Genomic DNA, 288,358 nt, shown 5'->3' on the forward strand with positions numbered 1-288,358 from the left:
AATTTCAGGATTTTTGGCGGCCTTCCTAAGCCATGATTCAGACACTGCTAGGACATCCGGGTTGGCAGAGTGTGCTAATGCAATGAGTAAAACAAAGTTAGGGAGGAGGCTTCTAATGTTAACATGCATGAAACCAAGGCTTTTACGGTTACAGAAGTCAACAAATGAGAGCGCATGGGGAATAGGAGTGGAGCTAGGCACTGCAGGGCCTGGATTCACCTCTACATCACCTCTAAAGGCTATAAGAACTGGTCATCTAGTGCGTTTGGAACAGAGAATAAAAGGAACAGGTTTCTGGGCATGGAAAAAATCTATTCAAGGTATAATGTACAGACAAGGGTATGATAGGATGTGAATACAGTGGAGGTAAACCTGGCGTTGAGTGACGATGAGAGAGATATTGTCTCTAGAGGCATCATTTAAACCAGGTGAAGTCACTGCATGTGTGAGAGGTGAAATAAAAGTGCTAGCTAAGGCATATTGAGCAGGGCTGGAGTCTCTACAGTGAAATAGGACAATAATCACTAACCAAAACAGTTATGGACAAGGCATATTGACATTAGGGAGAGGCATACGTAGCCAAGTGATCATAGGGACCAGTGAGTAGCTTGGCGACCTGGAGACGCGGCAATTCAGACAGCTAGCAGACGGGCCTTAGGGGGGACGTTGCGACAGAAGAAGTCTGTTGTAGCCACCTCGGACGGTTATGTCGGCCGACCAGTTGTGTTGGATCGGCAGGGCTCCGTGTAGGCAGTAAAAGGGTCCAGGCCAATTGGCAAAATAGGTATTGTAGCCCAAGAAATTGGCTGATGGTCCTCTTCAGCAAGCAGTCCGATATGCTCTAGACAGCTAGCGGGCTAGTAGGCTAGCGGATAGGCCTTCAGGGGACTTCGCGACGGCGGAGCCTGTTGACATCCCTCGGGCGGGTTATGTCGGTAGACCAGTCGTGGTAGAATCGGCGGGGCAGCTAGCTAGCTGTGATGATCCAGCTGAAAAGGTTCAGAGCTTGCAGTAGGAAACCAGAGATGGAGAAAGAGCAGTCCGGTATGTTCTGGGTCGAAACGCGCTGTGCAGACTGGAAGGAGTTGATCAGGCTAAGGTCAGCTGATGACCGCTAGCCGTGGCTAACTGACTATTAGCTAGTAGCTAGTCAGCTGTCTAGCTTCTGTTGGCGGTTCCGGTTCTAAAGTATTAAAAATAGCAGATCCGTACTGCATTGGGTGAGGCGAGTTGCAGGAGAGTATGTTGAAATTGAGGTAAAAATTAAAAAAAATATATACAAAGGAAAAAGGAAGGGGGAAACAATATGTAAACATGGGACAAGATGAAGACAGACGTCTGAACTGCTACGCCATCTTGGAAGTCGGCTGTAATGGAAACAGAAAGTTTCGGTACAATTGTATAAAAACGCCCTTTATGCACAAATAGATGTGATGGTTACTGTATCGCTAACTAAATTTGGAGTTATGTGATGATCTGTTGTGTGGTCCTCCCAGTATGACTCAGGAAACGATACAGTTTATTAGGCAACAGGTGAAATAAATGATGAACTTCACAGGGTGGTGAATTATTCTGGTGACGTGATGATCGACATTTGACTGTTCTTGACAAATATAAATATTGTTCTTTAATCAATATTAATGTCATCATGTAGACTAACCTACCCGCACCTTATCTGTGAGCTGTTGGCTTGAGCGCACGTGTCCAGACCAGAGTAGACATATTTGCTATTTAGTTTGTGACAAAGCTATCAGGATTTAAGCAAAAGTACATTTGGTGTGCACTATGTAATCACTCCAAGCTTTTTAAAATATCCGCTTGAAGAACTGTCACCAATTGGAAACCTAGTTTATGATATCCATGTTGTTGAAGCTATACAGTATTTGTGTACATATAAAACAAGTTTATATTTTGGATTCTGATGAAGTATGATAGTTGAACTAAGCTCATGAGGCATCTATAAATTATGAATCAATGAGTATGTATCGTTCATGTAGAAGTCTAGAAATGGATGTAGAAACTGCAGATTGCCCCTTTTAATGTGACTTTTCTCTCCTACAGGTGTCATCAGTGTCCGTGAAGGAGGACAACCTTTTATTCCCCTCAGACAGACATCTTTATCTCCTTATACCTGGTTAATCTCTTCTGTCATGGAGACCTAAAGTCCCCCAGGAGGGATGTTCCAATCGGGGGGAGAGGGCTGACCCGCCATGCCCAGGGGGGGTGTGTGTGTGTGTGTGTGGGGGGGGTGTGAGCAGGTGAGCATGCGAGCATGCGTTTTTGTTCATATTCATCTTGTTTTACATTAACACCAAACCCCATATCTCAGCCCCATTACACACAGCCATGCGTTTAGAGTGGTGTCGGTTGGAGATGGGGAGAGATCAGGGTACAGGGAAGAAACCGTGAGACCAGGGGACAGAGATGTGTAAGGGAGACCAGGGGAGAGATGGTGAGACCAGGGAAGAAACCGTGAGACCAGGGGACAGAGATGTGTAAGGGAGACCAGGGGAGAGATGGTGAGACCAGGGGAGAGACTGTGAGACCAGGGGACAGAGACTGTGAGACCAGGGGACAGAGACTGTGAGACCAGGGGACAGAGACTGTGAGACCAGGGGACAGAGACTGTGAGACCAGGGGACAGAGACTGTGAGACCAGGGGACAGAGACTGTGAGACCAGGGGACAGAGACTGTGAGACCAGGGGACAGAGACTGTGAGACCAGGGGACAGAGACTGTGAGACCAGGGGACAGAGACTGTGAGACCAGGGGACAGAGACGGTGAGACCAGGGGACAGAGATGGTGAGACCAGGGGACAGAGATGGTGAGACCAGGGGAGAGACGTTGAGACCAGGGGACAGAGACGGTGAGACCAGGGGACAGAGACGGTGAGACCAGGGGACAGAGACGGTGAGACCAGGGGACAGAGATGGTGAGACCAGGGGACAGAGATGGTGAGACCAGGGGACAGACATGGTGAGACCAGGGGACAGAGATGGTGAGACCAGGGGACAGAGATGGTGAGACCAGGGGACAGAGATGGTGAGACCAGGGGACAGAGATGGTGAGACCAGGGGACAGAGATGGTGAGACCAGGGGAGAGACTGTGAGACCAGGGGACAGAGATGGTGAGACCAGGGGACAGAGATGGTGAGACCAGGGGACAGAGATGGTGAGACCAGGGGACAGAGACTGTGAGACCAGGGGAGAGACTGTGAGACCAGGGGACAGAGATGGTGAGACCAGGGGACAGAGATGGTGAGACCAGGGGAGAGACGGTGAGACCAGGGGACAGAGATGGTGAGACCAGGGGACAGAGATGGTGAGACCAGGGGACAGAGATGGTGAGACCAGGGGAGAGACGTTGAGACCAGGGGACAGAGACGGTGAGACCAGGGGACAGAGACGGTGAGACCAGGGGACAGAGACGGTGAGACCAGGGGACAGAGACGGTGAGACCAGGGGACAGAGATGGTGAGACCAGGGGACAGACATGGTGAGACCAGGGGACAGAGATGGTGAGACCAGGGGACAGAGATGGTGAGACCAGGGGACAGAGATGGTGAGACCAGGGGACAGAGATGGTGAGACCAGGGGAGAGACTGTGAGACCAGGGGACAGAGATGGTGAGACCAGGGGACAGAGATGGTGAGACCAGGGGACAGAGATGGTGAGACCAGGGGACAGAGACTGTGAGACCAGGGGAGAGACTGTGAGACCAGGGGACAGAGATGGTGAGACCAGGGGACAGAGATGGTGAGACCAGGGGAGAGACGGTGAGACCAGGGGACAGAGGTGTGTAATACGGAACCCAAAACCGGCTGCGAGCGTGCGCCATCGTGCATAAATGTATTTTGTCCCCCCACACCAAACGCGATCACGACACGCAGGTTAAAATATTAAAACAAACTCTGAACCAATTACATTTAATTTGGGGACAGGTCGAAAAGCATTAAACATGTATGGCAATTTAGCTAGCTAGCTTGAATTTGCTAGCTAATTTGTCCTATTTAGCTGGCTTGCTGTTGCTAGCTAATTTGTCCTGGGATATAAACACTGAGTTGTGCATTTCAGGTAAAATAAACAAGGTCCTCTACTCCGACAATTAATCTGAATCGTTTCTAGTAATCTCCTCCCAGGCTTTTTCATCCTTGAACTTATATGGTGATTGGCATCTAAACTTTCATAGTATTACCACGACGACCGGCAACAAAGTTCGTCTTTCAATCACCCACGTGGGTATAACCAATGAGGAGATGGCACTTGGGTACCTGCTTCTATAAACCAATGAGGAAATGGGAGAGGCAGGACTTGCAGTGCGATCTGCGTCAGAAATAGGAGTGACTTCTATTTTAGCCCGTGGCAACGCAGAGCAGTGTGGGTGCAATATTTGAAAAACATAGATTCCTACATTTATTTTGCAACGCTCGCGCACGCAATATGAGCGGTGTAGTCAGGGTATAAGGGAGACCAGGAGACGGTGAGACCAGGGGACAGAGGTGTGTAAGGGAGACCAGGAGACGGTGAGACCAGGGGACAGAGGTGTATAAGGGAGACCAGGAGACGGTGAGACCAGGGGACAGAGGTGTGTAAGGGAGACCAGGCGACGGGACAGACGGTGAAGACCAGGAGAGAGACGGTGACACCAGGGGTGAGACCAGGGGACAGGGAGGAAACGGGGCTTTAGTTCATGAGTGAGGCTCTAGCAGTCTGTGAAACCAGTCTACAGGGAAGAGGTGAATCGATGTGGAGTCCATCAGGAGGGGACAGAGTGGTGTGGCCTACTCTGGTGGTATCAGACAGACGGTACTTTGTAGCTCTGTTAGTAGAGCTTGGTGCTTGCAACAATAGTGGGTTCGATCCCCGGGTGCACCCGTATATAAAATGTATGCATGCATAACTTTAAGTTTCTTCGGATAAAAGCGTTTGCTAAATGGCATTTGTTCTTCTATCACAGACAGACAGCACCATCTAATCATGTTCTGTTTCTCTGTAGCTTTGTATTCTTAGCAGAAAAGCCTGCTGGGACACGTTAGGCAAATCACTTTTTTCAGCTCACTTGTTCCAGTGTGTGTGTGTGTGTGTGTGTGTGCGTGTGTGTGTGTGTGTGCGTGTGTGTGTGAGTGTGTGTGCGCGTGTGTGTGTGTGTTTATTCCCCCTGCCCTGGGTTACTCATCCCTCTCTCCCTGAGGAGAATGGTCCTTCCTTTTATCTAATTCTACAAACTCTAGAACTATATTAAGAATCCAGAACTTAATCTAAAAACTCAATCTAGAGGCTATATCTAGACTCTATAATCTGTATATCTAGAAGCTATAACCCATATATAGACTCTATAATCCATATATCTAGACTCTCTAACCCATATATATAGACTCTATAACCTGTATATCTAGCCTGTCTAACCGGTCTGTGAATGGACACCCTGGTTCAGCTCCAGAACAGCCCGTTCCTCATGGGTCTCTGCCGGAACGGAGCTCCAGTAGACCTGCAGTATGACAATTCTTCAGGTGCACAGACCTTAATGTACACATGGTACACACCTTACACACGCCATGTACATGTTATTCACATCCTGCAGTATGGCAACTATTCAGGTACACCTTAAGACAGGTGAAAGAAGGATTTTTAAGCCTTGAGAAAGTTGAGACATGGATATGTGCTCCATTCAGAAGGTGAACGGGCAAGACACAAGCTTTAATTGTCTTTGAACGTTGTATGGTAGTAGGTGCTGGGTTTTCACGCTCAACAGTTCTCCCGTGTGGAACGCTTTCAACACCTTGAAGACTCCATGCCCCGACAAATTGAGGCTGTTCTGAGGGCAAAAGAGGGTTGCAACTCAATATTATGAATTAATATTAGGAAGGGGTCCTTAATGTTTGGTATAGTCAGTGTATATACACACACACACACCTTACACCTGATACGCGTTATATACACACACTTTACACCTGATACATTATATACACACACACACACACACACCTTACACCTGATACACATTATATACACACACTTTACACCTGATACATTATATACACACACTTTACACCTGATACATTATATACACACACTTTACACCTGATGCATTATATACACACACACACACTTTACACCTGATACACATTATATACACACACACACACACTTTACACCTGATGCACATTATATACACACACTTTACACCTGATACACATACACACACACACACACACTTTACACCTGATACGCGTTATATACACACTCTTTACACCTGATGCATTATATACACACACACACACTTTACACCTGATACACATTATCTACACACACTTTACACCTGATGCATTATATACACACACACACACTTTACACCTGATACACATTATATACACACACTTTACACCTGATGCATTATATACACACACTTTACACCTGATACACACACACACACACACACACTTTACACCTGATACACATTATATACACACACACACACACACTTTACACCTGATACACATTATATACACACACTTTACACCTGATACACATTTTACAGTGCATTCGGAAAGTATCCCGATCCCTTGTCTATAAATTATTATTTTTTAAATTTATTTTATATTTTTCAAAGTAGCCACCCTTTGCCTTGACAACTTTTCACACTCTTGGCATTCTCTCAACCAGCTTCATGAGGTAGATGGAATGGATTTCAATTAACAAGTGTGTCATGTTGAAAGAACCTTTGTGGAATGTCATTCCTTCTTCAGCCAATCGGTTGTGTTGTGGCAAGGTAGGGGTGTTATACAGAAGATAGCCTCATTTGGTAAAATACAAAGTCCATATTATGGCAAGAACTGCTCAGATAAGCAAAGAAACAACAGTCCATCATTACTTTAAGACATGAAGATCAGTCAATATGCAAAATATCAAGAACTTTGAATGTTTCTTCAAGTGAAGTTCCAAAAACCATCAAGTGCTATGATGAAATTGGCTCTCATGAGGACCACCACAGGAACGGTGCAGAGGATAAGATCATTGGAGTTAACTCCACCTCAGGCCTTCATGGTCGAAATGCTGCAAAGAAACCACTACTGAAGGACACAAATAATAAGAAGAAACTTGATTGGTTCCAACCGCCGTGTCTTTTGTGAGACCCAGAGTAGGTGAACGGATGATCTCCGCATGTGTGGTTCTCACTGTGAAGCATGGAGGAGGAGGTGTGATGGTGTGGGGTTGCTTTGCTGGTGACACTGTCTGTGATTTATTTTAGAATTCAATGCACACTTAACCAGCATGGCTACCACAGCATTCTGCAGCAATACACCATCCCATCTGGTTTGGACTTAGTGGGACTATCATTTGTTTTTCAACAGGGCAATGACCCAACACACCTCCAGGCTTTGTAAGGCCTATTTGATCAAGAAGGAGAGTGATGGAGTGTTGCATCAGATGACCTGGCCGCCACAATCCCCCAACCTCATCCCAATTGAGATGGTTTGGGATGAGTCGGCCCGCAGAGTGAAGGAAAAGCATCCAACAAGTGTTCAGCATATGTGGGAACTCCTTCAAGACTGTTGGAAAAGTATTCCAGGTGAAGCTGGTTGACAATGTCAAGAGTGGGCAAACCTGTTATCAAGGCAAAGGGTGGTTACTTTGAAGAATCTAAAATCTATTTTGATTTGTTTAACACTTTTTTTTGGTTACTACATGATTCCATATGTGTTATTTCATAGTTTTGATGTCTTCACTATTATTCTACAATGTAGAAAATAGTAAAATAAAGAAAAACCCTGGAATGAGTAGGTTTCCAAACTGTTGACTGATACAAACACTTTACTACCTCAAAGTAGTGTACACATTTAAAGCATTTTGCTCTCAAAGTATTGTTAGAAAAAATAAAAATAAAAATAAAAATGATTTGAAAGTGCAATAGTGATAATGTTGTTATTAATGTTTTTTCCCCTCAGAACTGTTCCGTATCTCCACCTTCGCCCGGTTTCCGTCATTGGGGGTAACGGAGCGCAGTCTGGCGAGGGCAGGGTGGTTCTATACTGGTGTTGGAGACCGGGTGCAGTGTTTCAGGTGGGTGATGGTTCTATACTGGGGTTGGAGACAGGGTGCAGTTCTATACTGGTGTTGGAGACAGGGTGCAGTGTTTCAGGTAGGTGATGGTTCTATACTGGGGTTGGAGACAGGGTGCGGTTCTATACTGGTGTTGGAGACAGGGTGCAGTGTTTCAGGTAGGTGATGGTTCTATACTGGTGTTGGAGACAGGGTGCAGTGTTTCAGGTGGGTGATGGTTCTATACTGGGGTTGGAGACAGGGTGCAGTGTTTCAGGGGGGCAGGATGGTTCTATACTGGGGTTGGAGACAGGGTGCAGTTCTATACTGGGGTTGGAGACAGGGTGCAGTGTTTCAGGTAGGTGATGGTTCTATACTGGGGTTGGAGACAGGGTGCAGTGTTTCAGGGGGGCAGGATGGTTCTATACTGGGGTTGGAGACAGGGTGCAGTTCTATACTGGTGTTGGAGACAGGGTGCAGTGTTTCAGGTAGGTGATGGTTCTATACTGGTGTTGGAGACAGGGTGCAGTGTTTCAGGTAGGTGATGGTTCTATACTGGTGTTGGAGACAGGGTGCAGTGTTTCAGGTGGGTGATGGTTCTATACTGGGGTTGGAGACAGGGTGCAGTGTTTCACATCAAATTGTATTTGTCACATGCACTGAATACAACAGGTGTAGACCTCACAGTGAAATGCTTACTTACAAGACCTTAACTTCTTGCGTCGAGCCAACCCGGATCCGGGATCATGACTACAGCCTCAAGACCATTACCATAACGCAACGTTAACTATTCATGAAAATCGCAAATGAAATGAAATCAATATGCTAGCTCTCAAGCTTAGCCTTTTGTTAACAACACTGTCATCTCAGATGAAAAAAAAAATGCTTCTCAACCATAGCAAGCTAGCATTTAGCGTTAGCATTAGCATTTAGCATTAGCATTTAGCATTAGCATTAGCAGGCAACATTTTCACAAAAACCAGCAAAAACATTCAATAAATCATTTACCTTTGAAGAACTTCAGATGTTTTCAATGAGGAGACTCTCAGTTAGATAGCAAATGTTCAGTTTTCCTGAAAGATTATTTGTGCAGGAGAAATCGGTCCGTTTTCTGCGTCATGTTTGGCTACCAAAAAAAAACGAAAATTCATTCATCCAAACGCCAAACTTTCTTCCACATTAACTCCATAATATCGGCTGAAACATGGTAAACGTTGTTTAGAATCAATCCTCAAGGTGTTTTTCACATATCTCTTCATGATATATCATTCCTGGAAGTCTCCTCTCTGTCTCAATCACATGGATGAATGCGAGCAGCTTGGAGATTACGCAACAATTTCAACACAGGACACCGGGCGGACCCCTGGTAAATGTAGTCTCTTATGGCCAATCTTCCAATGATATGCCTACAAATACGTCACAATGCTGCAGACAACTTGGAGAAACGATAGAAAGGGCAGGCTAATTCGTGGCGCTTTCACAGCCATATAAGGAGACAATGAAAAACAGAGCGTCAAAAATCCTGCTCATTTCCTGTTTGAAGTTTCATCTTGGTTTCGCCTGTTGCATCAGTTCTGGGGCACTCACAGATAATATCTTTGCAGTTTTGGAAACGTCAGTGTTTTCTTTCCAAAGCTGCCAATTATATGCATAGTCGAGCATCTTTTCGTGACAAAATATTGCGCTTAAAACGGGCACGTTTTTTTAATCCAATAATGACATAGCGCCCCCATAGGTTGAAGAGGTTAACCAACAATGTAGTTTTAAGAACAATTTAAACAAATGGAAAATTACATGTTTAAAAAAAATTAAAAGGTAGGTTCTATACTGGTGTTGAAATAGGTTAAATTAAAAACTTAGCTAGCTTAGATAATTAGCTGGCATTGATTTGATTTTGCAGAGACATGTTTATTTGGAGCATCTGATGACATAATGCTAATATTGTGATGAACATTTCTCTGGTCCCTACTGTTGCAGTCATGACGTAAGTGGCGCTATGCTGTCAAATCCTCCCACGTACTTCAACCAGCTGTTTTTAGCAACTGGTAGTTTTTAATTTGGTTGGCATGTTGGCAGGTTTGGTCTAACTACACTGAATGTTGTTAATTTGGTTGGCATGTTGGCAGGTTTGGTCTAACTACACTGAATGTTGTTAATTTGGTTGGCATGTTGGCAGGTTTGGTCTAACTATGAAGTCATCTGAGCGCGACGTCTGTTTCTTGTTGACCGCTGAACGAGAGACCGCGGTGTATTATTTCATAAAGCTGACAGTGTTTTTATATACTTTTTTGTTGGATCCTGCGTCTCTGTTGGGCTTAGTTGCTGTGAGCGCTGCTGTCTGTCCCGGGATCCTGCAGCTCTGTTGGGCTTAGTTGCTGTGAGTGCTGCTGTCTGTCCCAGGATCCTGCCAAATTCTGCATATGGAAGCCCAGCTAGCCTATTTGGCTCGGCGGTCTAAAATGCAGGTTGCTGTCGAACGTTTCCAGCACTGCAGGAGCTGTTTGCTTTGTTCCAGGACAATGTGGACCGCGCTGACTTTCAATGTAGCAACTGCTTGCTTGTGGAGGACTACAGGGTGGTGAAGTGGCTACTCTTACTAAGCATGTAGCAAACCTACACTAGCTACTGGGGAGTCCACGCCCGCCTACTTTTTCTTCCACCCCAGTAGCCGGATTCCACTCTGGTCTGGAAGTGTCGCCAGCGTCAAATCATCAAATCAATCAAATCAAATTTTATTTGTCACATACACATGGTTAGCAGATGTTAATGCGAGTGTAGCGAAATGCTTGTGCTTCTAGTTCCGACAATGCAGTGATAACCAACAAGTAATCTAACTAACAATTCTAAAACTACTGTCTTATACACAGTGTAAGGGGATAAAGAATATGTACATAAGGATATATGAGTGAGTGATGGTACAGAGCAGCATACAGTAGATGGTATCGAGTACAGTATATACATATGAGATGAGTATGTAGACAAAGTAAACAAAGTGGCATAGTTAAAGTGGCTAGTGATACATGTATTACATAAGGATGCAGTCGATGATGTAGAGTACAGTATATACGTATGCATATGAGATGAATAATGTAGGGTAAGTAACATTATATAAGGTAGCATTGTTTAAAGTGGCTAGTGATATATTTACATCATTTCCCATCAATTCCCATTATTAAAGTGGCTGGAGTTGGGTCAGTGTCAATGACAGTGTGTTGGCAGCAGCCACTCAATGGTGGCTGTTTAACAGTCTGATAGCCTTGAGATAGAAGCTGTTTTTCAGTCTCTCAGTCCCAGCTTTGATGCACCTGTACTGACCTCGCCTTCTGGATGATAGCGGGGTGAACAGGCAGTGGTTCGGGTGGTTGATGTCCTTGATGATCTTTATGGCCTTCCTGTAACATCGGGTGGTGTAGGTGTCCTGGAGGGCAGGTAGTTTGCCCCGGTGATGCGTTGTGCAGACCTCACTACCCTCTGGAGAGCCTTACGGTTGAGGGCGGAGCAGTTGCCGTACCAGGCGGTGATACAGCCCGCCAGGATGCTCTCGATTGTGCATCTGTAGAAGTTTGTGAGTGCTTTTGGTGACAAGCCGAATTTCTTCAGCCTCCTGAGGTTGAAGAGGCGCTGCTGCGCCTTCTTCACGACGCTGTCAGTGTGAGTGGACCAATTCAGTTTGTCTGTGATGTGTATGCCGAGGAACTTAAAACTTGCTACCCTCTCCACTACTGTTCCATCGATGTGGATAGGGGGGTGTTCCCTCTGCTGTTTCCTGAAGTCCACAATCATCTCCTTAGTTTTGTTGACGTTGAGTGTGAGGTTATTTTCCTGACACCACACTCCGAGGGCCCTCACCTCCTCCATGTAGGCCGTCTCGTCGTTGTTGGTAATCAAGCCTACCACTTTAGTGTCGTCTGCAAACTTGATGATTGAGTTGGAGGCGTGCATGGCCACGCAGTCGTGGTTGAACAGGGAGTACAGGAGAGGGCTCAGAACGCACCCTTGTGGGGCCCCAGTGTTGAGGATCAGCGGGGTGGAGATGTTGTTACCTACCCTCACCACCTGGGGGCGGCCCGTCAGGAAGTCCAGTACCCAGTTGCACAGGGCGGGGTCGAGACCCAGGGTCTCGAGCTTGATGACGAGTTTGGAGGCTACTATGGTGTTAAATGCTGAGCTGTAGTCAATGAACCGCATTCTCACATAGGTATTCCTCTTGTCCAGATGGGTTAGGGCAGTGTGGTTGCGATTGCGTCGTCTGTGGACCTATTTGGGCGGTAAGAAAATTGGAGTGGGTCTAGGGTGTCAGGTAGGGTGGAGGTGATATGGTCCTTGACTAGTCTCTCAAAGCACTTCATGATGACGGAAGTGAGTGCTATGGGGCGGTCGTCGTTTAGCTCAGTTACCTTTGCTTTCTTGGGAACAGGGACAATGGTGGCCCTCTTGAAGCATGTGGGAACAGCAGCATGGGATAAGGATTGATTGAATATGTCCATAAACACACCAGCCAGCTGGTCTGCGCATGCTCTCAGGACGTGGCTGGGGATGCCGTCTGGGCCTGCAGCCTTGCGAGGGTTAACACGTTTAAATGTTTTACTCACGTCGGCTGCAGTGAAGGAGAGTCCGCAGGTTTTGGTTGCGGGCCGTGTCAGTGGCACTGTATTGTCCTCAAAGCGGACAAAAAAGTTATTTAGTCTGTCTGGGAGCAAGACATCCTGGTCTGTGACGGGGCTGGTTTTCTTTTTGTAATCCGTGATTGACTGTAGACCCTGCCACATACCTCTTGTTTCTGAGCCATTGAATTGCGACTCTACTTTGTCTCTATACTGACGCTTAGCTTGTTTGATTGTCTTGCGGAGGGAATAGCTACACTGTTTGTATTCGGTCATGTTTCCGGTAACCTTGCCCTGGTTAAAAGCAGTGGTTCGCGCTTTCGGTTTCACTTGAATGCTGCCATCAATCCACGGTTTCTGGTTTGGGAATGTTTTAATCGTTGCTATGGGAATGACACCATCAATGCACTTTCTGATGAACTCGCTCACCAAATCAGTGTATTCGTCAATGTTGTTGTTGGAAGCAATGCGGAACATTTCCCAATCCACCTGATCTAAGCAGTCTTGAAGCGTGGAATCAGATTGGTCGGACCAGTGTTGAACAGACCTGAGCGTGGGAGCTTCTTGTTTTAGTTTCTGTCTGTAGGCAGGGAGCAACAAAATGGAGTCGTGGTCAGCTTTTCTGAAAGGAGGGCGGGGGAGGGCCTTATATGCGTCGTGGAAGTTAGAATAGCAATGATCCAGGGTTTTACCAGCCCTGGTTGCGCAATCGATATGCTGATACAATTTAGGGAGTGTTGTTTTCAGATTAGCCTTGTTAAAATCCCCAGCTACAATGAATGCAGCCTTAGGATATGTGGTTTCCAGTTTGCAAAGAGTCAAATAAAGTTCGTTCAGGGCCATCGACGTGTCTGCTTGGGGGGGAATATATACGGCTGTGATTATAATCGAAGAGAATTCCCTTGGTAGATAATGCAGTCGACATTTGATTGTGAGGAATTCTAAGTCAGGTGAACAGAAGGACTTGAGTTCCTGTATGTTGTTATGATCACACCACGTCTCGTTAATCATAAGGCATACTCCCCCGCCCCTCTTCTTACCAGAAAGATGGTTGTTTCTGTCGGCGCGATGCGTGAAGAAACCAGCTGGCTGCACCGACCTCCGTTAGCGTCTCTCGAGTGAGCCATGTTTCCGTGAAGCAAAGAACGTTAGTCTCTGATGTCCCTCTGGAATGCTACCCTTGCTCGGATTTCATCAACCTTGTTGTCAAGAGACTGGACATTGGCGAGTAGTATGCTAGGGAGTGGTGCGCGATGTGCCCATCTCCGGAGCCTGACCAGAAGAGTGCTTTGTTTGCCTCTTGGTGTGTAATGAGGAGCAAACAAACTCTGCACTTGACACATTTATGAAATTGCTTATTCCAGTTACTAATAAGCATGGACCCATTAATGGGGATCCATAATAAACCCCAGAAAGAGTAGCTGCTGCCTTGGCAGGAACAAATGGGGATCCATAATAAACCCCAGGAAGAGTAGCTGCTGCTTCGACAGGAACTAATGGGGATCCATAATAAATACAAATATATCAGCAAACCCAACGACGCCGTACACGCTGTCTGCTGAAACCGGGTTCATCTGTGAAGAGCACACTTCTCCAGCGTGCTAGTGGCCACCAATTGTGAGCATTTGCCCACTGAATTCGGTTACGACGTCGAAGGACAGCGAGCATGCATATGAGCTTCCCTGAGACAGTTTCTGACAGTTTGTGCAGAAATTCTTTGATTGTGCCAACCCACAGTTTCATCAGCTGTCTGGGTAGCTGGTCTCAGACCAACCCACAGTTTCATCAGCTGTCTGGGTAGCTGGTCTCAGACCAACCCACAGTTTCATCAGCTGTCTGGGTGGGCTGGTCTCAGACAAACCCACAGTTTCATCAGCAGTCTGGGTGGCTGGTCTCAGACAAACCCACAGTTTCATCAGCTGTCTGGGTAGCTGGTCTCAGACCAACCCACAGTTTCATCAGCTGTCTGGGTAGCTGGTCTCAGACCAACCCACAGTTTCATCAGCTGTCTGGGTGGGCTGGTCTCAGACAAACCCACAGTTTCATCAGCAGTCTGGGTGGCTGGTCTCAGACCAACCCACAGTTTCATCAGCTGTCTGGGTGGCTGGTCTCAGACAAACCCACAGTTTCATCAGCTGTCTGGGTGGCTGGTCTCAGACAAACCCACAGTTTCATCAGCTGTCTGGGTGGCTGGTCTCAGACCAACCCACAGTTTAATCAGCTGTCCGGGTGGCTGGTCTCAGACCAACCCACAGTTTCATCAGCTGTCTGGGTGGCTGGTCTCAGACCAACCCACAGTTTCATCAGCTGTCCGGGTGGCTGGTCTCAGACCAACCCACAGTTTCATCAGCTGTCTGGGTGGCTGGTCTCAGACCAACCCACAGTTTCATCAGCTGTCCGGTGGGCTGGTCTCAGACCAACCCACAGTTTCATCAGCTGTCCGGTGGGCTGGTCTCAGACCAACCCACAGTTTCATCAGCTGTCCGGGTGGCTGGTCTCAGACAAACCCACAGTTTCATCAGCTGTCTGGGTGGCTGGTCTCAGACCAACCCACAGTTTCATCAGCTGTCTGGGTAGCTGGTCTCAGACAAACCCACAGTTTCATCAGCTGTCTGGGTGGCTGGTCTCAGACAAACCCACAGTTTAATCAGCTGTCTGGGTGGCTGGTCTCAGACCAACCCACAGTTTCATCAGCTGTCCGGGTGGCTGGTATCAGACAAACCCACAGTTTCATCAGCAGTCTGGGTGGCTGGTCTCAGACAAACCCACAGTTTCATCAGCAGTCTGGGTGGCTGGTCTCAGACAAACCCACAGTTTCATCAGCTGTCCGGTGGGCTGGTCTCAGACAAACCCACAGTTTCATCAGCTGTCCGGTGGGCTGGTCTCAGACCAACCCACAGTTTCATCAGCTGTCCGGTGGGCTGGTCTCAGACCAACCCACAGTTTCATCAGCTGTCCGGGTGGCTTGTCTCAGACCAACCCACAGTTTCATCAGCTGTCTGGGTAGCTGGTCTCAGACCAACCCACAGTTTCATCAGCTGTCTGGGTGGCTGGTCTCAGACAAACCCACAGTTTCATCAGCTGTCTGGGTAGCTGGTCTCAGACAAACCCACAGTTTCATCAGCAGTCTGGGTGGCTGGTCTCAGACAAACCCACAGTTTCATCAGCAGTCTGGGTGGCTGGTCTCAGACAAACCCATCAGCAGTCTGGGTAGCTGGTTCATCCCAGCTGTCTGGGTGGCTGGTCTCAGACAAACCCACAGTTTCATCAGCTGTCTGGGTGGCTGGTCTCAGACCAACCCACAGTTTAATCAGCTGTCCGGGTGGCTGGTCTCAGACAAACCCACAGTTTCATCAGCTGTCCGGGTGGCTGGTCTCAGACAAACCCACAGTTTCATCAGCTGTCCGGGTAGCTGGTCTCAGACAAACCCACAGTTTCATCAACAGTCTGGGTGGCTGGTCTCAGACAAACCCACAGTTTCATCAGCTGTCTGGGTGGCTGGTCTCAGACCAACCCACAGTTTCATCAGCTGTCTGGGTGGCTGGTCTCAGACCAACCCACAGTTTCATCAGCTGTCTGGGTGGCTGGTCTCAGACAAACCCACAGTTTCATCAGCTGTCTGGGTAGCTGGTCTCAGACAAACCCACAGTTTCATCAGCTGTCTGGGTGGCTGGTCTCAGACAAACCCACAGTTTCATCAGCTGTCTGGGTAGCTGGTCTCAGACAAACCCACAGTTTCATCAGCTGTCTGGGTGGCTGGTCTCTGATGATCCCGCAGGTGAAGAAGCCGGATGTTTAGGTCCTGGGTTGGCATGGTTACACATGTTCTGCGGTTTTGAGGCCGGTTGGACGTACTGCCAAATTCTCTAAAATGACGTTGGAGGCGGCTTATGGTAGAGAAATTAACATAAGATTATCTTGCAACAGCTCTGGTGGACATTCCTGCAATAAGCACACCAACTGCACGCTCTCTCAAAACTTGAGACATCTGTGGCATTGTGTTGTGTGACAAAAGTGCACATTTTAGTGGCATTTTGTCCCCCAGCACAAGGTGCGCCTGTGTAATGATTGTCAATCAATCAAACCCCAAACAGCAAGCAATTAGGATGTAGAGGCATTGTGGCTAGGAAAAACTCCATAGAAAGGCAGGAACCTAGGAAGAAACCTAGAGAGGAACCAGGCTCTGAGTGCTGGCCAGTCCTCTTAAGGTTAGTACCTTTTTAGGAGTAAATGTCATTTGGCTTTTCATAGCCAAGCATTCATAGGTTGAGACAGCAGGTGCGGTAGAGGGAGAGAGACACAAACAGCAGGTCTGGGACAGGTAGCACCTGCTATGAACAGGTCAGGGTTCCATAGCCGCAGGCAGAACAGTTGAAACTGGAGCAGCAGCACGGCCCGGTGGACTAGGGACCGCAAGGAGTCATTAGGGCAGGGAGTCATTAGGGCAGGTTTTCCTGAGGCATGGTCCTAGGGCTCAGGTCCTCCGAGAGGGAGCATACTTCAAATAAGACAGGAGAATTACACCAGATAATACAGACTGACCCCAGCCCCCCGACACATACTATTGCAACATCATGCTGTTTAATCAGATTCTTCATATGTCCTGTCATGTCAGGTGGATGGATAATCTTGGTAAAGGAGAAATGCTCATTAACAGGGATGGAAACAAATTTGCGTCCAAAATTTGAGAAATAATATTTTTCATTGTCTGGAAAATTTCTGGGCTCTTTTATTTCTGCTCATGAAACATGGACCAACACTTTACATTTGATATCTTTTTTATTTAGCTAGCTTGTAGCATAGTGTTTGATATGCAATGCGATCTCCTCCTAATGAACAGTGTCGAGTGTCCTGACGAGAAGGCAACCTTTTCTAGCTATGCCAGTAAAATCGGGCATCATCAGCTCATTGTTATGGATGTATCCAAATGAATGTCAATAGAAAACTGCTTAAACAATCGGAAATGCAGCTACTTTGCTGTTAGTCTGACTGCAGAAGTCGTGACTGTGGAACATATAGAACAACTGGGTCGCGTCCATAAATATAGACCTAACCCTAATAACTGGGTCCATAAATATAGACCTAACCCCAACGACTGGGTCCATAAATATAGACCTGACCCCAACGACTGGGTCCATAAATATAGACCTGACCCCAACGACTGGGTCCATAAATATAGACCTGACCCCAACGACTGGGTCCATAAATATAGACCTGACCCTAACGACTGGGTCCATAAATATAGACCTGACCCTAACGACTGGGTCCATAAATATAGACCTGACCCTAACGACTGGGTCCATAAATATAGACCTGACCCCAACGACTGGGTCCATAAATATAGACCTGACCCCAACGACTGGGTCCATAAATATAGACCTGACCCCAACGACTGGGTCCATAAATATAGACCTGACCCCAACGACTGGGTCCATAAATATAGACCTGACCCCAACGACTGGGTCCATAAATATAGACCTGACCCCAACGACTGGGTCCATAAATATAGACCTGACCCCAACGACTGGGTCCATAAATATAGACCTGACCCCAACGACTGGGTCCATAAATATAGACCTGACCCCAACGACTGGGTCCATAAATATAGACCTGACCCCAACGACTGGGTCCATAAATATAGACCTGACCCCAACGACTGGGTCCATAAATATAGACCTGACCCCAACGACTGGGTCCATAAATATAGACCTGACCCCAACGACTGGGTCCATAAATATAGACCTGACCCCAACGACTGGGTCCATAAATATAGACCTGACCCCAACGACTGGGTCCATAAATATAGACCTGATCCCAAACGACTGGGTCCATAAATATAGACCTGACCCCAACGACTGGGTCCATAAATATAGACCTGACCCCAACGACTGGGTCCATAAATATAGACCTGACCCCAACGACTGGGTCCATAAATATAGACCTGACCCCAACGACTGGGTCCATAAATATAGACCTGACCCCAACGACTGGGTCCATAAATATAGACCTGACCCCAACGACTGGGTCCATAAATATAGACCTGACCCCAACGACTGGGTCCATAAATATAGACCTGACCCCAACGACTGGGTCCATAAATATAGACCTGACCCCAACGACTGGGTCCATAAATATAGACCTGACCCCAACGACTGGGTCCATAAATATAGACCTGACCCCAACGACTGGGTCCATAAATATAGACCTGACCCCAACGACTGGGTCCATAAATATAGACCTGACCCCAACGACTGGGTCCATAAATATAGACCTGACCCCAACGACTGGGTCCATAAATATAGACCTGACCCCAACGACTGGGTCCATAAATATAGACCTGACCCCAACGACTGGGTCCATAAATATAGACCTGACCCCAACGACTGGGTCCATAAATATAGACCTGACCCCAACGACTGGGTCCATAAATATAGACCTGACCCCAACGACTGGGTCCATAAATATAGACCTGACCCCAACGACTGGGTCCATAAATATAGACCTGACCCCAACGACTGGGTCCATAAATATAGACCTGACCCCAACGACTGGGTCCATAAATATAGACCTGACCCCAATAAATATAGACTGGGTCCATAAATATAGACCTGACCCCAACGACTGGGTCCATAAATATAGACCTGACCCCAACGACTGGGTCCATAAATATAGACCTGACCCCAACGACTGGGTCCATAAATATAGACCTGACCCCAACGACTGGGTCCATAAATATAGACCTGACCCCAACGACTGGGTCCATAAATATAGACCTGACCCCAACGACTGGGTCCATAAATATAGACCTGACCCCAACGACTGGGTCCATAAATATAGACCTGACCCCAACGACTGGGTCCATAAATATAGACCTGACCCCAACGACTGGGTCCATAAATATAGACCTGACCCCAACGACTGGGTCCATAAATATAGACCTGACCCCAACGACTGGGTCCATAAATATAGACCTGACCCCAACGACTGGGTCCATAAATATAGACCTGACCCTAATGTAAAAATGAACTCTGCAACAGGACAAGGCGGAGTCGTCCGTTATTTCCAAGGTAATGAACGTGGACTTAATGGATGTGTTCCTGCTCCAGGTGTAACGTGACGGCGGAGGGCTGGCAGACAGGGGACTGTCCAACAGAGAGACACAGACAGCTGTCCTCCTCCTGCTCCTTCATCCAGACCCTCCCCTCCACAGCCAACCTCCTCTCCTCCTCACACTCGGCCTTCTCTCCTCTACGCAGCGCCCCTGTCATACCGGTGAGATACTACTTCACTTATTATACCACAGTTGGGATGATGATGAAAAACTGCTGATGATGATGATGATGGTGGTGTCATGACGTTGGGACAGTGGTAATGGTTGTGGTGAGAGTGATATTTCTTTGTATGATTTTTACAGATTTGTTTCAAGTACAAGAAAATACACTGCGATAGGAAAAATAATTAATGAGAGAAAGACATAAAACATACACATTCAAGAACAAACAAAAACTAAAATGGACATCTCAAGGACTTTGACCCTCAACACAACCTGGCCCGCTTACTTCATAGGATCAGTATTACAGTCCCGGAAACACATAGTGTCACACAACCCTGTCATCTCAAACCTTTAATCATCATGGTGATGATGATCAAATCAAATCAAAATCAAATGTATTTATATAGCCCTTCGTACATCAGCTGATATCTCAAAGTGCTGTACAGAAACCCAGCCTAAAACCCCAAACAGCAAGCAATGCAGGTGTAGAAGCACGGTGGCTAGGAAAAACCCTAACAATGACCCTAACAAAACCCTCAATGATATTGATACTGTTGATGGTATTGATGATGATGATCATTGGGATTTGTATTTATCAAAGGAGAAGTTTTGCCTTGGCAGCAGCTAATGGGGAACCTTAAAGGAGAAGTTTTGCCTTGTCAGCAGCTAATGGGGAACCTTAAAGGAGAAGTTTTGCCTTGGCAGCAGCTAATGGGGAACCTTAAAGGAGAAGTTTTGCCTTGGCAACCTTAAAGGAGAAGTTTTGCCTTGGCAGCAGCTAATGGGGAACCTTAAAGGAGAAGTTTTGCCTTGGCAGCAGCTAATGGGGAACCTTAAAGGAGAAGTTTTGCCTTGTCAGCAGCTAATGGGGAACCTTAAAGGAGAAGTTTTGCCTTGTCAGCAGCTAATGGGGAACCTTAAAGGAGAAGTTTTGCTAGCAGCTAATGGGAACCTTAAAGGAGAAGTTTTGCCTTGTCAGCAGCAGCTAATGGGGAACCTTAAAGGAGAAGTTTTGCCTTGTCAGCAGCTAATGGGGAACCTTAAAGGAGAAGTTTTGCCTTGGCAGCAGCTAATGGGGAACCCTTGTCAGCAGCTAATGGGGAACCTTAAAAGGAGAAGTTTTGCCTTGGCAGCAGCTAATGGGGAACCTTAAAGGAGAGTTTTGCCTTGGCAGCAGCTAATGGGGAACCTTAAAGGAGAAGTTTTGCCTTGGCAGCAGCTAATGGGGAACCTTAAAGGAAGGGGAAGTTTTGCCAGCTAATGGGGAACAGCAGTTTTGGAGAAGTTTTGCCTTGGCAGCAGCTAATGGGGAACCTTAAAGGAGAAGTTTTGCCTTGGCAGCAGCTAATGGGGAACCTTAAAGGAGAAGTTTTGCCTTGGCAGCAGCTAATGGGGAACCTTAAAGGAGAAGTTTTGCCTTGGCAGCAGCTAATGGGGAACCTTAAAGGAGAAGTTTTGCCTTGGCAGCAGCTAATGGGGAACCTTAAAGGAGAAGTTTTGCCTTGGCAGCAGCTAATGGGGAACCTTAAAGGAGAAGTTTTGCCTTGGCAGCAGCTAATGGGGAACCTTAAGCTAATGGGGAACCTTAAAGGAGAAGTTTTGCCTTGGCAGCAGCTAATGGGGAACCTTAAAGGAGAAGTTTTGCCTTGGCAGCAGCTAATGGGGAACCTTAAAGGATAAGTTTTGCCTTGGCAGCAGCTAATGGGGAACCTTAAAGGAGAAGTTTTCTATTTTACAACCAAATGTTTGTGGAATGTTTTAGAAGGGTCCAGACACTTGGAAAAATACATTTCCAAGTTTACAAGACATTTTGCAGAAGAATGTAAGGCTATCTGTCCACCAATTGAAGCTCAACAGAAATTGGGTGATGCAACCGTTACAACGACCAAAAGCACAAAAGTAAATCAACAACAGAATGGCTTCAACAGTAGAAAATACTCCTTCTGGAGTGGCCCAGTCAGTCCTGACCTCAACCCAATTGAGATGCTGTGGCATGACATCAAGAGAGCGGTTCACACCAGACATCCCAAGAATATTGCTGAACTGAAACAGTTTTGTAAAGAGGAATGGTCCAAAATCCCTCCTGACCGTTGTGCAGGTCTGATCCGCAACTACAGAAAACATTTGTTTGAGATAATTGCTGCCAAAGGAGGGTCAACCAGTTATTAAATCCAAGGGTTCACATACTTTTCTTTCCACTGTAGCACAACATGCAACAATTTCAAAGATTTTACTGTTACAGTTCATGTAAGGAAATCATATATTTTTGGGGGGAAGCATCTGATGACCTGACATGGTGAGTGATGAACATTTCTCTGGTCTGTAGTCATGAAATGGCGCTATGCTGTCAAATCCTTCCACATGTACTTTGCAACTGGTAGTTTTTAGTTTGGTTGGCATATTGGCAGGTTTGCAAGAAACGTACTACACTGAACAAAAATATGTAACAATTTCAAATAGTTTACTGAGTTACAGTTCACATAAGGAAATCAGTCAATTGAAATAACTGAATTGGGCCCTAATCTATGGATTTCACATGACTAGGAACAGAGATATTTTATTTATTTATTTCACCTTTATTTAACCAGGTAGGCCAGTTGAGAACAAGTTCTCATTTACAACTGCAACCTGGCATTGCGACACAAAGAACAACACAGAAATACGTAAACAAACAGAGTCAATAACACAATAGAAAAATATATGTACAGTGTGTAGAAGTGTCGGGAGGTAAGACAATAAATAGGCCATAGTGGCGAAATAAATATAATTTATCATTAACACTGGAGTGATAGATGTGCAGATGATGATGATGCAAGTCGAGATACTGGGGGGGAAAAGAGCAAGAGGATAAGTAACAATATGGGGATGAGGTCCTATTTACAGATTGGCTGTGTATAGGTACAGTGATCAGTAAGCTGCTCTAACAGCTGATGCTTAAAGTTAGAGAGGGAGAAATGGGTCTCCAGCTTCAGAGAGTTTTGCAATTCATTCCAGTCATTGGCAGCAGAGAACTGGAAGGAAAGGCGGCCAAAGGAAGTGTTGGCTTTGGGGATGACCAGTGAAATATACCTGCTGGAGCGCATGCTATGGGTAGGTGTTGCTATGGTGACCAGTGAGCTGAGATAAGGTGGGGCTTTACCTAGCAAACACTTATAGATGACCTGGAGTCAGTGAGTTTGGCGACGAATATGTAGTGAAGGCCAGCCAACGAGGGCATACAGGTCCCAGTGGTGGGTAGTATATGGGGCATTGGTGACAAAACGGATGGCACTGTGATAGACTACATCCAGTTTGCTGAATAGAGTGTTGGAGGCTATTTTGTAAATGACATTGCCGAAGTCAAGGATCGATAGAATAGACAGTTTTATGAGGGTATGAGGGAAGGATGCTTTGTTGCGAAATAGGAAGCCGATTCTAGATTTAATTTTGGATTGGAGATGCTTAATGTGAGTCTGGAAGGAGAGTTTACAGTGTAACCAGACACCTAGATATTTGTAGTTGTCCAGAGTAGTGATGCTAGTCGGGCGGGAGGGTGCGGGCAGCAATCGGTTGAAGAGTATGCACTTAGTTTTACTCGCATTTAAAAGCAGTTGGAGGCCATGGAAGGAGAGTTGTATGGCATTGAAGCTCGATTGGAGGTTTGTTAACACAGTGTCCAATGAAGGGCCAGAAGCATACAGAATGGTGTCGTCTGCGTTGAGGTGGATCAGGGAATCGCCAGCAGCAAGAGCGGCATCATTGATATATATACAGAGAAAAGAGTCGGCCTGAGAATTGAACCTTGTGGCACCCCCATAGAGACTGCCAGAGGTCCGGACAACAGGCCCTCTGATTTGACACACTGAACTCTATCTGAGAAGTAGTTAGTGAACCAGCCGAGGCAGTCAGTTGAGAAACCAAGGATTTTCAGTCTGCCGTTAAGAATGTGGTGATTGACAGAGTCGAAGTCCTTGGCCAGATCTATGAATACAGCTGCACAGTACTGTCTTTTATCGATGGCGGTCATTAAAGCTGAGTATTTGCCCACTGAAGCCGTTATGACGCAGAACTGCAGTCAGGTCAAGACCCTGGTGGGGACAGATGAGCTTCCCTGAGACGGTTTCTGACCATTTGTGCAGACATTGTTTGATTGTGCCAACCCACAGTTTCTTCAGCTGTCCGGGTGGCTGGTCTCAGACAAACCCACAGTTTCATCAGCTGTCTGGGTGGCTGGTCTCAGACAAACCCACAGTTTCATCAGCTGTCCGGGTGGCTGGTCTCAGACAAACCCACAGTTTCATCAGCTGTCTGGGTAGCTGGTCTCAGACAACCCACAGTTTCTTCAGCTGTCTGGGTAGCTGGTCTCAGACAAACCCACAGTTTCATCAGCTGTCTGGGTGGCTGGTCTCAGACCAACCCACAGTTTCATCAGCTGTCCGGTGGCTGGTCTCAGACAAACCCACAGTTTCATCAGCTGTCCGGGTGGCTGGTCTCAGACAAACCCACAGTTTCATCAGCTGTCCGGGTGGCTGGTCTCAGACAAACCCACAGTTTCATCAGCTGTCTGGGTGGCTGGTCTCAGACAAACCCACAGTTTCATCAGCTGTCTGGGTGGGCTGGTCTCAGACAAACCCACAGTTTCATCAGCTGTCTGGGCTGTCGTGGTTACATGTGGTCTGTGGTAGTGAAGCTGGATGTGGCGGTCCTGGGCTGTCGTGGTTACATGTGGTAGTGAAGCTGGATGTGGCGGTCCTGGGCTGTCGTGGTTACATGTGGTCTGTGGTAGTGAAGCTGGATGTGGCGGTCCTGGGCTGTCGTGGTTACATGTGGTAGTGAAGCTGGATGTGGCGGTCCTGGGCTGTCGTGGTTACATGTGGTCTGTGGTAGTGAAGCTGGATGTGGCGGTCCTGGGCTGTCGTGGTTACATGTGGTCTGTGGTAGTGAAGCTGGATGTGGCGGTCCTGGGCTGTCGTGGTTACATGTGGTAGTGAAGCTGGATGTGGCGGTCCTGGGCTGTCGTGGTTACATGTGGTCTGTGGTAGTGAAGCTGGATGTGGCGGTCCTGGGCTGTCGTGGTTACATGTGGTCTGTGGTAGTGAAGCTGGATGTGGCGGTCCCGGGCTGTTGTGGTTGTTGAGGCCGGTTGGACGTACTGCCAAATTTTCAAAAATGTCATTGGACTTATGGTAGAAAAAAGAACATTAAAGTCTCTGGCAAAAGCTCTGGTGGACATTCCTACAGTCAGCATGCCAATTGCAATTCTCCCTCAACTTGAAACATCTATGGCATTGTCCCCAGCACAAGATGCACCTGTGTAATGATCATGCTGTTTAATCAGCTTCTTGATATGTCACACCTGTCAGGTGAATATCTTGGGAAAGGACAAATGTTTACTAAAAGGGTTGTTTACTAAAAGGGTTGTTTACTAAAAGGGATATAAATATAAACAACATTTGTGCACAGCATTTTTGACAAATATGCTTTCTGTGTGTATGGAACATTTCTGCGATTTTTATTTTATTTCAGCTCATGAAAAATGGGACCAACACTTTACATGTTGTGTTTATATTTGTGTTCGGTGTAGTACTTTGCGTTTCCCATAGTCTGTTCTGAACTTGGGGACTGTGAAGAGACCTCTGGTGGTTGTCTTGTGGGGTATGCATGGGTGTCTGAGCTGTGTGCTCGTCATTTAAACAGACATCTCGGTGCATTCAACTTTTCAATACCTCTCATAAAGACAAGTAGTGATGAAGTCAATCTCTCCTCCACTTTGAGCCAGGAGAAATTGAAGTCATTGACGTTAATTCTCTGTTTACATTTAAGGGCCAGCCGTGCTGCCCTGTTCTGGACCAACTGTAATTTTCCTAAGTCCCTCTTTGTGGCATCTGATTACATGACTGGACAGTTAGCCAGGTGCGACAAAACTAGGGCCTGTAGGACCTGCCTTGTTAATAGTGCTGTTAAATAAAGGTGAAATATATATATATATATATATGTTTTTAAGCGATAGAGGAAACCAAGTCTGGATTTAACTTTAGCCTGCAGCTTTGATATGTGCTGAGAGAAGGACAGTGTACCATCTAGCCATACGCCCAAGTACTTGTATGAGGGTGACTAAATCAAGCTCTAAACCCTCAGAGGTAGTAATCACACCTGTGGAGAGAGGGTTATTCTTCTTACCAAACCACATCACCTTTGTTTTGGAGGTGTTCAGAACAAGGTTAAGGGTAGAAAAAGCTTGTTGGACACTAAGATAGCACAACATCTGGGGAGGGGCCAGCTGAGTATAAGACTATCATCTGCATATAAATGGATGAGACAGCTTCCTACTGCCTGAGCTATGTTGTTGATGTAAATTGAGAAGCGTGTGGGGCCTAGGATGGAGCCTTGGGGTACTCCCGTGGTGACAGGCAGTGACTGAGACAACAGATTTTCTGACTTTATACAAATCAGGCCAAAGTCCCCTCGGAGACACCAATACTCCTTAGCCGGCCCACAAGAATGGAATGGTCTAACATATCAAAATCTTTGGCCAAACCATTAAAAATAGCAGCACAACATTGCTTAGAATCAAGGGCAATGGGGACATAATTTAGGACCTTTAAGGTTGCAGTGACACATTCATAACCTGAGCGGAAACCAGATTGCATACCAGAGAGTATACTATAGACATCAAGATAGCCAGTCAATTATCAACTGACTGGCAAGTTTTTCCAACACTTTTTATAAAGATGGCAAAATAGAAATAGGTCTATAACAGTTAGGATCAACTTGATCTCCCGCATTAAATAAAGGACGAACCGTGGCTGCCTTGCAAGCAATTGGAACCTCCCCAGAGAGGAGAGACATGTTAAAAAGGTTGGAGATAGGCTTGGCGGTGATAGGGGCAGCAACCTTAAAGAAGAAAGGGTCTAAACCATCTGACCTAGATGTTTTTTCGCGGTAGGTTTCAGGAGCTCCTTTAGCACCTCGGACTAAGTGACTGACTGCAGGGAGCAACTTAGTTGCAGGGCAGGGGAAGCATCGGGGATAGTCGCATTAGAAGGGTCAAATAGGAATCCTGACTTAATGAAGTGGTGATTAAAGAGCTCAGCCATGTGCTTCTTGTCAGTAACAACATTAAAGGACATGGGCAGCTGTGAGGAGGGTTTATTCTCCAGGTCTTTAACCATATTCCAGAACTTCTTGGGGTGGGACCCACAGAGAGAGAACTGCTCCTTAAAGTAACTAACTTTGGCCTTCCAGATAGCCTGAGTGCACTTATTTCTCATTTGCCTGAACGAGAGCCAGTCAGCCTGAGTATGCGTGGCTGAGCCTTTTGCCAAATGCGATTTTTGAGGTGGAGTAACTCTGCAAGATCACGGTCGAACCAGGAGCTGAACCTGTTTTTAATTCTAATTTTCTTCATGGGGGCGTTTGTTAACAATACCACTGAAAATATCAAAAAAGAATGTCCAGGCGTCTTCGACAGAGGGGATCAAGCTGATTCTATACCAATTTACAGAGGCCAGTTCATGAAGGAAGTTTTTTACCAAACGTCTATGACAAATTAGGACAGGTTGTTTCACTGATCAGCCATCACGAACACAGGCTATAAAACAGTAATCACTAAGGTCATTACAGAAAACACCAGACTGATACCTAATCAGGGTTATTGAGGATAACAGCGAGGAGAGTAGCCTTTTCTAGATTTTTGGAGTCATACCCTGTGGGGTTGGTAATAATCTGAGAAAGATTTAGGGATCTTTCCCTAAATTGAGACACAAGTTTGTCCAGCACCAGATTATGATTGATGATGATGGTAGTAATTAGGCACGTTCTGACACCTGACACCTGACACCTCGCGTTAACTGTGGAATGCATCCTTGGTGGTGATGATGTTGATGGTTGAGATGGTGAAAATGATGATGCCTGAATTTTTAATAACGTGTGTTCTTTCCCCCAGGTGTCAGGCCCTGGCCCAGCCCCCCTCCCTGTCTCTGCCCCTAACCCTGCCCTCAATCCAGTGCCGGGGGAGGAGCCTGTTGGATATTTGAATATGGGGTTCTCTGCCCCGCCCCCCTCCAGCCCGCTGAGCTCCAGAGGAGTAGAGGACATGTAAGGACAGACGAGAGGCTCTTATTGGCTGGATGTTTCTACGTTATTATTGGCTGTTAACCCTGAAATTTGTGCTGGAACATTTCTGTAGGTCCCACCAGAGACCCCCTACCTGTCACAACCCCAGTATGAGGAGAGAGCAGGACCGTCTGGACTCCTTCCACTCCTGGATCCTGTCCATCATCACCCCCTCTGAGCTGGCTAAGGCTGGCTTCTATTACCTGGGACAGGGAGACCGCGTGGCCTGCTTCACCTGTGGAGGACAGGTACTATACACGTCACTCTTGAATTGTGGCGGCATTTGCAACCATTTTAACATGTTAAAATGACAAATAGTTACACATCATACATGTTTTTGTTCATATTGCGTTCATCTCTGCAAACAAAGCCTCATTTCAGATGAATTGATGTTCTGCGTGGATCTGTACCTGTAGCTCAGTAACTGAGAGCCAGGTGATTGATTAGTGTCTCCTCTCAGTAACTGAGAACCAGGTGATTGATTAGTGTCTCCTCTCAGTAACTGGGAGTCAGGTGATTGATTAGTGTCTCCTCTCAGTAACTGAGAGCCAGGTGATTGATTAGTGTCTCCTCTCAGTAACTGAGAGCCAGGTGATTGATTAGTGTCTCCTCTCAGTAACTGGGAGCCAGGTGATTGATTAGTGTCTCCTCTCAGTAACTGAGAGCCAGGTGATTGATTAGTGTCTCCTCTCAGTAACTGGGAGCCAGGTGATTGATTAGTGTCTCCTCTCTGTAGCTCAGTAACTGGGAGCCAGGTGATTGATTAGTGTCTCCTCTCAGTAACTGAGAACCAGGTGATTGATTAGTGTCTCCTCTCTGTAGCTCAGTAACTGGGAGCCAGGTGATTGATTAGTGTCTCCTCTCAGTAACTGAGAGCCAGGTGATTGATTAGTGTCTCCTCTCAGTAACTGGGAGCCAGGTGATTGATTAGTGTCTCCTCTCAGTAACTGAGAACCAGGTGATTGATTAGTGTCTCCTCTCAGTAACTGAGAACCAGGTGATTGATTAGTGTCTCCTCTCAGTAACTGAGAGCCAGGTGATTGATTAGTGTCTCCTCTCAGTAACTGAGAACCAGGTGATTGATTAGTGTCTCCTCTCTGTAACTGGGAGCCAGGTGATTGATTAGTGTCTCCTCTCAGTAACTGAGAACCAGGTGATTGATTAGTGTCTCCTCTCAGTAACTGAGAGCCAGGTGATTGATTAGTGTCTCCTCTCAGTAACTGGGAGCCAGGTGATTGATTAGTGTCTCCTCTCAGTAACTGGGAGCCAGGTGATTGATTAGTGTCTCCTCTCTGTAGCTCAGTAACTGGGAGCCAGGTGATTGATTAGTGTCTCCTCTCTGTAGCTCAGTAACTGGGAGTCAGGTGATTGATTAGTGTCTCCTCTCAGTAACTGGGAGCCAGGTGATTGATTAGTGTCTCCTCTCAGTAACTGAGAACCAGGTGATTGATTAGTGTCTCCTCTCTGTAGCTCAGTAACTGGGAGCCAGGTGATTGATTAGTGTCTCCTCTCAGTAACTGAGAACCAGGTGATTGATTAGTGTCTCCTCTCTGTAGCTCAGTAACTGGGAGCCAGGTGATTGATTAGTGTCTCCTCTCAGTAACTGAGAGCCAGGTGATTGATTAGTGTCTCCTCTCAGTAACTGAGAACCAGGTGATTGATTAGTGTCTCCTCTCAGTAACTGAGAGCCAGGTGATTGATTAGTGTCTCCTCTCAGTAACTGAGAGCCAGGTGATTGATTAGTGTCTCCTCTCAGTAACTGGGAGCCAGGTGATTGATTAGTGTCTCCTCTCAGTAACTGGGAGCCAGGTGATTGATTAGTGTCTCCTCTCAGTAACTGGGAACCAGGTGATTGATTAGTGTCTCCTCTCTGTAGCTCAGTAACTGAGAACCAGGTGATTGATTAGTGTCTCCTCTCTGTAGCTCAGTAACTGGGAGCCAGGTGATTGATTAGTGTCTCCTCTCTGTAGCTCAGTAACTGGGAGCCAGGTGATTGATTAGTGTCTCCTCTCTGTAGCTCAGTAACTGGGAGCCAGGTGATTGATTAGTGTCTCCTCTCAGTAACTGGGAGCCAGGTGATTGATTAGTGTCTCCTCTCTGTAGCTCAGTAACTGAGAGCCAGGTGATTGATTAGTGTCTCCTCTCAGTAACTGAGAACCAGGTGATTGATTAGTGTCTCCTCTCAGTAACTGAGAGCCAGGTGATTGATTAGTGTCTCCTCTCAGTAACTGGGAGTCAGGTGATTGATTAGTGTCTCCTCTCAGTAACTGGGAGCCAGGTGATTGATTAGTGTCTCCTCTCAGTAACTGAGAGCCAGGTGATTGATTAGTGTCTCCTCTCAGTAACTGGGAGCCAGGTGATTGATTAGTGTCTCCTCTCAGTAACTGAGAGCCAGGTGATTGATTAGTGTCTCCTCTCAGTAGCTGGGAGCCAGGTGATTGATTAGTGTCTCCTCTCAGTAACTGGGAGCCAGGTGATTGATTAGTGTCTCCTCTCTGTAGCTCAGTAACTGGGAGCCAGGTGATTGATTAGTGTCTCCTCTCAGTAACTGGGAGCCAGGTGATTGATTAGTGTCTCCTCTCAGTAACTGAGAACCAGGTGATTGATTAGTGTCTCCTCTCTGTAACTGGGAGCCAGGTGATTGATTAGTGTCTCCTCTCTGTAGCTCAGTAACTGGGAGCCAGGTGATTGATTAGTGTCTCCTCTCTGTAGCTCAGTAACTGGGAGTCAGGTGATTGATTAGTGTCTCCTCTCAGTAACTGGGAGCCAGGTGATTGATTAGTGTCTCCTCTCAGTAACTGGGAGCCAGGTGATTGATTAGTGTCTCCTCTCAGTAACTGAGAACCAGGTGATTGATTAGTGTCTCCTCTCAGTAACTGAGAACCAGGTGATTGATTAGTGTCTCCTCTCAGTAACTGAGAGCCAGGTGATTGATTAGTGTCTCCTCTCAGTAACTGAGAGCCAGGTGATTGATTAGTGTCTCCTCTCAGTAACTGGGAGCCAGGTGATTGATTAGTGTCTCCTCTCAGTAACTGGGAGCCAGGTGATTGATTAGTGTCTCCTCTCAGTAACTGGGAACCAGGTGATTGATTAGTGTCTCCTCTCTGTAGCTCAGTAACTGAGAACCAGGTGATTGATTAGTGTCTCCTCTCTGTAGCTCAGTAACTGAGAGCCAGGTGATTGATTAGTGTCTCCTCTCTGTAGCTCAGTAACTGGGAGCCAGGTGATTGATTAGTGTCTCCTCTCAGTAACTGGGAGCCAGGTGATTGATTAGTGTCTCCTCTCAGTAACTGGGAGCCAGGTGATTGATTAGTGTCTCCTCTCAGTAACTGGGAGCCAGGTGATTGATTAGTGTCTCCTCTCTGTAGCTCAGTAACTGGGAGCCAGGTGATTGATTAGTGTCTCCTCTCTGTAGCTCAGTAACTGGGAGTCAGGTGATTGATTAGTGTCTCCTCTCAGTAACTGGGAGCCAGGTGATTGATTAGTGTCTCCTCTCAGTAACTGAGAACCAGGTGATTGATTAGTGTCTCCTCTCAGTAACTGAGAACCAGGTGATTGATTAGTGTCTCCTCTCAGTAACTGAGAGCCAGGTGATTGATTAGTGTCTCCTCTCAGTAACTGGGAGCCAGGTGATTGATTAGTGTCTCCTCTCAGTAACTGGGAGCCAGGTGATTGATTAGTGTCTCCTCTCAGTAACTGGGAGCCAGGTGATTGATTAGTGTCTCCTCTCAGTAACTGGGAGCCAGGTGATTGATTAGTGTCTCCTCTCAGTAACTGAGAGCCAGGTGATTGATTAGTGTCTCCTCTCAGTAACTGAGAGCCAGGTGATTGATTAGTGTCTCCTCTCAGTAACTGGGAGCCAGGTGATTGATTAGTGTCTCCTCTCAGTAACTGGGAGCCAGGTGATTGATTAGTGTCTCCTCTCAGTAACTGGGAACCAGGTGATTGATTAGTGTCTCCTCTCTGTAGCTCAGTAACTGAGAACCAGGTGATTGATTAGTGTCTCCTCTCTGTAGCTCAGTAACTGAGAGCCAGGTGATTGATTAGTGTCTCCTCTCTGTAGCTCAGTAACTGGGAGCCAGGTGATTGATTAGTGTCTCCTCTCAGTAACTGGGAGCCAGGTGATTGATTAGTGTCTCCTCTCAGTAACTGAGAACCAGGTGATTGATTAGTGTCTCCTCTCAGTAACTGGGAGTCAGGTGATTGATTAGTGTCTCCTCTCTGTAGCTCAGTAACTGGGAGCCAGGTGATTGATTAGTGTCTCCTCTCTGTAGCTCAGTAACTGGGAGCCAGGTGATTGATTAGTGTCTCCTCTCTGTAGCTCAGTAACTGGGAGCCAGGTGATTGATTAGTGTCTCCTCTCAGTAACTGAGAGCCAGGTGATTGATTAGTGTCTCCTCTCTGTAGCTCAGTAACTGGGAGCCAGGTGATTGATTAGTGTCTCCTCTCAGTAACTGAGAGCCAGGTGATTGATTAGTGTCTCCTCTCAGTAACTGGGAGTCAGGTGATTGATTAGTGTCTCCTCTCAGTAACTGGGAGCCAGGTGATTGATTAGTGTCTCCTCTCAGTAACTGAGAGCCAGGTGATTGATTAGTGTCTCCTCTCAGTAACTGGGAGCCAGGTGATTGATTAGTGTCTCCTCTCAGTAACTGAGAGCCAGGTGATTGATTAGTGTCTCCTCTCAGTAGCTGGGAGCCAGGTGATTGATTAGTGTCTCCTCTCAGTAACTGGGAGCCAGGTGATTGATTAGTGTCTCCTCTCTGTAGCTCAGTAACTGGGAGCCAGGTGATTGATTAGTGTCTCCTCTCAGTAACTGAGAGCCAGGTGATTGATTAGTGTCTCCTCTCTGTAACTGGGAGCCAGGTGATTGATTAGTGTCTCCTCTCAGTAACTGGGAGCCAGGTGATTGATTAGTGTCTCCTCTCTGTAACTGGGAGCCAGGTGATTGATTAGTGTCTCCTCTCAGTAACTGGGAGCCAGGTGATTGATTAGTGTCTCCTCTCAGTAACTGAGAACCAGGTGATTGATTAGTGTCTCCTCTCTGTAACTGGGAGCCAGGTGATTGATTAGTGTCTCCTCTCTGTAGCTCAGTAACTGGGAGCCAGGTGATTGATTAGTGTCTCCTCTCTGTAGCTCAGTAACTGGGAGTCAGGTGATTGATTAGTGTCTCCTCTCAGTAACTGGGAGCCAGGTGATTGATTAGTGTCTCCTCTCAGTAACTGGGAGCCAGGTGATTGATTAGTGTCTCCTCTCAGTAACTGAGAACCAGGTGATTGATTAGTGTCTCCTCTCAGTAACTGAGAACCAGGTGATTGATTAGTGTCTCCTCTCAGTAACTGAGAGCCAGGTGATTGATTAGTGTCTCCTCTCAGTAACTGAGAGCCAGGTGATTGATTAGTGTCTCCTCTCAGTAACTGGGAGCCAGGTGATTGATTAGTGTCTCCTCTCAGTAACTGGGAGCCAGGTGATTGATTAGTGTCTCCTCTCAGTAACTGGGAACCAGGTGATTGATTAGTGTCTCCTCTCTGTAGCTCAGTAACTGAGAACCAGGTGATTGATTAGTGTCTCCTCTCTGTAGCTCAGTAACTGAGAGCCAGGTGATTGATTAGTGTCTCCTCTCTGTAACTGGGAGCCAGGTGATTGATTAGTGTCTCCTCTCAGTAACTGGGAGCCAGGTGATTGATTAGTGTCTCCTCTCTGTAGCTCAGTAACTGAGAGCCAGGTGATTGATTAGTGTCTCCTCTCAGTAACTGAGAACCAGGTGATTGATTAGTGTCTCCTCTCAGTAACTGAGAGCCAGGTGATTGATTAGTGTCTCCTCTCAGTAACTGAGAGCCAGGTGATTGATTAGTGTCTCCTCTCAGTAACTGGGAGCCAGGTGATTGATTAGTGTCTCCTCTCAGTAACTGAGAGCCAGGTGATTGATTAGTGTCTCCTCTCAGTAGCTGGGAGCCAGGTGATTGATTAGTGTCTCCTCTCAGTAACTGGGAGCCAGGTGATTGATTAGTGTCTCCTCTCAGTAACTGAGAACCAGGTGATTGATTAGTGTCTCCTCTCAGTAACTGAGAGCCAGGTGATTGATTAGTGTCTCCTCTCAGTAACTGGGAGCCAGGTGATTGATTAGTGTCTCCTCTCAGTAACTGAGAACCAGGTGATTGATTAGTGTCTCCTCTCTGTAACTGGGAGCCAGGTGATTGATTAGTGTCTCCTCTCAGTAACTGAGAGCCAGGTGATTGATTAGTGTCTCCTCTCTGTAGCTCAGTAACTGGGAGCCAGGTGATTGATTAGTGTCTCCTCTCTGTAGCTCAGTAACTGGGAGTCAGGTGATTGATTAGTGTCTCCTCTCAGTAACTGGGAGCCAGGTGATTGATTAGTGTCTCCTCTCAGTAACTGAGAACCAGGTGATTGATTAGTGTCTCCTCTCAGTAACTGAGAGCCAGGTGATTGATTAGTGTCTCCTCTCAGTAACTGAGAGCCAGGTGATTGATTAGTGTCTCCTCTCAGTAACTGGGAGCCAGGTGATTGATTAGTGTCTCCTCTCAGTAACTGGGAGCCAGGTGATTGATTAGTGTCTCCTCTCAGTAACTGGGAACCAGGTGATTGATTAGTGTCTCCTCTCTGTAGCTCAGTAACTGAGAACCAGGTGATTGATTAGTGTCTCCTCTCTGTAGCTCAGTAACTGAGAGCCAGGTGATTGATTAGTGTCTCCTCTCTGTAGCTCAGTAACTGGGAGCCAGGTGATTGATTAGTGTCTCCTCTCTCTAGCTCAGTTACTGGGAGCCAGGTGATTGATTAGTGTCTCCTCTCTGTAGCTCAGTAACTGGGAGCCAGGTGATTTATTAGTGTCTCCTCTCAGTAACTGGGAGCCAGGTGATTGATTAGTGTCTCCTCTCTGTAGCTCAGTAACTGGGAGCCAGGTGATTGATTAGTGTCTCCTCTCTGTAGCTCAGTAACTGGGAGCCAGGTGATTGATTAGTGTCTCCTCTCAGTAACTGGGAGCCAGGTGATTGATTAGTGTCTCCTCTCAGTAACTGGGAGCCAGGTGATTGATTAGTGTCTCCTCTCAGTAACTGGGAGCCAGGTGATTGATTAGTGTCTCCTCTCAGTAACTGGGAGCCAGGTGATTGATTAGTGTCTCCTCTCAGTAACTGGGAGCCAGGTGATTGATTAGTGTCTCCTCTCTGTAGCTCAGTAACTGAGAGCCAGGTGATTGATTAGTGTCTCCTCTCTGTAGCTCAGTAACTGAGAGCCAGGTGATTGATTAGTGTCTCCTCTCAGTAACTGGGAGCCAGGTGATTGATTAGTGTCTCCTCTCAGTAACTGGGAGCCAGGTGATTGATTAGTGTCTCCTCTCTGTAGCTCAGTAACTGGGAGCCAGGTGATTGATTAGTGTCTCCTCTCAGTAACTGAGAGCCAGGTGATTGATTAGTGTCTCCTCTCAGTAACTGGGAGCCAGGTGATTGATTAGTGTCTCCTCTCAGTAACTGAGAACCAGGTGATTGATTAGTGTCTCCTCTCAGTAACTGAGAGCCAGGTGATTGATTAGTGTCTCCTCTCAGTAACTGGGAGCCAGGTGATTGATTAGTGTCTCCTCTCAGTAACTGGGAGCCAGGTGATTGATTAGTGTCTCCTCTCAGTAACTGGGAGCCAGGTGATTGATTAGTGTCTCCTCTCAGTAACTGGGAGCCAGGTGATTGATTAGTGTCTCCTCTCAGTAACTGGGAGCCAGGTGATTGATTAGTGTCTCCTCTCAGTAACTGGGAGCCAGGTGATTGATTAGTGTCTCCTCTCAGTAACTGGGAGCCAGGTGATTGATTAGTGTCTCCTCTCAGTAACTGGGAGCCAGGTGATTGATTAGTGTCTCCTCTCTGTAGCTCAGTAACTGGGAGCCAGGTGATTGATTAGTGTCTCCTCTCAGTAACTGGGAGCCAGGTGATTGATTAGTGTCTCCTCTCAGTAACTGGGAGCCAGGTGATTGATTAGTGTCTCCTCTCAGTAACTGGGAGCCAGGTGATTGATTAGTGTCTCCTCTCAGTAACTGAGAACCAGGTGATTGATTAGTGTCTCCTCTCTGTAGCTCAGTAACTGGGAGCCAGGTGATTGATTAGTGTCTCCTCTCAGTAACTGGGAGCCAGGTGATTGATTAGTGTCTCCTCTCAGTAACTGAGAACCAGGTGATTGATTAGTGTCTCCTCTCAGTAACTGGGAGCCAGGTGATTGATTAGTGTCTCCTCTCTGTAGCTAACTGAGAACCAGGTGATTGATTAGTGTCTCCTCTCAGTAACTGGGAGCCAGGTGATTGATTAGTGTCTCCTCTCAGTAACTGGGAGCCAGGTGATTGATTAGTGTCTCCTCTCTGTAGCTCAGTAACTGGGAGCCAGGTGATTGATTAGTGTCTCCTCTCAGTAACTGGGAGCCAGGTGATTGATTAGTGTCTCCTCTCAGTAAACTGGGAGCCAGGTGATTGATTAGTGTCTCCTCTCAGTAACTGAGAGCCAGGTGATTGATTAGTGTCTCCTCTCTGTAGCTCAGTAACTGGGAGCCAGGTGATTGATTAGTGTCTCCTCTCAGTAACTGGGAGCCAGGTGATTGATTAGTGTCTCCTCTCTGTAGCTCAGTAACTGAGAGCCAGGTGATTGATTAGTGTCTCCTCTCTGTAACTGAGAACCAGGTGATTGATTAGTGTCTCCTCTCAGTAACTGGGAGCCAGGTGATTGATTAGTGTCTCCTCTCAGTAACTGAGAACCAGGTGATTGATTAGTGTCTCCTCTCAGTAACTGGGAGCCAGGTGATTGATTAGTGTCTCCTCTCTGTAACTGGGAGCCAGGTGATTGATTAGTGTCTCCTCTCTGTAACTGGGAGCCAGGTGATTGATTAGTGTCTCCTCTCAGTAACTGGGAGCCAGGTGATTGATTAGTGTCTCCTCTCAGTAACTGGGAGCCAGGTGATTGATTAGTGTCTCCTCTCAGTAACTGGGAGCCAGGTGATTGATTAGTGTCTCCTCTCAGTAACTGGGAGCCAGGTGATTGATTAGTGTCTCCTCTCAGTAACTGGGAGCCAGGTGATTGATTAGTGTCTCCTCTCAGTAACTGGGAGCCAGGTGATTGATTAGTGTCTCCTCTCAGTAACTGGGAGCCAGGTGATTGATTAGTGTCTCCTCTCTGTAGCTCAGTAACTGGGAGCCAGGTGATTGATTAGTGTCTCCTCTCAGTAACTGGGAGCCAGGTGATTGATTAGTGTCTCCTCTCTGTAGCTCAGTAACTGGGAGCCAGGTGATTGATTAGTGTCTCCTCTCAGTAACTGGGAGCCAGGTGATTGATTAGTGTCTCCTCTCTGTAACTGGGAGCCAGGTGATTGATTAGTGTCTCCTCTCAGTAACTGAGAGCCAGGTGATTGATTAGTGTCTCCTCTCAGTAACTGGGAGCCAGGTGATTGATTAGTGTCTCCTCTCAGTAACTGGGAGCCAGGTGATTGATTAGTGTCTCCTCTCAGTAACTGAGAACCAGGTGATTGATTAGTGTCTCCTCTCTGTAGCTCAGTAACTGGGAGCCAGGTGATTGATTAGTGTCTCCTCTCAGTAACTGGGAGCCAGGTGATTGATTAGTGTCTCCTCTCAGTAACTGAGAGCCAGGTGATTGATTAGTGTCTCCTCTCTGTAGCTCAGTAACTGAGAGCCAGGTGATTGATTAGTGTCTCCTCTCAGTAACTGGGAGCCAGGTGATTGATTAGTGTCTCCTCTCAGTAACTGGGAGCCAGGTGATTGATTAGTGTCTCCTCTCAGTAACTGGGAGCCAGGTGATTGATTAGTGTCTCCTCTCAGTAACTGAGAGCCAGGTGATTGATTAGTGTCTCCTCTCAGTAACTGGGAGCCAGGTGATTGATTAGTGTCTCCTCTCAGTAACTGGGAGCCAGGTGATTGATTAGTGTCTCCTCTCTGTAGCTCAGTAACTGGGAGCCAGGTGATTGATTAGTGTCTCCTCTCAGTAACTGGGAGCCAGGTGATTGATTAGTGTCTCCTCTCAGTAACTGGGAGCCAGGTGATTGATTAGTGTCTCCTCTCAGTAACTGGGAGCCAGGTGATTGATTAGTGTCTCCTCTCAGTAACTGAGAACCAGGTGATTGATTAGTGTCTCCTCTCTGTAGCTCAGTAACTGGGAGCCAGGTGATTGATTAGTGTCTCCTCTCAGTAACTGGGAGCCAGGTGATTGATTAGTGTCTCCTCTCAGTAACTGAGAACCAGGTGATTGATTAGTGTCTCCTCTCAGTAACTGGGAGCCAGGTGATTGATTAGTGTCTCCTCTCAGTAACTGAGAACCAGGTGATTGATTAGTGTCTCCTCTCAGTAACTGGGAGCCAGGTGATTGATTAGTGTCTCCTCTCTGTAACTGGGAGCCAGGTGATTGATTAGTGTCTCCTCTCTGTAGCTCAGTAACTGGGAGCCAGGTGATTGATTAGTGTCTCCTCTCAGTAACTGGGAGCCAGGTGATTGATTAGTGTCTCCTCTCTGTAGCTCAGTAACTGGGAGCCAGGTGATTGATTAGTGTCTCCTCTCAGTAACTGAGAGCCAGGTGATTGATTAGTGTCTCCTCTCTGTAGCTCAGTAACTGGGAGCCAGGTGATTGATTAGTGTCTCCTCTCAGTAACTGGGAGCCAGGTGATTGATTAGTGTCTCCTCTCAGTAACTCTGGGAGCTGTAGCTCAGTAACTGAGAGCCAGGTGATTGATTAGTGTCTCCTCTCTGTAACTGAGAACCAGGTGATTGATTAGTGTCTCCTCTCAGTAACTGGGAGCCAGGTGATTGATTAGTGTCTCCTCTCAGTAACTGAGAACCAGGTGATTGATTAGTGTCTCCTCTCAGTAACTGGGAGCCAGGTGATTGATTAGTGTCTCCTCTCTGTAACTGGGAGCCAGGTGATTGATTAGTGTCTCCTCTCTGTAACTGGGAGCCAGGTGATTGATTAGTGTCTCCTCTCAGTAACTGGGAGCCAGGTGATTGATTAGTGTCTCCTCTCAGTAACTGGGAGCCAGGTGATTGATTAGTGTCTCCTCTCAGTAACTGGGAGCCAGGTGATTGATTAGTGTCTCCTCTCAGTAACTGGGAGCCAGGTGATTGATTAGTGTCTCCTCTCAGTAACTGGGAGCCAGGTGATTGATTAGTGTCTCCTCTCAGTAACTGGGAGCCAGGTGATTGATTAGTGTCTCCTCTCAGTAACTGGGAGCCAGGTGATTGATTAGTGTCTCCTCTCTGTAGCTCAGTAACTGGGAGCCAGGTGATTGATTAGTGTCTCCTCTCAGTAACTGGGAGCCAGGTGATTGATTAGTGTCTCCTCTCTGTAGCTCAGTAACTGGGAGCCAGGTGATTGATTAGTGTCTCCTCTCAGTAACTGGGAGCCAGGTGATTGATTAGTGTCTCCTCTCTGTAACTGGGAGCCAGGTGATTGATTAGTGTCTCCTCTCAGTAACTGAGAGCCAGGTGATTGATTAGTGTCTCCTCTCAGTAACTGGGAGCCAGGTGATTGATTAGTGTCTCCTCTCAGTAACTGGGAGCCAGGTGATTGATTAGTGTCTCCTCTCAGTAACTGAGAACCAGGTGATTGATTAGTGTCTCCTCTCTGTAGCTCAGTAACTGGGAGCCAGGTGATTGATTAGTGTCTCCTCTCTGTAGTAACTGGGAGCCAGGTGATTGATTAGTGTCTCCTCTCAGTAACTGAGAGCCAGGTGATTGATTAGTGTCTCCTCTCTGTAGCTCAGTAACTGAGAGCCAGGTGATTGATTAGTGTCTCCTCTCAGTAACTGGGAGCCAGGTGATTGATTAGTGTCTCCTCTCTGTAAACTGGGAACCAGGTGATTGATTAGTGTCTCCTCTCAGTAACTGAGGAGCCAGGTGATTGATTAGTGTCTCCTCTCAGTAACTGGGAGCCAGGTGATTGATTAGTGTCTCCTCTCAGTAACTGGGAGCCAGGTGATTGATTAGTGTCTCCTCTCAGTAACTGGGAGCCAGGTGATTGATTAGTGTCTCCTCTCAGTAACTGGGAGCCAGGTGATTGATTAGTGTCTCCTCTCAGTAACTGGGAGCCAGGTGATTGATTAGTGTCTCCTCTCTGTAGCTCAGTAACTGAGAGCCAGGTGATTGATTAGTGTCTCCTCTCAGTAACTGGGAGCCAGGTGATTGATTAGTGTCTCCTCTCAGTAACTGGGAGCCAGGTGATTGATTAGTGTCTCCTCTCAGTAACTGGGAGCCAGGTGATTGATTAGTGTCTCCTCTCAGTAACTGGGAGCCAGGTGATTGATTAGTGTCTCCTCTCTGTAGCTCAGTAACTGGGAGCCAGGTGATTGATTAGTGTCTCCTCTCTGTAGCTCAGTAACTGGGAGCCAGGTGATTGATTAGTGTCTCCTCTCAGTAACTGGGAGCCAGGTGATTGATTAGTGTCTCCTCTCTGTAGCTCAGTAACTGGGAGCCAGGTGATTGATTAGTGTCTCCTCTCAGTAACTGAGAGCCAGGTGATTGATTAGTGTCTCCTCTCAGTAACTGAGAGCCAGGTGATTGATTAGTGTCTCCTCTCAGTAACTGAGAACCAGGTGATTGATTAGTGTCTCCTCTCAGTAACTGAGAGCCAGGTGATTGATTAGTGTCTCCTCTCAGTAACTGGGAGCCAGGTGATTGATTAGTGTCTCCTCTCAGTAACTGGGAGCCAGGTGATTGATTAGTGTCTCCTCTCAGTAACTGGGAGCCAGGTGATTGATTAGTGTCTCCTCTCAGTAACTGGGAGCCAGGTGATTGATTAGTGTCTCCTCTCAGTAACTGAGAACCAGGTGATTGATTAGTGTCTCCTCTCTGTAACTGGGAGCCAGGTGATTGATTAGTGTCTCCTCTCTGTAGCTCAGTAACTGGGAGCCAGGTGATTGATTAGTGTCTCCTCTCAGTAACTGGGAGCCAGGTGATTGATTAGTGTCTCCTCTCAGTAACTGGGAGCCAGGTGATTGATTAGTGTCTCCTCTCTGTAGCTCAGTAACTGGGAGCCAGGTGATTGATTAGTGTCTCCTCTCAGTAACTGGGAGCCAGGTGATTGATTAGTGTCTCCTCTCAGTAACTGAGAACCAGGTGATTGATTAGTGTCTCCTCTCAGTAACTGGGAGCCAGGTGATTGATTAGTGTCTCCTCTCTGTAGCTCAGTAACTGGGAGCCAGGTGATTGATTAGTGTCTCCTCTCAGTAACTGAGAACCAGGTGATTGATTAGTGTCTCCTCTCTGTAGCTCAGTAACTGGGAGCCAGGTGATTGATTAGTGTCTCCTCTCAGTAACTGGGAGCCAGGTGATTGATTAGTGTCTCCTCTCAGTAACTGAGAACCAGGTGATTGATTAGTGTCTCCTCTCAGTAACTGAGAACCAGGTGATTGATTAGTGTCTCCTCTCTGTAGCTCAGTAACTGAGAACCAGGTGATTGATTAGTGTCTCCTCTCAGTAACTGAGAACCAGGTGATTGATTAGTGTCTCCTCTCAGTAACTGGGAGCCAGGTGATTGATTAGTGTCTCCTCTCAGTAACTGAGAGCCAGGTGATTGATTAGTGTCTCCTCTCAGTAACTCAGTAACTGAGAACCAGTTGATTGATTAGTGTCTCCTCTCAGTAACTCAGTAACTGAGAGCCAGGTGATTGATTAGTGTCTCCTCTCAGTAACTGGGAGCCAGGTGATTGATTAGTGTCTCCTCTCAGTAACTGAGAGCCAGGTGATTGATTAGTGTCTCCTCTCAGTAACTCAGTAACTGGGAGCCAGGTGATTGATTAGTGTCTCCTCTCAGTAACTGAGAGCCAGGTGATTGATTAGTGTCTCCTCTCAGTAACTGGGAGCCAGGTGATTGATTAGTGTCTCCTCTCAGTAACTGGGAGCCAGGTGATTGATTAGTGTCTCCTCTCAGTAACTGGGAGCCAGGTGATTGATTAGTGTCTCCTCTCAGTAACTGAGAGCCAGGTGATTGATTAGTGTCTCCTCTCAGTAACTGGGAGCCAGGTGATTGATTAGTGTTTCCTCTCAGTAACTGAGAGCCAGGTGATTGATTAGTGTTTCCTCTCAGTAACTGAGAGCCAGGTGATTGATTAGTGTCTCCTCTCTGTAGCTCAGTAACTGGGAGCCAGGTGATTGATTAGTGTCTCCTCTCAGTAACTAGGAGCCAGGTGATTGATTAGTGTCTCCTCTCTGTAGCTCAGTAACTGGGAGCCAGGTGATTGATTAGTGTCTCCTCTCAGTAACTAGGAGCCAGGTGATTGATTAGTGTCTCCTCTCTGTAGCTCAGTAACTGGGAGCCAGGTGATTGATTAGTGTCTCCTCTCAGTAACTGGGAGCCAGGTGATTGATTAGTGTCTCCTCTCTGTAGCTCAGTAACTGGGAGCCAGGTGATTGATTAGTGTCTCCTCTCAGTAACTAGGAGCCAGGTGATTGATTAGTGTCTCCTCTCAGTAACTGGGAGCCAGGTGATTGATTAGTGTCTCCTCTCAGTAACTGAGAGCCAGGTGATTGATTAGTGTCTCCTCTCTGTAGCTCAGTAACTGGGAGCCAGGGGACCGGGCCGTATCAGAGCACCAGAGACATTACCCCAACTGTCACTTCGTCAGAGGAGACCGGGCCGACAACGTCTCCCTAGCCGGGGTGGTGGGGGGTAGCAGGCACCTCTCAGCCCCCCGGGGCAGAAGCCCTAGCCCCCCCGGGCCCCGGCCCCCCAGGTCTAAGCAACGTGTCTAACCCAGCCATGCAGCAGCGTGAGGAGAGGTTGCTGACCTTCGTCCACTGGCCCTTACGTATCCCCGTGCGCCCTGACCAGCTGGCCAAGGCAGGGTTCTACTATGTCGGTAAGAGACTCAGAATTATATATTCATATATTTAATTATATATGTATATTATTTTTACATTTGTAATACATGTTGCAGGGTGTAATTATGTGTGTGTGTTGCAGAGCGTAATAATGATGGTGTGTGTTGCAGGGCGTAATGATGATGGTGTGTGTTGCAGGGCGTAATGGTGGTGTGTGTGTGTGTGTGTGTGTGTTGCAGGGCGTAATGATGTGTGTGTGTGTGTGTGTTGCAGGGCGTAATGATGTGTGTGTGTGTGTGTGTTGCAGGGCGTAATGATGTGTGTGTGTGTGTGTGTTGCAGGGCGTAATGATGTGTGTGTGTGTTGCAGGGCGTAATGGTTGTGTGTGCGTGTGTTGCAGGGCGTAATGGTGGTGTGTGAGTGTGTTGCAGGGCGTAATGGTGGTGTGTGTGTGTGTTGCAGGGCGTAATGATGGTGTGTGAGTGTGTTGCAGGGCGTAATGGTGGTGTGTGTGTGTGTTGCAGGGCGTAATGGTAGTGTATGTGTGTTGCAGGGTGTAATGGTGGTGTGTGTGTTGCAGGGCGTAATGGTGGTGTGTGTGTGTTGCAGGGCGTAATGGTGGTGTGTGTGTTGCAGGGCGTAATGGTGGTGTGTGTGTTGCAGGGCGTAATGGTGGTGTGTGTGTTGCAGGGCGTAATGGTGGTGTGTGTGTGTTGCAGGGCGTAATGGTGGTGTGTGTGTTGCAGGGCGTAATGGTGGTGTGTGTGTTTTGCAGGGCGTAATGGTGGTGTGTGTGTTTTGCAGGGCGTGATTGTGTGTGTGTGTGTGTGTGTGTGTGTTGCAGGGCGTGATTGTGTGTGTGTGTGTGTTGCAGGGCGTAATGGTGATGGTGTGTGTGTGTTGCAGGGTGTAATGATTGTGTGTGTGTGTGTGTGTGTGTGTGTGTGCAGGGCGTAATGATGTGTGCTTGTGTTGCAGGGCGTAATGGTGGTGGTGTGTTTTGCAGGGCGCGATGGTGTGTGTGTTGCAGGGCGTAATGATGGTGTGTGTTGCAGGGCGTAATGGTGGTGTGTGTGTTGCAGGGCGTAATGGTGGTGTGTGTGTTGCAGGGCGTAATGGTGGTGTGTGTGTTGCAGGGCGTAATGATGGTGTGTGTTGCAGGGCGTAATGATGGTGTGTGTTGCAGGGCGTAATGATGGTGTGTGTTGCAGGGCGTAATGGTGGTGTGTGTGTTGTAGGGCGTAATGGTGGTGTGTGTTGCAGGGCGTAATGGTGGTGTGTGTTGCAGGGCGTAATGGTGGTGTGTGTTGTAATGATGGTGTGTGTGTGTGTGTTGCAGGGCGTAATGATGGTGTGTGTTGCAGGGCGTAATGGTGTGTGTGTTGCAGGGCGTAATGGTGGTGTGTGTTGCAGGGCGTAATGATGGTGTGTGTTCCAGGGTGTAATGGTGTGTGTGTGTGTGTGTGTGTGTTGCAGGGCGTAATGGTGGTGTGTGTGTTCCAGGGTGTAATGGTGGTGTGTGTGTTGCAGGGCGTAATGGTGGTGTGTGTGTTGCAGGGCGTAATGGTGGTGTGTGTGTTGCAGGGCGTAATGATGGTGTGTGTGTGTGTGTTGCAGGGCGTAATGATGGTGTGTGTGTGTGTGTTGCAGGGCGTAATGATGGTGTGTGTGTTCCAGGGCGTAATGGTGTGTGTGTGTGTTGCAGGGCGTAATGGTGGTGTGTGTGTTGCAGGGCGTAATGATGGTGTGTGTGTTGCAGGGCGTAATGATGGTGTGTGTGTTCCAGGGTGTAATGGTGTGTGTGTGTGTGTTGCAGGGCGTAATGGTGGTGTGTGTTGCAGGGCGTAATGGTGTGTGTGTGTGTGTGTTGCAGGGCGTAATGATGACGTGAAGTGTTTCTGCTGTGACGGGGGTCTGAGATGCTGGGAGTCAGGTGACGACCCCTGGGTGGAGCACGCCAAATGGTTCCCTAGGTAACCACCCATTACATCACTGCCGTCTTGGTCCAGTTCCTGCCTGACCTAGATGAAAAGGCACCAATGGCTGTGTGCCACGTCATGGATTAGACAGTCGGGCCTCAAATTGTTATATCATACTGTATGATGTGGTTAGCCGATATGTTAAACACTTATCCAGGCTTTGTTAGGCTGCGGTCCAAACCCTTAAAAGACACACCCTCGTCCACTTACCCGCCTTATGCCCTAGAGGGAATCCCCGTCACAATCTTGGAGGGCGGTCCAAATGATTAGCCAAGCAAGGGAAGTTTGCAACATAAACCCCTCGGCCCTCGTTTTTAGTGGGCTTTTCGAGTGTATAATGATGTTCACTCCGAGCCTGAAACTTCCCATAATTCAATTCACCACGATTGAACATCCGCTAAGAAAAGTCCACGAAAACGTAAAAACAACATCCATGGAGAAGTCAACATGCAAGTGGAAGTAAAAACGAATGCAAAAAAGTTACAAATTGTTCTACTAACGCACATGATGGCACAACACATTGTTCTACTAACGCACATGATGACAAACACATTGTTCTACTAACGCACATGATGACACAAACACATTGTTCTACTAACGCACATGATGGCACAAACACATCTCGTAAAAAGTAAATCTGTTTTTGTTTGGTTAGCTTTTGGAAATTGTGGAAATATTTTTTTTTCCTTCAGAAGTTCTAGCTAGGCAGGCTAACGTTAGTTAACTAATTCATTTGCTAGCTATCACACAGTAGGCATCTATTAATAATTATATAGTTAATATAAGTAGACATGCAATTATAATTGGCTGTAGAGCATATAAAGCACCCACAAGCTACCGGTGGCTGAAAACACAATCATCGAGGGATGAATGAGTGACGAATTTCCGGCCAAGGGCGGTCCATTTAAAATTAAATCCTTCCTCCCTCGCCTTGGCCAGTGTGAACTCGTCAGACGTCATCAGAAGTCTCCACTTCATTTGAGGGCTGAGGGGAGAGGGTGTGTTTGGACCGCAGCCTAAGATCTGCCGTGTGTCTGCAATGCAACCAGGCAGGAACTCAACGTGTGTGTGTTAGGTACTGCAAGTGCCTTCACAAAGCATTCACACCCATTGACCTTTTCCACATTTTGTTGTTACAAAGTTTAAAATGGATTTGTCTTAGATTTTTGGCAACGATCTACACCAAATACCCGAGTGCTAACTAACTATTGTGAAAAATATATATAAAAAAAAATATATAAAAATATATAATAATAGGAAAATTAATCACTATACTATCACAGTATAACTTGTGACCCCCCGGAGTCAATCACCATCTTCTTAAAATTCTCGTCAAATTTCTGGATAAACAAAAATATAGCCAAATATACACCGGAGTTTTTATTTTTATCTCACCTTTTATTTAACCTGGTTGGCCAGTTGAGAACACCTTTATTTAACCTGGTTGGCCAGTTGAGAACACCTTTATTTAACCAGGTAGGCCAGTTGAGAACACCTTTATTTAACCTGGTTGGCCAGTTGAGAACACCTTTATTTAACCAGGTAGGCCAGTTGAGAACACCTTTATTTAACCAGGTTGGCCAGTTGAGAACACCTTTATTTAACCAGGTAGGCCAGTTGAGAACACCTTTATTTAACCAGGTAGGCCAGTTGAGAACACCTTTATTTAACCAGGTAGGCCAGTTGAGAACACCTTTATTTAACCAGGTAGGCTAGTTGAGAACACCTTTATTTAACCAGGTAGGCCAGTTGAGAACACCTTTATTTAACCAGGTAGGCCAGTTGAGAACACCTTTATTTAACCAGGTTGGCCAGTTGAGAACACCTTTATTTAACCTGGTAGGCTAGTTGAGAACACCTTTATTTAACCTGGTAGGCTAGTTGAGAACACCTTTATTTAACCTGGTAGGCTAGTTGAGAACACCTTTATTTAACCTGGTAGGCCAGTTGAGAACAACTTTATTTAACCTGGTAGGCCAGTTGAGAACACCTTTATTTAACCAGGTAGGCCAGTTGAGAACACCTTTATTTAACCAGGTTGGCCAGTTGAGAACAAGTTCTCATTTACAACTGAGACCTGGCCAAGAAGAAGCAAAGCAGTGCGACACAAACAACAACGCAGTTACACATAAACAAACGTAGAGTCAAGAACAATAGAAAAGTCTATATACAGTGAGTGCAAATGTAATAAGATTAGGGAGATAAGGCAATAAATAGGCTGTAGAGGTGAAATAATTACAATTTAGCATTAACACTGGAGTGATCGATGTGCAGATGATGAATGTGCAAGTAGAGATACTGGGGTGCAAAGGAACAAAAAATAAATGACAATATGGGGATGAGGTAGTTGGGTGGGTTATTTACAGAGTGTCTATGTACAGGTGCAATGATCGGTAAGCTGCTCTGACATCTGATGCTTAAAGTTAGTGAGGGAGATATGAGTCTCCAGCTTCGGTGATTTTTGCAATTCGTTCCAGTCATTGGCAGCAGAGAACTGGAAGGAAATGCAGCCAAATGAGTAGTTGGCTTTGGGGATGACCAGTGAAATATACCTGCTGGAGCGCGTGCTACAGGTGGGTGCTGCTATGGTGACCAGTGAGCTGTGATAAGGCAGAGCTTTACCTAGCAAAGACTTATAGATGACCTGGAGCCAGTGGGTTTGGCGACGAATATGAAGCGAGGGCCAGCCAACGAGGGCATACTGGTCGCATTGGTGGGTAGTATATGGGGCTTTGGTGACAAAACGGATGGCACTGTGATAGACTTCATCCAGTTTGCTGAATAGAGTGTTGGAGGTTGTTTTGTAAAGGACATCGCCGAAGTCAAGGATCGGTAGGATAGTGCGTTTTACGAGGGTATGTTTGGCAGCATGAGTGAAGGAGGCTTTGTTGCGAAATAGGAAGCTGATTCAAGATTTAATTTTGGATTGGAGATGTTTAATGTGAGTCTGGAATGAGCGTTTACAGTCTAACCAGACACCTAGGTATTTGTAGTTGTCCACGTGTTCTAAGTCAGAACCGTCCAGAGTAGTGATACTAGACAGGCGGGCGAGTGCGGGCAGCGATCGTCCAAAGAAGGGCCAGAAGTATACAGAATGGTGTCGTCTGCGTGGATCAGAGAATCACCAGCAGCAAGAGCGACATCATTGATGTATACAGAGAAGAGATTCGGCGCAAGAATTGAACCCTGTGGCACCCTCATAGACTCTCAGAGGCCCGGACAACAGGCCCTCCGATTTGACACGCTGAACTCTGTCTGAGAAGTAGTTGGTGAACCAGGCGAGGCAGTCATTTGAGAAACCAAGGCTGTTTAGTTTGCCGATAAGAATGTGGTGATTGACAGAGTCGAAATCATTGGCAAGGTTGATGAAGACAGCTGCACAGTATTGTCTTTTAACGATTGCGTTTATGATATTGTTTAGGAGCTTGAGCATGGCTGAGGCGCACCCATGACCAGCTCGGAAACCAGATTGCATAGTGGAGAAGGTATGGTGGGATTCGAAATGGTCAGTAATCTGTTTAACTTGGCTTTCGAAGACTTTAGAAAGGCAGGGTGGGATATATATAGATCTGTAACAGTTTAGTTCTAGAGTGTCTTCCCCTTTGAAGAGGGGGATGACCGCGGCAGCTTTCCAATCTTTCTAGATCTTAGACGATACGAAAGAGTTTTTACAGGCTAGTAATAGGGGTTGCAACAATTTGCGGCAGAGCATTTTAGAAAAAGAGGGTCCAGATTGTCTAGCCCGGCTGATTTGTTGGGGTCCAGATTTTGCAACTCTTTCAGAACATCAGCTATCTGGATTTTGGGTGAAGGAGAAATGGGTTTGGGCAAGTTGCTGTGGGGGGTGCAGGGCTGTTGACCAGAGTAGGGGTAGCCAGGTGGAAAGCATGGCCAGCTGTAGAAAAATCCTTATTGAAATTCTCAATTATCGTGAATTTATCGGTGGTGACAGTGTTTCCTAGTCTCAGTGCAGTGGGCAGCTGGGAGGAGGTGCTCTTATTCTCCATGGACTTTAGTGTCCTAGAACTTTTTGACTTTGTGCTACAGGATGCAAATTTCTGTTTGAAAAAGCTAGCCTTTGCTTTCCTGACTGACTGTATATCGGTTCCTAACCTCCCTGAAAAGTTGCATATCGTGGGGGCTATTCGATGCTAATGCAATACGCCAAAGGATGTTTTTGTGCTGGTCAAGGGCAGTCAGGTCTGGAGTGAACCAAGGGCTATATCTGTTCCTGGTTCTACATTTTTTGAATGGGGCATGCTTATTTAAGAATTTATTTATTTACTTATTTAAAGAATAACCAGGAATCCTCTACTGGCAGAATGAGGTCAATATCCTTCCAGGATACCCGGGCCAGGTCGATTAGAAAGGCCTGCTCACAGAAGTGTTTTAGGGAGCGTTTGACAGTGATGAGGGGTGGTCGTTTGACCGTGAACCCATTACGGATGCAGGCAATGAGGCAGTGATTGCTGAGATCCTCTCTCATCTTTTTAAGTGGGAGAACTTGCACAATTGGTGGCTGACTAAATACTTTTTTGCCCCACTGTATATTAATGTGACTATGGTAACCTGTCAGTATATATTAATGTGACTATGGTAACCTGTCAGTATATATTAATGTGACTATGGTAACCTGTCAGTATATATTAATGTGACTATGGTAACCTGTCAGTATATATTAATGTGACTATGGTAACCTGTCAGTATATATTAATGTGACTATGGTAACCTGTCAGTATATATTAATGTAACTATGGTAACCTGTCAGTATATATTAATGTGACTATGGTAACCTGTCAGTATATATTAATGTGACTATGGTAACCTGTCAGTATATATTAATGTAACTATGGTAACCTGTCAGTATATTTTAATGTAACTATGGTAACCTGTCAGTGTATATTAATGTGACTATGGTAACCTGTCAGTATATATTAATGTGACTATGGTAACCTGTCAGTATATATTAATGTGACTATGGTAACCTGTCAGTATATATTAATGTAACTACGGTAACCTGTCAGTATATATTAATGTGACTATGGTAACCTGTCAGTATATATTAATGTAACTATGGTAACCTGTCAGTATATATTAATGTGACTATGGTAACCTGTCAGTATATATTAATGTGACTATGGTAACCTCCAGGTGTCAGCATATATTAATGTAACTATGGTAACCTCCAGGTGTGTGTACCTGCTCCAGGAGAAAGGTCAGGAGTTTGTCCATCAGATCCAGGCTCGCTTCCCTCGCCTCTTTGAACAGGTAACACCTGCTTATACACCTTATTCACACCATTGTTTATTTACCAACAATCACATTTTCTAACGGGCTAGGCATTGAAATGGCCTGTTGAAGCAAAAACAGAACTCTTCTTAAAGTGTAGAAACGTCCTAAAGTGTAACTGCTAAACATGGGGCGGCAAGTAGCCTAGTGGTTAGAGCGCTGAGCCAGTAACCAGCAGGAAGCCTAGTGGTTAGAGCGCTGAGCCAGTAACCGGCAGGTAGCCTAGTGGTTAGAGCGCTGAGCCAGTAACCGGCAGGTAGCCTAGTGGTTAGAGCGCTGAGCCAGTAACCGGCAGGTAGCCTAGTGGTTAGAGCGCTGAGCCAGTAACCGGCAGGTAGCCTAGTGGTTAGTGCGCTGAGCCAGTAACCGGCAGGAAGCCTAGTGGTTAGAGCGCTGAGCCAGTAACCGGCAGGTAGCCTAGTGGTTAGAGCGCTGAGCCAGTAACCGGCAGGTAGCCTAGTGGTTAGAGCGCTGAGCCAGTAACCGGCAGGTAGCCTAGTGGTTAGAGCGCTGAGCCAGTAACCCGGCAGGAAGCCTAGTGGTTAGAGCGCTGAGCCAGTAACCCGGCAGGAAGCCTAGTGGTTAGAGCGCTGAGCCAGTAACCGGCAGGTAGCCTAGTGGTTAGAGCGCTGAGCCAGTAACCGGCAGGTAGCCTAGTGGTTAGAGCGCTGAGCCAGTAACCGGCAGGTAGCCTAGTGGTTAGAGCGCTGAGCCAGTAACCGGCAGGTAGCCTAGTGGTTAGAGCGCTGAGCCAGTAACCGGCAGGAAGCCTAGTGGTTAGAGCGCTGAGCCAGTAACCGGCAGGTAGCCTAGTGGTTAGAGCGCTGAGCCAGTAACCGGCAGGTAGCCTAGTGGTTAGAGCGCTGAGCCAGTAACCGGCAGGTAGCCTAGTGGTTAGAGCGCTGAGCCAGTAACCGGCAGGTAGCCTAGTGGTTAGAGCGCTGAGCCAGTAACCGGCAGGTAGCCTAGTGGTTAGAGCGCTGAGCCAGTAACCGGCAGGTAGCCTAGTGGTTAGAGCGCTGAGCCAGTAACCGGCAGGTAGCCTAGTGGTTAGAGCGCTGAGCCAGTAACCGGCAGGTAGCCTAGTGGTTAGAGCGCTGAGCCAGTAACCGTCAGGTAGCCTAGTGGTTAGAGCGCTGAGCCAGTAACCGGCAGGTAGCCTAGTGGTTAGAGCGCTGAGCCAGTAACCGAAAGGTTGCTAGATTGAATCTCTGAGCTGACGAGGTAAAAATCTGTTGTTCTGCCCCTGAAAAAGGCAGTTAACCCACTGTTCTTAACTGATTTGCCTAGTTAATAAATAAAGGTAAAAAAATAAATATAAAAAACCTACTCACTAAAACTAAGTTATGTTATTTTGGATACCCTGAAGAGCTAGTGTATTGTCATTGTTATCTGCCCTGATTATAAAAATACCTAACTGTTTATTAGCCGTCTGGTAGAACATTGAGCTGTGAATAAAGTAGGGATGTGCACGGTTAATCGAATATCCGGATATGCAAATGGACTTGTGTTCATTTTTTTGTAGTGTTTTTTTCCCCAGCCTATTTTATCAGTGAAAAGCTTTGTTATAAATTAAATTAGATTATCCTTGTGACATTGTTACATAAAACGATATACACTATATATACAAAGTATGTGGACACCCCTTCAAATTATTGGATTCGGCTATTTCAACCACACTCGTTGCTGACAGGTGTTTAAAATCAAGCACACGGCCATGCAATCTCCATAGACAAACATTGGCAGTAGAATGGCCTTACTGAAGAGCTCAGTGACTTTCAATGTGGCACCATCATAGGATGCCACCTTTCCAACGAGTCAGTTTGTCAAATTTCAGCCCTGCTAGAGCTGCCCCGGTCAACTGTAAGTGATTTTATTGTGAAGTGGAAGCGTGTAGGAGCAACAATGGCTCAGCCACGAAGTGGTAGGCCACACAAGCTCAAGAACGGGACCGCCGATTGCAACACTCACTACTGAGTTCCAAACTGCTTCTGGAAGCAACAGCAACACAATAACGGTTTGTCGGGAGCGTCATGAAATGGGTTTCCATGGCCGTGCAGCCGCACACAAGCCTAAGATCACCACATGCAATACCAAGCATCGGCTGGAGTGGTGTAAATCTCGCCGCCATTGGACTTTGGAGCAGTGGAAACACGTTCTCTGGAGTTATGAATCACTCTTCATTATCTGGCAGTCCGACGGCCGACTCTGGGTTTGGTGGATGGCAGGAGAACGCTACCTGCCCCAATGCAAAGTGCTAACTGTAAAGTTTGGTGGATGAGGAATAATGGTCTAGGGCTGTTTTTCATGGTTTGAGCTAGGCCCCTTAGTTCCAGGGAAGGGAAACCTTTACGCTACAGCATACAATGACATTCTAGACAATTCTGTGCTTCCAACTTTGTGGCAACAGTTTGTGGAAGGCCCTTTCCTGTTTCAGTATGACAATACCCCCGTGCACAACGCGAGATCCAGACTGAAATGGTTTGTCGAGATCAGTGTTGAAGAACTTGACTGACCTGCATAGAGCCCTGACCTCAACTCCATCAAACACCTTTGGGTTGAAATGGAACGCCGACTGCGAGCCAGGCCTAATCAGTCAACATTAGTGCCCGACCTCTCTAATGCTCTTGTGGCTGAATGGAAGCAAGAAGATACTTGCTTGGGCCAGGTGTGTCAAGCTTGTAGTGTCATACCCCTGAAGACTTGAAGCTAATCACTGCTAAAGGTGCATCAACAAAGTACTGAGTAAAGCTTCTGAATAATTAAGTAAAAGTAGCCAACAAGTGCTCAGCATATGTGGGAACTCTTTCAAGACTCTTGGAAAAGCCTTCCAGGTGAAGCTGATTGAGAGAATGCCAAGAGTGTGCAAAGCTGTCATCAAGGCGCTGGGTAGCTATTTGGTTAAATATTTAGCCTTAAGGCTTGAGGGTAGAAGCTGCTCAGGGTCCTGTTGGTTCCAGACTTGGTACCAATGCGGTAGCAGAGAGAACAGTCTATGACTTGGGTGGATGGAGTCTTTGACCATTTTTAGGGCCTTCCTCTGACACCGCCTGGTTTAGAGGTCCTGGAGCCTTGATCCCAGTGATCAAATCAAATTGTATTGGACACATACACCTGGTTAGCAGATGTTAATGCGAGTTTAGCGAAATGCTTGTGCTTCTAGTCCCGACAGTGCAGTAATATCTAACAAGTAATCTAACAATTCCACAACAACTACATAATATACACAAATCTGAAGGGATGGAATAAGAACATGTCCATATAACTATATGGATGGCCGAGCGGCAAGATGCAATAGATGGTATAAAATTCAGTATATACAGTGGGGCAAAAAAGTATTTAGTCAGCCACCAATTGTGCCAGTTCTCCCACTTAAAAAGATGAGAGGCCTGTAATTTTCATCATATGTACACTTCAACTATGACAGACAAAATGAGAATAAAAATCCAGAAAATCACATTGTAGGATTTTTTTATGAATTTATTTGCAAATTATGGTGGAAAATAAGTATTTGGTCAATAACAAAAGTTTATCTCAATACATTGTTATATACCCTTTGTTGGCAATGACAGAGGTCAAACGTTTTCTGTAAGTCTTCACAAGGTTTTCACACACTGTTGCTGGTATTTTGGCCCATTCCTCCATGCAGATCTCCTCTAGAGCAGTGATGTTTTGGGGCTGTTGCTGGTCAACACAGACTTTCAACTCCCTCCAAAGATTTTCTATGGGGTTGAGATCTGGAGACTGGCTAGGCCACTCCAGGACCTTGAAATGCTTCTTACGAAGCCACTCCTTCGTTGCCCGGGCGGTGTGTTTGGGATCATTGTCATGCTGAAAGACCCAGCCACGTTTCATCTTCAATGCCCTTGCTGATGGAAGGAGGTTTTCACTCAAAATCTCACGATACATGGCCCCATTCATTCTTTCCTTTACACGGATCAGTCGTCCTGGTCCCTTTGTAGAAAAACAGCCCCAAAGCATGATGTTTCCACCCCCATGCTTCACAGTAGGTATGGTGTTCTTTGGATGCAACTCAGCATTCTTTGTCCTCCAAACACGACGAGTTGAGTTTTTACCAAAAAGTTATATTTTGGTTTCATCTGACCATATGACATTCTCCCAATCTTCTTCTGGATCATCAAAATGCTCTCTAGCAAACTTCAGACGGGCCTGGACATGTACTGGCTTAAGCAGGGGACACGTCTGGCACTGCAGGATTTGAGTCCCTGGCGGCGTAGTGTGTTACTGATGGTAGGCTTTGAACTTTGGTCCTAGCTCTCTGCAGGTCATTCACTAGGTCCCCCCGTGTGGTCAGGGATTTTTGCTCACCGTTCTTGTGATCATTTTGACCCCACGGGTGAGATCTTGCGTGGAGCCCCAGATCGAGGGAGGTTATCAGTCGTCTTGTATGTCTTCCATTTCCTAATAATTGACCTATTGCAGATTCAGTCTTCCCAGCCTGGTGCAGGTCTACAATTTTGTTTCTGGTGTCCTTTGACAGCTCTTTGGTCTTGGCCATAGTGGAGTTTGGAGTGTGACTGTTTGAGGTTGTGGACAGGTGTCTTTTATACTGATAACAAGTTCAAACAGGTGCCATTAATACAGGCAACGAGTGGAGGACAGAGGAGCCTCTTAAAGAAGAAGTTACAGGTCTGTGAGAGCCAGAAATCTTGCTTGTTTGTAGGTGACCAAATACTTATTTTCCACCATAATTTACAAATAAATTCATTCAAAATCCTACAATGTGATTTTCTGGATTTGTTTTTCCTCATTTTGTCTGTCATAGTTGAAGTGTACATATGATGAAAATTACAGGCCTCATCTTTTTAAGTAGGAGAACTTGCACAATTGGTGGCTGACTAAATACTTTTTTGCCCCACTGTACATATGAGAAGTAAGGTAAGATATGTAAACATTATTAAAATTGCATTGTTAAAGTCACTAGTGATCCATTTATTGAAGTGGCTAATTATTTGAGTCTGTATGTAGGCAGCAGCCTCTCTGTGTTAGTGATGGCTGTTTAACAGTCTCATGGCCTTGAGATAAAAAGCTGTTTTTCAGTCTCTCGGTCCCAGCTTTGATGCACCTGTACTGACCTCGCCTTCTGGATGATGTATTGGGCAGTACGCACTACCCACAGTATCACCTTGCGGTCGGATGCCAAGCAGTTGCCATACCAAGCGGTGATGCAGCCAGTCAAGATACTGTCAATGTCAATGGTGCAGCTATAGAACTTTGAGGGTCTGGGGGCCCATGACAAGTATTTTCAACCTCCTGAGGGGGAAGAAGTGTTGCCATGTCCTCTTCATGACTGTGTGTGTGTGGACCATGATAGATCCTTAGTGATGTGGACACCGAGGAACTTGAAGCTCTCGACCTGCTCCACTACAGCCCTGTCGATGAGAATGTGGGCGTGCTCCTTTTCCTGTAATCCATCAATCAACTCCTTGGTCTTACTGACGTTGAGGGAGAGGTTGTTGTCCTGGCACCACGCTGCCAGTTCTCTGACCTCTTCCATTGTAGGCTGTCTCATCGCCATAGGTGATCAGGCCTACCACGTCGTGTCACAAGCAAACTTGATGTTGTAGTTGTGCGAGGCCATGCAGTCGTGGGTCAACAGGGAGTACAGGAAGGGACTGAGCACACACCCCTGAGGGGCCCCCGTGTTGAGGATCAGCGTGGTGGATGTGTTGTTACTCTCACAACCGGGGGGCAGCTCGTCAGGAAGTCCAGGATCCAGTTGCAGAGGTAGGTGTTCAGTCCCAGGGTCCTGAGTTTGGATGGCACTATGGTGTTGAACGTTGAGCTGTAATCAATGAACAGCATTCTCAAGTAGAGTTCCTCTTATCCAGGTGGGAAAGGGCACTCTGGAGTGCAATGAAGATTGCGTTGTCTGTGGATTTATTGGGGCGGTATGCGAAGTGGATTAGGTGCAGGATATCTGAGATGATGGTGTTGTGAGCCATCAAAAGCATTTCATGGCAACAGATGTGTGTTTTATGGTACCTATGTTGTTCTTAGGCACAAGGACTATGGTGGTCTGATTTGAAACATGTAGGTATTACATACTGGGTCAGGCAGAGGTTGAAAATGTCAGTGGAGACGCATGCCAGTATGCATCCTGGTAATCCATCTGTCCCTGTGGCCTTGTGAATGTTAAACGTCTTAAATCACATCGGCTACGGAGATTGCATTTTTTTTTTTTTTTTGACCATGCTGACTGAAGTCAGGAAAAAAAAAATATTTGATTAGTGAAATATTGTCAAATGCCTAGAATAAACCTGTATTATCTGACTGATCTGATCAGGAAGTTAACTCTCTCCTGGCCCCTCCCCCTACAGCTCCTAACCAATGGGGACAGCAGCTCCAGAGAGTTTGTGGACCCCCCGGGTGAGTGACTCCTGACTTCAACTGAATATAAAACCTTGACAGAATGTTGATATCACTGTTCAGCCGTGAGACAGACCTCCACTATGTTGATATCACTGTTCAGCCATGAGACAGACCTCCACTATGTTGATATCACTGTTCAGCCGTGAGACAGACCTCCACTATGTTGATATCACTGTTCAGCCGTGAGACAGACCTCCACTATGTTGATATCACTGTTCAGCCGTGAGACAGACCTCCACTATGTTGATATCACTGTTCAGCCATGAGACAGACCTCCACTATGTTGATATCACTGTTCAGCCATGAGACAGACCTCCACTATGTTGATATCACTGTTCAGCCGTGAGACAGACCTCCACTATGTTGATATCACTGTTCAGCCGTGAGACAGACCTCCACTATGTTGATATCACTGTTCAGCCGTGAGACAGACCTCCACTATGTTGATATCACTGTTCAGCCGTGAGACAGACCTCCACTATGTTGATATCACTGTTAAGCCGTGAGACAGACCTCCACTATGTTGATATCACTGTTAAGCCGTGAGACAGACCTCCACTATGTTGATATCACTGTTCAGCCGTGAGACAGACCTCCACTATGTTGATATCACTGTTCAGCCGTGAGACAGACCTCCACTATGTTGATATCACTGTTCAGCCGTGAGACAGACCTCCACTATGTTGATATCACTGTTCAGCCGTGAGACAGACCTCCACTATGTTGATATCACTGTTCAGCCGTGAGACAGACCTCCACTATATTGATATCACTGTTCAGCCGTGAGACAGACCTCCACTATGTTGATATCACTGTTCAGCCGTGAGACAGACCTCCACTATGTTGATATCACTGTTCAGCCATGAGACAGACCTCCACTATGTTGATATCACTGTTAAGCCGTGAGACAGACCTCCACTATGTTGATATCACTGTTCAGCCGTGAGACAGACCTCCACTATGTTGATATCACTGTTCAGCCGTGAGACAGACCTCCACTATGTTGATATCACTGTTAACTCCCTCCCACCTCTTCTCTCTTTCTACTTCTTGCTGTCCCCCCCACCTCAGGTGAGGAGCGCTCGGAGGATGCCGTGATGATGAACACTGCGGTGGTTGTGTCGTCACTAGAGATGGGGTTTGAGCGTGGCCTGGTGAAGCAGACAGTCCAGAGTAAGATTCTGACCAGCGGAGAGAACTACAAGACGGTCCAGGAACTGGTCTCAGACCTGCTGAGTGCAGAAGATCAGAAGAGAGAGGAGGAGAGAGAGATGCTGGCCGAGGAGATGGCTTCTGGTACGACAAACATTCTGAAACACGTCTCTGAGCTGTCTGTTTAATGGACTATGACATGCTGAATGTACCGAGCTGTCTGTTTGAACTACTGGCACACAGCTTGTACACCCATGCATACCCCACAAGACATGCCACCAGAGGTCTCTTCACAGTCCCCAAGTCCAGAACAGACTATGGGAGTCTCACAGTACTACATAGAGCCATGACTACATGGAACTCTGTTCCACAGTACTACATAGAGCCATGACTACATGGAACTCTATTCCACAGTACTACATAGAGCCATAACTACATGGAACTCTGTTCCACAGTACTACATAGAGCCATGACTACATGGAACTCTATTCCACAGTACTACATAGAGCCATGACTACATGGAACTCTATTCCACAGTACTGCATAGAGCCATGACTACATGGAACTCTATTCCACAGTACTACATAGAGCCATGACTACATGGAACTCTATTCCACAGTGCTGCATAGAGCCATGACTACATGGAACTCTATTCCACAGTGCTGCATAGAGCCATGACTACATGGAACTCTATTCCACAGTACTACATAGAGCCATGACTACATGGAACTCTATTCCACAGTACTGCATAGAGCCATGACTACATGGAACTCTATTCCACAGTACTACATAGAGCCATGACTACATGGAACTCTATTCCACAGTGCTGCATAGAGCCATGACTACATGGAACTCTGTTCCACATCAGGTAACTGATGCAGCAGTAGAATCAGATTTTTTAAAAGTCAAATGCACCTTATGGAACAGCGAGGACTGTGAAGAGAGACACACACTGCACACACTTACAGTTCATTCTCCCTGTCCCTGTCTGAGTCTGTAATACCAACATGTTTCAAGCAGACCACCATAGTCCCTGTGCCCAAGAACACTAAGGTAACCTGCACAAATGACTACAGACCCGTAACACTCACGACTGTAACACTCAGTCCCCTCCCATCCTGTACTCCCTGTTCACTCATGACTGCACGGCCAGGCACGACTCCAACACCATCATTAAGTTTGCCGATGACACAGTGGTAGGCCTAATCACTGACAATGACGAGACAGCCTATAGGGAGGAGGTCAGAGACCTGACCGTGTGGTGCCAGGACAACAACCTCTCCATCAACATGATCAAGACAAAGGAGATGATTGTGGACTACAGGAAAAGGAGGACCGAGCACGACCCCATTCTCATCGACAGGGCTGTAGTGGAGCAGGTTGAGAGCTTCAAGTTCCTTGGTGTCCACATCACCAACAAACTAACATGGTTCAAACACACCAAAACAGTCATGAAGAGGGCACAACAAAACCTCTCCCCCTCAGGAAACAGAAAAGATTTGGCATGTGTCCTCAGATCCTCAAAAGGTTCTATAGCTGCACCATCAAGAGCATCCTGACTGGTTGCATCACTGCCTGGTATGGTATTTGCTCGGCCTCCGACCCCAAGGCACTACAGAGGGTAGTGCGTACGGCCCAGTACATCACTGGGGCCAAGCTTCCTGCCATCCAGGATCTCTATACCAGGCAGTGTCAGAGCAAGGCCCTAAAAATTGTCAGACTCCAGCCACCCTAGTCAGACTGTTCTCTCTGCTACCGCACGGCAAGCGGTACAGGAGAGCCAAGTCTAGATCCAAGAGGCTTCCCAAGCCATAAGACTGAACATCTAATCAAATGGTTACGCAGACCATTTGTATCTCCCCCTCCCACTTTTTTACGCTGCTGCTACTCTGTTATTATCTACAGTGGCTTGTACAGAGTCAATGTGGAGGCTATAAAGTATTCACCTCCCTTAGCATTTGTCCTATTTTGTTGCCTTACAACCTGGAATGAAAATATATTTTGGGGGGGTTTGTATCATTTGATTTACACAACATGCCAACTACTTTGAAGATTGAAAATATTTTAGGAGATAAGACAAAAAAACAGAACTTGAGCGTGTATAACTGTTCACCCCCCCCCCCAAAGTCAATACTTTGTAGAGACACCTTTTGCAAAAATTACAGCTGCAAGTCTGTTGGGGTATGTCTCTATAAGCTTGGCACATCTAGCCACTGGGATTTTTGCCCATTCTTCAAGGCAAAACTTCTCCAGCTCCTTCAAGTTGGATTGGTTCTTCTGGTGTACAGTAATCTTTAAGTCATACCACAGATTCTCAATTGGATTGAGGTCTGGGCTTTGACTAGGCCATTCCAAGACATTTAAATGTTTCCCCTTAAACCACTTGAGTGTTGCTTTAGCAGTATGCATAGGGTCATTGTCCTGCTGGAAGGTGAACCTCCGTCCCTGTCTCAAATCTCTGGAAGACTGAAACAGGTTTCCCTCAAGAATTTCCCTGTATTTAGCGCCATCCATCATTCCTTCAATTCTGTCCTGTTTCCCAGTTTTCGTGGTGATGAGAGGTGTTGGGTTTGTGCCAGACATCATGTTTTCCTTGATGGCCAAAAAGCTCAATTTTAGTCTCATCTGGCCAGAGTACCTTCTTCCATATTTTTGGGGAGTCTCCCACATGTCTTTTGGCGAACACCAAACGTGTTTGCTTATTTTTTTTCCTTTAAGCAATGGCTTTTTTTCTGGCCACTGTTCCGTAAAGCCCAGCTCTGTGGATTGTACGGCTTAAAGTGGTCCTATTGACAGATACTCCAATCTCCGCTGTGAAGCTTTTTGCAGCTCCATCAGGGTTATCTTTGGTCTTATCTTTGGTCTCTTTGTTGCCTCTGATTAATGCCCTCCTTGCCTGGTCTGTGAGTTTTGGTGGGCAACTCTCTCTTGGCAGGTTTGTTGTGGTGCCATATTCTTTCCATTTTTTAATAATGGATTTAATGGTGCTTGTGGGATGTTCAAAGATTCTGATATTTTTTTATAACCCAACCCTGATCTGTACTTCTCCACAGCTTTGTCCCTGACCTGTTTGGAGAGCTCCTTGTTCTTCATGGTGCCGCTTGCTTGGTGGTGCCCCTTGCTGAGTGGTGTTACAGACTCTGGGGCCTTTCAGAACAGGTGTATATATATATATATATACTGAGATCATGTGACAGATCGTGTGACACTTATATTGCAGACAGGTGGACATTATTTAACTAATAATGTGACTTCTGAAGGTAATTGGTTACACCAGATCTTATTTAGGGGCTTCATAGTAAAGGGGAGGGGCTTCATAGTAAAGGGGGTGAAAACATATGATCTTATTTAGGGGCTTCATAGTAAAGGGGAGGGGCTTCATAGTAAAGGGGAGGGGCTTCATAGTAAAGGGGGTGAAAACATATGATCTTATTTAGGGGCTCCATAGCAAAGGGGAGGGGCTTCATAGTAAAGGGGAGGGGCTTCATAGTAAAGGGGAGGAGCTTCATAGTAAAGGGGGTGAAAACATATGATCTTATTTAGGGGCTTCATAGTAAAGGGGAGGGGCTTCATAGTAAAGGGGGTGAAAACATGATCTTATTTAGGGGCTTCATAGTAAAGGGGAGGGGCTTCATAGTAAAGGGGGTGAAAACATATATTATTTAGGGGCTTCATAGTAAAGGGGAGGGGCTTCATAGTTTTCTTTGTATAATTATTCGAAACAAGTTCCTTTTTTCATTTCACTTCACCAATTTGGACAATTTTGTGTTTGACCACTACATGCAATCCAAATAAAAATCTATTTAAATGACAGGTTGTAATGCAACAAAAAATGCCAAGGGGGGTGAATACTTTATAGCCTCCACATTGACTCTGTACCGGTACCCCCTGTATATAGCCTCCACATTGACTCTGTACCGGTACCCCTGTATATAGCCTCCACATTGACTCTGTACCGGTACCCCCTGTATATAGCCTCCACTTTGACTCTGTACCGTAACACCCTGTATATAGTCTCCACATTGACTCTGTACCAGTACCCCCTGTATATAGCCTCCACATTGACTCTGTACTGGTACCCCCTGTATATAGCCTCCACATTGACTCTGTACTGGTACCCCCTGTATATAGCCTCCACATTGACTCTGTACTGGTACCCCCTGTATATAGCCTCCACATTGACTCGGTACCGGTACCCCCTGTATATAGCCTCCACATTGACTCTGTACCGGTACCCCCTGTATATAGCCTCCACATTGACTCTGTACCGGTACCCCCTGTATATAGCCTCCACATTGACTCTGTACCGGTACCCCCTGTATATAGCCTCCACTTTGACTCTGTACCGTAACACCCTGTATATAGTCTCCACATTGACTCTGTACCAGTACCCCCTGTATATAGCCTCCACATTGACTCTGTACTGGTACCCCCTGTATATAGCCTCCACATTGACTCTGTACTGGTACCCCCTGTATATAGCCTCCACATTGACTCTGTACTGGTACCCCCTGTATATAGCCTCCACATTGACTCGGTACCGGTACCCCCTGTATATAGCCTCCACATTGACTCTGTACCGGTACCCCCTGTATATAGCCTCCACATTGACTCTGTACCGGTACCCCCTGTATATAGCCTCCACATTGACTCTGTACCGGTACCCCTGTATATAGCCTCCACATTGACTCTGTACCGGTACCCCCTGTATATAGCCTCCACATTGACTCTGTACCGGTACCCCCCTGTATATAGCCTCCACATTGACTCTGTACCGGTACCCCTGTATATAGCCTCCACATTGACTCTGTACCGGTACCCCCTGTATATAGCCTCCACATTGACTCTGTACCGGTACCCCCTGTCTATAGTCTCCACATTGACTCTGTACCGGTACCCCCTGTATATAGCCTCCACATTGACTCTGTACCGGTACCCCCTGTATATAGCCTCCACATTGACTCTGTACTGTAATACCCTGTATATAGCCTCCACATTGACTCTGTACCGGTACCCCCTGTATATAGCCTCCACATTGACTCTGTACCGGTACACCCTGTATACAGCCTCCACATTGACTCTGTACTGGTACCCCCTGTATATAGCCTCCACATTGACTCTGTACCGGTATACCCTGTATACAGCCTCCACATTGACTCTGTACCGGTATACCCTGTATACAGCCTCCACATTGACTCTGTACTGGTACCCCCCTGTATACAGCCTCCACATTGACTCTGTACTGGTACCCCCTGTATATAGCCTCTACATTGACTCTGTACCGGTACCCCCTGTATATAGCCTCCACATTGACTCTGTACCGTAATACCCTGTATACAGCCTCCACATTGACTCTGTACTGGTACCCCCTGTATATAGCCTCTACATTGACTCTGTACCGGTACCCCCTGTATATAGCCTCCACATTGACTCTGTACCGTAATACCCTGTATATAGCCTCCACATTGACTCTGTACCGTAATACCCTGTATATAGCCTCTACATTGACTCTGTACCGTAATACCCTGTATATAGCCTCCACATTGACTCTGTACCGTAATACCCTGTATATTGACTCTGTACCAGTACCCCCTGTATATAGCCTCCACATTGACTCTGTACCGGTACCCCCTGTATATAGCCTCTACATTGACTCTGTACCGTAATACCCTGTATATAGCCTCTACATTGACTCTGTACCGTAATACCCTGTATATAGCCTCCACATTGACTCTGTACCGTAATACCCTGTATATTGACTCTGTACCGGTACCCCCTGTATATAGCCTCCACATTGACTCTGTACGGGTACCCCCTGTATATAGCCTCCACATTGACTCTGTACCGTAATACCCTGTATATAGCCTCCACATTGACTCTGTACTGGTACCCCCTGTATATAGCCTCCACATTGACGCTGTACCGTAACACCCCTGTATATAACCTCCACATTGACTGTACCGTAATACCCTGTATATAGCCTCCACATTGACTCTGTACCGTAATACCCTGTATATAGCCTCCACATTGACTCTGTACCGGTACCCCCTGTATATAGCCTCCACATTGACTCTGTACCGTAATACCCTGTATATAGCCTCCACATTGACACTTCCCCATAATGGTCTGAAGAGATTTTAGCACATTTATTACATAGAAAAAAACTGAAATATCACAAGTTTTCAGACCCTTTACTCAGTACTTTGTTGAAGCACCTTTGGTAGAGATTATAGCCTTGAGTCTTCTTTGACGCTTCAAGCTTGGCACACCTGCATTTGCAGAGTTTCTCCCATTCTTCTCTGCAAATCTGTCAGGTTGGATGGGGAGTGTCGCTGCACAGCTATTTTCAGCTCTTTCCAGAGATGTTCGATTGTGTTCAAGTCTGGGCTATGGCTGGGCCACTTAAGGACATTTTAGAGACTTGTCCCAAAGCCACTCCTGCGTTGTCTTGGCTGTGTACTTAGGGTCATTGTCCTGTTGGAAGATCAACCTTCGTTCCAGTCTGAGGTCCTGAGCGCTCTGGAGCAGGTTTTCATCAAGGATCTCGCAGTGCTTTTCTCTGTTAATCTTTCCCTCAATCCTGACTAGCCTCCTAGTCCCTGCCACTGAAAAACTTTCCCACAGCATGATGCTGCCACTGTGTCACCGTAGGGATGGTGCCAGGTTTCCTCCAGACGTGACGCTTGGCATTCAGGCCCAGGAGTTAGTTCTTAGTTTCATCAGACCAGAGAATCTTGTTTCTCAAGATCAGAGTCCTTTAGGTGACTTTTGGCAAACTCCAAGCGGGCTGTCATGTGCCTTTTACTGGGGAGTGGCTTCCGTTCTGCCACTCTACCATAAAGGCCTGATTGGTGGATTGCTGCAGAGATGGTTGACCTTCTGGAAGGTTCTCCCATCTCCACAGAGGAACTCTGAAGCTCTGTCAGAATGATCATCGGGTTCTTGGTCACCTCCCTGACCAAGGCCCTTCTCCCCAGATTGCTCAGTTTGGCTAGGCGGCCAGCACATGGAAGAGTCTTGGTGGTATCAAACTTCTTCTGTTTAAGAGTGAGACCACTGTGTTCTTGGGGACCTTAAATGTTACATATTGTGTTGGTACTCTTCCATAGATCTGTGCCTCGACACAATCCTGTCTCGGGGCTCTACATACAATTCCTTCCACCTCATGGCTTTGTTTTTGCTCTGACATGCACTGTCAACTGTGGGACCTTATATAGACAGGTGTGTGTCTTTCCAAATCATGTCCAATCAATTGAATTTACCACAGGTGGACTCCAATCAGGTTGTACAATCATCTCAAGGATGACCAATGGAAACAGGATGCACTTGAGCTCAATTTCGTGTCTCATAGCAAAGGGTCTGAATCATTTTACATTTTTTATAAATTTGCAAAAATGTCTAAACCTGTTTTCGCTTTGTCATTATGGGGTATTGTGTGTAGATTGAGGACATTGTATTTATATAAACAATTTTTGAATAATTATTTTACTTAACAATGTAGAAAAGGCAAGGGGTCTGAATACTTTCCCAATGCGCTGTATGTATGGTAGTATTATGAATGTTGTATTGTAGATATGTAGTGGTGAAATAATGTTAAATACCATTTTTATTTTTGCCAATGGTGGCCTCTAGGAAGAGTAGCTGCTACTATACAAGATTAGCTGCTACTATACAAGATTAGCTGCTACTATTGATAGCTGCTACTATACAAGATTAGCTGCTACTATACAAGATTAGCTGCTACTATACAAGATTAGCTGCTACTATTGATAGCTGCTACTATACAAGATTAGCTGCTACTATACAAGATTAGCTGCTACTATACAAGATTAGCTGCTACTATTGATAGCTGCTACTATACAAGATTAGCTGCTACTATACAAGATTAGCTGCTACTATACAAGATTAGCTGCTACTATACAAGATTAGCTGCTACTATTGATAGCTGCTACTATACAAGATTAGCTGCTACTATACAAGATTAGCTGCTACTATTGATAGCTGCTACTATACAAGATTAGCTGCTACTATACAAGATTAGCTGCTACTATACAAGATTAGCTGCTACTATTGATAGCTGCTACTATACAAGATTAGCTGCTACTATACAAGATTAGCTGCTACTATACAAGATTAGCTGCTACTATTGATAGTAGCTGCTACTATTGAGATTCTCCCCAAGTGAACCTAACCCAACTCTCTCTCTCTTCTCTCTCTCTCTCTCTCTGTCTCTCTGTCTCTGTCTCTCTCTCTCTGTCTCTCTCTCTCCTTTCTTTTTTTCTTTCTTCCTTCCAGACGGGCATTCATTCTTAAAGAGACACCAGGCAGCGTTGGTCCTGCGCCTGAAGAGTGTTGAGTCTGTCCTGGAGCACCTCCGAGAGCAGAACGTCATCAGTACGTCTGCTTATATACTACTACTACTACTACTACTACTACTACTACTACTATATATATATATATATATATATATACACTACTACATGTTATATACTACTACTACTAATATATATATATATACTACTACATGTTATATACTACTATATATATATATATACTACTACATGTTATATACTACTAGCTACTACTACATGTTATATACTACTACTACTATAAATATATATATACTACTACATGTTATATACTACTAGCTACTACTATAAATATATATATACTACTACATGTTATATACTACTAGCTACTACTATATATATATATATATACTACTACATGTTATATACTACTACTACTACTACTATAAATATATATATACTACTACATGTTATATACTACTAGCTGCTGCTACATGTTATATACTACTAGCTACTACTACATGTTATATACGACTAGCTACATATATATATAAAATACTAATCCTATACTAGCGGCATCCTGCACTTAAGGGCGGTAAATTATATACTACTAGTAACCACATGAAGGTACTATATTTGAAGAGTCGATCCTGGACCACCTCAGAGAGCAGAACATCATCAGTATGTTTATATCTACAGTACTACTATACTACTAATATACTACTGCAGTACATTGAAATACTACCATCTTCTACTATATTAAAATATTTATGTTCTGAAGAGTGACATTAACCCCTGACCCCTGTCTCTTCAGGTGGAGAGGAATACAGTGGTCTCCAGGGCCAGTCCTCCCAGCAGCAGACAGCCAAACTGATAGACTTGGTCTTGACTAAAGGGAACGCAGCAGCTGAGGTCTTCAGGAACTGGATCCAGAAGAACGATATCTACCTGCTCAGAGACCTCATGGGTAAAACTTCACCTCTGACCCCTAACCCTAACCTGCTCAGACCTCATGGGTAAAACATCACCTGTGACCCCTAACCCGAACCTGCTCAGACCTCATGGGTAAAACTTCACCTCTGACCCCTAACCCTAACCTGCTCAGACCTCATGGGTAAAACATCACCTGTGACCCCTAACCCGAACCTGCTCAGACCTCATGGGTAAAACTTCACCTCTGACCCCTAACCCTAACCTGCTCAGAGACCTCATGGGTAAAACATCACCTCTGACCCCTAACCCTAACCTGCTCAGAGACCTCATAGGTAAAACATCACCTCTGGCCCCTAACATCTGACATCCAATTGGAGAACACACTCTTTTATTGTTCTACGTTTGACAATTGTTTGAGCCTTCCTTTGAGGACTTGCACTGGGCCTCCATTGAGGTTCCAGTGGCAAGCAGTATTGATAAATGGCCACTAGATGCCAGTAGAGACCTACTCTTGGGTCTACCCTGTCTAACCATCAGTTTTAGTGATCTTATTCCATCAATATGTCGATACCACTCCACAACCGATTTCAGGTCTTGACCAGTAATGTCCAATTGGGTGAGCACTGATGATCCTTCCCCACCAGACCAGACAGACTGCTCCTAGATCTACTGTTACACCAGACAGACAGACTGCCCCTAGAACTACTGTTACACCAGACAGACAGACTGCCCCTAGAACTACTGTTACACCAGACACAGACTGCCCCTAGATCTACTGTTACACCAGACCAGACAGTCTGCCCCTAGATCTACTGTTACACCAGACAGACAGACTGCCCCTAGATCTACTGTTACACCAGACAGACAGACTGCCCCTAGAACTACTGTTACACCAGACAGACTGCCCCTAGATCTACTGTTACACCAGACCAGACAGACTGCCCCTAGATCTACTGTTACACCAGACACAGACTGCCCCTAGATCTACTGTTACACCAGACCAGACAGACTGCCCCTAGATCTACTGTTACACCAGACACAGACTGCCCCTAGATCTACTGTTACACCAGACAGACTGCCCCTAGATCTACTGTTACACCAGACAGACAGACTGCCCTTAGAACTACTGTTACACCAGACCAGACAGACTGCTCCTAGAACTACTGTTACACCAGACCAGACAGACTGCCCCTAGATCTACTGTTATACCAGACCAGACAGACTGCCCCTAGAACTACTGTTACACCAGACCAGACAGACTGCTCCTAGAACTACTGTTACACCAGACAGACTGCCCCTAGATCTACTGTTACACCAGACTGACTGTCCCTAGAACTACTGTTACACCAGACCAGACAGACTGCCCCTAGATCTACTGTTACACCAGACAGACTGCCCCTAAATCTACTGTTACACCAGACAGGCTGCCCCTAGATCTACTGTTACACCAGACAGTCTGACCCTAGATCTACTGTTACACCAGACAGACTGCCCCTAGATCTACTGTTACACCAGACCAGACAGACTGCCCCTAGAACTACTGTTACACCAGACAGACTGCCCCTAGAACTACTGTTACACCAGACCAGACAGACTGCCCCTGGATCTACTGTTACACCAGACACAGACTGCCCCTAGATCTACTGTTACACCAGACAGACTGCTCCTAGAACTACTGTTACACCAGACAGACTGCCCCTAGATCTACTGTTACACCAGACAGACTGCCCCTAGATCTACTGTTACACCAGACAGACTGCCCCTAGATCTACTGTTACACCAGACAGACTGCCCCTAGAACTACTGTTACACCAGACAGACTGCCCCTAGATCTACTGTTACACCAGACAGACTGCCCCTAGAACTACTGTTACATCAGACCAGACAGACTGCCCCTAGATCTACTGTTACACCAGACAGACAGACTGCCCCTAGAACTACTGTTACACCAGACAGACTGACTGCCCCTAGATCTACTGCTACACCAGACAGACAGACTGCACCTAGAACTACTGTTACACCAGACAGACAGACTGCACCTAGAACTACTGTTACACCAGACAGACAGACTGCCCCTAGATCTACTGTTACACCAGACCAGACAGACTGCCCCTGGATCTACTGTTACACCAGACCAGACAGACTGCCCCTGGATCTACTGTTACACCAGACAGACTGCCCCTAGAACTACTGTTATACCAGACAGACTGCCCCTAGAACTACTGTTAAATCAGACAAACAGACTGCCCCTAGATCTACTGTTACACCAGACAGTCTGCCCCTAGATCTACTGTTACACCAGACAGACTGCCCCTAGATCTACTGTTACACCAGACAGACTGCCCCTAGATCTACTGTTACACCAGACCAGACAGACAGCTCCTAGAACTACTGTTACACCAGACAGACAGACTGCTCCTAGAACTACTGTTACACCAGACAGACTGCCCCTAGAACTACTGTTACACCAGACAGACTGCCCCTAGATCTACTGTTACACCAGACCAGACAGACTGCCCCTAGAACTACTGTTACACCAGACAGACTGCCCCTAGATCTACTGTTACACCAGACAGACAGACTGCCCCTAGAACTACTGTTACACCAGACAGACAGACTGCCCCTAGAACTACTGTTACACCAGACAGACTGCACCTAGAACTACTGTTACACCAGACAGACTGACTGCCCCTAGATCTACTGCTACACCAGATAGACAGACTGCACCTAGAACTACTGTTACACCAGACAGACTGCCCCTAGATCTACTGTTACACCAGACCAGACAGACAGCTCCTAGAACTACTGTTACACCAGACAGACAGACTGCTCCTAGAACTACTGTTACACCACACAGACTGCACCTAGAACTACTGTTACACCAGACAGACTGCCCCTAGAACTACTGTTACACCAGACATACAGACTGCCCCTAGATCTACTGTTATACCAGACAGACTGCCCCTAGAACTACTGTTACACCAGACAGACTGCCCCTAGATCTACTGTTACACCAGACCAGACAGACTGCCCCTAGAACTACTGTTACACCAGACAGACTGCCCCTAGATCTACTGTTACACCAGACCAGACAGACTGCCCCTAGAACTACTGTTACACCATACAGACAGACTGCCCTTAGATATACTGTTACACCAGATAGACTGCCCCTAGATCTACTGTTACACCAGACCAGACAGACTGCCCCTAGAACTACTGTTACACCAGACAGACAGACTGCCCCTAGAACTACTGTTACACCAGACAGACTGCCCTTAGATATACTGTTACACCAGCCAGACAGACTGCCCCTCGATCTACTGTTACACCAGACCAGACAGACTGCCCCTAGAACTACTGTTACACCAGACAGACAGACTGCCCCTAGAACTACTGTTACACCAGACAGACAGACTGCTCCTAGATCTACTGTTACACCAGACCAGACAGACTGCCCCTAGATCTACTGTTACACCAGACCAGACAGACTGCCCCTAGAACTACTGTTACACCAGACAGACAGACTGCCCCTAGAACTACTGTTACACCAGACAGACAGACTGCCCCTAGAACTACTGTTACACCAGACAGACTGCCCTTAGATATACTGTTACACCAGATAGACTGCCCCTAGATCTACTGTTACACCACACCAGACAGACTGCCCCTAGAACTACTGTTACACCAGACAGACAGACTGCCCCTAGATCTACTGTTACATCAGACCAGACAGACTGCCCCTAGATCTACTGTTACACCAGACAGACAGACTGCCCGTAGATCTACTGTTACACCAGACCAGACAGACTGCCCCTAGAACTACTGTTACACCAGACAGACTGCCCCTAGATCTACTGTTACACCAGACCAGACAGACTGCCCCTAGAACTACTGTTACACCAGACAGACTGCCCCTAGATCTACTGTTACACCAGACCAGACAGACTGCTCCTAGAACTACTGTTACACCAGACAGACAGACTGCCCCTAGATCTACTGTTACACCAGACAGACTGCACCTAGAACTACTGTTACACCAGACAGACTGCCCCTAGAACTACTGTTACAACAGACAGACAGACTGCCCCTAGAACTACTGTTACACCAGACAGACAGACTGCCCCTAGAACTACTGTTACACCAGACAGACAGACTGCCCCTAGAACTACTGTTACACCAGACAGACAGACTGCTCCTAGATCTACTGTTACACCAGACCAGACAGACTGCCCCTAGAACTACTGTTACACCAGACAGACAGACTGCTCCTAGATCTACTGTTACACCAGACCAGACAGACTGCCCCTAGAACTACTGTTACACCAGACAGACAGACTGCCCCTAGAACTACTGTTACACCAGACAGACTGCCCCTAGATCTACTGTTACACCAGACAGACTGCCCCTAGAACTACTGTTACATCAGACCAGACAGACTGCCCCTAGATCTACTGTTACACCAGACAGACAGACTGCCCCTAGATCTACTGTTACACCAGACAGACAGACTGCCCCTAGAACTACTGTTACACCAGACAGACAGACTGCCCCTAGATCTACTGTTACACCAGACAGACAGACTGCTCCTAGAACTACTGTTACACCAGCCAGACTGCCCCTAGATCTACTGTTACACCAGACAGACTGTCCCTAGAACTACTGTTATACCAGACCAGACAGACTGCCCCTAGAACTACTGTTACACCAGACCAGACAGACTGCCCCTAGAACTACTGTTACACCAGACAGACTGCCCCTAGATCTACTGTTACACCAGACAGACAGACTGCCCCTAGAACTACTGTTACACCAGACAGGCTGCCCCTAGATCTACTGTTACACCAGACCAGACAGACTGCTCCTAGAACTACTGTTACACCAGACAGACTGCCCCTAGATCTACTGTTACACCAGACAGACAGACTGCCCCTAGAACTACTGTTACACCAGACAGACTGCCCCTAGAACTACTGTTACACCAGACAGACAGACTGCCCCTAGAACTACTGTTACACCAGACAGACTGCCCCTAGAACTACTGTTACACCAGACAGACTGCCCCTAGATCTACTGTTACACCAGACCAGACAGACTGCCCCTAGAACTACTGTTACACCAGACAGACTGCCCCTAGATCTACTGTTACACCAGACAGACAGACTGCCCCTAGAACTACTGTTACACCAGACAGACAGACTGCCCCTAGAACTACTGTTACACCAGACAGACAGACTGCCCCTAGAACTACTGTTACACCAGACAGACTGCACCTAGAACTACTGTTACACCAGACAGACAGACTGCCCCTAGAACTACTGTTACACCAGACAGACAGACTGCCCCTAGAACTACTGTTACACCAGACAGACAGACTGCCCCTAGAACTACTGTTACACCAGACAGACTGACTGCCCCTAGATCTACTGCTACACCAGACAGACAGACTGCACCTAGAACTACTGTTACACCAGACAGACAGACTGCCCCTAGAACTACTGTTACACCAGACAGACTGCCCCTAGATCTACTGTTACACCAGACCAGACAGACTGCCCCTGGATCTACTGTTACACCAGACCAGACAGACTGCCCCTGGATCTACTGTTACACCAGACAGACTGCCCCTAGAACTACTGTTATACCAGACAGACTGCCCCTAGAACTACTGTTAAACCAGACAAACAGACTGCCCCTAGATCTACTGTTACACCAGACAGTCTGCCCCTAGATCTACTGTTACACCAGACAGACTGCCCCTAGATCTACTGTTACACCAGACAGACTGCCCCTAGATCTACTGTTACACCAGACCAGACAGACAGCTCCTAGAACTACTGTTACACCAGACCAGACAGACAGCTCCTAGAACTACTGTTACACCAGACAGACAGACTGCTCCTAGAACTACTGTTACACCACACAGACTGCACCTAGAACTACTGTTACACCAGACAGACTGCTCCTAGAACTACTGTTACACCAGACAGACTGCCCCTAGAACTACTGTTACACCAGACAGACTGCCCCTAGATCTACTGTTACACCAGACCAGACAGACTGCCCCTAGAACTACTGTTACACCAGACAGACTGCCCCTAGATCTACTGTTACACCAGACAGACAGACTGCCCCTAGAACTACTGTTACACCAGACAGACAGACTGCCCCTAGAACTACTGTTACACCAGACAGACTGCACCTAGAACTACTGTTACACCAGACAGACTGACTGCCCCTAGATCTACTGCTACACCAGACAGACAGACAGACTGCACCTAGAACTACTGTTACACCAGACAGACAGACTGCCCCTAGAACTACTGTTACACCAGACAGACTGCCCTAGATCTACTGTTACACCAGACCAGACAGACTGCCCCTGGATCTACTGTTACACCAGACCAGACAGACTGCCCCTGGATCTACTGTTACACCAGACAGACTGCCCCTAGAACTACTGTTATACCAGACAGACTGCCCCTAGAACTACTGTTAAACCAGACAAACAGACTGCCCCTAGATCTACTGTTACACCAGACAGTCTGCCCCTAGATCTACTGTTACACCAGACAGACTGCCCCTAGATCTACTGTTACACCAGACAGACTGCCCCTAGATCTACTGTTACACCAGACCAGACAGACAGCTCCTAGAACTACTGTTACACCAGACAGACAGACTGCTCCTAGAACTACTGTTACACCACACAGACTGCACCTAGAACTACTGTTACACCAGACAGACTGCCCCTAGAACTACTGTTACACCAGACATACAGACTGCCCCTAGATCTACTGTTATACCAGACAGACTGCCCCTAGAACTACTGTTACACCAGACAGACTGCCCCTAGATCTACTGTTACACCAGACCAGACAGACTGCCCCTAGAACTACTGTTACACCAGACAGACTGCCCCTAGATCTACTGTTACACCAGACAGACAGACTGCCCTTAGATATACTGTTACACCAGACCAGACAGACTGCCCCTAGAACTACTGTTACACCAGACAGACAGACTGCTCCTAGAACTACTGTTACACCATACAGACAGACTGCCCTTAGATATACTGTTACACCAGATAGACTGCCCCTAGAACTACTGTTACACCAGACAGACGGACTGCCCCTAGAACTACTGTTACACCAGACAGACTGCACCTAGAACTACTGTTACACCAGACAGACAGACTGCCCCTAGAACTACTGTTACACCAGACAGACAGACTGCCCCTAGAACTACTGTTACACCAGACAGACAGACTGCCCCTAGAACTACTGTTACACCAGACAGACTGACTGCCCCTAGATCTACTGCTACACCAGACAGACAGACTGCACCTAGAACTACTGTTACACCAGACAGACAGACTGCACCTAGAACTACTGTTACACCAGACAGACAGACTGCCCCTAGAACTACTGTTACACCAGACAGACTGCCCCTAGATCTACTGTTACACCAGACCAGACAGACTGCCCCTGGATCTACTGTTACACCAGACCAGACAGACTGCCCCTGGATCTACTGTTACACCAGACAGACTGCCCCCTAGAACTACTGTTATACCAGACAGACTGCCCCTAGAACTACTGTTAAACCAGACAAACAGACTGCCCCTAGATCTACTGTTACACCAGACAGTCTGCCCCTAGATCTACTGTTACACCAGACAGACTGCCCCTAGATCTACTGTTACACCAGACAGACTGCCCCTAGATCTACTGTTACACCAGACCAGACAGACAGCTCCTAGAACTACTGTTACACCAGACCAGACAGACAGCTCCTAGAACTACTGTTACACCAGACAGACAGACTGCTCCTAGAACTACTGTTACACCACACAGACTGCACCTAGAACTACTGTTACACCAGACAGACTGCTCCTAGAACTACTGTTACACCAGACAGACTGCCCCTAGAACTACTGTTACACCAGACAGACTGCCCCTAGATCTACTGTTACACCAGACCAGACAGACTGCCCCTAGAACTACTGTTACACCAGACAGACTGCCCCTAGATCTACTGTTACACCAGACAGACAGACTGCCCCTAGAACTACTGTTACACCAGACAGACAGACTGCCCCTAGAACTACTGTTACACCAGACAGACTGCACCTAGAACTACTGTTACACCAGACAGACTGACTGCCCCTAGATCTACTGCTACACCAGACAGACAGACAGACTGCACCTAGAACTACTGTTACACCAGACAGACAGACTGCCCCTAGAACTACTGTTACACCAGACAGACTGCCCCTAGATCTACTGTTACACCAGACCAGACAGACTGCCCCTGGATCTACTGTTACACCAGACCAGACAGACTGCCCCTGGATCTACTGTTACACCAGACAGACTGCCCCTAGAACTACTGTTATACCAGACAGACTGCCCCTAGAACTACTGTTAAACCAGACAAACAGACTGCCCCTAGATCTACTGTTACACCAGACAGTCTGCCCCTAGATCTACTGTTACACCAGACAGACTGCCCCTAGATCTACTGTTACACCAGACAGACTGCCCCTAGATCTACTGTTACACCAGACCAGACAGACAGCTCCTAGAACTACTGTTACACCAGACAGACAGACTGCTCCTAGAACTACTGTTACACCACACAGACTGCACCTAGAACTACTGTTACACCAGACAGACTGCCCCTAGAACTACTGTTACACCAGACATACAGACTGCCCCTAGATCTACTGTTATACCAGACAGACTGCCCCTAGAACTACTGTTACACCAGACAGACTGCCCCTAGATCTACTGTTACACCAGACCAGACAGACTGCCCCTAGAACTACTGTTACACCAGACAGACTGCCCCTAGATCTACTGTTACACCAGACAGACAGACTGCCCTTAGATATACTGTTACACCAGACCAGACAGACTGCCCCTAGAACTACTGTTACACCAGACAGACAGACTGCTCCTAGAACTACTGTTACACCATACAGACAGACTGCCCTTAGATATACTGTTACACCAGATAGACTGCCCCTAGAACTACTGTTACACCAGACAGACAGACTGCCCCTAGAACTACTGTTACACCAGACAGACAGACTGCCCCTAGAACTACTGTTACACCAGACAGACAGACTGCCCCTAGAACTACTGTTACACCAGACAGACAGACTGCTCCTAGATCTACTGTTACACCAGACCAGACAGACTGCCCCTAGATCTACTGTTACACCAGACCAGACAGACTGCCCCTAGAACTACTGTTACACCAGACAGACAGACTGCCCCTAGAACTACTGTTACACCAGACAGACTGCCCTTAGATATACTGTTACACCAGATAGACTGCCCCTAGATCTACTGTTACACCACACCAGACAGACTGCCCCTAGAACTACTGTTACACCAGACAGACAGACTGCCCCTAGATCTACTGTTACACCAGACCAGACAGACTGCCCCTAGAACTACTGTTACACCAGACAGACTGCCCCTAGATCTACTGTTACACCAGACCAGACAGACTGTCCCTAGAACTACTGTTACACCAGACAGACTGCCCCTAGATCTACTGTTACACCAGACCAGACAGACTGCTCCTAGAACTACTGTTACACCAGACAGACTGCACCTAGAACTACTGTTACACCAGACCAGACAGACTGCCCCTAGATCTACTGTTACACCAGACAGACTGCACCTAGAACTACTGTTACACCAGACAGACTGCCCCTAGAACTACTGTTACACCAGACAGACAGACTGCCCCTAGAACTACTGTTACACCAGACAGACAGACTGCCCCTAGAACTACTGTTACACCAGACAGACAGACTGCTCCTAGATCTACTGTTACACCAGACCAGACAGACTGCCCCTAGAACTACTGTTACACCAGACAGACTGCCCTTAGATATACTGTTACACCAGATAGACTGCCCCTAGATCTACTGTTACACCACACCAGACAGACTGCCCCTAGAACTACTGTTACACCAGACAGACAGACTGCCCCTAGATCTACTGTTACATCAGACCAGACAGACTGCCCCTAGATCTACTGTTACACCAGACAGACAGACTGCCCCTAGAACTACTGTTACACCAGACCAGACAGACTGCCCCTAGATCTACTGTTACACCAGACCAGACAGACTGCTCCTAGAACTACTGTTACACCAGACAGACAGACTGCCCCTAGAACTACTGTTACACCAGACAGACAGACTGCTCCTAGATCTACTGTTACACCAGACCAGACAGACTGCCCCTAGAACTACTGTTACACCAGACAGACAGACTGCTCCTAGAACTACTGTTACACCATACAGACAGACTGCCCTTAGATATACTGTTACACCAGATAGACTGCCCCTAGAACTACTGTTACACCAGACAGACAGACTGCCCCTAGAACTACTGTTACACCAGACAGACTGCCCTTAGATATACTGTTACACCAGACAGACAGACTGCCCCTAGAACTACTGTTACACCAGACAGACTGCCCTTAGATATACTGTTACACCAGACAGACTGCCCTTAGATATACTGTTACACCAGACAGACAGACTGCCCCTAGAACTACTGTTACACCAGACAGACTGCCCTTAGATATACTGTTACACCAGATAGACTGCCCCTAGATCTACTGTTACACCACACCAGACAGACTGCCCCTAGAACTACTGTTACACCAGACAGACAGACTGCCCCTAGATCTACTGTTACATCAGACCAGACAGACTGCCCCTAGATCTACTGTTACACCAGACAGACAGACTGCCCCTAGATCTACTGTTACACCAGACCAGACAGACTGCCCCTAGAACTACTGTTACACCAGACAGACTGCCCCTAGATCTACTGTTACACCAGACCAGACAGACTGCCCCTAGAACTACTGTTACACCAGACAGACTGCCCCTAGATCTACTGTTACACCAGACCAGACAGACTGCCCCTAGAACTACTGTTACACCAGACAGACTGCCCCTAGATCTACTGTTACACCAGACCAGACAGACTGCTCCTAGAACTACTGTTACACCAGACACAGACTGCCCCTAGATCTACTGTTACACCAGACAGACTGCCCCTATAACTACTGTTACACCAGACAGACAGACTGCTCCTAGATCTACTGTTACACCAGACCAGACAGACTGCCCCTAGAACTACTGTTACACCAGACAGACAGACTGCCCCTAGAACTACTGTTACACCAGACAGACAGACTGCTCCTAGATCTACTGTTACACCAGACCAGACAGACTGCCCCTAGAACTACTGTTACACCAGACAGACAGACTGCCCCTAGAACTACTGTTACACCAGACAGACTGCCCTTAGATATACTGTTACACCAGATAGACTGCCCCTAGATCTACTGTTACACCACACCAGACAGACTGCCCCTAGAACTACTGTTACACCAGACAGACAGACTGCCCCTAGATCTACTGTTACACCAGACCAGACAGACTGCCCCTAGAACAACTGTTACACCAGACAGACAGACTGCCCCTAGAACTACTGTTACACCATACAGACAGACTGCCCCTAGAACTACTGTTACACCAGACCAGACAGACTGCTCCTAGATCTACTGTTACACCAGACCAGACAGACTGCTCCTAGAACTACTGTTACACCAGACCAGACAGACTGCCCCTAGATCTACTGTTACACCAGACAGACTGCCCCTAGATCTACTGTTACACCAGACAGACTGCCCCTAGAACTACTGTTACACCAGACCAGACAGACTGCCCCTAGAACTACTGTTACACCAGACAGACAGACTGCCTTTGCCCTTTTGGTATGACAAGACAGGTCTCACAGTTTTAGTTAAGCCTTCATCTCTGAGTCAGTCAACTACAGACAGTGAGATAAAACACAGCGGAATGGATAGACATTGTCCTGTCTTCTAATAGTACATGATTATGCAGTGATAGCCACACTGGCTAACTGGAGGAGTTGCAGGGTTTTGATTTGGAGGTTTTTAACAGAGTTGTGAGCTGGAGTAAAGCTGTGTAGAAACTGAAGTGTATTGCTTCTTCTGCAGAAACCCTTAATGCTACAGCTTCAACCATTCAGACCTCCTGAGGCCCTGTCCTCTGACTCCTTCCCACCACTGACTGGCCCTTCTCAACCAGGAGCGTTAGATCCCTATGCTAAGGGTTCAGCAAGCAGGAAGATATTACTATTACTGTAGATCAGGAACAGTTCCCCAGAAACAGTATACAGGAGGTGTCATATAGTAATGTAGGGCTGCCATGTAGTAACTCCCTCGCTTCTCCTCCAGACACAGAACAGCAGGGCTCCCGGGGTGGAGTGGAGCAGGCTCAGTGTGCTGTTGTCAAAGTACAACCAATAGGTGCATGATGATGGATGGTACTCCTAAATGCCAGTGTTGTCGGAGTGATTCCCAATCTGAGTCCCCTTCTAACATTTTAAAGACATGCCCACCACATGGATCTACTTTGACCCCACGCCTGGAACCCATAACTCACCCTAGGTCAGAGAGGAAGATTCAGGTCTGGAACCCATAACTCACCCTAGGTCAGAGGGGAAGATTCAGGTCTGGAACCCATAACTCACCCTAGGTCAGAGAGGGAGATTCAGGTCTGGAACCCATAACACCCTAGGTCAGAGAGGAAGATTCAGGTCTGGAACCCATAACTCACCCTAGGTCAGAGGGGAAGATTCAGGTCTGGAACCCATAACTCACCCTAGGTCAGAGAGGAAGATTCAGGTCTGGAACCCATAACTCACCCTAGGTCAGAGAGGAAGATTCAGGTCTGGAACCCATAAATCTTGGAAGCAACTGCAGCAACTGTTGAGGACTAGTAAGGAGGCCTTTCCCAATGCAACAGTTTATGTACCATTCATACATTACTCAGATAGACTAGCTATCGATCAGCAGTCTATCTTACAGAAGCTGAATAAGGTCATAGTGGAGAGATGGGATTTTTTAAATTACCTTAGTAAACTTAGGTTTCGCACAGACCCCTGGGATCCGTTTCACTGGAGTAGGGATACAGCTTCTGACATTGTAAAATACTGGCTAGAACAATGTAATGTTCACTTACAACTCCCCAACATTTAACCTTCCAAGATACCAGGAAAAGCTTTTTTATTCTACATTGATAATAATTCTCTGTACACAAACCTTGATATCAAATTAGGTCGACAAGCAGTTGCAAATGCCTTTCAGAGGTATCCTGTTTAAGTCGACCGTAGAGAGGTATCCTGACCCCAGTCGACTGTAGAGAGTTTTATCCTGACCCCAGTGGACCGTAGAGAGGTATCCTGACCCCAGTGGACCGTAGAGAGGTATCCTGACCCCAGTCGACCGTAGAGAGTTATCCTGACCCCAGTCGACCGTAGAGAGTTATCCTGACCCCAGTCGACCGTAGAGAGTTATCCTGACCCCAGTCGACCGTAGAGAGTTATCCTGACCCCAGTCGACCGTAGAGAGTTATCCTGACCCCAGTCGACCGTAGAGAGTTATCCTGACCCCAGTCGACCGTAGAGAGGTATCCTGACCCCAGAGAGGTATCCTGACCCCAGAGAGGTATCCTGACACCAGTCAACCGTAGAGAGGTATCCTGACACCAGTCGACCGTAGAGAGGTATCCTGACACCAGTCGACCGTAGAGAGGTATCCTGAACTTGTTGGAGTTGAGCCTCACCAGAAACGACTGAGTTCAATGTGAAGTACTATCTCCAGGTACATGGTACGACCATAGGAAAGACATTTGTACACAAGTTTTTGCGAAGAAAGTGCTTTTCTTAAATGTAAGACCTTACCATTGCTCTACCTCAGGTATCTGGCTGATTTTTTCGGACTGTGGGGAGGCTCCACCTCTGAATTCCTAAACATTTTGAACACGCATCGCTATTACACATCATTTGCAATACGAAACATTTTAACAATTGGCAATTACATTTTAACAATTGGCAATTACATTTTAACTATTGGCAATTACATTTTAACTATTGGCAATTACATTTTAACAATTGGCAATTACATTTTAACTATTGGCAATTACATTTTAACAATTGGCAATTACATTTTTCTTTATGGAAAAAGATAGACATGCCCTCTTTCACAAATGTAGTTTCCATCCAAAGCACACATGTAGAGGGTTGATCAAATCACAACTTCTACTTTTCCACAGAATCTGTAGTATCCCTGGGGATATAGAGGCCACAAGAAGTCTCTTCTCAGCCTTAAGGCCCAGGGGCTACTCCAGGAGGTTCCTGAGAGCGGTTGAGGTCAATCAGACCTTCTAGACCCATGGAGCATATCAGGTAGAGAGGGAAAACCGCCCTGTGGTTCCATTTGTGGGGACTTATTCTAAGGCTCTGGTGGGGCTGAACTTAAATAAAAGTTTCAACAGGCCCAGAATGATTGTGAGGCCTTGACAGAGGGTAATCTCAACCTATAGGAGCCTGATGGACATCCTAGTCTATTCAAGCCGGACTAAGAAGAAACAGATACAGAATGAATACTTTACCCAAACACAATTTCTGTCCAATAGGCATTCAGGCTTGGTGTTCCCAATCAGGCAAGTACAACTGGATACCGGAAATGTGGTTTATGTGATCGAGTGCCTTGTTTGTCATAAGCTCTATATTGGAGAGACACAAAACGCACTAGAATGCAGACTTAAACAACATCTATAGCACATTCAGTGATTTACTGGGCCATAGGCACTACTCTCTATAGCGCCGAGCAGTTGCCATACCAGGCTGTAATGTAACCGGTCAGGAGGCTCTCGATGGTAAAGCCACAAGATGGCGCCGAAAGAGATGGCAGCTTCGCTTCTAGTCCCTTTTTTATGTATTATTTTTTACATCGTTAGCCCAGAAAACCTTAAGTGTTATTACATACAGCCGGGAAGAACTATTGGCTATCAGGGAGATGTCAATTTACCAGCACAACGACCACTACGACCAGGAATACAACTTTCCCAAAGCAGATCCTTAGTCTGCACCTCCCAGGGCATTTGAACTGATTCCAGAGGCCAACCAGAAACAACGCCGGCGGAGGAGAGGGTGCCGGAGCGTCTTCTAGTGAGGCTTCAGATGCGCGCACATCATATTACTCGCTATTGTCCAGTCCCTAGTTAACGAAATCAGGGCAAGAGTTGCTTTCCAAAGAGATATCCGGGATTGTAACACTCTGTTTCACAGAAATATTGTTAGCTTGGGATATGCTGTCGGAGTCAGTACAGCCAACGGGATTTTCAGTGCATTGCGCCGACAGGAATAAACAACTCTCCGGGAAGAAGAAGGGCGGGGGTGTATGCTTCATGATTAACGACTCATGGTGTAATTGTAACAACATACAGGAACTCAAGTCCTTTTGTTCACCTGACCTGGAATTCCTCACAATCAAATGCCGACGTATTATCTCCCAAGAGAATTCTCCTCGGTTATTGTCACAGCAGTGTATATCCCCCCCGCAGCGGATACCAAGACGGCCACCAAAGAACTTCACTGGACTTTATGTAAACTAGAAACAATATATCCTGAGGTGGCATTTATTGTAGCTGGGGATTTTAACAAAGCTAATCTGAGAACAAGGCTACCTAAAACCTATCAGCATATCGCTTGCAGTACACGAGCGAGTAACACGCTCAACCATTGCTACTCTAACTTCGGCGATACCTACAAGGACCTCCCCCGCCCTCCTTTTGTCAAATTTGACCATGGCTCCATCTTGTTGCTCCCCTCCTATAGGCAGAAACTAGCCTCAGAGAACAACATGGACGTATACGCTGACTCGGTGAGCGAGTTTATAAGGAAGTGTATCGGAGATGTGGTACCCACTGTGAGTATTAAAACCTTCCCTAACCAGAAACAGTGGATTGATGGCGGCAGCATGCGCGCAAAACTGAAAGCACGTACCACCGCATTTAATCATGACAAGGCCACTGGGAATATGGCCGAATACCAACAGTGTAGTTATTCCCTCTGTAAGCTAATCACAGGCAAAGTGTCAGTATAGAGACAAAGTGGAGTTGCAATTCAATGAGACGTACTGTATGTGGCAGGTCTATAGGCAATCACAGGCAAAGTGTCAGTATAGAGACAAAGTGGAGTCGCAATTCAATGAGACGTACTGTATGTGGCAGGTCTATAGACAATCACGGATTACAAAAAGAAAACCAGCCCCATCGCGGACATCAACATCTTGCTTCCAGACAAATTAAACAACCTCTTTGCGTGCTTTGAGGACAATACATTGCCATCGACGCGGCCCACTACCAAAGACTGTGGGCTCTCCTTCTCCGTGGCCAACGTGAGTAAATCATTTCAACCTGTTAACCCTCTCAAAGCTTCTGGCCCAGACGGTATCCCTAGCCATGTCCTCAGAGCATGCGCAGAGACCAGCTGGCTGGTGTGTTTACAGACATATTCAATCAATCCCTATCCCAGTCTGCTGTCCCCACATGCTTTAAGATGCCCACAATTGTTCCTGTTCCCAAGAAAGCCAAGGTAACTGAACTAAATGACAGTTGCCCGGCCACTAGGAGTGCTGCTTCTGGATGAGCATTTTGTACACGTCTCTGTGTGAGGAGTAAAGGTGGTCTGCAGTTCTTTTTCCTCTGGTTGCACATGTGACATGCTGGTAGAAATTAGCTTAAACAGATTTAAGTTGGCCTGCATTAAAGTCCCCGGCCACTAGGAGTGCTGCCTCTGGATGAGCATTTTCTTGTTTGCTTATGACCTTATACAGCTCTGAGTGTGGTCTTAGTGCCAGCATCAGTTTGTGGTGGTAAATGGAAAATTATAGATGGAATCTCTCTTGGTAGATAGTGTGGTCTTCTGCTTATCATGAGGTACTCTACCTCAGGCGAGCAATACCTCGAGAATTCAATATTAGACATTATTATTGACAAACATACACACCCACCCCTCGTTTTACCTGAACCAGCTGTTCTTTCTTGCCGATGCACGGATAACCAATCTAACTGTATGTTGTCCATTTCGTCGTTCAGCCACAACTCGGTGAAACATAAGATATTGCAGTTTTTTATGTCCCGTTGGTAGGACAGTCTCGAACAGAGCTCATCCAGTTTATTCTCCAGTGATTGCACGTTGGCCAATAGAACGAATGGTAGAGGCGGGTTACCCAATTGCCGACAAATTCTCACAAGACACCCCGATCTCCGCCCACTGTACCTCCATCTTTTCTTCACGTGAATGACGGGGATTTGGGCGTCGTCCGGGAGCAACACTATATCCTTTGCATCAGACTCAATAAAAAAAAACTTAGTCCAGTTCGAGGTGAGAAATCGCTGTTGTGTTATCCAGAAGCTCTTATTGGTCATAAGAGACGGTGGCAGCAAAGTTATGTACAAAATAAGTTACAAACAACGTGAAAAAAACACAAAATAGCCCGTAAAACGGCAGCCATTCCCTCCGGCACCATTCTATCTCTTGGAGTCCTAACTGGTTTAGGATAAAGCTACAGATCTATTGTACTTGTCATGATGATTATTATGTATTGTCTGGATTCTCTTAGTTTGAAATGTGAATATTTATAGGAATTTAATCGTTATAACCCTAACCCTTATTCCCCATCCCCTATAACCCTTATTCCCCTATATCCCTAACCCTTATTCCCCTATAACCCTAACCTTTATTCCCCTAACCCTTATTCCCCATCCCCTGTAACCCTAACCCTTATTCCCCTATAACCCTACACCTTATTCCCCATCCCCTATAACCCTAACCCCTATTTCCCTATAACCCTAACCCTTATTCCCCATCCCCTACAACCCTTACCCTTATTCCCCTATAGACCTAACCCTTATTCCCCTATAGACCTAACCCTTATTCCCCATCCCCTACAACCCTAACCCTTATTCCCCATCCCCTATAACCCTAACCCTTATTCCCCTATAAGCCTAACCCTTATTCCCGATATCCCTAGCCCTTATTCCTCATCCTCTATAACCCTAACCCTTATTCCCCTATATCCCTAACCCTTATTCCCATAACCCTTATTCCCCATCCTCTATAACCCTAACCCTTATTCCCCTATAACCCTAACCCTTATTCCTATCCCCTATAACCCTAACCCTTATTCCCCTATAACCTTAACCCTTATTCCCCATCCCCTATAACCCTAACCCTTATTCCCCTATAACCCTAACCCTTATTCCCCATGCCCTATAGCCCTTATTCCCCATCCCCTATAACCCTTATTCCCCTATATCCCTAACCCTTATTCCCATATAACCCTAATCCTTATTCCCCATCCTCTATAGCCCTTATTCCGCATCCCCTATTACTCTTATTCCGCATCCCCTATAACCCTTATTCCCCTATATCCCTAACCCTTATTCCCATATAACCCTAATCCTTATTCCCCATCCCCTATAACCCTAACCTTTATTCCCCTATAACCCTAACCCTTATTCCCCATCCCCTATAGCCCTTATTCCCCATCCCTTATTCCCCTATATCCCTAACCCTTATTCCCATATAACCCTAATCCTTATTCCCCATCCCCTATAGTCCTTATTCCGCATCCCCTATAACCCTTATTCCCCTATAACCCTAACCCTTATTCCCCATCCCCTATAGCCCTTATTCCCCATCCCCTATAACCCTTAATCCCCTATATCCCTAACCCTTATTCCCATATAACCCTAATCCTTATTCTCATATAACTCTAATCCTTATTCCCCATCCCCTATAGCCCTTATTCCCCATCCCCTATAGCCCTTATTCCCCTTCCCTTATAGCCCTTATTCCCCATCCCATATAACCCTAACTCTTATTCCCCATCCCCTATAGCCCTTAATCCCCTATATCCCTAACCCTTATTCCCATATAACCCTAATCCTTATTCTCATATAACCCTAATCCTTATTCCCCATCCCCTATAGCCCTTATTCCCCTTCCCTTATAGCCCTTATTCCCCATCCCATATAACCCTAACTCTTATTCCCCATCCCCTATAGCCCTTATTCCCCATCCCCTATAACCCTTAATCCCCTATATCCCTAACCCTTATTCCCCTATAACCCTAATCCTTATTCCCCTTCCCCTATAGCCCTTATTCCCCTTCCCCTATAGCCCTTATTCCCCTTCCCCCTATAGCCCTTATTCCCCTTCCCCTATAGCCCTTATTCCCCATCCCCTATAGCCCTTATTCCCCTTCCCTATAGCCCTTATTCCCCTTCCCCTATAGCCCTTATTCCCCATCCCTTATAGCCCTTATTCCCCATCCCCTATAGCCCTTATTCCCCTATATCCCTAACTCTTATTCCCCATCCCATATAACACTAACCCTTATTCCCCTATAACCCTAACCCTTATTCCCCACCCTAACCCTAACTCCCATACCTAACTGAGCTCTAACCCCCATACCTAACCGTACCCCCAAACCCCCGAGCTCTAACCCTAACCCCCATACCTAACCGTACTCCACCCCCTGAGCTCTAACCCCATACCTAACCGTACCCCCCCTGAGCTCTAACCCCCATACCTAACCGTACCCCCCCCACCCCCCTGAGCTCTAACCCCTAGGGAGATCCAGTCCCCCTGAGCTCTAACCCTAACCCCCATACCTAACCGTACTCCCCCCCGAGCTCTAACCCCCATACCTAACCGTACCCCCCCACGCCCCCTGAGCTCTAACCCCTAGGGAGATCCAGTCCCCCTGAGCTCTAACCCTAACCCCCATACCTAACCGTACTCCCCCCCTGAGCTCTAACCCCCATACCTAACCGTACTCCACCCCCCTGACCTCTAACCCCTAGGGAGATCCAGTCCCTTTTCCTACATAAGTTTAGTTGATGCTTTTACCTACAACTATAATGGTTTTGAATATATTCCCCTATTTTCTTATGGTAGAATCACTCATCCTCCCCCTATTCTTCTTTTTCTTGTGTTTTTTTCTAGGTCATTCTTAGCAATTAGAAGGGATGGTTATATGTACCTGTGCTAGCTTAACATCTACAGATGTCGATGGAACAGAGATGCTCTGCTTTTTTGTTGTTGTTGACACAACACACCAAACAGCATGTTCTGCTGACTCTAGTTTAGTCTAATCTTGATTATTGTCCAGTCGTGTGGTCCAGTGCTGCAAAGAAAGATCTAGTTAAGCTGCAGGTGCTGAAAAATCCCAAATTGTTTGCATAGTCAACTTACACACAGCTATGACACACACACTTACCCCACCAGACATGCCACCAGGGGTCTTTTCACAGTCCCCAGGTCCAGAACACACTTATGCCACCAGGGGTCTTTTCACAGTCCCCAGGTCCAGAACACACTTACCCCACCAGACATGCCACCAGGGGTCTTTTCACAGTCCCCAGGTCCAGAACACACTTACCCCACCAGGCATGCCACCAGGGGTCTTTTCACAGTCCCCAGGTCCAGAACACACTTACCCCACCAGACATGCCACCAGGGGTCTTTTCACAGTCCCCAGGTCCAGAACACACTTACCCCACCAGGCATGCCACCAGGGGTCTTTTCACAGTCCCCAGGTCCAGAACACACTTACCCCACCAGGCATGCCACCAGGGGTCTTTTCACAGTCCCCAGGTCCAGAACACACTTACCCCACCAGACATGCCACCAGGGGTCTTTTCACAGTCCCCAAATCCAGAACACACTTACCCCACCAGACATGCCACCAGGGATCTTTTCACAGTCCCCAAATCCAGAACTAATTCAAGGAAGCATACAGTATTATATCTCTATATAATACTGTATGCTTCCTTGAATTAGTTCTGGATTTGTTCTGGAGCCCTTATTGCATGGAACTTCTATCTCATATTGCTCAAATAAACAGCAAACCTGGTTTCAACAAACAGATAAAGCAACACCTCACGGCACAACACCTCTCCCATATTTGACCTAGATAGTTTGTGTATTGATATGTAGGCTACGTGTGCCTTTTTGAAAATGTATGTAGTTCTGTCCTTGAGCTGTTCTTGTCCATTATGTCATGTTTCATGTGGACCCCAAGAAGAGGAGCTGTTGCTTTTGCAACAGCTAATGGGGATCCTAATAAAATACCAATTACCAAAAATACCTTCACCTATCCTGCACAGAGACCTCTGGGTAAAACATCACCTCTGACCCCTAACCTGCTAGAGACCTCTGGATAAAACATCACCTCATTGGTAAGGTCACGTTCCCCTGCTCAGACGTTGCATGCATTAAGCAATGTTTGCGTGCCACAGCATCAACTGTGCTGTCGGGCTCTCCCTAGTCCCCTAACCAGTAGTCTCATGGGCCCTAACCCCTCACTCCCCAGTTCCCTAACCCCTCACGCCCTAGTTCCCTAACTCCTAAATCCTAGCCCCATGAACTCTCACTCCTTAGTTCCCTGACTCCTAGCCCCCTGACCCCTCACTCCCTAGTCCCCTAACTCCCTAAACTGTAGTCCAGTCCTCCAGGTTTGGCAGGGGTGGAGAGATGTTCTGACCATGTCACTGTGAGAATGATTGGTGGGTAGAGCTGGGGTCAGGAGTTAGAGTTCAGGAACACAACTGATCTAGGTAGGCAATCAAATATATGTAATAAAGCCCTACTCCGTGACATCATCAGGCTGACATGTCTAGCCTAGTTAGTCTCAGTTCAGTCCAACTCAGTTTCATTTCATTTCAGACTTCTGTTTAATTCTTGTTCTCAATGCACCTTTCAGCCCAGGCAAATGAAGCCGCATCACCGAGTCAAGATCTCTCAGGTACACACACTTTCACATACACACACTAGGCTGCTTTCAGCTGTGGCTGAGGCCGGCTGGCCTTGGAACTGGGATGGGTTGGGTCAGTCTCCTCATCCAATGGGAAGGGGGAGCATGTCTGTTTTATGTCTCTCCATACTTACTTCTCTATTCTTCCATCTCTCTCCCCCTCCTCCTCTCCCCCTCCTCCTCCCCTCCAGACCTGCCGATGGAGGAGCAGCTACGGCGCCTGCAGGAGGAGCGGACCTGTAAGGTGTGTATGGACAAGGAGGTGAACATTGTCTTCATCCCGTGTGGTCACCTGGTGGTCTGTAAGGAGTGTGCTCCCTCTCTGAGGAAATGTCCCATCTGCAGAGGACTGGTCAAGGGCACCGTCCGAACCTTCCTCTCCTAGAAGACCGAAGAGGAAACAGGGCCCCTCCCAGCACTGTCAAACTTCTTTGACCTAGTCTCCTATCTACTCCTAGAGAATAGCTAACAGTCTATTCTAAGCGTGTCATTCTCTATTCCTGGACGGCTGTGTTTGCTGGTTTTTCTGATCTCCTTTCATTTCGTGTCCAATGAATTCCTAGAGAACCAGGTGAGGGGAGTTGCTAACTAATCAATAAAGACCTAGACAGTCAGGTGAGGGGAGTTGCTAACTAATCAATAAAGACCTAGACAGTCAGGTGAGGGGAGTTGCTAACTAATCAATAAAGACCTAGACAGTCAGGTGAGGGGAGTTGCTAACTAATCAATAAAGACCTAGACAGTCAGGTGAGGGGAGTTGCTAACTAATCAATAAAGACCTAGACAGTCAGGTGAGGGAGTTGCTAACTAATCAATAAAGACCTAGACAGTCAGGTGAGGGGAGTTGCTAACTAATCAATAAAGACCTAGACAGTCAGGTGAGGGGAGTTGCTAACTAATCAATAAAGACCTAGACAGTCAGGTGAGGGGCGGTACTATTTAATCAATAAAGACCTAGACAACCAGGTGAGGGGATTTCCTAACTAATCAATAAAGACCAGGACAACCAGGTGAGGGGATTTCCTAGCTAATCAATAAAGACCTAGACAACCAGGTGAGGGGAGTTGCTAACTAATCAATAAAGACCTAGACAGTCAGGTGAGGGGCGGTACTATTTAATCAATAAAGACCTAGACAACCAGGTGAGGGGATTTCCTAACTAATCAGTGACCTTTTATTGATCAATCAAGTACAAGAGAGTAGTGAAAACCCGCAGACACTCGACCCTCGAGGACTGGAGTTTGACACTATCCCATAAGCAACGACTACAATCTCACCGTCTCTGTTCATATCGGAATGTAGCCTGTTAAACCTACCTGCTTAACCATTAACTAATATGTTCCTGTGTAGATATACACATTACAGAACTGTAGGAATGCATGAGGTTATATAAAGGCATAACTATAATTGTCCATCTATGTAATCAGTCCATTGATAGAGCATACAACTACTTCCTGTAGTTGTAGTTTCAACTGGACAGATGTGTAGTAACCAGTGAAGGCTCCTGCATCCTGAATAGCACCCTATTCCCTATTTTGGGCACATTGGCAACTGGTTAAAAGTAGTGCACCATATAGCAAATAAGATGCCATTTGGAACGCAGGGCAGCCAGTCAAGGCCCTCGCATGTAAAGGCTAGGTTGACTATTCTGCTGTTGAATGTCTCAAATAAATGCTAGGTTGACTATTCTGCTGTTGAACGTCTCACATTTCTAATGATTTTCTTCTGGAAAGATATGTTGGAAAATATTTTAAGTAAGATGTATCATTCATTCCAAATAAGATTTTTTTCTTAACTGACTTGCCTGGTTGAATAAAGGTTCAATTTAAAATAATAAATACAACCTGATATTCTCAACACCAGACCACTGTCACATCTACCCAAACAACACATAGTGAGCTGTAGTGCACTGAGCAACAGTTCCCATGAACCAGTACCAGGAGCTAGTTTCTTATGACAAATGTTTTTAGGGGTGCAACTGAGCTACAGTTCCTGTGTAGCAGAATCATAGTTAGCTGTTCTCCACTTAGCTACAGTTCATATGTAGCAGTATGTAATTCCAAATATTTTTGGACTCATCCGAGAAAGGGTGACCTTTAACTACAAGTACCATGATGCAGTTCGCCAGTCTCGCGATATGTGAGTGCCGGTTTCTCGCCCCTGTATCATAGCTGCGGAAACCCCAATCATTCTTCCTTTCTCAACATGGCACCGAAGGCGAAGAAGGAAGGTTCGTGAATCTGTACATTGTTTTCCCGTAAAGTCAGATAAAATACACAACCACGTATGTTCTATGTACATGTTTACCAAGATTAATGTATAGCTATATTATACCGATGAAAATCACAGACGTGCTTATTTTGTCTACGGTCACTAAATGTGTAACGGTGCAACCGGCTGGCAGCGACGTTAGGCTATGCTATTTAGCTAACTTCAACGTTGGCTTATCTATCATTTCTAATTCCTCCAGGTTAAACACTGGACTCCGGTGTCTGTGTGGTATAATAATCGTTTCTAAGGCCCTGTTAAGTTGTGCACATGTTGGTTTAGTCAGATCAGTATTAACGCAGATGCCCCATAGTGCTGTGTGGCAGAGACATGTGCAGTTGAAGCTGGGCTTAATGTTAGCGAGCTACTACATTTGATGGGACCGAAACGTTTAAATTATTGTACAAGTACATGATCTACTATCAAAATGCCCATTGTGTTGTCATAACTACCTAGTTAACGTGCTTCAGTTGATATAGTTGATGTGACTACCGGGTCTAGTCGTAATGTAACGTTATTAAACCGAACACCAGACCGGGTGTGCGTCATCGCTCTCAAGACACGCAGGCTGAAATATCAAAATGAACTATTAACAAACTATTCATTTTGGGACATGTCGACGCATGAAACATTCATGGCATTTTAGCAAGCAAGCTTGCTGTTTCTAGCTGCTTTGTTTTGGGATATAAACATTGGGTTTAGTTTACCTTAAATGCACAAGGTCCTCTACCACAATTAATCCATACAATGTGAAACTTCACTGTCTTTATAGGACTTACAATGATTTCAGAAGATCGGCTTTAGAGTTTGCTGTAGCTCCTAAGTATTTAGCAACAGAATAAACTTCCTGACGCCAGTCTGTTTGCATTATGTTTCAATGTGTTGTGTATTGAAAGTGTTTTCTCTTGCATTTTTTTCATGCAATGTTTGACTGTAAATTCAACATGGCTTCAAATTGTGTAAACTATGAGCAAGTATGAATGTCTGTCACGTTATATTTAGAAAAAATATCAACGTGACCCAAAAATAAAATGATCGATTTTAATTGCTTAACAAGTCATGTGAGTCCCACAGTTGACAGTGCATGTCAGAACAAAAACCGAGCGATGAGGTCGAAGGAATTGTCCGTAGAGCTCAGAGACAGGATTGTGTTGAGGCATAGATCTGGATAAGGGTACCCAAAAGACATTATTTACCTTATTTACATAAGTATTCAGACCCTTTGCTATGAAAATTGAAATTGAGCTCAGCTGCATCCTGTTTCCATTGGCCATCCTTGAGATGTTTCTACAACTTGATTGGAGTCCACCTTTGGTAAATTCAATTGATTGGACATGATTTGGAAAGGCACACACCTGTCTATATAAGGTCGGAGCAGAAACTAAGCCATGAGGTGTAAGGAATTGTCCTTAGAGCGAGACAGAATTGTGTCGAGGCACAGATCTGGGGAAGGGTACCAACACATTTCTAAAGCATTAAAGGTCCCTAAGAACACAGTGGCCTCCGTCATTCTTAAATGGAAGAAATTTGGAACCAAGACTTCCTAGAGCTGAACACCCAGCCACACTGAGCAATCAAGGGAGAAGGGCCTTGGTTCGGGAGGTGACCAAGAACCCGATGGTCAGTGACAGAGCTACAGAGTTCCTCTGTGGAGATGGGAGGACCTTCCAGAAGGACAACCATCTCTGCAGCAATCCACTAATCAGGCCTTTATGGTCGTTACCAGACGGAAGCCACTCAGTAAAAAACATCTCTGGAGAGACTTGAAAATAGCTGTGCAGCGATGCTCCCCATCCAACCTGACAGAACTTAATTAAGATCTGCAGAGAAGAATGGGAGAAACTCCACAAATACAGGTGTGTCAAGCTTGTAGCGTCACCCTAGAAGACTCGAGGCTGTAATCGCTGCCAAAGGTGCTTCAACAAATTACTGAGTAAAGGGTCTGAGAACTTGTGTAAATACACTGCTCAAAGAAATAAAGGGAACACTTAAACAACACAACGTAACTCCAAGTCAATCACACTTCTGTGAAATCAAACTGTCCACTTAGGAAGCAACACTGATTGACAATAAATTTCACATACTGTTGTGCAAATGGAATAGACAACAGGTGGAAATTATAGGCAATTAGCAAGACACCCCCAATAAAGGAGTGGTTCTTCAGGTGGTGACCACAGACCACTTCTCAGTTCCTATGCTTCCTGGCTGATGTTTTGGTCACTTTTGAATGCTGCCGGTGCTTTCACTCTAGTGGTAGCATGAGACGGAGTCTACAACCCACACAAGTGGCTGATAAATTTGAAAATTGATCCATTTGATTTCCATTGATAATTCGTGTGATTTTGTTGTCAGCACATTCAACTATGTAAAGAAAAAAGTATTTAATAAGAATAGTTCATTCATTCAGATCTAGGATGTTATTTTAGTGTTCCCTTTATTTTTTTGAGCAGTGTATTTCAGTTTTTAAATATTTTCAAAACTGTTTTTGCTTTGTCACTATGGGGTATTGTGTGTAGATTGACTGATTGATTGGGATGGGGGGCTATTTAATACATTTTGGAATAAGTCTAATGTAACAATGTGGGAAAAGTCAAGGGTCTGAATACTTTCCGAAAGCGCTGTATATTCATTCACCTGTGATGTTTTTGTCTGTCACAGGAGATACAAATTGTTGTTGTATATTTAGTGGAGATTCTGTGTGTGTTAAGTGATGGAGGGCAAACCGTGATCTAATGAGTTGTTGTACCAGTGGTCTGAGGCAGATGTTACCTGTGATTTCAAGTGCAACATTAATAGACTGTTTTGCAAAATGGCAACCTGTTCTACCGATGAACGTAGCCTGAAGATGTTTTGGGGAAATCTGTCCCAGAACACTGTTAGGTTTTTAGATTCCCTGTTAGACTGTGGTACATGATGGGAAACTACTTTGTTCTTCTGCTCAGAGAAATCAATGTGAATTCCTACTCAAATCCCCCATTCCTGTTAGATTTATTCGTAACCGGATTTGGTGTTTAGATGCCTGGATGATAGAAATCTGTTTACACATCCCCCCCACCAACCAGTTAATGTTCCCTGTCCTTGTTAGCGGTCCCTGCCTAACGTCTTGTCTCCCTCTGTAGCTGTCCCTGCCAAGACCGAGGCCAAAGTGAAGGCCCTGAAGGCCAAGAAGGCTGTTCTGAAAGGAGTCCACAGCCAGAGGAAGAAGAAGATTAGAACCTCTCCAACCTTCCGCCGCCCCAAAACCCTGCGCCTCCGCAGACAACCCAAGTACCCCCGCAAGAGTGCCCCGCGCAGAAACAAGTAAGTTTAAAATTATACAGTACATGCACACTTGTTTGACTTGTACTTTGTGAAAGTGCTCTATACAGAATATTGTCTGCTAGGGGGGGATTCCCTCATTTTAAACTACTGGTGGTTCAGGTCAGTTTGTCTGCTAGGGGGGATTCCCTCCTTTTAAACCACTGATGGTTCAGGTCAGTTTGTCTGCTAGGAGGGATTCCCTCCTTTTAAACCACTGATGGTTCAGGTCAGTTTGTCTGCTAGGAGGGATTCCCTCTTTTTAAACCACTGATGGTTCAGGTCAGTTTGTCTGCTAGGAGGGATTTCCTTTTAAACCACTGGACTGTAAAGCAGGACAGCAGACAACATGTTGGTCTCAGCTAAAGGCTGTGTAGGTAAGGTCAGGCCCATATTCACAGTGTCTGAGTAGAAGTGCTGCCCTAGGATTTCTCCAGTCTTATTCAACGTGATCTAGAAGTCCAAATGGATTGTCGATCAGAACTCCTCGCTGCTTTGTGGACATGGTAATACTGCTCCTTCATATGTAGGTCCTCTCCTGCAAGGATGTAACATGTTGGCTTGCAGAGGGGCCATTTGAAGGATTTAGATTGACTCCTAGGTTTAAAGTTTGGATCACACTGGTCTAATGAACTGCTCTCCTTACCCCACCCTTCCTCCTCCCTTTCCACGCGTCTTCCTCCTTTTTTCTCTCCCAGGTTGGACCACTATGCCATCATTAAGTTCCCTCTGACGACAGAGTCTGCCATGAAGAAGATCGAGGACAACAACACCCTCGTCTTCATCGTAGACGTCAAGGCCAACAAGCATCAGATCAAACATGCCGTCAAGAAGCTCTACGACATCGACGTGGCCAAGGTCAACACACTCATCCGGTAAATAACCATTTAATATATCCTAATCCTGACATTATCAAATCAAATTTATTTATATAGCCCTTTGTACATCAGCTGATATCTCAAAGTGCTGTACAGAAACCCAGCCTAAAACCCCAAACAGCAAGCAATGCAGGTGTAGAAGCACGGTGGCTAGGAAAAACTCCCTAGAAAGGTCAAAACCTAGGAAGAAACCTAGAGAGGAACCATGCTATGTGGGGTGGCCAGTCCTCTTCTGGCTGTGCCAGGTAGAGATTATAACAGAACATGGCCAAGATGTTCAAATGTTCATAAATGACCAGCATGGTCGAATAATAGTAAGGCAGAACAGTTGAAACTGGAGCAGCAGCATGGCCAGGTGGACTGGGGACAGCAAGGAGTCATCATGTCCGGTAGTCCTGGGGCATGGTCCTAGGGCCCAGGTCAGTTGAAACTGGAGCAGCAGCACGGCCAGGTGGACTGGGGACAGCAAGGAGTCATCATGTCAGGTAGTCCTGGGGCATGGTCCTAGGGCTCAGGTCCTCTGAGAGAGAGAAAGAAAGAGAGAATTAGAGAACGCACACTTAGATTCACAAAGGACACCGAATAGGACAGGAGAAGTACTCCAGATAACAAACTGACCCTAGCCCATTAGTACATTACTAACCTGAATGTAGTCCAGGCATCACTACCGCTAAACTGACTTGTCCCATTAGACTCCATAGATACATGCTGTACTGCCTGCTTGTCTGACCTGGCCACCTAGTACATTTGCCCATTACCTTTGTAGCTGTAGTTGAGTTTGTTTAATGGATGCCTCCATGTTGAGCCGTGAGGTCAGAGTAGGGGTTTGAGGCGATCTGACAGAATAGAGGGTGGCCCTGGTTTAGGGCTGACCCCATTTAGTCTATTGCTTGCTTGATGGGCTATTCGTCGACCCAAGATTTATTTAGTAGAGTAGTCGCAAATGGATTATTTTCCCATGGTGCACAAGACGGCGGTCTGATTTGCTCCTTTTGGGGGCTGACAACAGTTCTGGTGGACATTCCTGCAGTCAGCATGCCAACAGCTCTGGTGGACATTCCTGTAGTCAGCATGCCAACAGCTCTGGTGGACATTCCTGCAGTCAGCATGCCAACAGCTCTGGTGGACATTCCTGCAGTCAGCATGACAACAGCTCTGGTGGACATTCCTGCAGTCAGCATGACAACAGCTCTGGTGGACATTCCTGCAGTCAGCATGCCAACAGCTCTGGTGGACATTCCTGCAGTCAGCATGCCAACAGCTCTGGTGGACATTCCTGTAGTCAGCATGACAACAGCTCTGGTGGACATTCCTGCAGTCAGCATGCCAACAGCTCTGGTGGACATTCCTGCAGTCAGCATGCCAACAGCTCTGGTGGACATTCCTGCAGTCAGCATGACAACAGCTCTGGTGGACATTCCTGTAGTCAGCATGCCAACAGCTCTGGTGGACATTCCTGTAGTCAGCATGACAACAGCTCTGGTGGACATTCCTGTAGTCAGCATGCCAACAGCTCTGGTGGACATTCCTGTAGTCAGCATGCCAACAGCTCTGGTGGACATTCCTGTAGTCAGCATGCCAACAGCTCTGGTTGACATTCCTGCAGTCAGCATGCCAACAGCTCTGGTGGACATTCCTGCAGTCAGCATGACAACAGCTCTGGTTGACATTCCTGTAGTCAGCATGACAACAGCTCTGGTTGACATTCCTGCAGTCAGCATGCCAACAGCTCTGGTGGACATTCCTGTAGTCAGCATGCCAATTACACGCTCCTTCAACTTGAGACATCAGTGTGATGTTGTGATGTAACAAAACGGCACATTTTACAGTGGCCTTTTATTGTCCCCCAGCACAAGGTGCACCTGTGTAATGATCATGCTGATTAAACAGCTACTTGATATGCCACACCTGTCAGATGGATGGATTATCTTAGCAAAGGAGAAAGGCTCGCTAACAGGGATGTAAACAACTGTGCACAAAATTTGACATTTTGAAATTAAATAACGGGAGCTTTTAAATAATTATCCTAAACAATAAATTAACAGCAATTCACAAATGCATGCAACTGTTTTTAGTCTTTGCTGTAATATAGGCTTTATTTTCTCGTTAGAACAGACTTATTTCTTTAACACTTGCACCAATACACTCCGTTGTCTGGATCTCCAGTATTTTCCACAACTAAATCAAATGTCTTCCACAGATCTGACTTCCCCTTTCCCTCCTGAGCACCCAGTAAACATCCCCCCCATTACGAGTCTTTTTCACGTCCTCCGCATCATGTTACCGCATTGAGTTTTGACCCAACTTATTGATGTGATTATGGCTCTAAGTCAGGCCCTATTGGTCACACGTGATATGTACATGTTTCACGTAAAGAGAGCACGGGTTGAGGCAATAGAATGTTTTTCTTAAACAAATGAGGGATTTCGTTAACACAACCTTTTAGTCAGAAACAAGTAAGAAAGTAAATAGCTATAATTATTTTGCAACCTCAACCCCAGCAGCACCATAACTTTCTGTGGTGCCTGTTCGCTGCAGCACGGAGGAGAGACGTGTGCCGGTCACACAGGCACTCGCTGTCAGGTTTTAACACCATGTGGCCATAAGACGCCTGGCTCCAGGGGAGTCTGATTTAATCAAACTGTGTGCTTTAAGCATCAGACAAGCTCAGTGCATATAGTTGCGTTTATCCAAACATGGGGTGTCTATGTATGAAAAAATACATCTTAAAGTAGATTGGTCGAAAGAATAGACAACTTTCGGTCGACCAATATTTTTGTTCGGGGACAGCCCTAAGCTGGTTGAAGATGCCCAGTGAAGAGTTATTTATGATGACCCCCCCCACCATTGCTGGGTGTTGGTTCAGTCCCAGTGTAGATGTCGTCAAAGGAACCACTTATACAATTAGGAAATGGGAGTTCTTTATCCCACTGACATCTGAAACACAAACACGAGGCCATACGTTCTAACAATCCTCTCTCCTCCAAGGCCTGATGGTGAGAAGAAGGCGTATGTCCGTCTGGCTCCAGATTACGATGCGTTGGATGTTGCCAATAAGGTGAGTGACAGTAACGTCTCGATAGCCCCCCACCCCCAACAGCAGACATTTGTATTGTAACCCAGACTAACTCACCTGATTCAACTCATCAAGGTGAATAGTTGACAAGTTGAATCTGGTGTCCTTGTCCAGGCTCCAACAACAGACCACCTTCACTGTGACTCATTATAAAAAGACTGTTTATAGTGATGCTTTATAACTGCCCTGTGAATCCTGGCTAATACCTGTCTTGTCTGTTCCAGATTGGCATCATATAAACGGCTGCTGGGAAGATGTACAGAGGAATAAAAGTTTGTAAAAACGTACCGCTCTCTTGTCCCGTATGTTATTGGTTGATTATCATCTGTTCTGTTTGGTGGGATGTTCTGATGTGAGTTCTCTCTAATATTAAATACATCTGTTAGGAAGCTACACACATCCAATGACTTGCAGGTGATTGGTGCAAGAAATTAACTAACGATTAATGGATGGATACCTGCACAATTAATATTTCCGTTTTGGTGTTGAAATGTTGCACAATGAAACATGTGCATCCTTCAGTCTGCAGCTCTTTATTATATATAAACTATCAATACAGCAGTATGTCGACACCCCTTCAAATGACTGGATTCAGCTTAAAATCGAGTACACCACCATGCAATCCCCATAGACAAACGTTGACAGTAGAATGGCCTTACTGAAGAGCTCTGTGACAATTAACGTGGTACCATCATAGGATGCCACCTTTCCAACAAGTTAGTTTGTCAAATGTCTTCCCTGCTAGAGCTGCCCTGATCAACTAAGTGCTGTTATTGTGAAGCGGAAATGTCTAGGAGCAACAACGGCTCAGCCGTGAAGTGGTAGGTCACAGAGCGCGACCGCTGAGTCATGTACCACGTCTGTCGTCGGTTGCAACACTCACTAGAGTTCTAAAACGTCTCTGGAAGTAACAACACAATAACTTTGCCTGGAGCGTCATGAAATGGGTTTTCATGGCCGAGCCCAAGACCACAATGCGCAATACCAAGCATCGGCTGGAGTGGTGTAAACACTCGCCGCCATTGGACTCTGGAGCAGTGGAAATACATTCTCTGGAGTGATGAATCGCGCTGCACCATCTGGCAGCCCGACGATGCCAGGAGAACGCTACCTGCCCCAATGCATAGTGCCTACTGTACATTTTGGTGGAGGAGGAATAATGGTCTGGGGCTGTTTTTCATGGTTCGGGCCCCTTAGTTCCAGGGAAGGGAACCCTTAATGCGACAGTATACAATTACATTCTAGATGATTCTGTGCTTCCATCTTGGTGGCAAGAGTTTGTGGAAGGCCAGTTTCTGTTTCAGGGAGTCCACTCGTTGAGGCTTCAACATGGTAACGCACACCTTCCACCCCCTGAGCTGGGGCGTCATGGTAACGCACACCTTCCACTCCCTGAGCTGGGGCGTCATGGTAACGCACACCTTCCACCCCCTGAGCTGGGGCGTCATGGTAACGCACACCTTCCACCCCCTGAGCTGGGGCGTCATGGTAACGCACACCTTCCACCCCCTGAGCTGGGGCGTCATGGTAACGCACACCTTCCACTCCCTGAGCTGGGGCGTCATGGTAACACACCTTCCACTCCCTGAGCTGGGGCGTCATGGTAAAACACAGATGAACAATATGTTCATTCTCTCTACACTATCTGTGTATAATGTAAACGATCATTATGGTTCTGAGACGGAGCTTCCTGTTGATTTAAACATAGACGTGATGGGAGTCTTCCTAGCACAGTTACGGTCAGTACTGGTGTGTTTACATCAACATCGACCAGTCAGGTCCCCTGTGATACAACTCAGTATTAAACGTCCATCCATGTCTGGGGACGTCGACGTGGAAACTGGCCACTAGGGGAAACTGAGCGCTGTTATGCTGATAGGGTGCTGTGGACAGCAAAAGAGTGGAAGTACCTGCCTCTGATGCTAAAGGTTGAATATTTGAATGCAGTGTAGTGTAGAACAGAAATGTTTGTTAAATAAGAACTTGTGTGAACTCTATCCATTCTATTTCTATCTGTAAAGTTCAGAACGATACATGTCACTGAATACAACCAGGCTTTGCAGCAGTCTGAAACCACTGGAGGCAGGGGGAAGTTGCCATCACCATGGTGATGTTGAATGTTCATGTTTTTACTTACACGTCTCTTGCACTGTAATAACAGGGTTTGGATTGTTTTTAATGTATTTATGTTTGGAAAGACGCTTCACTAAAAGCCTATTTATGCTTCATCCGAAAGTGTGGTCGGAGGCGCAATATAGATTGTATGAAACTATTGCGGAGCCTCCGGTGGCCAAATTGAGCTGCGCACCACATTACCGTGCTCATCAAATTTCGTAACAATCATTGACGTGATTAGTTAACAGGTGAGGGCGGGAGGTCCTGTATAAACACAAACTCACTTCACAACAGCTCTGCAAAAAAAAGTATATTTGCTCTGACTTCTGCAGAGGCCGCATTTTAGTAAATTATTCTTGCTTGAACTGTAGCTAAGATTATATTCGGTTGTGGTCGTTGCAAAATAACTATTTTGGATGCAGCAGTTTGCTCGAATGCTAACGCTCATTGATACTGTATAGGGTGTAGAAAAAAGTTAGCCAGAGACATTTTTGGTATGATGCAGTTGATTTGCGATGAAACAAACATATTAAGCAGGACTTAATATAAAATGTGTAAAATGCACTCATAAGCAACATGCAAATAGAGGCTTTATGTTTGCTGCCGTTCTATAAGAATTCCCCCTTGTTCTGCCACCAATTTCCTCCAAAAGAGAATGAGGTGGCCAGAGTAAGGGTTGTACAGAGCATTTCATATGCAGCAGCTGTGAAAGGGGTTGGGGATTTGAATGGTGCACCAGAGGAGTCAAGTCCGAGGTAGTTGATAAGCCTACATACACTGCAGGATGCAGGGGTTGCCTTTCACCAGCAGGATCCTGACATTTTAAAGGTTAAGAATGTGGACGTTGTGGCATTTATAGCTGTGGTAATTAATGACACTGCCAAGGTGGACAGAAGGTCCAGGAAGATAGAGATCCTAGTGATTGCTGCTGAGCGGTTCCGTGCGCTGAAAGATTTCACAGTAAAGGAGTTACATGGGATATTGGCAAAAGCAGTCCGATCCTCTCAGGTCCTAGAGCCTGTGGGAGTTTTTTGTTTTGGCAATGTACCTTTTTATTAGGGCGGATGAAGTTAATATCACTTACGTATGGATAAAAAAAACAGGGTTTCAAACCGTCCAGTTGATTGCGACAATAGACCGTTTTGTGTGCAGTCTCCAACCATAAACTCCAAAGAAGAAGCAGCCAACTTGGGCGCATCGCCCTCCTGCGGCAATGTTTGCAAACACAGAAAGGAGTCTTATCAGTCCGCGCAGGTTCCAAACGCGAGATCTCGGCGCCATTTTGAGAAGTCAGCGAGAGTTGCGGGAATATTTCTAAATTAGCTTGCTAACTCTGTGTGCGCCGTTCACGATTGATTTAGATAATAGATAGCTTGATATTTATACAGCCATTTCTTATATACAGTTACACGGCTTTTCTTCAGTTAGCTAGCTAGGTAAGTAGTAATCTTCGGATGTCGGGAGATAATATGTCGGGCGGCGGGAGCGTGGTTCGTGGCCCAGCGGGAAACAACGACTGTCGGATCTACGTGGGTAACCTGCCGCCTGATATTCGCACTAAAGACGTGGAGGACGTGTTCTACAAGTACGGAGCGATCCGGGATATCGACTTGAAGAACCGGAGAGGAGGACCGCCGTTCGCTTTCGTGGAATTCGAGGACCCCAGGTAGCTAGTTAACGATGCTAACGTTAGCCGCTTTTACAACTAACAGCTCTGCGGCAGGTTGCCTAGCCGTTAACAGTGTTGGGCCAGTAACCGGGAAGGTTAGTTCATTATGTGGGTCGCTAAATGACTTAATATGTCAAAGTAAACGGCCCTAGTTAGCTTCCTCCCACAACAAGGGGTTCTGTATCAGCCCATGCAATAAACATACTGTCTGTTGGGACACTGGGCCGACAGAAAATGACCACACTACTATATCCGATTAAACTCAATGATTTATGATGGTAAATCGTTGAGTTTAGTCTGCTGGTATCGGCCAAATGTCCCAGTAGAATCCCATGTTACGGGACGAAACTAGAACAGCCCCAGAAAGATTTTGGTGCTTTAGCAATATAGCTACCTCGTGTTGTGTTAGAGACTGAGGTTAACTGGCAATACGCGGGGAACCATCCGATTAATGTTCAATAGCAGAGGGGCCGTGGACCTTTGGGAGGCGGTGAAACAAGTTAAACTTTTAACCCTTTATTCAAATCGCCAGTAGATACCGCTGGGCGATGACCAATCATATTGAGTGGTTCCCATGACGAATTTGTCAGCATGGGACCCAGTAGTGTAGCTTTATCATGACGGGCTCCTATCACCACCCATATTTCCCATACAATTAAAATAATTTTGTTGGTAAGGCTGACGGAGGTCAGAAATTAACCCGTGTAAATCCATCAGCACCACGGAAAGCACAAAGCGGTAAAAAAAAACACCCTATTTTATCTGCAAATAATAGGCAATCGCCTATATTATAAAACATAAATATAAAGATCAATCTCTTGACAGAAACCCAGCTAATGACCCAGTACATGTTCCCTGATGTTATGCATGGAGGCAAAACTGACATACCGGTATTTCAAACAACTTACCTCCCGCAGAGGGCCTGTAGCAAAAACACCAGCAAATCAATGAAGTGGAGCATTCAAACTGCTTAGATGGCAGCATGCCTTTAAACAGTATATGATGTGTTGTCCCCAGTCCACCTGACTGTGCTGCTGCTCCAGTTTCAACTGTTCTGCCTTATTATTATTCGGCCATGCTGGTAATTTATGAACATTTGAACATCTTGGCCATGTTCTGTTATAATCTCTACCCGGCACAGCCAGAAGAGGACTGGCCACCCCTCATAGCCTGGTTCCTCTCTAGGTTTCTTCCTAGGTTTTGGCCTTTCTAGGGAGTTTTTCCTAGTCACCGTGCTTTTACACCTGCATTGCTTGCTGTTTGGGGTTTTAGGCTGGGTTTCTGTACAGCACTTTGAGATATCAGCTGATGTACGAAGGGCTATATAAATACATTTGATTTGATGTGTATGTGCTTAGTATTATTCTTAAAGCCTAGTTAAATGTATTGGCTATGATGACAATGAAATGGCTCAGCAGCCCTGCACCAGAACATGGTTTCCAAAGACAGATCCAGCATAGTCATAGATTGACAAGAAATGTAAATTCATCTCAATAAAGCTTGATTCATATAGGCTGTCTGGGTAGCATGTCCTGTAAAAATAAAAGCTTAATCACTCATTTGATTGGTATTCAACGGGCCTTCCGCTCTCCATGGTCCTGATGTTTTCAATGGACAGAATGGTCAAACCACTCAGTCTCTCCTGTCCCATGCTGCTCCTCAGGTATGATTTAATTATCTTCAGTTTGGGAAAGGAGTGCTCGGCACTGGCTCCCATTACAGGCAGTGCATATGTATTCACCCACTTTTCTATGAAGCCCCCTAAATAAGATCTGGTGTAACCAATTACCATCAGAAGTCACATAATTAGTTAAATAAAGTCCACCTGTGTGCAATCTAAGTGTCACATGATCTCAGTATATATTTAGGACATTTAGAAATATCCAGTTATCCTTTATGCTGCCCAGGACATTTAGAAATATCCAGTTATCCTTTATGCTGCCCAGGACATTTAGAAATATCCAGTTATTCTCTATGCTGCCCAGGACATTTAGAAATATCCAGTTATTCTCTATGCTGCCCAGGACATTTAGAAATATCCAGTTATCCTTTATGCTGCCCAGGACATTTAGAAATATCCAGTTATTCTCTATGCTGCCCAGGACATTTAGAAATATCCAGTTATTCTCTATGTTGCCCAGGACATTTAGAAATATCCAGTTATTCTCTATGCTGCCCAGGACATTTAGAAATATCCAGTTATTCTCTATGCTGCCCAGGACATTTAGAAATATCCAGCTATCCTCTATGCTGCCCAGGATTTTATGTTGAAGCTCAGCTGTTGATGTGCCAGCAGTCTCCAGAAATCCTCGAAACGACTCTGTGATGGTCAGATCTGTGGCGACATTATTTGCATCCCTTATCACTCTCACATAGCGATAAACTCGGCTGAACTGGTCTACTTTGGATACGTCTGGTGTCCATAATAATAGAACAGGGCTGAACTGGTCTACTTTGGATACGTCTGGTGTCCATAATAATAGAACAGGGCTGAACTGGTCTAATTTGGATACGTCTGGTGTCCATAATAATAGAACAGGGCTGAACTGGTCTACTTTGGATACGTCTGGTGTCCATAATAATAGAACAGGGCTGAACTGGTCTACTTTGGATACGTCTGGTGTCCATAATAATAGAACAGGGCTGAACTGGTCTACTTTGGATACGTCTGGTGTCCATAATAATAGAACAGGGCCTTCCTGCATCTCCCTGAATGTCACACTTCACTCGCTCGGCTAAAATATAAATCAGCTCATTTTGGATTTGAGGACTAACGGATCCTGCGGGGTCGTTCTAAAAGTTCTTTCAGAACTGGGTCGTAAAATGACAGCAGTTCAATTATACTGACAATATTCTCACAGTTGACCTGCCCCAGCTTTTCACAGTGCTCTCTGAACACCAAATTACATGATGCAAGTGTGAAAGTTACATTAACTATGCGCTAACACCTGTTGCAAGGGATTTTCTGCAGTACGCACGCCTCTCCATTTCTGAGTCAATAGTGACATTGAGCTTCCATTGCTCATATACCAAACAGGCACCCATGTGAATCTGGGATGTCTCATGACATGCTATTTTGGATATTAGATGGCGCCAATCTCTCACCCCATTCACCCACTCATCAGAGAAGAAAGGATCACTCCGATCTCCAAACAGCCAGTAAGGATCACAATACACACGATCAAGCTTGTCTGAATAACAGCCATGTACGTGGTAATTAGATTCCAGCCTTTCGTCATGGGAATGGGCCAGTAGGCTTACACGAGCCTAATGCAATAACGTGCCTTTTAACTTCTGCATCCACATTTGTTGCATAATGGGTTAAAAGGCCGTCGGTCCCACTTCCACCTGTTTCTTCAGCCGTCACGATTCTAGCCTGTCCCTGCTCCTCTTCCTCCCCACCCGGCCCGGGGATGTCTGACCTGACTTGTGCTCAGGGTCGTATCCGCTAAAAGCTGCTGCTGGCGATGATTAACCTACATCCTCTTCTGGTCCCGCTAAAAGCTGCTGCTGGCGATGATAAACCTACATCCTCTTCTGGTCCCGCTACATTGCTTGTGCTGATAAACCTACATCCTCTTCTGGTCCCGCTACATTGCTTGTGCTGATAAACCTACATCCTCTTCTGGTCCCGCTACATTGCTTGTGCTGATAAACCTACATCCTCTTCTGGTCCCGCTACATTGCTTGTGCTGGTAAACCTACATCCTCTTCTGGTCCCGCTACATTGCTTGTGCTGATTAACCTACATCCTCTTCTGGTCCTGCTACATTGCTTGGGCTGGTAAACCTACATCCTCTTCTGGTCCTGCTACATTTCTTGTTTTAGCAATGGCTGCACTTGAACTGCGTTTGAAAAAGGAATCTAATTTCACTAATATTGATACCACTTTTGCTTTCTCATTGTTGGCCTTCCTCTTTTGGGTGCCACTTTTATGTTGATACATTGCAGATTTTTACATCAGTAATTTTCTATTCTCGACTTTCTCTCACTATTTTTTCCCCCCCGGCCGTTATCTCTTGATAGCTAGCTCAACTGTTGCTTAAAACGATGACAGAAACAATAACACTTTGGAGAGTATTTGCACAATGAATTCCAGAATGCATTTCATTATCTTAACATGGTATTGAAACTATTTAATATTATGATTTATTTAGCAAATTAATTTGATTTATTGTCATCAATACACTAAAATATCATGCTGACTTATGTAGTGACAGAAAACACATTTTGTTGGTGAAACCATCAGTGGGATCATTTATCATATAGCCTAGGTTAAATAAATACTTTCTGGTCAACTCATTTATCATATAGCCTAGGTTAAATAAATACTTTCTGGTCAACTCGTAGACGCGATTGACCCGCGTCAACAATTAATACTTGGGCATGGTGGGGCGGTATTCAAATTACATAGGGGACCCGCGGCTCCACAGACCCGTACGTCGCGAGCCCTGGTGTGGGAGCACCTGCTGAAGCTATGCCACTGATTGGATCCAAGACCCGCGGCTCCACAGACCCAGACCCATGTACGTCCCGAGCCCTGGTGTGGGAGCACCTGCTGAAGCTATGCCACTGATTGGATCCAAGACCCGCGGCTCCACAGACCCAGACCCATGTACGTCGCGAGCCCTGGTGTGGGAGCACCTGCGGAAGCTATGCCACTGATTGGATCCAAGGCCCGCGGCTCCACAGACCCAGACCCATGTACGTTGCGAGCCCTGGTGTGGGAGCACCTGCGGAAGCTATGCCACTGATTGGATCCAAGGCCCGCGGCTCCACAGACCCAGACCCATGTACGTCGCGAGCCCTGGTGTGGGAGCACCTGCTGAAGCTATGCCACTGATTGGATCCAAGACCCGCGGCTCCACAGATCCATGTACGTCGCGAGCCCTGGTGTGGGAGCACCTGCGGAAGCTACGCCACTGATTGGATCCAAGACCCGCGGCTCCACAGACCCGTACGTCGCGAGCCCTGGTGTGGGAGCACCTGCTGAAGCTACGCCACTGATTGGATCCAAGACCCGCGGCTCCACAGATCCATGTACGTCGCGAGCCCTGGTGTGGGAGCACCTGCTGAAGCTACGCCACTGATTGGATCCAAGACCCGTGGCTCCACAGATCCATGTACGTCGCGAGCCCTGGTGTGGGAGCACCTGCGGAAGCTACGCCACTGATTGGATCCAAGACCCGCGGCTCCACAGATCCATGTACGTCGCGAGCCCTGGTGTGGGAGCACCTGCTGAAGCTACGCCACTGATTGGATCCAAGGCTCGAGACTTTATTCAGCAAAGATGTCCGGCAACAATACTGGGATGGAAGCAAATGTAAGTAATTATAACGTCATACTGATCATGCAAAACATTTACAGTTGAGAGGAATATGTTAATGTGGACACATGATTATGCATGTTTTTTGGTCATTAAGTAAATTGACAAAAATTGCTATTTTAAAAAGCTAGCTGATTAGCTAACATTAGCCAGCTTGGTAGCTTTAACGCTGGGCGATAACCAACCACAGTGGTTGGCGTAGGGGTCCTGCTAGAATGTATTCCGTTCTGTTAAAAATATCAAGTTTAGTTTCATCAATCAACATTACGTTATTTCAATGTGTGTCCATCGCTAGCTTTAACAAGAGCAATGGATGAGAAATGGATTATTGCTGTGATGGGGTTCCCAGAACTCTGGTGGCACCCTTTTTATCTGTAGAGACACCAACGGAATGCAGTGTGGAGGAATGTGGCAGAAGTCATTGGTGTCCCTGGTGGGTTTCATAAAATATCATCATGTTTATGTCAATATTAAATATACTGTCAATATTAGCTAGCTGTCTAGCTAGATGGCTGGCTGGCAAGCTAACTAGCTATAAACTTCAGCTAGCATAGCCGATTTTATTGACTTCAAGACACTCTGAATGGCGTCAATGAAGCCTATGGATTGAGTAGAATATAATGTAATTTTATGGTGCCAAGGATGCAAGTCGTATATAACTACATGTAGTTGTTACCAAGCATGAGTTCCCCACATTGTAGTCTATATAATATATTCACTGATCATGTAGTCTATTCTCTGTGTTACATGCCATTAATGAGTTTCAGATATCACCTTGCATTTACATTTCATTCTTCTGTGAGAACATATGACCAATCTATTACCATAATAAGATTAATTTAGATCATATAATACACCTGGTAAAATATGCAGCAAATAACATTTGATAATGTTATAGCGACATTTAATGAATTGTGTTTTTCACCAGTTTTCATTAGAAGAATTTTGCAGGAGAAAGTGGAAGAACCTCAGAGACACTTTTGTCAAGGAAAGAAATGAGTTGAGGAGTGGGGCAGGAGCAGTGCAACACCGGTCATGGCGCTTCATGGCTGTCATGAGTTTCCTCAACCCCTTTCTTGAGTCCTGCCACACCACTTCCATCATGACTGAAGGGGTAAGGGGAGCTACTGACAGCCATGGAGCTCCAGGCGAAGGACAGGGAGAGAAGTAGCAGCGGCAGGAGGAGGAGGAGGAGGAGCAGCAGGAGGAGCAGCAGCAGGAGGAGGAGCAGCGTCAGGAGGAGGAGCAGCGTCAGGAGGAGGAGCAGCGTCAGGAGGAGGAGCAGCGTCAGGAGGAGGAGCAGCGTCAGGAGGAGGAGGAGGAGGAGGAGGAGCAGCAGGAGGAGGAGGAGGAGCAGCAGGAGGAGGAGGAGGAGCAGCAGGAGGAGGAGGAGGAGCAGCAGCAGGAGGAGGAGGAGCAGCAGCGGCAGGAAGAGGAGGAGGAGCAGCAGCGGCAGGAAGAGGAGGAGGAGGAGCAGCAGCGGCAGGAAGAGGAGGAGCAGCAGCGGCAGGAAGAGGAGGAGCAGCAGCAGCAGGAGGAGGAGCAGCAGCAGGAGGAGGAGGAGGAGCAGCAGCGGGAGGAAGAGGAGGAGCAGCAGCAGGAAGAGGAGGAGCAGCAGCAGCAGTGGCAGAAAGAGGAGGGCAGCATTGTTGGCCCCCGAAGGATGGTCTCCTGGGCAGCGTTGTTGGCCCCCGAAGGATGGTCTCCTGGGCAGCGTTGTTGGCCCCCGAAGGATGGTCTCCTGGGCAGCGTTGTTGGCCCCCGAAGGATGGTCTCCTGGGCAGCGTTGTTGGCCCCCGAAGGATGGTCTCCTGGGCAGCGTTGTTGGCCCCGAAGGATGGTCTCCTGGGCAGCGTTGTTGGCCCCGAAGGATGGTCTCCTGGGCAGCGTTGTTGGCCCCCGAAGGATGGTCTCCTGGGCAGCGTTGTTGGCCCCCGAAGGATGGTCTCCCGGGCAGCGTTGTTGGCCCTCGAAGGATGGTCTCCCGGGCAGCGTTGTTGACCCCCAACGGATGGTCTCCCGGGCAGCGTTGTTGGCCCCCAACGGATGGTCTCCCGGGCAGCGTTGTTGGCCCCCGAAGGATGGTCTCCCGGGCAGCGTTGTTGGCCCCCGAAGGATGGTCTCCCGGGCAGCGTTGTTGGCCCCCTAAGGATGGTCTCCCGGGCAGCGTTGTTGGCCCCCAAAGGATGGTCTCCCGGGCAGCGTTGTTGGCCCCCAACGGATGGTCTCCCGGGCAGCGTTGTTGGCCCCCAACGGATGGTCTCCCGGGCAGCGTTGTTGGCCCCCAACGGATGGTCTCCCGGGCAGCGTTGTTGGCCTCATCCTGGCAACATCCTTGATTTGATTTTGAGCAGCAGACTTTTTCTCTGAAATATAAAATATATTTTGATTTGTTTAACAGGTGTGGAGTTGGTGTGTCCTTGCTTTTGACTGGTACTGTGTGTGCATGAAATGTACAGTATGGAAAACATGTCTAAGTCAGTGGAATAAACCTTGTAAGTAGGGAACCTAGTAATGAATGGATTGGCAAGATTTTGGTACTGTCAACCTTCGAAGGTTAGTAGGAAAGTTAATATTTAAACCACTTAAATACAGTGCATTCGGAAAGTTCAGACCACTTCTTTTTTTTTCTTTTTTTCCCACCTTGATTTAACCAGGTTAGCTAGTTGAGAACAAGTTCTCATTTGTAACTGCGACCTGGCCAAGATAAAGCAAAGCAGTTCAACACATACAACAACAGAGTTACACATGGAGTAAACAAAACATACAGTCAATAATACAGTAGAAATAAAGAGTGCAAATTAGCTCAAGTAAGGGAGTTAAGGCAATAAATAGGCCATGGTGGCGAAGTAATTACAATATGGCAATTAAACACTGGAATGGTAGATGTGCAGAAGATGGATGTGCAAGTGGAGATACTGGGGAGCAAAGGAGCAAGATAAATAAATACAGTATGGGGATGAGGTAGGTAGATAGATGGGCTGTATACAGATGGGCTATGAACAGGTGCAGTGATCTGAGCTGCTCTGACAGCTGGTTCTTAAAGTTAGTGAGGGAGATGGGAATCTCCAGCTTCAGTGATTTTTTTTTTTGCAGTTCGTTCCAGTCAGTTGGCAGCAGAGAACTGGAAGGAAAGGCGACCAAAGGAGGAATTGGCTTTGGGGGTGACCAGTGAGATATACCTGCTGGAGTGCGTGCTACGAGTGCGTGCTGCTATGGTGACCAGTGAGCTGAAATAAGGCGGAGCTTTACCTAGCAGAGACTTGTAGATAACATGTAGCCAGTGGGTTTGGCGACGAGTATGAAGCGAGGGCCAGCCAACGAGAGCGTATAGGTCGCAGTGGTGAGTAGTGTTTGGGGCTTTAGTGGCAAAACGATTGGCACTGTGATAGACTTCATCCAGATTGCTGAGTAGAGTGTTGGAGGCTACTTTATAGATGACATTGCCGAAGTCAAGGATCGGTAGAATAGACAGTTTTACGAGGGTATGTTTGGCAGCATGAGTGAAGGAAGCTTTGTTGCGAAATAGGAAGCCGATTCTATATTTAATTTTGGATTGGAGATGCTTAATGTGAGTCTGGAAGGAGAGTTTACAGTCTAGCCAGACACCTAGGTATTTGTAGTTATCCACGTATTCTAAGTCAGAGCCGTCCAGAGTAGTGATGCTGGATGGGCGGGCAATGATCGGTTGAGAGCAGTTGGAGGGCCACGGAAGGAGTGTTGTATGACATTGAAGCTCGTCTGGAGGTTAGTTAACACAGTGTCCAAGGAGGGGCCAGAAGTATACAGAATGGTGTCGCCTGCGTAGAGGTGGATCAGAGAATCACCAGCAGCAAGAGCGACATCATTGATATATACAGAGAAGAGAGTCGGCCCGAGAATTGAACCCTGTGGCACCCCCATAGAGACTGCCAGAGGTCCGGACAACAGGCCCTCCGATTTGACACACAGCTCTATCAGAGAAGTAGTTGGTGAACCAGGCGAGGCAGTCATTTGAGAAACCAAGGCTGTTTAGTTTGCCAATAAGAATGTGGTGATTTGACAGAGTCGAAAGCCTTGGCCAGGTTGATGAATACAGCTGCACAGTATTCGGTTATGATATCGTTAAGGACCTTGAGCGTCGCTGAGGTGTGTCGTGGAAATTTCCTCTATTTACCAAATCATGGGAGCAAACCACACACACACGTCAGAGTTAGTTATAAAAGTCCATCTTTAATTATATGAGCTCTTATCACAATCCTGTGACTCTCAGATACATTCAGTGTCTCCCCAGTGAATTCTCTGAGAGCCCCCTTACAATGCAACTGAGTTCCTTTAATAGCAAAGACACCCATAGTCAGACAGCATAGACATAATTCATCGTTCAGCTTTGTCTCCTTTCCCAAACCCCAGAAACCATAAACCAAATCCTCCATATCAACAGGCATATATCAAATTGTCATTTATATACAACCCACTCTAAATACAAACTCCTGGACAAACTCATGGAGAGGAGAGTGACCCTACAGGTCAACAAAGAGGGAGCATAGAATGATTCCACACTCCTTTCCCCCCCACGAGAAAAGTAGGGAGTAAAAGATATGTTTACACATGATGACACTTTGACCTCTCCCCTCTCTCAGCGGCCCATGCAACTTAGTTTTGACATAGAACAGATAACTGCAACCTCACCACAGAATTACACAAAAATACCATTCTGATGAGAAGTAACTTTACACACATTTGATGAATATTAAACATCTTACAAATGTTACCAACAAATTCTGATAATTCCACGACAGGTGCACCCATGACCAGCTCGGAAACCAGATTGCATAGCGGAGAAGGTACTATGTGATTCAAAATGGTCAGTAATCTGTTAACTTGGCTTTCGAAGACCTTAGAGATGCAGGGTAGGATAGATATAGGTCTGTAGCAGTTTGGGTCTGGAGTGTCTCCCCATTCGAAGAGGGGGATGACTGCGGCAGCTTTCCAATCTTTGGGAATCTCAGACGATACGAAAGAGAGGTTGAACAGGCTAGTAATAGGGGTTGCAACAATTTCGGCAGATAATTTTAGAAAGAGAGGGTCCAGACTGTCTAGCCCGGCTGATTTGTAGGGGTCCAGACTGTCTAGCCCGGCTGATTTGTAGGGGTCCAGACTGTCTAGCCCGGCTGATTTGTAGGGGTCCAGACTGTCTAGCCCGGCTGATTTGTAGGGGTCCAGACTGTCTAGCCCGGCTGATTTGTAGGGGTCCAGACTGTCTAGCCCGTAGGGGTCCAGACTGATTTGTAGGGGTCCAGACTGTCTAGCCCGGCTGATTTGTAGGGGTCCAGACTGTCTAGCCCGGCTGATTTGTAGGGGTCCAGACTGTCTAGCCCGGCTGATTTGTAGGGGTCCAGATTTCTCCTTTACCACATTTTGTTGCGTTACAGCCTTATTCTAAAATTGATCAAATAAAACATTTTCATCAATCTACACACACTACCCCATAATGACAAAGTGAAAAACAGGTTATTAGATTTTTGCAAATTTAAACTGTCAACTGTGGGACCTTATATAGACAGGTGTGTGCCTTTCCAAATCATGTCCAATCAATTGCATTTCCCACAGGTGGACTCCAAGTTGCAGAAACATCTCAAGGATGGCCAATGGAAACAGGATGCAGCTGAGCTCAATTTCAAGTCTCATAGAAAAGGGTCTGAATACTTATCTAAATAAGGTGTTTCTGTTTTGCAGGTTTTATTAGTTTGCAAACATTTCTAAAATACCTGTTTATGGGGTATGTTGATGTCATTATGGGGTGTGGTGATGTCATTATGGGGTGTGGTGATGTTATTATGGGGTGTGGTGATGTCATTATGGGGTGTGGTGATGTCATTATGGGGTGTGGTGATGTCATTATGGGGTATGGTGATGTCATTATGGGGTGTGGTGATGTCATTATGGGGTGTGGTGATGTTATTATGGGGTGTGGTGATGTCATTATGGGGTGTGGTGATGTCATTATGGGGTATGGTGATGTCATTATGGGGTGTGGTGATGTCATTATGGTGTGTAGTATGATGAGGAAAATGTTTTATTTTATACATTTTAGAATAAGGCTGTAACGTAACAATGTGGAAAGGGGGAACAGGTCTGAATACTTTCCAAATACTCTGTACATGCTTTTATTTGGGTTTCCATGCAAAGCATATGATGTTTCTTTAAGCCTGCAGCTAGTTACTTGAAATGAGACACATACCAAAACATGTTTCAACAGTTGAATTCACTGGCAGAGATTGAAGGTGCCAACAAATGGAATGTTTTACTGCCATGTACAAAAAATCTGCTCCCTCGACGGGACTCGATCAACTTCATGGCCCACCACCTACTGGTCCGGTCCACAGAGAGACGGGTGGTAAACTGGTCACCTACTGGTCCGGTCCACAGAGAGATGGGTGGTAAACTGGTCACCTACTGGTCCGGTCCACAGAGAGACTGGTGGTAAACTGGTCACCTACTGGTCCGGTCCACAGAGAGACTGGTGGTAAAACTGGTCACCTACTGGTCCGGTCCACAGATAGACTGGTGGTAAACTGGTCACCTACTGGTCCGGTCCACAGAGAGACTGGTGGTAAACTGGTCACCTACTGGTCCGGTCCACAGAGAGACTGGTGGTAAACTGGTCACCTACTGGTCCGGTCCACAGAGAGACTGGTGGTAAACTGGTCACCTACTGGTCCGGTCCACAGAGAGACGGGTGATAAACTGGTCACCTACTGGTCCGGTCTACAGAGAGACGGGTGGTAAACTGGTCACCTACTGGTCCGGTCCACAGAGAGACTGGTGGTAAACTGGTCACCTACTGGTCCGGTCCACAGAGAGACTGGTGGTAAACTGGTCACCTACTGGTCCGGTCCACAGAGAGACGGGCGGTAAACTGGTCACCTACTGGTCCGGTCCACAGAGAGACGGGCGGTAAACTGGTCCGGTCCACAGAGAGACTGGCGGTAAACTGGTCACCTACTGGTCCGGTCCACAGAGAGACGGGTGGTAAACTGGTCACCTACTGGTCCGGTCCACAGAGAGACTGGTGGTAAACTGGTCACCTACTGGTCCGGTCCACAGAGAGACGGGTGGTAAACTGGTCACCTACTGGTCCGGTCCACAGAGAGACGGGTGGTAAACTGGTCACCTACTGGTCCGGTCCACAGAGAGACTGGTGGTAAACTGGTCACCTACTGGTCCGGTCCACAGAGAGACTGGTGGTAAACTGGTCACCTACTGGTCCGGTCCACAGAGAGACTGGTGGTAAACTGGTCACCTACTGGTCCGGTCCACAGAGAGACGGGTGGTAAACTGGTCACCTACTGGTCCGGTCCACAGAGAGACTGGTGGTAAACTGGTCACCTACTGGTCCGGTCCACAGAGAGACGGGTGGTAAACTGGTCACCTACTGGTCCGGTCCACAGAGAGACGGGTGGTAAACTGGTCACCTACTGGTCCGGTCCACAGAGAGACTGGTGGTAAACTGGTCACCTACTGGTCCGGTCCACAGAGAGACTGGTGGTAAACTGGTCACCTACTGGTCCGGTCCACAGAGAGACGGGTGGTAAACTGGTCACCTACTGGTCCGGTCCACAGAGAGACGGGTGGTAAACTGGTCACCTACTGGTCCGGTCCACAGAGAGACTGGTGGTAAACTGGTCACCTACTGGTCCGGTCCACAGAGAGACGGGTGGTAAACTGGTCACCTACTGGTCCGGTCCACAGAGAGACTGGTGGTAAACTGGTCACCTACTGTTCCGGTCCACAGAGAGACGGGTGGTAAACTGGTCACCTACTGGTCCGGTCCACAGAGAGACGGGTGGTAAACTGGTCACCTACTGGTCCGGTCCACAGAGAGACGGGTGGTAAACTGGTCACCTACTGGTCCGGTCCACAGAGAGACGGGTGGTAAACTGGTCACCTACTGGTCCGGTCCACAGAGAGACTGGTGGTAAACTGGTCACCTACTGGTCCGGTCCACAGAGAGACTGGTGGTAAACTGGTCACCTACTGGTCCGGTCCACAGAGAGACTGGTGGTAAACTGGTCACCTACTGGTCCGGTCCACAGAGAGACTGGTGGTAAACTGGTCACCTACTGGTCCGGTCCACAGAGTAAAGCAGAAGAACACTGCTGCTCAGCCAAGGCTATATTCAACACCTGTGGAATGTCCTGTTCAGAGGAGCTTACGGTGCAGGCAGAGGGAAGTAGCTAACTGGAACAATCTCAACCTAACTGTGTCTGTGTGTGTCTATCTATTTGTGTCCCAGGGATGCTGATGACGCGGTGCACGGTCGTGATGGTTATGACTACGATGGTTACCGTCTCCGGGTGGAGTTCCCCCGTAGTGGTCGTGGCGGGGGAAGAGGGGGGATGGGCGGTGGAAGGGGCGGTGGTGACGGTGGAGGACCCAGAGGAAGATATGGACCTCCATCACGACGCTCTGAGTACCGGGTCATCGTCTCTGGTCAGTGTGTGGCTTAGCTCTGTGTTTGTGTCTGGTTCGACTGTCTGCATGGTGGTCTCTCCCCTAGCGGTAGCTGGCAGGACCCCGTCTTTACTGTGCTGTCCTCCTCCCTCCTCTCCAGGACTCCTCCTGTCTTTACTGTGCTGTCCTCCTCTCCAGGACTCCTCCTGTCTTTACTGTGCTGTCCTCCTCTCCAGGACTCCTCCTGTCTTTACTGTGCTGTCCTCCTCCCTCTCCAGGACTCCTCCTGTCTTTACTGTGCTGTCCTCCTCTCCAGGACTCCTCCTGTCTTTACTGTGCTGTCCTCCTCTCCAGGACTCCTCCTGTCTTTACTGTGCTGTCCTCCTCTCCAGGACTCCTCCTGTCTTTACTGTGCTGTCCTCCTCTCCAGGTCTCCTCCTGTCTTTACTGTGCTGTCCTCCTCTCCAGGACTCCTCCTGTCTTTACTGTGCTGTCCTCCTCTCCAGGACTCCTCCTGTCTTTACTGTGCTGTCCTCCTCCCTCTCCAGGACTCCTCCTGTCTTTACTGTGCTGTCCTCCTCTCCAGGACTCCTCCTGTCTTTACTGTGCTGTCCTCCTCTCCAGGACTCCTCCTGTCTTTACTGTGCTGTCCTCCTCCCTCCTCTCCAGGACTCCTCCTGTCTTTACTGTGCTGTCCTCCTCTCCAGGTCTCTCCTGTCTTTACCAGGACTCCTCCTGTCTTTACTGTGCTGTCCTCCTCTCCAGGACTCCTCCTGTCTTTACTGTGCTGTCCTCCTCTCCAGGACTCCTCCTGTCTTTACTGTGCTGTCCTCCTCTCCAGGACTCCTCCTGTCTTTACTGTGCTGTCCTCCTCTCCAGGACTCCTCCTGTCTTTACTGTGCTGTCCTCCTCTCCAGGACTCCTCCTGTCTTTACTGTGACTCCTCCTGTCTTTACTGTGCTGTCCTCCTCTCCAGGACTCCTCCTGTCTTTACTGTGCTGTCCTCCTCTCCAGGACTCCTCCTGTCTTTACTGTGCTGTCCTCCTCTCCAGGACTCCTCCTGTCTTTACTGTGCTGTCCTCCTCTCCAGGACTCCTCCTGTCTTTACTGTGCTGTCCTCCTCTCCAGGTCTCCTCCTGTCTTTACTGTGCTGTCCTCCTCTCCAGGACTCCTCCTGTCTTTACTGTGCTGTCCTCCTCTCCAGGACTCCTCCTGTCTTTACTGTGCTGTCCTCCTCTCCAGGACTCCTCCTGTCTTTACTGTGTTGCCCCTCTACCACCTCCTCCTCCCTCTCCAGGTCTCCCCTCTAGTGGTAGCTGGCAGGACCTAAAGGACCACATGTGTTGCCCCTCTACCCCCTCCTCCCTCTCCAGGTCTCCCCTCTAGTGGTAGCTGGCAGGACCTAAAGGACCACATGCGTTGCCCCTCTACCCCCTCCTCCTCCTCCCTCTCCAGGTCTCCTCCTGTCTTTACTGTGTTGCCCCTCTACCCCCTCCTCCTCCTCCCTCTCCAGGTCTCCTCCTGTCTTTACTGTGTTGCCCCTCTACCACCTCCTCCTCCCTCTCCAGGTCTCCCCTCTAGTGGTAGCTGGCAGGACCTAAAGGACCACATGTGTTGCCCCTCTACCCCCTCCTCCCTCTCCAGGTCTCCCCTCTAGTGGTAGCTGGCAGGACCTAAAGGACCACATGTGTTGCCCCTCTACCCCCTCCTCCCTCTCCAGGTCTCCTCCTGTCTTTACTGTGTTGCCCCTCTACCACCTCCTCCTCCCTCTCCAGGTCTCCCCTCTAGTGGTAGCTGGCAGGACCTAAAGGACCACATGCGTTGCCCCTCTACCCCCTCCTCCTCCCTCTCCAGGTCTCCTCCTGTCTTTACTGTGTTGCCCCTCTACCACCTCCTCCTCCCTCTCCAGGTCTCCCCTCTAGTGGTAGCTGGCAGGACCTAAAGGACCACATGCGTTGCCCCTCTACCCCCTCCTCCTCCCTCTCCAGGTCTCCTCCTGTCTTTACACTGTTGCCCCTCTACCACCTCCTCCTCCCTCTCCAGGTCTCCTCCTGTCTTTACTGTGTTGCCCCTCTACCACCTCCTCCTCCCTCTCCAGGTCTCCTCCTGTCTTTACTGTGTTGCCCCTCTACCACCTCCTCCTCCCTCTCCAGGTCTCCCCTCTAGTGGTAGCTGGCAGGACCTAAAGGACCACATGCGCGAGGCAGGTGATGTATGTTACGCTGACGTGTTCCGGGACGGTACCGGCGTGGTGGAGTTCGTACGCAAGGAGGACATGACCTACGCTGTCCGCAAGCTGGACAACACCAAGTTCCGCTCCCACGAGGTAGGTCAAGGATTAGAGGTCGGGTTGGTCTGGAATCCAAGGAATAAGACTGGGTCTGTGTCCCAGAAGGCATCCTGTTCTCTAAATCAGGGATCATCAACAAATTACAAATCATTTGTAGTCTGTAAATTGACTGCAAGAAACACAAACCTATATTACATTTGGGTAACACTTTACTTGACACCCAGCATCATAACACTGTTATAACCATGTCAAATGTCATAACGGTTAACAGCTTTTAACCTGTTTATAATATGATCATAACACTGTTATAACATATATTTACGCCTGCCGTGACATGCTGTACATGTCAGAGGTTTGGACACACTTACTCATTCCAGGGTTTTTCCTTTTATTTTGACTATTTTCTATTATTGTAGAATAATAGTGAAGACATCAGAACTATGAAATAACACATGGAATCATGTAGTAACCAAAAAAAGTGTTAAAACTAAATATATTTTATGTATTTGAGATTCTTCAAATAGCCGCCCTTTGCCTTGATGACAGCTTTGCACACTTGGCATTCTCTAAGTAGGCAAATATTTAGTAGGAAACCACTTTGCCGTTGTTATCATGTTGTCACATTTACTTTAGGCAGATGGCAATATTGTCAACAGCTAGCAAAGTTAACATTAGCTAGCTAAAATCCAGTGTTTTCCCCCAAAATCTGAGCTAGCTAGCTAATGTTATTCTCCATCAAGTCAATCTGGCAACATCGAAATTATGACAAAAGATGTTCATACTTTTTTCTAAACAAAAATATATAAACGAAACAGTTTCAACGATTTTACTGAGTTACAGTTCATATCAGGAAATCAGTCAATTTAAATAAATAAATTAGGCCTTAATCTATGGATTTCACATGACTGGGCAGGAGCGTTGCCATGGGTGGGCTGGAAGGGGCGTAGGCCCACCCACTGGGGAGGAGCGTAGCCATGGGTGGGCTGGAGGGGGCGTAGGCCCACCCACTGGGGAGGAGCGTTGCCATGGGTGGGCTGGAGGGGGCGTAGGCCCACCCACTGGGGAGGAGCGTAGCCATGGGTGGGCTGGAGGGGGCGTAGGCCCACCCACTGGGGAGGAGCGTAGCCATGGGTGGGTTGGAGGGGGCGTAGGCCCACCCACTGGGCAGGAGCGTTGCCATGGGTGGGCTGGAGGGGGCGTAGGCCCACCCACTGGGCAGGAGCGTTGCCATGGGTGGGCTGGAGGGGGCGTAGGCCCACCCACTGGGCAGGAGCGTTGCCATGGGTGGGCTGGAGGGCGTAGGCCCACCCACTGGGCAGGAGCGTTGCCATGGGTGGGCTGGAGGGGGCGTAGGCCCACCCACTGTGGAGGAGCGTTGCCATGGGTGGGCTGGAGGGGGCGTAGGCCCACCCACTGGGGAGGAGCGTTGCCATGGGTGGGCTGGAGGGGCGTAGGCCCACCCACTGGGCAGGAGCGTTGCCATGGGTGGGCTGGAGGGGGCGTAGGCCCACCCACTGGGCAGGAGCGTTGCCATGGGTGGGCTGGAGGGGGCGTAGGCCCACCCACTGGGGAGGAGCGTTGCCATGGGTGGGCTGGAGGGGGCGTAGGCCCACCCACTGGGGAGGAGCGTTGCCATGGGTGGGCTGGAGGGGGCGTAGGCCCACCCACTGGGCAGGAGCGTTGCCATGGGTGGGCTGGAGGGGGCGTAGGCCCACCCACTGGGCAGGAGCGTTGCCATGGGTGGGCTGGAGGGGGCGTAGGCCCACCCACTGGGCAGGAGCGTTGCCATGGGTGGGCTGGAGGGGGCGTAGGCCCACCCACTGTGGAGGAGCGTTGCCATGGGTGGGCTGGAGGGGCGTAGGCCCACCCACTGGGGAGGAGCGTTGCCATGGGTGGGCTGGAGGGGGCGTGGCCCACCCACTGGCCCACCCACTGTGGAGGAGCGTTGCCATGGGTGGGCTGGAGGGGCGTAGGCCCACCCACTGGGGAGGAGCGTTGCCATGGGTGGGCTGGAGGGGGCGAGGCCCACCCACTGGGCAGGAGCGTTGCCATGGGTGGGCTGGAGGGGGCGAGGCCCACCCACTGGGCAGGAGCGTTGCCATGGGTGGGCTGGAGGGGGCGTAGGCCCACCCACTGGGCAGGAGCGTTGCCATGGGTGGGCTGGAGGGGGCGTAGGCCCACCCACTGGGGAGGAGCGTTGCCATGGGTGGGCTGGAGGGGGCGTAGGCCCACCCACTGGGGAGGAGCGTTGCCATGGGTGGGCTGGAGGGGGCGTAGGCCCACCCACTGGGGAGGAGCGTTGCCATGGGTGGGCTGGAGGGGGCGTAGGCCCACCCACTGGGGAGGCATGCCCTGTTTATCAGTGAGTTTTTCAACCCACAAAAGGGCTTTATTACAGACCAAATACTCCTCAGTTTCATCAGCTGTCCTTGTGGCTGGTCTGACGATCCCACAGGTGAAGAAGCTGGACGTGAAAGGGCTGGTGTGGTTGTGAGGTCGGTTGGACGTACTGCCAAATTCTCTAAAAATACGTCGGAGAAATGAACAAAAATTCTCTGGCAACAGCTCTGGTTGACATTCCTGTAGTCAGCATGACAACAGCTCTGGTTGACATTCCTGCAGTCAGCATGACAACAGCTCTGGTTGACATTCCTGTAGTCAGCATGCCAACAGCTCTGGTTGACATTCCTGTAGTCAGCATGACAACAGCTCTGGTGGACATTCCTGTAGTCAGCATGCCAACAGCTCTGGTTGACATTCCTGCAGTCAGCATGCCAACAGCTCTGGTGGACATTCCTGTAGTCAGCATGCCAACAGCTCTGGTTGACATTCCTGCAGTCAGCATGCCAACAGCTCTGGTGGACATTCCTGTAGTCAGCATGACAACAGCTCTGGTTGACATTCCTGTAGTCAGCATGCCAACAGCTCTGGTTGACATTCCTGTAGTCAGCATGACAACAGCTCTGGTGGACATTCCTGTAGTCAGCATGCCAACAGCTCTGGTTGACATTCCTGTAGTCAGCATGCCAACAGCTCTGGTTGACATTCCTGTAGTCAGCATGCCAACAGCTCTGGTTGACATTCCTGTAGTCAGCATGCCAACAGCTCTGGTGGACATTCCTGTAGTCAGCATGCCAACAGCTCTGATTGACATTCCTGTAGTCAGCATGCCAACAGCTCTGGTTGACATTCCTGTAGTCAGCATGACAACAGCTCTGGTTGACATTCCTGTAGTCAGTATGACAACAGCTCTGGTTGACATTCCTGTAGTCAGCATGACAACAGCTCTGGTTGACATTCCTGTAGTCAGCATGCCAACAGCTCTGGTTGACATTCCTGTAGTCAGCATGCCAACAGCTCTGGTTGACATTCCTGTAGTCAGCATGCCAACAGCTCTGGTTGACATTCCTGTAGTCAGCATGCCAACAGCTCTGGTTGACATTCCTGCAGTCAGCATGCCAACAGCTCTGGTGGACATTCCTGTAGTCAGCATGCCAACAGCTCTGGTTGACATTCCTGCAGTCAGCATGCCAACAGCTCTGGTGGACATTCCTGTAGTCAGCATGACAACAGCTCTGGTTGACATTCCTGTAGTCAGCATGCCAACAGCTCTGGTTGACATTCCTGTAGTCAGCATGCCAACAGTTCTGGTTGACATTCCTGTAGTCAGCATGCCAACAGCTCTGGTTGACATTCCTGTAGTCAGCATGCCAACAGCTCTGGTTGACATTCCTGTAGTCAGCATGCCAACAGCTCTGGTTGACATTCCTGTAGTCAGCATGCCAACAGCTCTGGTTGACATTCCTGTAGTCAGCATGCCAACAGCTCTGGTTGACATTCCTGTAGTCAGCATGCCAACAGCTCTGATTGACATTCCTGTAGTCAGCATGCCAACAGCTCTGGTTGACATTCCTGTAGTCAGCATGACAACAGCTCTGGTTGACATTCCTGTAGTCAGTATGACAACAGCTCTGGTTGACATTCCTGTAGTCAGCATGACAACAGCTCTGGTTGACATTCCTGTAGTCAGCATGACAACAGCTCTGGTGGACATTCCTGTAGTCAGCATGACAACAGCTCTGGTGGACATTCCTGTAGTCAGCATGCCAACAGCTCTGGTGGACATTCCTGTAGTCAGCATGCCAACAGCTCTGGTGGACATTCCTGTAGTCAGCATGCCAACAGCTCTGGTGGACATTCCTGTAGTCAGCATGCCAACAGCTCTGGTGGACATTCCTGTAGTCAGCATGCCAACAGCTCTGGTGGACATTCCTGCAGTCAGCATGCCAACAGCTCTGGTTGACATTCCTGTAGTCAGCATGCCAACAGCTCTGGTTGACATTCCTGTAGTCAGCATGACAACAGCTCTGGTGGACATTCCTGTAGTCAGCATGCCAATTACACGCTCCTTCAACTTGAGACATCAGTGGCATGTGTGATGTAACAAAACGGCACATTTTACAGTGGCCTTTTATTGTCCCCAGCACAAGGTGCACCTGTGTAATGATCATGCCGTTTAATCAGCTTCTTGATATGCCACACCTGTCAGATGGATGGATTATCTTGGCGAAGGAGAAATGCTCACTAACAGGGATGTAAACAGATTTGTCAGAAATCAGCTTTTTGTGCCTATGGAATATGTCTGGGATCTTTTATTTCAGCTCATGAAACATGGGACCAACACTTTACATGTTGTGTTTATATTGTTGTTCAGTATAGCCTAGTAATGATTTGCCTTGTGTTATTGTATTTCCAAGCCACTGTATCATTGAGGATGTGAGTAGCTCAGTTGGGCATCAGTCCTAAAACACATTTTCAAAACTAGAACTGTACACTGGGATGTGCGTCTCGGACAACTTTCTCTCCCCTCTGTGTGTGTGTGTGTCTGTGTCTGTGCCTGTGTGTGTGTGTGTGTAGGGAGAGACTGCCTACGTGCGTGTGAAGGTGGATGGACCTCGCAGCCCCAGTTACGGACGCTCCCGCTCTCGGAGCCGTAGCAACGGGCGTAGCAACAGCCGCTCACGCAGCTTCTCACCGCCGCGACGCAGCCGGGCCTCTCCACGCTACTCGCCACGACACTCACGCTCCCGCTCCCGCACCTAGATACACACACCTCCAGGAACCCCAGCCCAGCAGACCCCAGCCCAGGGAGAGGGATGTGAGATTATCAGACCAGGAGACAGATGCCCTCCGGTGGATCTTCTAATGCGTTACATCATTCTACCGTTCTGCTGTTCCTCTTGCCTCGCCTTCCTCTTCTTGTTCTTCTTCCCCTCCCTCTGTTCTTTCATCCCCTTATTTTTGGTCTAGTTTGCCACAATGTTATTATATTTTTGTTTTATTCATGATCTCTGTTCTCTTTTGTATCTGCCCCCCCCCCTCCTCCATCTGCCTCCTGTCTCTTTACAGTCCTGCACTCCCATCTCCTTGTCCCCCTCCTATATCTTCTCTCTCTCCCGCTCCCCACTCTCTTTGTCTTGGTGTTATGGCTGCTGGGGGGGAAGGGAAGGTGTCATGCTGTATGAGGGGATGGGGTGGAAATGGGAAAGAGGGAGGTTTTTTCTTTTGTGTTGATGGAGGGATGGTTTGATTTGTGTTCTGATAGGCTTTTGGGACACAGGAACAGAGTCTGAATTGGCTCGGAAACAGGAAACCGTTTATATTAGCATTAACAGGAGGATGAGGAGTCAAATAACCAGCCAATTCTATGACGACAGTCTTTCACCCAAATAGCTTTCCGACCTGTTTATTTTTATGATCCAGTTAAACTGTTAATAAATGTTTTAAAACGGCAGCCTGTACTTTACTGTAAACTCAATACACAAGTTTAGCTTTTGCCCTTCCCTCTCCCTCTCCTCTCCTTCCTTGGGTCCCCTCCTCTCTCTCCTCTCCTTCCTTGGGTCCTCTCCTCTCTCTCCTCTCCTTCCTTGGGTCCCCTCCTCCCTCTCCTCTCCTTCCTTGGGTCCCCCTCCTCTCTCTCCTCTCCTTCCTTGGGTCCTCTCCTTCCTTGGGTCCCCTCCTCTCTCTCCTCTCCTTCCTTGGGTCCCCTCCTCTCTCTCCTCTCCTTCCTTGGGTCCCCTCCTCCCTCTCCTCTCCTTCCTTGGGTCCCCTCCTCTCTCTCCTCTCCTTCCTTGGGTCCTCTCCTCTCCTTCCTTGGGTCCCCTCCCTCTCCCTCTCCTTCCTTGGGTCCCCTCCTCTCTCTCCTCTCCTTCCTTGGGTCCTCTCCTTCCTTGGGTCCCCACGTCTCTCTCCTCTCCTTCCTTGGGTCCCCCTCCTCTCTCTCCTCTCCTTCCTTGGGTCCCCACGTCTCTCTCCTCTCCTTCCTTGGGTCCCCCTCCTCTCTCTCCTCTCCTTCATTGGGTCCCCCTCCTCTCTCTCCTCTCCTTCCTTGGGTCCCCCTCCTCTCTCTCCTCTCCTTCCTTGGGTCCCCCTCCTCTCTCTCCTCTCCTTCCTTGGGTCCCCCTCCTCTCTCTCCTCTCTTCCTTGGGTCCCCCTCCTCTCTCTCCTTCCTTGGGTCCCCTCCTCTCTCTCCTTCCTTGGGTCCCCCTCCTCTCTCTCCTCTCCTTCCTTGGGTCCCCCTCCTCTCTCTCCTCTCCTTCCTTGGGTCCCCCTCCTCTCTCTCCTCTCCTTCCTTGGGTCCCCCTCCTCTCTCCTCTCCTCTCCTTCCTTGGGTCCCCCTCCTCTCTCTCCTCTCCTTCCTTGGGTCCCCCTCCTCTCTCTCCTCTCCTTCCTTGGGTCCCCACGTCTCTCTCCTCTCCTTCCTTGGGTCCCCACGTCTCTCTCCTCTCCTTCCTTGGGTCCCCCTCCTCTCTCTCCTCTCCTTCCCCTTTCCCCTCTCTCTCTCTCCCTTCCTTGGGTCCCCCTCTCTCTCCTCTCCTTCCTTGGGTCCCCCTCCTCTCTCTCCTCTCCTTCCTTGGGTCCCCACGTCTCTCTCCTCTCCTTCCTTGGGTCCCCACCTCTCTCTCCTCTCCTTCCTTGGGTCCCCACGTCTCTCTCCTCTCCTTCCTTGGGTCCCCACGTCTCTCCTCTCCTTCCTTGGGTCCCCCACCTCTCTCTCCTCTCCTTCCTTGGGTCCCCACCTCTCTCTCCTCTCCTTCCTTGGGTCCCCCTCCTCTCTCTCCTTATTTCCTCTCCTTCCTCTGGTTTTCTATACACTTGCTTGTCAGAGCATAGCATGCCTCCTTTTCATCCACACTGGTGACAGTTTTGTATCATTTTTTAAAAATATATATATACTAAATATTTACTATAAAATAGTGTCTGTAATGGCATCACTGATTGGTTGGTTGTATTTTCTCTAGTCTTGGTTCAGAGTCAGATAACTTGTTTTTAAAATCAGGCAAGTCTTTTTTCATAGCTGACAGTCTGTTTATAGTGTGGCGTTTGCTGTATCAGGCGGAGTGATTCTAACCTGTTACTCCTTCCCTCTCTGTTGGTTTTGGGATCTGTCTCAAGGAGGGCTGTGATTGGAGGAGGGCTCTCTGTCTCCCCATCCCGGAGCCAATCAGACCATCAGGATCAGAGCAGGATTCAGGATTAGGATTAATGATGGAGAGAAAGGAAACCCGGATCGGGACCCCGGCCCCAGTCCACTGGAACCTATAAACTAGACCTTACTCAATTGGCTCTAAAACACACTAAATTCAGTTTTTAGTATTTTTTTCTCATGTGGAACCTCCAGCACCCGTCTGGGATCCAGTAGTTTTTTGGGTTTAAAAGAGGAGCTCAAAGCTGGGAGCAAAACCAGGAGTCTCAGGATGGAGGCGCGCGCGTAAGGAGAGCGGTAACTAGAGGAGTCTGGGAGGAGGGATCGAGGTGGCCGGGGGTGGGGGTGGTATGGGAGGAGGGATCGATGTGGTTGAGGGAGGGTCTGGGAGAAGGGATCAATGTGGAGGGGGTTGAGGGAGGGTCTGGGAGAAGGGATCAATGTGGGGGGGATTGAGGGAGGGTCATGTTTTTTAAGGTTTCCTCAGTAAGTTATGAGGATGATGGGATTGTTTCTCCAGTTGGTCACTTTTAATGTTTCAGCTCTTTCAATAAAGTCTGCCTTCTACAGTAGCTACAGTGTCTCTGTTTCCCTGTTTCAGCAACAGGACAATCAACACTTCACATATGTACAACATATCACAGGACATCGTTACAAGTTATAACAGACATATAGATCACTACTGTTAGTGTGGGGTTATGGTTTATAGTCTGTTAAGGAATCTGATGCTGGTTTGTTCTGCAGAGACAAGACATCTGTACCATCCATCCAGTAGCCACCCTGTTGTATTATAGACCTGTAGAATGATAGAGAAGTATCTTCAGACTACCATCCATCCAGTAGCCACCCTGTTGTATTATATACCTGTAGAATGATAGAGAAGTATCTTCAGACTACCATCCATCCAGTAGCCACCCTGTTGTATTATAGACCTGTAGAATGATAGAGAAGTATCTTCAGACTACCATCCATCCAGTAGCCACCCTGTTGTATTATATACCTGTAGAATGATAGAGAAGTATCTTCAGACTACCATCCATCCAGTAGCCACCCTGTTGTATTATAGACCTGTAGAATGATAGAGAAGTATCTTCAGACTACCATCCATCCAGTAGCCACCCTGTTGTATTATAGACCTGTAGAATGATAGAGAAGTATCTTCAGACAGACAAACCATATCTAGAAATATATCAGTCCCTCTGAATATGTATGCATCTTAAGTAAGTATTTCACTGTAAGGTTTACACCTGTTGTATTCGGTGCATGTGACAAATAACATTTGATTTGTTTGCCGGCCTGTCTGTCCGTCCCCTCTTGTCTGACAAGGTCTACCTGCCTGTCTGGCACCTCTGTCTACCTGTCTGTCTGCCTGTCTGGCACCTCTGTCTACCTGTCTGGCACCTCTGTCTGCCTGTCTGGCACCTCTGTCTACCTGCCTGTCTGGCACCTCTGTCTACCTGCCTGTCTGGCACCTCTGTCTACCTGTCTGTCTGGCACCTCTGTCTACCTGCCTGTCTGGCACCTCTGTCTACCTGCCTGTCTGGCACCTCTGTCTACCTGCCTGTCTGGCACCTCTGTCTACCTGTCTGTCTGGCACCTCTGTCTACCTGCCTGTCTGGCACCTCTGTCTACCTGTCTGGCACCTCTGTCTACCTGTCTGTCTGGCACCTCTGTCTACCTGTCTGTCTGGCACCTCTGTCTACCTGCCTGTCTGGCACCTCTGTCTACCTGTCTGTCTGCCTGTCTGGCACCTCTGTCTACCTGCCTGTCTGGCACCTCTGTCTACCTGCCTGTCTGGCACCTCTGTCTACCTGCCTGTCTGGCACCTCTGTCTAGCTGCCTGTCTGGCACCTCTGTCTACCTGCCTGTCTGGCACCTCTGTCTACCTGCCTGTCTGGCACCTCTGTCTACCTGTCTGTCTGGCACCTCTGTCTAGCTGCCTGGCACCTCTGTCTGCCTGTCTGGCATCTCTGTCTACCTGCCTGTCTTTCTACCATCTTTTCCCCAGCTGATCATAATTGTATCAGTTCGGGATAAATCACCTTCATGCCCGTCTCTCACCCGGGACACGGTGCATTCTGGGTGGAAACAAGATGCGGGCAGGAGCGCGCTAGTGAAAACGATCGCAACACGCGTGGGGGGGTTCGAAATAGCCAATCAGATCGTCAATGCAGTGCGGGGGGGGGGGTGCGGAGCAGCCAATCAGATCGTCAATGCAGTGCGGGGGGGCGTGGCATGTAAGTAACCGGTAAACACAGAACTCGAAACACGCACAACGGAGGTGAGAAAGGCAGACGTCCAGACCGAACTGCGTTGTTCAGCGCGTCTACTAAGCACAAGCGACAGCAGCAAGAGGGTGAGCGACGTTACATTTTTGTCTCTTCTGTTCTGCATGGAGCTGTGTTGAAACGGTCTGTTCTGGTATATGGAAGCAGCTGTGTTGAAACGGTCTGTTCTGGTATATGGAAGCAGCTGTGTTGAAACGGCCTGGTCTGGTATATGGAAGCAGCTGTGTTGAAACGGTCTGGTCTGGTATATGGAAGCAGCTGTGTTGAAACGGTATGGTCTGGTATATGGAAGCAGCTGTGTTGAAACGGCCTGGTCTGGTATATGGAAGCAGCTGTGTTGGAAACTGTTCTGGTATATGGAAGCAGCTGTGTTGAAACGGCCTGGTCTGGTATATGGAAGCAGCTGTGTTGAAACTGGTCTGGTATATGGAAGCAGCTGTGTTGAAGCAGCAGCTGTGTTGAAACGGCCTGGTCTGGTATATGGAAGCAGCTGTGTTGATGGTCTGGTATATGGAAGCAGCTGTGTTGAAACGGTCTGGTCTGGTATATGGAAGCAGCTGGGTTGAAACGGTCTGGTCTGGTATATGGAAGCAGCTGTGTTGAATCGGTCTGGTATATGGAAGCAGCTGTGTTGAATCGGTCTGGTATATGGAATCAGCTGTGTTGAAACGGTATGGTCTGGTGTATGGAATCAGCATGGTCTGGTATATGGAATCCGCTGGGTTGAAACGGTATGTGACTGTTAGTCTTAGTTGACTAGCTAGCAAGGGTTAGTAACAAGGGTTAGCTCTTATCCAGAGCGACTTACAAATTGGTGCATAACCTAACCGATAGAACTAACAACCAGTCTGCTTCTCTAAACCTAACCGATAGAACTAACAACCAGGTTTAGTGGAAGGATGAATTAGTATGAATTTACTTATGTAAATCTGTATGAAAACATGTAACTTCTAAATGTGTGCTTGTTTTATTTGGCAAAAATGGCATAAGCAGGATAAACGCCTCTGCCGAATGAACTCTGAGTACCAAGTCATTCATTATTGACCAGGTAATGTAAAGGGCATCAGCGTTTATCCCTTCCATGTACAGAGCCTTCAGAACGTTTTCATACCTCTTGACCTATACCACGTTACAGCCTGAATTCAAAGTGGGTTAAATACTTTTTTTTCATCCATCTACACATAATACCCCACAATGACAACAAGTTTCATAGAAAATTAAATACAGAAATATCACATTTACGTAACACTCCAAAATGAGCTCGGTGCATCCAATTGATTTGAATCATTCTTGAGGTGTCACTACAACTTGGAGTCCACCTGTGGCCAATTAAATTGATTGGACATGATTTGGAAAGAAACACCTGTGTATATAGAACTCCCACAGTTGACAGTGCATGTCAGAGCAGAAACTATTATGACGCCCAAGGAACTGTGTAGCTCTTTGAGAGAATTGTGATGAGGCATATGTAAGGGTATAAAGCAATTAATAGAGTTTAAAGTTTGAGAGCACAGTGGTCTCCATCGGGAAATTGATAAAATATGTAACTACCCAGACTCTGCCTACAGCTGGCCGTTCGACCAAACTGGGCTAGAAGGACCTTGGTCAGGGAGGTGACCAATGACCGCTCTGGCAGAACTACAGAGTTCTTGTCTGAGATGGGAGAACCTGCCAGAAGGACAACAGTCTCTACAGCACTTCACCAATCTGGGCTTTATGGGGGAGTAACCAGACGGAAGCCACTCCTGAGAAAAATGCACATGACGGTACACCTGGTTTTTGCAAAAAGGCACGTGGAAGACTGAGCATAAGACAAGATTCTGTAGTCTGACACAAATATAGCGCTTTGCATCCAAAGAGTTACGTCTGGAGAAAACCAGGCACAAAATCCTCAACCATCGAACACCATCCCTACCGTGAAGCATTGTGGTGGAATAATTTGCAACACTCACTACAGAGATCCAAACTGCCTCTGAAAGCAATGTCAGCACAATGACTATTCTTCAGAAGCTTCATGAAATGGGTTTTCATGGCCGAGCAGCCGCACACAAGCCTAAGATCACCATGCGCAATGCCAAGCATCAGCTGGAGTGGTGTGAACACTCGCCGCCATTGGACTCTGGAGCAGTGGAAACGTGTTCTCTGGAGTGATGAATCACGCTGCACCATCTGGCAGCCCGACGATGCCAGGAGAACGCTACCTGCCCCAATGCATAGTGCCTACTGTACATTTTGTTGGAGGAGGAATAATGGTCTGGGGCTGTTTTTCATGGTTCAGGCCCCTTAGTTCCAGGGAAGGGAAATCCTAACGTTACAGCAGATGAGTCTGTGCTTCCAGCTGGAAACAGTTTGAGGAAGGCCCTTTCCTATTTCAGTATGACAATGCCCTCGTGCACAAAGCGAAGTCCGTACAAAAATGGTACGACCATCTATTCTATGTTCAACAACGTGTTATTGATTGCCTAATTGCTCAAGTGATAATGTTTTGTTTGTCAATTCGTTTTGGATCGTTTGTTCTGTGCAAACATTTGCAAATGCATCAGAGCAACAAAGTGATCATCTCTCCAACTCAATCAAATGTATTTATAAAGCCCTTCCTACATCAGTTGATGTCATAAAGTGGTGTACAGAAACCCAGCCTAAAACCCCAAACAGCAAGCAATGCAGGTGTAGAAGCACGGTGGCTTGGAAAAACTCCCTGGAAAGGCCAAAACCTAGAGAGGAACCAGGCTATGTGCTGGGGGGAGAGGAACCAGGCTCTGGGTGACCAGTCCTCTTCTGGCTGTGCTGGGGGGAGAGGAACCAGGCTCTGGGTGACCAGTCCTCTTCTGGCTGTGCTGGGGGGAGAGGAACCAGGCTGAGGGGTGGCCAGTCCTCTTCTGGCTGTGCTGGGGGGAGAGGAACCAGGCTCTGAGGGGTGGCCAGTCCTCTTCTGGCTGTGCTGGGGGGAGAGGAACCAGGCTCTGCAGGGTGACCAGTCCTCTTCTGGCTGTGCTGGGGGGAGAGGAACCAGGCTCTGGGGGGTGGCCAGTCCTCTTCTGGCTGTGCTGGTGGGAGAGGAACCAGGCTCTGTGGGGTGACCAGTCCTCTTCTGGCTGTACTGGGAGAAGATAAGAGTGCATGGCCATTTTTGTTAAAGCCAGAACGTTCAAGATGTTCAAACGTAAATAGACTCTCAGCAGGGTCAGATCTCATATGATCTCATTCTAAAATCTGACCTCACCACTGGGGGGAAAAAACTGATGCAAAACAAATCTATTGTTGTGACTTCCTGGACATACCATTTGGTATTGAAACCAAACCATATGATTTTAATGAAAGATATTAATGAACATGTGAGTGTAAGAAGCACACATTTCAAATAGTCTACATATCATATTAAACAGCATATAGACACACTAAATAGGTTGGAAGCCAGACAGGAAGCCTAAGAAGGAACTAAAATGTTTTAATTCAGTTTCAAGGCTATAACCCACAAAGAAATACTTTGAAGCATTAGTGATGGTGACACAGTAGCCTGTTAAGGACAAAGCGCTCAGTATTTAAACATTTTGTTGTGTTGTCATTATAGTCTATACATTTCACATCTAGACTGTGACTTAGAAATAAACACCATTTTAAACCAAAAATGACTTTGGCATTTGCATTAATTTGGCCAGTTTGTACCTTCAGGCTCATGTGATAGTGCCTGGAGAGCTGGCCAGCAGTGGAGAATACCCCTCTCCCCACTTGGAGAATACCCCTCTCCCCACTTGGAGAATACCCCTCTCCCCACTTGGAGAATACCCCTCTCCCCACTTGGAGAATACCCCTCTCCCCACTTGGAGAATACCCCTCTCCCCACCTGGAGAATACCCCTCTCCCCACCTGGAGAATACCCCTCTCCCCACCTGGAGAATACCCCTCTCTCCACCTGTAGAGGCACTGGGGAATAACAACACCCTTTTGGCCACTATCCAGGCTGGGCAGAGTTGTTTTAAACATTTTCTATAGGTAGGCCTGAAGGTTTAGACAAAATAAACCAATCAAAACTAAGCTTCTTGAATGTGGGAATAGGCCAGGCCTATGAAGTCATCTGAGCGCGACGTCTGTTTCTTGTTGACCGCTGAACGAGAGACCGTGGTTTATTGTTTTGTAAAGCTGACAGTGTTTTTATATACTTTTGTTGGATCCTGCGTCTCTGTTGGGCTTAGTTGCTGTGAGCGCTGCTGTCTGTCCCAGGATCCTGCCAAATTCTGCATATGGAAGCCCAGCTAGCCTATTTGGCTCGGCGGTCTCAAATGCAGGTTGCTGTTGAACGTTTCCAGCACTGCAGGAGCTGTTTGCTTTGTTCCAGGACAATGTGGACCGCACTGACTTTCAATGTAGCAACTGCTTGCTTGTGGAGGACGACAGGATGGCTAAGTGGCTACTCTTAGCAAGCATGTAGCAAACCTACACTAGCTACGGGGGAGTCCACGCCCGCCTACTTTTTCTTCCACCCCAGTAGCCGGATTCCACTCTGGTCTGGAAGTGTCGCCAGCGTGTCGGCTCGCCACAGCTGACTGGCCGGTGCTGAGCAGGATTCCATCCCCGACGGGTTCTTCTCTTTCTTTGGAGGACGGCGCTGTCCTCTGCCCAACCAACCAGCCATGGAGATGCGTCACTCGCAGTGGAAGTCGAAGAAAGTGTCCTCTGGCAACAGGGGTGTCCTTGGAGATGTTGAGCCCGGACCTGACACAGACCAGAAATGGCTTTGCCGCCCTGGATCCAGAGGCTCCGGCGCCTTCTTCCTTGGGGGCTTCCCATTCAAGATCGAATCAGAAGGCCGACGGTACCTATGTCTTCGTCCTCTTCTGTTTCCCTCTCCGGTGGCTTCTACCTCTGGTTCAGATTCTCGGAGCTCCCACCCTCATCAGACCAGCTGTCATCATAGGCAGCTCCATGGTGAGAAACAGCTTGGTCCCAAGGCAAAAACCCTGTGCTACCCAGGAACACGAGTACAGGACATAAGGCTGCTTCAGACTGTTCTACCACAGGAGCACGAGTACAGGACAAAACAAGGCTGCTTCCTACTGTTCTTCCACAGATGCCGGGAGCTGACACTGTCGTAGTCCATGTGGGGTCAAACGACATCAGGAGGGCTAGCTCGGAACATCTGGAAAATGGATTTTAACCTCTAGCGACGAGCAATCCTGTAGCCGCGCCCTCAGAGCATGCGCAGACCAGCTGGCCGGTGTGTTTACGGACATATTCAATCAATCCCTATACCAGTCTGCTGTTCCCACATGCTTCAAGAGGGCCACCATTGTTCCTGTTCCCAAGAAAGCTAAGGTAACTGAGCTAAACGACTACCGCCCCGTAGCACTCACTTCCGTCATCATGAAGTGCTTTGAGAGACTAGTCAAGGACCATATCACCTCCACCCTACCTGACACCCTAGACCCACTCCAATTTGCTTACCGCCCAAATAGGTCCACAGACGATGCAATCTCAACCACACTGCACACTGCCCTAACCCATCTGGACAAGAGGAATACCTATGTGAGAATGCTGTTCATCGACTACAGCTCGGCATTCAACACCATAGTACCCTCCAAGCTCGTCATCAAGCTCGAGACCCTGGGTCTCGACCCCGCCCTGTGCAACTGGGTACTGGACTTCCTGACGGGCCGCCCCAGGTGGTGAGGGTAGGCAACAACATCTCCTCCCCGCTGATCCTCAACACGGGGGCCCCACAAGGGTGTGTTCTGAGCCCTCTCCTGTACTCCCTGTTCACCCACGACTGCGTGGCCACGCACGCCTCCAACTCAATCATCAAGTTTGCGGACGACACAACAGTGGTAGGCTTGATTACCAACAACGACGAGACTGCCTACAGGGAGGAGGTGAGGGCCCTCGGAGTGTGGTGTCAGGAAAATAACCTCACACTCAACGTCAACAAAACTAAGGAGATGATTGTGGACTTCAGGAAACAGCAGAGGGAACATCCCCCCCCCCCTATCCACATCTCGATGGAACAGTAGTGGAGAGGGTAGCAAGTTTTAAGTTCCTCGGCATACACATCACAGACAAACTGAATTGGTCCACTCACACAGACAGCGTCGTGAAGAAGGCGCAGCAGCGCCTCTTCAACCTCAGGAGGCTGAAGAAATTCGGCTTGTCACCAAAAGCACTCACAAACTTCTACAGATGCACAATCGAGAGCATCCTGGCGGGCTGTATCACCGCCTGGTACGGCAACTGCTCCGCCCTCAACCGTAAGGCTCTCCAGAGGGTAGTGAGGTCTGCACAACGCATCACCGGGGGCAAACTACCTGCCCTCCAGGACACCTACACCACCCAATGTTACAGGAAGGCCATAAAGATCATCAAGGACATCAACCACCCGAACCACTGCCTGTTCACCCTGCTATCATCCAGAAGGCGAGGTCAGTACAGGTGCATCAAAGCTGGGACCGAGAGACTGAAAAACAGCTTCTATCTCAAGGCCATCAGACTGTTAAACAGCCACCACTAACATTGAGTGGCTGCTGCCAACACACTGTCATTGACACTGACCCAACTCCAGCCACTTTAATAATGGGAATTGATGGGAAATGATGTAAATATATCACTAGCCACTTTAAACAATGCTACCTTATATAATGTTACTTACCCTACATTATTCATCTCATATGCATACGTATATACTGTACTCTATATCATCGACTGCATCCTTATGTAATACATGTATCACTAGCCACTAACTATGCCACTTTGTTTACTTTGTTTACATACTCATCTCATATGTATATACTGTACTCGATACCATCTACTGTATGCTGCCCTGTACCATCACTCATTCATATATCCTTATGTACATATTCTTTATCCCCTTACACTGTGTATAAGACAGTAGTTTTGGAATTGTTAGTTAGATTACTTGTTGGTTATTACTGCATTGTCGGAACTAGAAGCACAAGCATTTCGCTACACTCTCATTAACATCTGCTAACCATGTGTATGTGACAAATAAAATTTGATTTGATCCGGGAGCGTAATCATAGCCTCAAGTGCATTACCATAACGCAACGTTTCCTATTCATGAAAATCGCAAATGAAATAAATATATTCAAACACAAGCTTAGCCTTTTGTTAACAACACTGTCATCTCAGATTTTCAAAATATGCATTACAGCCAACGCTAGACAAGCATTTGTGTAAGTTTAGCATGGCATAATGCTATGCTAGGCTGTGCTGGCAGCAGGCAACATTTTCACAAAAATAAGAAAAGCAACCAAATTACATTGACTTTTGATGAACTTCAGATGCTTTCACTCAGGAGACTCTCAGTTAGATAGTAAATGTTCCTTTTTCCAAAAATAATATTTTTGTAGGCGAAAAACGTATTGTTTGTTCATCCTGCTTGGCTGAGAAATCGACTGAAAATACTTAAACTATAACGCCAAACTTTTTGCAAAATTTGCTCCATAATATCGACAGAAACACTGAAAACGTTGTTTAGGATCCATCCTCAAGGTGTTTTTAACATATGTATTCGATAATATATCCGTGGAGGCAGTTGGTTTCTCATAAGAAACGATTGGAAAGATGGCTACCTCAGTATTTTACGCAAGGTTTTCTCCGGGAGACACCATGCCTTCTCTCCCTATATGGTCTCTTACAGCCATTCTCCAATGGAAATGCCTAAAAAGATGTCACAATGCTGCAGACACGTAAACTGACTCCTAGCTCCTTCACAGCCATATAAGGAGTCATTAGCATGAGGTGGTTTAAAAAAATGCAGCACTTCCTGATTGGATTTTTATCTGGGTTTTGCCTGTAACATCAGTTCTGTGGCACTCGCAGACAATATCCTTGCAGTTTTGGAAACGTCAGAGTTTTGTTTCCAAAGCTGTCAATTATATGCATAGTCGAGCATCTTTTTGTGACAAAATATCTTGTTTAAAACGGGAACGTTTTTCATCCAAAAATTAAAATAGCACCCCTATATCCAAGAAGTTAAAGAACTGATTTTAGCATTAAGAGTCCCAAAAACAGGCAATTTCAGGTCCACTACCATCGTGGCGGCTGCGTAGCCTAGTGGTTAGAGCGTTGGACTTAGTAACCGGAAGGTTGCAAGTTCAAATCCCCGAGCTGACAAGGTACAAATCTGTCGTTCTGCCCCTGAACAGGCAGTTAACCCACTGTTCCTAGGCCGTCATTGAAAATAAGAATTTGTTCTTAACTGACTATAAGTTAAATAAAGGTAAAATAAACATCTTTGTGCCGCGGGTGTGAAAGATTCTGCAGGCTACTGGCATTACACTTCTGGCTAAAATATTACTTTAGGGAGTCACTTATAGATACTAAACTGCTTGGAGTAACCCTGGATTGTTAACTGTCATGGTCAAAACATATTGATACAACAGTAGCTAAGACAGGGAGAAGTCTGTCCATAATAAAGCGTTGCTCTACCTTCTTAACAGCACTATCAACAAGTCAGGTCCTACAAGGCCCTAGTTCTGTCACACTTGGACTACAGTTGAGTAGTGTGGTCAGGTGCCACAAAGAGGGACTTAGGAAAATTGCAGTTGGCTCAGAACACGGCAGCACGGCTGGTCCTTGGATGTACACCAAGCTAACATTAATGACATGCATGTCAATCTTTCATGGTTCAAAGTGGAAGAGATTGACTTCATTACTTGTTTTTGTAGGTGTTGACAAGCTGAATGCACCAAGCTGTCTGTCTAAACTACTGGCACACAGCTCAGACACCTATGCATACCCCACAAGACATGTCACCAAAGGTCTCTTCACAGTCCCCAAGTCCAGAACAGACTATGGGAGGCACACAGTACTAAACTCAGCAAAAAAAGAAACCACCTCTTACTGTCAACTGCATTTATTTTCAGCAAACTTAACATGTGTAAGTATTTGTATGAACATAAGATTTAACAACTGAGGCATAAACTGAACAAGTGAATAATGTGTCCCTGAACAAAGGGGGGTGTCAAAAGTAAAAGTCAGTATCTGGTGTGGCCACCAGCTGCATTAAGTACTGCAGTGCATCTCCTTCTCATGGACTGCACCAGATTTGCCAGTTCTTGCTGTGAGATGTTACCCCACTCTTCCACCAAGGCACCTGCAAGTTCCCAGACATTTCTGGGGGGGGAATGGCCCTAGCCCTCACCCTCTGCTCCAACAGGTCCCAGACGTGCTCAATGGGATTGAGATCCGGGCTTTTCTATGGCTGGCTATGGCAGAACACTGACATTCCTGTTTTGCAGGAAATCACACACAGAACGAGAAGTATGGCTGGTGGCATTGTCAAGCTGGAGGGTCATATCAGGATGCAGGAAGGGTACCACACGAGGGAGGAGGATGTCTTCCCTGTAATGCACAGGGTTGAGATTTCCTGCAATGCCAACAAGCTCAGTCCGATGATGCTGTGACACACCGCCCCAGACCATGACAGACCCTCCATCTCCAAATTGATACCGCTCAGAGTACAAGCCTCGGTGTAAAGCTCATTCCTTCGACGATAAATGCGAATCCGACCATCACCCCTGGTGAGACAACCGCGACTCGTCAGTGAAGACTTTTTGCCAGTCCTGTCTGGTCCAGCGACGGTGGTTTTGTGCTCATCGAAACAACATACTAGTACATAACCAAATGGTCCCCCTGTCTGGTGAGGACCAGCCTTACAACAGAGGCTGGACTGAAGGCTTTTAGGCCTATCAGCCTATTGCGGACAATCTGAGAAGTGATGGAGGGATTGTGCATTCCTGGTGTAACTCGGGCAGTTGTTGTTGCCATCCTGTACCTCTCCCGCAGGTGTGATGTTCGGATGTACCGATCCTGTGCAGGTGTTGTTACACGTGGTCTGCCACTGCGAGGACGATCAGCTGTCTGTCCTGTCTCCCTGTAGCGCTGTCTTAGGCGTCTCACAGTACGGACATTGCAATTTATTGCCCTGCCCACATCTGCAGTCCTCAATCCTCCTTGCAACATGCCTAAGGCACGTTCGCGCAGATGAGCAAGGGACCCTGGGCATCTTTCTTTTGGTGTTTTTCAGTGGCCGTAGAAAGGCCTCTTTAGTGTCATAAGTTTTCATAACTGTAACCTTTAATTGCCTAAGCTGTTAGTGTCTTAATGACCGTTCCACAGGTTCATGTTCATTCATTGTTTATGGTTCATTGAACAAGCATGGGAAACGCATGGGAAAAGACCTGAAGTTTTTGGGATTTTTACGTATTCTTTGAAAGACATTGTCCTGGAAAAGGTCCGTTCTTTTTTTGACGAGTTTATAAAGCGCCACATGGAACTCTGTTCCACATCAGGTAACTGATGCAGCAGTAGAATCAGATTTAAAAATACACCTTATGGAACAGCGGGGACTGTGAAGCAAGACAAACCGGCTCAGACACATGCATACACACACTGTGAAGAGACCGACACAAAGGTAGACCCATGCATACGCACACATTGATATTGTCGTATGGTGGTATTTAACATGCTGTGTTGTGGATATGTGGTGGTGTAGGGGTGTTATGTGATGTACAGTTTTATCTTAAGTTCATTCAGTACAAACAGTTCACTGTTTTATATGTAATGTGGACGCTTTGGTGTGTCTGGACCCCAGGAAGAGTAGCTGCTGCTTGGGCAGGAAGTAATGGAGATCCATTAAAAATAACAGGAAGAGTAGCTGCTGCCTTGACAGGAACTAATGGGGATCCATAATAAATACAATTGGCATAGCATCGTTCGGGTTAGGGAGGGATTGGCCGGTAGGGATATCCTTGTCTCATCGCGCACTAGCGACTCCTGTGGTGGGCCGGGCGCAGTGCACGCTAACCAAGGTTGCCAGTTGCACGGTGTTTCCTCCGACACATTGGTGCGGCTGGCTTCCGGGTTGGATGCGCGCTGTGTTAAGAAGCAGTGCGGCTTGGTTGGGTTGTGTATCGGAGGACGCATGACTTTCAACCTTTGTCTCTCCCGAGCCCGTACAGGAGTTGTAGCGATGAGACAAGATAGTAACTACTAACAATTGGATACCACGAAATTGGGAAGGAAAATGGGGGTAAAAATTTTAAAATGTGTGTAGTAGACCCACTGAAGGACCAACCCCACAGACAATCGGCAGAGGAAATTCAAATATAATTGTACTCCTTGCTGTCCCCAGTCCACCTGGCCATGCTGCTGCTCCAGTTTCAACTGTTCTGCCTTACTATTATTCAACCATGCTGGTCATTTATGAACATTTGAACATCTTGGCCATGTTCTGTTATAATCTCCACCTGGCACAGCCAGAAGAGGACTGGCCACCCCACATAGCCTGGTTCCTCTCTAGGTTTCTTCCTAGGTTTTGGCCTTTCTAGGGAGTTTTTCCTAGCCACCGTGCTTTTACACCTGCATTGCTTGCTGTTTGGGGTTTTAGGCTGGGTTTCTGTACAGCACTTTGAGATATCAGCTGATGTACGAAGGGCTATATAAATAAATTTGATTTGATATTCAATGTTCGTGACGGACAAGGGCCAGACTGGGCCCAGGTTCTGGTCAGAAGTAGGGCGCTAGTCGGCCAGACTGGGCCCAGGTTCTGGTCAGAAGTAGGGCGCTAGTCGGCCAGACTGGGCCCAGGTTCTGGTCAGAAGTAGTGCACTGTATATAATAAGGTTCCATTGGTAGGTAGACAGACGGTTGTCACAAAACCACCTCCGTTATTACACTATAATAGTGCAGGAGGTGTTCGCCAAGCTTCTCTGTATGTCTCTTACATACCTGTTCAACAGCAGACTCCTTTACCCTCTCTCCAGTCCCACTGCTTACGATACCATCACATCAGACTCCTCTACCCTCTCTCCAGTCCCCCTGCTTACGATACCATCACATCAGACTCCTCTACCCTCTACCCTCTCTCCAGTCCCACTGCTTACGATACCATCACATCAGACTCCTCTACCCTCTACCCTCTCTCCAGTCCCACTGCTTACGATACCATCACATCAGACTCCTTTACCCTCTACCCTCTCTCCAGTCCCCCTGCTTACAGTCCCCCCTCTCTCCAGTCCCCCTGCTTACGATACCATCACAGCAGACTCCTCTACCCTCTACCCTCTCTCCAGTCCCACTGCTTACGATACCATCACAGCAGACTCCTCTACCCTCTCTCCAGTCCCACTGCTTACGATACCATCATAGCAGACTCCTCTACCCTCTACCAGTCCCCTCTCTCCAGTCCCCTGCTTACGATACCATCATAGCAGACTCCTCTACCCTCCTCCAGTCCCCTGCTTACGATACCATCACAGCAGACTCCTCTACCCTCTACCCTCTCTCCAGTCCCACTGCTTACGATACCATCACATCAGACTCCTCTACCCTCTCTCTCTCCAGTCCCACTGCTTACGATACCATCATAGCAGACTCCTTTACCCCCTCTCTCCAGTCCCCCTGCTTACGATACCATCATAGCAGACTCCTCTCTACCCTCTCTCCAGTCCCACTGCTGCTACGCAGACTACCATCATAGCAGACTCCATCATACCTCTCTCTCAGTCCCCCTGCTTACGATACCATCATAGCAGACTCCCTCTCTCCAGTCCCTCTACCCATCTCAGACTCCAGTCCCCCTGCTTACGATACCATCAGACTCCTCTATCAGACTCCATCTCAGACCCTCTCTCCAGTCCCCCTGCTTACGATACCATCATAGCAGACTCCTCTACCCTCTCTCCAGTCCCACTGCTTACGATACCATCACATCAGACTCCTTTACCCTCTACCCTCTCTCCAGTCCCCCTGCTTACGATACCATCATAGCAGACTCCTTTACCCTCTCTCCAGTCCCACTGCTTACGATACCATCATAGCAGACTCCTCTACCCTCTCTCCAGTCCCCCTGCTTACGATACCATCATAGCAGACTCCTCTACCCTCTACCCTCTCTCCAGTCCCCCTGCTTACGATACCATCACATCAGACTCCTCTACCCTCTCTCCAGTCCCCCTGCTTACGATACCATCATAGCAGACTCCTCTACCCTCTCTCCAGTCCCACTGCTTACGATACCATCACATCAGACTCCTTTACCCTCTACCCTCTCTCCAGTCCCACTGCTTACGATACCATCACATCAGACTCCTCTACCCTCTACCCTCTCTCCAGTCCCACTGCTTACGATACCATCACATCAGACTCCTCTACCCTCTACCCTCTCTCCAGTCCCACTGCTTACGATACCATCACATCAGACTCCTCTACCCTCTACCCTCTCTCCAGTCCCACTGCTTACGATACCATCACATCAGACTCCTTTACCCTCTACCCTCTCTCCAGTCCCACTGCTTAAATCTGCAATATTTTAGTTTTTGTGTGACCTGACAATTCAAAATTTTAGGAACCAGGAAATGGCGACGCGATTTCTCCGTAGTGTATCTTTTAACTAACCTTCTTCTCCCTCCCCCTCTAGTCACCATGACCGACAGGAAGGCTGTCATAAAGAATGCCGACATGTCAGAGGACATGCAGCAGGATGCTGTGGACTGTGCCACTCAGGCCATGGAGAAATACAACATTGAGAAGGACATCGCTGCTTACATCAAGAAGGTAGCTAACCAGACAGACATCCTTACCGTGTGTGTTTTCTAAATGTTCCCTGTTTTGTTCCAGGAGTTTGACAAGAAGTACAACCCCACGTGGCATTGCATTGTGGGTAGAAACTTTGGCAGCTACGTGACACATGAAACCAAACACTTCATCTACTTCTACCTGGGCCAGGTGGCCATCCTGCTCTTCAAGTCTGGTTGAACCCCTACACCTTAACCACCTGACGTCTACCTGGGTCATCCTCCAGCTCTCTCTCCTCCCGTCTCCACTGACCGAGGCAGGCCGCTACTCCTCCCCTGGATTGTGATGCATTGATGGTTGTGGCCACACACACATTGAAGAGTTCTAGATGATTCTCCATTGTGTCTGTGGGGTGCTGCATGGGCCATGTACATGGTGTGTATCTGTTGCAGTATAATTAACATGATGGGATACACCCTGTCCCTATACACTATTCCTTATGTAGTGCACTACTTTTGACCAGGGCCTATGGGGGGCATTTGGGACACAACTAATGACTACATGTGTATATTTTGCAGTATGAGAAAATTGCTACACAGTTGCTGAAGGCAACTAGAGATTATTATGTTAAAATGCGTTTGTTTTGCTTTGCACTGCTGTATAAAATGCTTTGACTGTTGGTTCATAAAGATTTGTTCAACACTATTTAAAAGGAACATGGACTAGTGATTTACTGGGGGTGTGTCATCTCTCATCATTCATGGCAAAGATACAGAACACCTTCTATTGCCTGTGGAGAGATTCAGGTCATCTCTTTCTCCAAGCTTGTGCCTGGGCGTCATGGATAAGAGCCAGGCAACTCATGATCCATCCTATGGATACACCAAAAGCCTGTATCAAGAATTACCAACCATCTGTGGAGTCTTGATACGACCATGGGATATTACATCCACCTAGTGCCAGGGTCCACATCACAGGAGTGCTCAGGATCTCATAACTGAACTATCAATGGGTAGCTAGGGCCTGCCTCCTATTTGCTTGATGTTTCTCCCTGTCTGTCTCATGTTTCTTAAGCTACTGCTGCTGACTGCCTTTCTGAGCTGCTTCAAGACACCTGAAGCAGTGGAATCAACCAGGAACTGACACATTCTACATTTTCAAAGTGACCGATTCTTGTTTATAATAAAGTAATATTTCAAATGTTATATTAGATACAAATAGTAACCTGTTCACTGGATATACATTTGTGAAAACGGTTCAAGATTAGATATGGTGGACTTAATAGCCTATATAAAACACCTCTGGGTTTATTTTCTATTAGAAGCTGCACAGAACAGGAAACCACCACTCTTATGTCACTTTCTTAGAGGAATAGGTAGGACTAATGAAGAGAATTTAATGTAGACCGTGACTGGCCGCATACTCTATAACAGTAGGTCTCGGTGTATGCACCTTATAAATTGGATGCGATCCGCCAATCCGAAGAAGAAGAAAAGGGAAACTACGTTTTGACCTCCAGCTAACCCCGGATGTACCATTGCCGCAGAGTTTTTCCTGAAAGATGGCTGCCAGAGCAACGTTGTCACCAGGCTCTAGTCTTCCAATGTCTTCCAGCCTAGCCGGTATTAACGACGGTGTGTCAGTAACGCTATCACCAGATGCGGTCCCGTTCAGCCCGCTGGCTCCGGGGGACCGGGAGGAGATGGGTTCCGTGGCGGGGCAGTTCTCCCACTACGCATCCAAGCTCCGCTCACTGCGAGCCGGAGATCCAGCCAGCCTGAAAACACAACTCAACCTGCTGTTCGACCAACTGATATCTGAAAACTACAGCCCGAACCACAACATACGACCTGAGGTACAGTAGCTATGATGAAGCTATGGACATTTGAACTTTAAACTTAGCTAAATAGTGAGCTTGCTAGTTACTGGGATTTTGATTGTCAATATTGCTTGAAATTAACAATTTACTTATGTAGCTTGCATTTGACATTTGAGGTTTCAAAAGGTTTCAAAACAGCCTGTTTAACTGAAGCCCGTGGAAAGGTGTTTCTGTCCTTAAGGCTTTTAACATGAACAACTTTCAATACCTTTTCCTAACCTACGTGATTTCACCAAAGATGTTTGGCATCCATTACTCGTTGTTACAGCATAGGTACAGTTTGGTGTAGTGCAGAGAATTTTCAACCAGCCTTAGTATCACCATCTTCTGCATTGGCCAAACGTGTTATCTTTTTAAAATGTCCTGTTGCAGTGGCACCCATGGTGCTCAGGATGCATTACCCGCTAGGCTGTCCACCCCCCCCCCCCCCACAGGGCTCAGGATGCATTACCTGTTAGGCTGTCCACCCCCCCACGGTGCTCTGGATGCATTACCTGTTAGGCTGTCCACCCCCACACGGTGCTCAGGATGCATTACCCATTAGGCTGTCCACCCCCACGGTGCTCAGGATGCATTACCCGCTAGGCTGTCAACCCCCCACAGGGCTCAGGATGCATTACCCGCTAGGCTGTCCACCCCCCCACGGTGCTCAGGATGCATTACCCGCTAGGCTGTCCACCCCCCCACGGTGCTCAGGATGAATCGACTAGGATTGTACCTTTTGGCTTTTGGACAACGAAAAAAGTTATGAAAACCAATAGGGCTGTAGGGAAATGACAGTGGTGGGTCCAATAGAACAGGAGAGAGATGACATAGTGGTGGGTCCAATAGAACAGGAGAGAGATGACATAGTGGTGGGTCCAATAGAACAGGAGAGAGATGACATAGTGGTGGGTCTAATAGAACAGGAGAGAGATGACATAGTGGTGGGTCGAATAGAACAGGAGAGAGATGACATAGTGGTGGGTCTAATAGAACAGGAGAGCGATGACATAGTGGTGGGTCTAATAGAACAGGAGAGAGATGACATAGTGGTGGGTCCAATAGAACAGGAGAGAGATGACATAGTGATGGGTCCAGTCAAAAGTTTGGACACATCTGCTCATTCAAGGGTTTTCTTTTCTTTTTACATAAAAAAATAAGAAGTAACACATATGGATCCATGTAGTAACCAAAAAAGTGTTAAACAAATATTTATTTTATTTTATATTTGACATTCTTCAAAGATCCGCCCTTTTCCTTGACAACTTTGCACACTCTTGGCATTCTCTCAACCAGCTTCACCTGGAAGGCTTTTCCAACAGTCTTGAAGGAGTTACCACACATGCTGAGCACTTGTTGGCTGCTTTTCCTTCACTCTGCGGTCCAATTCATCTCAAACCATCTCAATTGGGTTGAGGTCGGGCGATTGTGGAAGCGAGGTCATCTGATGCAGCACTCCATCATTCTCCTTGGTCAAATAGCCCTGACACAGCCTGGAGGTGTGTTTGGTCATTGTCCTGTTGAAAAACAAATGATAGTCCCACTAAGCACAAAGCAGATGGGATGGCGTATTGCTGCAGAATGCTGTGGTAGCCATGCTGCTTAAGTGTGCCTTGAATTCTAAATGAATCACAGACAGTGTCACCAGCAAAGCACCCCCACACCTCCTCCTCCATGCTTCACGGTGGGAACCCCACACCATAACACCTCCTCCTCCATGCTTCACGGTGGGAACCCCACACCATAACACCTCCTCCTCCATGCTTCACGGTGGGAACCACACACGGGGAGATCATCCGTTCAACTACTCTGCGTCTCACAAAGACACAGCGGTTTGAACCAAAAATCTCAAATTTGGAGGCATCAGAACAAAGGACATATTTGGCTACCAAGTGGCGCAGCTGTCTAAAGCACTGCATCTCAGTGCAAGAGGTGTCACTACAGACCCTGGTTTGATTCCAGGCTCTATCATAAGCGGCCGTGATTGGGAGTCCCATAGGGCAGCGCACAATTGGCCCAGCGTCGTTAGGGTTTGGCCGGGGTAGGCTGTCATTGTAAATAAGAATTTGTTCTTAACTGACTTGCCTAGTTAAAGGTTAAATTTTAAAAATCCATCCATCTAATGTCCATTTCTCGTGTTTCTTGGCCTGATTCACACCGTCTCCTCTGAACAGTTGATGTTGAGATGTGTCTGTTACTTGAACTCTGGGACGCATTTATTTGGGCTGAAATTTGGCTGGTAACTCTAATGAACTTATCCTCGGCAGCAGAGGTAACTCTGGGTCTTCCTTTCCTGTGGCGGTCCTCATCAGAGCCAGTTGTCATAGCGCTTGAAGGTTTTTGCGACTGCACTTGAAGAAACTTTCGAAGTTCGTGAAATGTTCGTTATTGACTGAACATGTCTTCAAGTAATGATGGATTGTCATTTCTCTTTGCTTATTTAAGCTGTTCTTGCCATAATATGGACTTGGTCTTTTTTATCTTCTGTATACCACCCTTACCTTGTCACAACACAACTGATTGGCTCAAACGCATTTTTTTAAATTATTATTAATCCGTTATTTTACCAGGTAAATTGACTGAGAACACGTTCTCATTTGCAGCAACGACCTGGGGAATAGTTACAGGGGAGAGGAGGAGGATGAATGAGCCAATTGTAAACTGGGGATTATTAGGTGACCGTGATGGTTTGAGGGCCAGATTGGGAATTTAGCCAGGACACTGGGGTTAACACCCCTACTCTTACGATAAGTGCCATGGGAGCTTTAATGACCGCAGAGAGTCACGACACCCGTTTAATGTCCAATCCGAAAGACGGCACCCTACACAGGGCAGTGTCCCCAATCACTGCCCTGGGGCATTGGGATATTTTTTTTAAGAAGGAAAGTTCCACAAATGTACTTTTTGCAAGGCACACCTGTTAATTGAAATGCATTCCAGGTGACTACCTCATGAAGCTGGTTGAGAGTGCCAAGAGTGTGCAAAGCTGTCATCAAGGCAAAGGGTGGCTACTTTTAAGAATCTAAAATATATTTTATATTAAACAACTTAATAATGCCGATGCATGCATAACTAACAGGTGTTTACATGGTTTTGAGCCAGGTAATAGGAATTTCAACTTTAGTACCGGTGTTTGAGTAGGGTAAACACTATTTTTCTTTGGATATTTTGTCTCAAATTTTGAGCAGCTGAAGGCATAGATAACAGGTGGAATAAGTTTAAATGTAAAATAAGTAAACATTCTGGCTTGTAAGGCACATGTCCAGGATTCTGCAGTGCTTTGTTTGACTGTATGCCAAGAAATGTTCAGTCTGATTTATTAGACGAGTAGCAAAGCTCATGTTGGCTGTAATGGTGATCGTTTCTGGTCTCCCCCAAAAGTGCGCTTGTTCACCTCCTCTTATCTAATTTGAAAGGAAATGACTGGTATAAGATATTTTATTATGACATGCCTCCACCAATCCCATGCTTTTAGATTTGAAGGAAGTAGGAAACAAGTGTACACTTAAGGAGATGTTAGGAGATGCCTTCTGCTTACTGGTTGTCTGTGGTCGTCTGTTGACAGGAAGTATGCGCACTGCTCATCCACGTGACCCGCCTGGTTCCGCTCAGCCAGGAGCACTTGGTCGTCAAGCTATGTCAGCTTACACACCACCTCCTCAACCAGCTACAGGTATCCCCCCCACACCACCTCCTCAACCAGCTACAGGTATTCCCCCCACACACCACCTCCTCAACCAGCTACAGGTATCCCCCCCACACACCACCTCCTCAACCAGCTACAGGTATCCCCCCACACACCACCACCTCAACCAACTACAGGTACCACCCCCACACACCACCTCCTCAACCAGCTACAGGTACCACCCCACACACCACCTCCTCAACCAGCTACAGGTATCCCCCCACACACCACCACCTCAACCAGCTACAGGTATTCCCCCACACACCACCTCCTCAACCAGCTACAGGTATCCACCCCCACACACCACCTCCTCAACCAGCTACAGGTACCACCCCACACACCACCTCCTCAACCAGCTACAGGTATCCCCCCACACACACCACCACTCAACCAGCTACAGGTATCCCCCCACACACCACCACCTCAACCAACTACAGGTACCACCCCCACACACCACCTCCTCAACCAGCTACAGGTACCACCCCACACCACCTCCTCAACCAGCTACAGGTATCCCCCCACACACCACCTCCTCAACCAGCTACAGGTACCACCCCCCACACACCACCTCCTCAACCAGCTACAGGTATCCCCCACACACCACCTCCTCAACCAGCTACAGGTACCACCCCCCACACCACCTCCTCAACCAGCTACAGGTATCCCCCCACACACCACCTCCTCAACCAGCTACAGGTATCCCCCCCACACACCACCTCCTCAACCAGCTACAGGTATCCCCCACACACCACCACCTCAACCAACTACAGGTACCACCCCCCACACACCACCTCCTCAACCAACTACAGGTACCCCCACACACCACCTCCTCAACCAGCTACAGGTACCACCCCCACACACCACCTCCTCAACCAGCTACTGGTATCCCCCACACACCACCTCCTCAACCAGCTACAGATACCACCCCCACACACCACCTCCTCAACCAGCTACAGGTACCACCCCCCACACACCACCTCCTCAACCAGCTACAGGTATCCCCCCACACACCACCTCCTCAACCAGCTACAGGTACCACCCCCACACACCACCTACTCAACCAGCTACAGGTATCCCCCCACACACCACCTCCTCAACCAGCTACAGGTACCACCCCCCACACACCACCTACTCAACCATCTACAGGTATCCCCCACACACACCACCTACTCAACCAGCTACAGGTATCCCCCACACACCACCTCCTCAACCAGATACAGGTATCCCCCACACACCACCTACTCAACCAGCTACAGGTACCCCCACACACCACCTCCTCAAACAGCTACAGGTACCCCCCACACACCACCTCCTCAAACAGCTACAGGTACCCCCCACACACCACCTCCTCAAACAGCTACAGGTATCCCCCACACACCACCTCCTCAACCAGCTACAGGTATCCCCACACACACCACCTCCTCAACCAACTACAGGTACCCCCCACACACCACCTCCTCAACCAGCTACAGGTATCCCCCACACACCACCTCCTCAACCAGCTACAGGTACCACCCCCACACACCACCTCCTCAACCAGCTACTGGTATCCCCCCACACCACCTCCTCAACCAGCTACAGGTATCCCCCACACACCACCTCCTCAACCAGCTACAGGTATCCCCCCACACACCACCTCCTCAACCAACTACAGGTACCCCCCACACACCACCTCCTCAACCAGCTACTGGTATCCCCCACACACCACCTCCTCAACCAGCTACTGGTATCCCCCACACACCACCTCCTCAACCAACTACAGGTACCCCCCACACCACCTCCTCAACCAGCTACTGGTATCCCCCCACACACCACCTCCTCAACCAGCTACTGGTATCCCCCACACACCACCTCCTCAACCAGCTACAGGTATCCCCCACACACCACCTCCTCAACCAGCTACTGGTATCCCCCACACACCACCTCCTCAACCAGATACAGGTATCCCCCACACACCACCTCCTCAACCAGCTACAGGTACCATCCCCCCACACACACCACCTCCTCAACCAGCTACAGGTACCACCCCCCACACACCACCTCCTCAACCAGCTACAGGTATCCCCCCACACACCACCTCCTCAACCAGATACAGGTATCCCCCACACACCACCTCCTCAACCAGCTACAGGTATCCCCCACACACCTACTCAACCAGCTACAGGTATCCCCCCCACACACCACCTACTCAACCAGCTACAGGTATCCCCCACACACCACCTACTCAACCAGCTACTGGTATCCCCCACACACCACCACCTCAACCAGCTACAGATACCACCCCCCACACACCACCACCTCAACCAGCTACAGATACCCCCACACACCACCTCCTCAACCAGCTACAGGTACCCCCCACACCACCTCCTCAACCAACTACAGGTACCTCCCCCACACACCACCTCCTCAACCAACTACAGGTACCTCCCCCACACACCACCTCCTCAACCAGCTACAGGTACCACCCCCACACACCACCTCCTCAACCAGCTACAGGTACCACCCCCACACACCACCTCCTCAACCAGCTACAGGTATCCACCCCCCACACCACCTCCTCAACCAGCTACAGGTATCCCCCACACACCACCTCCTCAACCAACTACAGGTACCTCCCCCACACACCACCTCCTCAACCAACTACAGGTACCCCCCACACACCACCTCCTCAACCAGCTACAGGTATCCCCCACACACCACCTCCTCAACCAGCTACAGGTACCACCCCCACACACCACCTCCTCAACCAGCTACAGGTACCACCCCCCCCACACACCACCTCCTCAACCAGCTACTGGTATCCCCCACACACCACCTCCTCAACCAGCTACAGGTATCCCCCACACACCACCTCTCAACCAGCTACAGGTATCCCCCCACACACCTCCTCAACCAACTACAGGTACCCCCACACACCACCTCCTCAACCAGCTACTGGTATCCCCCCACACACCACCTCCTCAACCAGCTACTGGTATCCCCCCACACACCACCTCCTCAACCAACTACAGGTACCCCCCACACCACCCTCCTCAACCAGCTACTGTATCCCCCACACACCACCTCCTCAACCAGCTACTGGTATCCCCCACACCACCTCCTCAACCAGCTACAGGTATCCCCCACACACCACCTCCTCAACCAGCTACTGGTATCCCCCACACACCACCTCCTCAACCAGATACAGGTATCCCCCACACACCACCTCCTCAACCAGCTACAGGTACCATCCCCCACACACACCACCTCCTCAACCAGCTACAGGTACCACCCCCCCCACACACCACCTCCTCAACCAGCTACAGGTATCCCCCACACACCACCTCCTCAACCAGATACAGGTATCCCCCACACACCACCTCCTCAACCAGCTACAGGTATCCCCCCCACACACCTACTCAACCAGCTACAGGTATCCCCCCCCACACACACCACCTACTCAACCAGCTACAGGTATCCCCCCCACACACCACCTACTCAACCAGCTACTGGTATCCCCCACACACCACCACCTCAACCAGCTACAGATACCACCCCCCACACACCACCACCTCAACCAGCTACAGATACCCCCCCACACACCACCTCCTCAACCAGCTACAGGTACCCCCCCACACACCACCTCCTCAACCAACTACAGGTACCTCCCCACACACCACCTCCTTAACCAACTACAGGTACCTCCCCCCACACACCACCTCCTCAACCAGCTACAGGTACCACCCCCCACACACCACCTCCTCAACCAGCTACAGGTACCACCCCCCACACACCACCTCCTCAACCAGCTACAGGTATCCACCCCCCACACACCACCTCCTCAACCAGCTACAGGTATCCCCCACACACCACCTCCTCAACCAACTACAGGTACCTCCCCCACACACCACCTCCTCAACCAACTACAGGTACCCCCACACACCACCTCCTCAACCAGCTACAGGTATCCCCCACACACCACCTCCTCAACCAGCTACAGGTATCCCCCCCCACACCACCTACTCAACCAGATACAGGTACCACCCCCCACACACCACCTACTCAACCAGATACAGGTACCCCCCCCCACACACACCACCTCCTCAACCAGCTACAGGTATCCCCCCCACCTCCTCAACCAGCTACAGGTATTCCCCCAAACACCACCACCTCAACCAGCTACAGGTATTCCCCCAACACCACCTCCTCAACCAGCTACAGGTATTCCCCCCACACCACCTCCTCAACCAGCTACAGGTATTCCCCCAAACACCACCACCTCAACCAGCTACAGGTATCCCCCCCACACCACCTCCTCAACCAGCTACAGGTACCCCCACACCACCTCCTCAACCAGCTACAGGTATCCCCCCACACCACCTCCTCAACCAGCTACAGGTACCCCCCACACACCACCTCCTCAACCAGCTACAGGTATCCCCCCACACACCACCTCCTCAACCAGCTACAGGTACCACCCCCCACACACCACCACCTCAACCAGCTACAGGTATTTCCCCCACACACCTCCTCAAACAGCTACAGGTATCCCCCCAAACACCACCTCAACCAGCTACAGGTATTCCCCCCCCACACACCACCTCAACCAGCTACAGGTATCCCCCCACACACCTCCTCAACCAGCTACAGGTATCCCCCACACACTCCTCAACCAGCTACAGGTATCCCCCCCACACACACACACCTCAACCAGCTACAGGTATTCCCCCCCACACACACCACCTCAACCAGCTACAGGTATTCCCCCACACACCTCCTCAACCAGCTACAGGTATCCCCCAAACACCACCTCAACCAGCTACAGGTATTCCCCCCCACACACCTCCTCAACCAGCTACAGGTTTCCCCCCTCACCCCTACTCTCTGTAACCGTGTGTGTAGGTGATAGTGGACGAGCAGACGCTGGATGTGTGTGTGTGTTACGTGGTCCGTGCGCTGGCAGTGTGTAGCCTCTGGACTCACAGTGAGGTGCTGCAGGCGTTATCTACTCTGATCTATGGAAACGGACCGCGCTGCAACCGGGTAGGTAGCTATGGAAACGGACCTCGCTGCAACCGGGTAGGTAGGTTGGGGGGGTGAGGGATGTGTGACGAGCATGCTCTCTCTGTTGCAGCATCTGATTGAGTTGCTAGGTGATGGTGGAGTCCTGCGTCTCTATAGCGACCCGTCTCAGCCAGACATGGAGCTGCGCCGTGCTGCTCTCACCTGCATGGCTAACCTCTGTCTGGGGTAGGACTCACACATACCCCACCACACCATATTTTACCACACCATACCCCACCACACCATACCCCACCACACCATACCCCACCACACCATATTTTACCACACCATACCCCACCACACCATACCACACCACACCCCACCCCACCATACCACACCCCACCACTCCATACCATACCACACCCCACCACCCACACCATACCACACCCCACCACTCCACACCATACCATACCACACCACACTATACCCCACCATACCACACCCCACCACTCCACACCATACCACACCCCACCACCCATACCATACCACACCCCACCACTCCACACCATACCACACCCCACCACTCCATACCATACCACACCCCACCACTCCACACCATACCACACCCCACCCCACCATACCACACCCCACCACTCCATACCATACCACACCCCACCACTCCACACCATACCACACCCCACCACTCCACACCATACCATACCACACCACACTATACCCCACCATACCACACCCCACCACTCCATACCATACCACACCCCACCACCCACACCATACCACACCCCACCACTCCATACCATACCACACCCCACCACTCCACACCATACCCCACCACCCATACCATACCACACCCCACCACATACCATACCACACCCCACCACTCCACACCATACCACACCCCACCACCCACACCATACTATACCCCACCACACCATACCCCACCATACCTTACCACACCCCACCCCACCACTCCACTCCATACCACACCCCACCACACCACTCCATACCACACCCCACCACTCCATACCACACCCCACCATACCACACCCCACCATACCACACCCCACCACCCATACCACACCACTCCACACCACACCCCACCACTCCATACCACACCCCACCACTCCATACCACACCCCACCACTCCATACCACACCCCACCATACCACACCCCACCACACCATACCACACCCCACCCCACCACTCCATACCACACCCCACCACACCATACCACACCCCACCACTCCATACCATACCACACCACTCCATACCATACCACACCACCCATACCACACCACTCCATACCACACCCCACCACCCATACCACACCACACCCCACCACTCCATACCACACCCCCACCACCTCCACACCACACCCCACCACTCCATACCACACCCCACCACCCATACCACACCCCACCACTCCATACCACACCCCACCACTCCATACCACACCACACCACCCATACCACACCACTCCCCACCACTCCATACCACACCACACCCCACCACTCCATACCACACCCCACCACTCCATACCATACCACACCCCACCACTCCATACCATACCCCACCACACCACTCCATACCACACCACCCATACCACACCCCACCACTCCATACCATACCACACCACTCCATACCACACCACACCACACCACCCACACCCCACCACCACACCCCACCACTCCATACCATACCATACCACACCACTCCATACCACACCACTCCATACCACACCACTCCACACCCCACCACTCCATACCACACCCCCACCACCCATACCCCACCCCACCACTCCACACCCCACCACCCACACCACACCCCACCACCCATACCACACCCCACCACACCCCACCCCACCACTCCATACCACACCACACCACTCTCCACACCACACCCCACCACTCCATACCATACCACACCACTCCATACCACACCCCACCACTCCATACCACACCCCACCACCCACACCCCACCACTCCATACCACACCCCACCACCCATACCACACCCCACCACTCACACCCCACCACCCACTCCACACCACACCCCACCACTCCATACCACACCCCACCACTCCACACCCCACCACTCCACACCACACCCCACCACTCCATACCATACCACACCACACCACACCACACCCCACCACCCACACCCCACCACTCCATACCACACCCCACCACCCACACCATACCACTCCATACCATACCACACCCCACCACTCCATACCACACCACACCACCCATACCACACCCCACCCCACCACTCCATACCACACCCCACCACTCCACACCATACCACTCCATACCATACCACACCCCACCACTCCATACCACACCACACCACTCCATACCACACCCCACCCCACCACTCCATACCACACCCCACCACTCCACACCACACCCCACCACTCCATACCACACCCCACCACTCCACTCCATACCACACCCCACCACCCATACCATACCACACCACTCCATACCATACCACACCACTCCATACCACACCCCACCACTCCATACCACACCCCACCACCCATACCACACCCCACCACCCATACCACACCCCACCCCACCACCCATACCACACCCCACCACCACTCCACACCACACCCCACCACTCCATACCATACCACACCCCACCACTCCATACCACACCCCACCACCCATACCACACCCCACCACTCCATACCACTCCATACCACACCCCACCACCCACACCCCACCACACCACACCATACCACACCACTCCATACCACACCACTCCATACCACACCACCCATACCACACCCCACCACTTACCACACCCCGCCATACCATACCACACCACCACTCCATACCACACCACACCACTCCATACCACCACCCATACCACACCCCACCACTCCATACCACACCCCACCATACCACACCCCACCACTCCATACCACACCCCACCACCCACACCCCACCACACCACCCACACCACACCCCACCACTCCACACCACACCCCACCACACCACTCCATACCATACCCCACCACCATCCATACCACACCCCACCACTCCACACCACACCCCACCACTCCACTCCATACCACACCACACCCCACCACACCATACCACACCCCACCACTCCATACCATACCATACCACACCCCACCATACCATACCATACCCCACCACTCCATACCACACCATACCATACCACACCCCACCATACCACACCATACCACACCCCACCACTCCATACCATACCACACCCCACCACTACCACACCATACCACACCCCACCACTACCACACCATACCACACCATACCTTACCATACCCCACCATACCACACCATACCCCACCATACCACACCATACCCCACCACCCACTCCATACCACACCACTCCACACCCCATCCCACCACCCATACCACACCACTCCACACCACTCCCCACCACTCCATACCACACCCCACCCCACCATACCACACCCCACCACACCCCACCACCCATACCACACCCCACCACTCCATACCACACCCCACCCCACCATACCACACCCCACCATACCACACCCCACCACCCACACCACACCCCACCACTCCATACCACACCCCACCATACCATACCACACCCCACCACCCATACCACACCCCACCACACCACACCACCCATACCACACCCCACCACCCATACCACACCCCACCACTCCATACCACACCCCACCACTCCACACCATCCCACACCATACCCCACCATACCACACCATACCCCACCATACCACACCATACCCCACCACTCCACTCCATACCACACCACTCCACACCCCACCCCACCACTCCATACCACACCACTCCACACCACTCCCCACCACTCCATACCACACCCCACCACTCCATACCACACCCCACCACTCCATACCACACCCCACCCCACCATACCACACCCCACCATACCACACCCCACCACTCCATACCACACCACACCACACCCCACCACTCCACACCACACCCCACCACCTCCACACCACACCCCACACCACACCCCACCACCCATACCATACCACACCCCACCACTCCACACCCCACCACTCCATACCACACCCCACCACTCCATACCACACCCCACCACCCATACCATACCACACCCCACCACCCATACCATACCACACCCCACCACTCCACACCACACCACACCACTCCATACCACACCCCACCACACCACACCACTCCATACCACACCCCACCACTCCATACCACACCCCACCACTCCATACCAAAACCCACCACTGCACACCAAACCCCACCACTCCACACCACACCCCACCACTCCATACCATACCACACCACTCCATACCACACCACACCCCACCGCTCCATACCACACCCCACCACACCACACCCCACCACTCCATACCACACCCCACCACCACATACCACACCACTCCATACCACACCACACCCCACCACTCCATACCACACCACACCACTCCATACCACACCACACCACTCCATACCACACCCCACCACTCCATACCACACCACACCCCACCACTCCACTCCATACCACACCACACCACTCCATACCACACCACTCCATACCACACCCCACCACTCCATACCACACCCCTCCACTCCACACCACTCCATACCACACCCCACCACTCCATACCCCACCACTCCACACCACACCCCACCACTCCATACCACACCCCACCACACCACTCCATACCACACCCCACCACTCCATACCACACCCCACCACTCCATACCACACCCCACCACTCCACACCATCCCACACCATACCTTACCATACCCCACCATACCACACCATACCCCACCATACCACACCATACCCCACCACTCCATACCACACCACTCCACACCCCACCACTCCATACCACACCACCACCACACCACTCCCCACCACTCCATACCACACCCCACCCCCACCATACCACACCCCACCACACCCCACCACTCCATACCACACCCCACCACTCATACCACACCCCACCCCACCATACCACACCCCACCACTCCATACCACACCCCACCACTCCATACCACACCACTCCACACCACACCCCACCACTCCACACCACACCCCACCACTCCACACCACACCCCACCACTCCATACCATACCACTCCACACCACACCCCACCACTCCATACCATACCACACCCCACCACTCCACACCCCACCACTCCATACCACACCCCACCACTCCATAACACACCCCACCACTCCATACCACACCCCACCACTCCATACCATACCACACCCCACCACTCCATACCATACCACACCCCACCACTCCATACCACACCCCACCACACCACCTACACCACTCCATACCACTCCATACCACACCCCACCACTCCATACCACACCCCACCACTCCATACCAAAACCCACCACTCCACACCAAACCCCACCACTCCACACCACACCCCACCACTCCATACCATACCACACCACTCCATACCACACCACACCCCACCGCTCCATACCACACCACACCCCACCGCTCCATACCACACCACACCCCACCACTCCATACCACACCCCACCACTCCATACCACACCCCACCACCCATACCACACCCCACCACCCATACCACACCCCACCACCCATATACCACACCCCACCACCATATACCACACCCCACCACTCCATACCATACCACACCCCACCACCCATACCATACCACACCCCACCACCCATACCACACCACACCACCATACCACACCCCACCACACCACACCACCCATACCACACCCCACCACTCCATACCACACCCCCACCACTCCATACCACACCCCACCACCCATACCAAAACCCACCACTGCACACCAAACCCCACCACTCCACACCACACCCCACCACTCCATACCATACCACACCACTCCATACCACACCACACCCCACCGCTCCATACCACACCCCACCACACCACACCCCACCACTCCATACCACACCCCACCACTCCATACCACACCCCACCACCACATACCACACCACTCCATACCACACCACACCCCACCACTCCATACCACACCACACCACTCCATACCACACCACACCACCCATACCACACCCCACCACCCATACCACACCACACCCCACCACCTCCACCCATACCACACCACACCACCCATACCACACACCCATACCACACCCCACCACCCATACCACACCCCACCACCCACTCCACACCACACCACTCCATACCACACCACACCCCACCACTCCATACCCCACCACCCCACACCACACCCCACCACTCCATACCACACCCCCCACACCACTCCACACCCCCACTCCATACCACACCCCACCACTCCATACCACACCCCACCACTCCACACCATCCCACACCATACCTACTCCCACCATACCACACCATACCACACCATACCCCACCATACCACACCACACCCCACCATACCACACCACACCCCACCACCCACACCACACCACCCACACCACACCACCACCCATACCATACCACACCCCACCTATACCCACACCCCACCACTCCATACCACACCCCACCACCACCACACCCCACCACCCATACCACACCCCACCACTACCATACCACACCATACCCCACCACTCCATACCACACCACCACACTCCATACCACACCCCACCACCATACCATACCCCACCACCACCATACCACTACTACCACACCCCACCACCCATACCATACCCCACCACCCACACCACACCCCACCACTCCATACCACACCCCACCACTCCATACCACACCCCACCACCCATACCACACCCCACCACCATACCACCACACCCACCACCCATACCATACCACACCCACCACTCCATACCACACCCCACCACACCACACCCCACCACCATCCACACCACTACCATACACACCACACCACCCATACCACACCACACCCCACCACTTACCACACCCTACCACACCCCACCACTCCCACCACCCACACCAAACCCCACCACTACTATACCATACCACACCCCACCACACCATACCACACCCCACCACTCCATACCACACCCCACCACACCACACCCCACCACTCCATACCACACCCCACCACTCCATACCACACCCCACCACTCCATACCACACCCCACCACTCCATACACACCACACCCCACCACATACCACACTACCACCACCACACCACACCCCACTACCATCCACACCACTACCATACCATACCCCACCACCTACCACCCCCCACCACCTCCATACCCCACCACCCACACCACACCCCACCACTCCATACCACACCCACCACCACACCACACCCCACCACCCATACCATACCACCACCCCACCACACCCACCACCCATACCACCCACCACCCATACCACACCCACACCCCACCATACCACACCCCACCTCACCATACCACACCCCACCACTCCATACCACACCCCACCATACCATACCATACCCCACCACTCCATACCACACCATACCACACCACACCCCACCACCCCACCACCATACCATACCACACCCACCATACTCATACATACCACCACCATACACCCCACCCCACCAGCCATACCACACCACCACCATAACACACCCCACCACACCACACCCACCCACCATACCACACCCCACCACTACCATACCACACCACCACTTATACCATACCATACCACTCCATACCACACACTCCACACCATACCCACCACCACCACACCCCACACCACCACCATACCACACCCCACCACTACCATACTATACCCCACCACCCACACCACACCCACCATACCACACCACACCACCACCACCCACACCACACCACACCACACCACACCCACACCACCCACCCACTCCATACCCCATACCATACACCCCCACCACTTATACCATACCCCACCCACCCCACCACACCATACCATACCACACCACACCATACCACACCACCCATACCATACACCCCACACCCCACCACTCACCCATACCACACCCACCACTATACCACACCACACCACTACCACTCCACCCCCACCACACCACACCACCATACCACACCCCACCACCCCACCACCATACTGCACACCAAACCCCACCACCCCACCACCATACCACACCACTTACCACTACCATACCACACCATACCATACCACACCCCACCACTCCATACCACCACCCCCACCACTCCATACCACACCCCCCCACACCACACCCCACCACCCATACCACACCCCACCACACCATACCACACCCCACCACCCATACCACCATACCACCATACCACACCCCACCCACACCACACCCCACCACTCCATACCACACCACTCCACACCACCCCACCCACCCTCCACACCACACCACCCACACCACACCATACCACTCCACACCATACCCCACCACCCATACCCCACCACCACACCACACCCCACCACTACACCCACACCCCACCACCACTCACACCACACCACCCATACCACACCCCACCACCCATACCACACCACACCCCACTACCCACACCATCCCACCACTACCATACCATACCACCATACCACACCCCACCACACCATACCACCCACTCCACACCCACCCCACCACTCCATACCACACACCCCACCACTCCATACCACACCCCACACTCCATACCACACCACACTACCACATACCACACCCCACCATACTCCACCCCACCACACCCCACCACCCATACCACACCCCACCACTCCATACCACACCCCACCCCACCATACCACACCCCACCATACCACACCCCACCACACCACCACCCATACCACACCACCCATACCATACCACCCCCACCACCCCACACCACACCCCACCACATACCACACCACACCCCACCACCCATACCACACCACACCCCACCACTCCATACCATACCACACCCCACCACCCACACCCCACCACTCCATACCACACCCCACCACTACATACCACACCCACCACTCCATACCACACCCCACCACACCATACCATACCACACCCCACCACTCCATACCATACCACACCCCACCACTCCATACCACACCCCACCACTCCACTCCACACCACACCCCACCACCCACACCACACCCCACCACCCACACCCACCACACCATACCACACCCCACCACCCATACCACACCCCACCATACCATACCACACCCCACCACCTACCCCACCACCCCACCACCCATACCACACCCCACCACTCACACCATACCCCACCACTCCACCCACACCCCACCACTCCACACCATACCCCACCACTCCATACCACACCCCACCACTCATACCACACCCCACCACTACCATACCACACCCCACCATACCATACCACACCACCACTCCATACCACACCATACCACCACCCTATACCCACCACCACACCCCACCACTCCATACCACACCCCCACCACACCATACCACACCACACCACCATACCACACCCCACCACTCCATACCACACCCCACCACACCACTACCACACCATACCCCACACTCCACTCCATACCACACCACACCACTCCACCCACACCCCACCACTCATACCACACCCACCACCACCCACACCACCCATACCACACCCCACCACACCACTCCATACCACACCACACCACTCCATACCACACCACACCATACCACACCCCCACCACACCACACCACCCTCCACCACACCACACCCCACCACCACTCCATACCACACCACACCCCACCATACCACACCCCACCACTCCACACCATACCCCACCACCCACACCACACCCCACCACACCATACCACACCCCACCACCCATACCACACCCCACCACTCCATACCACACCCCACACCACACCATACCATCTACCACCATACCACCATACCCCGCACCATACCATACCATACCCCACCATACCACACCATACCACACCATACCACTCCATACCATACCACCCCCACCACTCACACCACTACCTAATACCCACCCCACCACCCATACCACACCACACCACACCACTACCCCCACCACCCATACCACACCCCACCCCACACCATACCCCACACCCCATACCACACCATACCACACCCCACCACCACTCCATACCACACCACCACACCACACCATACCATACCCCACCATACCACACCCCACCACACCATACCACACCCCACCACCATACCACACCCCACCCCACCATACCACACCCCCACCATACCACACCCCACCACCCACACCACACCCCACTCCACCCATACCACACCCCACCTCCACACCACACCACCCCACTCCATACCATACCACACCACCCACCACACCATACCACACCCCACCACCCATACCACACCCCACCACTCCATACCACACCCCACCCCACCATACCACACCCCACACCACCCCACCACCATACCACACTCCATACCACACCCCACCACCATACCACACCCCACCACCCACACCACACCCCACCACTCCATACCATACTACACCCCACCACCCATACCACACCCCACCACTCCATACCACACCCCACCACCCATACCACACCCACCACACCATACCACACCACCACCCACACCCCACACCCATACCACCCACCATACACCACACCCCACCACTCCATACCACACCACACCACTCCATACCACACCACACCCCACCACCCATACCACACCCCACCACTCCACACCCCCCCACCCATACCACACCCCACCACTTATACCACACCCCACCACTTTATACCACACCCCACCACCCATACCAAACCCATACCACACCACACCCCACCACTCATACCATACACACCCCACCACCCATACCACACCACACCACCACATACCACACCCCCCATACCATACCACACCCCACCACACTCCCCACACCCATACCACACCCACCACTCCATACCACACCCCACCACTCCATACCACACCCCACCACTCCATACCAAACACCCACCACCACACCAAACCCACCACCCATACCACACCACACCACTCCATACCACACCCCACCACTCCATACCACACCACACCCCACCACTCCATACCACACCCCACCACACCACACCCCACCACCCATACCACACCCCACCACCTATACCACACCCCACCCCACCACACCATACCACACCACACCACCCATACCACACCACACCACACCACACCCCACCACTCCATACCATCACCACACCACCTTACCATACCACACCACCACACTACCACACCCCACCACTCCATACCACACCCCACCACTCCACCCATCCCACACCATATTACCACCCCACCATACCACACCATACCCCACCATACCACACCATACCCCACCACTCCATACCACACCCCACCACCACCATACCACACCACTTTATACCACCACCATACACCACACCACCACTCCACACCCCACCACCCATACCACACCCCACCACCCATACCACACCCCACCACCCCCACCACCCATACCACACCCATACCCACCACTCCATACCACACACCCACCACCATACCACACCCCACCACACCCCACCATCCCCACACCCCACCACATACCATACCACTCCATACCACACCACACCCCACCACTCCATACCATACCACACCCCACCACTCCATACCACACCCCACCACATACCACACCACCACTCCACACCCCACCACTCCATACCACACCCCACCACCCATACCACACCCCACCACTCCATACCACACCACCACCCCACCACTCCATACCATACCACACCCCACCACTCCATACCACACCCCACCACTCCATACCACACCCACCACTCATACCACACCACACCACCGCTCCATACCACACCCCACCACTTATACCACACCCCACCACCCATACCACACCCCACCACACCATACCAAAACCCACCACTATACACACAAACCCCACCACCCACACCACACCCCACCACTCCATACCATACCACACCACCCATACCACACCACACCCACCGCTCCATACCACACCCCACCACACCACACCCCACCACTCCATACCACACCCCACCACTCCATACCACACCCCACCACTCCATACCACACCCCACCACTCCATACCATACCACACCCCACCACTCCATACCATACCACACCCCACCACTCCATACCACACCCCACCACACCACACCACTACCACACCCCACCACACCACACCACTCCATACCACACCCCACCACTCCATACCACACCCCACCACTCCATACCACACCCCACCACTCCATACCAAAACCCACCACTGCACACCAAACCCCACCACTCCCACCACACCCCACCACCCATACCATACCACACCACCCATACCACACCACACCCCACCGCTCCATACCACACCCCACCACACCACACCCCACCATACCACACCCCACCACTCCATACCACACCCCACCACCACATACCACACCACTCCATACCACACCACACCACTCCATACCACACCACACCACTCCATACCACACCACACCACCTATACCACACCCCACCACTCATACCACACCACACCCCACCACTCACCCATACCACACCACACCACTATACCACACCACCCATACCACCCACCCCACCACTCATACCACACCACACCACCATCCCACCATACCACACCACACCACCCATACCACACCACACCCCACCACTCCATACCACACCCCACCACACACCCATACCCCACCACTCACCATACCACACCCCACCACACCATCCTACACCATACCTACCATACCCCACCATACCACACCATACCCCATACCACCATACCCCACCACTCCATACCACACCACACACCCACCACTCCATACCACACCACTCCACACCACTCCCACCACTCCATACCACACCCCACCCCACCATACCACACCCCACCACCCTCCATACCACACCCCACCACCCATACCATACCCCACCACTCCATACCACACCCTCTACCCCCACCATACCACACCCCACCATACCATACCACACCACTCCACCACCCCACTCCATACCATACCACTCCACACCACACCCCACCACTCCACACCACACCACACCCCACCACTCCATACCATACCACTCCACACCACACCCCACCACTCCATACCATACCACACCCCACCACCCCACACCCCACCACTCCATACCACACCCCACCACTCCATAACACACCCACACCACTCCATACCACACCCCACCACTCCATACCACACCCACACCCACCCCACCTCCATACCGTACCACACCCCACCACTCCATACCCCACCACCCTACCACCCCCACCACCCATACCACACACCCCTACCACACCACCCATACCACACCCCACCACACCACACCACCCATACCACACCCCACCACCCATACCACACCCCACCACTCCATACCAAAACCCACCACTCCACACCAAACCCCACCACTCCACACCACACCCCACCACCCATACCATACCACACCACCCATACCACACCACACCCCACCGCTCCATACCACACCCCACCACACCCCACCACTCCATACCACACCCCACCACTCCATACCACACCCCACCACCCATACCACACCACCCATACCACACCACACCCCACCACTCCATACCACACCACACCCCACCACTCCATACCACACCACACCACCCACACCACACCACACCACTCCATACCACACCCACCACTCCATACCACACCCCACCACTCCATACCACACCCCACCACTCCATACCACACCACACCCCACCACTCCACTCCATACCACACCACACCACTCCATACCACACCACTCCATACCACACCACTCCATACCACACCCCACCACTCCATACCACACCCCACCACTCCACTCCACACCACACCACTCCATACCACACCACACCCCACCACTCCATACCCCACCACTCCACACCACACCCCACCACTCCACTCCATACCACACCACTCCATACCACACCACACCCCACCACCCATACCACACCACCCACACCCCACCCCACCACCCACTCCACACCCCACCACCCATACCACACCCCACCACTCCATACCATACCCCACCACTCCATACCACACCACTCCACACCACACCCCACCACTCCACTCCATACCACACCACACCACTCCATACCACACCACACCCCACCACTCCATACCCCACCACTCCATACCACTCCACACCCCACCACTCCACTCCACACCATACCACACCCCACCACTCCATACCATACCACACCCCACCATACCATACCATACCCCACCACTCCATACCACACCATACCATACCACACCATACCACACCCCACCACTCCATACCATACCACACCCCACCACTCCACACCATACCTTACCATACCCCACCATACCACACCATACCCCACCATACCACACCCCACCACTCCATACCACACCACTCCACACCCCACCCCACCACTCCACTCCACACCCCACCACTCCATACCACACCCCACCACTTATACCATACCCCACCACTCCATACCACACCACTCACACCACACCCCACCACTCCACCTATACCACACCACTCCATACCACACCCCACCACTCCATACCCCACCACTCCATACCACACCCCACCACTCCACACCACACCCCACCACTCCACTCCATACCACACCACACCACACCATACCACACCCCACCCTCCATACCATACCATACCACACCCCACCATACCATACCATACCCCACCACTCCATACCACACCATACCATACCACACCACACCATACCACACCCCACCACTCCATACCATACCACACCCCACCACTCCACACCATACCACACCCCACCACTCCACACCATACCACACCATACCTTACCATACCCCACCATACCACACCATACCCCACCATACCACACCATACCCCACCACTCCACTCCATACCACACCACTCCACACCCCACCCCACCACTCCATACCACACCACTCCACACCATACCACACCATACCTTACCACACCCCACCACTCCACACCACACCCCACCACTCCACACCACACCCCACCACTCCACACCCCACCACTCCATACCACACCCCACCACTCCATACCACACCCCACCACTCCATACCACACCCCACCACTCCACACCATACCACACCATACCTTTACCATACTATACCATACCCCACCATACCCCACCACTCCATACCACACCACCACACCCCACCCCACCACTCCATACCACACCACTCCACACCACTCCCCACCATACCATACCACACCATACCACATACCACACCCCACCACTCCATACCACACCCCACCCCACCATACCACACCCCACCATACCACACCCCACCACTCCATACCACACCCCACCACTCCATACCACACCACACCACACCACACCACACCCCACCACTCCATACCATACCACTCCACACCACACCCCACCACCCATACCATACCACACCCCACCACTCCACACCCCACCACTCCATACCACACCCCACCACTCCATACCACACCCCACCACTCCATACCATACCACACCCCACCACCCATACCACACCACACCCCACCACTCCATACCATACCACACCCCCCACCCCACCCCCACCACTCCACACCACACCCCACCACCCATACCACACCACACCCCACCACTCCACACCACACCCCACCACTCCACACCCCACCACTCCATACCACACCCCACCACTCCACACCACACCCCACCACCCATACCACACCACACCCCACCACTCCACACCACACCCCACCACTTCCACACCCCACCACTCCATACCACACCCCACCACTCCATACCATACCACACCCCACCACTCCACACCACACCCCACCACTCCATACCACACCACACCCCACCACTCCATACCACACCCCACCACTCCACACCCCACCACTCCACTCCATACCACACCACACCCCACCACTCCACACCACACCCCACCACTCCATACCATACCACACCCCACCATACCATACCACACCCCACCACTCCATCCCACACCCCACACCCCACCACTCCATACCACACCCCACCACTCCATACCATACCCCACCACCCATACCACACCCCACCACCCATACCACACCCCACCACTCCATACCACACCCCACCACACCATACCCCACCATACCACACCCCACCACTCCACCCATACCACACCATACCACTCATACCACACCCACCACTCCATACCATACCCCACCACACCATACCACACCCTATACCATACCACACCCCACCACTCCATACCCCACCACACCACTCCATACCACACCCCACCACTCCATACCATACCCCACCACTCCACACCACACCCCACCACACTACACCCCACCACTCCACTCCATACTCCACACCACACCCCACCACTCCATACCACACCCCACCACTCCACTCCACTCCATACCACCACACCTCCCACACCACACCCCACCACCCACACCACACCCCACCACTCCATACCACACCCCACCACCCACCCATACCACACCACACTCCACACCACACCCCACCACTCCATACCACACCCCACCACCCACCCATACCACACCACACCACACCCCACCACTCCACACCACCCACCACTCCATACCACACCCCACCACACCATACCACCTCCATACCATACCACACCCCACCATACCACACCCCACCACACCATACCACACCCCACCACTCCATACCACACCACTCCATACCATACCACACCCCACCACTCCATACCACACCACTCCATACCATACCCCACCATACCATACCACACCACACCACACCCCACCACTCCATACCCCATCACACCATACCACACCATACCATACCCCATCACACCATACCACACCCCACCACTCCATACCACACCATACCTCACCATACCACACCACACCATACCCCACCACACCATACCATACCCCACCACACCATACCAAACCCCACCACACCATACCATACCACACCATACTCCCACCACACCATACCATACCCCACCACACTATACCATACCCCACTATACTATACCATACCCCACCATACCTTACCATACCACCATACCATACCATACCCCACCACACCATACCACACCATACCCCCCACCACACCATACCCTACTATACCACACCATACCATACCCCACCATACCACACCATACCCCACCACACTATACCCTACCATACCCCACCATACCACACCATACCCCACCACACCATACCCCACCATACCACACCATACCCCACCACACCATACCATACCCTACCACACCATACCATACATACCCACACCATACCATACCATACCCCCACCACACCATACCCCACCATACCACCATACCATACCCATACCATACCACTATACCCACCTCCCACCATACCATACCTTACCCCACCATACTCCACCACACCATACCCACCATACCCCACCACACCATACCCCACCATACCACACCATACCATACCATACCACACCATACCACACCATACCTTACCCCACCATACCATACCACACCATACCCTACCATACCATACCCCACCACACCATACCACACCATACCCCACTATACTATACCATACCATACTATACCACACCATACCCACCATACCCCACCACACCATACCCCACCATACCTTACCATACATGCCCCACCATACCACACCATACCCCACCATACCATACCACACCATACCACACCATACCATACCATACTTACTATACTCCCACTCACACCATACCATACCATACCCCACCACACCATACCCCACCATACCATACCCACCCACCATACTATACTACACTTATACTATACCCCTACTATACCATACTCTTACTATACCCCACCACACTATACCCCACCATACCCCACCATACTATACCCTACCATACCATACTATACCCCACCACACCATACCCCACCATACCTACTATACCCCACCACACCATACCACACCATACCCCACCATACCATACCTACTATACCCCACCACACCATACCACACCATACTATACATCATACCATACCCCACCACACCATACCACACCACACCACACCATACCACACCACACCATACACCACACCATACCATACTTACCATACCATACACCACCACACCATACCCCACCATACCATACACCACCACACCATACCCCACCATACCATACACCACCACACCATACCCCACCATACCATACACCACCACACCATACCCCACCATACAATACATACCACACATATCTCTCTGTTTGCTGGCGTTGTACAGTGTTTTGACTGTTTAATGTGTAGTGTTCCAGGCCAGGCGTTCCTTGAAGACCCGTACAGGAGTGTGTGTTTCAGAGTCTTTCTGCAGACGCTCCAGTCTCCCAAACCCCCGGACGCTGAAGAACTGCTCTACTGCACGGTACACACAGACACCACACTAGGGAACCGGGTTAATGACATTTACATAGTATTCCCGGCCAAACCCGCGCTGATAGACACCAAGTCTGAGCCAAATCTCATAGTCTTCATGTGGTTGAAAAGTGTCAACACTGAACAACTATATTACAATCCATGTGTTGGTCCAATGTTATATGAACTGATATAAAAGATCCCAGAATGTTCCATCATTCTGAAGCTGATCTGCTCGTCATCCTCACCAGGGTCTTGATCTGACTGCAGTTCTGTGTCGTAACTGACTAGAGTTGGTAAATGCTCTTCGATGGCCATTGGCACACTGGATAATTAATCCCGATTTCACTGTACCAGGCAGAGGGCGTGTATGGCATCATGTGGGCAAGCGGTTTGCTCTTCACAACGCTGGCATCAGAGTACCCCATGGTGGGGTTATGGGCAGGCATAAAGCTACGGACACCAAACACAATTTAATTTGATCTATGGCAATTCGAATGCACAGAGATACTGTGATGAGATCCTGAGGCCCATTGTCGTGCCATTGATCCACCGCCTCATGTTTCAGCCTGATAATGCACGGCCCCATGTCACAAGGCTCTGTACACAATTCCTGGAAGCTCTACATGTCCCAGTTCTTCCATGGTGTGCATACTCACCAGAAATGTCACCCATTGAGCATGTTTGGGATGCTCTGGGTCGATGTGTACGACAGAGTGTTCCAGTTCCCGCCAATATCCAGCATCTTCACACAGCCATTGAAGAGGAGTGTGACAATATTCCACAGGTCACAATCAACAGCCTGATCAACTCTATGTGAAGGAGATGTGTCATGTTGCTTAAGGAAAATGAGTGGTCACCCCACATACTGACTGGTTTTCTGATCCATCCCCTTCCTTTTTTTAAGGTATCTGTGACCAACAGATGCATATCTCTGTTCCTAGTCATGTGAAATCCATAGATTAGGGCCTAATTCAGTTATTTACATTGACTGATTTTCTCCTGTTTGAACTGGGACCAGGGAGTTGAGGTGATACAGTATGTAGATGTAGGCAGGGGGACCAGGGAGTTGACAGTATGTAGGCAGGGGGACCAGGGAGTTGAGGTGATACAGTATGTAGGCAGGGGGACCAGGGAGTTGACAGTATGTAGGCAGGGGGACCAGGGAGTTGAGGTGATACAGTATGTAGGCAGGGGGACCAGGGAGTTGAGGTGATACAGTATGTAGGCAGGGGGACCAGGGAGTTGAGGTGATACAGTATGTAGGCAGGGGGACCAGGGAGTTGACAGTATGTAGGCAGGGGGACCAGGGAGTTGACAGTATGTAGGCAGGGGGACCAGGGAGTTGACAGTATGTAGGCAGGGGGACCAGGGAGTTGAGGTGATACAGTATGTACGTGTAGGCAGGGGGACCAGGTCGGTCCAGGGAGCAGTGAAGGGGTTAGGGTTCCACTAACTCTGTGTGTGTGTGTGTGTGTGTGTGTGTAGGTGATCCAGGGAGCTGTGAAGGGGCTCCAGTCCTCTCTGTGTGGAGGGAAGTGGAGGTTTGGAGGACAGGAGGAACTGGGAGCTCTATTGGCAGTTCTCAAGGTACACATCTACTGTATATACACTGGGTCAAATAAATCAAATATACACTGGGTCAGATAAATCAAATATATACTGGGTCAGATAAATCAAATATATACTGGGTCAGATAAATCACATATATACTGGGTCAGATAAATCACATATACACTGGGTCAGATAAATCAAATATATACTGGTTCAGATAAATCACATATACACTGGGTCAGATAAATCAAATATACACTGGGTCAAACTGGAGGGTACTGGATTTGTGTTTATTTCATAGACTTTCTTGCTTATCTTTATCAAGGCTGAAACTGTATGTTGATTGAATTTATTTGATTATAAAGAGAAACGATACAGAAAGTATTGTTGATCAAATGTCCGTAGTTTGGTTGAAAGTGTCTCCATACAGGTGTTGATATGTCCACAGAGGCTCATGTTCCAAGGTTGTCCAGGAGTGTGTGTGGAGTGGCCGTCGGTGCTGTACCCCACTCCCCTGCCTCAGTACGAAACCTGCAGTGCCCCCAAACCTCCCGAACCTCCACAGAACCCCCCCACCCAGACCTCAGGGGTAAGAGACTGTGTCTGATTTATACCAGAGGGCCTGATGGGAACTGTCAGAGGTCCACATGTTCATATTGGAGGGCAGGATCACAACTGGTTTCCATCCTTTGACCCAGCAAAGGAGATTTAAAATAATTTATATCACCCTCTCCTTTCTCCCCTCTTTCCTCTTCTCTCTCTCTCCTCTTTCTCCCCTTCTCTCCTCTTTCTCCCCTTCTCTCCGTCTCTCCTCTTTCTCCCTGTCTCTCCTCTTTCTCCCCTCTCCCCCTTCTCTCTTTCTCCCTCTCCCCCTTCTCTCTGTCTCTCCTCTTTCTCCCCTCTCCCCCTTCTCTCTGTCTCTCCTCTTTCTCCCCTCTCCCCCTTCTCTCTGTCTCTCCTCTTTCCCCTTCTCTGTCTCTCCTCTTTCTCCCCTCTCCCCTTCTCTCTGTCTCTCCTCTCTGTCTCTCCTCTTTCTCCCCTCTCCCCCTTCTCTCTGTCTCTCCTCTTTCCCCTTCTCTCTGTCTCTCCTCTTTCTCCCCTTCTCTCCGTCTCTCCTCTTTCTCCCCTTCTCTCCGTCTCTCCTCTTTCTCCCCTTCTCTCCTTCTCTCTGTCTTTCCTCTTTCTCCCCTCTCTCCCTTCTCTCTGTCTCTCCTCTTTCTCCCCTCTCTCCCTTCTCTCTGTCTCTCCTCTTTCTCCCCTCTCTCCCTTCTCTCTGTCTCCCCTCCCCTCTCCCTCCTCCTCTTTCCCTTACTCTCCCCCTTCTCTCTCTCCTCTTTCTCATACTCTCCCCCCTTCTCTTTCTCTCTCTCTGTAGAATAAGAAGAAGAAGTCTCGAGGACGGGGGAGGAAAGGAGGAGGGGAGGATGAGGAGAGAGAGGCAGAACCCAGGCTCCAGAGAGGAGGAAGAGGAGGGGAGGCCTGGTCTAAGACCTCGGTACTTCCTTCTCCAGGCGTTCCGTCTCTCTATCCGTTATGGAAGAGGAGCAGTTCTGATTCAGAGTTCTCTGATCCTGAGGGAGCAGCTCACAGTAAACTGAGGTAATGCATTGTCCTGTTCTCTCTCTCTGTGTGTGTGTGTGTGTGGTAATATATGTGTGTGTGTGTGTGTTCTCTCCCACCAGGTTGTTCCATGGCAGGGTGTGTGTGTGTGTGTGGTAATGTGTGTGTGTGTGTGTGTGTGTGTGGGTAATGGGTGTGTGTGTGTGTGGTAATGTGTGTGTGTGTTCTCTCCCACCAGGTTGTTCCATGGCAGGGTGTGTGTGTGTGGTAATGTGTGTGTGTGTTCTCTCCCACCAGGTTGTTCCATGGCAGGGTGTGTGTGTGTGGTAATGTGTGTGTGGTAATGTGTGTGTGTTTTCTCTCCCACCAGGTTGTTCCATGGCAGGGTGCGGCAGGGTGTGTTGCTGTGTCTCCTAGCCGTGGTGAAGGCAGTTGAAAAGAGGACGCTGTATGGCTATTGGTCGTCGTTCATACCGGATGCTCCCATTGGTGGACCTCCTCCTCTCACACTGCTCACTGTAGTACTGAAGGACCCCTCACCCAAGGTAGGTACACACACCTGAAAAGTAACCCTGGTCTCTCCCACCAGATGTGTGTTTGTGTGAGGCTGGTCTCTCTCCCTCTAGGTGTGTGTGTGTGGGACGCTGGTCTCTCTCCCTCTAGGTGTGTGTGTGGGACGCTGGTCTCTCTCCCTCTAGGTGTGTGTGAGACGCTGGTCTCTCCCTCCAGGTGTGTGTGAGACGCTGGTCTCTCTCCCTCTAGGTGTGTGTGTGGGACGCTGGTCTCTCTCCCTCTAGGTGTGTGTGAGGGACGCTGGTCTCTCTCCCTCTAGGTGTGTGTGAGACGCTGGTCTCTCCCTCTAGGTGTGTGTGAGACGCTGGTCTCTCTCCCTCCAGGTGTGTGTGTGGGACGCTGGTCTCTCTCCCTCTAGGTGTGTGTGTGGGACGCTGGTCTCTCTCCCTCTAGGTGTGTGTGTGGGACGCTGGTCTGTCTCCCTCTAGGTGTGTGTGTGGGACGCTGGTCTCTCTCCCTCTAGGTGTGTGTGAGACGCTGGTCTCTCTCCCTCCAGGTGTGTGTGTGAGACGCTGGTCTCTCTCCCTCTAGGTGTGTGTGTGGGACGCTGGTCTCTCTCCCTCTAGGTGTGTGTGTGAGACGCTGGTCTCTCTCCCTCCAGGTGTGTGTGTGAGACGCTGGTCTCTCTCCCTCTAGGTGTGTGTGTGAGACGCTGGTCTCTCTCCCTCTAGGTGTGTGTGTGAGACGCTGGTCTCTCTCCCTCTAGGTGTGTGTGTGAGACGCTGGTCTCTCTCCCTCTAGGTGTGTGTGAGACGCTGGTCTCTCTCCCTCTAGGTGTGTGTGAGACGCTGGTCTCTCCCTCTAGGTGTGTGTGTGAGACGCTGGTCTCTCTCCCTCTAGGTGTGTGTGAGACGCTGGTCTCTCTCCCTCTAGGTGTGTGTGTGAGACGCTGGTCTCTCTCCCTCTAGGTGTGTGTGAGACGCTGGTCTCTCCCTCTAGGTGTGTGTGAGACGCTGGTCTCTCTCCCTCTAGGTGTGTGTGAGACGCTGGTCTCTCTCCCTCTAGGTGTGTGTGAGACGCTGGTCTCTCTCCCTCTAGGTGTGTGTGAGACGCTGGTCTCTCTCCCTCTAGGTGTGTGTGAGACGCTGGTCTCTCTCCCTCTAGGTGTGTGTGAGACGCTGGTCTCTCTCCCTCTAGGTGTGTGTGAGACGCTGGTCTCTCTCCCTCTAGGTGTGTGTGTGTGTGAGACGCTGGTCTCTCTCCCTCTAGGTGTGTGTGAGACGCTGGTCTCTCTCCCTCTAGGTGTGTGTGTGTGTGTGTGAGACGCTGGTCTCTCTCCCTCTAGGTGTGTGTGTGTGTGAGACGCTGGTCTCTCTCCCTCTAGGTGTGTGTGTGTGTGAGACGCTGGTCTCTCTCCCTCTAGGTGTGTGTGTGTGAGACGCTGGTCTCTCTCCCTCTAGGTGTGTGTGTGTGAGACGCTGGTCTCTCTCCCTCTAGGTGTGTGTGTGAGACGCTGGTCTCTCTCCCTCTAGGTGTGTGTGTGTGTGAGACGCTGGTCTCTCTCCCTCTAGGTGTGTGTGTGTGTGTGAGACGCTGGTCTCTCTCCCTCTAGGTGTGTGTGTGAGACGCTGGTCTCTCTCCCTCTAGGTGTGTGTGTGTGTGAGACGCTGGTCTCTCTCCCTCTAGGTGTGTGTGTGTGTGTGAGACGCTGGTCTCTCTCCCTCTAGGTGTGTGTCTGTGTGTGAGACGCTGGTCTCTCTCCCTCTAGGTGTGTGTGAGACGCTGGTCTCTCTCCCTCTAGGTGTGTGTGTGTGTGTGTGAGACGCTGGTCTCTCTCCCTCTAGGTGTGTGTGTGTGTGTGAGACGCTGGTCTCTCTCCCTCTAGGTGTGTGTGTGTGTGTGTGTGAGACGCTGGTCTCTCTCTCTCTAGGTGTGTGTGTGGGTGAGACGCTGGTCTCTCTCCCTCTAGGTGTGTGTGTGTGGGTGAGACGCTGGTCTCTCTCCCTCTAGGTGTGTGTATGAGACGCTGGTCTCTCTCCCTCCAGGTGTGTGTGTGTGAGACGCTGGTCTCTCTCCCTCCAGGTGTGTGTGTGTGAGACGCTGGTCTCTCTCCCTCCAGGTGTGTGTGTGTGAGGAGCTGGTCTCTCTCCCTCCAGGTGTGTGTGTGTGTGTGTGTGTGAGACGCTGGTCTCTCTCCCTCCAGGTGTGTGTGTGTGTGTGAGACGCTGGTCTCTCGCCCTCCAGGTGTGTGTGTGTGAGACGCTGGTCTCTCTCCCTCCAGGTGTGTGTGTGTGAGACGCTGGTCTCTCTCTCCCTCCAGGTGTGTGAGACGCTGATCTCTCTCCCTCCAGGTGTGTGTGTGTGAGGAGCTGGTCTCTCTCCCTCCAGGTGTGTGTGAGACGCTGGTCTCTCTCCCTCCAGGTGTGTGTGTGTGAGACGCTGGTCTCTCTCTCCCTCCAGGTGTGTGTGTGTGAGACGCTGGTCTCTCTCTCCCTCCAGGTGTGTGTGTGTGAGACGCTGGTCTCTCTCTCCCTCCAGGTGTGTGTGTGTGAGACGCTGGTCTCTCTCTCCCTCCAGGTGTGTGTGTGTGAGACGCTGATCTCGCTGGTCTCTCTCCCTCCAGGTGTGTGTGAGACGCTGGTCTCTCCCTCCAGGTGCGTGTTTGTGTAATGCTGGTTTCTCTCCCTCCAGGTGCGTGCGTGTGCACTCCAGGTGGTGTCTGCATTGCTAGATGGTTCCCGTCAGTTCCTGGGCGTGGCTGAAGACTTGGCTCCAGCCAGAACCTCGTACACTCCATTCTCCTTCTCCCTCGCCACCGCCGTCCGCGAGCTTCACCGCTCGCTCTCCCTCGCTCTGCTGGCCGAGGCCTCTGCTCACACGCTCACTCAGATCATCAAGGTGACTCACTCACTCACTCACTCACTCACTCACTCACTCACTCACTCACTCTCTCAGATCATCAAGGTGACTCTCTCAGATCATCGAGGTGACTCACTCACTCACTCACTCACTCACTCTCTCAGATCATCGAGGTGACTCACTCACTCACTCACTCACTCACTCACTCACTCACTCACTCACTCACTCTCTCAGATCATCGAGGTGACTCACTCACTCACTCACTCTCTCAGATCATCAAGGTGACTCTCTCAGATCATCAAGGTGACTCACTCTCTCAGATCATCAAGGTGACTCTCTCAGATCATCAAGGTGACTCACTCTCTCAGATCATCAAGGTGACTCACTCACTCAGATCATCGAGGTGACTCACTCACTCAGATCATCGAGGTGACTCACTCTCTCAGATCGTCGAGGTGACTCACTCTCTCAGATCGTCGAGGTGACTCACTCTCTCAGATCGTCGAGGTGACTCACTCTCTCAGATCGTCGAGGTGACTCACTCTCTCAGATCGTCGAGGTGACTCACTCTCTCAGATCGTCGAGGTGACTCACTCTCTCAGATCGTCGAGGTGACTCACTCTCTCAGATCGTCGAGGTGACTCACTCTCTCAGATCGTCGAGGTGACTCACTCTCTCAGATCGTCGAGGTGACTCACTCTCTCAGATTGTCGAGGTGACTCACTCTCTCAGATCGTCGAGGTGACTCACTCTCTCAGATCGTCGAGGTGACTCACTCTCTCAGATCGTCGAGGTGACTCACTCTCTCAGATCGTCGAGGTGACTCACTCTCTCAGATCGTCGAGGTGACTCACTCTCTCAGATCGTCGAGGTGACTCACTCTCTCAGATCGTCGAGGTGACTCACTCTCTCAGATCGTCGAGGTGACTCACTCAGATCGTCGAGGTGACTTACTCAGATCGTCAAGGTGATTCTCACACATTACTCCACACTGATTATCTGTGACCGTTTGACCTGTGTGTGTGTGTTTCAGTGCCTGGCTCACCTGGTGTGTAATGCTCCCTATAACCGCCTGAGACCCGGCCTGCTCAGCCCGCTGTGGAGACAGATACAACCCTACCTCCGACACAGAGGTACACACCACACACACACACACACCTACCTCTGGCACCAGTCTGTGTGTTCTTACAGACTTTGTGTTCTCTCCTAGACGTGAACGTGCGGGTGTCTGTTCTGACACTGTATGGAGCGTTGGTGTCGACCCAAGCCCCTCTTTCTGAGGTACAGCTACTCCTTACACACACCTCGCAGGAGACGGGGCTGAGCTGGAGGCAGAGGGAGGGCTTTTCCTCACCTCACACTCCACCCTCCCACAAATACCACAACTCACACACACCTCGGGGCTCACATACTCCAGGAGAGGAGGAGCCAGGCGTGCCCTGGCTGCTGCAGCTGTGTGTGTCGCTTGTCACTCAACCCAAAGACGACCAATCAGACAGCGAGGGTCCAGGAGGAGGAGGGGCTACAGCTCTAGAGCCCTCCCCAGTCCGCCTGGAGGCCTTACAGGTCAGAAAGACATTTCGCCTATTTAGCGTCGGTAGGTGGTTAGTTCGTAGCTAGCTAGCATCAGTAGATTGTTAGATTGTAGCTAGCTAGCGTCAGTAGATGATTAGTTCGTAGCTGGCTAGCGTCAGTAGATGGTTAGTTTGTAGCTAACTAGCGTCAGTAGATGGTTAGATTGTAGCTAACTTGCGTCAGTAGATGGTTAGTTCGTCGCTGGCTAGCGTCATTAGATGATTAGTTCGTCGCTGGCTAGCGTCAGTAGATGGTTAGATTGTAGCTAGCTAGCATCAGTAGATGGTTAGTTTGTAGCTAACTAGCGTCAGTAGATGGTTAGTTTGTAGCTAGCTAGCGTCAGTAGATGGTTAGTTCGTAGCTAGCGTCAGTAGATGGTTAGTTCGTAGCTAGCGTCAGTAGATGGTTAGTTTGTAGCTAGCTAGCGTCAGTAGATGGTTAGTTTGTAGCTAGCTAGCGTCAGTAGATGGTTAGTTCGTAGCTATCTAGCGTCAGTAGATGGTTAGTTTGTAGCTAGCTAGTGTCAGTAGATGGTTAGTTTGTAGCTAGCTAGCGTCAGTAGATAGTTAGTTTGTAGCTAGCTAGCGTCAGTCGATGGTTAGTTAGTAGCTAGCTAGCGTCAGATGGTTAGTTTGTAGCTAGCTAGCGTCAGTCGATGGTTAGTTTGTAGCTAGCTAGCGTCAGTCGATGGTTAGTTTGTAGCTAGCTAGCGTCAGTCTGGTTAGTTTGTAGCTAGCTAGCGACAGTAGATGGTTAGTTTGTAGCTAGCTAGCGTCAGTAGATGGTTAGTTTGTAGCTAGCTAGCGTCAGTCGATGGTTAGTTTGTAGCTAGCTAGCGTCAGTCGATGGTTAGTTTGTAGCTAGCTAGCGTCAGTCGATGGTTAGTTTGTAGCTAGCTAGCGTCAGTCGATGGTTAGTTTGTAGCTAGCTAGCGTCAGTCGATGGTTAGTTTGTAGCTAGCTAGCGTCAAAGCTAAAATACCACCCCTGCAGGATTAACGACTAAACTAGTCCCTGTCTACCCAATGGCAGTTCCGTTATTTCTTGCCCCTCCACTGAGCTAGGGACTACTCCCCAAACTCAATAGTAAGGGCCTTACAGTAGTGGGTTATCCCATTTAGCCTAGAAGAAGTCTCAAAAAAATAAAGGCTGGTTCATTGTAAGAAAGTTTATTTTCCAATGCTTCTGTGAAATGAGGCCAGTGCTTTTATGAAGCACTCGTTTCCTAAAATGATGTCTCACTCTTTCTACAGTTCTATTGGGTGATCTTAATAAATGTTTTGTTTATAGTGTGAACTATCTTGGGGTCGTGTGATATACGTGAGGGTTGGGGGGGGACCCCCCCTTGCCCTCAGAACAGCCTAATTCGTCGGGGCACAGGGATGCTGGCGAGGACTGGCCACCCCTCAGAGCCTGGTTCCTCTCTAGGTTTCTTACTAGGTTCCTGCCTTTTATAGGGAGTTTTTCCTAGCTGTCTTTCTGTATAGCACTTTGTGACATCGGCTGATGTAAAACGGGCTTTATAAATATATTTGATTGATTGATTAACACACTTCACCCAATGGTGCAAGCAAAACAGACTCATTCTTAACGTGAAAAAACCCAGGAAATGACAAACTTCCGAACTAAAAAAGACGACACCAGACCTATCCACATGGTCTCAGAACAGATAGAATCAATTGAGCAGTACAAATATCTTGGAACTATAATTGACTCCAAATGCTCCTGGACTGCAAACACACAACAGATATACAAAAATGACAACGCCTGTATTTCATGAGGAGATTAAATAAATTATCAGGTCAATAAAAGAAAATCAACCATATTTTACACATCCTTTGTTCAGTGGTTTGGCTTTCTGTTTCCAAGCCTGGTTCAATCAACTATCCATCGCAAATGAAAACCAACTAGAGAGTACTAGCTCCTACCATCACTCTCAGCCAGGAGTACCAGCTCCTACCATCACTCTCAACCAGGAGTACCAGCTCCTACCATCACTCTCAACCAGGAGTACCAGCTCCTACCATCACTCTCAACCAGGAGTACTAGCTCCTACCATCACTCTCAACCAGGAGTACCAGCTCCTTCCGTCACTCTCAACCAGGAGTACCAGCTCCTTCTGTCATTCTCAACCAGGAGTACCAGCTCCTTCTGTCACTCTCAGCCAGGAGTACCAGCTCCTTCTGTCATTCTCAACCAGGAGTACCAGCTCCTTCTGTCACTCTCAGCCAGGAGTACCAGCTCCTTCTGTCACTCTCAGCCAGGAGTACCAGCTCCTTCTGTCACTCTCAACCAGGAGTACCAGCTCCTTCTGTCATTCTCAACCAGGAGTACCAGCTCCTTCTGTCACTCTCAACCAGGAGTACCAGCTCCTTCTGTCACTCTCATCCAGGAGTACAGGCTCCTTCTGTCATTCTCAACCAGGAGTACCAGCTCCTACCGTCACTCTCAGCCAGGAGTACCAGCTCCTACCGTCACTCTCAGCCAGGAGTACCAGCTCCTACCGTCACTCTCAGCCAGGAGTACCAGCTCCTACCGTCACTCTCAGCCAGGAGTACCAGCTCCTACCGTCACTCTCAGCCAGGAGTACCAGCTCCTACCGTCACTCTCAACCAGGAGTACCAGCTCCTTCCGTCACTCAGACGGGGCTGTGATTTAGAATACAAACTGACAGACGGGGCTGTGATTAGAATACAAACTGACAGACGGGGCTGTGATTAGAATACAAACTGACAGACGGGGCTGTGATTAGAATACAAACTGACAGACGGGGCTGTGATTAGAATACAAACTGACAGACGGGGCTGTGATTAGAATACAAACTGACAGACGGGGCTGTGATTAGAATACAAACTGACAGACGGGGCTGTGATTAGAATACAAACTGACAGACGGGGCCGTGATTAGAATACAAACTGACAGACGGGGCTGTGATTAGAATTAGAATACAAACTGACAGACGGGGCTGTGATTAGAATACAAACTGACAGACGGGGCTGTGATTAGAATACAAACTGACAGACGGGGCTGTGATTAGAATACAAACTGACAGACGGGGCTGTGATTAGAATACAAACTGACAGACGGGGCTGTGATTAGAATACAAACTGACAGACGGGGCTGTGATTAGAATTAGAATACAAACTGACAGACGGGGCCGTGATTAGAATACAAACTGACAGACGGGGCTGTGATTAGAATACAAACTGACAGACGGGGCTGTGATTAGAATTAGAATACAAACTGACAGACGGGGCTGTGATTAGAATACAAACTGACAGACGGGGCTGTGATTAGAATACAAACTGACAGACGGGGCTGTGATTAGAATACAAACTGACAGACGGGGCTGTGATTAGAATACAAACTGACAGACGGGGCTGTGATTAGAATACAAACTGACAGACGGGGCTGTGATTAGAATACAAACTGACAGACGGGGCTGTGATTAGAATACAAACTGACAGTCGGGGCTGTGATTAGAATACAAACTGACAGTAATGTCCCAGCAGCTTGATAATGTATTATCTGTGACGAATATTAACCTTGGAAGTTAGAGCACAACCACTGAATAAAAAGTATTATTTTGTATTATTTCTTGGGACAATTTTATTTGATTGGCTTTTCATTTTTTTGAGAACGGCCCAAAAGCAAGCATTTACCGGCTAATGGAAACCTGTGTGTGTGACTGTTAGGTGCTAGCCCACCTGGTGCGTGGTTACTTCCCTCTGTGCCAGGCGTGTCTCTGTGAGCTGGGGCAGGTGAGCGCACGTTGCCTCCGAGAGACAGACCCCTCCATTCAACTACACGGAGCCAAGGTGACACACACTCATCAATGTGCAGTTTGTTTAATTTATTGAATAATGTGGAATAACGAGACAAACATAACATCTCTCTCCGTAGTTACTAGAGGAGTTGGGGACAGGTATCATCCAACAGTACAGACCAGACAACAGCCAGTCAGAGAGCTGCAGGGTCCCCATCTCACAGGTACACCTCTGTCTGGCCCTCTGCCACAACTGTCTGTCTGTTCCCTCAGGTCTGGAGGAAAAGCAAGTCATTTCACTACCCAAGAATAGCAAAGCATCATTTACTGGCTCAAATAGCTGACCAATCAGCCTATTACCAACCCTTAATTTGATCAGATACAATGCTATTTCACATTAAACAAATTGACAACAGACTTTCAGCTTCTAGGGAAGGACACTCAACATGCACAGCACTTACATAAATGACTGATGTTTGGCTGAGAGAAAAACATTTTTAAAAGATTGTGGGGGCTGTGTTAGACTTCATCGGGTGCTTCTTGAAATGGGTTTCCATGGCCGAGCAGCCGCACACAAGCCTAAGATCACCATGCGCAATGCCAAGCGTTGGCTGGAGTGGTGTAAAGCTCGCCGCTGTTGGACTCTGGAGCAGTGGAAATGAGATCTGTGGAGTGATGAATCACGCTTGGCATAGTGCCAACTGTAAAGTTTGGTGGGGGAGGAATAGGGGTCATCGGCTGTTTTTCATGGTTCGGGCTAGGCCCCTTCGTTCAAGGGAAGGAACATCTTAAGGCTACAGCATACAATAACATTCCAGATGACTCTCTGCTTCCACAGTATGGGGAAGGCCTGTTCCTGTTTCAGCATGACAATGCCCCCGTGCACAAAGTGAGGTCTATACATTGTTTTGTCGAGATCGTTGTGGAAGAACTTGACTGGCCTGCACAGAGCCCTGACCTCAACCTCATCGAACACCTTTGGGATGAATTGGAAAGCTGACTGCGAGCCAGGACTAATCGCCCAACATCAGTGACCGACCTCACTAATGCTCTTATGGCTGAATGGAAGTCCCTGCAGCAATGTTCCAACATCTAGTGGAAAGCCTTCTTCAGAAGAGTGGAGGCTGTTATAGCAGCAATGTTCCAACATCTAGTGGAAAGCCTTCCCAGAAGAGTGGAGGCTGTTATAGCAACAATGTTCCAACATCTAGTGGAAAGCCTTCCCAGAAGAGTGGATGCTGTTACAGCAGCAGAGGGGGGGACCAACTCCATGTTAATGGCCATGATTTTGGAATGAGATGATCAACGAGCAGTTGTCCATATACTTTTGGTGATGCAGTGTATGTTATGGTAGAGTAATAATGTATTATGTTGTATGTGATTGGACCCCAGGAAGAATAGCTGCTGCCTTGGCAGGAACTAATGGGGATCCCTAATAAACCCCAGGTAGAATAGCTGCTGCCTTGGCAGGAACTAATGGGGATCCATAATAAACCCCAGGAAGAGTAGCTGCTGCCTTGGCAGGAACTAATGGGGATCCCTAATAAACCCCAGGTAGAATAGCTGCTGCCTTGGCAGGAACTAATGGGGATCCATAATAAACCCCAGGAAGAGTAGCTGCTGCCTTGGCAGGAACTAATGGGGATCCCTAATAAACCCCAGGTAGAATAGCTGCTGCCTTGACAGGAACTAATGGGGATCCATAATAAACCCCAGGAAGAGTAGCTGCTGCCTGTCCAATCACATACAATAGAATAATACATTATTACACACTACCACATGCATGACCAAAAGTATGTGGACAACTGTCTGGCTAACCTGTCTGTCATTCTAACCTGTCTGTCATTCTAACCTGTCTGTCTGTCTGTCTAGCCTGTCTGTCTGTCTAGCCTGTCTCTCTGTCTAGCCTGTCTGTCATTCTAACCTGTCTGCCTGTCTAGCCTGTCTGCCTGTCTAGCCTGTCTGTCTGTCTAGCCTGTCTGTCTAATTGCGTGTGTGCTGCAGGTGGTCCAGTTCTGGGTGGATGTATTGAGTGGTCCGCTGAACGGAGCTCTTCAGAGTCATCAGCATCCTACTCTACAGACCAGCGCCTGTGACACCCTCTCCTCTATCCTACCACAGGCCTTCACACAGCTACCTGTAGGTACCCTCTATCCTACCTTCACACAGCTACCTGTAGGTACCCTCTATCCTACCACAGGCCTTCACACAGCTACCTGTAGGTACCCTCTATCCTACCACAGGCCTTCACTCAGCTACCTGTAGGTACCCTCTATCCTACCTTCACACTGCTACCTGTAGGTACCCTCTATCCTGCCTTCACACAGCTACCTGTAGGTACCCTCTATCCTACCACAGGCCTTCACACAGCTACCTGTAGGTACCCTCTATCCTGCCTTCACACAGCTACCTGTAGGTACCCTCTATCCTACCACAGGCCTTCACACAGCTACCTGTAGGTACCCTCTATCCTGCCTTCACACAGCTACCTGTAGGTACCCTCTATCCTACCACAGGCCTTCACACAGCTACCTGTAGGTACCCTCTATCCTACCACAGGCCTTCACACAGCTACCTGTAGGTACCCTCTATCCTACCACAGGCCTTCACACAGCTACCTGTAGGTACCCTCTATCCTACCACAGGCCTTCACACAGCTACCTGTAGGTACCCTCTATCCTACCACAGGCCTTCACACAGCTACCTGTAGGTACCCTCTATCCTACCACAGGCCTTCACACAGCTACCTGTAGGTACCCTCTATCCTGCCACAGGCCTTCACACAGCTACCTGTAGGTACCCTCTATCCTACCACAATCATTCACACAGCTACCTGTAGGTAACCTCTATCCTGCTTGTTCCTTGGCAGGCACTCAATTTCAAGCTGCTTTATTGGCATGAAAAACATTGTCATTATTGCCATAGCAACAATGTATACATTATACATTGTATTAAAATAAAGAAGAAGAAGAAGAAGAATATAAAATAGTAATTAAGTTAAATAAATAAATACAATACAATTGTAACGGTCAATAGTAGAATTTTTAATTTTTATTTTTTTTATTTAACTAGGCAAGTCAGTTAAGAACAAATTCTTATTTTCAATGACGGCCTAGGAACAGTGGGTTAACTGCCTGTTCAGGGGCAGAACGACAGATTTGTACCTTGTCAGCTCTGGGATTCAATCTTGCAACCTTCCGGTTGTTAGTCCAACGCTCTAACCACTAGGCTACCCTGCCGCCCCTGCATTACTACCACTACCATCATCATCATTACTATCACTACCATCATTACTATCACTACCATCATCATCATCACTACCATCATCATTACTATCACTACCATCATTACTATCACTACCATCATCATCATTACTATCACTACCATCATCATTACTACAACTACCATCATCATCATTACTATCACTACCATCATCATCATCACTACCATCATCATTACTATCACTACCATCATTACTATCACGACCATCATTACTACCACTACCATCATCATTACTATCACTACCATCATCATTACTATCACTACCATCATCATTACTATCACTACCATCATCATTACTATCACTACCATCATCATCATTACTATCACTACCATCATCATCATTACTATCACCATCATCATCATTACTATCACTACCATCATCATCATTACTATCACTACCATCATCATTACTATCACTACCATCATTACTATCACTACCATCATTACTATCACTACCATCATTACATCACTACCATCATACCATCATCATTACTACCCATCATTATCACTACCATCATCATTACTTACCACCATCATCATCATTACTACCACTCATCATTACTACCACTACCATCATCATCATTACTATCACTACCATCATCATCATTACTATCATCATTACCATCATTACATCATTACTACCATCATCATTACTACACTACCATCATTATCATCATTACTACCACTACTATCACTACCACTACCATCATTATTACATCATTACTATCACTACCATCATCATTACTATCACTTACTACCACTCCATCATTACTCATTACTACCATCACCATCATCATACTATCACTACCATCATTACACCTTACCACTACATCATTACACTTTACCAGTCAGCAGCATTACTACATCATCATTACTACCATCATCATCATTACTACCACTACCATCATCATCATTACACCACTACCATCATCATTACTACCACTCCATTACTAACTACCATCATTACTATCACTACCAATCATCATTACTACCACTACCATCATCATTACTACATCATCATTATCACTCACCATCATCATCATTACTATTACACTACCATCATCATCATTACTACCACTACCATCATCATTACTACCACTACCATCATTACTTCACTACCATCATCCGGACTACCACTACCAGAGGCTACCATCATGGTTACTATGACTACCATCATCATTACTATCACTACCACTACCATCATCCTACTACCACTACCATCATTACTTTACTATCACTCCATCCATTATTATTCATCATTACTACCACATCATTACAGATCACTACCATCATCATCATTACTACAGTACCATGATCTCACTACTGATCATTACTACCACTACCATCAACTACATCATCATCATTATACTAGGGAGGCATCAGGCCAGACATTATGGATGATCACATCATTAGTGCCCTTGTCACTTACTGTAGGGATTACTTTATCCATCATTCAGATCACTCATCATCATCATTACTACCATCCATCATCATACTACCACTACCATCATTATCATTACTACCATCATTACATCACTACCATCATTACTACCACACATCATTACTATATTACTATCACTACCATCATCATCATTACTACCACTACCATCATCATCATCACTACTACCACTACCATCATTACTACCATACATCATCATCATTACTACCACTACCATCATCATTACTCACTACCATCATCATTACTACCATCATCATCATTACTACCACTACCATCATCATCATTACTACACTACCATCATCATCATTACTACCACTACCATCATCATCATTACTACCACTACCATCATCATCATCATTACTACCACTACCATCATCATCATTACTACCACTACCATCATCATTACTACTACCATCATCATTACTATCACTACCATCATCATCATTACTACTACCATCATCATTACTACTACCACTACCATCATCATCATTACTACCACTCCATCTACCATCATCATTACTACCACTACCATCATTACTACCACTACCATCATCAACTCACTACCATCATCATCATACATTACCACTACCATCATCATCATTACTACCACTACCATCATCATCATTACTACCACTACCATCATCATCATTACTATTACTACCATCATTCATTACTATCACTACCATCATCATCATTACTACCACTACCATCATTACATTACATCATTACTACCATTCACCATCATCATCATTACTACCACTACCATCATCATCATTACTACCACTACCATCATTACTACCACTACCATCATTACTACATATTAATCATTTAGGTGGGGTCATCATACCATCATTACTACCACTTATTACCACTACCATCATTACTATCCTACCATCATTACTCCACTGGATCATTACTACCATCCACCATCATTACTACACTACCATCATTATTACTACCATCATCCTATCACTACCATCATCATACTACCTTAAATCATTACCATCACTATTACTACACATTCATACACTAGGGATTGCGGGCCATATTACTATCACTGGATCATTACTATCACTACCATTGTTCCACTATCATCATCATTACTATCACTATCATCACTTACATCATTACTATCACTACCATCATCATCATTACTACCACTACCATCATCATCATTACTACCTCACTACCATCATCATTACCAGACTACCATCATCATTACACCACATCATCATTACTATCACTACCATCATCACTCATCATTACTATCACTACCTATCATTCCTTACTACAGGTGGGTCATCATACTACCACTACTATCATCACTACCATCATCATCATTACTACCACTACCATCATCATCATTATCATACTACCACTACCATCATCATCATTACCACCACTACCATCATCATCATTACTATCACCATATTACCATCATTATCTCACCACTACTCATTACTACCACTACCATCATCATTACTACCATCATCACATTACATCACCACTACCACATCATCATTACTACCACTACCATCATTACTCATCATCACCACTTCACATACCACTACCATCATCATTACTACCACTACCATCATCATCATTACTATCACTACCATCATCATCATTACTACCACTACCATCATCATTACTACCACTACCATCATCATTACTATCACTACCATCATCATCATTACTACCACTACCATCATCATTACTACCACTACCATCATCATCATTACTACCACTACCATCATCATTACTACCACTACCATCATCATCATTACTACCACTACCATCATCATCATTACTATCACTACCATCATCATTACTATCACTACCATCATTACTACTATCATCATTACTACCATCATCATCACTACTACTACCATCATCACATACCATTACTATCACTACCATCATTACTATCACTACCATCATCATCATTACTACATCATTACTACCACTACCATCATCATCATACTACCACTACATTCATCATTACTATTACTACCATCATCATCATTACTACCACTACCATCATCACATTCACTACCACTACCATCATTACTATCACTACCATCATTACTACCACCACTACCATCATTATCATTACTACCATCATCATCATTACTATCACTACCATCATCATTACTATCACTACCATCATCATCATTACATTACTACTACCATCATCATCATACTACCACTCCATCATTACTACACACTACCATCATTACTACCATACCATCATTACTATCATACTACCATCATCATCATTACTACCATCATCATACCATCATCATCATTACTACATCATTACTATTACTACCATCATTACTATCCACTCATCATTCACCACTATCACTACCATCATTCATTACTACCACTCATCATCATCATTACTATCACTCACCATCATCATCATTACTACCACTACCATCATTACTACCATCATCATTACCACTACATCATTACTACCACTACCATCATTACCATCATCATCATTACTACCACTACCATCATCATTACTATCACTACCATCATTCATCACCATCATCATTACTACTATCATCATACCATACCATCATTACTACCATCATCATCATTACTACCACTACCATCATCATTACTATCACTACCATCACCATCATTACTATCACCATCATCATCATTACTATCACTACATCATTACATCATTCATTACTATCACTACCATCATCATCATTACTACCACTACCATCATCATACTTACTACCATCATTATTACCATACCATCATCATCATTACTACCACTACCATCATCATCATTACTATCACTACCATCATCATCATTACTCATCATTACTACCATCATCATCATTACTACCACTACCATCATCATCATCATTACTACCACTACCATACCATCATTACTACCACTACCATCATTACTTACTCATCATCATTACTATCACTACCATCATTACTACCATCATCATCATTACTATCACTACCATCATCATCATTACTACCACTACCATCATCATCATTACTACCACTACCATCATTACTACCACTACCATCATTACTACCACTACCATCATTACTATCATCATCATACTATCACTACCATCATCATCATTACTATCACTACCATCATCATCATTACTATCACTACCATCATTACTACAACTACCATCATCATCATTGCTATACCATCATCATTACTACCACTACATCATTACTACCATCATCCACTACCATCATCATCTATTATCACTATCACTACCATCATTACTATCACTCCATCATTACTACCACTACCATCATCATCATTACTACCACTACCATCATCATCATTACTATCACTACCATCATCACTTACCACTACCATCATCATCATTACTACCACTACCATCATTATTACTATCACTACCATCATTACTATCATACTCACTACCATCATTACTACCACTACCATCATCATCATTACTCATCATCATTACTACCACTACCATCATCATTACTACTCACTACCATCATCATCATCATTACTACACTACCATCATCATCATTACTACCACTACCATCATCATCATCATACCATCATCACTATCACTACCATCATCATTACTACCTACCATCATCATCATTACTACCACTACCATCATTACTACCATACATCATTACACTACACTACCATCATTACATTATCACTACCATCATTACTACCATCATTACTACCATCATCATTACATCATCCATATTACTATCACTACCATCATCATCATTACTACATCATTACATTACTACCACTACCATCATCATCATCATCATCATTACTATCACTACCATCATCATCATTACTATCTACCACTACCATCATCATTACTATTACATCATTACTACCATCATCATTTACTACCACTACCATCATTACATCATCATCATTACTACCATCATCATTACTACCACTACCATCATTACTACCACTACCATCATTACTACCATCATCATCATTACTACCATCATCATTACTATCACTACCATCATCATCATTACTACCATCATCATTACTATCACTACCATCATCATCATTACTACCACTACCATCATCATCATTACTACCACTACCATCATCATTTACTACCACTACCATCATCATCTATTACCATCATTACTACATCACCATCATCATCATTACTATCACTACCATCATCATCATCATTACTACACTACCATCATTACTATCACTACCATCATCATCATACTATCACTACCATCATCATCATTACTACCACTACCATCATCATCATTACTACACTACCATCATCATCATTACTATCACTACCATCATCACTATCATCATCATCATTACTACATCATCATCATCATCATTACTATCACCATCATCATCATTACTATCATCACTTACCATCATTACTACCATCATCATTACTATCACTACCATCATTACTACCATCATCATCATCATTACTATCACTACCATCATCATTACTATCACTACCATCATCACTATCACTACCATCATCATCATTACTACCACTACCATCATTACTATCATCCATCATTACTACCACTACCATCATTACTACCACTCCATCATTACACTACCACTACCATCATCATTACTATCACTACCATCATCATTACATTACTACCCATCATCATTACTACCACTACCATCATCATTACTATCACTACCATCATCATTCCATCATTACTACACTACCATCATTACATCATCATTACTACCACTACATCATCATTACTATCACTACCATCATCATCATTACTACTACCACCATCATCATTACTATCACTACCATCATTACTACCATCATCATTACTATCACTACCACCATCATCATTACTACCACTACCATCATCATTACTACCACTACCATCATTACTACCACTACCATCATTACTACCACTACATCATCATTACTATCACTACCATCATCATCATCATTACTACCACTACCATCATCATACACTACTCACTACCATCATTACATCACTACCATCATCATTACTACACTACCATCATTACTATCACTACCATCATCATCATCCATCATCATTACTACCACTACCATCATCATCATTACTATCACTACCATCATCATTACTATCACTACCATCATCATCATTACTACCACTACCATCATTACTACCATCATCATTACTATCACTACCATCATCATTACTACCACTACCATCATTACTACCATCATCATTACTATCACTACCATCATCATCATTACTACCACTACCATCATCATCATTACTACCACTACCATCATCATTACTACCACTACATCATCATTACATCACTCCATCTATCACTACCATCATCATCATTTACCATCATTACATCCATCATTACTACCATCATCATTACTACCATCATATCATCATTACTACCATACCATCATTTACTATCACTACCATCATTACTATCACTCCATCATTACTACCATCATTCATTACTATCACTACCATCATTACTACCATCATCATCATTACATCACTACTACATCACTACCATCATCATCATCATTACCACATTACTATCACTCATCATCATTACTATCACTACATCATCATCATTACTACCACTACCATCATCATCATTACTATCACTACCATCATCATTACTACCACTACCATCATCATTATTACTACCACATTACCATCATCATCATTACCATCATCACTACCACTACCATCATTACTACACACCATCATCATTACTACCACTACCATCATTACACCACTACCATCATCATACTACCACTATCATCATTACTACATTACTATCATCTTACCATCATCATTACTACCACTACCATCATCATACTACCACTACATCATCATTACTACTACTATTATCATCACTTACTATCATCATCATTACTACCACTACCATCATCATCATTACTATTACTACCATCATCATTACTACCACTACCATCATTACCATCATCATCATTACTACCACTACCATCATACTACCATCATCATCATTACTACCATCATCATTACTACCACTCATCATTACTACCATCATCATTACCATCATCACCATCACTACCATCCATCATTACTACCATCATCATCATCATTGCTACCATCATCATCATTACTATTACTACCATCATCATCATTACTATCACTACCATCATCATCATTACTATCACTACCATCATTACTATCGCCATCATCATTACCACTACCATCATTACCATCATTACTATCATACATTACTACCACTCATTACACCATCATCATTATTACTACCACTACCATCATCATTACCACATCATCATTATCACTACCATCATCATCATTACTATCACTACCATCATCATTACTACCACTACCATCATCATTATTACTATCACCATCACTCATCATTACTACCACTACCATCATTACTACCTATCATCATTACTACCACTACCATCATTACTACTACCATCATTACTATCACTATCATCATCATTACTACCACTACCATCATCATCATTCATTACTACCACTTGACCATCATTACGTCACATCATCACCATCATTACTACCATTACTACATCATCATTACTACCACTACCATCATCATTCACTACCATCACTACTATCATCATCATTACTATCACTACCATCATCATTACCACTACCATCATCATCATTACTACCACTACCATCATCATCATTACTACCATCATCATTTACCATCATCATCATCATCTACCACTACCATCATTACTATCATCATTACTACCACTACCATCATCATTATCATACCACTACCATCATCATCATTACTACCATACCATCATCATCACTACCATCATCATCATCATACTATCACTACCATCATTATTACCACTACCATCATCATCATTACCATATCATTACTACCATCATCATTACTATCACTACCATCATCATCATTACTACCACTACCATCATCATCATTACTATCACTACCACTACTACCATCATCATTACTACCACTACCATCATCATTACTACCATCATCATTACTACCACTACCATCATTACTATCACTACCATCATCATCATTACTATCACTACCATCATCATTACTATCACTACCATCATTACTACCATCATCATTACTATCACTACCATCATCATCATTACTACCACTACCATCATCATTACTACCACTACCATCATCATCATTATTACTATCACTACCATCATCACCATCATCATTACTATTTATACACTACATCATCATTACTACCATACCATCATTACTATCACTACCATCATCATTACTACCACACCATCATCATCATTATTACTATCACTACCATCATCATCATTACTACCACTACCATCATTACTACCACTACCATCATTACTATCACTACCATCATCATCATTACTACCACTACCATCATCATCATCATTACTACCACCACTACCATCATCATCATTACTATCACTACCATCATTACTACCATCACTACCATCATTACTACCATCACTACCATCATTACTACCATCATCATTACTATCACTACCATCATCATCATTACTACACTACTACATTACTATCATCATCATTACTACCACTACCATCATCATCCATCATTACTATCACTACCATCATTACTACCATCATCATTATTACTACCATCATCATTACTATACTACCATCATCATTACCACTACCATCATCATCATTACTACCATCATCATTACTACCACTACCATCATTACTACTATCACATACCACTACATTACCATCATCATTACTACCACTACCATCATTATTTACTACCACTACCATCATTACTATCATCATTACTACCACTACCATCATCATACTATCACTACCATCATTACTACCACTACCATCATTACTATCACTACCATCATTACTACTACCATCATCATTACTACCATCATCATTACTATCACTACCATCATTTACTACCATCATCACTACCACTACCATCATTACTACATCATACCATCATCATTACCATCATCATCATTACTACCACTACCATCATCATCATTACTATCATCATTACTATCATCCATCATTACTATCACTACCATCATCTACCATCATTACCACATCATCATCATCTATCACTACCATCATTTACTACCACTCATCATCATCATACTATCATTACTCACCATCATCACTACCATCATTACTATCATCACTACCATCATCATTACTACCACTACCATCATTACTACCATCATCATTACTATCACTACCATCATTACTACCACTACCATCATTACTACCACCATCATTACTACCATCATCATCATTACTACCACTACCATCATTACTACCATCATCATTACTACCATCCATCATTACTATCACTACCATCATCATTACTACCACTACCATCATCATCATTACTACCACTACCATCATCATCACTACCACTACCATCATTACTACCACTCATCTACCATCATCATCATTACTACCATCACTACCATCATCATCATTACTACCACTACCATCATCATCATTACTACCACTACCATCATCATTACTATCATCCATCATTACTACCATCATCATTACCTACCATCATCATTACATACCATCACTACCATCATCATCATACCATCATTACTATCACTCATCATCATTACTACTACCACATCATTACTACCACTACTACCATCATCATTACTACCACTACCATCATTACTACCACTACCATCATTACTATTACTACCATCATCATTACTACCATCATAACTATCATTACATTTATTACTACCATCATTACTATCCATCATCATTACTATCACTACCATCATCACTACCATCATCATTACACTACCATTACATCATTACTATCACTACCATCATCATCATTACTATCACTACCACTACCATCATCATTACTACCACTACCATCATTACTACCATCATCATACTACCATCATCATTACTACCATCATCATCATTACTACCACTACCATCATTACATCACTACCATCACTACCACATCATCATTACTATCACTACCATCATTACTACTACTACCATCATTACTCATCATCATTACTATCACTACCATCATCATCATTACTACCATCATCATTACTACCACTACATCATCATCATTACTACCATCATCATACCATCATTACTACCATCATCATTACTACCACTACCATCATCATCATTACTATCACTACCATCATCATCATTACTACCATCATCATTATCATCCACTACCATCATCATCATTACTACCACTACCATCATCATCTACTACTACCATCATTACTACCACTACCATCATTACTACCATTACTACCATCATCATTACTATCACTACCATCATCATCATTACTACCACTACCATCATCATCATTATTACTACCACTACCATCATCATCATTATTACTATCACTACCATCATCATCATTACTACCACTACCATCATCATTACCATCATCATTACTACCACTACCATCATTACTACCACTACCATCATTACTACCACTACCATCATTACTACCATTACTACCATCATCATTACTACCACTACCATCATCATTACTACCACTACACCATCATTACTATCTACTATCATCATCATTACTATTACTACCATCATCATCATTACTACCACTACCATCATCATCATTATTACTATCACTACCATCATCATCATTACCATCACTACCATCATCATTACTATCACTACCATCATCATCATTACTATCATCATTACTACCATCATCATTACTACCACTACCATCATTACTACCATCATCATTACTACCACTACCATCATTACTATCACTACCATCATCATCATTACTATCACTACCATCATCATCATTACTATCACTACCATCATCATTACTACCACTACCATCATCATCATTACTACCACTACCATCATTACTACCACTACCATCATCATTACTACCATCACTACCATCATCATTACTACCACTACCATCATCATCATTACTATCACTACCATCATCATTACTACCATCATCATTACTATCACTACCATCATCATTACTACCACTACCACCATCATCATTACTACCACTACCACCATCATCATTACTACCACTACCATCATTACTACTACCATCATCATTACTACCACTACCATCATTACTACCATCATCATCATTACTACCACTAGCATCATCATTACTATCACTACCATCATCATCATTACTACTACCACCATCATCATTACTACCACTATCATCATTACTACCACTACCATCATCATCATTACTACCACTACCATCATCATTACTTACTACCATCATCATTACTACACATCATCATTACTACCACTACACTACCATCATTACTATCACTACCATCATTACTACCATCATTACTATCACTACCATCATTACTACCATCAGTACTACCACTACCATCATTACTATCACTACCATCATTACTACCATCATTACTATCACTACCATCATTATCATTACTACCACTACCATCATTACTATCACTACCATCATCATTACTACCACTACCATCATCATCATTACTATCACTACCATCATCATTACTACCACTACCAGCATTACTACCATCATCATCATTACTATCATTACCATCATCATTTACTATCACTACCACTCCATCATCACCACTACCATCATTACTACCATCATCATTACTATTACCATCATTACTACCATCATCATCATCATATTACTATCACTACCATCATCATCATTACTATCACTACCATCATCATCATCTACCACACATTATCATTACATCACTACCATCATCATCACTATCACTACCATCATTACTACCACTACCATCATTACTACCACTACACATCATTACTACCACATCATTACTCACATATACCATCATCATTACTATCACTACCATCATCATCATTACTATCACTACCATCATCACTACTACCATCACTACTACCATCATCATCATTACTTACTACCACTACCATCATTACTACCATCATCATTACTACACTACCATCATTACTACCACTACCATCATCATTACTATCAACTACCATCATCATTATTACTATCACTACCATCATCATCATTACTACCACTACCATCATTACTACCACTATGTTCATTACTACCATCATCATTACTACCATCATCATCATTACTCACTACCACTACCATCATCATCATTACTACCACTACCATCATCATTACCATCATCATCATTACCACTACCATCATTATCATTACTACATCATCATTACTACCACTACCATCATCATCATTACTTCACTACCATCATTACTATCATCATCATTACTATCACTACCATCATCACCATCATACATCATCATCATTACTACCACTACCATCATCATCATTACTACCACTACCATCATTACTACCACTACCATCATTACCATCATTACTATCATTACATATTACTACCACTACCATCATCATACCACTACCATCATACATCATCATTACTACCACTATCATCATTATTACCACTACCATCATTACTACCACTACATCATCATCATTACTACCACTACCATCATCATTACTACCATCATACTATCATCATCATTACTATCACTACCATCATCATCATTACTACACTACCATCATCATTACTACCATCATTACCACTACCATCATTACCATCATCACTACCACTACCATCATCATCATTACTACACTACCATCATCATTACTATCACTACTACTATCATTACTATCACTACCATCATCCATCATCATTACTATCACTACCATCATCATCATTACTACCACTACCATCATTACTACCACTACCATCATTACCACTACCATCATTACTACCACTACCATCATTACTACCACTATCATCATTACTACCACTACCATCATTACTACCACTACCATCATTACTACCACTACCATCATTACTACCACTACCATCATCATCATTACTACCATCATCATTACTATCACTACCATCATCATCATTACTACCACTACCACCATCATCATTACTATCACTACCATCATTACTACCATCATCATTACTATCACTACCATCATCATCATTACTACCACTACCACCATCATCATTACTACCACTACCACCATCATCATTACTACCACTACCACCATCATCATTACTACCACTACCATCATCATCATTACTATCACTACCATCATTACTACTACCATCATCATTACTACCACTACCATCATTACTACCACTACCATCATCATTACTATCACTACCATCATTACTACCATCATCATCATTACTACCACTAGCATCATCATTACTATCACTACCATCATCATCATTACTACCACTACCACCATCATCATTACTACCACTACCACCATCATCATTACTACCACTACCACCATCATCATTACTATCACTACCATCATCATCATTACTACCACTACCACCATCATCATTACTACCACTACCACCATCATCATTACTACCACTACCACCATCATCATTACTACCACTACCACCATCATCATTACTACCACTACCATCATTACTACCACTACCATCATCATTACAACCACTACCATCATCATCATTACAACCACTACCATCATTACTACCACTACCATCATCATCATTACTACCACTACCATCATTACTACCACTACCATCATCATTACTACCACTACCATCATCATTACTACCACTACCATCATCATTACTATCACTACCATCATTACTATCACTACCATCATTACTACCATCATTACTATCACTACCATCATTACTACCATCAGTACTACCACTACCATCATTACTATCACTACCATCATTACTACCATCATTACTACCACTACCATCATTACTATCACTACCATCATTACTACCATCATTACTACCATCATTACTACCACTACCATCATCACTACCATCATTACTACCACTACCATCATCACTACCATCATTACTACCACTACCATCATTACTACCACTACCATCATTACTACCATCATCATTACTATCACTACCATCATCATCATTACTACCACTACCATCATCATCATTACTACCACTACCATCATTACTACCATCATCATTACTATCACTACCATCATTACTATCACTACCATCATTACTACCATCATCATCATTACTACCATCATCATCATTACTACCACTACCACCATCATCATTACTACCACTACCATCATTACTACCATCATCATCATTACTATCACTACCATCATCATTACTACCACTACCATCATTACTACCACTACCATCATTACTACCATCATCATTACTATCACTACCATCATTACTACCATCATCATTACTATCACTACCATCATTACTATCACTACCATCATTACTATCACTACCATCATTACTATCACTACCATCATCATCATTACTACCACTACCATCATCATCATTACTACCACTACCATCATTACTACCACTACCATCATTACTACCATCATCATTACTATCACTACCATCATCATCATTACTACCACTACCATCATCATCATTACTACCACTACCATCATCATCATTACTACCACTACCATCATTACTACCACTACCATCATTACTACCACTACCATCATTCCTTCCATTACTATCACTACCATCATCATCATTACTACCACTACCATCATCATCATTACTATCACTACCATCATCATCATTACAATCACTACCATCATCATTACTATCACTACCATCATCATTACTACCATCATCATCATTACTATCACTACCACTACCATCATTACTACCACTACCATCATCATCATTACTACCACTACCATCATCATCATTACTATCACTACCACTACCATCATTACTATCACTACCACTACCATCATCATTACTACAACTACCATCATCATCATTACTACCACTACCATCATTACTACCACTACCATCATTACTACCACTACCATCATTACTACCACTACCATCATTACTACCACTATCATCATTACTACCACTACCATCATTACTACCACTACCATCATTACTACCACTACCATAATTACTACCACTACCATCATCATCATTACTACCATCATCATTACTATCACTACCATCATCATCATTACTACCACTACCACCATCATCATTACTATCACTACCATCATTACTACCATCATCATTACTATCACTACCATCATCATCATTACTACCACTACCACCATCATCATTACTACCACTACCACCATCATCATTACTACCACTACCACCATCATCATTACTACCACTACCATCATCATCATTACTATCACTACCATCATTACTACTACCATCATCATTACTACCACTACCATCATTACTACCACTACCATCATTACTATCACTACCATCATTACTACCATCATCATCATTACTACCACTAGCATCATCATTACTATCACTACCATCATCATCATTACTACCACTACCACCATCATCATTACTACCATCATACCACCATCATCATTACTACATTACTACCACTACCATCATCATTACTACACCATCATCATCATCATTACTACCACTACCACCATCATTACTACCACTACCACCATCATCATTACTACCACTACCACCATCATCATTACTACCACTACCACCATCATCATTACTACCACTACCATCATTACTACCACTACCATCATCATTACAACCACTACCATCATCATCATTACAACCACTACCATCATTACTACCACTACCATCATCATCATTACTACCACTACCATCATTACTACCACTACCATCATCATTACTACCACTACCATCATCATTACTACCACTACCATCATCATTACTATCACTACCATCATTACTATCACTACCATCATTACTACCATCATTACTATCACTACCATCATTACTACCATCAGTACTACCACTACCATCATTACTATCACTACCATCATTACTACCATCATTACTACCACTACCATCATTACCATCATTACTACCACTACCATCATTACTACCATCATTACTACCACTACCATCATTACTACCACTACCATCATCACTACCATCATTACTACCACTACCATCATTACTACCACTACCATCATTACTACCATCATCATTACTATCACTACCATCATCATCATTACTACCACTACCATCATCATCATTACTACCACTACCATCATTACTACCATCATCATTACTATCACTACCATCATTACTATCACTACCATCATTACTACCATCATCATCATTACTACCATCATCATCATTACTACCACTACCATCATCATTACTACCACTACCATCATCATTACTACCACTACCATCATTACTACCACTACCATCATCATTACAACCACTACCATCATCATCATTACAACCACTACCATCATTACTACCACTACCATCATTACTACCACTACCATCATCATTACTATCACTACCATCATTACTACCACTACCATCATCATTACTATCACTACCATCATTACTACCACTACCATCATCATTACTATCACTACCATCATTACTATCACTACCATCATTACTACCATCATTACTATCACTACCATCATTACTACCATCAGTACTACCACTACCATCAGTACTACCACTACCATCATTACTACCATCATTACTACCACTACCATCATTACTATCACTACCATCATTACTACCATCATTACTACCATCATTACTACCACTACCATCATTACTACCATCATCATTACTATCACTACCATCATCATCATTACTACCACTACCACTATCATCATCATTACTACCACTACCATCATTACTACCATCATCATTACTATCACTACCATCATTACTACCATCATCATCATTACTACCATCATCATCATTACTACCACTACCACCATCATCATTACTATCACTACCATCAGTACTATCACTACCATCATTACTACCATCATCATTACTATCACTACCATCATCATCACTACCATCATTACTACCATCATCATCATTACTACCACTACCACCATCATCATTACTATCACTACCATCAGTACTATCACTACCATCATTACTACCATCATCATTACTATCACTACCATCATCATCACTACCATCATTACTACCATCATCATTACTACCACTACCACCATCATCATTACTACCACTACCATCATTACTACCATCATCATTACTATCACTACCATCATCATCACTACCAATACCATCATCATCACTACCATCACTACCATCATCATACCAGTACTACCATCACCCCTACTACCCATACCAGTACTACCGTCACCCCTACTACCCATACCAGTACTACCGTCACCCCTACTACCCATACCAGTACTACCGTCACCCCTACCACCCATACCAGTACTACTGTCACCCCTACTACCCATACCAGTACTACCGTCACCCCTACTACCCATACCAGTACTACCGTCACCCCTACTACCCATACCAGTACTACTGTCACCCCTACTACCCGTATCAGTACTACCGTCACCCCTACTACCCGTACCAGTACTACCGTCACCCCTACTACCCGTACCAGTACTACGTCACCCCTACTACCCGTACCAGTACTACCGTCACCCCTTCTACCCATACCAGTACTACCATCACCCCTACTACCCATACCAGTACTACAGTCACCCTTAATACCAGTACCAGTACTACCGTCACCCCTACTACCAGTACTACCGTCACCCCTACTACCCATACCAGTACTACCATCACCCCTACTACCCATACTAGTACTACAGTCACCCCTAATACCAGTACCAGTACTACAGTCACCCATACTACCAGTACTACCGTCACCCCTACTACTCATACCAGTACTACCGTCACCCCTACTACAAATACCAGTACTGCCGTCACCCCTACTACCCATACCAGTACTGCCGTCACCCCTACCACCCATACCAGTACCCCTACTACCCATACCAGTCACCCCCCCTACTACCCATACCAGTACTGCCCATACCAGTCTGCCGTCACCCCTACCACCCATACCAGTACTACCGTCACCCCTACTACCCATACCAGTACTACCGTCACCCCTACTACCCATACCAGAACTACTGTCACCCCTACTACCCATACCAGTACTACTGTCACCCCTACTACCCATACCAGTACTACTGTCACCCCTACTACCCATACCAGTACTACCGTCACCCCTTCTACCCATACCAGTACTACAGTCACCCTTAATACCAGTACCAGTACTACCGTCACCCCTACTACCAGTACTACCGTCACCCCTACTACCCATACCAGTACTACCATCACCCCTACTACCCATACCAGTACTACAGTCACCCCTAATACCAGTACCAGTACTACAGTCACCCCTAATACCAGTACCAGTACTACAGTCACCCATACTACCAGTACTACCGTCACCCCTACTACTCATACCAGTACTACCGTCACCCCTACTACAAATACCAGTACTACCGTCACCCCTACTACCCATACCAGTACTACCATCACCCCTACTACCCATACCAGTACTACAGTCACCCCTAATACCAGTACTACAGTCACCCATACTACCAGTACTACCGTCACCCCTACTACTCATACCAGTACTACCGTCACCCCTACTACAAATACCAGTACTACCGTCACCCCTACTACAAATACCAGTACTGCCGTCACCCCTACTACCCATACCAGTACTGCCGTCACCCCTACCACCCATCCCAGTACTACCGTCACCCCTACTACCCATACCAGTACTGCCGTCACCCCTACCACCCATACCAGTACTACCGTCACCCCTACCACCCATACCAGTACTACCGTCACCCCTACTACCCATACCAGTACTGCCGTCACCCCTACCACCCATACCAGTACTACCGTCACCCCTACTACCCATACCAGTACTACCGTCACCCCTACTACCCATACCAGAACTACTGTCACCCCTACTACCCATACCAGTACTACTGTCACCCCTACTATCCATACCAGTACTACTGTCACCCCTACTACCCATACCAGTACTACCGTCACCCCTTCTACCCATACCAGTACTAAAGTCACCCTTAATACCAGTACCAGTACTACCGTCACCCCTACTACCAGTACTACCGTCACCCCTACTACCCATACCAGTACTACCATCACCCCTACTACCCATACCAGTACTACAGTCACCCCTAATACCAGTACCAGTACTACAGTCACCCATACTACCAGTACTACCGTCACCCCTACTACTCATACCAGTACTACCGTCACCCCTACTACAAATACCAGTACTGCCGTCACCCCTACTACGCATACCAGTACTGCCGTCACCCCTACCACCCATACCAGTACTACCGTCACCCCTACTACCCATACCAGTACTGCCGTCACCCCTACCACCCATACCAGTACTACCGTCACCCCTACTACCCATACCAGTACTGCCGTCAACCCTACCACCCATACCAGTACTACCGTCACCCCTACTACCCATACCAGTACTACCGTCACCCCTACCACCCATACCAGTACTACTGTCACCCCTACTACCCATACCAGTACTACTGTCACCCCTACTACCCATACCAGTACTACAGTCACCCCTAATACCAGTACTACCGTCACCCCTACTACCCATACCAGTACTACCGTCACCCCTACTACCCATAGCAGTACTACCGTCACCCCTACTACCCATACCAGTACTACCCATACCAGTACTACCGTCACCCCTACTACCCATACCAGTACTACCGTCACCCCTACTACCCATACCAGTACTACCGTCACCCCTACTACCCATAACAGTACTACCGTCACCCCTACTACCCATACCAGTACTACAGTCACCCCTACTACCCATACCAGTACTACAGTCACCCCTGCTACCCATACCAGTACTACCGTCACCCCTTCTACCCATACCAGTACTACCATCACCCCTACTACCCATACCAGTACTACAGTCACCCTTAATACCAGTACCAGTACTACCGTCACCCCTACTACCAGTACTACCGTCACCCCTACTACCCATACCAGTACTACCATCACCCCTACTACCCATACCAGTACTACAGTCACCCCTAATACCAGTACTACAGTCACCCATACTACCAGTACTACCGTCACCCCTACTACTCATACCAGTACTAGTCACCCTACTACAATACCAGTACTACCGTCAGCCCTACTACAAATACCAGTACTGCCACCACCCCTACTACCCATACCAGTACTACCGTCACCCCTACTACCCATACCAGTACTACCGTCACCCCTACTACCCATACCAGAACTACTGTCACCCCTACTACCCATACCAGTACTACTGTCACCCCTACTACCCATACCAGTACTACTGTCACCCCTACTACCCATACCAGTACTACCGTCACCCTTCTACCCATACCAGTACTACAGTCACCCTTAATACCAGTACCAGTACTACCGTCACCCCTACTACCAGTACTACCGTCACCCCTACTACCCATACCAGTACTACCATCACCCCTACTACCCATACCAGTACTACAGTCACCCCTAATACCAGTACCAGTACTACAGTCACCCATACTACCAGTACTACCGTCACCCCTACTACTCATACCAGTACTACCGTCACCCTACTACAAATACCAGTACTGCCGTCACCCCTACTACGCATACCAGTACTGCCGTCACCCCTACCACCCATACCAGTACTACCGTCACCCCTACTACCCATACCAGTACTGCCGTCACCCTACCACCCATACCAGTACTACCGTCACCCTTACTACCCATACCAGTACTGCCGCAACCCTACCACCCATACCAGTACTACCGTCACCCCTACTACCCATACCAGTACTACCATCACCCCTACCACCCATACCAGTACTACTGTCACCCCTACTACCCATACCAGTACTACTGTCACCCCTACTACCCATACCAGTACTACAGTCACCCTAATACCAGTACTACTGCGTCACCCCTACTACCCATACCAGTACTACCGTCACCCCTACTACCCATAGCAGTACTACCCCTCACCCCTACTACCCATACCAGTACTACCCATACCAGTACTACCATCACCCTACTACCCATACCAGTACTACCGTCACCCCTACTACCCATACCAGTACTACCGTCACCCCTACTACCCATAACAGTACTACCGTCACCCCTACTACCCATACCAGTACTACAGTCACCCCTACTACCCATACCAGTACTACAGTCACCCCTGCTACCCATACCAGTACTACCGTCACCCCTTCTACCCATACCAGTACTACCATCACCCCTACTACCCATACCAGTACTACAGTCACCCTTAATACCAGTACCAGTACTACCGTCACCCCTACTACCAGTACTACCGTCACCCCTACTACCCATACCAGTACTACCATCACCCCTACTACCCATACCAGTACTACAGTCACCCCTAATACCAGTACCAGTACCCATACTACCAGTACTACCGTCACCCCTACTACTCATACCAGTACTACCGTCACCCCTACTACAAATACCAGTACTACCGTCAGCCCTACTACAAATACCAGTACTGCCGTCACCCCTACTACCCATACCAGTACTGCCGTCACCCCTACCACCCATCCCAGTACTACCGTCACCCCTACTACCCATACCAGTACTGCCGTCACCCCTACCACCCATACCAGTACTACCGTCACCCCTACTACCCATACCAGTACTGCCGTCACCCCTACCACCCATACCAGTACTACCGTCACCCCTACTACCCATACCAGTACTACCGTCACCCCTACTACCCATACCAGAACTACTGTCACCCCTACTACCCATACCAGTACTACTGTCACCCCTACTACCCATACCAGTACTACTGTCACCCCTACTACCCATACCAGTACTACCGTCACCCCTTCTACCCATACCAGTACTACAGTCACCCTTAATACCAGTACCAGTACTACCGTCACCCCTACTACCAGTACTACCGTCACCCCTACTACCCATACCAGTACTACCATCACCCCTACTACCCATACCAGTACTACAGTCACCCCTAATACCAGTACCAGTACTACAGTCACCCATACTACCAGTACTACCGTCACCCCTACTACTCATACCAGTACTACCGTCACCCCTACTACAAATACCAGTACTGCCGTCACCCCTACTACCCATACCAGTACTGCCGTCACCCCTACCACCCATACCAGTACTACCGTCACCCCTACTACCATACCAGTACTGCCGTCACCCCTACCACCCATACCAGTACTACCGTCACCCCTACTACCCATACCAGTACTGCCGTCAACCCTACCACCCATACCAGTACTACCGTCACCCCTACTACCCATACCAGTACTGCCGTCACCCCTAGTACCCATACCAGTACTACCCATACCAGTACTACCATCACCCCTACTACCCATACCAGTACTACCATCACCCCTACTACCCATACCACTACTACCGTCACCCGTACCAGTACTACCGTCACCCGTACCAGTACTACCGTCACCCCTACTACCCATACCAGTACTACCGTCACCCCTACTACCCATACCAGTACTACCGTCACCCCTACTACCCATACCAGTACTACAGTCACCCCTACTACCCATACCAGTACTACCATCACCCCTTCTACGCATACCAGTACTACCATCACCCCTACTACCCATACCAGTACTACAGTCACCCCTAATACCAGTACCAGTACTACAGTCACCCATACTACCAGTACTACCGTCACCCCTACTACCCATACCAGTACTACTGTCACCCCTACTACCCATACCAGTACTACTGTCACCCCTACTACCCATACCAGTACTACCGTCACCCCTTCTACCCATACCAGTACTACAGTCACCCTTAATACCAGTACCAGTACTACCGTCACCCCTACTACCAGTACTACCGTCACCCCTACTACCCATACCAGTACTACCATCACCCCTACTACCCATACCAGTACTACAGTCACCCCTAATACCAGTACCAGTACTACAGTCACCCATACTACCAGTACTACCGTCACCCCTACTACTCATACCAGTACTACCGTCACCCCTACTACAAATACCAGTACTGCCGTCACCCCTACTACCCATACCAGTACTGCCGTCACCCCTACCACCCATACCAGTACTACCGTCACCCCTACCACCCATACCAGTACTGCCGTCACCCTACCACCCATACCAGTACTACCATCACCCCTACTACCCATACCAGTACTGCCGTCAACCCTACCACCCATACCAGTACTACCGTCACCCCTACCCCATACCAGTACTGCCGTCCCCCTAGTACCCATACCAGTACTACCCATACCAGTACTACCATCACCCCTACTACCCATACCAGTACTACCATCACCCCTACTACCCATACCACTACTACCGTCACCCGTACCCGTGCAGTACTACCGTCACCCCTACTACCCATACCAGTACTACCGTCACCCCTACTACCCATACCAGTACTACCACCCCTACTACCCATACCAGTACTACCGTCACCCCTACTACCCATACCAGTACTACCATCACCCCTACTACCAGTACCAGTACTACAGTCACCCCTAATACCAGTACCAGTACTACAGTCACCCATACTACCAGTACTACCGTCACCCCTACTACTCATACCAGTACTACTGTCACCCCTACTACAAATACCAGTACTACCACACCCCTACTACCCATACCAGTACTACCATCACCCCTACTACCCATACCAGTACTACAGTCACCCCTAATACCAGTACTACAGTCACCCATACTACCAGTACTACCGTCACCCCTACTACTCATACCAGTACTACCCAATCACCCCTACTACAAATACCAGTACTACCGTCACCCCTACTACAAATACCAGTACTGCCGTCACCCCTACTACCCATACCAGTACTGCCGTCACCCCTACCACCCATCCCAGTACTACCGTCACCCCTACTACCCATACCAGTACTGCCGTCACCCCTACCACCCATACCAGTACTACCGTCACCCCTACCACCCATACCAGTACTACCGTCACCCCTACTACCCATACCAGTACTGCCGTCACCCCTACCACCCATACCAGTACTACCGTCACCCCTACTACCCATACCAGTACTACCGTCACCCCTACTACCCATACCAGAACTACTGTCACCCCCTACTACCCATACCAGTACTACTGTCACCCCTACTACCCATACCAGTACTACTGTCACCCCTACTACCCATACCAGTACTACCGTCACCCCTTCTACCCATACCAGTACTACAGTCACCCTAATACCAGTACCAGTACTGCCGTCACCCCTACTACCAGTACTACCGTCACCCCTACTACCCATACCAGTACTACCATCACCCCTACTACCCATACCAGTACTACAGTCACCCTAATACCAGTACCAGTACTACAGTCACCCATACTACCAGTACTACCGTCACCCCTACTACTCATACCAGTACTACACCATCACCCCTACTACAAATACCAGTACTGCCGTCACCCCTACTACCCATACCAGTACTGCCGTCACCCCTACCACCCATACCAGTACTACCGTCACCCCTACTACCCATACCAGTACTGCCGTCACCCCTACCACCCATACCAGTACTACCGTCACCCCTACTACCATACCAGTACTGTCGCAACCCTACTACCCATACCAGTACTACCGTCACCCCTACTACCCATACCAGTACTACCGTCACCCCTACTACCCATACCAGTACTACTGTCACCCCTACTACCCATACCAGTACTACTGTCACCCCTACTACCCATACCAGTACTACAGTCACCCCTAATACCAGTACTACCGTCACCCCTACTACCCATACCAGTACTACCGTCACCCTACTACCCATAGCAGTACTACCACCCCTACTACCCATACCAGTACTACCCATACCAGTACTACCGTCACCCCTACTACCCATACCAGTACTACCATCACCCCCCTACTACCCATACCAGTACTACCGTCACCCTACTACCCATAACAGTACTACACGTCACCCCTACTACCCATACCAGTACTACAGTCACCCCTACTACCCATACCAGTACTACAGTCACCCTGCTACCCATACCAGTACTACCACACTCACCCCTTCCCCATACCAGTACTACCATCACCCCTACTACCCATACCAGTACTACAGTCACCCTTAATACCAGTACCAGTACTACCGTCACCCCTACTACCAGTACTACCGTCACCCCTACTACCCATACCAGTACTACCATCACCCCTACTACCCATACCAGTACTACAGTCACCCCTAATACCAGTACTACAGTCACCCATACTACCAGTACTACCGTCACCCCTACTACTCATACCAGTACTACCGTCACCCCTACTACAAATACCAGTACTACCGTCAGCCCTACTACAAATACCAGTACTGCCGTCACCCCTACTACCCATACCAGTACTGCCGTCACCCCTACCACCCATCCCAGTACTACCGTCACCCCTACTACCCATACCAGTACTGCCGTCACCCCTACCACCCATACCAGTACTACCCAATTCACTACCCCCCTACTACCCATACCAGTACTGCCGTCACCCCTACCACCCATACCAGTACTACCACACCCCTACTACCCATACCAGTACTACCGTCACCCCTACTACCCATACCAGAACTACTGTCACCCCTACTACCCATACCAGTACTACTGTCACCCCTACTACCCATACCAGTACTACTGTCACCCCTACTACCCATACCAGTACTACCGTCACCCCTTCTACCCATACCAGTACTACAGTCACCCTTAATACCAGTACCAGTACTACCGTCACCCCTACTACCAGTACTACCGTCACCCCTACTACCCATACCAGTACTACCATCACCCCTACTACCCATACCAGTACTACAGTCACCCCTAATACCAGTACCAGTACTACAGTCACCCATACTACCAGTACTACCGTCACCCCTACTACTCATACCAGTACTACCGTCACCCCTACTACAAATACCAGTACTGCCGTCACCCCTACTACCCATACCAGTACTGCCGTCACCCCTACCACCCATACCAGTACTACCGTCACCCCTACTACCATACCAGTACTGCCGTCACCCCTACCACCCATACCAGTACTACCGTCACCCCTACTACCCATACCAGTACTGCCGTCAACCCTACCACCCATACCAGTACTACCGTCACCCCTACTACCCATACCAGTACTGCCGTCACCCCTAGTACCCATACCAGTACTACCCATACCAGTACTACCATCACCCCTACTACCCATACCAGTACTACCATCACCCCTACTACCCATACCACTACTACCGTCACCCGTACCAGTACTACCGTCACCCGTACAGTACTACCGTCACCCCTACTACCCATACCAGTACTACCGTCACCCCTACTACCCATACCAGTACTACCGTCACCCCTACTACCCATACCAGTACTACAGTCACCCCTACTACCCATACCAGTACTACCATCACCCCTTCTACGCATACCAGTACTACCATCACCCCTACTACCCATACCAGTACTACAGTCACCCCTAATACCAGTACCAGTACTACAGTCACCCATACTACCAGTACTACCGTCACCCCTACTACCCATACCAGTACTACTGTCACCCCTACTACCCATACCAGTACTACTGTCACCCCTACTACCCATACCAGTACTACCGTCACCCCTTCTACCCATACCAGTACTACAGTCACCCTTAATACCAGTACCAGTACTACCGTCACCCCTACTACCAGTACTACCGTCACCCCTACTACCCATACCAGTACTACCATCACCCCTATTCCTACTACCCATACCAGTACTACAGTCACCCCTAATACCAGTACCAGTACTACAGTCACCCATACTACCAGTACTACCGTCACCCCTACTACTCATACCAGTACTACCATCACCCCTACTACAAATACCAGTACTGCCGTCACCCCTACTACCCATACCAGTACTGCCGTCACCCCTACCACCCATACCAGTACTACCGTCACCCCTACCACCCCCATACCAGTACTGCCGTCACCCCTACCACCCATACCAGTACTACCGTCACCCCTACTACCCATACCAGTACTGCCATCAACCCTACCACCCATACCAGTACTACCGTCACCCCTACTACCCATACCAGTACTGCAGTCCCCCTAGTACCCATACCAGTACTACCCATACCAGTACTACCATCACCCCTACTACCCATACCAGTACTACCATCACCCCTACTACCCATACCACTACTACCGTCACCCCTACTACCCATACCAGTACTACCGTCACCCCTACTACCCATACCAGTACTACCGTCACCCCTACTACCCATACCAGTACTACCGTCACCCCTACTACCCATACCAGTACTACAGTCACCCCTACTACCCATACCAGTACTACCATCACCCCTTCTACGCATACCAGTACTACCATCACCCCTACTACCCATACCAGTACTACAGTCACCCCTAATACCAGTACCAGTACTACAGTCACCCATACTACCAGTACTACCGTCACCCCTACTACCCATACCAGTACTACTGTCACCCCTACTACCCATACCAGTACTACTGTCACCCCTACTACCCATACCAGTACTACCGTCACCCCTTCTACCCATACCAGTACTACAGTCACCCTTAATACCAGTACCAGTACTACCGTCACCCCTACTACCAGTACTACCGTCACCCCTACTACCCATACCAGTACTACCATCACCCCTACTACCCATACCAGTACTACAGTCACCCCTAATACCAGTACCAGTACTACAGTCACCCATACTACCAGTACTACCACACCCCTACTACTCATACCAGTACTACCGTCACCCCTACTACAAATACCAGTACTGCCGTCACCCCTACTACCCATACCAGTACTGCCGTCACCCCTACCACCCATACCAGTACTACCGTCACCCCTACTACCCATACCAGTACTGCCGTCACCCCTACCACCCATACCAGTACTACCGTCACCCCTACTACCCATACCAGTACTGCCGTCAACCCTACCACCCATACCAGTACTACCGTCACCCCTACTACCCATACCAGTACTGCCGTCACCCCTAGTACCCATACCAGTACTACCCATACCAGTACTACCATCACCCCTACTACCCATACCAGTACTACCATCACCCCTACTACCCATACCACTACTACCGTCACCCCTACTACCCATACCAGTACTACCGTCACCCCTACTACCCATACCAGTACTACCGTCACCCCTACTACCCATACCAGTACTACCGTCACCCCTACTACCCATACCAGTACTACCGTCACCCCTACTACCCATACCAGTACTACAGTCACCCCTACTACCCATACCAGTACTACCATCACCCCTTCTACCCATACCAGTACTACAGTCACCCTTAATACCAGTACCAGTACTACCGTCACCCCTACTACCAGTACTACCGTCACCCCTACTACCCATACCAGTACTACCATCACCCCTACTACCCATACCAGTACTACAGTCACCCCTAATACCAGTACCAGTACTACAGTCACCCATACTACCAGTACTACCGTCACCCCTACTACTCATACCAGTACTACCGTCACCCCTACTACAAATACCAGTACTGCCGTCACCCCTACTACCCATACCAGTACTGCCGTCACCCCTACCACCCATACCAGTACTACCGTCACCCCTACCACCCATACCAGTACTGCCGTCACCCCTACCACCCATACCAGTACTACCGTCACCCCTACTACCCATACCAGTACTGCCGTCAACCCTACCACCCATACCAGTGCTACCGTCACCCCTACTACCCATACCAGTACTGCCGTCCCCCCTAGTACCCATACCAGTACTACCCATACCAGTACTACCATCACCCCTACTACCCATACCAGTACTACCATCACCCCTACTACCCATACCACTACTACCGTCACCCGTACCAGTACTACCGTCACCCCTACTACCCATACCAGTACTACCGTCACCCCTACTACCCATACCAGTACTACCGTCACCCCTACTACCCATACCAGTACTACCGTCACCCCTACTACCCATACCAGTACTACAGTCACCCCTACTACCCATACCAGTACTACCATCACCCTTCTACGCATACCAGTACTACCATCACCCCTACTACCCATACCAGTACTACAGTCACCCCTAATACCAGTACTACAGTCACCCATACTACCAGTACTACCGTCACCCTACTACCCATACCAGTACTACTGTCACCCCTACTACCCATACCAGTACTACTGTCACCCCTACTACCCATACCAGTACTACCGTCACCCCTTCTACCCATACCAGTACTACAGTCACCCTTAATACCAGTACCAGTACTACACGTCACCCCTACTACCAGTACTACCGTCACCCCTACTACCCATACCAGTACTACCATCACCCCTACTACCCATACCAGTACTACAGTCACCCCTAATACCAGTACCAGTACTACAGTCACCCATACTACCAGTACTACCGTCACCCCTACTACTCATACCAGTACTACCGTCACCCCTACTACAAATACCAGTACTGCCGTCACCCCTACTACCCATACCAGTACTGCCGTCACCCCTACCACCCATACCAGTACTACCGTCACCCCTACTACCCATACCAGTACTGCCGTCACCCCTACCACCCATACCAGTACTACCGTCACCCCTACTACCCATACCAGTACTGCCGTCAACCCTACCACCCATACCAGTACTACCGTCACCCCTACTACCCATACCAGTACTGCCGTCACCCCTAGTACCCATACCAGTACTACCCATACCAGTACTACCATCACCCACTACCCATACCAGTACTACCACACCATCACCCCCCCTACTACCCATACCAGTACTACCGTCACCCCTACTACCCATACCAGTACTACCGTCACCCCTACTACCCATACCAGTACTACCGTCACCCTACTACCCATAGTACTACCAGTACCCCTACTACCCATACCAGTACTACAGTCACCCCTACTACCCATACCAGTACTACCATCACCCCTACTACCCATACCAGTACTACAGTCACCCCTAATACCAGTACCAGTACTACCGTCACCCCTACTACCAGTACTACCGTCACCCTACTACCCATACCAGTACTACCATCACCCCTACTACCCATACCAGTACTACAGTCACCCCTAATACCAGTACCAGTACTACAGTCCCCATACTACCAGTACTACCGTCACCCCCTACTACTCATACCAGTACTACCGCACCCCTACTACAAATACCAGTACTACCAGTACTACCCATACCAGTACACCCCTACTACCCATACCAGTACTACCGTCACCCCTACTACCCATACCAGTACTGCCGTCACCCCTACCACCCATACCAGTACTACCGTCACCCCTACTACCCACTACCCACCCATACCAGTACTGCCGTCAGTGCTACCGTCACCCCTACTACCCATACCAGTACTGCCGTCCCCCCTAGTACCCATACCAGTACTACCCATACCAGTACTACCATCACCCCTACTACCCATACCAGTACTACCATCACCCCTACTACCCATACCACTACTACCGTCACCCGTACCAGTACTACCGTCACCCCTACTACCCATACCAGTACTACCGTCACCCCTACTACCCATACCAGTACTACCGTCACCCCTACTACCCATACCAGTACTACCGTCACCCCTACTACCCATACCAGTACTACAGTCACCCCTACTACCCATACCAGTACTACCATCACCCCTTCTACGCATACCAGTACTACCATCACCCCTACTACCCATACCAGTACTACAGTCACCCCTAATACCAGTACCAATACTACAGTCACCCATACTACCAGTACTACCGTCACCCCTACTACCCATACCAGTACTACTGTCACCCCTACTACCCATACCAGTACTGCCGTCAACCCTACCACCCATACCAGTACTACCGTCACCCCTACTACCCATACCAGTACTGCCGTCCCCCCTAGTACCCATACCAGTACTACCCATACCAGTACTACCATCACCCCTACTACCCATACCAGTACTACCATCACCCCTACTACCCATACCACTACTACCGTCACCCGTACCAGTACTACCGTCACCCCTACTACCCATACCAGTACTACCGTCACCCCTACTACCCATACCAGTACTACCGTCACCCCTACTACCCATACCAGTACTACCGTCACCCCTACTACCCATACCAGTACTACAGTCACCCCTACTACCCATACCAGTACTACCATCACCCTTCTACACATACCAGTACTACCATCACCCCTACTACCCATACCAGTACTACAGTCACCCCTAATACCAGTACCAGTACTACAGTCACCCATACTACCAGTACTACCGTCACCCCTACTACCCATACCAGTACTACTGTCACCCCTACTACCCATACCAGTACTACTGTCACCCCTACTACCCATACCAGTACTACCGTCACCCCTTCTACCCATACCAGTACTACAGTCACCCTTAATACCAGTACCAGTACTACCGTCACCCCTACTACCAGTACTACCGTCACCCCTACTACCCATACCAGTACTACCATCACCCCTACTACCCATACCAGTACTACAGTCACCCCTAATACCAGTACCAGTACTACAGTCACCCATACTACCAGTACTACCGTCACCCTACTACTCATACCAGTACTACCGTCACCCCTACTACAAATACCAGTACTGCCGTCACCCCTACTACCCATACCAGTACTGCCGTCACCCCTACCACCCATACCAGTACTACCGTCACCCCTACTACCCATACCAGTACTGCCGTCACCCCTACCACCCATACCAGTACTACCAGTACACCCCCTACTACCCATACCAGTACTGCCGTCAACCCTACCACCCATACCAGTACTACCGTCTACCCATACCAGTACTGCCGTCACCCCTAGTACCCATACCAGTACTACCCATACCAGTACTACCATCACCCCTACTACCCATACCAGTACTACCATCACCCCTACTACCCATACCACTACTACCGTCACCCCTACTACCCATACCAGTACTACCGTCACCCCTACTACCCATACCAGTACTACCTCACCCTACTACCCATACCAGTACTACCGTCACCCCTACTACCCATACCAGTACTACCGTCACCCCTACTACCCATACCAGTACTACAGTCACCCCTACTACCCATACCAGTACTACCATCACCCCTTCTACCCATACCAGTACTACAGTCACCCTTAATACCAGTACCAGTACTACCGTCACCCCTACTACCAGTACTACCGTCACCCCTACTACCCATACCAGTACTACCATCACCCCTACTACCCATACCAGTACTACAGTCACCCCTAATACCAGTACCAGTACTACAGTCACCCATACTACCAGTACTACCGTCACCCCTACTACTCATACCAGTACCACCGTCACCCCTACTACAATACCAGTACTGCCGTCACCCCTACTACCCATACCAGTACTGCCGTCACCCCTACCACCCATACCAGTACTACCGTCACCCCTACCACCCATACCAGTACTGCCGTCACCCCTACCACCCATACCAGTACTACCGTCACCCCTACTACCCATACCAGTACTGCCGTCAACCCTACCACCCATACCAGTGCTACCGTCACACCCCTACTACCCATACCAGTACTGCCGTCCCCCTAGTACCCATACCAGTACTACCCATACCAGTACTACCATCACCCCTACTACCCATACCAGTACTACCATCACCCCTACTACCCATACCACTACTACCAACCCTACCCATACCAGTACTACCGTCACCCCTACTACCCATACCAGTACTACCGTCACCCTACTACCCATACCAGTACTACCGTCACCCCTACTACCCATACCAGTACTACCGTCACCCCTACCCATACCAGTACTACAGTCACCCCTACTACCCATACCAGTACTACCATCACCCCTTCTACGCATACCAGTACTACCATCACCCCTACTACCCATACCAGTACTACAGTCACCCCTAATACCAGTACCAGTACTACAGTCACCCATACTACCAGTACTACCGTCACCCCTACTACCCATACCAGTACTACTGTCACCCCTACTACCCATACCAGTACTACTGTCACCCCTACTACCCATACCAGTACTACCGTCACCCCTTCTACCCATACCAGTACTACAGTCACCCTTAATACCAGTACCAGTACTACCGTCACCCTACTACCAGTACTACCGTCACCCCTACTACCCATACCAGTACTACCATCACCCCTACTACCCATACCAGTACTACAGTCACCCCTAATACCAGTACCAGTACTACAGTCACCCATACTACCAGTACTACCGTCACCCCTACTACTCATACCAGTACTACCGTCACCCCTACTACTACAAATACCAGTACTGCCGTCCCCTACTACCCATACCAGTACTGCCGTCACCCCTACCACCCATACCAGTACTACCCATACCCCTACTACCCATACCAGTACTGCCACACCCCTACCACCCATACCAGTACTACCATCACCCCTACTACCCATACCAGTACTGCCATCAACCCTACCACCCATACCAGTACTACCGTCACCCCTACTACCCATACCAGTACTACAGTCACCCCTAGTACCCATACCAGTACTACCCATACCAGTACTACCATCACCCCTACTACCCATACCAGTACTACCATCACCCCTACTACCCATACCACTACTACTGTCACCCCTACTACCCATACCAGTACTACCGTCACCCTACTACCCATACCAGTACTACCGTCACCCCTACTACCCATACCAGTACTACCGTCACCCCTACTACCCATACCAGTACTACAGTCACCCCTACTACCCATACCAGTACTACCATCACCCCTTCTACCCATACCAGTACTACCATCACCCCTACTACCCATACCAGTACTACAGTCACCCCTAATACCAGTACCAGTACTACAGTCACCCATACTACCAGTACTACCGTCACCCCTACTACCCATACCAGTACTACTGTCACCCCTACTACCCATACCAGTACTACTGTCACCCCTACTACCCATACCAGTACTACCGTCACCCCTACTACCCATACCAGTACTACCGTCACCCCTACTACCCATACCAGTACTACCGTCACCACTACTACCCATACCAGTACTACCGTCACCCCTACTACCCATACCAGTACTACCGTCACCCCTACTACCCATACCAGTACTACCGTCACCCCTACTAACAATACCAGTACTACCATCACCCCTACTACCGTCACCCCTACTACCCATACCAGTACTACCGTCACCCCTACTACCGTCACCCCTACTACCCATACCAGTACTACCGTCACCCCTACTACCCATACCAGTACTACCGTCACCCCTACTACCCATACCAGTACTACCGTCACCCCTACTACCCATACCAGTACTACCGTCACCCCTACTACCCAAACCAGTACTACCGTCACCCCTACTACCCATAACAGTACTACCGTCACCCCTACTACCCGTACCAGTACTACAGTCACCCCTACTACCCATTCCAGTACTACCATCACCCCTACTACCCATACCAGTACTACAGTCACCCCTAATACCAGTACCAGTACTACCGTCACCCCTACTACCAGTACTACCGTCACCCCTACTACCCATACCAGTACTACCATCACCCCTACTACCCATACCAGTACTACCGTCACCCCTACTACACGTACCAGTACTACCGTCACCCCTACTACACGTACCAGTACTACCGTCACCCCTACTACCCATACCAGTACTACAGTCACCCATACCAGTTCTAGCATCACCCCTACTACCAGTACTACAGTCACCCCTACTACCCGTACCAGTACTACCGTCACCCCCACTACCAGTACCAGTACTACAGTCACCCATACCAGTTCTAGCATCACCCCTACTACCAGTACTACAGTCACCCCTACTACCCATACCAGTACTACTGTCACCCTTACTACTGATACCAGTACTACCATCACCCCTTCTACCCATAACAGTACTACCGTAACCCCTACTGTCTGTACCAGTACTACAGTCACCCATACTACCAGTACTACCATCACCCCTAATACCAGTACCAGTACTACCGTCACCCATACTACCACCAGTACTACCATCACCCCTACTACCTGTACCAGTACTACTGTCACCCCTACTACCCATACCAGTACTACCATCACCCCTACTACCGTCACCCCTACTACCCATACCAGTACTACCGTCACCCCTACTACCCATACCAGTACTACTGTCATCCTTACTACCCATACCAGTTCTACCGGCACCCCTACTACCCATACCAGTACTACCGTCACCCCTACTACCCATACCAGTACTACCGTCACCCCTACTACCCATACCAGTACTACCGTCACCCCTACTACCCATACCAGTACTACCGTCACCCCTACTACCCAAACCAGTACTACCGTCACCCCTACTACCCATAACAGTACTACCGTCACCCCTACTACCCATACCAGTACTACAGTCACCCCTACTACCCGTACCAGTACTACAGTCACCCCTACTACCCATACCAGTACTACCATCACCCCTACTACCCATACCAGTACTACAGTCACCCCTACTACCAGTACTACCGTCACCCCTACTACCCGTACCAGTACTACCGTCACCCCTACTACCCATACCAGTACTACAGTCACCCATACCAGTTCTAGCATCACCCCTACTACCAGTACTACAGTCACCCCTACTACCCGTACCAGTACTACCGTCACCCCTACTACCAGTACCAGTACTACAGTCACCCATACCAGTTCTAGCATCACCCCTACTACCAGTACTACAGTCACCCCTACTACCCATACCAGTACTACCATCACCCTTACTACTGATACCAGTACTACCATCACCCCTTCTACCCATAACAGTACTACTGTCACCCCTACTACCTGTACCAGTATTACAGTCACCCATACTACCAGTACTACCATCACCCCTAATACCAGTACCAGTACTACCGTCACCCATACTACCACCAGTACTACCATCACCCCTACTACCTGTACCAGTACTACAGTCACCCATACTACCAGTACTACCATCATCCCTACTACCTGTACTAGTACTACAGTCACCCATACTACCAGTACTACCATCACCCCTACTACCCATACCAGTACTACTGTCACCCCCACTACCTATACCAGTACTACAGTCACCCCTACTACCCATACCAGTACTACAGTCACCCCTACTACCCATACCAGTACTACCGTCACCCCTACTACCCGTACCAGTACCTACAGTCAACCCTACTACCCATACCAGTACCTACAGTCAACCCTACTACCCATACCAGTACTACCATCACCACTTTTGATAGCCTTTAGCACCCTCATCCTACTCCGCCTCTGTTCCGCGGGTGATGTGGAGGTAAACCCAGGCTCTGCATGTCCCCAGGCACCTTCATTCATTCATCCTGCCCTGCCTTAAGGTCTTCGAAAGCCAAGTCAACAAACAGGTCACTGACCATCTCGAATCCCACCGTTCCTTCTCCGCTGTGCAATCTGGTTTCCGAGCCGGTCACGGGTGCACCTCAGTCACGCTAAAGGTACTAAATGATATCATAACCGCCATCGATAAAAGACAGTACTGTGCAGCCGTCTTCATCGACCTGGCCAAGGCTTTCGACTCTGTCAATCACCATTCTTATCGGCAGACTCAGTAGCCTCGGATTTTGTAATGACTGCCTTGCCTGCTTCTCCAACTACTTTGCCGACAGAGTTCAGTGTGTCAAATCGGAGGGCATGCTGTCCGGTCCTCTGGCAGTCTCTATGGGGGTGCCACAGGGTCCAATTCTCGGGCCGACTCTTTTCTCTGTATATATCAATGATGTTGCTCTTGCTGCGGGCGATTCCCTGATCCACCTCTACGCAGACGACACCATTCTGTATACTTCTGGCCCTTCCTTGGACACTGCTATCTAACTTCCAAACGAGCTTCAATGCCATACAACACTCCTTCCGTGGCCTCCAACTGCTCTTAAACGCTAGTAAAACCAAATGCATGCTTTTCAACCGTTCGCTGCCTGCACCCGCAGCACCACTAGCATCACCAACCTGGATGGTTCCGACCTAGAATATGTGGACATCTATAAGTACCCAGGTGTCTGGCTAGACTGTAAACTCTCCTTCCAGACGCATATCAAACATCTCCAATCCAAAATCAAATCTAGAATCGGCTTTCTATTTCGCAACAAAGCCTCCTTCACTCACGCCGCCAAACTTACCTTCGTAAAACTGACTATCCTACCGATCCTCGACTTCGGCGATGTCATCTACAAAATGGCTTCCAATACTCTACTCAGCAAACTGGATGCAGTTTATCACAGTGACATCCGCTTTGTTACTAAAGCACCTTATACCACCCACCACTGCGACCTGTAGGCTCTAGTCGGCTGGCCCTCGCTACATATTCGTCGCCAGACCCACTGGCTCCAGGTCATCTACAAGTCTATGCTAGGTAAAGCTCCGCCTTATCTCAGTTCACTGGTCACGATGGCAACACCCACCCGTAGCACGTGCTCCAGCAGGTGTATCTCACTGATCATCCCTAAAGCCAACACCTCATTTGGCCGCCTTTCCTTCCAGTTCTCTGCGTCCTGTGACTGGAACGAATTGCAAAAATCGTTGAAGTTGGAGACTTTTATCTCCCTCACCAACTTCAAACATCTGCTACCTGAGCAGCTAACCGATCGCTGCAGCTGTACATAGTCTATTGGTAAATAGCCCACCCATTTTCACCTACCTCATCCCCATACTGTTTTTATTTATTTACTTTTCTGCTCTTTTGCACACCAATATCTCTACCTGTACATGACCATCTGATCATTTATCACTCCAGTGTTAATTTGCTAAATTGTAATTATTCACCTACCTCCTCATGCGTTTTGCACACAATGTATATAGACTCTTTTTTTCTACTGTGTTATTGACTTGTTAATTGTTTACTCCATGTGTAACTCTGTGTTGCTGTCTGTTCACACTGTTATGCTTTATCTTGGCCAGGTCGAAGTTGTAAATGAGAACTTGTTCTCAGCTAGCCTACCTGGTTAAATAAAGGTGAAATAAAATAAATGTAAAAAATACCATCACCCCTACCAGTACGACTTTGAATGATAATCACTAGTAATAATAAGTAAGTTACTGTTTACTATACAGATGTTATTATTTTTTATGTATTTAACCTTTATTTAACTAGACAAGTCAGTTAAGAACAAATTCTTATTTACAATGACGGCCTAGGAACAGTGGGTTAACTGGCCTAGGAACAGTGGGTTAACTGGCCTAGGAACAGTGGGTTAACTGGCCTAGGAACAGTGGGTTAACTGGCCCAGGAACAGTGGGTTAACTGGCCCAGGAACAGTGGGTTAACTGGCCCAGGAACAGTGGGTTAACTGCCTGTTCAGGGGCAGAACGACAGATTTTTACCTTGTCAGGTCTAGGATTCGATCTAGCGACCTCTGGCTACTAGTCCAACGCTCTAACCACTAGGCTACCTGCCACCCCTTATTCAGTGTTCCTCAGGCTATGGCAAGCAAATACATATTTGGCTGTATTTTCATTGCCTCTCTCTCACTGTCTCTCTCTGTCTCTCTGTCTGTCTGTCTCTCTCTCTCTGTCTCTCTCTGTCTCTCTCTGTCTCTCTCTGTCTGTTTAGGAGAAGAGCCAGGTTCTCTGTGTAACAGTATTGTTGGGGCTGACCTACAGTGATAACTCTCTGGTGAAGGCTGCTGCAGTCAGAGCTCTGGGAGTCTACATTCTGTTCCCCTGTCTACGAGAGGTACATACACACTGGAATCAGAGCTGTGGTGGCACTGTAGACTGGTCTCACCACTAGACCAGACAGGCCACATCCCACTAGACCAGACAGACAACATCCCACTAGACCAGACAGACCACATCCCACTAGACCAGGCAGGCCACATCCCACTAGACCAGGCAGGCCACATCCCACTAGACCAGGCAGGCCACATCCCACTAGACCAGACAGGCCACATCCCACTAGACCAGACAGGCCACATCCCACTAGACCAGACAGGCCACATCCCACTAGACCAGACAGGCCACATCCCACTAGAGACAGGCCAGAGACCAGACAGGCCACATCCCACTAGACCAGACAGGCCACATCCCACTAGACCAGACAGGCCACATCCCACTAGACCAGACAGGCCACATCCCACTAGACCAGACAGGCCACATCCCACTAGACCAGACAGGCCACATCCCACTAGACCAGACAGGCCACATCCCACAGGGACATTTAAAAGTGATAATCAAAAGTTTGAGGATTGTCAGAAATGATTTTAAACATTGTGTTTTTGGGTGGAGTTTTTCAAAGGATTCTCCTGTGCGTTGGAAAAATGAGGTAGGTAGGATTGATGGAACAGGATTAGACTTAATCTGTCTTGGAAACGCTCTAACAATAATTTTAGTCAGGGTGATGAGTCTGTTTATAACACCCAGCTAGTCAGGGTGGTGATGATGTCTGTTTATAACACCCAGCTAGTCAGGATGGTGATGATGTCTGTTTATAACACCCAGCTAGTCAGGGTGATGATGATATCTGTTTATAACACCCAGCTAGTCAGGATGGTGATGATGTCTGTTTATAACACCCAGCTAGTCAGGGTGATGATGATATCTGTTTATAACACCCAGCTAGTCAGGGTGATGATGATGTCTGTTTATAACACCCAGCTAGTCAGGGTGGTGATGATGTCTGTTTATAACACCCAGCTAGTCAGGGTGGTGATGATGTCTGTTTATAACACCCAGCTAGTCAGGGTGGTGATGATGTCTGTTTATAACACCCAGCTAGTCAGGATGGTGATGATGTCTGTTTATAACACCCAGCTAGTCAGGGTGATGATGATATCTGTTTATAACACCCAGCTAGTCAGGATGGTGATGATGTCTGTTTATAACACCCAGCTAGTCAGGGTGATGATGATATCTGTTTATAACACCCAGCTAGTCAGGGTGATGATGATGTCTGTTTATAACACCCAGCTAGTCAGGGTGGTGATGATGAGTCTGTTTATAACACCCAGCTAGTCAGGGTGGTGATGATGTCTGTTTATAACACCCAGCTAGTCAGGGTGATGATGATGTCTGTTTATAACACCCAGTTAGTCAGGGTGATGATGATGAGTCTGTTTATAACACCCAGCTAGTCAGGGTGGTGATGATGTCTGTTTATAACACCCAGCTAGTCAGGGTGGTGATGATGTCTGTTTATAACACCCAGTTAGTCAGGGTGATGATGTCTGTTTATAACACCCAGCTAGTCAGGGTGATGAGTCTGTTTATAACACCCAGCTAGTCAGGGTGGTGATGTCTGTTTATAACACCCAGCTAGTCAGGGTGGTGATGATATCTGTTTATAACACCCAGCTAGTCAGGGTGGTGATGATATCTGTTTATAACACCCAGCTAGTCAGGGTGGTGATGTCTGTTTATAACACCCAGCTAGTCAGGGTGATGATATCTGTTTATAACACCCAGCTAGTCAAGGTGGTGATGATATCTGTTTATAACACCCAGCTAGTCAGGGTGGTGATGATGTCTGTTTATAACACCCAGCTAGTCAGGGTGGTGATGATGTCTGTTTATAACACCCAGCTAGTCAGGGTGATGATGTCTGTTTATAACACCCAGCTAGTCAGGGTGGTGATGATGATGTATGTTTATAACACCCAGCCAGTCAGGGTGGTGATGATGAGTCTGTTTATAACACCCAGCTAGTCAGGGTGATGATGTCTGTTTATAACACCCAGCTAGTCAGGGTGTTGATGATATCTGTTTATAACACCCAACTAGTCAGGGTGATGATGTCTGTTTATAACACCCTGCTAGTCAGGGTGGTGATGATGTCTGTTTATAACACCCAGCTAGTCAGGGTGGTGATGATGTCTGTTTATAACACCCAGCTAGTCAGGGTGGTGATGATGAGTCTGCTTTATAACAACCAGCTAGTCAGGGTGGTGATGATGTCTGTTTATAACACCCAGCTAGTCAGGGTGGTGATGATGAGTCTGCTTTATAACAACCAGCTAGTCAGGGTGGTGATGATATATGTTTATAACACCCAGCTAGTCAGGGTGGTGATGATGAGTCTGTTTATAACACCCAGCTAGTCAGGGTGGTGATGTATGTTTATAACACCCAGCTAGTCAGGGTGATGATGTATGTTTATAACACCTAGTTAGTCAGGGTGATGATGTCTGTTTATAACACCTAGTTAGTCAGGGTGGTGATGATATCTGTTTATAACACCCAGCTAGTCAGGGTGATGATGTCTGTTTATAACACCCAGCTAGTCAGGGTGATGATGAGTCTGTTTATAACACCCAGCTAGTCAGGGTGATGATGATGTCTGTTTATAACACCCAGCTAGTCAGGGTGGTGGTGATGTCTGTTTATAACATCCAGCTAGTCAGGGTGGTGGTGATGTCTGTTTATAACACCCAGTTAGTCAGGGTGGTGATGATGTCTGTTTATAACACCCAGTTAGTCAGGGTGGTGATTATGTCTGTTTATAACACCCAGCTAGTCAGGGTGGTGATTATGTCTGTTTATAACACCCAGCTAGTCAGGGTGATGAAGATGATGTCTGTTTATAACACCCAGCTTCAGTCAGGGTGGTGATGATGTGTTTATAACACCCAGCTAGTCAGGGTGATGATGTCTGTTTATAACACCCAGCTAGTCAGGGTGGTGATGATGTCTGTTTATAACACCCAGTTAGTCAGGTGATGATGTCTGTTTATAACACCCAGCTAGTCAGGGTGATGAAGATGTCTGTTTATAACACCCAGCTAGTCAGGGTGGTGATGTGTTTATAACACCCAGCTAGTCAGGGTGATGATGTTGTTTATAACACCCAGCTAGTCAGGGTGGTGATGTATGTTTATAACACCTAGTTAGTCAGGGTGATGATGTCTGTTTATAACACCCAGCTAGTCAGGGTGGTGATGATGTCTGTTTATAACACCCAGCTAGTCAGGGTGGTGATGTCTGTTTATAACACCTAGTTAGTCAGGGTGGTGATGATATCTGTTTATAACACCCAGCTAGTCAGGGTGATGATGTCTGTTTATAACACCCAGCTAGTCAGGGTGATGATGAGTCTGTTTATAACACCCAGCTAGTCAGGGTGATGATGATGAGTCTGTTTATAACACCCAGCTAGTCAGGGTGGTGGTGATGTCTGTTTATAACATCCAGCTAGTCAGGGTGGTGATTATGTCTGTTTATAACACCCAGCTAGTCAGGGTGGTGATGATGAGTCTGTTTATAACACCCAGCTAGTCAGGGTGGTGATGATGTCTGTTTATAACACCCAGCTAGTCAGGGTGGTGATGATGTCTGTTTATAACAACCAGCTAGTCAGGGTGGTGATGATGTCTGTTTATAACACCCAGCTAGTCAGGGTGATGATGATGTCTGTTTATAACACCCAGCTAGTCAGGTGATGATGTCAGCTAGTCAGGGTGGTGATGATGTCTGTTTATAACACCCAGCTAGTCAGGGTGATGATGATGTCTGTTTATAACACCCAGCTAGTCAGGGTGATGATGTCTGTTTATAACACCCAGCTTGTCAGGGTGGTGATGATGTCTGTTTATAACACCCAGCTAGTCAGGGTGGTGATGATGTCTGTTTATAACACCCAGCTAGTCAGGGTGATGATGATGAGTCTGTTTATAACACCCAGTTAGTCAGGGTGGTGATGATGTCTGTTTATAACACCCAGCTAGTCAGGGTGATGATGTCTGTTTATAACACCCAGCTAGTCAGGGTGATGATGATGAGTCTGTTTATAACACCCAGCTAGTCAGGGTGGTGATGTATGTTTATAACACCCAGCTAGTCAGGGTGATGATGTCTGTTTATAACACCCAGCTAGTCAGGGTGGTGATGTATGTTTATAACACCTAGTTAGTCAGGGTGATGATGTCTGTTTATAACACCCAGCTAGTCAGGGTGGTGATGATGTCTGTTTATAACACCTAGTTAGTCAGGGTGGTGATGATGAGTCTGTTTATAACACCTAGTTAGTCAGGGTGGTGATGATGATATCTGTTTATAACACCCAGCTAGTCAGGGTGGTGATGATGTCTGTTTATAACACCCAGCTAGTCAGGGTGATGATGATGAGTCTGTTTATAACACCCAGCTAGTCAGGGTGGTGATGTATGTTTATAACACCCAGCTAGTCAGGGTGATGATGTCTGTTTATAACACCCAGCTAGTCAGGGTGGTGATGTATGTTTATAACACCCAGCTAGTCAGGGTGATGATGTCTGTTTATAACACCCAGCTAGTCAGGGTGGTGATGTATGTTTATAACACCTAGTTAGTCAGGGTGATGATGTCTGTTTATAACACCCAGCTAGTCAGGGTGGTGATGATGTCTGTTTATAACACCCAGTTAGTCAGGGTGGTGATGATGAGTCTGTTTATAACACCTAGTTAGTCAGGGTGGTGATGATGATATCTGTTTATAACACCCAGCTAGTCAGGGTGGTGATGATGTCTGTTTATAACAACCAGCTAGTCAGGGTGGTGATGATGTCTGTTTATAACAACCAGCTAGTCAGGGTGGTGATGATGTCTGTTTATAACACCCAGTTAGTCAGGGTGGTGATGATGAGTCTGTTTATAACACCCAGCTAGTCAGGATGGTGATGATGTCTGTTTATAACACCCAGCTAGTCAGGGTGGTGATGTCTGTTTATAACACCCAGCTAGTCAGGGTGGTGATGATGTCTGTTTATAACACCCAGCTAGTCAGGGTGGTGATGATGTCTGTTTATAACACCCAGCTAGTCAGGGTGGTGATGATGTCTGTTTATAACACCCAGCTAGTCAGGGTGGTGATGATGTCTGTTTATAACACCCAGCTAGTCAGGGTGATGATGATGAGTCTGTTTATAACACCCAGCTAGTCAGGGTGGTGATGTATGTTTATAACACCCAGCTAGTCAGGGTGATGATGTCTGTTTATAACACCCAGCTAGTCAGGGTGGTGATGTATGTTTATAACACCTAGTTAGTCAGGGTGATGATGTCTGTTTATAACACCCAGCTAGTCAGGGTGGTGATGATGTCTGTTTATAACACCCAGCTAGTCAGGGTGGTGATGTCTGTTTATAACACCTAGTTAGTCAGGGTGGTGATGATATCTGTTTATAACACCCAGCTAGTCAGGGTGATGATGATGTCTGTTTATAACACCCAGCTAGTCAGGGTGATGATGAGTCTGTTTATAACACCCAGCTAGTCAGGGTGATGATGATGAGTCTGTTTATAACACCCAGCTAGTCAGGGTGGTGGTGATGTCTGTTTATAACATCCAGCTAGTCAGGGTGGTGATTATGTCTGTTTATAACACCCAGCTAGTCAGGGTGGTGATGATGAGTCTGTTTATAACACCCAGCTAGTCAGGGTGGTGATGATGTCTGTTTATAACACCCAGCTAGTCAGGGTGGTGATGATGTCTGTTTATAACAACCAGCTAGTCAGGGTGGTGATGATGTCTGTTTATAACACCCAGCTAGTCAGGGTGATGATGTCTGTTTATAACACCCAGCTAGTCAGGGTGGTGATGATGTCTGTTTAGAACACCCAGCTAGTCAGGGTGGTGATGATGTCTGTTTATAACACCCAGCAGGTTCAGCTAGTCAGGGTGGTGATGATGTCTGTTTATAACACCCAGCTAGTCAGGGTGATGATGTCTGTTTATAACACCCAGCTTGTCAGGGTGGTGATGATGTCTGTTTATAACACCCAGCTAGTCAGGGTGGTGATGATGTCTGTTTATAACACCCAGCTAGTCAGGGTGATGATGATGAGTCTGTTTATAACACCCAGTTAGTCAGGGTGGTGATGATGTCTGTTTATAACACCCAGCTAGTCAGGGTGGTGATGATGTCTGTTTATAACACCCAGCTAGTCAGGGTGATGATGATGAGTCTGTTTATAACACCCAGCTAGTCAGGGTGGTGATGTATGTTTATAACACCCAGCTAGTCAGGGTGATGATGTCTGTTTATAACACCCAGCTAGTCAGGGTGGTGATGTATGTTTATAACACCTAGTTAGTCAGGGTGATGATGTCTGTTTATAACACCCAGCTAGTCAGGGTGGTGATGATGTCTGTTTATAACACCTAGTTAGTCAGGGTGGTGATGATGAGTCTGTTTATAACACCTAGTTAGTCAGGGTGGTGATGATGATATCTGTTTATAACACCCAGCTAGTCAGGGTGGTGATGATGTCTGTTTATAACAACCAGCTAGTCAGGGTGGTGATGATGTCTGTTTATAACACCCAGTTAGTCAGGGTGGTGATGATGAGTCTGTTTATAACACCCAGCTAGTCAGGATGGTGATGATGTCTGTTTATAACACCCAGCTAGTCAGGGTGGTGATGTCTGTTTATAACACCCAGCTAGTCAGGGTGGTGATGATGTCTGTTTATAACACCCAGCTAGTCAGGGTGGTGATGATGTCTGTTTATAACACCCAGCTAGTCAGGGTGGTGATGATGTCTGTTTATAACACCCAGCTAGTCAGGGTGGTGATGATGTCTGTTTATAACACCCAGCTAGTCAGGGTGGTGATGATGTCTGTTTATAACACCCAGCTAGTCAGGGTGGTGATGATGTCTGTTTATAACACCCAGCTAGTCAGGGTGGTGATGATGAGTCTGTTTATAACACCCAGCTAGTCAGGGTGATGATGTCTGTTTATAACACCCAGCTAGTCAGGGTGGTGATGAGTCTGTTTTATAACACCCTGTTAGTCAGGATGATGATGAGTCTGCCAGGGTAGAGGAAGTATCTCTGCTGTGCAGGAAGTGACGACATGTCTCTACAGGATGTGATGTTTGTAGCAGACACGGCCAACGCCATCCTGACAGCCCTGGACGACCGCTCACCCAATGTCCGCTCCAAGGCTGCCTGGTCGCTAGGCAACCTCACCGACACACTCATCGTCAACATGTGAGAGACCGCGCACACACACACACACACACACACACACACACACACACAAACTGTCAATGTAGACAACCCATCAGCTTTCCTGTCTATTAATTTTCTTTCGCTCTTTCCCTTGTCCCTGTCCCCTCTCACTTCTGTCTCTCTCTCCTCTCTACCCCTCGCTCTCTCCTCTCTACCCCTCGCTCTCTCCTCTCTACCCCTCGCTCTCTCCTCTCTACCCCTCGCTCTCTCCTCTCTACCCTCGCTCTCTCCTCTCTACCCCCTCGCTCTCCCCTCTCTACCCTCGCTCTCTCCTCTCTACCCTCGCTCTCTCCTCTCTACCCCTCGCTCTCTCCTCTCTACCCCTCGCTCTCCCTCTCTACCCCTCGCTCTCTTCTCTACCCTCGCTCTCTCCTCTCTACCCCTCGCTCTCTCCTCTCTACCCTCGCTTCTCCTCTCTACCCTCGCTTTCTCCTCTCTACCCTCGCTCTCTCCTCTCTACCCCCTCGCTCTCCTCCTCTCTACCCTCGCTCGCTCTCCCTCTCTACCCCTCGCTTCTCCTCTCTACCCCTCGCTCTCCTCTCTACCCTCGCTCTCTCCTCTCTACCCTCGCTTTCTCCTCTCTACCCCCTCGCTTTCTCCTCTCTACCCTCGCTCTCTCCTCTCTACCCTCGCTCTCTCCTCTCTCTACCCTCGCTGTCTCCTCTCTACCCCTCGCTCTCTCCTCTCTACCCCTCGCTCTCTCCTCTCTACCCTCGCTCTCTCCTCTCTACCCCTCGCTCTCTCCCTCTCTACGCCTCGCTCTCTCCTCTCTACCCTCGCTCTCTCCTCTCTACCCCTCGCTCTCTCCTCTCTACCCCTCGCTCTCTCCTCTCTACCCCTCGCTTTCTCCTCTCTACCCCTCGCTTTCTCCTCTCTACCCTCGCTTTCTCCTCTCTACCCCTCGCTCTCTCCTCTCTCCTCTCTACCCCTCTCTCCTCTCTACCCCTCGCTGTCTCCTCTCTACCCCTCGCTCTCTCCTCTCTCCTCTCTACCCCTCGCTTTCTCCTCTCTACCCCTCGCTCTCTCCTCTCTACCCCTCGCTCTCTCCTCTCTACCCCTCGCTCTCTCCTCTCTACCCCTCGCTTTCTCCTCTCTACCCCTCGCTCTCTCCTCTCTACCCCTCGCTCTCTCCTCTCTACCCCTCGCTTTCTCCTCTCTACCCCTCGCTTTCTCCTCTCTACCCTCGCTCTCTCCTCTCTACCCCTCGCTCTCTCCTCTCTACCCCTCGCTCTCTCCTCTCTACGCCTCGCTCTCACCTCTCTACGCCTCGCTCTCTCCTCTCTACCCCTCGCTCTCTCCTCTCTACGCCTCGCTCTCTCCTCTCTACCCCTCGCTCTCTCCTCTCTACGCCTCGCTCTCTCCTCTCTACGCCTCGCTCTCTCCTCTCTACGCCTCTCTCTACGCCTCGCTCTACCCCTCGCTCTCTCCTCTCTACGCCTCGCTCTCTCCTCTCTACGCCTCGCTCTCTCCTCTCTACGCCTCGCTCTCTCCTCTCTACCCTCGCTCTCTCCTCTCTACCCCTCGCTCTCTCCTCTCTCTACCCCTCGCTCTCTCTCTCTACCCTCGCTCTCTCCTCTCTACGCCGCTCTCTCGCCTCGCTCCTCTCTACGCCTCGCTCTCTCCTCTCTACGCCTCGCTCTCTCGCCTCGCTCTCGCTCTCTACGCCTCGCTCTCTCCTCTCTACGCCTCGCTCTCTCCTCTCTACGCCTCGCTCTCTCCTCTCTACGCCTCGCTCTCTCCTCTCTACCCCTCGCTCTCTCCTCTCTACCCCTCGCTCTCTCCTCTCTACCCCTCGCTCTTCCTCTCTACGCTCGCTCCTCTCTACCCTCGCTCTCTCCTCTCTACCCCTCGCTCTCTCCTTCTCTACCCTCGCTCTCTCTCCCCCTCTACCCCCGCCCCCGCCCTCTACCCCCGCTCTCTCCCTCTCTACCCCCCGCTCTCTCCTCTCTACCCTCGCTCTCTCCTCTCTACCCCTCGCTCTCTCCTCTCTACGCCTCGCTCTCTCCTCTCTACGCCTCGCTCTCTCCTCTCTACGCCTCGCTCTCTCCTCTCTACCCCTCGCTCTCTCCTCTCTACCCCTCGCTCTCTCCTCTCTACCCCTCGCTCTCTCCTCTCTACCCCTCGCTCTCTCCTCTCTACGCCTCGCTCTACCCCTCGCTCTCTCCGCTCTACCCCTCGCTCTCTCCGCTCTACCCCTCGCTCTCTCCTCTTCCCCCTGCTCTCTCTCCCTCTCCTCCCTCCCCTCTCCTCCTCTCAGGGGATGTGTTGGGGAGATTTTCCAGGAGGAGTTGTCTGATATGCTGGTGCTCCAGATGCTTCAGTCAGCCACCAAGGCTGCTTTTGACAAGGACAGGGTGAGAACACACACCAGATTATTCAGAAAGTATCCAGACCTCTTAACCACATTTTGTTACGTTACAGCCTTATTCTAAAATTTCATCATCAATCTAGAAAATTTTGGAAGGCGACTAAGTCGGTCTGGTAACAGTAATGTTAATGAATTACTGTCATGTGTATTGAAGGACTCTGTTGCTATATATGAGACAACTGAAATGCTGAATTGTTTCAATGAGCACTTTTGTATCATCTGGTAGACTGTTTGATTCAGTGTCCTCTGTCTCTGTACAACCCTGTGTGGATGAACCAGTGAGAGCTGGTCAAACTTTTAGCTTTTTGCCATTCTCAGTGCAGGTGGTACATAAAGCCCTGAAATCCTTAGATCAGAGAAAGCCTGCAGGTCCTGATCTTTTGGATCCCTGCTTTTTAAATCTGGCAGCTGATTTCATAGCTGAACCACTTACATCTCTGTTCAATCTAACCCTGGAATGGAATGAAATTCCAAAGATCTGGAAATCAGCATTTGTCCTACCACTTTTAAAAGGGGGAGATCCAACTCTTTTAAATAATTATAGGCCAATCTCAAAGCTGTCACCCCTGGTGAAAATACTTGAAACCCTTGTAAGTGAACAGCTAAAATAGTTTTTATTTACTAACTCTATTTTATCAATGTACCAATCGGGCTTCAGGAAGAAGCATAGCACAATTACAGCAGCCATGAAGGTTTTAAATGATATCACTGAAGCCATTGACAAAAAACAGCACTGTGTCTCACTTTTTACTGATCTCTCTAAGGCTTTTGATACAGTTGATCATGCTATACTAAGGCAGAGATTGTCGAGTGTAGGTCTTTCGGAGCATGCAGTTGCATGGTTTGCTAACTATATATCTGATAGAACTCAGTGCACTCAATTTGATGGGCTCATGTCTATTAAATTGTCTGTCTGTAATGGTGTGCCCCAGGGCTCTATACTTGGTCCCCTCTTATTCACTATTTACAGTTGAAGTCGGAAGTTTACATACACTTAGGTTGGAGTCATTAAAACTAGTTTACATACACTTAGGTTGGAGTCATTAAAACTAGTCTACATACACTTAGGTTGGAGTCATTAAAACTAGTTTACATACACTTAGGTTGGAGTCATTAAAACTAGTCTACATACACTTAGGTTGGAGTCATTAAAACTAGTTTACATACACTTAGGTTGGAGTCATTAAAACTCGTTTACATACACTTAGGTTGGAGTCATTAAAACTCGTTTACATACACTTAGGTTGGAGTCATTAAAACTTGTTTACATACACTTAGGTTGGAGTCATTAAAACTCGTTTACATACACTTAGGTTGGAGTCATTAACTCGTTTACATACACTTAGGTTGGAGTCATTAAAACTCGTTTACATACACTTAGGTTGGAGTCATTAAAACTCGTTTACATACACTTAGGTTGGAGTCATTAAAACTCGTTTACATACACTTAGGTTGGAGTCATTAAAACTAGTTAACATACACTTAGGTTGGAGTCATTAAAACTCGTTTTTCAACCACTCCACAAATGTCTTGTTAACAAACTGTAGTTTTGGCAAGTCGGTTAGGACATCTACTTTGTGCATGACACAAGTAATTTTTCCAACAATTGTTTACAGATGATTTCACTGTATCACAATTCCAGTGGGTCAGAAGTTTACAGACACTAAGTTGACTGTGCCTTTAAACAGCATGGAACATTCCAGACAATGATGTCCTGGCTTTAGAAGCTTCTGATAGGCTAATTGATATAATTTGATTCAATTGGAGGTGTACCTGTGGATGTATTTCAAGGCCTACCTTCAAACGCAGGGCCTCTTTGCTTGACATCATGGGAAAATCAAAAGAAATCAGCCAAGACCTCAGAATGAGAATTGTAGACCTCCCCAAGTCTGGTTCATCCTTGGGAGCAATTTCCAAACGCCTGAAGGTACCACATTCATCTGTACAAACAATAGTACACAAGTATAAACACCATGGGACCACGCAGCCGTCATATCGCTCAGGAAGGAGACTCATTATGTCTCCTAGAGCTGAACGTACTTTTGTGCGAAAAGTGCAAATCAATCCCAGAACAACAGCAAAGGACCTTGTGAAGATGCTGGAGGAAACCGGTACAAATGATCTATATCCACAGTAAAACGAGTCCTATATCGACATAATCCTCTGTCCTGATGAAACAAAAATAGAACTGTTTGGCCATAATGTCCATCGTTTTGTTTGGAGGAAAAATGGGGAGGCTTGCAAGCCGAAGAACACCATCCCAAACGTGAAACATGGGGGTGGCAGCATCATGTTGTGGGGGTGCTTTGCTGCAGGAGGGACTGGTGCACTTCACAAAATAGATGGCATCATGAGGGTGGAAAAATATGTGGATATATTGAAGCAACATCTCAAAGCATCAGTCAGGAAAGATTGGTTGCAAATGGGTCTTCAAAATGGACAATGAACCCAAGCATACTTCCAAAGTTGTGGCAAAATGGCTTAAGGACAATGAAGTCAAGGTATTGGAGTGGCCATCACAAAGCCCTGACCTCAATCCTATAGAAAATGTGTGGGAAGAACTGAAAAAGCGTGTGCAAGCAAAGAGTCCGACAAACCTGACTCCGTTACACCAGCTCTGTCAGGAGGAATGGGCCAAAATTCACCCAATTTATCGTTTAAAGGCACCACATTTTTTTTTTTTTTTTTTCACCTTTATTTAACCTGGTAGGCTAGTTGAGAACACCGTTATTTAACCTGGTAGGCTAGTTGAGAACACCTTTATTTAACCAGGTAGGCTAGTTGAGAACACCTTTATTTAACCAGGTAGGCTAGTTGAGAACACCTTTATTTAACCTGGTAGGCTAGTTGAGAACACCTTTATTTAACCAGGTAGGCTAGTTGAGAACACCTTTATTTAACCTGGTAGGCTAGTTGAGAACACCTTTATTTAACCAGGTAGGCTAGTTGAGAACACCTTTATTTAACCTGGTAGGCTAGTTGAGAACACCTTTATTTAACCAGGTAGGCTAGTTGAGAACACCTTTATTTAACCTGGTAGGCTAGTTGAGAACACCTTTATTTAACCAGGTAGGCTAGTTGAGAACACCTTTATTTAACCAGGTAGGCTAGTTGAGAACACCTTTATTTAACCAGGTAGGCTAGTTGAGAACACCTTTATTTAACCAGGTAGGCTAGTTGAGAACACCTTTATTTAACCAGGTAGGCTAGTTGAGAACACCTTTATTTAACCAGGTAGGCTAGTTGAGAACACCTTTATTTAACCAGGTAGGCTAGTTGAGAACACCTTTATTTAACCAGGTAGGCTAGTTGAGAACACCTTTATTTAACCAGGTAGGCTAGTTGAGAACACCGTTATTTAACCAGGTAGGCTAGTTGAGAACACCTTTATTTAACCAGGTAGGCTAGTTGAGAACACCGTTATTTAACCAGGTAGGCTAGTTGAGAACACCTTTATTTAACCAGGTAGGCTAGTTGAGAACACCTTTATTTAACCAGGTAGGCTAGTTGAGAACACCTTTATTTAACCAGGTAGGCTAGTTGAGAACACCTTTATTTAACCAGGTAGGCTAGTTGAGAACAAGTTCTCATTTGCAACTGCAACCTGGCCAAGATAAAGCATAGCAGTGTGAACAGACAACACAGAGTTACACATGGAGTAAACAATTAACAAGTCAATAACACAGTAGAAAAAAAAAGGGAGTCTATATACATTGTGTGCAAAAGGCATGAGGAGGTAGGCGAATAATTACAATTTTGCAGATTAACACTGGAGTGATAAATGATCAGATGGTCATGTACAGGTAGAGATACTGGTGTGCAAAAGAGCATAAAATAAAATAAATAAAAACAGTATGGGGATGAGGTAGGTAAAAATGGGTGGGCTATTTATCGATAGACTATGTACAGCTGCAGCGATCGGTTAGCTGCTCAGATAGCAGATGTTTGAAGTTGGTGAGGGAGATCAAAGTCTCCAACTTCAGCGATTTTTGCAATTCGTTCCAGTCACAGGCAGCAGAGAACTGGAACAAAAGGCGGCCAAATGAGGTGTTGGCTTTAGGGATGATCAGTGAGATACACCTGCTGGAGCGCGTGCTACGGTTGGGTGTTGCCATCGTGACCAGTGAACTGAGATAAGGCGGAGCTTTACCTAGCATGGACTTGTAGATGACCTGGAGGCAGTGGGTCTGGCGACGAATATGTAGCGAGGGCCAGCCGACTAGAGCATACAGGTCGCAGTGGTGGGTGGTATAAGGTGCTTTAGTGACAAAACGGATGGCACTGTGATAAACTGCATCCAGTTTGCTGAGTAGAGTGTTGGAAGCAATTTTGTAGATGACATCGCCGAAGTCGAGGATCGGTAGGATAGTCAGTTTTACTAGGGTAAGTTTGGCGGCGTGAGTCTCACCACATTCCAGAGTGCAGATATCTTCACCTGCAGCTCTCTGGGTCTGGTTGAGGGGGTGTTGTTGAGCTGGACTATATTTTTGTGTTGACTGGATAAATTCACCCAGCTGGAGGTAAGGCAGGTGGAGCTGGAATAGCAGATGAACAGTTAATTTCAATGAGAGACTCTGTGATGGGAGCTTTGACTCACTTCACATGTCAGTGTAATTGAAGTTTGAGACGTCTGTTCTATCTTAGCAAGCTGTCTAAACTTAACTCAGTCCTTGTAAAGTAAAATTGATTATTGTAATTTATTTTTCTTCTTGGCTTTTAACGTACCTTCAGACTAAACATTACTCTTTCTTTAGCTGGAGAGCATTTGCTGTATAGTTCTTGGGAATAAGAATATTTGGGAATCCTTCCAGAACATTTCAGGTTTTAGGTTTGGAGTTTTGATTTGGAGTGAAGGTTATGTTGTGGAGATATTCTTAATAAGGATGAAGTTACACTGTATGGCCACATGGGGGCATTTTAACGCTGTCCTAGAATAAAAGGTGGCGTTAAAGCAGTGGACTAGTCTGAGAGTAAGCTATATTCATCGTGTCATTTAAATAACCTGTTAAGAAACCCCTCTGCAGTCATGTTGATCTTCGCCTTGAACCAACTCAACTCGTTTTTTAAATTTGTATTATTGTTTTCAAAAAGCACACACATACTGTATATGTCCTGGTGACATAGTTTATCCGACTCTAAATCTATCTTTGTGTAAAAACATGCTGAAAAATTCAGGAGCTCATCTGCTCATGACCTTCTCTTTCTCTGTATTCTCTCTCTTTCCCCTCCCTCTCCTCCAGGTTAAGAGTAATGCGGTGCGTGCGTTGGGGAACCTGCTCCACTTCCTGTCTGTCAGTCAGCTGACCCGGCCAGGGTTCCAGCGCCCCCTGGAGGAGGCGGTCAGCGCACTGGTCACCACAGTCCAATCAGAAGCCACGATGAAGGTCCGCTGGAATGCCTGCTACGCCCTGGGCAACGCCTTCAGGAACCCTGCCCTGCCACTCGGTACACACTGCTCTGACCCTAGTTCACACAGACTTTCTGTTGGCCTCAAAACATTCACTTCACTCATTCACTCCCTTGCTCTCTCGATCTCTCACTCCCTTGCTCTCTCTCGATCTCTCTCACTCCCTTGCTCTCTCTCGATCTCTCACTCCCTTGCTCTCTCTCGATCTCTCTCGCTCCCTTGCTCTCTCTCGATCTCTCTCACTCCCTTGCTCTCGCTCTCTCTCTCGATCTCTCTCACTCCCTTGCTCTCTCTCACTCCATTTCTCTCTCTCTCTCTCAATCTCTCTCACTCCCTTTTTCTCTCTCTCTAGATTCTGCTTCCTGGTCCGGCGATGCATTTTCCGCCCTCTGCTGTGTTGTCACTTCCTGTCAGAACTTCAAGGTGCGCATCAAGTCTGCCGCTGCCCTCTCCGTCCCCGCCTGCCGTCATTGCTACGGTGATGCGGAGCGGTTCGGGGATGTTTGGCGCTCACTGGCCGCGGCGTTGGAACACAGCGAGGAGACGCAGGACTTCCTGGAGTACCGCTACTGTTCCTCTCTCCGACACACACTCACACACACCCTCACACACCTGCTACGACTCAGCCAATCACAGGACATGCCCGCCCTGGGGATGTCGCTCGTCATGGAGGAGGGGAGGGGCTTCAAGGAACACCTGATAAAATACCTGAGAGGGGAGGGGGGGACGGACGGAGGGAGAAGAGGAGGAGGAGGAGGGACGGACGGCGGGAGAGGAGGAGGGACGGAGGGAGTGGGAGGGACGGAAGGAGGGAGAGGAGAAACGGAGGGGGAGAGAGAGCGAAAGGGGGAGGAGAGAGTGAGGACTCTGGGAGAGACGCTGGAGAGACTGAGGAGTCTTTGTGTAGATGGGAGGGAAGAGGGTGATGAAGGGAGGGATAGAGGAGAAGAAGAGAGGAGTGCGTTGGTGGTGGTTGCATTTCTGGAGGACGTTCTGAGGAGTTGTGAGGAGCTGAAGGTCTCCCACTCAGATTGACCTCTAACCCCACACTGTAGCCCAACTCTTGTTTCTCTCCTCATTCCCCTTCATGGATTTAAGAGCAGGATTTGCATGATGGACAAGAGGGGGAGTTTCCACCATATTCCTCACAACAGTCCATTTTAATGAACGAGTGCATAATTAAAGAAGGAAGAGGGGGAACAGAATGGGACTGGTTCAGGAGAGCAGGACAGAGAGATTACCTGTTTCTGGGTTCAGGTGTGGAAGTGTCAACTGTGGAACGGTAAACTGTCACCTGTCCCAGTTTTTTTTATTTTATTCAGCTTACAAAGTAATAAATCAATTATTAATGATGTTAAAGCAGATGGCCTTCTACCGCTAATACTGTTCTTATTAGTACTACTGCTGTTATTATAGTACTATAAGGGATAACACTGCTATTATAGAATTACAGTACTGTTATTACTGTTATATTACAATACTTTTGCTGTATAAGTTGATTATATTACATTACTTTTGGTGTAGAAGTTGATTACAGAACTGTTATTAGTTATATGATTACAGTACTAGCACATTATTGTCATTTGTGCTGTGTGTTTATCATTAAACCGGACCAGCGGGCGCTAGCCTCTATTCCTGATCTCGCGTCCGTGTTATTGATGGTCAATAGCTGACACCTCTACCTCATCAACCCTGTTGTTACCGACCTGTGGCTCTGTCTCTAACAGGATCAGATAGGAGATCAGGTCCAGGAGTCTCTAACAGGATCAGATAGGAGGTCAGGTCTAGGAGTCTCTAACAGGATCAGATGGGAGATCAGGTCCAGGAGTCTCTAACAGGATGAGATGGGAGATCAGGTCTAGGAGTCTCTAACAGGATCAGATAGGAGATCAGGTCTAGGAGTCTCTAACATGATCAGATGGGAGGTCAGGAGTCTCTAACAGGAGTCTCTAAGTCTCTAGGATCAGATAGGGTCTAGAGTCTCTAACAGGATCAGATAGGAGATCAGGTCTAGGAGTCTCTAACATGATCAGATGGGAGGTCAGGTCTAGGAGTCTCTAACATGATCAGATAGGAGATCAGGTCTAGGAGTCTCTAACAGGATCAGATGGGAGATCAGGTCCAGGAGTCTCTAACAGGAGTCTCTAACAGGATCAGATGGGAGATCAGGTCTAGGAGTCTCTAACATGATCAGATGGGAGGTCAGGTCTAGGAGTCTCTAACAGGATCAGATGGGAGGTCAGGTCTAGGAGTCTCTAACAGGATCAGATGGGAGGTCAGGTCTAGGAGTCTCTAACAGGATCAGATGGGAGGTCAGGTCTAGGAGTCAGGATGGGAGGTCAGGTCTAGGAGTCTCTAACAGGATCAGATAGGAGATCAGGTCTAGGGATCAGATAGGAGATCAGGTCCAGGAGTCTCTAACAGGATCAGATAGGAGATCAGGAGTCTCTAACAGGATCAGATGGGAGGTCAGGTCTAGGAGTCTCTAACATGATCAGATGGGAGGTCAGGTCTAGGAGTCTCTAACAGGATCAGATAGGAGATGGGAGGAGTCTCTAACAGGATCAGATGGGAAGTCAGGTCTAGGAGTCTCTAACAGGATCAGATGGGAGGTCAGGTCTAGGAGTCTCTAACAGGATCAGATAGGAGATCAGGTCCAGGAGTCTCTAACAGGATCAGATAGGAGATCAGGTCCAGGAGTCTCTAACAGGATGAGATGGGAGGTCCCAGAGAGATCAGGTCTAGGAGTCTCTAACAGGATCAGATGGGAGGTCCCAGAGAGATCAGGTCTAGGAGTCTCTAACAGGATCAGATAGGAGATCAGGTCCAGGAGTCTCTAACAGGATCAGATAGGAGATCAGGTCCAGGAGTCTCAACAGGAGATAGGAGATCAGGTCCAGGAGTCTCTAACAGGATCAGATAGGAACTCCCAGAGAGATCAGGTCCAGGAGTCTCTAACAGGATCAGATAGGAGATCAGGTCTAGGAGTCTCTAACAGGATCAGATGGGAGATCAGGTCCAGGGGTCTCTAACAGGATCAGATAGGAGATCAGGTCCAGGAGTCTCTAACAGGATCAGATGGGAGGTCAGGTCTAGGAGTCTCTAACATGATCAGATGGGAGATCAGGTCCAGGAGTCTCTAACAGGATCAGATGGGAGGTCAGGTCTAGGAGTCTCTAACATGATCAGATGGGAGGTCAGGTCTAGGAGTCTCTAACAGGATCAGATAGGAGATCAGGTCTAGGAGTCTCTAACAGGATCAGATAGGAGATCAGGTCCAGGAGTCTCTAACAGGATCAGATAGGAGATCAGGTCCAGGAGTCTCTAACAGGATCAGATAGGAGATCAGGTCTAGGAGTCTCTAACATGATCAGATGGGAGGTCAGGTCTAGGAGTCTCTAACAGGATCAGATAGGAGATCAGGTCCAGGAGTCTCTAACAGGATCAGATAGAAGATCAGGTCCAGGAGTCTCTAACAGGATCAGATAGAAGATCAGGTCCAGAGTCTCTAACAGGATCAGATAGGAGATCAGGTCTAGGAGTCTCTAACATGATCAGATGGGAGGTCAGGTCTAGGAGTCTCTAACAGGATCAGATAGGAGATCAGGTCTAGGAGTCTCTAACAGGATCAGATAGGAGATCAGGTCTAGGAGTCTCTAACAGGATCAGATGGGAGATCAGGTCTAGGAGTCTCTAACAGGATCAGATAGGAGATCAGGTCCAGGAGTCTCTAACAGGATGAGATGGGAGGTCCCAGAGAGATCAGGTCTAGGAGTCTCTAACAGGATCAGATGGGAGGTCCCAGAGAGATCAGGTCTAGGAGTCTCTAACAGGATCAGATAGGAGATCAGGTCCAGGAGTCTCTAACAGGATCAGATAGGAGATCAGGTCCAGGAGTCTCTAACAGGATCAGATAGGAGATCAGGTCCAGGAGTCTCTAACATGATCAGATAGGAGATCAGGTCCAGGAGTCTCTAACAGGATCAGATAGGAGATCAGGTCCAGTAGTCTCTAACAGGATCAGATAGGAGATCAGGTCTAGGAGTCTCTAACAGGATCAGATGGGAGGTCAGGTCTAGGAGTCTCTAACAGGATCAGATAGGAGATCAGGTCTAGGAGTCTCTAACAGGATCAGATGGGAGGTCCCAGAGAGATCAGGTCTAGGAGTCTCTAACAGGATCAGATAGGAGATCAGGTCCAGGAGTCTCTAACAGGATCAGATAGGAGATCAGGTCCAGGAGTCTCTAACAGGATCAGATAGGAGATCAGGTCCAGGAGTCTCTAACAGGATCAGATAGGAACTCCCAGAGAGATCAGGTCTAGGAGTCTCTAACAGGATCAGATAGGAGATCAGGTCTAGGAGTCTCTAACATGATCAGATGGGAGGTCAGGTCTAGGAGTCTCTAACATGATCAGATAGGAGATCAGGTCTAGGAGTCTCTAACAGGATCAGATGGGAGATCAGGTCCAGGAGTCTCTAACAGGATGAGATGGGAGATCAGGTCCAGGAGTCTCTAACAGGATCAGATAGGGAGATCAGGTCTAGGAGTCTCTAACAGGATCAGATAGGAGATCAGGTCTAGGAGTCTCTAACATGATCAGATGGGAGGTCAGGTCTAGGAGTCTCTAACATGATCAGATGGGAGGTCAGGTCTAGGAGTCTCTAACATGATCAGATGGGAGGTCAGGTCTAGGAGTCTCTAACAGGATCAGATGGGAGGTCAGGTCTAGGAGTCTCTAACAGGATCAGATGGGAGGTCAGGTCTAGGAGTCTCTAACAGGATCAGATAGGAGATCAGGTCTAGGAGTCTCTAACAGGATCAGATAGGAGATCAGGTCCAGGAGTCTCTAACAGGATCAGATAGGAGATCAGGTCCAGGAGTCTCTAACAGGATCAGATGGGAGGTCAGGTCTAGGAGTCTCTAACATGATCAGATGGGAGGTCAGGTCTAAGAGTCTCTAACAGGATCAGATGGGAGGTCAGGTCTAGGAGTCTCTAACAGGATCAGATAGGAGATCAGGTCCAGGAGTCTCTAACAGGATCAGATGGGAAGTCAGGTCTAGGAGTCTCTAACAGGATCAGATGGGAGGTCAGGTCTAGGAGTCTCTAACAGGATCAGATAGGAGATCAGGTCCAGGAGTCTCTAACAGGATCAGATAGGAGATCAGGTCCAGGAGTCTCTAACAGGATCAGATAGGAGATCAGGTCCAGGAGTCTCTAACAGGATCAGATAGGAACTCCCAGAGAGATCAGGTCCAGGAGTCTCTAACAGGATCAGATAGGAGATCAGGTCTAGGAGTCTCTAACAGGATCAGATGGGAGATCAGGTCCAGGGGTCTCTAACAGGATCAGATAGGAGATCAGGTCCAGGAGTCTCTAACAGGATCAGATGGGAGGTCAGGTCTAGGAGTCTCTAACATGATCAGATGGGAGATCAGGTCCAGGAGTCTCTAACAGGATCAGATGGGAGGTCAGGTCTAGGAGTCTCTAACATGATCAGATGGGAGGTCAGGTCTAGGAGTCTCTAACAGGATCAGATAGGAGATCAGGTCTAGGAGTCTCTAACAGGATCAGATAGGAGATCAGGTCCAGGAGTCTCTAACAGGATCAGATAGGAGATCAGGTCCAGGAGTCTCTAACAGGATCAGATAGGAGATCAGGTCTAGGAGTCTCTAACATGATCAGATGGGAGGTCAGGTCTAGGAGTCTCTAACAGGATCAGATAGGAGATCAGGTCTAGGAGTCTCTAACAGGATCAGATAGGAGATCAGGTCCAGGAGTCTCTAACAGGATCAGATGGGAGGTCAGGTCTAGGAGTCTCTAACAGGATCAGATAGGAGATCAGGTCCAGGAGTCTCTAACAGGATCAGATAGAAGATCAGGTCCAGGAGTCTCTAACAGGATCAGATAGGAGATCAGGTCTAGGAGTCTCTAACATGATCAGATGGGAGGTCAGGTCTAGGAGTCTCTAACAGGATCAGATAGGAGATCAGGTCTAGGAGTCTCTAACAGGATCAGATAGGAGATCAGGTCTAGGAGTCTCTAACAGGATCAGATGGGAGATCAGGTCTAGGAGTCTCTAACAGGATCAGATAGGAGATCAGGTCCAGGAGTCTCTAACAGGATGAGATGGGAGGTCCCAGAGAGATCAGGTCTAGGAGTCTCTAACAGGATCAGATGGGAGGTCCCAGAGAGATCAGGTCTAGGAGTCTCTAACAGGATCAGATAGGAGATCAGGTCCAGGAGTCTCTAACAGGATCAGATAGGAGATCAGGTCCAGGAGTCTCTAACAGGATCAGATAGGAGATCAGGTCCAGGAGTCTCTAACATGATCAGATAGGAGATCAGGTCCAGGAGTCTCTAACAGGATCAGATAGGAGATCAGGTCCAGTAGTCTCTAACAGGATCAGATAGGAGATCAGGTCTAGGAGTCTCTAACAGGATCAGATGGGAGGTCAGGTCTAGGAGTCTCTAACAGGATCAGATAGGAGATCAGGTCTAGGAGTCTCTAACAGGATCAGATGGGAGGTCCCAGAGAGATCAGGTCTAGGAGTCTCTAACAGGATCAGATAGGAGATCAGGTCCAGGAGTCTCTAACAGGATCAGATAGGAGATCAGGTCCAGGAGTCTCTAACAGGATCAGATAGGAGATCAGGTCCAGGAGTCTCTAACAGGATCAGATAGGAACTCCCAGAGAGATCAGGTCCAGGAGTCTCTAACAGGATCAGATAGGAGATCAGGTCTAGGAGTCTCTAACAGGATCAGATGGGAGATCAGGTCCAGGGGTCTCTAACAGGATCAGATAGGAGATCAGGTCCAGGAGTCTCTAACAGGATCAGATGGGAGGTCAGGTCTAGGAGTCTCTAACATGATCAGATGGGAGATCAGGTCCAGGAGTCTCTAACAGGATCAGATGGGAGGTCAGGTCTAGGAGTCTCTAACATGATCAGATGGGAGGTCAGGTCTAGGAGTCTCTAACAGGATCAGATAGGAGATCAGGTCTAGGAGTCTCTAACAGGATCAGATAGGAGATCAGGTCCAGGAGTCTCTAACAGGATCAGATAGGAGATCAGGTCCAGGAGTCTCTAACAGGATCAGATAGGAGATCAGGTCTAGGAGTCTCTAACATGATCAGATGGGAGGTCAGGTCTAGGAGTCTCTAACAGGATCAGATAGGAGATCAGGTCTAGGAGTCTCTAACAGGATCATATAGGAGATCAGGTCCAGGAGTCTCTAACAGGATCAGATGGGAGGTCAGGTCTAGGAGTCTCTAACAGGATCAGATAGGAGATCAGGTCCAGGAGTCTCTAACAGGATCAGATAGAAGATCAGGTCCAGGAGTCTCTAACAGGATCAGATAGGAGATCAGGTCTAGGAGTCTCTAACATGATCAGATGGGAGGTCAGGTCTAGGAGTCTCTAACAGGATCAGATAGGAGATCAGGTCTAGGAGTCTCTAACAGGATCAGATAGGAGATCAGGTCTAGGAGTCTCTAACAGGATCAGATAGGAGATCAGGTCCAGGAGTCTCTAACAGGATGAGATGGGAGGCCCCAGAGAGATCAGGTCTAGGTGTCTCTAACAGGATCAGATGGGAGGTCCCAGAGAGATCAGGTCCAGGAGTCTCTAACAGGATCAGATAGGAGATCAGGTCCAGGAGTCTCTAACATGATCAGATAGGAGATCAGGTCCAGGAGTCTCTAACAGGATCAGATAGGAGATCAGGTCCAGTAGTCTCTAACAGGATCAGATAGGAGATCAGGTCCAGGAGTCTCTAACAGGATCAGATGGGAGATCAGGTCTAGGAGTCTCTAACAGGATCAGATAGGAGATCAGGTCCAGGAGTCTCTAACAGGATGAGATGGGAGGTCCCAGAGAGATCAGGTCTAGGAGTCTCTAACAGGATCAGATGGGAGGTCCCAGAGAGATCAGGTCTAGGAGTCTCTAACAGGATCAGATAGGAGATCAGGTCCAGGAGTCTCTAACAGGATCAGATAGGAGATCAGGTCCAGGAGTCTCTAACATGATCAGATAGGAGATCAGGTCCAGGAGTCTCTAACAGGATCAGATAGGAGATCAGGTCCAGTAGTCTCTAACAGGATCAGATAGGAGGTCAGGTCTAGGAGTCTCTAACATGATCAGATAGGAGATCAGGTCTAGGAGTCTCTAACAGGATCAGATGGGAGATCAGGTCCAGGAGTCTCTAACAGGATGAGATGGGAGATCAGGTCTAGGAGTCTCTAACAGGATCAGATAGGAGATCAGGTCTAGGAGTCTCTAACAGGATCAGATAGGAGATCAGGTCTAGGAGTCTCTAACAGGATCAGATGGGAGATCAGGTCCAGGGTCTCTAACATGATCAGATAGGAGATCAGGTCCAGGAGTCTCTAACAGGATCAGATAGGAGGTCAGGTCTAGGAGTCTCTAACATGATCAGATGGGAGGTCAGGTCTAGGAGTCTCTAACATGATCAGATGGGAGGTCAGGTCTAGGAGTCTCTAACAGGGTCAGATAGGAGATCAGGTCTAGGAGTCTCTAACATGATCAGATGGGAGGTCAGGTCTAGGAGTCTCTAACATGATCAGATAGGAGATCAGGTCTAGGAGTCTCTAACAGGATCAGATGGGAGATCAGGTCCAGGAGTCTCTAACAGGATGAGATGGGAGATCAGGTCTAGGAGTCTCTAACAGGATCAGATAGGAGATCAGGTCCAGGAGTCTCTAACAGGATCAGATGGGAGATCAGGTCTAGGAGTCTCTAACAGGATCAGATAGGAGATCAGGTCCAGGAGTCTCTAACAGGATGAGATGGGAGGTCCCAGAGAGATCAGGTCTAGGAGTCTCTAACAGGATCAGATGGGAGGTCCCAGAGAGATCAGGTCTAGGAGTCTCTAACAGGATCAGATAGGAGATCAGGTCCAGGAGTCTCTAACAGGATCAGATAGGAGATCAGGTCCAGGAGTCTCTAACAGGATCAGATAGGAGATCAGGTCCAGGAGTCTCTAACATGATCAGATAGGAGATCAGGTCCAGGAGTCTCTAACAGGATCAGATAGGAGATCAGGTCCAGTAGTCTCTAACAGGATCAGATAGGAGGTCAGGTCTAGGAGTCTCTAACATGATCAGATAGGAGATCAGGTCTAGGAGTCTCTAACAGGATCAGATGGGAGATCAGGTCCAGGAGTCTCTAACAGGATGAGATGGGAGATCAGGTCTAGGAGTCTCTAACAGGATCAGATAGGAGATCAGGTCTAGGAGTCTCTAACAGGATCAGATAGGAGATCAGGTCTAGGAGTCTCTAACAGGATCAGATGGGAGATCAGGTCCAGGGGTCTCTAACATGATCAGATAGGAGATCAGGTCCAGGAGTCTCTAACAGGATCAGATAGGAGGTCAGGTCTAGGAGTCTCTAACATGATCAGATGGGAGGTCAGGTCTAGGAGTCTCTAACATGATCAGATGGGAGGTCAGGTCTAGGAGTCTCTAACAGGATCAGATAGGAGATCAGGTCTAGGAGTCTCTAACATGATCAGATGGGAGGTCAGGTCTAGGAGTCTCTAACATGATCAGATAGGAGATCAGGTCTAGGAGTCTCTAACAGGATCAGATGGGAGATCAGGTCCAGGAGTCTCTAACAGGATGAGATGGGAGATCAGGTCTAGGAGTCTCTAACAGGATCAGATAGGAGATCAGGTCTAGGAGTCTCTAACAGGATCAGATAGGAGATCAGGTCTAGGAGTCTCTAACATGATCAGATGGGAGGTCAGGTCTAGGAGTCTCTAACATGATCAGATGGGAGGTCAGGTCTAGGAGTCTCTAACATGATCAGATGGGAGGTCAGGTCTAGGAGTCTCTAACAGGATCAGATGGGAGGTCAGGTCTAGGAGTCTCTAACAGGATCAGATGGGAGGTCAGGTCTAGGAGTCTCTAACAGGATCAGATAGGAGATCAGGTCTAGGAGTCTCTAACAGGATCAGATAGGAGATCAGGTCCAGGAGTCTCTAACAGGATCAGATGGGAGGTCAGGTCTAGGAGTCTCTAACATGATCAGATGGGAGGTCAGGTCTAAGAGTCTCTAACAGGATCAGATGGGAGGTCAGGTCTAGGAGTCTCTAACAGGATCAGATAGGAGATCAGGTCCAGGAGTCTCTAACAGGATCAGATGGGAGGTCAGGTCTAGGAGTCTCTAACAGGATCAGATGGGAGGTCAGGTCTAGGAGTCTCTAACAGGATCAGATAGGAGATCAGGTCCAGGAGTCTCTAACAGGATCAGATAGGAGATCAGGTCCAGGAGTCTCTAACAGGATGAGATGGGAGGTCCCAGAGAGATCAGGTCTAGGAGTCTCTAACAGGATCAGATGGGAGGTCCCAGAGAGATCAGGTCTAGGAGTCTCTAACAGGATCAGATAGGAGATCAGGTCCAGGAGTCTCTAACAGGATCAGATAGGAACTCCCAGAGAGATCAGGTCCAGGAGTCTCTAACAGGATCAGATAGGAGATCAGGTCCAGGAGTCTCTAACAGGATCAGATAGGAGATCAGGTCCAGGAGTCTCTAACAGGATCAGATAGGAGATCAGGTCCAGGAGTCTCTAACATGATCAGATAGGAGATCAGGTCCAGGAGTCTCTAACAGGATCAGATAGGAGATCAGGTCCAGTAGTCTCTAACAGGATCAGATAGGAGGTCAGGTCTAGGAGTCTCTAACATGATCAGATAGGAGATCAGGTCTAGGAGTCTCTAACAGGATCAGATGGGAGATCAGGTCCAGGAGTCTCTAACAGGATGAGATGGGAGATCAGGTCTAGGAGTCTCTAACAGGATCAGATAGGAGATCAGGTCTAGGAGTCTCTAACAGGATCAGATAGGAGATCAGGTCTAGGAGTCTCTAACAGGATCAGATGGGAGATCAGGTCCAGGGGTCTCTAACATGATCAGATAGGAGATCAGGTCCAGGAGTCTCTAACAGGATCAGATAGGAGGTCAGGTCTAGGAGTCTCTAACATGATCAGATGGGAGGTCAGGTCTAGGAGTCTCTAACATGATCAGATGGGAGGTCAGGTCTAGGAGTCTCTAACAGGATCAGATAGGAGATCAGGTCTAGGAGTCTCTAACATGATCAGATGGGAGGTCAGGTCTAGGAGTCTCTAACATGATCAGATAGGAGATCAGGTCTAGGAGTCTCTAACAGGATCAGATGGGAGATCAGGTCCAGGAGTCTCTAACAGGATGAGATGGGAGATCAGGTCTAGGAGTCTCTAACAGGATCAGATAGGAGATCAGGTCTAGGAGTCTCTAACAGGATCAGATAGGAGATCAGGTCTAGGAGTCTCTAACATGATCAGATGGGAGGTCAGGTCTAGGAGTCTCTAACATGATCAGATGGGAGGTCAGGTCTAGGAGTCTCTAACATGATCAGATGGGAGGTCAGGTCTAGGAGTCTCTAACAGGATCAGATGGGAGGTCAGGTCTAGGAGTCTCTAACAGGATCAGATGGGAGGTCAGGTCTAGGAGTCTCTAACAGGATCAGATAGGAGATCAGGTCTAGGAGTCTCTAACAGGATCAGATAGGAGATCAGGTCCAGGAGTCTCTAACAGGATCAGATAGGAGATCAGGTCCAGGAGTCTCTAACAGGATCAGATGGGAGGTCAGGTCTAGGAGTCTCTAACATGATCAGATGGGAGGTCAGGTCTAAGAGTCTCTAACAGGATCAGATGGGAGGTCAGGTCTAGGAGTCTCTAACAGGATCAGATAGGAGATCAGGTCCAGGAGTCTCTAACAGGATCAGATGGGAGGTCAGGTCTAGGAGTCTCTAACAGGATCAGATGGGAGGTCAGGTCTAGGAGTCTCTAACAGGATCAGATAGGAGATCAGGTCCAGGAGTCTCTAACAGGATCAGATAGGAGATCAGGTCCAGGAGTCTCTAACAGGATGAGATGGGAGGTCCCAGAGAGATCAGGTCTAGGAGTCTCTAACAGGATCAGATGGGAGGTCCCAGAGAGATCAGGTCTAGGAGTCTCTAACAGGATCAGATAGGAGATCAGGTCCAGGAGTCTCTAACAGGATCAGATAGGAACTCCCAGAGAGATCAGGTCCAGGAGTCTCTAACAGGATCAGATAGGAGATCAGGTCTAGGAGTCTCTAACAGGATCAGATGGGAGATCAGGTCCAGGGGTCTCTAACAGGATCAGATAGGAGATCAGGTCCAGGAGTCTCTAACAGGATCAGATGGGAGGTCAGGTCTAGGAGTCTCTAACATGATCAGATGGGAGATCAGGTCCAGGAGTCTCTAACAGGATCAGATGGGAGGTCAGGTCTAGGAGTCTCTAACATGATCAGATGGGAGGTCAGGTCTAGGAGTCTCTAACAGGATCAGATAGGAGATCAGGTCTAGGAGTCTCTAACAGGATCAGATAGGAGATCAGGTCCAGGAGTCTCTAACAGGATCAGATAGGAGATCAGGTCCAGGAGTCTCTAACAGGATCAGATAGGAGATCAGGTCTAGGAGTCTCTAACATGATCAGATGGGAGGTCAGGTCTAGGAGTCTCTAACAGGATCAGATAGGAGATCAGGTCTAGGAGTCTCTAACAGGATCAGATAGGAGATCAGGTCCAGGAGTCTCTAACAGGATCAGATGGGAGGTCAGGTCTAGGAGTCTCTAACAGGATCAGATAGGAGATCAGGTCCAGGAGTCTCTAACAGGATCAGATAGAAGATCAGGTCCAGGAGTCTCTAACAGGATCAGATAGGAGATCAGGTCTAGGAGTCTCTAACATGATCAGATGGGAGGTCAGGTCTAGGAGTCTCTAACAGGATCAGATAGGAGATCAGGTCTAGGAGTCTCTAACAGGATCAGATAGGAGATCAGGTCTAGGAGTCTCTAACAGGATCAGATGGGAGATCAGGTCTAGGAGTCTCTAACAGGATCAGATAGGAGATCAGGTCCAGGAGTCTCTAACAGGATGAGATGGGAGGTCCCAGAGAGATCAGGTCTAGGAGTCTCTAACAGGATCAGATGGGAGGTCCCAGAGAGATCAGGTCTAGGAGTCTCTAACAGGATCAGATAGGAGATCAGGTCCAGGAGTCTCTAACAGGATCAGATAGGAGATCAGGTCCAGGAGTCTCTAACAGGATCAGATAGGAGATCAGGTCCAGGAGTCTCTAACATGATCAGATAGGAGATCAGGTCCAGGAGTCTCTAACAGGATCAGATAGGAGATCAGGTCCAGTAGTCTCTAACAGGATCAGATAGAGATCAGGTCTAGGAGTCTCTAACAGGATCAGATGGGAGGTCAGGTCTAGGAGTCTCTAACAGGATCAGATAGGAGATCAGGTCTAGGAGTCTCTAACAGGATCAGATGGGAGATCAGGTCTAGGAGTCTCTAACAGGATCAGATAGGAGATCAGGTCCAGGAGTCTCTAACAGGATGAGATGGGAGGTCCCAGAGAGATCAGGTCTAGGAGTCTCTAACAGGATCAGATGGGAGGTCCCAGAGAGATCAGGTCTAGGAGTCTCTAACAGGATCAGATAGGAGATCAGGTCCAGGAGTCTCTAACAGGATCAGATAGGAGATCAGGTCCAGGAGTCTCTAACAGGATCAGATAGGAGATCAGGTCCAGGAGTCTCTAACAGGATCAGATAGGAACTCCCAGAGAGATCAGGTCTAGGAGTCTCTAACAGGATCAGATAGGAGATCAGGTCTAGGAGTCTCTAACATGATCAGATGGGAGGTCAGGTCTAGGAGTCTCTAACATGATCAGATAGGAGATCAGGTCTAGGAGTCTCTAACAGGATCAGATGGGAGATCAGGTCCAGGAGTCTCTAACAGGATGAGATGGGAGATCAGGTCTAGGAGTCTCTAACAGGATCAGATAGGAGATCAGGTCTAGGAGTCTCTAACAGGATCAGATAGGAGATCAGGTCTAGGAGTCTCTAACATGATCAGATGGGAGGTCAGGTCTAGGAGTCTCTAACATGATCAGATGGGAGGTCAGGTCTAGGAGTCTCTAACATGATCAGATGGGAGGTCAGGTCTAGGAGTCTCTAACAGGATCAGATGGGAGGTCAGGTCTAGGAGTCTCTAACAGGATCAGATGGGAGGTCAGGTCTAGGAGTCTCTAACAGGATCAGATAGGAGATCAGGTCTAGGAGTCTCTAACAGGATCAGATAGGAGATCAGGTCCAGGAGTCTCTAACAGGATCAGATAGGAGATCAGGTCCAGGAGTCTCTAACAGGATCAGATGGGAGGTCAGGTCTAGGAGTCTCTAACAGGATCAGATAGGAGATCAGGTCCAGGAGTCTCTAACAGGATCAGATGGGAGATCAGGTCTAGGAGTCTCTAACAGGATCAGATAGGAGATCAGGTCCAGGAGTCTCTAACAGGATCAGATGGGAGGTCCCAGAGAGATCAGGTCCAGGAGTCTCTAACAGGATCAGATGGGAACTCCCAGAGAGATCAGGTCCAGGAGTCTCTAACATGATCAGATGGGAGGTCCCAGAGAGATCAGGTCTAGGAGTCTCTAACAGGATCAGATGGGAGGTCCCAGAGAGATCAGGTCTTGGAGTCTCTAACAGGATCAGATGGGAGGTCCCAGAGAGATCAGGTCCAAGAGTCTCTAACTGGATCAGATGGGAGATCAGGTCCAGGAGTCTGACAGGATCAGATGGGAGACCAGGTCTAGGAGTCTCTAACAGGATCAGATGGGAGGTCCCAGAGAGATCAGGTATTGGAGTCTCTAACAGGATCAGATAGGAGATCAGGTCTAGGAGTCTCTAACCGGATCAGATGGGAGATCAGGTCTAGGAGTCTCTAACTGGATCAGATGGGAGGTCCCAGAGAGATCAGGTCCAGGAGTCTCTAACAGGATCAGATGGGAGGTCCCAGAGAGATCAGGTCCAGGTTGAATATCTCACTGGCATCCCAACCAGTAGACTAACAGTGGTATACTACCCAGGAGTGACTAACTATCAGATGGAAGGTCCCAGAGAGATGTTTTACCTTTATTTTACATATTGAGACCTTGGTGTCTTTTCCAAATGTGCTCTGTGTAATGCAACATAAATATACACATTATTCCCAAAATATAGATGCAACGATAATCACATCTATATTAGGTTTTGAGCCACACCGGTTGAGAACTCAATTCCCTAAATGGTCAGCAGATGGCTTCCACGATCTGCTCGCTAGTTTTCTTGCTGGAGGGATTTATCGAAATGTAGCATTATCCCGTAGGGATTCTCTCAACAGACATTTAAGAAAATCCACTAAATTGTCAATAATGACACTCGTATGACCGAGAAAGGTTACATCTCAGAAGTGCCTTCCGTTTGAATGTCTGAAAAATGTGTTGATGTCATTAAAAAACAGAGAAAATGTCTTGAAGGTAAGCGAACTAAATTAAGAAATTACATTAGGGGGGTTAACTGGCTAATATTACCTATTTGTTGAAGGAGAAACAGAAAAAGATAGAATTATGATTTCAGATCATACGGTCTAATTCAAAGTGAGATCTGCTCTATGTACCCAGCGTTGACACAGAACTGAAACCCAGCCTCAAATCAAATCAAATCAAATTTTATTTGTCACATACACATGGTTAGCAGATGTTAATGCGAGTGTAGCGAAATGCTTGTAAAGAAAAATGTGGGAACAGCAGACTGGTATAGGGATTGATTGAATATGTCCGTAAACACACCGGCCAGCTGGTCTGCGCATGCTCTGAGGGCGCGGCTGGGGATGCCGTCTGGGCCTGCAGCCTTGCGAGGGTTAACACGTTTAAATGTCTTACTCACCTCGGCTGCAGTGAAGGAGAGACCGCATGTTTTCGTTGCAGGCCGTGTCAGTGGCACTGTATTGTCCTCAAAGCGGGCAAAAAAGTGATTTAGTCTGCCTGGGAGCAAGACATCCTGGTCCGTGACTGGGCTGGGTTTCTTCTTGTAGTCCGTGATTGACTGTAGACCCTGCCACATGCCTCTTGTGTCTGAGCCATTGAATTGAGATTCCACTTTGTCTCTGTACTGACGCTTAGCTTGTTTAATAGCCTTGCGGAGGGAATAGCTGCATTGTTTATATTCGGACATATTACCAGACACCTTGCCCTGATTAAAAGCAGTGGTTCGCGCTTTCAGTTTCACGCGAATGCTGCCATCAATCCACGGTTTCTGGTTTGGGAATGTTTTTATCGTTGCTATGGGAACGACATCTTCGACGCACGTTCTAATGAACTCGCACACCGAATCAGCGTATTCGTCAATATTTCCATCTGACGCAATACGAAACATGTCCCAGTCCACGTGATGGAAGCAGTCTTGGAGTGTGGAGTCAGCTTGGTCTGACCAGCGTTGGACAGACCTCAGCGTGGGAGCCTCTTGTTTTAGTTTCTGCCTGTAGGCAGGGATCAGCAAAATGGAGTCGTGGTCAGCTTTTCCGAAAGGGGGGCGGGGCAGGGCCTTATATGCGTCGCGGAAGTTAGAGTAACAATGATCCAAGGTTTTACCACCCCTGGTTGCGCAATCGATATTAGCAACAGTAGCTGAGCTAGCTACACACGTTTTTAGCTAGCTAACGTTCGATCCCGACCACATTGACGCTCACTATATTTTTGTGCTCAAACAGATCTAAGCCATATTCAAAATGTTATTCAAGCCAGATAGCCTACATCTTTTTGAAATTGTATGTTTCTTTAGTTGACGTTGTAAAGTAAATTGCTTTCTAGCCAGACTCCCGGGTTCATGTCTCGTCCAAGAGGCCACTTATGGCACAGTATGCTAGTTGGCTAGCTAACTCGTTGTACCTTGACAACATGGACCCTCAAATTACTAATTTGGTTCAATTATCTCAGCTGTGGTCACAATTAAATTCTAGGCAGATAAACTATCTAACAGGCATGAGCTCAGATCGGCCACAAACGTTCATTTTGTTAAATCTAACCAACCTCTCCACCGTACTTGGCTAGTTAGCTACATTCGCTAATCAATACAACGCTCTTAAACTACATATAATAGTATAAGGGGCACATTACTGCTATGTCTATTCTTGACCTTGATCGTCGGGATGCTACTCTACTCTTTAGCCATATCTCCAATATTATTTGGAGTCTCATCTAGGGCTGTTACGGTCACTGTATTACCGCCACATCGGCGGTCATGAGTCATGACTGCAGTCAAATTCCACATAACCATTTAGTCACTGTAACTAGGCTTCTCCAAGATCTGATGCTGCTGTTAGCAGTTGATGTTACTCTTCAATAAAACAATCCCCAAAGCAAATGAGGGGGAGGAAAATAGGTTTATTCAAAGAGGATAAAACATAGATGGTCATTCTCCCCTGTCATCAGTGATTCTCTCCAGCGGTTCTCTCCCCAGAACAAGGGACAGCATGTAGTTTTATAACCCAGCCCAAGCCAATGGTTGACCAATTAAAATTCCTTGCAATAAAACTAGCCAATGGCCAAATAACAAGTATCCTATTTCAGAAGACATGTTCCTCCCATATATTTATTTTTCAACTTTCCTAATATTAAGCACATTGCTTCTCTTTAAAACAGGAGTGTAGTCCACCTAGCTGGCATAAACATGAACCACGGGAAAGTGTCCTCCACTTTTTAAGTGACTAGATGATGTATTTTCCCCCCTGTTCCTGAGACATGATCATGGTCAATAATGGTAAATAATGGTAATAATGGTAATAATGGTAATAATGGTAAATAATGGTAATAATGGTAATAATGGTAATAATGGTAAATAATGGTAATAATGGTAATAATGGTAAATAATGGTAATAATGGTAATAATGGTAATAATAGTAAATCAAAACTAATTTCACACATATATTATTTAGTATTTGTAAAGACAATGTTAAATCAAGAATAGTCTGATAGGTGACGATATTAGCTTATCCCTTGTGAATGATGTATTATATCCCTTGTGAATTATGCCCAGCACGTGCAGTAAGGCAAGAAACAACGCATGCCTTTTTTGTGTGACTTTTCAAATCATAGTCGCCTAGCCCTACAGGCCTATCTATATGTTTTGAAAAGGTTAGTATCACAACTAAAGTGGCCAAATAACTTCTTAATTAAGCCATTAATCCACTTTACAACAGGTGTAGAGCCTAACTGGCATACATAGGCATTGCATGAGTTTCAAGTTTGGGCAAGATAATTTTCACAATAAAAATGTACCTTTTATAATAAAGCATTACATGCATAATCACATTTGCGATCACTTTTGAGAACAGTGTTTTCCCAATAATTGATTGTGTTTTGGAACATTTGCGGTTATAGCCTACTGTCGTGTGAGTATTGCTGCGCTTATAATGTGAAGAAATAGCCTAATAGTTTATCAACATTTTAAGCTAAACGTTATGATCGGTTACTTGAGCCTCATTGCTTTTCTAAGGTTTTTTGATTCGAGTGGTTGTTGTCATACACTGATCTGTTTCAGCTGTCTTTGTGCTTGTCTCCAACCCCCTCCAGATGTCGCCCATCTTCCCGATTATCCCCAGTGCATTTATACCTGTGTTCTCTGTTTGTCTGTTGCCAGTTCATCTTGTCTTGTCAGGTCTTACCAGCATGCTTTCCCAGATTCCTGTTTCTCAAGTGTTTGTTTCCTAGTTTCCCCGGTTCTGACCATTTTCCTGGCCTGCCCTTACCCCGAGCCTGCCTGCCATCCTGTACCTGCCTGACTCTGACCTTATCACAAACCTCTGACTGTCCTCAACCTGCGCTTTGTCCCGTGTTATAATATACTATTGAGAACTGTACTATCTCCCTCCTGTGTCTGCATCTGTGTCATATCCTGAGGCGTGATAGTACGTACTGACCGTGACTGACCCAGCAGACTCAGACCTACTCCCAGCAAGGAGCCACCATTGGAAGGCACAAGGAGTTACTGCAATGCCTTATGGCAGAACGCCATGACCATGCTTTCAATACTGCCGTGTGATTGTGGTTGTATTCATTTGGGATCTATCACATCCCACAACTGTCCCTTAACTATGCTTGGAATATTTAGTGCCTTCAGAAAGTATTCAGACCCACTTGACTTTTTCCACATTTTCTTACGTTACAGACTTATTCTAAAATTTATTAAATTGTTTCCCCCCCTCAATCTACACACAATAACCCATAATGACAAAGCAAAAACAGGTTTTTAGAAATGTTAGCAAATTTATCAAATAAAAAATCCTAAAATATTCAATTTACATAGGTATTCAGACCCTTTACTCAGTACTTTGTTGAAGCACCTTTGGCAGCGATTACAGCATCGAGTCTTATAGTGTGAAGCTACAAGCTCGGAACACCTGTGTTTGGGGAGTTTCTCCCATTCTTCTCTGCAGATCCTCTCAACCAGCTTGGATGGGGAGCATCGCTGCACAGCTATTTTCAGATCTCTCCAGAGATGTGCGATCAGGTTCAAGTCCAGGCTCTGGCTGGGCCACTCAAGGACATTGAGACTTGTCCATAAGCCACTCCTGCACTTTCTTGGTTGTGTGCTTCGGGTCGTTGTCCTGTTGGAAGGTGAACCTTCGCCCTCAGTCTGAGGTCGTGAGCGCTCTGGAGCAGGATTTCATAAAGGTTCTCTCTGTACTTTGCTCCGTTCATCTTTGCCTTGATCCTGACCAGTCTCTCAGTCCCTGCTGCTGAAAAACATCCTCACAGCATGATGCTGCCACCACCATGCTTCATCGTAGGGATCGTGCCAGGTTTCCTCCAGACGTGACGCTTGGCATTCAAGCCAAAGAGTTTAATCTTAGTTTCATCAGACAAGAAAATCTTGTTTCTCAAGGTCAGTCTCAAGGTCAGTGTCAAGCGGTCTGTCATGTGCTTTTTACTGAGGAGTGGCTTCCATCTGGCTACTCTACCATAAACGCCTGATTGGTGGCGTGTTGCAGAGATGGTTGTCCTTCTGGAAGGTTCTCCCATCTCCACATAGGAACTCTGGAGCGCAGTCACAGTGACCATTGGCTTCTTAGTCACCTCCCTGACCAAGGCCCTTCTCATCCAATTGCTCAGGTCTAGGAAGTGTCTTGGGGGTTCCAATTTTCTTCCATTTAAAAATGATGGAGGCCATTGTGTTCTTGGAGACCTTCAACGCTGCAGAAATGTTTTAGTACCCTTCCCCAGAACTGTGCCTCAACACAATCCTATCTCATTTCAATGATGATCAATGAACTGAGCTCAAGTTCGTCTCATAGCAGGGTCTGAACACTTATGTAATTTCAGTTTTTTAGTTTATCTGCTATTTATTTATTTATTATTTTATGACATACCAGCTAGATCTACTGTCTCTATTAAAATATGACAGAAAAGCAAGATCTACTGTCTCTATTATATTATGACAGACCAGCTAGATCTACTGTCTCTATTATATTATGACAGACCAGCTAGATCTACTGTCTCTATTATATTATGACAGACCAGCTAGATCTACTGTCTCTATTATAATATGACAGACCAGCTAGATCTACTGTCTCTATTATATTATGACAGACCAGCTAGATCTACTGTCTATATTATATTATGACATACCAGTTAGATCTACTGTCTCTACTATATTATGACAGACCAGCTAGGTCTACTGTCCCTATGAAATTATGACAGACCAGCTAGATCTACTGTCCCTATATTATGATAGACCAGCTACATCTACTGTCTCTATTATATTATGACAGACCAGCTAGACCTACTGTCTCTATTATATTATGACAGACCAGCTAGATCTACTGTCTCTACTATATTATGACAGACCAGCTAGATCTACTGTCTCTATTATATTATGACAGACCAACTAGATCTACTGTCTTTATTATATTATGACAGACCAGCTAGACCTACTGTCTCTACTATATTATGTCAGACCAGCTACATCTACTATATCTACTATATTATGATAGACCAGCTATATCTACTGTCTCTATTATATTATGACAGACCAGCTACATCTACTATATCTACTATATTATGATAGACCAGCTATATCTACTGTCCCTATGAAATTATGACAGACCAGCTAGATCTACTGTCCCTATATTATGACAGACCAGCTAGATCTACTGTCTAAATTATATTATGGCAGACCAGCTAGATCTACTGTCACAATTATATTATGACAAACCAACTAGATATTCTGTCTCTATTATATGATGACAGACCAACTAGATCTACTGTCTCTATTATATTATGACAGACCAGTTAGATCTACTGTCTCTACTATATTATGACAAACCAACTAGATCTACTGTCTTTATTATATTATGACAGACCAGCTAGACCTACTGTCTCTACTATATTATGTCAGACCAGCTACATCTACTGTATCTACTATATTATGATAGACCAGCTATATCTACTGTCTCTATTATATTATGACAGACCAGCTAGAGCTACTGTCTCTAATAAATTATGACAGACCAGCTATATCTACTGTCTTTATTATATTATGACAGACCAGCTATATCTACTGTCCCTATGAAATTATGACAGCCCAGCTAGATATACTGTCTCTATTATATTATGACAGACCAGCTAGATCTACTGTATCTATTATATTATGACAGACCAGCTAAATCTACTGTCACTTAACTATTATGACAGACCAGCTAGAGCTACTGTCTCTATTAAATTATGACAGCCCAGCTAGATATACTGTCTCTATTACATTATGACAGACCAGCTAGATCTACTTTCTCAATTATATTATGACAGACTGTTACGATCAACTAGGAGTGGTGGGTGGAATCAGGCGCAGAGAGCAGGGTTCAGTCATTCTTTCAAATGTATTCCCCAGCGCAACAAAACAGTCACGCCAGCTAGATCTACTGTCTCTATTATATGAATAAATACATGAATAACTCACACCATCAAACACAGATGACACAAACAAGATCTACTGTCTCTAAATACCCATGACAGGCCTAGTGTCCTTAAATAGCTAAACCCTAATACAGAACAGGTCTCTATTATAAAATGACAGACCAGCTAGGGCTACTGTCTCTACCCAGCTAGATTACCGCCAGACAGGAAGAGGCTACCATCTTCTATTATATTATGACAGACCAGCTAGATCTACTTTCTCTATTATATTATGACAGACCAGCTACATCTAGTGTCTCTATTATATTATGAAATACCAGCTAGATCTTCTGTCTCTATGATATTATGACATACCAGCTAGATCTACAGTCTCTATTATATTATGACAGACCAGCTAGATCTACTGTCTCTACTATATTATGACAGACCAGCTAGATCTACTGTCTCTACTATATTATGACAGACCAGCTAGATCAACTGTATCTATTATATTCTGACAAACCAGCTAGATCTACTGTCCGATTTATATTATGACAGAAAATATAAATCTACTCTCTCAATTATATTATTGCAAACCAGCTAGATCTACTGTCTCAAATATATTACGACAGACCAGAACAGACCAGCTAGATCTACTGTCTCAAATATATTACGACAGACCAGAACAGACCAGCTAGATCTACTGTCTCTAATATATGATGACAGACCTGCTAAATCTACTGTCACAATTCTATTATGACAAACTAACTAGATATTCTGTCTCTGTTATATTATTGCAGACCAGCTAGATCTACTGTCTCAAATATATTACGAGAGACCAGAACAGACCAGACCAGCTAGATGTTCTGTCTCTATTATATGATGGCAGACCTGCTAGATCTACTGTCTCAATTCTATTATGACAAACCAACTAGATCTACTGTCTCTATTATATTATGACAGACCAGCTAGATCTACTGTCTCTATTATATTATGACAGACCAGCTAGATCTAATATCTCTATTATATTATGGGGTTAGGGTTAGGGTTAGCTAGATTAACTGTCTCTATTATCCTTTGACAGACCAGCTTGATCTACTGTCTCTATTATATTATGACAGACCAGCTAGATCTACTGTCTTTATTATATTATGACAGACCAGCTAAATCTACTGTCTCTTATCTATTATGACAGACCAGCTAGATCTACTGTCTCTATTATATTATGACAGACCAGCTAGATCTACTGTCTCTATTATATTATGACAGACCAGCTAGATCTACTGTCTCTATTATATTATGACAGACCAGCTAGATCTACTGTCTCTATTATATTATGACAGACCAGCTAGATCTACTGTCTCTATTACATTATGACAGACCAGCTAGATCTACTGTCTCTATTATATTATGACAGACCAGCTAGATCTACTCTCTTATCTATTATGACAGACCAGCTAGATCTTCTGTCTCTATGATATTATGACATACCAGCTAGATCTACAGTCTCTATTACAGTATGACAGACCAGCTAGATCTACTGTCTCTACTATATTATGACAGACCAGCTACATCTACTGTCTATACTATATTATGACAGACCAGCTAGATCTACTGTATCTACTATATTATGACAGACCAGCTAGATCTACTGTCTCTGCTATATAATGTCAGACCAGCTACATCTACTATATCTACTATATTATGATAGACCAGCTATATCTACTGTCTCTATTATATTATGACAGACCAGCTAAATCTACTGTCTCTATTATATTATGACAGACCAGCTAGATCTACTGTCTTTATTATATTATGACAGACCAGCTAGATCTACTGTCTCTATTATATTATGACAGACCAGCTAAATCTACTGTCTCTATTATATTATGACAGACCAGCTAGATCTACTGTCTCTATTATATTATGACAGACCAGCTAGATCTACTGTCTCTATTATATTATGACAGACCAGCTAGATCTACTGTCTCTATTATATTATGACAGACCAGCTAGATCTACTGTCTCTATTATATTATGACAGACCAGCTAGATCTACTGTCTCTATTATATTATGACAGACCAGCTAAATCTACTGTCTCTTATCTATTATGACAGACCAGCTAAATCTACTGTCTCTATTATATTATGACAGACCAGCTAGATCTACTGTCTCTATTATATTATGACAGACCAGCTAGATCTACTGTCTCTATTATATTATGACAGACCAGCTAGATCTACTGTCTCTATTACATTATGACAGACCAGCTAGATCTACTGTCTCTATTATATTATGACAGACCAGCTAGATCTACTGTCTCTATTATATTATGACAGACCAGCTAGATCTACTCTCTTATCTATTATGACAGACCAGCTAGATCTACTGTCTCTATTATATTATGACAGACCAGCTAGATCTACTCTCTTATCTATTATGACAGACCAGCTAGATCTACTGTCTCTATTATATTATGACAGACCAGCTAGATCTACTGTCTCTATTAAATTATGACAGACCAGCTAGATCTACTGTCTCTATTATATTATGACAGACCAGCTAGATCTACTGTCTTTATTATATTATGACAGACCAGCTAAATCTACTGTCTCTTATCTATTATGACAGACCAGCTAGAGCTACTGTCTCTTATCAATTATGACAGACCAGCTAGAGCTACTGTCTCTATTAAATTATGACAGCCCAGCTAGATATACTGTCTCTATTAAATTATGACAGCCCAGCTAGATATAGTGTCTCTATTATATTATGACAGACCAGCTAGATCTACTGTCTCTATTATATTATGACAGACCAGCTAGATCTACTATATCTATTATATTATGACAGACCAGCTAGATCTACTGTCTCTATTATATTATGACAGACCAGCTAGAGCTACTGTCTCTAATAAATTATGACAGACCAGCTAGATCTACTGTCTCTATTATATTATGACAGACCAGCTAGATCTACTGTCTCTATTATATTATGACAGACCAGCTAGATCTACTGTCTCTATTATATTATGACAGACCAGCTAGATCTACTGTCTCTATTATATTATGACAGACCAGCTAGATCTACTGTCTCTATTATATTATGACAGACCAGCTAGATCTACTGTGTCTATTATATTATGACAGACCAGCTAGATCTACTGTCTCTATTATGAAATGACAGACCAGCTAGATCTACTGTCTCTATTATATTATGACAGACCAGCTAGATCTACTGTCTCTATTATATTATGACAGACCAGCTAGATCTACTGTCTCTATTATATTATGACAGACCAGCTAGATCTACTGTCTCTATTATATTATGACAGACCAGCTAGATCTACTGTCTCTATTATATTATGACAGACCAGCTAGATCTACTGTCTCTATTATATAATGACAGACCAGCTAGATCTACTATCTCTATTATATTATGACAGACCAGCTAGATCTACTGTCTCTATTATATTATGACAGACCAGCTAGATCTACTGTCTCTATTATATTATGACAGACCAGCTAGATCTACTGTCTCTATTATATTATGACAGACCAGCTAGATCTACTGTCTCTATTATATTATGACAGACCAGCTAGATCTACTGTCTCTATTATATTATGACAGACCAGCTAGAGCTACTGTCTCTATTATATTATGACAGACCAGCTAGATCTACTGTCTCTATTATATTATGACAGACCAGCTAGATCTACTGTCTCTATTATATTATGACAGACCAGCTAGATCTACTGTCTCTATTATATTATGACAGACCAGCTAGATCTACTGTCTCTATTATATTATGACAGACCAGCTAGATCTACTGTCTCTATTATTATGACAGACCAGCTAGATCTACTGTCTCTATTATATTATGACAGACCAGCTAGATCTACTGTCTCTATTATATTATGACAGACCAGCTAAATCTACTGTCTCTATTATTATATTATGACAGACCAGCTAGATCTACTGTCTCTATTATATTATGACAGACCAGCTAGATCTACTGTCTCTATTATATTATGACAGACCAGCTAGATCTACTGTCTCTATTATATTATGACAGACCAGCTAGATCTACTGTCTCTATTATATTATGACAGACCAGCTAGATCTACTGTCTCTATTATATTATGACAGACCAGCTAGATCTACTGTCTCTATTATATTATGACAGACCAGCTAGATCTACTGTCTCTATTATATTATGACAGACCAGCTAGATCTACTGTCTCTATTATATTATGACAGACCAGCTAGATCTACTGTCTCTATATATTATGACAGACCAGCTAGATCTACTGTCTCTATTATATTATGACAGACCAGCTAGATCTACTGTCTCTATTATATTATGACAGACCAGCTAGATCTACTGTCTCTATTATATTATGACAGACCAGCTAGATCTACTGTCTCTATTATATTATGACAGACCAGCTAGATCTACTGTCTCTATTATATTATGACAGACCAGCTAGATCTACTGTCTCTATTATATTATGACAGACCAGCTAGATCTACTGTCTCTATTATATTATGACAGACCAGCTAGATCTACTGTCTCTTATCTATTATGACAGACCAGCTAGATCTACTGTCTCTTATTATATTATGACAGACCAGCTAGATCTACTGTCTCTATTATATTATGACAGACCAGCTAGATCTACTGTCTCTATTATATTATGACAGACCAGCTAGATCTACTGTCTCTATTATATTATGACAGACCAGCTAGATCTACTGTCTCTATTATATTATGACAGACCAGCTAGATCTACTGTCTCTATTATATTATGACAGACCAGCTAGATCTACTGTCTCTATTATTTATGACAGACCAGCTAGATCTACTGTCTCTATTATATTATGACAGACCAGCTAGATCTACTGTCTCTATTATATTATGACAGACCAGCTAGATCTACTGTCTCTATTATATTATGACAGACCAGCTAGATCTACTGTCTCTATTATATTATGACAGACCAGCTAGATCTACTGTCTCTATTATATTATGACAGACCAGCTAGATCTACTGTCTCTATTATATTATGACAGACCAGCTAGATCTACTGTCTCTATTATATTATGACAGACCAGCTAGATCTACTGTCTCTATTATATTATGACAGACCAGCTAGATCTACTGTCTCTATTATATTATGACAGACCAGCTAGATCTACTGTCTCTATTATATTATGACAGACCAGCTAGATCTACTGTCTCTATTATATTATGACAGACCAGCTAGATCTACTGTCTCTATTATATTATGACAGACCAGCTAGATCTACTGTCTCTATTATATTATGACAGACCAGCTAGATCTACTGTCTCTATTATATTATGACAGACCAGCTAGATCTACTGTCTCTATTATATTATGACAGACCAGCTAGATCTACTGTCTCTATTATATTATGACAGACCAGCTAGATCTACTGTCTCTATTATATTATGACAGACCAGCTAGATCTACTGTCTCTATTATATTATGACAGACCAGCTAGATCTACTGTCTCTATTATATTATGATGACAGACCAGCTAGATCTACTGTCTCTATTATATTATGACAGACCAGCTAGATCTACTGTCTCTATTATATTATGACAGACCAGCTAGATCTACTGTCTCTATTATATTATGACAGACCAGCTAGATCTACTGTCTCTATTATATTATGACAGACCAGCTAGATCTACTGTCTCTATTATATTATGACAGACCAGCTAGATCTACTGTCTCTATTATATTATGACAGACCAGCTAGATCTACTGTCTCTATTATATTATGACAGACCAGCTAGATCTACTGTCTCTATTATATTATGACAGACCAGCTAGATCTACTGTCTCTATTATATTATGACAGACCAGCTAGATCTACTGTCTCTATTATATTTATGACAGACCAGCTAGATCTACTGTCTCTATTATATTATGACAGACCAGCTAGATCTACTGTCTCTATTATATTATGACAGACCAGCTAGATCTACTGTCTCTATTATATTATGACAGACCAGCTAGATCTACTGTCTCTATTATATTATGACAGACCAGCTAGATCTACTGTCTCTATTATATTATGACAGACCAGCTAGATCTACTGTCTCTATTATATTATGACAGACCAGCTAGATCTACTGTCTCTATTATATTATGACAGACCAGCTAGATCTACTGTCTCTATTATATATTATGACAGACCAGCTAGATCTACTGTCTCTATTATATTATGACAGACCAGCTAGATCTACTGTCTCTATTATATTATGACAGACCAGCTAGATCTACTGTCTCTATTATATTATGACAGACCAGCTAGATCTACTGTCTCTATTATATTATGACAGACCAGCTAGATCTACTGTCTCTATTATATTATGACAGACCAGCTAGATCTACTGTCTCTTATATTATGACAGACCAGCTAGATCTACTGTCTCTATTATATTATGACAGACCAGCTAGATCTACTGTCTCTATTATATTATGACAGACCAGCTAGATCTACTGTCTCTATTATATTATGACAGACCAGCTAGATCTACTGTCTCTATTATATTATGACAGACCAGCTAGATCTCTGTCTCTATTATATTATGACAGACCAGCTAGATCTACTGTCTCTATTATATTATGACAGACCAGCTAGATCTACTGTCTCTATTATATTATGACAGACCAGCTAGATCTACTGTCTCTATTATATTATGACAGACCAGCTAGATCTACTGTCTCTATTATATTATGACAGACCAGCTAGATCTACTGTCTCTATTATATTATGACAGACCAGCTAGATCTACTGTCTCTATTATATTATGACAGACCAGCTAGATCTACTGTCTCTATTATATTATGACAGACCAGCTAGATCTACTGTCTCTATTATATTATGACAGACCAGCTAGATCTACTGTCTCTATTATTATGACAGACCAGCTAGATCTACTGTCTCTATTATATTATGACAGACCAGCTAGATCTACTGTCTCTATTATATTATGACAGACCAGCTAGATCTACTGTCTCTATTATATTATGACAGACCAGCTAGATCTACTCTCTCTATTATTATGACAGACCAGCTAGATCTACTGTCTCTATTATATTATGACAGACCAGCTAGATCTACTGTCTCTATTATATTATGACAGACCAGCTAGATCTACTGTCTCTATTATATTATGACAGACCAGCTAGATCTACTGTCTCTATTATATTATGACAGACCAGCTAGATCTACTGTCTCTATTATATTATGACAGACCAGCTAGATCTACTGTCTCTATTATATTATGACAGACCAGCTAGATCTACTGTCTCTATTATATTATGACAGACCAGCTAGATCTACTGTCTCTATTATATTATGACAGACCAGCTAGATCTACTGTCTCTATTATATTATGACAGACCAGCTAGATCTACTGTCTCTATTATATTATGACAGACCAGCTAGATCTACTGTCTCTATTATATTATGACAGACCAGCTAGATCTACTGTCTCTATTATATTATGACAGACCAGCTAGATCTACTGTCTCTATTATATTATGACAGACCAGCTAGATCTACTGTCTCTATTATATTATGACAGACCAGCTAGATCTACTGTCTCTATTATATTATGACAGACCAGCTAGATCTACTGTCTCTATTATATTATGACAGACCAGCTAGATCTACTGTCTCTATTATATTATGACAGACCAGCTAGATCTACTGTCTCTTATCTATATATATGACAGACCAGCTAGATCTACTGTCTCTATTATATTATGACAGACCAGCTAGATCTACTGTCTCTATTATATTATGACAGACCAGCTAGATCTACTGTCTCTATTATATTATGACAGACCAGCTAGATCTACTGTCTCTATTATATTATGACAGACCAGCTAGATCTACTGTCTCTATTATATTATGACAGACCAGCTAGATCTACTGTCTCTATTATATTATGACAGACCAGCTAGATCTACTGTCTCTATTATATTATGACAGACCAGCTAGATCTACTGTCTCTATTATATTATGACAGACCAGCTAGATCTACTGTCTCTATTATATTATGACAGACCAGCTAGATCTACTGTCTCTATTATATTATGACAGACCAGCTAGATCTACTGTCTCTATTATATTATGACAGACCAGCTAGATCTACTGTCTCTATTATATTATGACAGACCAGCTAGATCTACTGTCTCTATTATATTATGACAGACCAGCTAGATATACTGTCTCTATTATATTATGACAGACCAGCTAGATCTACTGTCTCTATTATTATGACAGACCAGCTAGATCTACTGTCTCTATTATATTATGACAGACCAGCTAGATCTACTGTCTCTATTATATTATGACAGACCAGCTAGATCTACTGTCTCTATTATATTATGACAGACCAGCTAGATCTACTGTCTCTGCTATATAATGTCAGACCAGCTACATCTACTATATCTACTATATTATGATAGACCAGCTATATCTACTGTCTCTATTATATTATGACAGACCAGCTAGAGCTACTGTCTCTATTATATTATGACAGACCAGCTAGATCTACTGTCTCTATTATATTATGACAGACCAGCTAGATCTACTGTCTCTATTATATTATGACAGACCAGCTAGATCTACTGTCTCTTATATATTATGACAGACCAGCTAGATCTACTGTCTCTATTATATTATGACAGACCAGCTAGATCTACTGTCTCTATTATATTATGACAGACCAGCTACATCTACTGTCTATACTATATTATGACAGACCAGCTAGATCAACTGTATCTATTATATTATGACATACCAGCTAGATCTACTGTATCTACTATATTATGACAGACCAGCTAGATCTACTGTCTCTATTATATTATGACAGACCAGCTAGATCTACTGTCTCTATTATATTATGACAGACCAGCTAGATCTACTGTCTCTATTATATTATGACAGACCAGCTAAATCTACTGTCTCTATTATATTATGACAGACCAGCTAGATCTACTGTCTCTATTATATTATGACAGACCAGCTAGATCTACTATCTCTATTATATTATGACAGACCAGCTAGATCTACTGTCTCTATTATATTATGACAGACCAGCTAGATCTACTGTCTCTATTATATTATGACAGACCAGCTAGATCTACTGTCTCTATTATATTATGACAGACCAGCTAGATCTACTGTCTCTATTATTATGACAGACCAGCTAGATCTACTGTCTCTATCTATTATGACAGACCAGCTAGATCTACTGTCTCTATTATATTATGACAGACCAGCTAGATCTACTGTCTCTATTATATTATGACAGACCAGCTAGATCTACTGTCTCTATTATATTATGACAGACCAGCTAGATCTACTGTCTCTATTATATTATGACAGACCAGCTAGATCTACTGTCTCTATTATATTATGACAGACCAGCTAGATCTACTGTCTCTATTATATTATGACAGACCAGCTAGATCTACTGTCTCTATTATATTATGACAGACCAGCTAGATCTACTGTCTCTATTATATTATGACAGACCAGCTAGATCTACTGTCTCTATTATATTATGACAGACCAGCTAGATCTACTGTCTCTATTATATTATGACAGACCAGCTAGATCTACTGTCTCTATTATATTATGACAGACCAGCTAGATCTACTGTCTCTATTATATTATGACAGACCAGCTAGATCTACTGTCTCTATTATATTATGACAGACCAGCTAGATCTACTGTCTCTATTATATTATGACAGACCAGCTAGATCTACTGTCTCTATTATATTATGACAGACCAGCTAGATCTACTGTCTCTATTATTATATTATGACAGACCAGCTAGATCTACTGTCTCTATTATATTATGACAGACCAGCTAGATCTACTTCTCTATTATATTATGACAGACCAGCTAGATCTACTGTCTCTATTATATTATGACAGACCAGCTAGATCTACTGTCTCTATTATATTATGACAGACCAGCTAGATCTACTGTCTCTATTATATTATGACAGACCAGCTAGATCTACTGTCTCTATTATATTATGACAGACCAGCTAGATCTACTGTCTCTATTATATTATGACAGACCAGCTAGATCTACTGTCTCTATTATATTATGACAGACCAGCTAGATCTACTGTCTCTATTATATTATGACAGACCAGCTAGATCTACTGTCTCTATTATATTATGACAGACCAGCTAGATCTACTGTCTCTATTATATTATGACAGACCAGCTAGATCTACTGTCTCTATTATATTATGACAGACCAGCTAGATCTACTGTCTCTATTATATTATGACAGACCAGCTAGATCTACTGTCTCTATTATATTATGACAGACCAGCTAGATCTACTGTCTCTATTATATTATGACAGACCAGCTAGATCTACTGTCTCTATTATTATATGACAGACCAGCTAGATCTACTGTCTCTATTATATTATGACAGACCAGCTAGATCTACTGTCTCTTATTATATTATGACAGACCAGCTAGATCTACTGTCTCTATTATATTATGACAGACCAGCTAGATCTACTGTCTCTATTATATTATGACAGACCAGCTAGATCTACTGTCTCTATTATATTATGACAGACCAGCTAGATCTACTGTCTATATTATATTATGACAGACCAGCTAGATCTACTGTCTCTATTATATTATGACAGACCAGCTAGATCTACTGTCTCTATTATATTATGACAGACCAGCTAGATCTACTGTCTCTATTATATTATGACAGACCAGCTAGATCTACTGTCTCTATTATATTATGACAGACCAGCTAGATCTACTGTCTCTATTATATTATGACAGACCAGCTAGATCTACTGTCTCTATTATATTATGACAGACCAGCTAGATCTACTGTCTCTATTATATTATGACAGACCAGCTAGATCTACTGTCTCTATTATTATGACAGACCAGCTAGATCTACTGTCTCTATTATATTATGACAGACCAGCTAGATCTACTGTCTCTATTATAATATGACAGACCAGCTAGATCTACTGTCTCTATTATATTATGACAGACCAGCTAGATCTACTGTCTCTATTATATTATGACAGACCAGCTAGATCTACTGTCTCTATATTGTATTATGACAGACCAGCTAGATCTACTGTCTCTATGTCTCTATTATATTATGACAGACCAGCTAGATCTACTGTCTCTATTATATTATGACAGACCAGCTAGATCTACTGTCTCTATTATATTATGACAGACCAGCTAGATCTACTGTCTCTATTATATTATGACAGACCAGCTAGATCTACTGTCTCTATTATATTATGACAGACCAGCTAGATCTACTGTCTCTATTATATTATGACAGACCAGCTAGATCTACTGTCTCTATTATATTATGACAGACCAGCTAGATCTACTGTCTCTATTATATTATGACAGACCAGCTAGATCTACTGTCTCTATTATATTATGACAGACCAGCTAGATCTACTGTCTCTATTATATTATGACAGACCAGCTAGATCTACTGTCTCTATTATATTATGACAGACCAGCTAGATCTACTGTCTCTATTATATTATGACAGACCAGCTAGATCTACTGTCTCTATTATATTATGACAGACCAGCTAGATCTACTGTCTCTATTATATTATGACAGACCAGCTAGATCTACTGTCTCTATTATATTATGACAGACCAGCTAGATCTACTGTCTCTATTATCAATTATGACAGACCAGCTAGATCTACTGTCTCTATTATATTATGACAGACCAGCTAGATCTACTGTCTCTATTATATTATGACAGACCAGCTAGATCTACTGTCTCTATTATATTATGACAGACCAGCTAGATCTACTGTCTCTATTATATTATGACAGACCAGCTAGATCTACTGTCTCTATTATATTATGACAGACCAGCTAGATCTACTGTCTCTATTATATTATGACAGACCAGCTAGATCTACTGTCTCTATTATATTATGACAGACCAGCTAGATCTACTGTCTCTATTATATTATGACAGACCAGCTAGATCTACTGTCTCTATTATATTATGACAGACCAGCTAGATCTACTGTCTCTATTATATTATGACAGACCAGCTAGATCTACTGTCTCTATTATATTATGACAGACCAGCTAGATCTACTGTCTCTATTATATTATGACAGACCAGCTAGATCTACTGTCTCTATTATATTATGACAGACCAGCTAGATCTACTGTCTCTATTATATTATGACAGACCAGCTAGATCTACTGTCTCTATTATATTATGACAGACCAGCTAGATCTACTGTCTCTATTATATTATGACAGACCAGCTAGATCTACTGTCTCTATTATATTATGACAGACCAGCTAGATCTACTGTCTCTATTATATTATGACAGACCAGCTAGATCTACTGTCTCTATTATATTATGACAGACCAGCTAGATCTACTGTCTCTATTATATTATGACAGACCAGCTAGATCTACTGTCTCTATTATATTATGACAGACCAGCTAGATCTACTGTCTCTATTATATTATGACAGACCAGCTAGATCTACTGTCTCTATTATATTATGACAGACCAGCTAGATCTACTGTCTCTATTATATTATGACAGACCAGCTAGATCTACTGTCTCTATTATATTATGACAGACCAGCTAGATCTACTGTCTCTATTATATTATGACAGACCAGCTAGATCTACTGTCTCTATTATATTATGACAGACCAGCTAGATCTACTGTCTCTATTATATTATGACAGACCAGCTAGATCTACTGTCTCTATTATATTATGACAGACCAGCTAGATCTACTGTCTCTATTATATTATGACAGACCAGCTAGATCTACTGTCTCTATTATATATTATGACAGACCAGCTACTCTACTGTCTATATTATATTATGACAGACCAGCTAGATCTACTGTCTCTATTATATTATGACAGACCAGCTAGATCTACTGTCTCTATATATTATGACAGACCAGCTAGATCTACTGTCTCTATTATATTATGACAGACCAGCTAGATCTACTGTCTCTATTATATTATGACAGACCAGCTAGATCTACTGTCTCTATTATATTATGACAGACCAGCTAGATCTACTGTCTCTATTATATTATGACAGACCAGCTAGATCTACTGTCTCTATTATATTATGACAGACCAGCTAGATCTACTGTCTCTATTATATTATGACAGACCAGCTAGATCTACTGTCTCTATTATATTATGACAGACCAGCTAGATCTACTGTCTCTATTATATTATGACAGACCAGCTAGATCTACTGTCTCTATTATATTATGACAGACCAGCTAGATCTACTGTCTCTATTATATTATGACAGACCAGCTAGATCTACTGTCTCTATTATATTATGACAGACCAGCTAGATCTACTGTCTCTATTATATTATGACAGACCAGCTAGATCTACTGTCTCTATTATATATTGACAGACCAGCTAGATCTACTGTCTCTATTATATTATGACAGACCAGCTAGATCTACTGTCTCTATTATATTATGACAGACCAGCTAGATCTACTGTCTCTATTATATTATGACAGACCAGCTAGATCTACTGTCTCTATTATATTATGACAGACCAGCTAGATCTACTGTCTCTATTATATTATGACAGACCAGCTAGATCTACTGTCTCTATTATATTATGACAGACCAGCTAGATCTACTGTCTCTATTATATTATGACAGACCAGCTAGATCTACTGTCTCTATTATATTATGACAGACCAGCTAGATCTACTGTCTCTATTATATTATGACAGACCAGCTAGATCTACTGTCTCTATTATATTATGACAGACCAGCTAGATCTACTGTCTCTATTATATTATGACAGACCAGCTAGATCTACTGTCTCTATTATATTATGACAGACCAGCTAGATCTACTGTCTCTATTATATTATGACAGACCAGCTAGAGATCTACTGTCTCTATTATTTATGACAGACCAGCTAGATCTACTGTCTCTATTATATTATGACAGACCAGCTAGATCTACTGTCTCTATTATATTATGACAGACCAGCTAGATCTACTGTCTCTATTATATTATGACAGACCAGCTAGATCTACTGTCTCTATTATATTATGACAGACCAGCTAGATCTACTGTCTCTATTATATTATGACAGACCAGCTAGATCTACTGTCTCTATTATATTATGACAGACCAGCTAGATCTACTGTCTCTATTATATTATGACAGACCAGCTAGATCTACTGTCTCTATTATATTATGACAGACCAGCTAGATCTACTGTCTCTATTATATTATGACAGACCAGCTAGATCTACTGTCTCTATTATATTATGACAGACCAGCTAGATCTACTGTCTCTATTATATTATGACAGACCAGCTAGATCTACTGTCTCTATTATATTATGACAGACCAGCTAGATCTACTGTCTCTATTATATTATGACAGACCAGCTAGATCTACTGTCTCTATTATATTATGACAGACCAGCTAGATCTACTGTCTCTATTATATTATGACAGACCAGCTAGATCTACTGTCTCTATTATATTATGACAGACCAGCTAGATCTACTGTCTCTATTATATTATGACAGACCAGCTAGATCTACTGTCTCTATTATATTATGACAGACCAGCTAGATCTACTGTCTCTATTATATTATGACAGACCAGCTAGATCTACTGTCTCTATTATATTATGACAGACCAGCTAGATCTACTGTCTCTATTATATTATGACAGACCAGCTAGATCTACTGTCTCTATTATATTATGACAGACCAGCTAGATCTACTGTCTCTATTATATTATGACAGACCAGCTAGATCTACTGTCTCTATTATATTATGACAGACCAGCTAGATCTACTGTCTCTATTATATTATGACAGACCAGCTAGATCTACTGTCTCTATTATATTATGACAGACCAGCTAGATCTACTGTCTCTATTATATTATGACAGACCAGCTAGATCTACTGTCTCTATTATATTATGACAGACCAGCTAGATCTACTGTCTCTATTATATTATGACAGACCAGCTAGATCTACTGTCTCTATTATATTATGACAGACCAGCTAGATCTACTGTCTCTATTATATTATGACAGACCAGCTAGATCTACTGTCTCTATTATATTATATTATGACAGACCAGCTAGATCTACTGTCTCTATATATATTATGACAGACCAGCTAGATCTACTGTCTCTATAATATGACAGACCAGCTAGATCTACTGTCTCTATTATATTATGACAGACCAGCTAGATCTACTGTCTCTATTATATTATGACAGACCAGCTAGATCTACTGTCTCTATTATATTATGACAGACCAGCTAGATCTACTGTCTCTATTATATTATGACAGACCAGCTAGATCTACTGTCTCTTATATATATGACAGACCAGCTAGATCTACTGTCTCTATTATATTATGAGACCAGCTAGATCTACTGTCTCTATTATATTATGACAGACCAGCTAGATCTACTATATCTACTATTATATTATGACAGACCAGCTAGATCTACTGTCTCTATTATATTATGACAGACCAGCTAGATCTACTGTCTCTATTATATTATGACAGACCAGCTAGATCTACTGTCTCTATTATTATGACAGACCAGCTAGATCTACTGTCTCTATTATATTATGACAGACCAGCTAGATCTACTGTCTCTATTATATTATGACAGACCAGCTAGATCTACTGTCTCTATTATATTATGACAGACCAGCTAGATCTACTGTCTCTATTATATTATGACAGACCAGCTAGATCTACTGTCTCTATTATATTATGACAGACCAGCTAGATCTACTGTCTCTATTATATTATGACAGACCAGCTAGATCTACTGTCTCTATTGTACTATGACAGACCAGCTAGATCTACTGTCTCTATTATATTTTGACAGACCAGGTAGATCTACTGTCTTATATTATGACAGACCAGCTAGATCTACTGTCTCTATTATATTATGACAGACCAGCTAGATCTACTGTCTCTATTATATTATGACAGACCAGCTAGATCTACTGTCTCTATTATAATATGACAGACCAGCTAGATCTACTGTCTCTATTATATTATGACAGACCAGCTAGATCTACTGTCTCTATTATATTATGACAGACCAGCTAGATCTACTGTCTCTATTATATTATGACAGACCAGCTAGATCTACTGTCTCTATTATATTATGACAGACCAGCTAGATCTACTGTCTCTATTATATTATGACAGACCAGCTAGATCTACTGTCTCTATTATATTATGACAGACCAGCTAGATCTACTGTCTCTATTATATTATGACAGACCAGCTAGATCTACTGTCTCTATTATATTATGACAGACCAGCTAGATCTACTGTCTCTATTATATTATGACAGACCAGCTAGATCTACTGTCTCTATTATATTATGACATACCAGCTAGATCTACTATCTCTATTATATTATGACAGACCAGCTAGATCTACTGTCTCTATTATATTATGACAGACCAGCTAGATCTACTGTCTCTATTATATTATGACAGACCAGCTAGATCTACTGTCTCTATTATATTATGACAGACCAGCTAGATCTACTGTCTCTATTATATTATGACAGACCAGCTAGATCTACTGTCTCTATTATATTATGACAGACCAGCTAGATCTACTGTCTCTATTATATTATGACAGACCAGCTAGATCTACTGTCTCTATTATATTATGACAGACCAGCTAGATCTACTGTCTCTATTATATTATGACAGACCAGCTAGATCTACTGTCTCTATTATTATTATGACAGACCAGCTAGATCTACTGTCTCTATTATATTATGACAGACCAGCTAGATCTACTGTCTCTATTATATTATGACAGACCAGCTAGATCTACTGTCTCTATTATATTATGACAGACCAGCTAGATCTACTCTCTATTATATTATGACAGACCAGCTAGATCTACTGTCTCTATTATATTATGACAGACCAGCTAGATCTACTGTCTCTATTATATTATGACAGACCAGCTAGATCTACTGTCTCTATTATATTATGACAGACCAGCTAGATCTACTGTCTCTATTATATTATGACAGACCAGCTAGATCTACTGTCTCTATTATATTATGACAGACCAGCTAGATCTACTGTCTCTATTATATTATGACAGACCAGCTAGATCTACTGTCTCTATTATATTATGACAGACCAGCTAGATCTACTGTCTCTATTATATTATGACAGACCAGCTAGATCTACTGTCTCTATTATATTATGACAGACCAGCTAGATCTACTGTCTCTATTATATTATGACAGACCAGCTAGATCTACTGTCTCTATTATATTATGACAGACCAGCTAGATCTACTGTCTCTATTATATTATGACAGACCAGCTAGATCTACTGTCTCTATTATATTATGACAGACCAGCTAGATCTACTGTCTCTATTATATTATGACAGACCAGCTAGATCTACTGTCTCTATTATATTATGACAGACCAGCTAGATCTACTGTCTCTATTATATTATGACAGACCAGCTAGATCTACTGTCTCTATTATATTATGACAGACCAGCTAGATCTACTGTCTCTATTATATTATGACAGACCAGCTAGATCTACTGTCTCTATTATATTATGACAGACCAGCTAGATCTACTGTCTCTATTATATTATGACAGACCAGCTAGATCTACTGTCTCTATTATATTATGACAGACCAGCTAGATCTACTGTCTCTATTATATTATGACAGACCAGCTAGATCTACTGTCTCTATTATATTATGACAGACCAGAGAGACCAGCTATATCTACTGTCTCTATTATATTATTATGACAGACCAGCTAGATCTACTGTCTCTATTATATTATGACAGACCAGCTAGATCTACTGTCTCTATTATATTATGACAGACCAGCTAGATCTACTGTCTCTATTATATTATGACAGACCAGCTAGATCTACTGTCTCTATTATATTATGACAGACCAGCTAGATCTACTGTCTCTATTATATTATGACAGACCAGCTAGATCTACTGTCTCTATTATATTATGACAGACCAGCTAGATCTACTGTCTCTATTATATTATGACAGACCAGCTAGATCTACTGTCTCTATTATATTATGACAGACCAGCTAGATCTACTGTCTCTATTATATTATGACAGACCAGCTAGATCTACTGTCTCTATTATATTATGACAGACCAGCTAGATCTACTGTCTCTATTATATTATGACAGACCAGCTAGATCTACTGTCTCTATTATATTATGACAGACCAGCTAGATCTACTGTCTCTATTATATTATGACAGACCAGCTAGATCTACTGTCTCTATTATATTATGACAGACCAGCTAGATCTACTGTCTCTATTATATTATGACAGACCAGCTAGATCTACTGTCTCTATTATATTATGACAGACCAGCTAGATCTACTGTCTCTATTATATTATGACAGACCAGCTAGATCTACTGTCTCTATTATATTATGACAGACCAGCTAGATCTACTGTCTCTATTATATTATGACAGACCAGCTAGATCTACTGTCTCTATTATATTATGACAGACCAGCTAGATCTACTGTCTCTATTATATTATGACAGACCAGCTAGATCTACTGTCTCTATTATATTATGACAGACCAGCTAGATCTACTGTCTCTATTATATTATGACAGACCAGCTAGATCTACTGTCTCTATTATATTATGACAGACCAGCTAGATCTACTGTCTCTATTATATTATGACAGACCAGCTAGATCTACTGTCTCTATTATATTATGACAGACCAGCTAGATCTACTGTCTCTATTATATTATGACAGACCAGGTAGATCTACTGTCTCTATTATATTATGACAGACCAGCTAGATCTACTGTCTCTATTATATTATGACAGACCAGCTGGATCTAACGTCTCTATGTCTCTATTATATTATGACAGACCAGCTAGATCTACTGTCTCTGTTATATTATACTGTCTCTATTATATTATGACAGACCAGGTAGATCTACTGTCTCAATTATATTTTGACAGACCAGGCAGATCTACTGTCTCTATTATATTATGACAGACCAGCTAGATCTACTGTCTCTATTATATTATGACAGACCAGCTAGATCTACTGTCTCTATTATATTATGACAGACCAGCTAGATCTACTGTCTCTATTATATTATGACAGACCAGCTAGATCTACTGTCTCTATTATATTATGACAGACCAGCTAGATCTACTGTCTCTATTATATTATGACAGACCAGCTAGATCTACTGTCTCTATTATATTATGACAGACCAGCTAGATCTACTGTCTCTATTATATTATGACAGACCAGCTAGATCTACTGTCTCTATTATATTATGACAGACCAGCTAGATCTACTGTCTCTATTATATTATGACAGACCAGCTAGATCTACTGTCTCTATTATATTATGACAGACCAGCTAGTATCTACTGTCTCTATTATATTATGACAGACCAGCTAGATCTACTGTCTCTATTATATTATGACAGACCAGCTAGATCTACTGTCTCTATTATATTATGACAGACCAGCTAGATCTACTGTCTCTATTATATTATGACAGACCAGCTAGATCTACTGTCTCTATTATATTATGACAGACCAGCTAGATCTACTGTCTCTATTATATTATGACAGACCAGCTAGATCTACTGTCTCTATTATATTATGACAGACCAGCTAGATCTACTGTCTCTATTATATTATGACAGACCAGCTAGATATACTGTCTCTATTATATAATGACAGACCAGCTGTCTCTATTCTATGACAGACCAGCTAGATCTACTGTCTCTATTATAATATGACATACCAGATATATCTACTGTCTCTATTATATTATGACAGACCAGCTAGATCTACTGTCTCTATTATATTATGACAGACCAGCTAGATCTACTGTCTCTATTATATTATGACAGACCAGCTAGATCTACTGTCTCTATTATATTATGACAGACCAGCTAGATCTACTGTCTCTATTATATTATGACAGACCAGCTAGATCTACTGTCTCTATTATATTATGACAGACCAGCTAGATCTACTGTCTCTATTATATTATGACAGACCAGCTAGATCTACTGTCTCTATTATATTATGACAGACCAGCTAGATCTACTGTCTCTATTATATTATGACAGACCAGCTAGATCTACTGTCTCTATTATATTATGACAGACCAGCTAGATCTACTGTCTCTATTATATTATGACAGACCAGCTAGATCTACTGTCTCTATTATATTATGACAGACCAGCTAGATCTACTGTCTCTATTATATTATGACAGACCAGCTAGATCTACTGTCTCTATTATATTATGACAGACCAGCTAGATCTACTGTCTCTATTATATTATGACAGACCAGCTAGATCTACTGTCTCTATTATATTATGACAGACCAGCTAGATCTACTGTCTCTATTATATTATGACAGACCAGCTAGATCTACTGTCTCTATTATATTATGACAGACCAGCTAGATCTACTGTCTCTATTATATTATGACAGACCAGTCTCTATAGATCTACTGTCTCTATTATATTATGACAGACCAGCTAGATCTACTGTCTCTATTATATTATGACAGACCAGCTAGATCTACTGTCTCTATTATATTATGACAGACCAGCTAGATCTACTGTCTCTATTATATTATGACAGACCAGCTAGATCTACTGTCTCTATTATATTATGACAGACCAGCTAGATCTACTGTCTCTATTATATTATGACAGACCAGCTAGATCTACTGTCTCTATTATATTATGACAGACCAGCTAGATCTACTGTCTCTATTATATTATGACAGACCAGCTAGATCTACTGTCTCTATTATATTATGACAGACCAGCTAGATCTACTGTCTCTATTATATTATGACAGACCAGCTAGATCTACTGTCTCTATTATATTATGACAGACCAGCTAGATCTACTGTCTCTATATATTATGACAGACCAGCTAGATCTACTGTCTCTATTATATTATGACAGACCAGCTAGATCTACTGTCTCTATTATATTATGACAGACCAGCTAGATCTACTGTCTCTATATTATATTATGACAGACCAGCTAGATCTACTGTCTCTATTATATTATGACAGACCAGCTAGATCTACTGTCTCTATTATATTATGACAGACCAGCTAGATCTACTGTCTCTATTATATTATGACAGACCAGCTAGATCTACTGTCTCTATTATATTATGACAGACCAGCTAGATCTACTGTCTCTATTATATTATGACAGACCAGCTAGATCTACTGTCTCTATTATATTATGACAGACCAGCTAGATCTACTACTGTCTCTATTATATTATGACAGACCAGCTAGATCTACTGTCTCTATTATATTATGACAGACCAGCTAGATCTACTGTCTCTATTATATTATGACAGACCAGCTAGATCTACTGTCTCTATTATATTATGACAGACCAGCTAGATCTACTGTCTCTATTATATTATGACAGACCAGCTAGATCTACTGTCTCTATTATATTATGACAGACCAGCTAGATCTACTGTCTCTATTATATTATGACAGACCAGCTAGATCTACTGTCTCTATTATATTATGACAGACCAGCTAGATCTACTGTCTCTATTATTATTATGACAGACCAGCTAGATCTACTGTCTCTATTATATTATGACAGACCAGCTAGATCTACTGTCTCTATTATATTATGACAGACCAGCTAGATCTACTGTCTCTATTATATTATGACAGACCAGCTAGATCTACTGTCTCTATTATATTATGACAGACCAGCTAGATCTACTGTCTCTATTATATTATGACAGACCAGCTAGATCTACTGTCTCTATTATATTATGACAGACCAGCTAGATCTACTGTCTCTATTATATTATGACAGACCAGCTAGATCTACTGTCTCTATTATATTATGACAGACCAGCTAGATCTACTGTCTCTATTATATTATGACAGACCAGCTAGATCTACTGTCTCTATTATATTATGACAGACCAGCTAGATCTACTGTCTCTATTATATTATGACAGACCAGCTAGATCTACTGTCTCTATTATATTATGACAGACCAGCTAGATCTACTGTCTCTATTATATTATGACAGACCAGCTAGATCTACTGTCTCTATTATATTATGACAGACCAGCTAGATCTACTGTCTCTATTATATTATGACAGACCAGCTAGATCTACTGTCTCTATTATATTATGACAGACCAGCTAGATCTACTGTCTCTATTATATTATGACAGACCAGCTAGATCTACTGTCTCTATTATATTATGACAGACCAGCTAGATCTACTGTCTCTATTATATTATGACAGACCAGCTAGATCTACTGTCTCTATTATATTATGACAGACCAGCTAGATCTACTGTCTCTATTATATTATGACAGACCAGCTAGATCTACTGTCTCTATTATATTATGACAGACCTGCTAGATGTACTGTCTCTATATTTTTTATGTCAGACCAGCTAGATCTACTGTCTCTATTATATTATGACAGAACAGCTATATCTACTGTCTCTATTAAATTATGACAGACCAGCTACATCTACTGTCTCTATTATATTATGACAGACCAGCTAGATCTACTGTCTCTATTATATTATGACAGACCAGCTAGATCTACTGTCTCTATTATATTATGACAGACCAGCTAGATCTACTGTCTCTATTATATTATGACAGACCAGCTAGATCTACTGTCTCTATTATTATGACAGACCAGCTAGATCTACTGTCTCTATTATATTATGACAGACCAGCTAGATCTACTGTCTATTTATATTATGACAGACCAGCTAGATCTACTGTCTCTATTATATTATGACAGACCAGCTAGATCTACTGTCTCTATTATTATGACAGACCAGCTAGATCTACTGTCTCTATTATATTATGACAGACCAGCTAGATCTACTGTCTCTATTATATTATGACAGACCAGCTAGATCTACTGTCTCTATTATATTATGACAGACCAGCTAGATCTACTGTCTCTATTATATTATGACAGACCAGCTAGATCTACTGTCTCTATTATATTATGACAGACCAGCTAGATCTACTGTCTCTATTATATTATGACAGACCAGCTAGATCTACTGTCTCTATTATATTATGACAGACCAGCTAGATCTACTGTCTCTATTATATTATGACAGACCAGCTAGATCTACTGTCTCTATTATATTATGACAGACCAGCTAGATCTACTGTCTCTATTATATTATGACAGACCAGCTAGATCTACTGTCTCTATTATATTATGACAGACCAGCTAGATCTACTGTCTCTATTATATTATGACAGACCAGCTAGATCTACTGTCTCTATTATATTATGACAGACCAGCTAGATCTACTGTCTCTATTATATTATGACAGACCAGCTAGATCTACTGTCTCTATTATATTATGACAGACCAGATCTACTGTCTCTATTATATTATGACAGACCAGCTAGATCTACTGTCTCTATTATATTATGACAGACCAGCTAGATCTACTGTCTCTATTATATTATGACAGACCAGCTAGATCTACTGTCTCTATTATATTATGACAGACCAGCTAGATCTACTGTCTCTATTATATTATGACAGAACAGACTAGACCAGCTAGATCTACTGTCTCTATTATATTATGACAGACCAGCTAGATCTACTGTCTCTATTATATTATGACAGACCAGCTAGATCTACTGTCTCTATTATATTATGACAGACCAGCTAGATCTACTGTCTCTATTATATTATGACAGACCAGCTAGATCTACTGTCTCTATTATATTATGACAGACCAGCTAGATCTACTGTCTCTATTAGACTAGAGCTAGATCTACTGTCTCTATTATATTATGACAGACCAGCTAGATCTACTGTCTCTATTATATTATGACAGACCAGCTAGATCTACTGTCTCTATTATATTATGACAGACCAGCTAGATCTACTGTCTCTATTATATTATGACAGACCAGCTAGATCTACTGTCTCTATTATATTATGACAGACCAGCTAGATCTACTGTCTCTATTATATTATGACAGACCAGCTAGATCTACTGTCTCTATTATATTATGACAGACCAGCTAGATCTACTGTCTCTATTATATTATGACAGACCAGCTAGATCTACTGTCTCTATTATATTATGACAGACCAGCTAGATCTACTGTCTCTATTATATTATGACAGACCAGCTAGATCTACTGTCTCTATTATATTATGACAGACCAGCTAGATCTACTGTCTCTATTATATTATGACAGACCAGCTAGATCTACTGTCTCTATTATATTTATGACAGACCAGCTAGATCTACTGTCTCTATTATATTATGACAGACCAGCTAGATCTACTGTCTCTATTATATTATGACAGACCAGCTAGATCTACTGTCTCTATTATATTATGACAGACCAGCTAGATCTGTCTGTCTCTATTATATTATGACAGACCAGCTAGATCTACTGTCTCTATTATATTATGACAGACCAGCTAGATCTACTGTCTCTATTATATTATGACAGACCAGCTAGATCTACTGTCTCTATTATATTATGACAGACCAGCTAGATCTACTGTCTCTATTATATTATGACAGACCAGCTAGATCTACTGTCTCTATTATATTATGACAGACCAGCTAGATCTACTGTCTCTATTATTATGACAGACCAGCTAGATCTAGTGTCTCTATGATATTATGACAGACCAGCTAGATCTACTGTCTCTATTATATTATGACAGACCAGCTAGATCTACTGTCTCTATTATATTATGACAGACCAGCTAGATCTACTGTCTCTATTATATTATGACAGACCAGCTAGATCTACTGTCTCTATTATATTATGACAGACCAGCTAGATCTACTCTCTTATCTATTATGACAGACCAGCTAGATCTACTGTCTCTATTATATTATGACAGACCAGCTAGATCTACCTTCTCTGCTATATTATGAAATACCAGCTACATCTAGTGTCTCTATGATATTATGACAGACCAGCTAGATCTACTGTCTATACTATATTATGACAGACCAGCTAGATCAACTGTATCTATTATATTATGACAGACCAGCTAGATCTACTGTCTCTTATTATATTATGACAGACCAGCTAGATCTACTGTCTCTATTATATTATGACAGACCAGCTAGATCTACTGTCTCTATTATATTATGACAGACCAGCTAGATCTACTGTCTCTATTATATTATGACAGACCAGCTAGATCTACTGTCTCTATTATATATTATGACAGACCAGCTAGATCTACTGTCTCTATTATATTATGACAGACCAGCTAGATCTACTGTCTCTATTATATTATGACAGACCAGCTAGATCTACTGTCTCTATTATATTATGACAGACCAGCTAGATCTACTGTCTCTATTATCTTTATGACAGACCAGCTAGATCTACTGTCTCTATTATATTAAAACACTATCTACTACAAATTATGACAGACCAGCTAGATCTACTACTGTCTATAACCTTATGACAGACATCAAGACACACAGACAGACCAGCTAGATCTACTGTCTCTATTATATTATGACTGCAGCTAGATCTATGTTCTCTATTATATTATGACAGACCAGCTAGATCTACTGTCTCTATTATATTATGACAGACCAGCTAGATCTAATCTACTGTCCAAAATCTACAAAACATTATGACAGACCAGCTAGATCTACTGTCTCTATTATATTATGACAGACCAGCTAATCTACTGACTCTAGGGCCATATTATGACAGACCAGCTAGATCTACTGTCTCTATTATATTATGACAGACCAGCTAGATCTACTGTCTCTATTATATTATGACAGACCAGCTAGATCTACTCGTCTCTATTATATTATGACAGACCAGCTAAACTGACTTAAATAAACCAGTAAATCTACTATTATATTATGACAGACCAGCTAGATCTACTGTCTCTATTATATTATGACAGACCAGCTAGATCTACTGTCTCTATTATATTATGACAGACCAGCTAGATCTACTGTCTCTATTATATTATGACAGACCAGCTAGATCTACTGTCTCTATTATATTATGACAGACCAGCTAGATCTACTGTCTCTATTATATTATGACAGACCAGCTAGATCTACTGTCTCTATTATATTATGACAGACCAGCTAGATCTACTGTCTCTATTATATTATGACAGACCAGCTAGATCTACTGTCTCTATTATATTATGACAGACCAGCTAGATCTACTGTCTCTATTATTATGACAGACCAGCTAGATCTACTGTCTCTATTATATTATGACCAGACAGACCAGCTAGATCTACTGTCTCTATTATATTATGACAGACCAGCTAGATCTACTACTGTCTCTATTATATTATGACAGACCAGACTAGATCTACTGTCTCTATTATATTATGACAGACCAGCTAGATCTACTGTCTCTATTATATTATGACAGACCAGCTAGATCTACTGTCTCTATTATATTATGACAGACCAGCTAGATCTACTGTCTCTATTATATTATGACAGACCAGCTAGATCTACTGTCTCTATTATATTATGACAGACCAGCTAGATCTAACTGTCTCTATTATATTATGACAGACCAGCTAGATCTACTGTCTCTATTATATTATGACAGACCAGCTAGATCTACTGTCATTATTATATTATGACAGACCAGCTAGATCTACTGTCTCTATTATATAATGACAGACCAGCTAGATCTACTGTCTCTATTATATTATGACAGACCAGCTAGATCTACTGTCTCTATTATATTATGACAGACCAGCTAGATCTACTGTCTCTATTATATTATGACAGACCAGCTAGATCTACTGTCTCTATACTATATTATGACAG

At 46.6% G+C, this 288,358-nt stretch overlaps 5 protein-coding genes across 5 annotated transcripts; all 5 read left to right on the forward strand.

Annotated features, from left to right (window-relative positions):
• The first annotated feature begins 5,401 nt into the window (after positions 1-5,401).
• On the forward strand, positions 5,402-90,296 carry birc2 (baculoviral IAP repeat containing 2). Its single transcript, XM_065024035.1, is given in 15 exon segments — positions 5,402-5,511; positions 7,948-8,062; positions 19,752-19,917; positions 27,843-27,994; positions 28,086-28,260; positions 42,549-42,664; positions 42,666-42,856; positions 44,692-44,791; positions 49,987-50,065; positions 56,428-56,476; positions 57,551-57,775; positions 65,927-66,025; positions 66,755-66,907; positions 88,558-88,599; positions 88,800-90,296. Coding segments are annotated over 15 exon segments (1,950 nt in total). The 5' UTR covers positions 5,402-5,417; the 3' UTR covers positions 88,994-90,296.
• Positions 90,297-90,735: 439 nt separating this feature from the next.
• rpl23a (ribosomal protein L23a) lies at positions 90,736-98,414 on the forward strand. Its single transcript, XM_029650922.2, has 5 exons — positions 90,736-90,838; positions 93,996-94,176; positions 94,872-95,048; positions 98,040-98,109; positions 98,352-98,414. The coding sequence occupies exons 1-5, from the start codon at positions 90,814-90,816 to the stop codon at positions 98,364-98,366; spliced, it is 468 nt and encodes a 155-aa protein (XP_029506782.1). The 5' UTR covers positions 90,736-90,813; the 3' UTR covers positions 98,367-98,414.
• Positions 98,415-101,495: 3,081 nt separating this feature from the next.
• LOC115121785 (serine/arginine-rich splicing factor 1B-like) lies at positions 101,496-123,757 on the forward strand. Its single transcript, XM_065024036.1, has 4 exons — positions 101,496-101,908; positions 115,516-115,712; positions 117,827-117,999; positions 122,881-123,757. Exons 1-4 carry the CDS (start codon positions 101,697-101,699, stop codon positions 123,064-123,066), a joined length of 768 nt encoding a protein of 255 aa, XP_064880108.1. The 5' UTR covers positions 101,496-101,696; the 3' UTR covers positions 123,067-123,757.
• Positions 123,758-127,692: 3,935 nt separating this feature from the next.
• Positions 127,693-141,983, forward strand: LOC115121788 (dynein light chain 2, cytoplasmic). Its single transcript, XM_029650925.2, has 3 exons — positions 127,693-127,805; positions 141,170-141,306; positions 141,370-141,983. Exons 2-3 carry the CDS (start codon positions 141,175-141,177, stop codon positions 141,505-141,507), a joined length of 270 nt encoding a protein of 89 aa, XP_029506785.1. The 5' UTR covers positions 127,693-127,805; positions 141,170-141,174; the 3' UTR covers positions 141,508-141,983.
• Positions 141,984-142,777: 794 nt separating this feature from the next.
• On the forward strand, positions 142,778-241,176 carry heatr6 (HEAT repeat containing 6). The gene is made up of 20 exons (XM_065024037.1): positions 142,778-143,122; positions 146,694-146,801; positions 151,695-151,835; positions 151,927-152,042; positions 170,003-170,117; positions 171,596-171,697; positions 172,110-172,250; positions 173,037-173,260; positions 173,592-173,766; positions 176,426-176,632; positions 177,627-177,726; positions 177,804-178,159; positions 181,863-181,985; positions 182,071-182,157; positions 183,938-184,072; positions 224,389-224,511; positions 231,617-231,741; positions 234,020-234,116; positions 239,371-239,575; positions 239,890-241,176. The coding sequence occupies exons 1-20, from the start codon at positions 142,829-142,831 to the stop codon at positions 240,570-240,572; spliced, it is 3,657 nt and encodes a 1,218-aa protein (XP_064880109.1). The 5' UTR covers positions 142,778-142,828; the 3' UTR covers positions 240,573-241,176.
• The last annotated feature ends 47,182 nt before the right edge of the window (positions 241,177-288,358 follow it).

Source organism: Oncorhynchus nerka, linkage group LG10 (genome assembly GCF_034236695.1).
Source record: "Oncorhynchus nerka isolate Pitt River linkage group LG10, Oner_Uvic_2.0, whole genome shotgun sequence".
Classification (NCBI taxonomy): Eukaryota; Metazoa; Chordata; class Actinopteri; order Salmoniformes; family Salmonidae; genus Oncorhynchus; species Oncorhynchus nerka.

Excerpts from the sequence above, each read along its gene's own strand:
- heatr6 (XM_065024037.1), top strand. The coding sequence starts at position 142,829 with ATGGCTGCCAGAGCAACGTTGTCACCAGGCTCTAGTCTTCCAATGTCT. Across the intron at positions 152,043-170,002 it reads ATGGCTAACCTCTGTCTGGG|TGTTCCAGGCCAGGCGTTCC; the intron begins GTAGGACTCACA and ends TTTAATGTGTAG. Across the intron at positions 239,576-239,889 it reads GAACCCTGCCCTGCCACTCG|ATTCTGCTTCCTGGTCCGGC; the intron begins GTACACACTGCT and ends CTCTCTCTCTAG.
- LOC115121785 (XM_065024036.1), top strand. The coding sequence starts at position 101,697 with ATGTCGGGAGATAATATGTCGGGCGGCGGGAGCGTGGTTCGTGGCCCA. Across the intron at positions 115,713-117,826 it reads GTACCGGGTCATCGTCTCTG|GTCTCCCCTCTAGTGGTAGC; the intron begins GTCAGTGTGTGG and ends CTCCCTCTCCAG. Across the intron at positions 118,000-122,880 it reads CCAAGTTCCGCTCCCACGAG|GGAGAGACTGCCTACGTGCG; the intron begins GTAGGTCAAGGA and ends GTGTGTGTGTAG.
- rpl23a (XM_029650922.2), top strand. The coding sequence starts at position 90,814 with ATGGCACCGAAGGCGAAGAAGGAAG. Across the intron at positions 94,177-94,871 it reads AGTGCCCCGCGCAGAAACAA|GTTGGACCACTATGCCATCA; the intron begins GTAAGTTTAAAA and ends TTTCTCTCCCAG. Across the intron at positions 95,049-98,039 it reads AAGGTCAACACACTCATCCG|GCCTGATGGTGAGAAGAAGG; the intron begins GTAAATAACCAT and ends CTCTCCTCCAAG.
- LOC115121788 (XM_029650925.2), top strand. The coding sequence starts at position 141,175 with ATGACCGACAGGAAGGCTGTCATAAAGAATGCCGACATGTCAGAGGAC. Across the intron at positions 141,307-141,369 it reads TCGCTGCTTACATCAAGAAG|GAGTTTGACAAGAAGTACAA; the intron begins GTAGCTAACCAG and ends GTTTTGTTCCAG.